The 217,935-nt window shown below is 43.9% G+C and overlaps 3 protein-coding genes across 12 annotated transcripts in view; 1 reads left to right on the top strand and 2 right to left on the bottom strand.

Moving 5' to 3' along the window:
* Positions 1 to 836: 836 nt before the first annotated feature.
* Positions 837 to 127,877, bottom strand: LOC106579653 (lethal(3)malignant brain tumor-like protein 4). Of its 8 annotated transcripts, none has more exons than XM_014159770.2 (20): positions 127,781 to 127,877; positions 109,945 to 110,039; positions 108,995 to 109,092; positions 104,774 to 104,828; positions 104,400 to 104,488; positions 102,177 to 102,281; positions 101,199 to 101,334; positions 100,585 to 100,676; positions 99,442 to 99,593; positions 94,583 to 94,659; positions 84,385 to 84,470; positions 82,457 to 82,567; positions 78,392 to 78,506; positions 76,236 to 76,347; positions 69,610 to 69,792; positions 67,787 to 67,936; positions 47,641 to 47,708; positions 14,238 to 14,407; positions 3,534 to 3,596; positions 837 to 2,703 (listed from the first exon to the last, which is right to left on the bottom strand). In XM_014159770.2, exons 3-20 carry the CDS (start codon positions 109,073 to 109,075, stop codon positions 2,548 to 2,550), a joined length of 2,001 nt encoding a protein of 666 aa, XP_014015245.2. In that variant the 5' UTR covers positions 109,076 to 109,092; positions 109,945 to 110,039; positions 127,781 to 127,877; the 3' UTR covers positions 837 to 2,547. The 8 variants fall into 8 exon arrangements, with proteins under 8 accessions (XP_014015245.2, XP_014015250.2, XP_014015248.2 ...); XM_014159775.2 differs by having other exon boundaries at positions 104,400 to 104,485; XM_014159773.2 differs by having other exon boundaries at positions 109,945 to 110,035; positions 127,781 to 127,812.
* Positions 127,878 to 155,629: 27,752 nt separating this feature from the next.
* LOC106579655 (rho GTPase-activating protein 18) lies at positions 155,630 to 194,415 on the top strand. 3 transcript variants are annotated; one of them, XM_014159779.2, is made up of 15 exons: positions 155,630 to 155,885; positions 178,000 to 178,211; positions 178,429 to 178,649; positions 182,348 to 182,432; positions 182,696 to 182,895; positions 183,150 to 183,315; positions 183,499 to 183,590; positions 186,233 to 186,310; positions 187,752 to 187,911; positions 188,237 to 188,319; positions 190,405 to 190,602; positions 191,137 to 191,280; positions 191,492 to 191,619; positions 191,737 to 191,801; positions 191,892 to 194,415. In XM_014159779.2, the coding sequence occupies exons 1-15, from the start codon at positions 155,773 to 155,775 to the stop codon at positions 191,981 to 191,983; spliced, it is 2,037 nt and encodes a 678-aa protein (XP_014015254.1). In that variant the 5' UTR covers positions 155,630 to 155,772; the 3' UTR covers positions 191,984 to 194,415. The 3 variants fall into 3 exon arrangements, with proteins under 3 accessions (XP_014015254.1, XP_014015255.1, XP_014015256.1); XM_014159780.2 differs by lacking the exon at positions 155,630 to 155,885 and adding an exon at positions 165,601 to 165,758; XM_014159781.2 differs by lacking the exon at positions 155,630 to 155,885 and adding an exon at positions 172,348 to 172,597.
* The window catches only part of LOC106579654 (laminin subunit alpha-1), an 84,993-nt gene continuing 61,424 nt past the window's right edge, over positions 194,367 to 217,935 (bottom strand). Inside the window, 30 exon segments of the mRNA XM_014159776.2 lie at positions 194,367 to 194,722; positions 194,895 to 195,245; positions 195,565 to 195,718; positions 195,948 to 196,100; positions 196,310 to 196,499; positions 197,666 to 197,772; positions 197,913 to 198,102; positions 198,461 to 198,640; positions 198,973 to 199,124; positions 199,452 to 199,619; positions 201,364 to 201,478; positions 202,212 to 202,353; positions 202,937 to 203,081; positions 203,249 to 203,524; positions 203,930 to 204,211; positions 204,537 to 204,680; positions 205,890 to 206,044; positions 206,689 to 206,871; positions 207,238 to 207,354; positions 209,612 to 209,714; positions 210,537 to 210,675; positions 210,953 to 211,116; positions 211,951 to 212,067; positions 212,313 to 212,523; positions 212,921 to 213,077; positions 213,233 to 213,443; positions 213,589 to 213,731; positions 215,915 to 216,108; positions 216,329 to 216,418; positions 216,747 to 217,003. Of these exon segments, the coding sequence (XP_014015251.2) occupies positions 194,562 to 194,722; positions 194,895 to 195,245; positions 195,565 to 195,718; positions 195,948 to 196,100; positions 196,310 to 196,499; positions 197,666 to 197,772; positions 197,913 to 198,102; positions 198,461 to 198,640; positions 198,973 to 199,124; positions 199,452 to 199,619; positions 201,364 to 201,478; positions 202,212 to 202,353; positions 202,937 to 203,081; positions 203,249 to 203,524; positions 203,930 to 204,211; positions 204,537 to 204,680; positions 205,890 to 206,044; positions 206,689 to 206,871; positions 207,238 to 207,354; positions 209,612 to 209,714; positions 210,537 to 210,675; positions 210,953 to 211,116; positions 211,951 to 212,067; positions 212,313 to 212,523; positions 212,921 to 213,077; positions 213,233 to 213,443; positions 213,589 to 213,731; positions 215,915 to 216,108; positions 216,329 to 216,418; positions 216,747 to 217,003 (5,151 nt within the window). The 3' untranslated portion in view covers positions 194,367 to 194,561.

The following is a 217,935-nucleotide window of genomic DNA, read 5'->3' as shown; positions in this document are numbered from 1 at the left end:
AGTGTATGTACACTTCTGACCCACTGGAATTGTGATCCTGTGAATTATAAGTGAAATAATCTGTAAACAATTTTTGGAAAAATGTCCTTGCCGACTTGCCTAAATTATAGTTTGTTAATAAGAAATTTGTGGAGCGGTTGAAAAACGAGTTTTATTGACTCCAACCTAAGTGTACGTAAACTTCCGACTTCAACTGTACATACGCTATTACCTCAATTACCTCATACCCCTGCACATTGACTACTGGTACTCTTTGCATATAGCCTCATTATTGTTTTTGTGTTACTATTTCCTTTTTTTCCCGCAAATATTTGTCTTACTTTCTAACTCTGCATTGTTAGGAATGGGCTCGTAAGTAACCATTTCACTGTAAAGTCTACACCTGTTGTATTCGGTGCATGTGACCAATAACATTTGATTTGATTTGCACAGCAGTGTTTCATTTGCATGGAAGTGTGTCCCAGAAATTGTCAGTCTGGTTGTGCAGCAGTGGATGACTCATTTGCTGTCAGAACTGAACGTGTCACACCACACAGGACTGGCAGTATCCAAATCAATTGTCGACTCCGTCCACCCGAACACGCTGCTGTGCAAATCAAATACAAAGTGCTATTTCGAAGACCACTATCTGCAGATGAATAACTCCAGGCCACATTCAATTTATTTCCATTTCAGTACATAACAATAAGGTCAAAGGGGGACTTTGAAAGTTAGAATTCAGTTTGGGATTGAGGCTTTGCACTGCAGTAGTCCAAAAAAAAAATCTTTATATAATGCTAAATTAGCTTGAGAAGAAAAAGTTGCAGTTTGACTTGGAATAAAAACAGAGATGACAGTGCCCTTGCACGGTTTATTTGGGTTGTGAAATCATGTAATACGAATCCATCGAGTTGTACAAAGTGTTAATTCAGTGTAAGAAACACGGTTTACAAATATGTACAGCCCATATTCATGGTTAAATTAGTTGTCATTTTCATAGATAAGGGAACAATATATAAAGGTAGATATCACCCAAAATAGATTGTGAGTCTTTTAAATATGTTTTGGCAGATATCTACCTCCATATTGGAGGTTGTACCAAACTGTAGCGGTATTTTCCATGCACTAAAACAGCAGTCTTGCACGTTACAGCAGTAAGAAAGACGAGAGATCAGAATAAAATATATGTTTCTGTATGCTCAACATTTTGGGATAGAGAGAAAGTCCCTATAGGAAAAAAAGCAGAAAGTACAGTGAAAAGTTTCTTCATATTCCTGAAGTTTCAATGGAGTTTGGTTGCATTTTAGTAGCAACATGTATATGAAGACTAGAGAGCAAATGATAGAGCATTTGTTTCAACATAGATTCAATTCCAAGTTATAGCAAAATATAAGATTAAACTCTTAATAGTGCAGAAGAGCAAGTATGCTGTTCTTCGATAATAAGAAAACACCTTCAACCTATTGTGACTGAGAAAACGTACCCCCAATGGTAAAATGTAAAAACTAAAAAGACAATATTGGTCCTGGTCTACCCGAATGGAGCAAAAGTTTAATAAAGACAAACATACATGTTAACTGACTCTAGAGTTGCAGTTTCCACAAAAAGTAAGTCTAAGATATCTCAACTAATGTAACATATAACAGAAATTATACTTATTTAGATTATCTTCAGCTCAAAATTATCTTATGGTTTTACATTTTCCTTAAACGTAACTTATTTTTCATTCTTCTAATGTGCAAATAAAATAATATCAATATTATCAAATTAAATAAATTCTGAATTTAAAATTTAAAACAAAAACCCTTTTGGCATTTTCAAAAACAATTTGCTCATATATAATATATTAATTTCCTTCAACTATGCAAACACCTTGATATTTTTCACAATAAATATAGGTGAGTCCATATAAGTACTGTAACATATCATAATTAACATTCATACAAAATAGAATCAAAATGGTCGACCTGTTAACAGTATGTATCTCAGTTTGAGTCGGTAGACAGAGATCGTAAACTGGTACCAGAGTTCAACTCCCGTACTGTGATGTAGACTGTTTGTATTCGGAATACAGGTAGCACCGTGATGACCCAGAAAAAGCACAGGTTTGTCATGATGTAGTACATGGCTTTATACTGTTGGTGGTGATTGTCACATCTTTAAGGGAAAGTAAAGCAGGGAGAAGTTACAGCGTAAAAGACATAGAAAACTGTGCTGTATACCTGGAAATGCGGGTTTTGTTGAGTTAACCTTCATGACACCTACGTTCATGACACCTACGTTTGAGTATTAAAGGCAGATTTGGAGGCTGTGTCCAAGAGACACTCAAAACACACACACACACACACACACACACACACACACACACACACACACACTGTAACCTGAAAGTCCATAGGTTTGGACAGATCATGTATCGGCTTTAGTTTAAGTCCTTGAACTGAAGTGCCTGTAGGCCAAAGAGAAGGAGCAGGGGTAAGGGAGTTGGGTCTGGAATGAATCGACACAGTAAATCTATGTGTTTGACAGACACATAAGATGGGTCTGGTGGGTGTGGCTTCCGAAGCTTCATGTGTTGGCTTTGTCGGCTGCCGATTGGTTGTCCTCAGCGTGCTTGAACATCAAGATAGAGTTGTAGATCTTGAGGGCGGGGCCGAGTTTTACACTCATGATCTTGACGATGTCGCGCTGGGTCAGCAGCAACAAGGCCTTCCCGTCAATTTGCTGTTGGAAGACAACCAATCAGATTACAGCATGGGTCAACAGCTGATGGACAGTCAATTGAACCCAGTGAGAGAGGTAAAAAAATCCCTCTCTCTCGCTAAGGGCTACAGATGGTCCTATGTTATATGTCACTATATAGAGTACGAGCAGTTTGATCAGTGGACACTATTCATACAATTCCTATTTCATTTATGAAATGGTAATCAAGTACTTATCAGTTGGAATCAGATTGTGATGTCTTGTTCAACGACTAGACATGCCAGTCACAATACATTTTTTAAATTTGAGTCTAACAATTAGCGCATTCATTTTAAGATAACACATTACATCAAGTACATTTTTCCTCAAAGTATGGGGGGGGGTTAGGGGGCGCCGTGAGAGTTATTTACAATAACTCTTCAAAGAGGTAGGGTTTCACAACTGTGGAGCCTCAACTGGGATTGCTGAAAAAGGGATTTCAACTACCAAGAGACCAGTGGCAAATACTGTAGTCAGATTAGCTGAGGCAAATCAAATATGGCTGTGCTCGGAATGCTAATCACTACCGCTATTAGCTTCCAATTAATTGCTTTGGATTCCAGTGATGTCTCCTTACGTCAGTATAATTCTCAACGCAAACTAACCCTGACCAAACACAGGGGAGGAGGGGGAAAAAAGAGGGGAATCCATTCCTCTGGGTGTTTTGTTGCGGACAACTATAATGGCAAAGGCTACTCTGCACATGTTTCCCCTCATTGACTTAGCCTTATGGAGGAAGACAAGCCTTAAAAAACTCTTAGTTGACTCCAGACTGGGAGACTAGAGGAGGACCAGATGTTGTGACCTCTTACCTCCTCTTTGAACTGATTGGCTTGTTCATCGCAGCCGGGGAGAGAGTGGATGAAGTCAGCTACCTGGACAAAGACAAGCAGAGGACAGACAGGTTAGCGTCTGGGAGACCGTCTCAATGTCAAGTACAGTTGGAAGTTTACATACACTTAGGTTGGAGTCATTAAAACTAGTTTTTCAACCACTCCGCAAATTTTTTGTTAACAAACTATAGTTTTGGCAAGTCGGTTAGGACATCTACTTTGTGCATTACACAGACAGATTATTTCACTTATAGTTCACTGTATCACAATTCCAGTGGGTCAGAAGTTTACATACACTAAGTTGACTGTGCCATTAAACAGACTGGAAAATTCCTGAAAATTATGTCATGGCTTTAGAAGCTTCTGATAGGCTAATTGACATCATTTTGAGTCAATTGGAGGTGTACCTGTGGATGCATTTCAAGGCCTACCTTCAAACTCAGTGCCTCTTTGCTTGACATCATAGAAAATCTAAAGAAATCAGCCAAGACCTCAGAAAAAAATTGGAGACCTCCACAAGTCTGGTTCATCCTTGGGAGCAATTTCCAAACGCCTGAAGGTACCACGTTCATCTATACAAACAATAGTATGCAAGTATAAACACCATGGGACCACAGCCATCATACCGCTCAGGAAGAAGACGCGTTCTGTCTCCTAGAAATTAACGCACTTTGGTGCGAAAAGTGCAAATCAATCCCAGAACAACAGAAAAGGACCTTGTGAAGATGTTGGAGGAAACAGGTACAAAAGTATCTATATCCACATAACCTGAAAGGCCGCTCAGCAAGGAAGAAGCCAATGCTCCAAAACCGCCATAAAAAAGCCAGACTACGGTTTGCAACTGCACATGGGGACAAAGATCGTACTTTTTGGAGAAACGTCCTCTGGCCTGATGAAACAAAAATAGAACTGTTTGGTCATAATGACCATCGTTATGTTTGGAGGAAAAAGGGGGAGGCTTGCAAGCTGAAGAACACAATCCCAACCGTGAAGCACGGGGGTGGCAGCATCATGTTGTGGGGGTGCTTTGCTGCAGGAGGGACTGGTGCACTTCACAAAATAGATGGCATCATGAGGGAGGAAAATTATGTGGATATATTGAAGCAACATCTCAAGACCTCAGTCAGGAAGTTAAAGCTTGGTCGCAAATGAGTCTTCCAAATGGACAATGACCCCAAGCATACTTCCAAAGTTGTGGCAAAATGGATTAAGGACAACAAAGTCAAGGTATTGGAGTGGCCATCACAAAGCCCTGACCTCAATCCTATAGAAAATGTGTAGGCAGAACTGAAAGAGTGTGCAGGCAAGGAGGCCTACAAACCTGACTCAGTTACACCAGCGCTGTCATGAGTAATGGGCCAAAAGTCACCCAACTTATTTTGGGAAGCTTGTGGAAGGCTACCCGAAACGTTTGACCCAAGTTAAACAATTTAAAGGCAATGTTACCAAACACTAATTGAGTGTATGTAAACTTCTGACCCACTGGGAATGTGATGAATTAAATTAAAGCTGAAATAATTCTCTCTACTATTATTCTGACATTTCACATTCTTCAAATAAAGTGGTGATCCTAACTGACCTAAGACAGGGAATTTTTACTAGGATGTTAGGAATTGTGAAAAACTGAGTTTAAATGTATTTGGCTAAGGTGTATGTAAACTTCCGACTTCAACTGTATCTTGTGTAATTACCATAGTAACATTTTGCTTGAACTCTCCCAGTCATAAGGCCAACATAACAAGTCATGACTGATCATGACATATGCTATGTCATTCCTATGAAATAGTTTTTTAAGCCTTATGATGAAGGGTTTCAGTAAAATCAGAAAAACAACATGACATCAGTGAGATCAGTGATCTACAGCCTGTCTCATTATCGCCAGTCAGAACAACAAATCATGTTGATATTGAGAAACCGTTTGCCTGTGGGCACTGACATTTCCTGACACTCTAAAGAAGCTAGTGATAATGCTATTCCAGCGATACTAAAAGAAGGCTTAAAAAGCAACCAAATTACTAACAATTTAAGGCGAACTAGACACAAAATTATGGGATAGCTTTCAATCCATATCCAGTGCCTCTGACTTCTATTGAACCGTTTGAGCTACAGGCGAGGAAAGAGCAAACCAAGTGAGCAAACAAACTTTTTGGAGAAAGCTTTGGAAACTTCCAATAATAGCCTAGATTAGCTGGGGTTCTAGTGGGCCTGACTGCAGCTGGTCCTGGGTTAACGCCCCAGGTATTTCAGGAAGGTCAGAGAGAGCCAGAAGCTGATATATGATGGATATCAACTGCTTTACAACAGGGGACTATCTGCAGGGAGCCATTGACGTAAGAAAATAGACTATAGAAAGCCAGTAGGCCTGCCAAAACCTTGTCAAATTATGCTTTGAAAAAATTGAATGAAAGGGATGGCGGGGCGTAAAGTGCTACATTGAAAACGCTCGTGAAAATGACTTAAATTAATTATCCCATAAAATAACAAGGTAACTCTTCCTTCTCTGTCAGTTCCTTCTTACCAGAATGAAAACATGGAAATCAAGCTAAATTACCAGACACCAAGAAAACATCCAGCTAATTCACTGACAACAGTTATAATTAGCCTTTAAGTGGGGTTGGAGGTAGCCTTGAGGTTAGAGAGACAGACCAGTAACTGGAAGGTTGCCGGTTCAAATCCCTGGGATGACTGACTGCAAGGTGATTATTTCTGTGCAAATGGATATGTTTCAACTTTTATTAGTTGTATGTACAGGATGCACACTGTTTAACGAAATGCTTACTTGCAGGTTCCTTCTCGACAATGATAAAACAAGAAATAAAGAAGTAATGTATTGAGCATGGCCCCAGCGGATAAAACAAAAGCCACACATTGGAGACAACACTCGCTGCATTCGTGCTACATAAGGGTGTGCTAAACAGCTGATCTATAGGACTGATTATGAAACAGCAGTTTGGTCAAGTCTCAGACCTCACCCCGCTAACACACCTAAATAACACCTCCCAAAATCTATTACCTCACCCCGCATCACTGGCCAGTACAAAAATAAACACAGATGTCTCTCTCCACTCAGACCCAGGCCCTGTTCTTAAAATGGAGCCTTCCTGACTTCCTTGAAGTAATCACCTATCTGACATGACTGGAAGGAAGAGAGCATTTCAAGAGAATCTGAACAAGGCCACAGTGGCTAGAAGGCACAGCAACTGAATGTCAGTGTTCATAGATGTCAATGGAGCTAGAGGATGCTGTCGCTACAGGTTATGAGTCTGTGGAGACCAATAAGGTGTTTCCAAGAGTTTCCATCTCTACCATGCAGAATCATGAAAATACAGCGTCTCAACATGGCTCCTTGAAGGAACTGGCCATTAGCCTGTACTGGGTTGAAATACTATTTGTTTTCTTTAAAATAATTTGAGCATTTGATTTAGCCTACCTGGAGTGCCAGATGGGTGGGGTTTGCACGTTTAATTCAAGCTCAACCAAGCACAGCTTAAGTATCTGAAAGCAACAAACAGGTACCATTTGAATCCAGGTCCGCCATGGTAGGTCTACCAAGGCTGAATCATTCTGCTAGCACTAGCTGCAGCGGACTGCCTGCTACCTGAGTGACATGTGAAATATCTGGCCTCGACATCAGACAGACAGACAGAGTAATGTCAGTGTTTGTCTACATTACAGTGAGGAGAGACATCTGAACTGCGACATACTGCAGTCCCCGGGTCATGATTAGCTAAATGCTATTTATGAAAGTTGTTAAAAAAAAAACTGATCAAGACATATTTCTAGAGTGGGTTGGAATTCAAATCAGGAAATCTAAATTTGTGCTGGAATTATTAATGAATCAAAACAGTTCTCCAGTTTCAAAAGCATCAGCCTGTGAGGATGTTATTACCAATGACATCACTTTAGGTACACCATCACCCATTTACTACCAACAAAATCAATTTGTAACTTTTGAAAACCTTTCCCAAACAATCACAAATCCTGGTCAACATCCATCCTCCTTGATCCAAGATACATCCTAACACAACATACATTTCCTAGTATGTGCTCCAGCGCTACCAATGCAAATGGCGCAGTAAGCCAAGTGTTTTCATCTGCCATATTGGCATGGTAAACCTCTCCAGCCGGTGTGTGTTAAAGTGTGGCAGGAGTGGTTAGAGCATTAGAAGCATGTTACAGTCCTGGGCGAGAGAGTAGCACACTTAGACTAGAGCCTTTGCGAGGCTGGTCCCATGGCAATTTAGTGAGATTCCCAGCACTACTCCCACGGAGGGTGGCACAAGAGGACATTCTCCTCTCCTCCACATCGGCTGCTGACACCCTCTCTTCTTTCGCCCCTTAGGAAAATATGATGGGCTATAATTGGCCTCGCAGGAGTCCAGGCAAAGGGGCCTGAAACATTGACCTTTCCGTTTGAAAGCGCCGCTTTTGAAGAACTTTGACTCTCTCTCTCTTTGATAGTCAGAAAGAGAGAGAGAGAGAGGGGGGTTGTGGGAGTTGAATGCCAGATGGGTTATAGTCACTGTAGTGGAATGAGTGAATAGATATGATCGGGATCAAGAGCTGGCAGGATAATGAACCCCATGAATGAAAGATTCAGCCTAGGATTTCTGGAATCTTAACTACAGTATGTCCAGCTGAATGCTGAAAGGAGATGGGAAATGCACAGGACGTAACATCTTAATAGATATGTATGAGAGGGTTGATGAAGATACAGGAGATACTGATGCTCCAGAACTGTGGCTCAGTAGGTAAAAGTGTAATGCTAACAATGTCAAGGCTGTGGGTTCAAGTCACAAAGGGATCAGTGCTTTGGATGATAATGTCTGCTATTACATGGTGCAATGCTAAAACCAATCAATTAGCTACTGGTTAGGTTGGAGAAGTTCTGGCTGATTGGTGATAGTGAAATGTGCCCATTCAGTACTGCTCCTGGCTATCAAGCTATAGGTTTAAGCTATGGAAACTCGGCTAAGGACTTCCTGACTATGAGGGGCATGGGTGAAGTAGGCTCAGTTGGTAGAGCATGGTGTTTGCAACGCCAGGGTTGTGGGTCCGATTCCCAAGGGGGGCCAGTACAAAAAAAACGCATGAATACTTTTGTACCTTGGTAGAGCATGGTGTTTGCAACGCCAGGGTTGTGGGTTCGATTCCCACGGGGGGGCAGTAAAAAAAAAAATGCATGAAATGAAATGTATGCATTCACTACTGTAAGTCGCTCTGGATAAGAGCGTCTGCTAAATGACTAAAATGTAAAAATGTAAATGAAACATCTGTAGGCTTGGGGGGGGGGTGGGGGGGGTGTTACACAAGCAGTGCTCCTCTCCCTCTAGTCGATCATTTTACAGTCCTCCTCTCTTTCTCTCTACTGCAATCTCAAGCCTTCCACTCTGCCAAATCCCCACAACCGCCAAGACAAAACTTCCACCTCCGGTAAAACTCGATGACATTCTATCCTCCCCCTCCCTGCAGGTTGCTGTCACAAGACAAGCCTGGGCCATGTTCAGGAGGCACAACACTGAACTTTGCAGATTGAAACGTCATGAAAAGCCTACGTGATGCCTTATTCTAGACGTCAGAGGGGTGCGCTTGTTCAGCGTAATATATTTATGTTGCATCTTGGATGCTGGGTTTCTTTACTGATTATTTCACATTCACACAGGTAACACAGCAAGCCACCTCTCTTCACTGCTTCAGCCCTACTAACCCTACTGCCTTCCCAGGTGACCCCCCCCTTGCCTCTCATTAGCCAAATCAAACTCTTTGGAGGACTGTAGCCCAATTACCATTTGTTCATTCAAACTCTAACCCTCTTTGGAATTAACATGATTGGTTATTATGAATAATAACGTTCCCAATATATATCTGAATGTCCCACAACACTGCGTTGCTGTTGTGTGTTCAGAGATAGTCTTGGTTACCTCTACTGTAGCATCTCTCTCTTCAATCTGTGCTGTGAGGGGGCCAGATCTTTCTCTCCTCTTCTATCTCTTTCCTATCTTCCCCTTCCCTCCTCTCTCTCTCTTTCTTTCTTCCCCCGGTGTGCCTCATTGGTGCCCGCAATAGTTGGAAAATACTCGAACCCGTAACACAGGTGTGTTGACCTTCGTTACCGTTGGAGATGCTCAGTGGCGGCAGCGAGGAGCGGAGAAGGTGTGTGTGTGTGTGTGTGTAGTGAAAGGGGAATAATCACATTAAATCCGGTAGCCTCCCTCATCTCATCAATCAACAGAGATGAAGAGAGAGTGCTTAGCAACCGCAGGAGGATCGTGGCATTGGCCGTATTGCGCACGCCGTTTAGACGGGTACGTAGGCATGTCAATTAATTCTTAAGAGTGGAGCGGCCTCGCTGAGGGCTTCTGATATTTCATTTGAGTCTCGTACTCTAACCAGAGAGGCAAACATCCAAGGATTTTTCTTTTTCTCAAGTGACGGCTGAAATTTCAATAGATTTGGACTGATATCAATTTGGCTTGACAAAGCAGGTTTAAACCACAATACAAAGGGACTAAGAAATGATGCTAGTCGAACAGACTGAGGGAACGGCGAGTACTAACCACATCAATAAAATGATTGAAAACATTATTCATACGCCTACACATTACCATTGCATTTCTACCAGTCTCTCCTTTATGCCCACAATGCATCAACTGTAAACAAACAGTCAAATCTCTGAGTCTATTTACCACGATGCTCTCTGGTTGCTAGTGTCAAAGTTTACGGTCACACCTGGTTGCTATGGTGATGTGCCTTTGTCAAGCTCATGAAGCCTGATATCAACAGTAGAAGAGAAATGACAGAGTGGAAAGGAGACAGACTGGACAGTACTTTACATGAGGGAGGACACCGGTTCCCTATAAACCCAATTGACAGACGACTGGGTTACACAACAAACTTTCATATAAAGGGAATAAGGTTTTCTATAAGTGAACTAAGGGCTAATAGAATCCTTTACACTGCAGCAAGCCACATGTACAGCAAACTCAACAATACAAGGGCCTATATAAGGGTCTATACAAGGGCCAATAAGGACCTATAATGACCTATACAAGATACAAAACCAGATGAATAAATAAAATAAGGTAAGACATTCGATGAATCACAAAATAACCCCCTTCCCCTCACCCCTCCATTTGTTTCATTCACGTGCGCCTGCACCATTTGCACAACTGTCCCAAAGCTGAGGGAGTGACATTTATCCAGGGTGTAGGGCAGGGATAGACAACCCAGTTCCTGGAGTGCAGCAGGTACTGCAGGATTTTGTTCCAACTAGGCACCTCACCTGATCAACTGAGCTAATTGATCAGTGATTGCCTAAATTCAACACACTTGGTCTTCCAGGTTGGTTAAATGAAGAACATGAAGTGCCTGCGGCCCTCCAGGACCAGGTTGTCCTACACCTGGCGTATGGGCTAATTAGACCCTCAGGTAGCCACTTCGACCGAGCCCGCAAGGCTGCAGGCTTCAGAGCAAAGTGTTATCCCGACAAGCACTGCGATATGTCTGGAGTTTGAAACAAAAGGAGAGGCGTGTATAATTAATTATATGAGACGTACATTTGTTTATGTCTGATATCCAGACTTGACAAATGTAACAGATTAAACAACTCCCAAATTAAATGTTTAACTGTTACTGAGGTTTAAATCTTGAAAAATGACAGATTTGTTCATTTGAATTTCATGCTTGTTTTATTATTTAAAAGTGGAACATGAATTGTCATTAAAACTCGTTTTTCAACCACTCCACAAATTTCTTGTTAACAAACTATAGTTTTGGCAAGTCGGTTAGGACATCTACTTTGTGCTTTACACAGACAGATCATTTCACATATAGTTCACTGGATCACAATTCCAGTGGGTCAGAAGTTTACATACACCAAGTTGACTATGCCATTAAACAGATTGGAAAATTCCAGAAAATGATGTCATGGCTTTAGAAGCTTCTGATAGGCTAATTGACATCATTTGAGTAAACTGGAGGTGTACCTGTGGATGTATTTCAAGGCCTACTTCCAAACTCAGTGCCTCATTGCTTGACATCATGGGAAAATCTAAATAAATCAGCCAAGACCTCAGAAAAAACATTGTGGAACTCCACAAGTCTGGGAGCCTTGGGAGCAATTTCTAAACGCCTGAAGGTACCACGTTCATCTGTACAAACAATAGTACGCAACTATAAACACCATGGGACCACGTAGCCGTCATACCGCTCAAGAAGGAGATTCGTTCTGTCTCCTAGAGATGAACGTACTTTGGTGCGAAAAGTGCAAATCAATCCCAGAACAACAGCAAAGGACCTTGTGAAGATGCTGGAGGAAACGGGTACAAAAGTATCTATATTCACAATAAAATTAGTACTATATCGACAAAACCTGAAAGGCCGCTCAGCAAGGAAGAAACCACTGCTCCAAAACCACCATTAAAAAGCCAGACTACGGTTTGCACATGGGGACACAGATCGTACTTTTTGGAGAAATGTCCTATGGTCTGATGAAACAGAAATAGAACTGTTTGGCCATATTGACCATTGTTATGTTTGGAGGAAAAAGGGGGACATTGCAAGCCAAAGAACACCATCCCAACCATGAAGCACGGGGGTGGCAGCATCATGTTGTGGGGGTGCTTTGCTGCACGAGGGACTGGTGCACTTCACAAAATAGATGGCATCATGAGGGAGGAAAATTATGTGGATATATTGAAGCAACATCTCAAGACATCAGTCAGGAAGTTAAAGCTTGGTCGCAAATGAGTCTTCCAAATGGACAATGACCCCAAGCATATTTCCAAAGTTGTGGCAAAATGGATTAAGGACAACAAAGTCAAGGTATTGGATTGGCCATCACAAAGCCCTGACCTCAATCCTATAGAAAATTTGTGGGCAGAACTGAAAAAGCGTGTGCGAGCAAGGAGGCCTACACCAGCTCTGTCAGGAGGAATGGGCCAAAATTCACCCAACTTATTTTGGGAAGCTTGTGGAAGGTTACCCGAAACATTTGACCCATGTTAACTTCTTTGGGATAGGTGGTAGTATTTCACGTCCGGATAAAAAACGTACCCGATTTAATCTGGTTACTACTCCTGCCCAGAAACTTTTTGGATAGAAAACACTCTAAAACTGTTTGAATGGTGTCTGTGAGTATAACAGAACTCATATGGCAGGCCAAAACCTGAGAAGATTCCATACAGGAAATGCCCTGTCTGACAATTTGCTGTCCTTCTGTTGCATCTCTATCGAAAATACAGCATCTGTGCTGTAACGTGACATTTTCTAAGGCTTCCATTGGCTCTCTAAAGCCGCCTGAAAGTGGAATGGGGTGTCTGCTGTCTCTGGGCGAAGAACAGCAGGAGAATTTGTAAGTGGTCAGCCTGGGGACAGTGACACTGGAGATGCGCGGTCATGAGACTACTCAATTTTTTTCTTTCAGCCTTTGAATGAATACAACATCGCCCGGTTGGAATATTATCGCTATTTTACGAGAAAAATAGCATAAAAATTTATTTCAAACAGCGTTTGACATGCTTCTAAGTACGGTAATGGAATATTTTTACATTTTTTGTCACGAAATGCGCTCGCGCGTCACCCTTCGGATAGTGACCTGAACGCACGAACAAAACGGAGCTATTTGAATATAACTATGGATTATTTGGAACCAAAACAACATTTGTTGTTGAAGTAGAAGTCCTGGGAGTGCATTCTGACGAAGAACAGCAAAGGTAATCCAATTTTTCTAATAGTAATTCTGAGTTTAGTGCGCCCCAAACTTGGTGGGTGTCAAAATAGCTAGCCGTGATGGCCGAGCTATGTACTCAGAATATTGCAAAATGTGCTTTCGCCGAAAAGCTATTTTAAAATCTGACACCGCGATTGCATAAAGGAGTTCTGTATCTATAATTCTTAAAATAATTATGTATTTTGTGAATGTTTATCATGAGTAATTTAGTAAATTCACCGGAAGTTACCGGTGGGTAAGCTAGTTCTGAACATCACATGCTAATGTAAAAAGCTGGTTTTTGATATAAATATGAACTTGATTGAACAAAACATGCATGTATTGTATAACATAATGTCCTAGGAGTGTCATCTGATGAAGATCAAAAGGTTAGTGCTGCATTTAGCTGTGGTTTTGGTTTTTGTGACATATATGCTTGCTTTGAAAATGGCTGTGTGATTATTTTTGGCAGGGTACTCTCCTGACATAATCTAATGTTTTGCTTTCGCTGTAAAGCCTTTTTGAAATCGGACAATGTGGTTAGATTAACGAGAGTTATCTTTAAAATGGTGTAAAATAGTTGATTGTTTGAGAAAATTGAATTGTGGTATTTTAGTTGGTTTTGTATTTCGCGTCGTGCGATGCCATTGGCTGTTGGCTAGGGGTTCCGCTGGCGGAACGTCTGTCCTCAACAGGTTAAAAAATTTAAAGGCAATGCTACCAAATACTAATTCATTGTATGTAAACTTCTGACCCACTGGGAATGTTGAAATAAATTATTCTCTACTATTATTCTGACATTTCACATTCTTAAAATAAAGTGGTGATCCTTACTGACCTAAGACAGGGAATTTTTACTATGATTAAATGTCAGCAATTGTGAAAAACTGAGTTTAAATGTATTTGGCTAAGGTGTATGTAAACTTCCGACTTCGACTGTATGCATGAGCGTGTGGATGTATGTGTGCTCTCACCTCATCCACGGTCCAGTGGGCCACGCAGCTGGCCTGCAATCCGGCCACCCCAGGCAGCAGCTTGCAGTGCTGCTCCCAGCACAGGGGTAGGTCCCGTCCGGGTTGAGCCGACATGGCCGACAGGAACACAGACTGGTGGAGGGCCTGCTGCAGGCTGTCCAGACTGCTCTCTGGAGGGGGAAAGAGAGAGGGAGGGTATACATGTTATTAATGTGTTGCCAATGTGACTGTTAGTGAATGAGTGAGATCACTTTCTTTCTCACAGACAGACAGACACAGACAGAGGCGAGAAAGAGTGTTTATTCAAGTGTAAAAAACGCACACAGTAGTAAAGTCAAGCGACAGACCTAAGACTTTAGCTCTTTTTTACTTTTGATTTTGCAGTGCATCAACAAAGCATTTTGCTTTCAGCTTCCTTTCCTTATTTTCCAATAATCTTAACATTTCTAATACTCTAATGCCATTGTGCCAAAACAGAGGACTAAAGGAATAATCCTTTACTTAGTCCCTTTTGACAGCACAGTGCAGATGCATCTCTCTTCATTAACCGTAGCACACAGCGGTAGATAAGAATGAAGTGCTCCTGAGTTGTTAGTAGGCCAATGGACTAGGGGATGCACTAATGGTTGTCATGACTGACTGATGAAGAGGCTAAAATGCCCTTTCTATAACCAAGATCCACCCTGAGTTTTGGCAGGCAGCACAAAGTGGGGCGAGCTTTGAGTGTGTGTTTGTGTCTGAGTGGGTCTGTGTGTCAGTGTGTGTGTGTCAGTATGTATGGGAGAAAGAGAGAGAGTGTGTGTCTCTCACTGTGTGTGTGTGTGTGTGTGTTTCTGTGTGTGTGTGTGTGTGTCTGTTTCTGTGTGTGTGTGTGTCTGTTTCTGGGTGTGTGAATGCGTGTGTGTGTGTCTGTTTCTGGGTGTGTGAATGTGTGTTTCTCTGTGTGTGTGTGTGTGTGTCTGTCTGTCTTTCTGGGTGTGTGAATGCGTGTTTCTCTCTGTGTGTGTGTGTGTGTGTGTGTGTATCTGTGTTTCTGGGTGTGTGAATGCGCGTTTCTCTCTGTGTGTGGGTGTGTACTGACAGCAGGAACAGGGTCAGATACAGGACATGCTGTTTTTCTTCTAGTTGTCTCCTAGCGATGTCTCGACGGAGCAGAGATGAGTTTGACAAGCTTGTCAACTGTGACATTTGTCTAAGTTTGCTGCTCCGATTGGCCAAATATAACTAAAATCTTTATCCTACGCAGTCTCCAAAGGGTTTTTAATAGTTCAAGATCATTATTATGATTAAGATTGAAATCAGTGTGTCATCAGTGTTATATTGCACACAATCATATGGTATAGTGTGAGGGGATTTCTGTGACAACTGGAATACATGCAGACAATGTGAACAGATATAGTATCCTTTCGACTGCTTGTCTCAACTAAAATTGTCTTTCTATTGCACTTCTGCTCTTACCTTTTGAAGCAGTCGTCCAATTACATTTTACGGTGTTGTTTGGTATTATTACCAACAATCTAATAACTTGCATAGACAACGCAATAGCTTTGAAGTGCTGTCCAATTAAGATGGTTTTTATTTAGTTAGATAATGGTTCAATTACAGTTTAAGGTTCTAAAAGGTCACAGTATAAAGTCAGTTAATTTTGTGGATTTTGAGATGACCTAATACAATTTTTTTGTATACAATTAAACAACTCTAGAGCTTCCGCCATTTAGTTGACTTCCTGCCGACAGCAGACACAGCCACAAACCCTGCCACAGTCTGAATATGACATGGGAAAACCCTGTCACCTCCTTCCTGTTTGTAAAAAAAAACCAGGCGCGACACAGAAAGCTTTAATGTCATTACAGGAACACAGGCCTACTTTGATCATGGTGCCACGGTACAGCGCCCTTAGAGAAAGGAAGTTCACGGCACAGCCCCGTAATGGGGAGCGCACAATTACGCCACAACAAAATAGAAACTAGACGAGAAACTAGACAGGGAACACGGATTGGATCACCTTAGCACAGGGTCTGCAACCTTTATGAATGGAAGAGACATTTATTTTCCCACACAAAAAAAGTGTTGAGGGAGCCGCACAAGAAATTCAAGCCCTTTTCATGTGCAATAGTGACAATATCTGATATTCAGCACCACGGATAGCAGTCGGATCAAATAAGCATGAAATCTGCCATTCAGGGTCACAGAGCAGTGGACACAGCGGCAGTCTGGTGAAGTTGCAGGGAGAATTGAATCTCGTGAACATACAGTAAAATATGCTGCAGGAGTGATGTTACTTTTTGATTTAAAGAAGGAAATAAGAAGGAAATATTGTTCTCCAGTGATTCATTGAAATACCCACATCAAGTCCCGCAAGAGGCTGATTAATAAAACACAGATACACAAGTTTTATAATGCAAATAGGTTTGATTGTAATCAATATTTATTATAATGCTTTAACTGAAAACAAAGTGTTTTGTGTTTCTTAACTTATAACAAAAATTATTATTGTTATTTTTGGTGCATTTCAAAAACAGAATAGAAATAAGATAAGGTAGACTGCGATTTGAAGTTGCCACGAGCAGCACTGCATATATTGAGATGAGAGAGATGCAAGACTTCGCTCTCACACAGTACTGCGCATGTGCACGGGTTCGCTTCACACTGTTACAGCATGGTAGCCACGGGACCAAAACAGCAGAGAAGTTAAGCATCGAGCTTCAACGCTCTTAGTTGTTGCATACATTTACCCACAATGCTGTTTACTTTCTGCATCGATGGCATATCCCTGAGTCTACCTTTAACATGTAATGTCCTGTAGATTGTAACGTAGCCTATCTTTCCAAACCCACATTTTTTTCTTCTTCAATAAATAAAAAAAAAAAACACAAATAAATATATTTTTATTTCGTAGGTGGAAATCTAGCCAGGGAACCACAACGGGCCGTATGCAGCCGACAGCATTTGACCCTCCTATTCTAGAACCAACATCCTCCCCCTGTGTTTTCTACAAATAAAACAATAAGGCGTACCATCACCATGCTATTTGATTGGACGACAGAAGAGATCAAACTGAAAAGGTATTAATCAATGTGAAAAGAACAGGAACATTATTATGTACGTATTTTTAGACAAACAAATTCAATTACCCTGCCCTATTTTGCTTCATCAAAATAACAAGCTCAGGAGAAAATTGACAATGGTACAGTAGTTACCATGGCAATGTTTCTATCTAAAGCAGGGGCTTTACTGTGTTGCAGTGTTTTGGATCTGTCTGCTTTGTTTCAACGACACACACCCCTCCATCTGAGTGAAATTTCCCAGCCTTTAGGCTACGGGGGGAGAGAGGGAGCAGAGGAAAACATAAAGGGCCTATTAAAGCGCACCCCCTTCCCCCTCCCTCTCCCTGTGGGCATAGCCGAGGAAGCGTCTTGCTCAAATGTTACTGGCGAGAAGAGATGAATTTCAAACGTGTGGAGAGTCAGCAGACAGGAGCACTGGAGATATGTTAATGTCTGGTGGTGTCCATCTTCTGGGGCGGTATAGGAGTGAGTGAGGTGCAGGGGGGACAGAGCAGACATGTTGTGTCTCACTAGGGAGACAGGGAGGGAGACAGCCTGGCTCCAGGGATGGCTTCTCCCTCATTACTAAACATCAACGTGTGTGTGTGTAATAATAATAATAATAATACAAATTAATAATATATGTGTGTGTGTGTGTTACTGCGTAAGAAATATCAGACAGCTTGACAACGCGTCAGTAGACTGACACTCTACATCGGTGAGACACTCCCATGATCTGTGACAGTAGGACCGTGAAGCCTCAAGTTATTTACGTATTTAAATGATTGAGTGCAACTGACTGATTTACCTACACCTGAATGCGAGAGTTATGGAGTCCTGTGAACAAGTCAGGGCAGTTTGATTCTGTAATGCTGCAAGCCCCAGGACTTCAAACACTGCGCTAACAGACCAAAACAAATGGATTTCCTGGCAAACACTTAAAACATTCTGAGAATCCCCCGTTGCGGTGAAACTTGCATTTTTCTATCCCCCACTGAGCGTGAAACTCCTGTCAGTTCAAAACAGACTGCTGCTACCAAAGCCTGCATGCGCTTTAGCCGTATACGGACTACCTGCACACCGCCACCGAGAAACCAATTTGCTTACTGCCGGGTTAGCGCTAGAGCTAACAAAAGCTAATCTAATCTAACATGTCAATAACAGCAGACCTCCGGTTTCACATTGAAGCACACAACTCAACTACACCCACTATCATGCCCCCAGTGATGCAGGCACTCTTGTGGTCACTGGATTGATGGTAGCAGCACCGCCAGGTAGAAAGTGGATTGATGATAGCAGTACCGCCAGGTAGAAAGTGGATTGATGATAGCAGTACCGCCAGGTAGAAAGTGGATTGATAATAGCAGCACCGCCAGGTGGAAAGTGGATTGATGATAGCAGTACCGCCAGGTAGAAAGTGGATTGATGATAGCAGTACCGCCAGGTAGAAAGTGGATTGATGATAGCAGCACCGCCAGGTAGAAAGTGGATTGATGATAGCAGCACCGCCAGGTAGAAAGTGGATTGATGATAGCAGTACCGCCAGGTAGAAAGTGGATTGATGATAGCAGCACCGCCAGGTAGAAACTGGATTGATGATAGCAGTACCGCCAGGTAGAAACCAGAACAATGTGATGTTTCGCAGCATTAATGACGCGATAGCGCCGACCTCACACTGTGTATTTGAATGGAACTATTAAATCGTGATTAGTAGAATAAAATATTTGTTTTGAAAATGCTTTGAGGTTACTTATGATAAATTAGATGGATTCCTATGGTTATTAGTAAGCATAATCAATTATGATGAAGTTAATGATAAACCGACATTCAATCTTCAAACTTTTTTTTACAACTTAAGCGGGAAAGCTTAAAGAGTCTTTTCATCCTCAGCCAATACAGTGCAGCTCATACGGTTTCAAAATGTCACGGACCAGTGGAGTCTACCGACGTTGGGGATGTTCTCTGCAGTTCAGGACCAAATTTGACCAAATATAACTATTTTCTGCCCAGGTATGTCACAGTCATCTCTGTTAAATCCATCTCTGCTCCTCCTCCATCTTGCTCACAAAACAGGCCTGATCGGTCATTACAATAGAAGAGAGGAAAGAAGAATCCATTCTGCCAAGTGCGTTAGCCGATTTACAGTCAGTCAAAATTCAAATGGCTCTTAACCACAGTTCTGAAAGGCTGCATCGCTGAAGACGCATGTTCAGATGATAAGTAATAATGTGAAGGTGATATAACTGAATCAAAGTTGAAAGTCTTGACGTGGCACAAAGGGAAGACCTCCAAACCGCAGCACCTCAAATACAGATTGGCATTAATAAATAACTCACCTCATAAAAATACATTTCTTGTGTTGTTTCCTTTAAATATGAAACTAATGACGCAACAATGAATAACAAATGATGGGTGCTGCGATCGAATCACTTTAAAGCTCAATATCCACCGCGAAACATGACACGCCATTAGTGTAAAGGATGCTACTTAAAGGCAGAGTGCCGTCAAAAACATGATTTGTCTGTGTTATATATATAATTCCACACTATTAGGTTGGAATAATACTATGACATAGTGAAAATGATGATCATGCCCCTTTAGTGTAAGAGCTGTTAGAAAAGACAGCCTGAAATTTCAACCTGTTTTGGTGGGATGGAGTTTTGGACTGCCTGGTGACATCACCAGGTGGTAAACTGGTTGATAGATCAACAAGAGAGAGTTCCAAACCTCTTTGCCAATAACAGCTAGTTCTCCCCACTCCTAGACAGTTCTAGCAAAATTCTTGTTTACTATTTTTGTTTGTTTTTGACCATTTTAATTGAAAACAATCACAGTAAGGTACTTAATTGTTACCCAGAAATGATTTGATATTGCGATAAAATGGCTGCATTGGACCTTTAAAGTCCTAATTTTCATGGTCTTTTCTGGAAAATAGGCATTATTAAGTCTCATATAAAAAGAGGCAATGCAAACAGTTTAACGCTTTTGAAGACGGTATCGTTATATTACATATGCAACCATTTGCATATACCATGGCCATTTTACAAATAAAACCCGTTGTTTTTTTCTACAGCATGTAGCCCCAAGGGATCTGCATCCACTGTGTAACAGCATTGATCTTTATTGTTTTCTACAAAGAAACACTGCCAACTGTAGATTCATTGCTGAGTCATTGGCTGTTCCAGGTGATTAATCATTGGTAGTACTCTGGGTCGGTTATAACATTTTATAAGAAAAGCAAACGAAGTAAAGTGGCCTGTACTGTGATTGTTATGTGAGCTATTATACATCGAGATATGTTACTCCTCTAGACCTGAACACAAGCACGCGTCAAACAAAGAAGCAGAGGTAATCAAATTCTGCTATTTTGTCCTTCAAATCGGTGTCCAGAATTTTTACAAGCAGGATAATGAGATAATAGCCACAGCTGAAAATAAAAGATCTGCTTATCGTGCTGCACATGACTCATCGTTGAGCAGTGTCTGAGAGCCAGTGTGTGTGTGTGCTCTGAGTGGCCAGCTGGAACATTGTGACCCTGCATGCTCCTCAGGGGTAGCAGATCAGATGCGTATGTGAAGTGAAGACACTCCGTCACCCTCTGTGGGGTCCGCTGGGTCCTCTCAGCTGGGTACTGGGGTCCGTGGGATGGCCCTGTCACATATTACACACACACTGTGGTGCTGGCTGAGTCCCGCAGCTATAGTCTAGTTCAGGGCTCTCCAACCCTGAGAGCTACCGTCCAACCCTAATCTAGCACACCTGATTCTAATAATTAGCTGGTTGATAAATGAATCAGGTTAGTAACAACTTGGGTTGGACGCAAAAAGCTACAGGATGGTAGCTCTCCAGGAACAGGGTTGGAGAGCCCTCAGTCTAGCTGAGAGAGAGAGAGAGAGAGAGAGAGAGAGAGAGAGAGAGAAAGAAAGAGAGAGAGAGAGAGAGAGAGAGAGAGAGAGAGAGAGAGAGAGAGAGAGAGAGAGAGAGAGAGAGAGAGAGAGAGAGAGAGAGAGAGAGAGAGAGAGAGAGAGAGAGAGATTTGTGCCAGCCTGCAAGGCAGCACCAGTGGAATCCTAGGTTTGCTACCACCGCAAATGCCATGGCAATGGTCGCAGTGTATTACCTGGGAGACTACAGGAGGCTGGCGGCTTGTCAAGGCTGTTTTTTGTATGCATAGGTCTGTACCTCCCGAGGAAAGGAGTCACGCCACGCCTCTCGAGGAAAGGAGTCACGCCGCGCCTCCCGAGGAAAGGAGTCACGCCGCGCCTCCCCAGGAAAGGAGTCACGCCGCGCCTCCCCAGGAAATGGGAATGGGTCACTGAGTAGCTAATACAAAGATGAATGGCTATGTAGGTCTCGTATGGCTAAGTTGGTAAAGCATGGTGCTTGCAAAGTCAGGGTTGTGTGTTCGATTCCCACGGGGGACCAGTACAAAAAAGGATTGAAAAAAGAATGAAAATGTATGCACTCTACTGTAAGTCGCTAAATGACTAAAATGTATTATGGTGAATCACACACAAACATCGTCATGATTATACACACAAAACAGCAGTGAAAAAACAAAGTTATGGTGACTGAATACAAATGTTTCTTCAGAAAATGTATTCAAGAATGACAGCAAATGACAGACAGCGAAATATGCCAGCTTTTCTTCCAACAAACTGCTGCGTATCCTCAAAATGCAATCCTTAAGGATATGGGTGTTTCAACTCAATGAGATATCACCTCAGCAAAGTGACATCTTTAAAAGTGGCCTCTGCTGCAAATGGGGAATGACTTGATGAATTGGACCCAGGTCCTCTGTCCATGTCTGGAAGGTAGGAAAATTAAAGGTTGAAACATGTGCTCGTCTCACTCTCTCAGTGGCGTTGCCAGCAAGGCCCGAGGCCAGCCTACAGTCGTGGCCAAAAGTTTTGAGAATGACACAAATATCAAATTTTCACAAAGTCTGCTGCCTCAGTTTGTATGATGGCAATTTGCATATACTCCAGAATGTTATGAAGAGTGATCAGATGAATTGCAAAGTCCCTCTTTCCCATGCAAATGAACTGAATCCCCCAAAAACATTTACACTGCATTTCAGCCCTGCCACAAAAGGACCAGCTGACATCATGTCAGTGATTCCCTCGTTAACACAGGTGTGAGTGTTGACGAGGACAAGGCTGGAGATCACTCTGTCATGCTGATTGAGTTCGAATAACACACTGGAAGCTTCAAAAGGAGGGTGGTGCTTGGAATCATTGTTCTTCCTCTATCATCCATGGTTACCTGCAAAGGAAACACGTGCCGTCATCATTGCTTTGCACAAAAAGGGCTTCACAGGCAAGGATATTGCTGCCAGTAAGATTGCGCCTAAATCAACCTTTTATCGGCTCATCAAGAACTTCAAGGAGAGTGGATCAATTGTTGTGAAGAAGGCTTCATGGGACACAAGAAAGTCCAGCAAGCGCCAGGACAGTCTCCTAAAGTTGATTCAGCTGCGGGATCGGGGCACCACCAGTACAGAGCTTGCTCAGGAATGGTAGCAGGCAGGTGTGAGTGCATCTGCACGCACAGTGAGGCGAAGACTTTTGGAGGATGGCCTGGTGTCAAGAAGGGCAGCAAAGAAGCCCCTTCTCTCCAGGAAAAACATCAGGGACAGACTGATATTCTGCAAAAGGTACAGGGATTGGACTGCTGAGGACAGGGGTAAAGTCATTTTCTCTGATGAATCCCCTTTCCGATTGTTTGGGGAATCTGGAAAAAAACTTGTCCGGAGAAGACAAGGTGAGCGCTACCATCAGTCCTGTGTCATGCCAACAGTAAAGCATCCTGAGACCATTCATGTGTGGGGTTGCTTCTCAGACAAGGGAGTGGGCTCACTCACAATTCTGTCTAAGAACACAGCCATGAATAAAGAATGGTACCAACACATCTTCCGAGAGCAATTTCTCCCAACCATCCAGGAACAGTTTGGTGACAAACAATGCATTTTCCAGCATGATGGAGCACCTTGCCATAAGGCAAAAGTGATAACTAAGTGGCTCGGGGAACAAAACATCAATATTTTGGGTCCATGGCCAGGAAACTCCCCAGACCTTAATCCCATTGAGAACTTGTGGTCAATCCTCAAGATGCGGGTGGACAAACAAAAACCCACAAATTCTGACAAACTCCAAGCATTGATTATGCAAGAATGGGCTGCCATCAGTCAGGATGTGGGCCAGAAGTTAATTGACAGCATGCCAGGGCGGATTGCAGAGGTCAACAGCAACTCGCTGTTGGCTGGGCTCCCTGCCTGTGCCATTAAACCCCTACAACTCATCCAGAACGCCGCAGCCCGTCTGGTGTTCAACCTTCCCAAGTTCTCTCACGTCACCCCGCTCCTCCGCTCTCTCCACTGGCTTTCAGTTGAAGCTCGCATCCGCTACAAGACCATGGTGATTGCCTACGGAGCTGTGAAGGGAACGGCACCTCCATACCTTCAGGCTCTGATCAGGCCCTACACCCAAACAAGGGCACTGCGTTCATCCACCTCTGGCCTGGTGGCCCCCCTACCTCTGAGGAAGCACAGTTCCCGCTCAGCCCAGTCAAAACTGTTCGCTGCTCTGGCACCCCAATGGTGGAACAAGCTCCCTCACGACGCCAGGACAGCGGAGTCAATCACCACCTTCCGGAGACACCTGAAACCCCACCTCTTTAAGGAATACCTAGGATAGGATAAAGTAATCCTTCTAACCCCCCCCTTAAAAGATTTAGATGCACTATTGTAAAGTGGTTGTTCCACTGGATATCATAAGGTGAATGCACCATTTTGTAAGTCGCTCTGGATAAGAGCGTCTGCTAAATGACTTAAATGTAATGTAAATGTCTTGAATAAGAAGGGTCAACACTGCAAATATTGACTCTTTGCATCAACTTCATGTAATTGTCAATAAAAGCCTTTGACACTTATGAAATGCTTGTAATTATACTTCAGTATTCCATAGTAACATCTGACAAAAATATCTAAAGACACTGAAGCAGCAAACTTTGTGGAAATTAATATTTGTGTCATTCTCAAAACTTTTGGCCACGACTGTACAACAGAGGAGATTCATGCAGGTCGGCTCCTTCAGGCAGCTCCGTGTGGAAGACCGATAAACGGAGCAGCAAATTCAAAACCTAGTTCATCATATGAATTACTCCCACATACATGATTGACTCCGCAAGTTTATAGTCAACGTTTCCACTGACTTTTCCCCCCAAGCAAACACAGACTCACGCCGTTGGGCTATTTGAAGTTGCACCTGGCTTAACAGTGAGACCATCTGTACACTAGTCTGTTTGAATGAGGCCGTCTGTACAATTACAATGCTGAATAAAGTGAGTTTATGTACCCTCAACAAGCCATAACAAGTCCCTTTCTGAGTGGGAGCGATGAAACCTGTGTGCCAAGCCCAGATCCATTTCAAATAGCCTACAAAAAAAACTGAGCTCTCATTTATCAGCTTGGGAAATCTACAAAAAATATCCAAGATAAAAATACAGCGATAGTGAGTTAACACTTCCAATTAGCCACTTGCTTTTTGGAAATTACATCTGTAGTGATGGTACATTATTAGTCATGTACCATTATGAACTGACTGGTTCTATTAAGAATGTACTCTTTAGTGAGTCGTGACATGTGCTTTCCCCTCAACACAGCAATTCCCCAGGGATATCACGTTCCATAAATGCCCTGTAAAGCACTTTGGAGTCTAGTGTACCTTGGGGTCTGAAATTATTGACATCATACATAAAGACGAGTTAAAATGACTGTACAAAATCAATAATTAAAATACTGAGCTATTTTGTATGCCCCCAAAAAATTGTTTTATACTAAATTGCTCAGGGAAAAAAACTGTTACTGTCTATTTGTGCAAATCAACTAAACTAAAAACTAGACTTGCTAACCTCTGACCTTTACCAATAACAGGGGAGGTTAGCATGTCTTGGGGGTATGATCTTTGTGTGAATAATTTTGGACCCCACTATATATCTAGGGGCATTGATTATTTCAGAATGGTGTCGCCATACATTTTTCAGCAGTGTCTCCGAAATGCTTTTGTCTCTGTGTCTCGATCGATCTTTCCTGATTGTTTTTTGTCACAGTCTTCGACCTGTTACTGTCAGTCTTTGTCCTTTCATTCATCATGATGATAGAGAAAAACAAAAGAAGGGTATCAAAGGATTTCTCCACCTTTCGTTGCCGTCCATAAATATGTTAAATGAATAACCCCTTGACTTGAGTTGCTGAGAGTCATTAAATTAATATTTACCAGAGGGCCTGAAGCGAGGCTTCCAAAATGCATGAGCAGTTCTGAGAAAAGACAATGAATCATTCAGCTTAGCAGAAAGACTCGTCGGCAGGCAGGAGAAGAGAAATATCCCTGTTTGACAAGATACGTAGGCTTTTCTAACCCCCTGCATTGTATTAACCAGTATGGGAAGTTTATAGAGGGTCACGAGGACCGTCAGTGACTATTTGATGTGCGCCTTTCTTAACTTCTATTCAAAGGCTTCATCTAAATTGAGGCGCTGCGTACCTCCAAAGATACAGTAACTGGCTAAGGAGTCCTAAAAAAAAAAAAACAACGACATACAATAGGATCACGACTAAAATAACTCTTCACCTATAAAACATCACTGTCTCATCATCATCCTCCATAGTGTAGTTGATGGCTTGCCAGGTATCAACGGAATAACACTGTTAATCTGTTTAAGAAAGAACATGGAGGAGGAGTAGAAGCAATTCAATTAAATGTGGCTAGCTGAGGGGCATGGTTAGCTTTAAGACACTAAACCTAATGACATGCAATCATACATCCAGGTTCCAAAATGACTCATTCATTTGACAATGACTGAATTGCATATTAGTACTGAATGGTGCCAATTCCAACATTCATAATTCTGAACATTGTTGATAATTTACGAGGTAACGGTTGTAAATAAATCATATATTATTTGGAGTGACAAGACATTGAATGAGTCAGTCTGGTCAAGTCTCCTCTCTTTTAATACTCACTCACCCCTTAATAGGCAAATTAATGTGCTAATTAATGGACTAATTAACTGATTGGATCAAAAACTGACATCTCGAGATCAGGACGTAAGAAAAGGGGACAGAACAAGAACTTCCTGCCCTGTAATACCAGTCAAGTGAAGGTGACAAATGTCACCTGAGAGATCCTTCACAGACAAAATGTATGGGTTGCTACTTTGAGAATCTTTCACTTTGACCTACAACTAATTGATAGATGGCGTTGGGGAACTAACACACCCAGAAATAAACATTGGGAAGGGAGAGATTGATGGACACACTGATTAATGGGCACCAGCTCATGAACTAAAACTCTGTTGGGTGCTTTAACAAATTACATTCACTTGATGACGCATGCTTACTTTTATCTTTATCAATAACATCACTTTAACCAAATTCGTTTCACAAGCCCCAAAACTGGTGTCCCTGAACAACAGATATGAACGTTAATGATTTGAGGGATGCTTGAGGGGGGAGGAAAATGTGTCAAGAAACAAGAGTATTTGAATATTGGGGCATCTACAAACTCAGTCAACCAAAGTTAACAACATCTGCTATTGGGGCTCCCGAGTGGCGCAGCGGTCTAAGGCAATGCGTCTCAGGGCTAGAGACATCATTACAGACACTGGTTCGATTCCAGGCTGTATCACAACCGGCTGTGATTGGGAGTCCCGTAGGGCGGCGCACAATTGGCCCAGCGTCGTCTGGGTTAGGCTGAGGTAGGCCGTCATTGTAAATAAGAATTTGTTCTTAACTGACTTGCCTAGTTAAATAAAAGGTGAAATAAATAAAAATAAAAATTGTACCTGCTATTCTGTTCTACTATCGCTATACACTTAACATTGAGAAGAATTATGCAGTCTACATACACTGAGTGTACAAAACATAATAAACAACTGCTCTTTCCATGACAGGCTGACCAGGTGAATCTTGGTGAATGGTAGTTGGTGCCAGGAAAACCGGTTTGAGTGTGTCAAGAACTGCAATGATGCTGGGTTTTTCACGCCCAACAGTTTCCCGTGTGTATCAAGAATGGTAAACCACACAAAGGACATCCAGCCAACTTGACACAACTGTGGGAACCTTTGGAGTCAACATGGGCCAGCATTCCTGTGGAACGCTTTCGACACCTTGTAGAGTCCATGCCAGACAAATTGAAGCTGAGGGCAAAAGGGGGGGGGGTTCAGATCTTAAACACGTTACCCTCTCTGCTGATAGTTCCTCATCAGTTAACTGGATTCAACAGACATGGATATTATCGTCGTGACATGTGTTGATTATTATGGGCTAGCTAGCCCATCAGGGGTTTGGCTGTAACTGCCAATGGACAGACTGACAGAGAGTAAGGGGGAAACACAGACTTCCTCGCCATTTGACTTCTGTGTAGTTGGAGTCAGATGAGAACAGTGAGACACTCTGTTCCCATCTACACCTTCACTCCAGTTCCTGTAGCACGTTTTTCAACAGCAACCCAGGTTCTCCCTCCCTCAGCTCAGAGCACTTCCAAAACAAGATGACATGAAAGCCACAGCCCCTCGATCCCTGAAGATGATGACTACAACGTTGATAATGATGCGTTTTTACTAAACGTGCCCACAGGACATCAAGCTGGCTGTAATTCTGAGGCTGCTCTGTGGCTGTAGATTAGCATAATGTATTCCTGTGGTTTCTACATGAGGGCTCAGTTCTGGGCTTTGATGCAGGGGACAGGGCCTGATGGGATCGTTGTCTCCACCTTTTATCTAGGCTAAATGCAGGCTAAACTGGAGAATAGAGAAGAATGGAGGAGACAGCCTCCACAAAGAAGTGAAACAAAATGTCGCAGACATGTTTAGGTTTACAATTACTGCAGACAGAGCAATTGACTGTAATGAACACGATGGGAGACAGAGCTGGTTTCAAGTGCAGGGAGCAGCAGGTGTTTATTGTAAAGGACCACAGGAGGAGGCAGGTAGCTGGGTCCAGGGGCAGGCAGAAGGTCATACACAGGAGGAGGCAGGTAGCTGGGTCCAGGGGCAGGCAGAAGGTCATACACAGGAGGAGGCAGGTAGCTGGGTCCAGGGGAGGCAGAAGGTCATACACAGGGGGTCCAAAAAGGCAACAGTACAGGCAGGGAAAAGTCTAGTAATATAGTCCGGGAGATCAGGCAATAGGTAGATAACAGGGAATCCGATAGGCTAAAGTACAGGCAAGGAATAGGCAAAAGGCATCGTTAGTGAGACAGGCCAAAACTATCACATCATTTACTACACTGAACAAAAATATATACACAACTTGTAAAGGTTTGGTCCCATGTTTCATGAACTAAAAACAAAAGAAAATCACAGAAATGTTTCAAACGCACAAAAAGCTTATCTCTCTCAAATTTGGTGCACAAATTAGTTTACATCCCTGTTAGTGAGCATTTCTCATTTTGCCAAGATAATCCACCCACCTGACAGGTGTGGCATATCAAGAAGCTGATTAAACAGCATGATCATTACACTTCCTTATGCTGGGGACAATAAAAGGCCTCTCTAAAACACAATGCCACAGATGTCTCAAGTTGAGGAAGCATGCAATTGGCATGCTAACTGCAGGAATATCAACCAGAGTTGTTGCCAGAAAATGTCATGTTCATTCCTCTACCATAAGCTGCCTCCAATGGCGTTTTAGAGAATTTGGCAGTATGTCCAACCGGCCTCACAACCGCAGACCATGTATAAACACACCAGGGGATCGTTTGAGTATTTGAGGAAATTGAGGAGTATTTCTGTCGGTAATAAAGCCCTTTTGTGGGGAAAAAAGAATTCTGATTGGCTGGGCCTGGCTCCCCAGTGGGTGGGCCAATGCCCTCCCATGGCCGCCCCCCCCGGCCCAGTCATGTGAAATCTATAGATTAGGGCCTAATGAATTTATTTTAAAATGACGGGTTTCCTTATATGAACTAACTCAGTAAAATCGTTGAAATTGTTGCATTTATATTTTTGTTTAGTATAGTTAATAAATACCATTGAAAACAGTACTTGAGTCTTTCATGAATTGAAACCTCTCCTCAGATGCTGGGGGAGACGCAGGTCCCTGTAGTGTGATAATCCATGGATCCTCTTTATAAGATCCATCAGTCTTGTCAGAGAGAAGTCAGATAGCGGCCCTTCTGATAGGGGCCCTCTGCTCCACCAGAGGCTCCCGGACAATCCTTCAATCATCTCGTGCGCTCCCCGCAAACGAGAAGGGAGCTAATCTGATTGGTTTACACAACGGCCCTCTCACCCTCGAGTGTGGGGGGGTGTCACATTCGACTGACAATAGGATCTATTAAAATACAAATGCTGAACATGTTCCTTCAGAGACGGCTCTGGGTGAGATGGTGCGTGAGATAGGCGGTGATGTGTGTGTGTACTGTATGTCAGTGTAGTTGTGTGTGTGTGTGTGTGTGTGTGTGTGTGTGTGTGTGTGTGTGTGTGTGTGTGTGTGTGTGTGAGAGAGAGAGAGCAGTCTCTTATCTGAAAGATTTTAGTGTACAGCTCCTTTATGAAAAACCCTTATAAAAAGTGCTGATAGGCTTTTACAGAGTACTTGTTCCAGCACACGGAGGCTGTGCGTTTCAGTGATACTGCTTTTAGCACAGAGAGACAGTGGCAGAGAGAGTGAAAGGAAGATACCTAGTCAGTTGTACAACTGAATGCATTCAACAGAGATGTGTCAGCCTGCATTTAACCCAACCCCTCTGGAGCAGAGAGGGGTGGGGGGGGTCTGCCTTAAATCGACATCCACGTCATCAGCGCCAGGGAGCAATTGTTGTGGGTTAACTGCCTTCAAACCAGTGACGTTTTGGTTACTGGCCCAATGCTCTTAACCGCTAGGCTACCTGCCGCCCCATCACAGTCATACGTGAATACATTTTACGTATGGTTGGCCCGGGAATCAACCCCACAATCCTGGCATTGCAAACGCCATGCTTTACCAACTGAGCCACACAGAACCACAGAGAGGGGAGAAAAAATGAAAACTAAATTGCGTAACTAGTGCTATCTGTCACGCCCTGATCTGTTTCACATGTCTTTGTGCTCGTCTCCACCCCCCTCCAGGTGTCGCCCATCTTCCTCATTATCCCAGGTACTTATTCTTGTGTTTTCTGTTTGTCTGTTGTCAGTTCATCTTGTTTGTCAAGCTGTCAGCTCCTGTCTTTTCCCAGCCTCTTTTTCCTCACCCTCCTGGTTTTTGACCCTTGCCCATCCTGACCCTGAACCCGCCCGCCTGACCACTCTGCCTGACCCTGACCCTGCCTGCCGTCCTGTACCTTTGCCCCCATCTGGATTTCCAACCTCTGCCTGACCCTTCCTGCCGTCCTGTACCTTTGCTCCTATCTGGATATCCAACCTCTGCCTGACCCTGACCCTGCCTGCCGTCCTGTACCTTTGCCCCCATCTGGATTTCCAACCTCTGCCTGACCCTGACCCTTCCTTCCTGCCGTCCTGTACCTTCCTCCTATCTGGATTTCCAACCTCTGCCTGACCCTGACCCTTCCTTCCTGCCGTCCTGTACCTTCCTCCTATCTGGATTTCCAACCTCTGCCTGACCCTGACCCTTCCTTCCTGCCGTCCTGTACCTTCCTCCTATCTGGATTTCCAACCTCTGCCTGACCCTGCCTGCCGTCCTGTAACTTTGCCTCTGTTGCTGTAATAAAATGTGTTACTTCGACACGGTCTGCATCTGGGTCTTTCCTTATCCTGATAGTTATCACTACATTCAGAGGTGTGTGTCATTGAGGCTAAGAGTTTTTAAAATTGGTTTAGGTGAATAAAATGTTTTGGAGTGTAGCGTAATAACCACATTATACACTCTGATCTACTGGAGCCATTTGTGATATCTTGTCACATCCTAATATGACACAAACATGTTCCATATAGGGATTAATGACACGGAGGATATTGGGTACAGAAGTCTGGCTATACACAGATAAAACATTCAAATCAAGGCAGCAGACTCTACAAACTGCAATTACATTTTCTATAAGCCACTAGGTCAAAACAAACAACTGTTCTGAATCACTGCACATGCACACTAACTCCCCACAAAGACACAAAGGGCTTGAGCAATCATTCATGCACACACACGCACGATGCACTGAGAAATACAGGTCAGCAGAGAGCCTAGTCATTACTAAGCACACCCAGTGCATGACCTTCTCTGCCTCTCTCCTTCTCCCCTCCTCCCCTTCCCACCACAAAATCAGCAGTTGGTAAGACATGAGGACCCTGTTTAGGAAGTGAGCGGGCAGGGGCGCGACAGACTCGCCCTAGTTATCGGACGAGCTGGTCATCCAGCTTCCTCCTCAGCTGCTATGGCAACAGACAGATTATACGCTGTCAGGACTGCTTACTGCCCCCTAAAGCCAAAATAACGGTAATTAAAAATGGCACCGATTCGCCACTGATAACACCCATGTCCTCACAACAGTGACTGGCAATGCCATCAAAACCAACTTGATATTAAAACAAGGATTATTGTGGATGGCATAGCACTAAACCAACCCAAAAAATCCATTCAGGCTTTCACCTCTACCCTGAAATTCCAACTGCCTCACAAGCTCAATACTAGCAAATGCCTCTGCTGTTTCATACCAGCGTGATATGTAGATAAAGATATATGAGAAGACAGAAAAGATCCCAGCAGCTTTAACCCATATTCAACAGCAACAGGGAAATGTGAGCAGGCCACGGGAGGTGGGGGCCACTTGGGCGCTAGGAAATGATTGTGTCTGGGGTGCATCTCTCCCCAGCCAGTATCAGATAGGGACCATCTGTTTCCCTGCACAGTTAGGAGACTGAGATATGACCTGCTCTTCGTTATTCAGTATAGAGAGTGAGAGCAAAAGAGATCGGGCGAGAGAGAGAGAGAGCGAAAGGAGACTCTGGGGCTACGACAGATTGCCATTCAAAGAGAAAGAGAGCTGCGCATCACATAGTGAATCCTCAAAAAGGTGCAGAGTAGTGAGAGTTATATAGAGTTGTGTGTCATACTGCATCTATGGGAGGCCCAATCAGGCTCATACACACACTCTTCTACTGTTATTCCACCGTGGGAACTGGAAACGCAAGTCACGAGTCAAGATATTTCAATTGCAGTTGGCGAGGATGACCTGATTACAATAACACAATAATTTATTACATGAACATAATTCACATTATTCATACAGATGGATTGCCCTGACACCGAGTGTATTCAACCATAAGACAGTTATGAATTAATCAAAACCAGAATATGATTGTCTTCTAGGGAGGGACAAGAAATGTAAACTACAGCGCTGTACTGATCATTGCAGTGTCACAGTACACAAATGTTTTAACTATACTACAGTGTCGAGTCCAGGACTCAGACTCAAGTCATGATTTTCATGACTCGTCTCGGACTAAACCTGTGGTGACTCGGACTCCACCAGTTGTAACTTTGTGGTCAGAAAATCTCTCTTTTGCATATTTCAACATGCTAGCTTAGGGTTTCCCATGACCCCATTTTTATTCCATGTGAAAATAATTATGTAATTAACAGCCAATGTTCATTTTTATTTGCGGCTATGACGGTCAATGCAAATTAGTCTGACGTAATATATCTCATCTCACCACCACTAATGAGATGGGTGTGCTTGAAGCATGTCGCGTCGGAGCTTCTCAAAGTCAAGAGGCGTGGTTGACAGTGCGTACCTCATCTCTGCTGTCACAGCCAACCTGGATCGATATTTCATTTTAATACAGACGAGAGCACTGAATCCAGCTTCACTCAGATATGAAGGGAACCAATGACTTTTATGGTGCTTTAAAGACAACTGGGAACTCGAAAAAAAATATGGAGGTCAAATCATGACATCAGTGATCCTCGGATCAGAAAGTCGGAGCTTTAGAAAGAGACCAGAGTTCCCGAGTTGGAAGATGGTTCAAAGTGATTTTTCCCAGTCAGAACACATTTTATTTCTAGTTCCCAGTTGTCTTGAACGCACTGAAGTCAGATCCGAGTTCATAGTTCCCAGTTCCCAGTTGTTTTGAATGCGGCATTAATGCTCAAAAGTAGATATTATTCCCTTTGAGTCAAGAACCAAAAACGCCTCCGTAGTGACCCGTGAATGCTTTCGGTCACATGACAGCTCAATCAGCTGTTCAATTTCACTTACCGGCATGTCAACTGAGCCAGGATCACAGTCAAACGGATTGGGAATTAGGTCCCAAAGTGCTCTTCCAAGCATTGGAGGTGAGCAGTCTGTGCTCAGCTCTTTTGCCGCCAGCTGTTCTCAGTGTATCATACAATGTGTCCATATGGCAGAGGGAGACACATTCATAACTAGAGTGCAGAGGCCTGCCGCCGTCCTGCCATAGATGAAGCTCCATCTGTGCAAAAGCCCACTATTCAAACCTACGGAATCAGTTTTTCGTCAATATAGCAACGCAGCACACTGAACATCCCCTGTGCCGTTTCATGCTCGGGAATTGTGAGACAGAACAATAAGTCCTCATGAATAGCATCCCCCAACATGTATAGTGAACAAAAGTCACAGCTAACATCCATTTGGAGAGCATACGCTGGGGAGTCGGAGTCGTTCAGTCAGTTTCCTCTTGATTGCTAGCAATAACACTGTTAAACGAAGAACGTATGCTATCTGACAAAGGTTTCGATGGGAGCTTCTAGGTCTCTGCCTCCCCACACATTGTTTTCACCTTATCAATTGTGGCCGGTAATATCGAAGTCTCTGCAACAGTGTGTTGTTTCATAGCGTAGCGGCCCTAGACAATTCACCGTGGGAAGGATTCAGGTGCAACGGTCAAGCGCTCTCTGGTTGAATTATGTCCTTCAGATTTGAAAACTTTTCATTTCGATTTTTAAGATTTACCACATTACAATGATTTTGAGATACAAAGACGATATAATATATATATTTTTTCTTCGGGATTTTGGAAATTCTCCCACAACAGCTGTGATGGAAACAAGAAGTTTTGGTACAATGTTATAAATGCAGAAATATCATTTGTTCGTTCCACATGGTGGTATCGTTTTGTGTCTGTAAAATTAATAATGCGAGAAATGGCGGTGGAAATGCCTTCATATGCAAGTATTTATTTAATTACTGAAGTAAACTTGAAGTGATACTTAAGTACATTGTATCCCTGGCTATTTAAAAAATAAAAATACAATTGTGCCGTCTGGTTTAATATAAGGAATTTGAAATTATACTTTTACTCAAGTATGACAATTGAGTACTTTTTCCACCACTGGATGTGGCTGGGGGTTACAGCATTTCTTTCACATGACCCATCAATTTAGACAAGTGTGTCTGGGTAAGCGTCATCTAATATTTATCTGGACACTTTCTGTGTTCCTGAAATGTTTCTTTATTGTAGGCTACTACCACTTTTAGTCTTTATCACATGACCTCATGTGAATCCTTAAAGAGATGGGTGAGGCTGGCTTAAGAGGGTGTGAACAATGCTGAATGGGTGTAGACAAAGGAGAGCTCTCTAGTAGGTACCAAAACATTCAAAGGCCCTTTTCTGAAAAGTGAGTTTACAAGTTTATCAACTTTCAAAGTAGAATTACTTTCCCATTGTTCCTCAAAAATGCTGTGTATGATATACTATTTTGTAGCTCTGAGTCTCTACTTTTATCCAATGTAAAACACTGAAATTCAAATGTTGCTACATAAGACCGAATCCAGGTGGTGAGTCACATATGGAATCATGTAATAACCCCCAAAAAGTGTTAAACAAATCAAAATATATTTTATATTTGAGCTTTGCACACTCTTGGCATTCTCTCAACCAGCTTCACCTGGAATGCTTTTCCAACAGTCTTGGAATTCCCACATATGCTGAGCACTTGTTGGTTGCTTTTCCTTCACTCTGTGGTCCAACTCATCCCAAACCATCTCAATTGGGTTGTGGTCTGGTAATTGTGGCGGCCAGGTCATCTGATGCAGTACTCCATCACTCTCTTTATTGGTCAAATAGCCCTTACACAGCCTGGATGTGTGTTGGGTTATTGTCCTGTTGAAAAACAAATGTTAGCCCCACTAAGCGCAAACCAGATGGGATGGTGTATCACTGCAGAATGCTGTGGTAGCCATGCTGGTTAAGTGTGCCTTGAATTCTAAATAAATCACTGACAATGTCACCAGCAAAGCACCCCCACACCATCACACCTCCTCCATGCTTCACGGTGGGAACTACACATGTGGAGATCATCCGTTCACCTACTCCGCGTCTCACAAACACATGGCGGTTGGAACCAAAAATCTCAAAGTTGATCTCATCAGACCAAAGGACAGATTTCCACCAGTCTAATGTCCATTGCTCATGTTTCTTGGCCCAAGCAAGTCTTTTCTTATTATTGGTGTCCTTTAGTAGTGGTTTCTTTGTAGCAATTCGACCATGAAGGGCTGATTCTAGGTAAAGGTAAAGCCCCGCTCACTGGTCACCATAGCAACACCCACCCGTAGCACGCGCTCTAGCAGGTATATTTCACTGGTCATCCCCAAAGCCAACTCCTCCTTTGGCTGCCTTTCCTTCCAGTTCTCTGCTGCCAATGACTGGAATAAATTGCAAAAATCACTGATGCTGGAGACTTATCTCCCTCACTAACTTTAAGCTTCAGCTGTCAGAGCAGCTTATAGATCACTGCACCTGTACACAGCCCATCTTAGTTGCCCACCCAACTACCTCATCCCCATATTGTTTTAATTTACTTTCTTGCTCTTTTGCACACCAGTATTTCTACTTGCACATCACCATCTGCTCATCTATCACTCCAGTGTTAATTTGCTAAATTGTAATTACTTCGCTACTATGGCCTATTTATTGCCTTACCTCCTCACGCCATTTGCACACACTGTATATAGACTTTCTTTTTTTCTATTGTGTTATTGACTGTACACTTGTTTATTCCATGTGTAACTCTGTGTTGTTTGTTGTCCAATCGATTAGTCCAGGACCTGTCTGCTAGGCTGAGAGAGAGATGCAATGAATACATTCCAATCAGACAGTTCATTGGAGTAAAATTGGATCAAGTCTTAGTTCCGCTTCCCGGCAGTGCTGTGGGTATGGAAGGGAACGCAAAGCATGGAATTCAGAAGCCCTAATTAAAGCTACAAGAAGCCTTCCTAGTTGAAGGAGGAGCGCTCCCTCCTTTGAGAAGGAAAAAACCATCAGCACACTAGGCTACATATAGTGATGCCCAATACAATCTATACTCTACTTTCTCCAAGTAACTGTTCTTCTCTAGGAAGTAACAATACAAGTTGCCATTGGCAATGAGCTGCATGGACACTGAAAAGTCAATTCAAAGGGGCAAAATAAATATAGCTTCTGTCAATAACTGTTATATGGATGTCCATGTGCGTGAGTGTGGGAGTGTAGGTGTGTATATGAATGGGAGTGTGAGAGATGGTGAATATGTGTAGGACGGTGGGAGAGAATGGGTATGTAGATGCATAGGGTATATGTTGGGGGAGAATGGATGAGAATGGATGAGTAAGTTGATGGATGGATGGGTGTGTCTGAGAGGTAGGGAGGGTGTGTAAAGATGGGAGGCTGGGACAAGCTTGGCTTGGGTGGGTAGGGGGTGGAAGGATGGTAGGTAGGGACAAGCTTGGCTTGGGTGGGTAGGGGGTGGAAGGATGGGAGGTAGGGACAAGCTTGGCTTTGGTGGGTAGGGGGTGGAAGGATGGGAGGTAGGGACAAGCTTGGCTTGGGTGGGTAGGGGGTGGAAGGATGGGAGGTAGGGACAAGCTTGGCTTTGGTGGGTAGGGGTAGAAGGATGGGAGGTAGGGACAAGCTTGGCTTTGGTGGGTATGGGGTGGAAGGATAGGAGGTAGGGACAAGCTTGGCTTGGGTGGGTAGGGGGTGGAAGGATAGGAGGTAGGGACAAGCTTGGCTTGGGTGGGTAGGGGGTGGAAGGATGGGAGCTAGGGACAAGCTTGGCTTTGGTGGGTAGGGGGTGGAAGGATGGGAGGTAGGGACAAGCTTGGCTTTGGTGGGTAGGGGGTGGAAGGATGGGAGGTAGGGACAAGCTTGGCTTTGGTGGGTAGAGGGTGGAAGGATGGGAGGTAGGGACAAGCTTGGCTTGGGTGGGTAGGGGGTGGAAGGATGGGAGGTAGGGACAAGCTTGGCTTTGGTGGGTAGAGGGTGGAAGGATGGGAGGCAAATGTATTGATAAAAGTCACGTTGTCCTAGAAAGATTTACGCGGATCGCAAAACTTTATGCGACGGTAAGCCTACATGAAACAGCCCTTTTTTAAAGTGTTTCTAAAATCCCCTATGGGAAAAATGTATGGTGGAAAAACGATTGGAACCATTTCCTTGTTATGGGTATTATGACTCATATTGTGGAACTCTATTGGATTTTTTAAATATAACTCATGACCTACAGCAGGGGTCTTCAACAGGTCAATTGCATGTACTCAAACTGTCATAAACAAATCTTAAAAGAATCAGACAACGCAAGCTCCCAGCTACTATCTATATAATCAACAAAACATTGATATTATCCCACCCCTGGTCAGCCACTATTGGCTTGAAAAAAATAAAAAAATAACACAATATCTGCCAATTCATTTCCAGCAATATTGCCCCCGTCTGTCTGTGTGGTGCGTGCGTTTGTCTATCACTCTTGTGTGTAGCCAGTTGATCTGATAACCATCTTGTGGGTTGACAGAAATACTTTCCCCAAAACCTTCTCAATTAAATGTTAACTGCAAAGTAGGCTTACCTGGAAGAAGTACATAATGAGTAAGAACACTATATATTTTGTATATATTTGTTATTTGCAAACTTTGCCATGAAATGAGCAGCAAAAGTACAGAACCATTGCTAGACCAGCACATTAGACAGAAAGAAAAATAAGTAATTATCTTGCTAGAAAAGGTTGGAGACCCCTGATCTACAGCAATTCTTTAAGATCGACAACAAAACATATCAAATACTTAGGATGCGTAATAAGTGACAACAAACACAACTTTATCCCATTACTCAACAATATGAAAGCAGATGTAATTAAAATGGGAAAACTTCCCAAAAATCATACAAGTAGAATAAATCTCTTCAGAATGGCATGGCTCCAAAAGCTTTTCTATTTATTCCTCGGTAATACCAATTACCCCAATGAAGACATTCTTTAAGAAAGTATACTTGGTCATAACAGACTGTATATGTGACTTGTTTCAGGAAACTAGGCGTATGTCGCACGTCACTACTTCACTGGAGAGCCATTTGAACGTAAACATGCGTTTTTTTGGCAGAAATGCCTTCTGGAACATGTGAACTTTCATGTGCTTTAATATCAAACCTGTATTGTATGCATAAATAATCATAAAAAAAGATTATGAGCCTAGTTGGTTTAGCCATGGAAGACAGGAACCTTCTCGCTAGCCATGATTGGCTGAGATAATGGATGGGCTGGACATGCCGGGAGATGAGCTTGGATTGGTCTGCAATGTAGCATGCTTCTGTCTATAACATGAGGTGTTCAGTACGTGTTGACAGTCCTTTCTACCGCACCGTTTTTGAAAAATATGTTAGCCATCGAGAACTATAAAAGTTGATACTTTTCTCAACAACATTGATGCCCTGAATTTAGCAGGCACTATCGTCAGATCAGTTGGAAAAAGTGATGGGCTACTTTCTGCACACACCACAGTCAGTGTGAACTGGAGTGACTTGACACAATGCTGGCCAAACAAGATATAGCTACAAACAAAACAAAGTTAAATGACTCCAGTCTGCCGTGAAGTTTTCATCCATGTATATAGGCAAGAGTCTAGCTACATTTTCAGATATAAGTATCTAATTTTGTCAGAAAGTAATTTTTTATTGCAAGTTAAAGAGTACTGTTAGTTAGCTAGGAAACATTGTTTGCTGGCTCGCTAGCTAACGTTATGTGTAGGATCTGTGTAGTAATATTATTTGAATCAGAAATCCACTTGCATTGCTAGTTATAGCCTAATGTTAGCTAGCTAACATTGAACCTAGTTTGTTAGCTTTAGCTACCTGCAGATTCATACTACAGCTATGACAATGTTTGTATTGGTAGTAGTATGAGTTGGGATTATGCTGGTTCATTGTTTAGCTAGGTAGCTAGATGCATGTCTAAACAAAAGACTCCACATTGGCCAGATTATTACATGACCCATCAAATTAACCAGGTGTGTCTGGGGGATTACGGCCATCTATTGTATTTCATGAACATGTGTACATGTCTTGACAATAGTGACCCATCCACTTAGCTAGATGTGGCTTGGGGGTAGTTCTTGCATTTCCTTCACATGACCCATCAATTTAGACAAGGGTATCGGGTAAGCCTCATCTAATAATGATAAAATATTTATAAAAACGTTCCGTTTTATATTGCTACTATGCAAGTAACCACTCCACAGTAACGTTTACACCTTCTGTATCCTGTGCAAGTCACAAATAAATTGTGATTTTATTTGATATAGGGTGTTTACCACATTGCCTCACATGTGAATCCTTAAAGAGATGGGTGGGGCTAATGCTTAAGAGAGTGTGAAGGAGGCTGAATGGGTGTAGACAAAGAAGAGCTCTCCAGTAGGTGTACCAAAAACATTCAAGGGCCATTTTCTCAGAAGTAGGGTTACAAGTTAATTAACTTTCAAAGCAGAATTACGTCCCCATTGTTCCTTAACTGCAGTGTATGATATACCATTTTGTAGTTCGGAGTCTCTACTTTTATCCAATGTAAAAAACACAACTTCAAATTTTGCTATATATGACCGAATCGAGGCGGTCGGTCACATATGGGCAAATAAAACTCATAGAATTAAAAGGAAAGTTTCACATCTTCCTAAGTCTGAGGCTGGTTATAGGGTTGAATATTTTCCCGGTATTTTAGTAATGTTCCTTACCGAGAATAAAATCACTTTTCTCCCAGGAAACCCGGTATTTCCCGGCAAAATCGGAAGTGTCAAGCGAAAGCAGTATAAAGCATATAAATGTCTGGATTTGTTTAGAGATTTAATCAGCATGAAAATTGTAAACTGATGCTACCTGAGGCTGATGAGCCATATATTAAATACATTCAATGAGAACCTACATTAACGACATTTAATAAGCCCAAAAAAGCCAAAATGATTGTGCCATTATGCAATACATATATGTTATGGGCTACTGCACATGACAGAAAAAGCCCATAGATATAGCTAGCTATCTTGGGTAAATAAAGGAAACTAGCTCCAGCAGGCTAATATTTTTTGGTGTAAACTGCATTACTGTACTGTATTATACTGGATTATATGGACAGGAATTACACACATCGTTCAAACCATGATAAAGCAGAAGAGAACATGCCATTCTGGCGCAGCACATGCGGCCTACGAAGTTACAAGTGTATAGGCTAGCTAATTTGATTTTAACTTTGAAATATAATAGGGCCTATTTATAATTAGTAGGCTGACGCATATATAGCCTACCTTTCATAATAATTCCCCTAATGTTATTAGCCTACCTCCTCTTTCTCTCTCTATTGTTGCTTCATTCCCACCCTGCTTCAACAGTTAAATGAAATAAGTTTTGTTGTCCTTATCTTCATCATTCTAATGACATCCTTGAATAATATAGGACTAGAATTAGATGCAGAAGGCTTTCACTTCTCTTCAAGAAGATTGAATGGTTATGGGTCTGAATGAATAACTGCTATAGCCTACAGCCATTGCGCGTTCACTCTTCTTTCAAACTACCCGTGAGTTCTATTGGCTGCTGTATTTAACGTTCAACAACAAACAACAAAAGAGATTGCGTTCCACTTCGAATAGTCTATTGGTTTAAGAAATGCTAAAACAAATAATAATAATATCCAGCAAGCTATTCTAGTCTAGCTTTTCCTGCATGGGATTCCAAGAGCTAAGGAGCATTTTTAAAGGAGAGGCCAGCGAAGCTCAGGTGGTTGTGTATTACGCAAGAGACAGAGCCTATGTTAGAAGCTTATTACGCATAACCAATCATTAATTAGCTACAGTATATACAGTGCATTCAGAAAGTTTTCAGAACCCTAGACCATGTACATTTTGTTACATTACAGTCTCATTCTAAAATGGGTTATAGTTTTTTCCCCTCATCAGTCTACACACAATACCCCATAACGACAAAGCAAAAACAGGTTTGTAGAAATGCTTGCATATGTATGAAAAAAAAACATGCGCGCACACACACACACACACACACACACACACACACACACACACACACACACACAAAATCACAGTGGCATAAGTATTCAGACCCTTTAATCAGTACTTTGTTGAAGCCCCTTTGGCAGCGATTACAGCCTCGAGTCTTCTTGGGTATGAAGCTACAAGCTTGGCACTCCTGGTTTGTCTTGGCTGTGTGCTTAGGGTCATTGTCATGTTGGAATGTGAACCTTCGCCCCAGACAGAGGTCCTGAGCGCTCTGGAGCAGGTTTTATCAAGGATCTCTCTGTACTTTGCCATGTTTATCTTTCCCTCGAGCCTGACTAGTCTCCCAGTCCCTGTCGCTGAAAAACATCCCCACAGCATGATGCTGTCCCCATCATGCTTCCCCGTAGGGATGGTGCCAGGTTTCCACCAGGCGTGACACTTGGCATTCAGGCCAAAGAGTTCAATCTAGATTTCATCAGACCAGAAAATCTTGTTTCTCATGGTCAGAGTCCTTTAGGTGCCTTTTGGCAAACTCCAAGAGGGCTGTCATGTGCCTTTTACTGAGGAGTGGCTTCCTTCTGGCAATTCTACCGTAAAAGCCTGATTGGTGGAATGCTGCAGAGATGGTTGTCCTTCTGGAAGGTTCTCCCATCTCGACAGAGGAAACTTACAGAGCCTTGGTCACCTCCCTAACCAAGGCACTTCTCCCCCGATTGCTCAGTTTGGCCAGCTCTGGGAACAGTCTTGGTGGTTCTAAACTTCCATTTAAGAATGATGGAGGCCACTGTGTTCTTGGGGACCTTCAATGTTGCAGACATGTTTTGGTACCCTTCCCCGCATCTGTGCCTCGACAATTCCTTCGACCTCATGCCTTGGTTTTGCTCTGTCATGCACTGTCAACTGTGGGACCTTATATAGACAGGTGTGTGCCTTTCCAAATCATGTCCAATCAATTGAATTTACCACAAGTGGACTCCAATCAAGTTTGTAGAAACATCTCAAGGATGATCAATGGAAACAGGATGCACTTGAGCTCCATTTCAAGTCTCATAGCAAAGAGTCTATGTAAATAAGGTATTTCTGTTTTCGCTTTGTCATTATAGGGGATTGTGTATAGATTGAGGGGAAAAAATGATTTAATCAATTTTAGTATAAGGCTGTAACGTAACAAAATGTGGAAAAAGTCCAGTTGTCTGAATACTTTCAGAATGCACTGCATAGTGCATTCTGCATTCTATGCAGTGCATTCTGAAAGTATTCAGACAACTGGAATTTTTCCACATTGTTACGTTACAGCCTTATACTAAAATTGATGAAATCATTTTTTCCCCTCCTCAATCTATACAGAGCCGCACTGATTCAAAGCAAACATATTTGAGTGACAGGCTGTTTAAAAACTCTGCAGCTGCATTTAAAACAATTAGAATCTTTACAATAAAACAACAAGGTGACCCCTGAAAGCCAGAAGGAGATGGGTAAATTAGACGCGCATTCAGTCTTTATATTACTGTAGCATAGGCTATGCTGCAGCAAATGAAGGCCTACCTGTCACAAGAAAAAGGTTACCATGATGAGATGATAGGTCTACATGCATTGAACTGCGTTCCACACTGAGATGGGCTGTCTGTCCCCACCCTGAGTATTGATTCATCATGCAGATGGGCTCTTTCCCCACCCTGCAGTTATTTATCCTGGGAAAAGAGAGTGGTTTTGGGCAGTAAATCTAGGTAACCGGTTTCCCGCCATTCAACGCTAGGTGGTTTTAACTTTTCCAGATCTATCGGAAGGCATTTACTTGTGACATATAGTTAAATGCACTATTGAGGAACAATGGGTACATATTGAAGAAGCGCATACTCATCCCCAGAATCTTTTCATGCGTCTATTTTCAAAAGATAAATCTAAGAACATGAACAACTTCATAGTTGAGAACACTAAACACAATACGGAAGAAAATGGAACATACTCTACAAGAACCAGTGTCTCTCACCTAAAAACACAATCTTATAGGACAATCTTTGTACAAATACATGCAAATTAAAAAACGTTTCATATTACAAAATGTTGATTTGTAATCTTTTGGACATCAGAGCAATCTTGAGGGAATTCTATTTGAGTAAGAAAACGATATCCATGCGATCGGTAAGCTATACAAAACTACCCAACTGGCATGCTAAAATATAAACTATGGGAACCAAGACTTTAAAAGAACTGATATTGGCACAAGATGGAAGGAATCATGGCGCATAACTAATGAAATTACAGTTAATGAAAATATACACTTAATCCAGTAGAAGCTAATGCATAAAATGTATTATACAAGAGACAAAAATCCACAAATTCTACAGCACAATGGTAGACTCATGTCTTAAGTGTAAAACTAACAACGACTCATTAATCCATGCTTTCTGGGAATGCTATAGTCCAAAGGTTATAGGTTAGAAAGTTGGCTGTCAGAAGTATTACAATGTACATTTATTTTTAAGACATGGCATGAGGGGCATTGAGATACCTGATGGGTTGGATGATTCTTTTCTCGTCAAGCATCTTGAAAAAAAACGTATACTTGACTGAAACTCAATCAATCCTCCATCGTTAACACAATGGAAAGGTCAAATGCTTTATTATCTAAATGTTGAAAGTGCGTGGGCGACGGAGAGAAACAAAACAGTGCAGTTTGAGGCCATGTGGCGGAGAGTGACGCGGGTGCTGGAGATGGGGTTGTGAGCAGGTGGGTCTGGGCAGGTGTGATGTCGTTGATGGTTGCGTTTGCCTGTTTGCTGTCGTTTGTATGCGTCTGTTTTGTATTGTTAGGAGAGAAAAAAAATCCTCCCAAAATAATAACTACAAATAGGTCAAAATGTGGACCAAGGCCCAGGATGGACTGCCTCTTCCTGTACCAGCAAGATAGAGGAGAAAGGAGAGGAGAGAGGTGAGGAGAGGAGAGGAGAACGGAGAGAGGTGAGGAGAGGAGAGCAAAGAGAGGTGAGGAGAGAGGTGAGGAGAAGAGGAGAGGAGGGAGGTGAGGAGAGGAGAACGGAGAGAGGTGAGGAGAGGAGAACGGAGAGAGGTGAGGAGAAGAGGAGAGGAGGGAGGTGAGGAGAGGAGGAGAGAGGTGAGGAGGAGAGAGGTGAGGAGGAGAGACGTGAGGAGGAGAGACGTGAGGAGAGAGATGAGGAGAAGAGAGGAGGGAGGTGAGGAGAGGAGAACGGAGAGAGGTGAGGAGAAGAGGAGAGGAGAGGAGGGAGGTGAGGAGAGGGAGAGAGGTGAGGAGAGGAGGAGAGAGGTGAGGAGAGGAGGAGAGAGGTGAGGAGAGACGAACGGAGAGAGGTGAGGAGAGAGATGAGGAGAACGGAGGGAGGTGAGGAGAGGAGAACGGAGAGAGGTGAGGAGAAGAGGAGAGGAGGGAGGTGAGGAGAGAGGTGAGGAGAGAGGTGAGGAGGAGAGATGAGGAGAACGGAGGGAGGTGAGGAGAATGGAGGGAGGTGAGGAGAGGAGAACAGAGAGAGGTGAGGATCTGCATCTACGTGCCCTCTGCGGTCTGTCACCTGTCATCTGCCGGTGGCGACGGGCGGGGCTCCACCACACATCACTCTCTCCCGTTCTCTGTCTCTAGCCACGGCTGAATCAAAGCGACTGAAGCAGTCCTAACACCAACCAAACACTACCTTCACACCTGTCACTGTGTCACATCTGACCCTTTCAGAAGGGATTTCATCTATGAGAGAGTCCAAGGGTGGGGTGACCGGGCAAGTCTATTCTGTTGTGACAACTTGCCATCCTACAGTTACTGGAGGGAAAAATAAAAAAGTCCCACAAAACAAAAGAGGAAACGACTGACAAGAATGGGAATTTCTGCTGCAGGGGAGTGAGAAGTATGAGATTCCTGCGTGTTCTTCAGTTTCATTTCTCTTTGTGTGGTGATCTCTCACCATCTTATCACACTGTCAGTACAGAATGTACTAAATGAAATCCAGGCCCCAGAATCAATCCTCCACAGTAGAGTAAGGATCAGTTCGCTCAGTTCGGTGAGGCAGCAGAGAACAAACCCATGGCAGTAGCAATTGGGGCCTTGTGGCCTGGAGGTAAGGCGAGTGTGGTGTGTGTGAAAGTGTGTGTGTTTACTGTATGTGTGTGTTAGGCTCTCTGTGTGTTGTGTGTGTGTGTGAGGTCTGGCTGGCAGCTGCTCCGGCCGTGGCAGTAATGCGTTCTGTCGTCACACCTAGAGCTCTTTCCCCTCCTCTTATCATCCTCACAGGAAGAGCTGCTGTCGCGGGAGCTAAAATTAGTATCGCACTCCGATAGGCCGTAGGAGAAATGCACTCGGCCCGAAAAGAGCTCCATTCATGCGACGCCGTGTTTCTTTTTCCTTGGTAGAAACTGACAGCTTAATGAATAAAAGGCACACGTGCACTAACCCTCCCTGTGTCCCCCTCCCTCACTTCTCTCCTGCTGACTGCGATTCAAAATGGGACGGAGGCTCTGGTTGCCATGGAAACCACCCACCAATTCATAACAATCAATGAAGTTATCCGAACAGATGAAGGAATCTAGATGTTGTTGGGCCTCAAAATTGCTGAGTAGTGAAAAGAAAAACCTACAGTGCATTCGGAAAGTATTCTGACCCCTTGACCTTTTCCACATTTCATTAGGTTACAGCCTTATTCTAAAAATGTCCCCTCATCAATATACACACAATACCCCATAATAACAAAGCAGGTTTTTAGACATTTTTGCAAATGGTCAATTCAATGGTACATTCAATTGATTGGACAGGATTTGGAAAGGCACATACCTGTCTATATAAAGGTCCCACAGATGACAGTGCATGTCAGAGCAAAAACCAAGCCATGAGATCGAAGGAATTGTCAGGATTGAGAGACTAGTCAGGATGGAGGCAAAGATGAACAGAGCAAAGTACAGAGATCCTTGATGAAAACCTGCTCCAGAGCACTCAGGACCTCAGACTGGGTTGAAGGTTCACCTTCCAACAGGACAACTACCCTAACCACACAGCCAAGACAACGCAGGGGTGGCTTCGGGACAAGACTCTGAATGTCCTTGAGTGGCACAGCCAGAGCCCGGACTTGAACCTGATCGAACAGCTCTGAAGAGTCCTGAAAATAGCTGTGCAGTGACACTCCCCATCCAACCTGACAGAGCTTGAGAGGATTTGCAGAGAAGAATGTGAGAAACTCCCCAAATACAGGTGTGCCAGGCTTGTAGCGTCATACCCAAGAAGACTCAAGGCTGTAATCGCTGCCAAAGGTGCTTCAACAAAGTACCGAGTAACGGGTCTGAATACTTATGTCAATGTGATATTTCAGTTTTATAATTTATCAATTTGCAAAAGATTATAAAAACCTGTTTTTGCTTCGTCATTATGGGGTATTGTGTGTAGATTGATGAGGGGGAATAAAAACAATTTAATCAATTTCAGAAACAAAATGTGGAACAAGTCAAGGGATCGGAATACTTTCCGAATGCCCTGTATCTAAAGATTTGCGTTTTACTTTAGGTTTTGAACCACTCTTGAACTCAATTACACCTGTGCTCACAGTAATCAAAATGAGTGATTGCGGGGTCAGGTGATCCAGTGACTCATGGCTAATACTGCCTTGCTACATGAAAACGACCAATTTCACAGAGAAATTGCCCCGTAACAACCGTGACTGACATCTAATACCTCAAGTCAAATTGGGTCTCCCTCCAGTGATGTATATTGCTTGTTGGCAAAACAAGCCATCTTCGTAGAGAGCAACTACCTGTCAGATGCTATGCAGCCGGCAAGCTGCTTAGACAATTAAAACCGGTCACCCTGCTGAATCGCTTTTGGTGATGAGACTGAACTTTAAAAAAGGGCATTCTGACCCCGTCCAGTGGTATAACAGAGCACAGGATTAAGTGTGTGTGTCTGTGGGTAACACGTTTTCATGTGTATCTGAGCTATTCCTCGTACAAGCAGAAATACGACCGCTATGACGCGTTTTGCATCATATGAACATACAATACTCCAGAGAGCCAGCGAACGCATCCAAATGATGACAGCACATCACTAATACCAATTAACGACAACCTGTCAACCATCTACCCCAGCTGTTTCAATTGAAACTCAGCCCACTCAATGAGGAGGAGAAAGCTGGAAATGGTCAAATCATGCCTTACCTTCAATCATGCTATTCAAGTCAATCTCTTCATCCTCTTCTTTGACTCGCAGATATTTAGTTGTGAGTCTAGAGAGAGAGAGAGAGAGAGAGAGAGAGAGAGAGAGAATGTAAATAGTGTGTCTGGTTAATCAATAGGCCATGTCAAAATATACATGGATGATATTTGGGTGTCTGCGAATCTGGAGAGATAGAGACCCCCAAAAATCAAGGCAACAACATTATAGAATGAGGACAGTGAAAAATCCTTGTTTAGCCCATTAGGATCCATAGTGTCTAAGGCAGTGGTCACCAACATTTTCTGAGTCAAAATGCATGCCTAGATCTACCGCTCTGATTTTTTATTAACACGACTTCAAAAAGGGAAGCCTGTGCAACACTAACCAATTAAAAACAGTACTGTAACAATGATGTTTGAGCAGTAAGCTATAGGTCCAATACATTATCACAGCATACTGGCTTTGCTGGAATTTACTTGTCAATGCATTGTTTGGGAATTAAAAAATGAATTATATTTCAAAATTTGAGATAGGCTATATGATCACACCAGTAATAGAGCCCTTGTTGTATTATTTGTGAGGCACAGCTGAGTGTGCATACATTTAAATAATTAGCTTTTTATTTTCCTGGGCTGATGGTGCCTGCATCTGATGGTCAGTCTCAGTGGAGGGAGAGAGCAGCAGACTGAGGGTCTCTCAACATCCCTCCACTCTCCCTTTCCACTGACACTGACCAATAAGGGACACCGTCTTCGAGCTGATGGCAAAACTAGAGTAGCACCGCATTATTTCTGCCTCATGCACAAATGAATGTTATTACTCCGATGAACAGAGAAAGTGAAATGTTCCTCGATATTAAAAAAGACCCAAACGGTAATAATAACAACAACACAAGCCTATAGAGACACTTTCCTACTAATTCATTACTGCTGCAGTGCTTGTTGTAGCTCTGAGTGGAAATAGGAGGAAAGTGCATTTTATGGTTTATAAAAGTGTTGGATACAAAGTGTTGACAGTGCTGAGTAAGAACTTAAACATGAACTCATAAAAACAGCAGCTCTTTGCTGCATTTGTTGACAGTCTCTCTCTAGTCATGGTTTTAAATGTTTTAAAATCTCACAGTATCAACTTTATTGTAGCTTTCTTTAATGCCTGCTACGTTACTGCAGACTCGGTCATCTGAGCCATCTGATTGGCCAGCTGTCGGCATAGTGCACTTCATTTCCTCTCCAGGCCCACCGGGAAGGCAGAGTTTGTACCTTCAGACACATGAAATGGCAACAGTTTGCAGGGCAGCTGAATTGGCTGCACCTACCACCTACCACCAACAGCCCGAGACTAATAAAATAAAATATGAACACAAGGCTTTATCGTTGGGTTTTTTACAGAAATGTTTGGCGATCGACTAGGAATACCTTGGAGATTGACAATCGCGATCGACTTGACCACTGGTCTAAGGAGTACTGCCAGAATGACTCTCTTTGTTATTGTTTACGTACGATGTCACCTCCTCTTATAAACCTGGGATGGCTTACATCAAAGTATTTCACCATCATATAACAAGACATCCCACTATAAAAGTACAATGGCTTTATAGCATTAACACCATTGTACCATCTTACAAACTTCTGTACATCAATGGGCAATGTTCTCTTGACAGAGGAAAAACATCTGTGTCTGGTGCTGAGGTCAGAGTAATGATAGGTCTGTGAATAGTGCTCATTGTGAACGTGGTACCTTCAGGCGTTGAACCAGAATTGTGGAGGTCTACAATATTTTTTCTGAGGTCTTGGCTGATTGCTTTTGATTTTCCGATGATGTCAAGCAAAGAAGCACCGAGTTTGAAGGTAGGCCTTGAAATACATCCACAGGTACACCTCCAATTGACTCAGTCTAATTGACATAGTTTATCAGAAGCTTCTAAAGCCATGACATCATTTTCTGGAATTTTCCAAGCTGTTTAAAAGGCACAGTCAACTTAGTGTGTGTAAACTTCTGACCCACTGGAATTGTGATACAGTGAATTATAAGTGAAATAATCTGTCTGTAAAAAATTGTTGGAAAAATGACTTGTGTCAGGCACAAAGTAGATGTCCTAACCGACTTGTCAAAACTATATAGTTTGTTAACAAGAAATTTGTGGAGTGATTGAAAAACGAATTTTAAATGTAAACTTCAACAGTACACAATGCGTAACGATAACTTGGCTATACAGTGCATTCGGAAAGAATTCAGAACACTACGTTTTCCTACACTGCTACGTTACAGCCTTATTCTAAAATGGATTAAATACAAAAAGAATCCTCAATCTACACACAATACCCCATAATGACAAAGCGAAAATAGGTTAAGATTTTTTGGCAAATTTATAAAAAATTACAAATATATTTTAGACCCTTTGCTATGAGACTTGAAACTGAGTTCACGTGCATCCTGTCTCCATTGATCATCGTTGAGATGTTTCTACAACTTGATTGGAGTCCACCTGTGGTAAAATCAATTGATTGGACATGATTTTGAAAGGCATACACCTGTGTACATAGTTGACAGTGAATGTATGAGCAAAAACCAAGCCATGAGGTCGAAGGAATTGTCCGTAGAGCTCCGAGACAGGATTGTGTTGAGACAAAGATCTGGGGAAGGGTACCAAAACATTTCTGAAGCATTGATAGTCCCCAAGAACACAGTGGCCTCCATCATTATTAAATGGAATAGTTTGGAGCCACAAAGACTTTTCCTAGAGCTGGCCGCCTGGCCAAACTGAGCAATCAGGAGAGAAGGGCCTTGGTCAGGGAGGTGACCAAGAACCCGAAAAAGCTCCAGAGTTCCTCTGTGAGATGGGAGAACCTTCCAGAAGGAGAACCATTTCTGCAGCACTCCACTAATCAGGCCTTCTTTGGAAGAGTGGCCAGACGGAAGCCACTCCTTAGTAAAAGGCACATGACAGCCCACCTGGAGTTTGCCAAAAGGCACCTAAAGACTCAGACCATGAGTAACAAGATTCTCTGGTCTGATAAAATCAAGATTGAACTTTTTGGCCTGAATGCCAAGCATCACGTCTGGAGGAAATCTGGCACCATACCTATGGCAAAGCCTGGTGGTGGCAGCATCATGCTGTGGAGATGTTTTTCAGTGGAAGAGACTGGGAGACTAGTCAGGATCGAGGGAAAGATAAGAGCAAAGTACAGGGAGATTGATGAAACCTGCTCCAGAGCACTTAGTATCTCAGACTGGGGCAAAGGTTCATCTTCCAACAGGACAACAACCCTAAGCACACAGCAAAGACAACACATGAGTGTCTCTGAATGTCCTCGAGTGGCCCAGCCAGAGCACGGTCTTGAACCCGATCGAACATCTCTGGAGAGACCTGAAAATAGCTGTGCAGTGACACTCCCCATCCAACCAAGCAGAGCTTGAGAGGATCTGCAGAGAAGAATGGGAGAAATTCCCCAAATACAGGTGTGCTAAGCTTGTAGCGTCATACCCAAGAAGACTTGAGGCTGTGTTCGCTGCGAAAGGTGCTTCAACAAAGTACTGAGTAAAGGGTCTGAATACTTACAGTACCAGTCAAAAGTTTAGACACACCTACTCATTCAAGGGTTTCTTCATTATTTTTACTGTTTTCTACACTGTAGGATAATAGTGAATACATCAAAACTATGAAATAACATATGGAATCACGCAGTAAACAAAAAAAAGTGTTAAATCAAAATACATTTTATATTTCAGATTCTTCAACGTACCCACCCTTTGCCTTGACAACAGCTTTGCATACTGTTGGCATTTACGTAGTGCTTATGAAGCCTTTACGTAGTGCTTATTAAGCCTTTATAAGATGGACTTGGTTTAAAGTGGGACTGTTTTCTCAACGAGAAAGACCTGGACCAAGGTGTCTGTGGACAAACTACAGCAACACATCATACAGGTGCACGCTTTCAAAAAGTTACGGCTACTGCAAATTCTCTCATCTTGTAATTTAGCTGCGAAACGTCTTCTATTACATGCTCAGAGGCAGTTGAATGAATACATGATGCCTGGCCTGAATATATCTGGTGGAGCGATTGAGATTAGAGGGCCGCATCACAGTAGCATAACTAGAAAGGACATGGCTATATACACATAATGACATTGACTTAAATAGGAATGTCTGTCTTAGTAAATCTACGGTAGCATAACTTTCAATGCGTATCCTCCAAAAGGCATAACACCCGGCTGCCCCACTTCAGAGAAGTTCCCTCATTGTCATCTTCTGTCAGACAGTGATTTAAAGGAGATTATACTGAGCCTCTGCCATTCTTCCTGGATGACGTTACTTCTACAAGAGGATATTGACAGATCTAGAAGCAGACAGAGACCACACCTGAATCCCCAATCAAATCTACTGCAAATGTCATCTCACACAGAAAAGGAAATGTTAAACCCTGCTGTTTGAGAGTAGATAATTTTCAGAAATGATGTGAACAAGAATTGTTGGAATGGTAAAAATATGCAGCGCAAACTACTGAGAACCACTGAAACCATTTTAATTCAGACCTTCAGACTACAGTATTGTACTTCTAGTGTGGGACTTACGTCTTCAATAATAAAGTGAGATAGTGAAAATATTTAACCTTTTGAATTGGTTACTTAATCCCAAAAGATTTTAGAGCGGCATAACCTTAAATTCCCACAGTAAGAAATAACATTTTGAGTTGGCCAATTAATGTGCAGAAATTGCATGACGACTCATCCTGAATTTAATTCCGCTGCAATATCGATCGCTCCATACATTTAGTCTGAAATCTGTTGTCCTGGAAGTCATTTGTGCTAATGCCAAAATGAGGGTCGTTGTGATTGGATCGTCTCTAACCAATCAGAGTATCAAAGCCAATGTCTTAATTCATGATTCGTGTAGGCCGGCTCTGGCCCAACCCATCGGTTTGTGGGACCAGTCAGAATGTGTTCGCATTCTACAAGACATTGGGGAGGAAAGAAAATCCAGACTCATTGTGGAAAATAAATAAAAAACGCAAGTGGCTGTGGCGTTTGGCCAGAGCGATATGGCTTGGGGAGTCAGGCTAGTGCAGAAAGGCCATATACTTTGTGTTATATTCTTTGAGAATGGCCTGACTTTCAAAATATCCCGTACAAATGTTTTGTAGTCAGTGTGCAGTATGACATGAAATGCTCTGAAAGAAGAGTTGGCTAAAGCACATACAGTACAGCAGTGGTCACCAAACCGGTCGAACGCATTCTATCTCCATAATTTCTATTTAAAAAAATACAACGATAAAGCCTTGCTTACTTATTTAGCACTGTTGGCGCTAGGTGCACTTGATTCGGCTTGCTTTTGGACTCAAACTGATCTTGACTGAGGAATGATTGGTGACCCCTGCAGTACAGGTATGAGACAAGACTACTTCAGACTACAACACTATATACAGTACCAGTAAAAGGTTTGGACACACCTACTCATTCAAGGTTTTTTCTACAATTGTAGAATAATAGTGAAGACATGAACATTATGAAAAATAACATGGAATCATGTAGTAACCAGAAAAGTGTTAAACAAATCAAAATATATTTTATATTTGAGATTCTTCAAAGTAGCCACCCTTTGCATTGATGACAGCTTTGCACACTCTTGGCATTCTCTCAACCAGCTTCATGAAGGAGTCAACTGGAATGCATTTCAATCAACAGGTGTGCCTTGTTAAAAGTTAATTTGTGGATTTTTTTTCCTTCTTAATCCGTTTGAGCCAATCAGTTGTGTTGTGACAAGGTAGGGTGGTATACAGAAGACAGCTCTATGTGGTAAAAGACCTAGTCCATATTATGGCAAGAACAGCTCAAATAAGCAAAGAGAAACAACAGTCCATCATTACTTTAAGAAATGAAGGTCAGTCAACACAGAAAATTTCACAGAACTTCGAACGTTACTTCAAGTGCAGTCACAAAAACCATCAAGCACTATGATGAAACTGGCTCTCTTGAGGACCGCCACAGGAAAGAAGACCCAGAGTTACCTCTGCTGCAGAGGATAAGATCACTAGAGTTACCAGCCTCAGAAATTGCAGCCCAAATAAATGCTTCACAGAGTTCAAGTAACAGACACAGCTCAACATCAACTGTTCAGAGTAGACTGTGTGAATCAGGACTTCATGGTCAAATTGCTGCAAAGAAACCACTACTAAAAGGACACCAATAAGAAGAGACTTGCTTGGGCCAATAAGCACAGGGCAATGGACATTAGACCGGTGGATATCTGTCCTTTCATCTGATGAGTCCAAATTTGAGATTTTTGATTCCAACCGCCGTGTCTTTGTGAGATGCAGGGCAGGTGAACGGATGATCTCCGCATGTGTGGTTCCCACCGTGAAGCATGGAGGAGGAGGTGTGATGGTGTGGGGTTGCTTTGCTGGTGACACCGTCAGTGATTTATTTAGAATTCAAGGAAACACTTAACCAGTATGGCTACCACAGCATTCTGCAGCGACACACCATCCCATCTGGTTTGCGCTTAGTGGGACTATCATAAGTTTTCAACAGGACAATGACCCAAAACATACCTCCAGGCTATGTAAGGGCTATTTGACCAAGGAGAGTGATGGAGTGCTGCATCAGATGACCTGGCTTCCACAATCACCAGACTTCAACCCAATTGAGACGGTTTGGGATGAGTTGGACGGCAAAGTGAAGGAAAAGCAGCCAACAAGTGCTCAGCATATGTGGGAACTCCTTCAAGAATGTTCGAAAAGCATTCCTCATGAGGCTGGTTGAGAGAATGCCAAGAGTGTGCAAAGCCGTCATCAAGGCCGTCATCAAGGTAAACACTTTTCTGGTTACTACATGATTCCATATGTGTTATTTCATAGTTTTGATGTCTTCAGTATTATTCTAGAATGTAGAAAATAGTAAAAATAAAGAAAAACCCTTGAATGAGTAGTTGTGTCCAAACTTTTGACAGGTACAGTAAATACATCATGTACAGTAGCAGCTGTGCTTTTGAATTGAGCCTGAAATCGAGGCACTGAAGGCAGTTCCCATGGAAGAAATGTCAGTATTTCCAAGACTGGCCAGAGACTGAAATAACCTTGAGGATCAGCCAAGTTGAGCCAACACCATCCCAGAGGAATAGTTTGTTGATGTTTCATAATACGCAAATCAGCTCAAAGAGCATCAAGTTCATTACTTAAAACTCTCGAGGAGTCTCTTCTCCCCAATTTAAAGTTGAGTCGACAAACATTGAACGATTAATGAGACGAAAAGAGGGCAAGGGGGTAGGACGGCCCAGGAAACTAATCAAGGATTCATTATATATTCCTTTTTTAAATGTAAACAAACGGGTGAATGAGGGTGGTTCTACCAAGTCTGTACCTTTTGAGAAGTGTAACTTGGTAAAAAAAACAACAACAAAAAAACATTTGATTTCACCTAATTTGTACACTCTGTCATAAATAGCATATGTTCAAAAAAAGTAGAAAATCCCATCAAGATGTTAAATAAAAAGACTATAGTAAGTGCCCATTAAGTGCCAAATAAGAGCAAATGGGGCTGACCCTAACAGAGTTTAAGATGAAATCATGAATCAGCCATAAATCCTGTTGTGACCGGGCGAATGGAAGCTTGTTGTGTGCAACAGGGAGGGGCAATTGAATGCGAGCTTCATAAAAAAATTTTAATTGCTAAAACATTTCTAGCCTGTCTATCTATGGGTTAGGGTTACAAAACACCAGAAAAATACTTTTACACTATGGGTTGACTATTACATTTTCAATGTTTCTTTTAGAATTTTTTTTTTTTAAAGGACTAGTTAGACCACATTAAAACAAGAGTTCAGTTCACGTAAAAGTTTTGACCTTAAAATGAGGCACAGACATAAATGAATCACTCATCACATTAAATACAGAATCATCTTCAGAAATGACTCTGTCAAAGAAACAACATAACTTGGGCTTTACAATGATGGTGAAAACTTGGAGACGTTTTGGAGCTGAAGTGGGTAAAAATCTTCCTAGAAATCACAGAGGGTACACAGAGGGACACGTCAAAATGCTAAATGAATCTGATTTATTGAATTCTCCATGTGGTCTATATTAAAAGGCCACTTAATTTAAAATAACAGGCTTTTAAAATTACATTTGTGCACATTTCTACTTAACATGTTAAAAGGGACGTAAAAGGCACTCATTCCGTGGAACGATCCATGAATCCTATAGAAAGTGAAGCTGTGCATAAAAAAAAGTAGTAATTTCTATGCCTTTTTCTCAAACAGATTATGGTCAGAATAAGAGAGAGAGGAGCGAAAATATCACTGCTGCATTGTTGCAGAATAAAGGCATACTGGGATTTTATTTTTACTGCATCACGAGGGAGGGATGGATGCCAGATCAGGAAATATTGATACAGATGTCTTACATAACAAACTCCAATGCATTTCTGTAAAATACAGCCGGATCAGCCACAATTGTTGTCAGGTAACTGTTCCTAATTTTAGGCTTAGGCACCGCTCTTTTTTATTTAACAGGAAACCTGCATAATCTTCAAGGCATTTGGTAATCTTTCACAAAGGGTTAACCATCAGTTCCTCCTCCGAACACCAGGAGAACCAGTCTAGCCCTAACACCAGGAGAACCAGTCTAGCCCTAACACAGGAGAACCAGTCTAGCCCTAACACCAGGAGAACCTGTCTAACCCTAACACCAGGAGAACCAGTCTAACCCCAACAGGAGAACCTGTCTAACCCTAACACCAGGAGAACCAGTCTAGCCCTAACACCAGGAGAACCAGTCTAGCCCTAACACCAGGAGAACCAGTCTAACCCTAACACCAGGAGAACCAGTCTAGCCCTAACAACAGGAGAACCAGTCTAACCCTAACACCAGGAGACCCTGTCTAACCCTAACACCAGGAGAACCAGTCTAGCCCTAACACCAGGAGAACCTGTCTAACCCTAACACCAGGAGAACCAGTCTAACCCTAACAGGAGAACCTGTCTAGCCCTAACACCAGGAGAACCAGTCTAGCCCTAACACCAGGAGAACCTGTCTAGCCCTAACACCAGGAGAACCTGTCTAACCCTAACACCAGGAGAACCTGTCTAGCCCTAACACCAGGAGAACCTGTCTAGCCCTAACCCTAACACCAGGAGAACCTGTCTAGCCCTAACAGGAGAACCTGTCTAGCCCTAACACCAGGAGAACCAGTCTAGCCCTAACAGGAGAACCTGTCTAACCCTAACACCAGGAGAACCAGTCTAGCCCTAACACCAGGAGAACCAGTCTAGCCCTAACAGGAGAACCTGTCTAACCCTAACACCAGGAGAACCTGTCTAGCCCTAACACCAGGAGAACCAGTCTAGCCCTAGCCCTAACACCAGGAGACCCTGTCTAGCCCTAACACCAGGAGAACCTGTCTAGCCCTAACACCAGGAGACCCTGTCTAACCCTAACACCAGGAGAACCTGTCTAGCCCTAACACCAGGAGACCCTGTCTAGCCCTAACACCAGGAGACCCTGTCTAACCCTAACACCAGGAGACCCTGTCTAGCCCTAACACCAGGAGAACCAGTCTAGCCCTAACACCAGGAGACCCTGTCTAGCCCTAACACCAGGAGACCCTGTCTAGCCCTAACACCAGGAGACCCTGTCTAGCCCTAACACCAGGAGACCCTGTCTAGCCCTAACACCAGGAGACCCTGTCTAGCCCTAACACCAGGAGACCCTGTCTAGTCCTAACACCAGGAGACCCTGTCTAGCCCTAACACCAGGAGACCCTGTCTAGTCCTAACACCAGGAGAACCTGTCTAGCCCTAACACCAGGAGACCCTGTCTAGCCCTAACACCAGGAGACCCTGTCTAGCCCTAACACCAGGAGACCCTGTCTAGCCCTAACACCAGGAGACCCTGTCTAGCCCTAACACCAGGAGACCCTGTCTAGCCCTAACACCAGGAGAACCAGTCTAACCCTAACACCAGGAGACCCTGTCTAGCCCTAACACCAGGAGAACCTGTCTAACCCTAACACCAACAGGAGAACCAGTCTAGCCCTAACCCCAACAGGAGAACCAGTCTAGCCCTAACCCCAACAGGAGAACCAGTCTAGCCCTAACCCCAACAGGAGAACCAGTCTAGCCCTAACACCAGGAGACCCTGTCTAGCCCTAACACCAGGAGACCCTGTCTAGCCCTAACACCAGGAGACCCTGTCTAACCCTAACACCAGGAGACCCTGTCTAGCCCTAACACCAGGAGACCCTGTCTAGCCCTAACACCAGGAGACCCTGTCTAGCCCTAACACCAGGAGAACCAGTCTAGCCCTAACACCAGGAGACCCAGTCTAGCCCTAGACCTAACAGGAGAACCTGTCTAGCCCTAGACCTAACAACAGGAGAACCAGTCTAGCCCTAGACCTAACAACAGGAGAACCTGTCTAGCCCTAGACCTAACAACAGGATAACCTGTCTAGCCCTAGCCCTAACAACAGGAGAACCTGTCTAGCCCTAGACCTAACACCAGGAGAACCTGTCTAGCCCTAACAACAGGAGAACCTGTCTAGCCCTAACAACAGGAGAACCTGTCTAGCCCTAGACCTAACAACAGGAGAACCTGTCTAGCCCTAGACCTAACAACAGGATAACCTGTCTAGCCCTAGCCCTAACAACAGGAGAACCTGTCTAGCCCTAGACCTAACACCAGGAGAACCTGTCTAGCCCTAGACCTAACAACAGGAGAACCTGTCTAGCCCTAACAACAGGAGAACCTGTCTAGCCCTAGACCTAACAACAGGAGAACCTGTCTAGCCCTAGACCTAACAACAGGAGAACCTGTCTAGCCCTAGACCTAACAACAGGAGAACCTGTCTAGCCCTAACAACAGGAGAACCTGTCTAGCCCTAGACCTAACAACAGGAGAACCTGTCTAGCCCTAGACCTAACAACAGGAGAACCTGTCTAGCCCTAGACCTAACAACAGGAGAACCTGTCTAGCCCTAACAACAGGAGAACCTGTCTAACCCTAACACCAGGAGAACCTGTCTAGCCCTAACACCAGGAGAACCAGTCTAGCCCTAACAGGAGAACCTGTCTAACCCTAACACCAGGAGACCCTGTCTAGCCCTAACACCAGGAGACCCTGTCTAGCCCTAACACCAGGAGACCCAGTCTAGCCCTAACACCAGGAGACCCTGTCTAGCCCTAACACCAGGAGACCCTGTCTAACCCTAACACCAGGAGACCCTGTCTAGCCCTAACACCAGGAGACCCTGTCTAACCCTAACACCAACAGGAGAACCAGTCTAGCCCTAACACCAGGAGACCCAGTCTAGTCCTAACACCAGGAGACCCTGTCTAGCCCTAACACCAGGAGACCCTGTCTAGCCCTAACACCAGGAGACCCTGTCTAGCCCTAACACCAGGAGAACCTGTCTAGCCCTAACACCAGGAGAACCTGTCTAGCCCTAACACCAGGAGAACCTGTCTAGCCCTAACACCAGGAGACCCTGTCTAACCCTAACACCAGGAGACCCTGTCTATCCCTAACACCAACAGGAGAACCAGTCTAGCCCTAACCCCAACAGGAGAACCAGTCTAGCCCTAACCCCAACAGGAGAACCAGTCTAGCCCTAACCCCAACAGGAGAACCAGTCTAGCCCTAACACCAGGAGAACCAGTCTAGCCCTAACACCAGGAGACCCAGTCTAGCCCTAACACCAGGAGACCCTGTCTAGCCCTAACACCAGGAGACCCTGTCTAGCCCTAACACCAGGAGACCCTGTCTAGCCCTAACACCAGGAGAACCAGTCTAGCCCTAACACCAGGAGAACCAGTCTAGCCCTAACACCAGGAGAACCTGTCTAGCCCTAGACCTAACAACAGGAGAACCTGTCTAGCCCTAGACCTAACAACAGGAGAACCTGTCTAGCCCTAGCCCTAACAACAGGAGAACCTGTCTAGCCCTAGACCTAACAACAGGAGAACCTGTCTAGCCCTAACAACAGGAGAACCTGTCTAGCCCTAACAACAGGAGAACCTGTCTAGCCCTAGACCTAACAACAGGAGAACCTGTCTAGCCCTAGACCTAACAACAGGAGAACCTGTCTAGCCCTAACAACAGGAGAACCTGTCTAGCCCTAACAACAGGAGACCCTGTCTAGCCCTAACAACAGGAGAACCTGTCTAGCCCTAACAACAGGAGAACCTGTCTAGCCCTAACAACAGGAGAACCTGTCTAGCCCTAGACCTAACAACAGGAGAACCAGTCTAACCCTAGCCCTAACAACAGGAGAACCTGTCTAGCCCTAGACCTAACAACAGGAGAACCAGTCTAACCCTAACACCAACAGGAGAACCAGTCTAGCCCTAACCCCAACAGGAGAACCAGTCTAGCCCTAACCCCAACAGGAGAACCAGTCTAGCCCTAACCCCAACAGGAGAACCAGTCTAGCCCTAACCCCAACAGGAGAACCAGTCTAGCCCTAACCCCAACAGGAGAACCAGTCTAGCCCTAACACCAGGAGAACCAGTCTAGCCCTAACACCAGGAGACCCAGTCTAGCCCTAACACCAGGAGACCCTGTCTAGCCCTAACACCAGGAGACCCTGTCTAGCCCTAACACCAGGAGACCCTGTCTAACCCTAACACCAGGAGACCCTGTCTAGCCCTAACACCAGGAGACCCTGTCTAGTCCTAACACCAGGAGACCCTGTCTAGCCCTAACACCAGGAGAACCTGTCTAGCCCTAACACCAGGAGACCCTGTCTAGCCCTAACACCAGGAGACCCTGTCTAGCCCTAACACCAGGAGACCCTGTCTAGCCCTAACACCAGGAGACCCTGTCTAGCCCTAACACCAGGAGACCCTGTCTAGCCCTAACACCAGGAGACCCAGTCTAGCCCTAGACCTAACAGGAGAACCTGTCTAGCCCTAGACCTAACAACAGGAGAACCTGTCTAGCCCTAACAACAGGAGAACCTGTCTAGCCCTAACAACAGGAGAGCCTGTCTAGCCCTAACACCAGGAGAACCTGTCTAGCCCTAGACCTAACAACAGGAGAACCTGTCTAGCCCTAGACCTAACAACAGGAGAACCTGTCTAGCCCTAGACCTAACACCAGGAGAACCTGTCTAGCCCTAACAACAGGAGAACCTGTCTAGCCCTAACAACAGGAGAACCTGTCTAGCCCTAGACCTAACAACAGGAGAACCTGTCTAGCCCTAGACCTAACAACAGGAGAACCTGTCTAGCCCTAGACCTAACAACAGGAGAACCTGTCTAGCCCTAGCCCTAACAACAGGAGAACCTGTCTAGCCCTAACACCAGGAGAACCTGTCTAACCCTAACAGGAGAACCTGTCTAACCCTAACACCAGGAGAACCAGTCTAGCCCTAACAGGAGAACCTGTCTAACCCTAACACCAGGAGACCCTGTCTAGCCCTAACACCAGGAGAACCTGTCTAGCCCTAACACCAGGAGAACCTGTCTAGCCCTAACACCAGGAGAACCTGTCTAACCCTAACACCAGGAGAACCTGTCTAGCCCTAACCCTAACACCAGGAGAACCTGTCTAGCCCTAACACCAGGAGAACCTGTCTAGCCCTAACCCTAACACCAGGAGACCCTGTCTAGCCCTAACCCTAACACCAGGAGACCCTGTCTAGCCCTAACCCTAACACCAGGAGACCCTGTCTAGCCCTAACACCAGGAGACCCTGTCTAGCCCTAACACCAGGAGACCCTGTCTAGCCCTAACACCAGGAGAACCTGTCTAGCCCTAACACCAGGAGACCCTGTCTAGCCCTAACACCAGGAGAACCTGTCTAGCCCTAACACCAGGAGACCCTGTCTAACCCTAACACCAACAGGAGAACCAGTCTAGCCCTAACCCCAACAGGAGAACCAGTCTAGCCCTAACCCCAACAGGAGAACCAGTCTAGCCCTAACCCCAACAGGAGAACCAGTCTAGCCCTAACACCAGGAGAACCAGTCTAGCCCTAACACCAGGAGACCCAGTCTAGCCCTAACACCAGGAGACCCTGTCTAGCCCTAACACCAGGAGACCCTGTCTAGCCCTAACACCAGGAGACCCTGTCTAGCCCTAACACCAGGAGACCCTGTCTAGCCCTAACACCAGGAGACCCTGTCTAGCCCTAACACCAGGAGACCCTGTCTAGCCCTAACACCAGGAGACCCTGTCTAGCCCTAACACCAGGAGAACCTGTCTAGCCCTAACACCAGGAGACCCTGTCTAGCCCTAACACCAGGAGACCCTGTCTAGCCCTAACACCAGGAGACCCTGTCTAGCCCTAACACCAGGAGACCCTGTCTAGCCCTAACACCAGGAGAACCAGTCTAGCCCTAGACCTAACAACAGGAGAACCTGTCTAGCCCTAGACCTAACAACAGGAGAACCTGTCTAGCCCTAGACCTAACAACAGGAGAACCTGTCTAGCCCTAGACCTAACAACAGGAGAACCTGTCTAGCCCTAGACCTAACAACAGGAGAACCAGTCTAACCCTAACACCAACAGGAGAACCAGTCTAACCCTAACACCAACAGGAGAACCAGTCTAGCCCTAACCCCAACAGGAGAACCAGTCTAGCCCTAACCCCAACAGGAGAACCAGTCTAGCCCTAACCCCAACAGGAGAACCAGTCTAGCCCTAACCCCAACAGGAGAACCAGTCTAGCCCTAACACCAGGAGACCCAGTCTAGCCCTAACACCAGGAGACCCTGTCTAACCCTAACACCAGGAGACCCTGTCTAGCCCTAACACCAGGAGACCCTGTCTAGCCCTAACACCAGGAGACCCTGTCTAGCCCTAACACCAGGAGAACCAGTCTAGCCCTAGACCTAACAACAGGAGAACCTGTCTAGCCCTAGACCTAACAACAGGAGAACCTGTCTAGCCCTAACAACAGGAGAACCTGTCTAGCCCTAGACCTAACAACAGGAGAACCTGTCTAGCCCTAGACCTAACAACAGGAGAACCTGTCTAGCCCTAGACCTAACACCAGGAGAACCTGTCTAGCCCTAGCCCTAACAACAGGAGAACCTGTCTAGCCCTAACACCAGGAGACCCTGTCTAGCCCTAACACCAGGAGACCCTGTCTAGCCCTAACAACAGGAGAACCTGTCTAGCCCTAACACCAGGAGAACCTGTCTAACCCTAACACCAGGAGAACCTGTCTAACCCTAACACCAGGAGAACCAGTCTAGCCCTAACAGGAGAACCTGTCTAGCCCTAACACCAGGAGAACCTGTCTAGCCCTAACACCAGGAGAACCTGTCTAGCCCTAACACCAGGAGAACCTGTCTAGCCCTAACACCAGGAGAACCTGTCTAGCCCTAACACCAGGAGAACCTGTCTAGCCCTAACACCAGGAGAACCTGTCTAGCCCTAACACCAGGAGAACCTGTCTAGCCCTAACACCAGGAGAACCTGTCTAGCCCTAACACCAGGAGACCCTGTCTAGCCCTAAAACCAGGAGAACCTGTCTAGCCCTAACACCAGGAGAACCTGTCTAGCCCTAACACCAGGAGAACCTGTCTAGCCCTAACACCAGGAGAACCTGTCTAACCCTAACACCAGGAGAACCTGTCTAGCCCTAACCCTAACACCAGGAGAACCTGTCTAGCCCTAACACCAGGAGACCCTGTCTAGCCCTAACCCTAACACCAGGAGACCCTGTCTAACCCTAACACCAGGAGACCCTGTCTAGCCCTAACACCAGGAGACCCTGTCTAACCCTAACACCAGGAGACCCTGTCTAACCCTAACACCAGGAGACCCTGTCTAGCCCTAACACCAGGAGACCCTGTCTATCCCTAACACCAGGAGACCCTGTCTAGCCCTAACACCAGGAGACCCTGTCTAGCCCTAACACCAGGAGACCCTGTCTAACCCTAACACCAGGAGACCCTGTCTAGTCCTAGACCTAACAACAGGAGAACCAGTCTAGCCCTAACACCAGGAGACCCTGTCTATCCCTAACACCAGGAGACCCTGTCTAGCCCTAACACCAGGAGACCCAGTCTAGCCCTAGACCTAACAGGAGACCCTGTCTAGCCCTAACACCAGGAGACCCTGTCTAGCCCTAACACCAGGAGACCCTGTCTAGCCCTAACACCAGGAGAACCAGTCTAGCCCTAGACCTAACAACAGGAGAACCTGTCTAGCCCTAACACCAGGAGAACCAGTCTAACCCTAACACCAGGAGACCCTGTCTAGCCCTAACACCAGGAGACCCTGTCTAGCCCTAACACCAGGAGACCCTGTCTAGCCCTAACACCAGGAGACCCTGTCTAGCCCTAACACCAGGAGACCCTGTCTAGCCCTAACACCAGGAGAACCTGTCTAGCCCTAACACCAGGAGAACCTGTCTAGCCCTAACACCAGGAGACCCTGTCTAGCCCTAACACCAGGAGACCCTGTCTAGCCCTAACACCAGGAGACCCTGTCTAGCCCTAACACCAGGAGACCCTGTCTAGCCCTAACACCAACAGGAGAACCAGTCTAGCCCTAACCCCAACAGGAGAACCAGTCTAGCCCTAACCCCAACAGGAGAACCAGTCTAGCCCTAACCCCAACAGGAGAACCAGTCTAGCCCTAACCCCAACAGGAGAACCAGTCTAGCCCTAACCCCAACAGGAGAACCAGTCTAGCCCTAACACCAGGAGAACCAGTCTAGCCCTAACACCAGGAGACCCAGTCTAGCCCTAACACCAGGAGACCCTGTCTAGCCCTAACACCAGGAGACCCTGTCTAGCCCTAACACCAGGAGAACCAGTCTAACCCTAACACCAGGAGACCCTGTCTAGCCCTAACACCAGGAGACCCTGTCTAGCCCTAACACCAGGAGAACCTGTCTAGCCCTAACACCAGGAGACCCTGTCTAGCCCTAACACCAGGAGACCCTGTCTAGCCCTAACACCAGGAGACCCTGTCTAGCCCTAACACCAGGAGACCCTGTCTAACCCTAACACCAGGAGAACCTGTCTAGCCCTAACACCAGGAGACCCTGTCTAGCCCTAACACCAGGAGAACCAGTCTAGCCCTAGACCTAACAACAGGAGAACCTGTCTAGCCCTAGACCTAACAACAGGAGAACCTGTCTAGCCCTAACAACAGGAGAACCTGTCTAGCCCTAGACCTAACAACAGGAGAACCTGTCTAGCCCTAGACCTAACAACAGGAGAACCAGTCTAGCCCTAGACCTAACACCAGGAGAACCTGTCTAGCCCTAGACCTAACAACAGGAGAACCTGTCTAGCCCTAGACCTAACAACAGGAGAACCTGTCTAGCCCTAGACCTAACAACAGGAGAACCTGTCTAGCCCTAGACCTAACACCAGGAGAACCTGTCTAGCCCTAGACCTAACAACAGGAGAACCTGTCTAGCCCTAGACCTAACAACAGGAGAACCTGTCTAGCCCTAGACCTAACAACAGGAGAACCTGTCTAGCCCTAGACCTAACAACAGGAGAACCTGTCTAGCCCTAACAACAGGAGAACCTGTCTAGCCCTAGCCCTAACAACAGGAGAACCTGTCTAGCCCTAACAACAGGAGAACCTGTCTAGCCCTAGACCTAACACCAGGAGAACCTGTCTAGCCCTAGACCTAACACCAGGAGAACCTGTCTAGCCCTAGCCCTAACAACAGGAGAACCTGTCTAGCCCTAGCCCTAACAACAGGAGACCCTGTCTAGCCCTAACACCAGGAGACCCTGTCTAGCCCTAACACCAGGAGACCCTGTCTAGCCCTAACACCAGGAGACCCTGTCTAGCCCTAACACCAGGAGACCCTGTCTAACCCTAACACCAGGAGACCCTGTCTAGTCCTAACACCAGGAGACCCTGTCTAGCCCTAACACCAGGAGACCCTGTCTAGCCCTAACACCAGGAGACCCTGTCTAACCCTAACACCAGGAGACCCTGTCTAGCCCTAACACCAGGAGAACCTGTCTAGCCCTAACACCAGGAGACCCTGTCTAGCCCTAACACCAGGAGAACCTGTCTAGCCCTAACCCTAACACCAGGAGAACCTGTCTAGCCCTAACACCAGGAGAACCTGTCTAGCCCTAGCCCTAACACCAGGAGAACCTGGCTAGTGCGGGCTGTATGAGGGGAAAACCATTAAATATCAATCTCACTAGGATGCAGGGTTCTATAATCTGTTTGCTCTATATATTATTGTTGTGCCCTCCCTCCCTCCTGCTCTCTCAGGTAACATCTGCAACAGTAGGGCTCCGTAATGACAGAGCATTTGCGTTTACATGAGCTTTGGACGAGGCGGGGATGTCTCTCCCATACCACATCAGTCTGCTGACAGGAGAGGGTAAATCATAGTGGCCGGGGTGGGGATAGGGGTGAAAACACAATCTGTAGGGATGTGTAGCTATTTCTTTTATGAATTTACGATTGATTTGACTTTGGCTAGAAATGTCTTGAGGTAATATTTGGTTTGACTTGAATCAATACTGCAGATACAGTAGGGATCTGTTCTAATTTAAAATAGGTTTTGTGGGCTTAGGGAGATTGGAGGTTTAATTGAATCAATCCAGCATTACGTGTGAGTGTTTGAGTGTGTATGCACGTGTGTGTGTGCATGTATAAACAGATGCCTCATATTTAGTGACGGAGGGGAAGAAAGAAAAAAATTAAATCGATAAAGTTACACGTCGCAATTTTATTTTGGACGATATTATAAAATTGATACTTTGGCTCAAACTATCGATTTGTAAAAAAAAATATATGATTTTTTTTTGCAAGGTAGCGTTAGCTAGTGCTAGTCGGCTGTACCTGCACCGGTATTGTTCATCTTATATCTTGTTCTTCATCGTCTTTTTATATAGTGAGCCAACATGTTTTCAGCACTTTTATATCCCTGACTGATCAAAAAAAAAAATCTCTCTGCAGCAGACATATAGTGTGCAATATGTTGGATACATACAGAATTGTGAGAATCATATCGGCACCTAAGTATCATGGGAAGTATCGTATGGTGAGGTCCCTGGCCTCCCCAGCCCTACTCGTGTCTCTGGGATCTGCACAGCATCGAAGTGCTCTGACCACAGTCCAACCACAGAGACAGACTGAGCCGAGTGGAGCCAGTGCAGCCCAGGGCCAGTTCTGGATCAGTGCCCCTGCATCAACACCCTGTCAACCCCACCGACAAGAGCCCCAGGGAGCCTCGCTAAAAGCTGGGTGTCAGCGCAGGCGGCTGTCTACAAAGGCCCTGCTAGAGAGTACAGAGACCGATGTGACGGAGACGCAGAGCAGTCCCACACTGACTCAGAGAGAGGAGATGCAGGTGGTGCTATAAGATGATGCAGGTGGTGCTATAAGATGAGATGGCTAACGCTTTCATATAATATTGACAGAGGAGGAAATTGGACTGGGAGGAGACACCGACGCACAAAAGTACAATTCAAAATGGCTGCCATTTGAAAGATGTACAGTAAAAATGCCCAGACCTCATATTTTCAAACAAAAATAAAATAATATTGATTTAATTTCAAGAAATTCAGCTCAGTAATGACCTCCTCTCACTCAAAAATCCATCACCTGTCATACATATCCTAACAACGTGGTCAACAACTACTATGGTTCCCCAGAGTAACCGGTCTTATCCGAAGATACAGAGTGGTGAAACGGTAGCCACAGATTTGCATAACCACCCTACCTTATATTATCCCGGCACGGTAGGGAGATCGGAGGGAATCACGCCTTCGACCTGCTGAGAGTATGGAGATATAGCAATACCATTTGCACATATTGTGATGACCCGAACCATACAGTGCTGACTTGTAATATTCCTTTCACGTTGTCGTTCGCAGCATGGATGCATAATCATGGATGCATAATCAGGCCAGCTCAGTACAGCTCAGATGGCTCAGTAGTCTAACAGGGCTCCCGAGTGGCGCAGCGGTCTAAGGCACTGCATCTCAGTGCTAGAGGCGTCACTACAGACACCCTGGTTCAAATCCAGGCTGTATCACAACCGGCTGTGACTGGGAGTCCCATAGGGCGGTGCACAATTGGCCCAGCGTCGTCTGGGTTTGGCAGGTGTAGGCCGTCATTGTAAATAAGAATTTGTTCTTAACTGACTTGCCTAGTTAAATAAAGGTTACACAAAAAAGGCCTTATGGCCTGAGGTGTAGTGTATAGTCTACCTGCTGGGTAGCCGGCCTCTCTTCCCCAGAGAAAGCAGTTTCTGTCCCTGAGCCATGGCTGCTTCCTCCCTGGGCTCTCTCTTCACCATGGGGTTGGCTGGGGGGCGACCTCTGAGACGAGCAGCCCCCTCGTACCCCGACAGCATTGCCCTGAGAGAGAGAGAGAGGGAGGGGAGGATAAACATTTGAGAAAAAGAAAGAGTGCGAGGAAGGGAGAGACAGAGGGTGAGTGGGCAGGGGGAGAGAGAGTATAAAAGGGAGAGAGAGATCGAGAGGGTGAGTGGGCAGGGGGAGAGAGAGGATAAAAGGGAGAGAGAGATCGAGAGGGTGAGTGGGCAGGGGGAGAGAGATAGTGAGAGAATGATGGAGAGAGAATAGGAGGATGAACATTAGAAAGACAGCTACACAGACGGGCAGGCGGTCAGAAAATCAATAGGGACTGGAAATAGCCTTAGAGGAGATGTGGGACGTCTACATATAGTTGATTTGAATTATTTAAGATCAACATGTGTGTTTAACAGGGGGCATGAAGTTCAGGTGAGGACGTTCTCTGCCAAAGACAAGGTATAGGTATGCTCAATTGCATACAACCACACGTTGCAGTGTTGCAATAGCATGAACAAATGTTTTTGTCAGTACTACAGTGGAATAATAACACAAAACTGTATCAGATGCTGTAAGAATAGTGTCTAGACACACCCAACAGCTAGATGCCTCCGTAGTCTGTACAGAGAGGTGCATGCAGGAGTACCAATGGTCTTGCTTTTGTACTATATGCCCAGATCAAAGATACATTATTTTCTTTAAGGAAACATTTTCACGTACTGTAAGCGATCGATAATCACTAAAAGAAATGCTGACCTTGAACGTAACATCCTCACGAGTAACCACTAGCACAGCCTACTCTTACAGTCTTTGGCAGGTACCACAACTTGACACCGTTCCAAATCGTATCACAAACACAGCATTACTTTAATTAGCTTCTCTAAACATCCCGACAAATGACATTTTAATCTGACATTACATCCGACACATTAAAGACACCTCGGAGTTGATAATCGAGTTTGTTTTATATTAAAACCGCTCATCACGGCTCGGCTCCCGTTAGGCTATTAGACTTGAAAAGCTTCCTACTGTAAACTCTGGCAGGCTAGCCATCCACGGCCCAACCAGGCCTAGACGGATGGAGCAGACCCAATGCAATTGCAGAAAATCCCTCTGAGCAGCGTGTAAACTAAGCCGATCAGCGGTGCTGAGTCGGCGTTTGACCAAACGCTTCTGATTCTAAACACTTATGTATCTGCTGTGGACATGGTGGGAAAATGCAACTCACCGCCCATAAAAACGTATTTGACAGAGAAGTCAACAACACGTGATCTGCCTCGTCTCCGACTCCATCGTTTGACGGAAACAGTCTAACCTTGGAATATGCAGAGAGTGGCGTGCGGTCCTCTCTTATGCCTTTTAGATAAAGCCTTAAAAATGTAATGACAGCTGCTCCTTTGCTAGATTAGAACAGTATCAGGTCCCCTCAGTGGAATCTGAAACAATGGTTAAATTACATTGGTTTGCATTTAGCCAAGTCTCCCCTCCTTCCAAGGCTGTAGGCAGTTTCAATTAGAAATCTCAGTTGGGTGGCGACACCGACAGTGTTTAAAGACTGAAAATGCATCCCTTCCTCCTCCACTCGTCACTTATATCTGACATGTCAGGATGGGTGAAAGCTTTCATTAGTGAGGATGGAAGGAAGAATTTTAACCCATTTCAAACAGGGCCAGCTGGCCACCTTGATGCGTCATCACAATGACATCACACGCCCTCACCTGGTCTCCATGGGAACATCCTGGGGTGGCGTGGCTTCCTCCTGGTCATCGGCGGTGCACAGCCTCTTGGTCTTCTGGACAAAGTGCACAGGGACAAAGGTGATCTGCTTCTCGCCGCCCAGACGGTCGGGCAGCACGACCTCCTTCTTCATGTTGATGTCAGAGTAGGGACAGCCGAAGGCACTGTGGAGGGGAGAGAAGGGAGGAGGGGTGAGAGAGAGAGAGAGAGAAAGAGAGAGTGACAGAGAGAGACAGATAGAAAGATTGAGCCAGGAAGAGAAAGAGCGAGAGAGAAAAGAAAGGGCGTCAAGCTCATGCACTTCTCAGTCGGCCAGCCCAGGATGCAGCAGCAGGACATGTTTGGCCCAGTCTGTCACAGCGTATTAGTCAAACTGGCCCTTCAAAATTACAATGTGGAGAAAGTCAGTGTAAAAACTGCTCAGCGTGTGGTGCTGAGTTCCAGGCCACCAGAAACAGTAAAGAGTAAAGACATATTGCTATTGTGTGGCTGTTCAAAGTATTTAATTATATGAATCTCTAGGCTTCGCTGACCTAGAGCACATTTTCTGCAGCAAATCACTACTTTAGAAATTCAGAGGCTAGCTCTGTCTATCTGAGGATTCAACTCCTTTCCCCGCTCTCTCCCTCTTCCCCTCCCTTTTCCTCTCCTGCTCCCCCCTCTTCCGCTCCCCTCCCTCCCGCTCCCCCCTCTTCCTCTCCCCTCCCTCCCATACTTATTTTAGTTCAGTTCAGTGAATTCCACTTTAGACCGTGACTCAAGTGGCAACAACGTTCCACAAAACAGCAAGAAGACAAACCTTGAAATAAACATGAAAAATACATTACAAACCACAATGAAGAGGCCAAAAAACGTGATGAAGTAATGAGAGAATGCAGCAAATGAAGTATGAAATGGAGTGAAAGATAAAGAGAGGGAGACAGAGATACAGAGAGAGAGAGAGAGAGAGAGAGAGAGAGAGAGAGAGAGAGAGAGAGAGAGCGCAAAGCTCTTCAATGTTTTTCCATTGATACTTGTCGAATACCTCAGGATTTTTGGAAAAGCCACCCTGAGGGTTCTGATACTAATTAGCTTGATGCTGTGTCATTGACAGGAGAGAACTGAGACACTCTTTATTTTGGGGGGACTTAACGTATTCACATCTGGGGATGGAACTCCATCTGGCAGGCGACGCTGTTCTCGTAACGCGCGCACACACACACGACCCCATGACTGACTAAGTGAACATTGGTGATGAAAGACTGAGTAATACCTCAAATATACTGCCCTTATAAACAGAGATGTGTAGCACACTCTTACCTTTCCACACAGACCTGAGGGGACCTGCAGCCCCATCTGCAGAATTAGCAGACTCCACTTCTTTCAAGTTGAGGCTGTACTTATCTTTTAAAGGGATACTTCGGGATTTGGGCATTTTTATGTCTCTGCGTCCAGTATGAAGAAAGTTAGAGGTAGTTTCGCGAGCCAATGCTAACTAGCGTTGGCTCGCCAGTCATTGCTAACTAGTGCAATGACTGAAGTGCAATGACTGAAAGTCTATGGTATCTGCTAGCAATAGTTAGCAATTACGCTAACGCTAGTTAACAACCTCTTTCAAACTGCAGGCAGAGACATACAAATGACATCCATGAGTTAATCTCTGGGGAAGTAGACAAGGGGCCTCAATGCCAAAATCCTGAAGTATCCCTTTAAGGCCTTGGCTAACAGTGGGAGAGTATAGATTTACAGATACAGCTGACAACTCTCACATTCTGATCGCTGAAAAGCTGGCCAACCATGACTGACAAAATACAGTAACGAGTGGAAGAGGGATCTCCATAAGTGTCACAGCAAGCAACTGAAGCAAGTCACTGGGGTGAGGGCCAACTCTCGTTTGTTTCCCGCATTATTATTTTCAAGGCAGGGCATCCCCAAAGCAACATCCAGGCATGCTTTGACATGACAACTTTCAACCAAGTGGCCAAACTCTGCCAGCTAGGGGACCAACAGAGCTAAGTGGGCGGCCGTACCTGCCTATATAAAATGGTAGAGGAAACGCTGGTACATACAACTAGTTTCAGGGCATAGGAGTGAGAGGTCAGAAGACAAAGATGAGTTCCTCTAACACCGTCACACAGTCTTCACGCTCCACTACAGTCCATAAGCTCCCTTTACACATCTCAAGTCTGGCCATGAATTTGACGAAATTCCACTGGAAACAGGAGTAGATAAGACTTACGAGCGAGCGAGAGCGAGAGAGCACTCTGTTGGAAGGACACGGGTAAATCTAGAAAATGTTGGACCGAGAAAGATACACAACGGCCAAATCTGTTTTTGTTATTTACGTACTTACAGATGTAGTAATTAATCAAGTTATTATGTGTTTACTGCTAAGCTGCTAACACAATGCATTTGTCCTCACACACACACACACACACACCGGCATCTGCTGCCATAACATCACACAACTCTCCCCCTTTCTGCCTTGGGACCAACTAAACCGTGCGCGGACCAAGGAGAAACACAGATATGTACATTTTTGATAAGGTATTGGAACTGAGCCTTCTGCAGACTGGAGACTTTAAGCCCTGGACAAGACAATTTCTGTTGACGCCCGCTGTGGAAATCCACAACGCTTGTGTTCATTAAAATGGAATGATGCATGATAGGACAGCAGAACCACTAGCAACTGAAGCAGGAGGAGCTCAGAAATAGACTGCAGCAGCAGTAGTGAGCGTTGAGAAAAAGGAGAAGGTTCTGTCACCATATTCTGTGTCCTTTCCTCCACTGCAGATAAGAGATAAGATCAATTTGAGGAAAGGGTCGTGCTGGATTGTTCTGAAACTCAGGAAAGAGCCAAAGCGGGCCCTTTCCAATTACATTATCTCAAGGTGATCTCGATGGAAATCGACATGACTTGTTTTTGTGCGGGGTCATGAGCTGACCCTTTAAGGTCAAAATGTTAAATAACCAATATAATGTATAAAACGCTCAAGGTCCCTCAACGCATACAAGTTTTATTATTATAATATTTTTCTTCAAGTAAATGCACCATTTTATAAATATTCTCGTGGGGTAATGAGATTGCATAACGCTCGCTAAAACAGTACATGAACTCTGGCTACCTCATCACGTAATCTCCAAGCTAATACCAAACTTCACATCAGGATAACATTACCTCTTCACCAATAATAACACTTTACATCAAAATGATTAAGGCTGCTGGAGCGTACTGCTGGAGCGTACTGCTGGAGCGTACTGCTGGAGCGTACTGCCGTGCGGGGGTATTAAATACAGTAGCTTCCACGTACTGCAGAAATGACGGAAGACACTTCTATGGGAGTGAGTGAGAGTGTCTTGTTTACTTTTTTTAACATCATAAAGACAATGGGGAGAAAACTACTCTGAAGGGAACCTCAACCTTTCAGAGAGAGACATATTTCATTCTGTCATAACAAAAGAAGCAATTACATTTCTACTTCATTTTAATTCATGCATATGGAATGCAAATTAGTTGCTAATGAGGTTGGGTTCGTGACAGGTTTTCTAAAACGTGGTGGATTTCTTTTCTGCAGCAGCAGCAGGGCTTATACGTAGAATGGTACTGCGGATGGGGAGTCGGTCAGGAGCCATTGTAATCATTGGTCTTTCAGGAGGATCCCACTGTAGCTAGTGGAGAGGGGCGGGGAGAGAAGAATATGCATGGTCTCTCATTACATTCAGCGTTGATTACATCCTTGGAAAAGGTGTGGTATCAAAATAGCAGAGGGCGAGTTGAATCCTCAGACAGATGCTCGGGGGGGGAGAGAGAGCGCGTGAGAGAAAGAAAGAAAAAGAGAATGAGATCGAGAGAGAGAGAATGAGATCGAGAAAGAGAGCGAGACAGATGCTCAGGGAGAGAGACAAGGGTAGGCTACAGGGTGGAGAGGAATCCTCAGACAGATGCTCAGGGAGAGAGAGAGACAGAAATTGAGAGAGAGAGAGACAGATGCTCAGGGAGAGAGAGACAGCGAGGAGGGTAGGCTACAGGGTTGGCTTCACCAGGCTTCATCAGCCCTCTTTCTCCCCTTTGTGGAGGCACTCCTCCAACCTCACCGTTGTTGCATGGAGCCAACCAACCGGCAGCTTATCTATTACCCAATGACAAAGGCATCCAAGTCTCACCTTGCCAACCCCAGCTGCTGGTGGATAATACCTTCATTTGAGGTATTATCCCTTCCTAATCTGGATCAATGGAACAAACAGCAAATTGAGCAAAAATAAATGATGCCCCTAAACAATGGTGACATTCTATCAGAAAAGCTTGGGCATAAGTCTGGCCCAAACCATCCTTAGCTATTACCAGAAAGGATTTGATAGGTATAAGCAATATGCTGAAAGTCCTTCCAAGCCTATCAGGGGTTCGATACTGCGACCAAAACATTTGCATTTATGGTTCACAATAACCTTATTTAAAATTTTTACCATCATGATTTATTTAAGCAGTAAAATGTAATTACCCAAAATAAACCAACTTTCTGAAGAGGCAAATACGGCCCAGGAATGCCCCTGTCGGTGTGTGTCAGGACTCAACATTTGGGAAACCCCCCCGGGGCCAGTCAATCATCCCCGTCAGTGGGCAGCTTGGGCCAGTGAAAAAAATATTGTAATAATGCAATTTTCAATCTAGGCCAGTGGTCATCAACTGCACATTTCTGTAAAAAACAACAACTATAAAGCCTTGCGTTCCTATTTTTTATTTTATTCATCTCGTGCTGTTGGTGGTAGGTGCACCCATTCCAGCTGCCCTGGTCGCGAAGTAGGTGAATTGTTCCCATTCTGAAGGTACAAACCCACCTTCCCGCCGGTCCCGGAAAGCAAATCAAGTGGAATATAGGCCTACGCTGGCAAATCGGAATGCTCAGATTTCTCTGCAGTAACATAGCAAGCGTAAAAAAAGCTACAGCAAAGTTGATCTTGTGAGATTTCAAAACGTTTAAAACCAACTCTAGAGAGATGCTGTCAACGAATACAGCAAAGAGCTGCTGTTTTTATGACTGAATTCATGTTTAAAGTTCTTACTCACCACTGTCAACACTTTGTATTCAACACTTTGGCCACAGGAAGATCTTTGGGGGTGGGAATTGTTTTTGGGGCCCGTGTTACAGATGGGTATATTGGTATATTAGTGCGAAAAGTGCAAATCAATCCCAGAACAGCAGTAAAGGACCTTGTGAAGATGCTGGAAGAAACAGGTACAAAAGTATCTATATCCACAGTAAAACGAATCCTATATTGACATAACCTGAAAGGCCGCTCAGCAAGGAAGAAGCCACTGCTCAAAAACCGTCATAAAAAAGACACTACGGTTTGCAACTGTACATGGGGACAAAGATTGTACATTTTGGAGAAGTGTCCTCTGGTCTGATGAAACAAAAATAGAACTGTTTGGCCATAATGACCATTATTATGTTTGGAGGAAAAAGGGGGACGCTTGCAAGCCGAAGAAAACCATTGCAACTGTGAAGCACGGGGGTGCCGCATCATGTTATGTGGGGTGCTTTGCTGCAGGAGGGACTGGTGCACTTCACAAAATAGATAGCATCATAAGGAAGGAAAATGATGTGGATATATTGAAGCAACATCTCAAGACACCAGTCAGGAATTTAAAGCTTGGTCGCAAATGGGTCTTCCAAATGGACAATGACCCCAAGCATACTTCCAAAGTTGTGGCAAAATGGATTAAGGACAATAAAGTCAAGGTATTGGAGTGGCCATCACAAAGCCCTGACCTCAATCCTATAGAAAATATGTGGGCAGAACTGAAAAAGCGTGTGCGAGCAAGGAGGCCTACAAACCTGACTCAGTTACACCAGCTCTGTCAGGAGGAATGGGCAAATAAAATACATTTCTTAAATTTATCCCAGGCCAAACAAAATGGCACCCTGACATAGTTTAGTTCAGAGAATTTATTAGTCAGATGCACAGGGTCACAGATGTAATTGCGGAGTACAGTGAAATTCTTAAGGTACGAGCTCCAGTGCAGGTCAAGAGAAGTGAACGGGACAATAATATAAATAATAATATATATGGTACATATTTACAACTGTAAATAAGCTTTGTTGTGGACTGAAAACATCAAATTTTGTTTGTTTTTCTATTAAAAAAAGTGATTGAGAGCGAAAACCTGAACTGGGGGAAATCAGTACTTCTCCCCGCTTACTTTCTTTTCTCCCCCGTGATATCGTTCTGGTATTATTTTAATAGTCTCTTTTCTGTTCCAGTAACTATATCTAAATCAATGTAAGAAGACAAGGGCATGCTAATTTAAAAGATGGCTAGTTATATTAGCCTGGTTCTGTATGAAATGCATGCACATTATGGGCCATAGGCAAGGCCATTATCAACTATAAAAAAATATATATTTTGGGCGACCAAATCATGTGCTGGTGCCACAAACTGAAGAAGTTGGTAACACCAATGCCACCAGTGTAAAAAGTCAGTGTAGAACCCTGCTTTCAGAAACCAAGGTGGAGCTAATAACACATTGCTCATCCCTTTCAGATCTCCATGAAGTGCTTTGGAGATTGGGGTTGTTACTGGACCGGGCCATAGTGTCAGACAGTGTTGTCATCAACGGTTGTTTTACCTGTGGTGTCCTGTGTATTTGGCCCCTTTGATGTGGCCCACGCCCCTGCAGCCTGGGGTGGGACACACTCCCTGGGTCACGGAGCTCTTAAGGTCAGAAGATCCTGCATGTGCTGCATGGGGACAAAAACAAAACCAACAATCACAAGCCTTGCTTAATTTGAGGATAATGCTCCATATTTTTTGGAGCTGCACTGAAATCTAACAGTACAGCTCCCACAATCTTCATATTATCAATTTCTTTCAACCAATCATCAGTCATTTGTGTCAGTGCAGTACATATTGAGTGCCCTTCTCTAGAAGCATGCTGAAAGTCTGTTGTCAATTTGTTTACAGAGAAATAGCATTGTATTTGGTCATACACCATTATATCCAACAGCTTGCTTTAGAGTCAGATACCATCAGTAGCTTTCCATCTAAGTTGTCAAAGCCAGGAGGTTTGTTATTATTGATCAATAACAATAATCATTCCACCTCTCCCACACCAACTTAACAAAATTCTAACTTACAAAGCTTTTTTTCATCATTAGTTTAAAAAAAGTACCCCCTTTTTCTCCCCAATTTCGTTGTATCCAATTGTTAGTAGTTACTGTCTTGTCTCATCGCTACAACTCCCGCACGGACTTGGGAGAGGCGAAGGTCGAGAGCCATGTGTCCTCCGAAACACAACCCAACCAAGCCACACTGCTTCTTAACACAGCGCGCATCCAACCCGGAAGCCAGCCGCACCAATGTGTCGGAGGAAACGCCGTACACCTTGCGACCTGGTCAGCGTGCACGGCGCCCGGCCCGCCACAAGAGTCGCTAGTCCGCGATGAGACAAGGATATCCCTGCCGGCCAAACTCTCCCTAACCCGGACGACGCTAGGCCAATTGTGCACCTAAGTTTGCCCATTTCGCCAATGAAGTAATCATTCAAATAACTTGCAACATCAAATGGTTTTGTGATGAATAAGTCATCTGATTCAATGAAAGATGGAGTTTAAATTTGTCTTTCTGACAATAATTTCATTAAAAAAAGAACTCCAAAGTCTTTTCCCACAATTCTTTCTATCATTGATCTTGGCTTCATAATACATTTTCATTGTTTGATTTAGCCAATAGGCAAGTAGTAGGTTAACTTGGGTCAGCAACTGCTGTCAGTGGTATACATATATACATCTAACCCATGCGTGATGAGTAACTAAAATTGAGTTACAATGAATGGAAAAGGCCTTACAGAGGGTTAACTGGGGTAGACCAATACATATTTCGTGTGTCAGGGTAGACAAATAGCCCTTAAGGCTCTGCTTATGTGGTAGATTTCCAAAATGAAGAGATTAAGACCTCTAGAGCGACATCCAAAATGTATCTTGCCATAATACATTACCCACCAAACTTCTAAGACAAACCAAAATAAGATCTATGGTATTCAAGTCAGGTTTATGGCCTGTATTGCTGTTGCCAAGATAAAACGACTTCTTTCTCCCTGGCATACCCATGCACACACATTTCATTGGTCGTCCCAGACGTGTTTACCAAAAGGGGGAACTGAAGTGATTTGTTACAGTCTCTGAAGGAGACGAGTCCTCCACTTGGAATAAGATTAGACTTGTGTTCCTTATTTCTAAAATTGTTTTCCGTTGCAGCCTTTTACCCCTAAAAACAATTGGTCAGCGGTAAAACGTCAAGAAAAACAAATCACGGCCAATGTTGAAAGAGAAAAACAGATGGCATTCTTCGAAGGTCAAGACATTTTCAAGGTCAAGACATTTCATGCACTGTGCCAACCTGTCAATCACAACGAAGGACTACTTGGAAATGAATAAAAGTTTGTTTTCGGGCTGTATATGAAGATTTGGAGCGCACTACAAATCCCTGTGCGATAGAATGGTGCAAAGTGTTTTCTATCAGCTGTGCTCTAATGTCAGTGAGATTTACCTCTGAAAGGGACAGGATCAATACATGGGCTATGGAATTGTCTTTGAGAAGAATGGAGTCTACTGGTTTGTGTGTAGGTGAGGGTGTTGGGAAGTGGAACGGTTAGTGAAGAGCCCACACTCGCAGATGTGCACACACACAGCACACACACACACACACACACACACACAGATAAAAACACAAGCTCATTGCATTCACTGACGCGCACACACACACACAAAGGGGTTGTGAACTCACAGAGGGGGGGTTCCAGGGGGTGACCTGTCCGGGCACACCAGCCCACAGGGTGAAGGTCCGGCAGGTCAGAGTCCACCCAGAAGTCAAACTTCTCGTGCCAGCCATCAAAATGGATCTGATTGATACAGAGAGAAAGACATACACACAGATAAGACACACAGAGACCGAGAGAAATTGAAATACACAGAGAGAGAGAAACAAGAAACAACCACATTAGTATATCATTGTTCTTCATAAAGTGTGCTGTGACCATGTGTAAAATTACATTTGTATTGACTAAACTTGAAATATTTAGAAACCGTAGTAATCAAAAATGTTAGGACACCAAGTTTAACAATTATAGAGCTGGTTCAAAATACAGTACCTGCTCCTAGTAGAGGACTCTTTGAAACTACAATGTAATGCATGACATTAAATATGGTGTGTAAGATCTGATTATTTTTATTGTTTGATTTAACCTTTATTTTAACAGGGACGACATATTGCGACATAGGTCTCTTTTACAAATGTGCCCTGTCTGTCTGTCTATATATATATATAAAAACATAAATAAACATTATATGCAAACTATACTGAAAAACAATATAAAACGCAACATGTAAAGTGTTGGTCCCATGTTTCATGAGATAAAATAAAAAATCCCAGAAATGTCCCACATGCACAAAAACAGTATTTCTCTCATATTTTGGGCACAAATTTGTTTACATCCCTGTCAGTGAGCATTTCTCCTTCGCCAAGATAATCCAGCCACCTGACAGGTGTGGCATATCAAGAAGCTGATTAAACAGCATGATCATTACACAGATGCACCTTGTGCTGCGGACAATAAAAGGCCACTTTAAAATGTGCAGTTTGTCTCAAGTTTTGAGCGAGCGTGCAATTGGCATGCTGACTGAAGGAATGTCCACCCGAGCTGTTGCCAGAGAATTGAATGTTCTCTACCATAAGACACCTCCAACATCATTTTAGAGAATTACGTCCAGCCAGCCTCACAACCGCAGACCACATGTAAACACGCCAGTCCAGGACCTCCACATGCGGCTTCTTCACCTGCAGGATCGTCTGAGACCAGCCACCCGGACAGCTGATGAAACTGAGGAGTATTTATGTATGTATTCTGATTGGCTGGGCCTTGCTCCCCAGTTGGTGGGCAGGTCTCCCAAGTGGGTGGGCTTATGCACTCCCATGGCCGCACTTTTAATTGACTGATTTCCTTATATGAAATTATCACAAATCAGCCGGTTACATTTCTCCACAAATAAGTCCCCAATCAATACTTTACATTGCCAGAACAGCACAAGAACATCCAGATGAAACTTATTTTGTTCCAGCAATACGGTGCATTAAAACTAAAAGCAGATTTACCTAGGTCGGTGGAGACCCTAGGAACCTGAAGAGTTAACCAATCCTGTGAACGGGTTAGGCAACTCAGGTGCATATACTTCAAACAGCAAAGTTAGATAAGACTGAAGTTTATGAAGTAGGGCCTTGATTACACATCCTTATTTCAAGATGTATGAATTATACATTATGCTACTTAAAGCTAATCAATGAATCTTCCTCATTAGCTGGCAAGGGCTCTCATAGTGCAACTTTCAGCGCAATACTAAAGTTTCCACCAAAATCCTAATCTATACTAACATCACCAGCGCTTTGACCAATGCCTCTCAAAACTCACCGTGTTTTTAGATTTCTGTATCCAAATCATGATGACTTGTCAGCTGACAAGCAGCAGCTCATAACCATGGTTCAGTGGTGTTATAGTACTGACAAGCTGCAGCTCATAAGCATGGTTCAGTGGTGTTATAGTACTGACAAGCTGCAGCTCATAACCATGGTACAGTGGTGTTATAGTACTGACAAGCAGCAGCTCATAACCATGGTTCAGTGGTGTTATAGTACCGACAAGCAGCAGCTCATAACCATGGTTCAGTGGTGTTATAGTACTGACAAGCTGCAGCTCATAACCATGGTTCAGTGGTGTTATAGTACTGACAAGCTGCAGCTCATAACCATGGTTCAGTGGTGTTATAGTACTGACAAGCTGCAGCTCATAACCATGGTACAGTGGTGTTATAGTACTGACAAGCAGCAGCTCATAACCATGGTTCAGTGGTGTTATAGTACCGACAAGCTGCAGCTCATAACCATGGTTCAGTGGTGTTTTAGTACTGACAAGCTGCAGCTCATAACCATGGTACAGTGGTGTTATAGTACTGACAAGCAGCAGCTCATAACCATGGTTCAGTGGTGTTATAGTACTGACAAGCTGCAGCTCATAACCATGGTTCAGTGGTGTTATAGTACTGACAAGCTGCAGCTCATAACCATGGTTCAGTGGTGTTATAGTACTGACAAGCAGCAGCTCATAACCATGGTACAGTGGTGTTATAGTACTGACAAGCAGCAGCTCATAACCATGGTTCAGTGGTGTTATAGTACTGACAAGCTGCAGCTCATAACCATGGTTCAGTGGTGTTATAGTACTGACAAGCTGCAGCTCATAACCATGGTTCAGTGGTGTTATAGTACTGACAAGCTGCAGCTCATAACCATGGTTCAGTGGCGCTATAGTGTTCCACCAGGGAAGCCAGCAGGCTTGACCCCTGTGTGTGTGTGTCCCTAGAGTAGCTACACAAAGAAATCCTTGTATGTCTTATGTAGCACCAACCACTAACGGATGACGAGAGGGTTCCGGTGAAGACGGATGACGAGAGGGTTCCGGTGAAGATGGATGACGAGAGGGTTCCGGTGAAGACGGATGCCATTTTAACTGGGGGCCGGGTGGGGGAGAATCGATGCAGTCCATAAACTGCTTTGACACATGCTAAAGCCACTAGGAGTTAATGATGCCTGTCTGATGACATAATCATGAACCCTCTACAGTCTAAGCCGAAGGAGAGGGGTTCTATTAAACTACATGGAATTGTTCTAAGGTCATAACAAGGATCACTTAGCTATTTGATTTGGAATTTTAAGACCCCTTAAAAGTATTTTATTTTAAATAATAAAAAATGTATACATTTAATTTGGCCTTACTGCTATTAACCCATAAAAATGCACTGAATAACAGATTCACTACATGGAACAACAGATAGATAAGAAAGATCAGGAAACATAAGGATTTAAAAAAATAAAAATGTGTACATGTATTTGACCCCTTATTTTTGCCACTAAACTGTCTCCATATATACACTTCCATAATTAGTTTTAACTGGTACCGGCAGACCTTCAGACGAGTCTTGAGGCCTGTGAGCATTCTAGAGCAAAACAACAGTGTGTAGCCCAAACTGTTGGGACACTACAGACAGAAGTTGGCAGAACGGCTGTACCGACTTCAGCTGAGTCCCAAGACGCTTTTTCATAGAGCAAAACGGAGAACACCATCATGTTTGTGAGCGTCTCATCTTTCCATAGAGGGTCATAATAGTTTGTAGGCCAAACCGTTCGGACGCTATAGATGTTGTGAGAAGACCAATTTTTGGGATGTCTCATGGTCTGACAAATGTCAATCTAGCTCTGTCACCTTTCACCGCAGATGCGAAAATGCGACGTCGGCGGACGCAGTCGATTGAGGGGGAGCGGAAATCGACTCTAGGGGTTTTAATCACACTGAGACACGTTGGGGGATTCCTCTGCTAGACTGACTAAGCAGCGTGACGTGATAGGACAAATATGGTGAGAAATGAGACACTCTGCTCTGTCAATCATCAACTGTATAAACACCCAATACACACATCAGGCATGTGCCTTAGTGGTTTAACAAGAGCAGCACCACCAAGTGGCTTCTGCAGACTCTCCAGCCTGCTCATTTCACAGAGACGCAGTCCTGAACAGATGTGATGTAGGAGCTGCCAGATCAGCTTCATCTGCCATGTCACTCAGCAGGCCTCCTCACCCTGACTAACACCCCCCATCCCCTTACTTCTTTCCACATGCCCTCCTCTCGTCCCTCACCTACTCTCACCCCCGCAATCATCCTTTAATTTGGTTCACTATCAATCCTTTCCCTCTCACTCCATCGTCCCCTCTCTTACCCCACCTCTTCACCTTCCTCCCCCTCACCTTGACCCTGTAGTCTTCAGTGTCTGCGACGGTGGCCACACGGACCAGCATGGGGTTCCTCCTGTCTACCGCCTCCAGCTTCATGTTCACCGGGAAACTGTGAGGAGCTCTCTGTGATGGGGAAGAGAAAGGAGGAAGTGAAGGGAGCAAGAGCGACATACCGCAGGGGTGGAGATGGAAGACAGGACAGGGCTGTCAGTCACACTGTACTCAGCTCTCTGAGAGAGGAAAGCAGAGCATGCCGAGTGGATGAAAGCAGAGGTGAGGACAGGCCCCGTCAGCCAGAAACTCAGCCAGAGGAGAGGATTTGAGGGTGTGAAATTGTGTGGAGCTGTGCAGATGTCATGCAGGGAAGAGGAAGTTGACAGTGGAGATCTTTAGGGCAGAGAGGAAGTCTGAGTTTGACACAGGGAGTTTCTGAATGAGAATGACAGGGGCCGTATCCATAAATCGTCTCAGAGTCTAAAATTGGTCGTAAGTACTGAGAAGAGAGACATTTTACTCCTACTCTTATATGTAAAAATAAAGGCTAGGCAAGAAACATTTCAGCCTAAGTAAACAGATATTTTAGGACACATCATGAGCTGTCCTAACCGGTTAAGAGTTGTGCAAGTGTCTTGATAAGAGAAAAAGGTTCCTGCGCCACATGTGTCATGAATGTTTTGATATTTCTATATGATTCATCTATAAATAATCTACAACTACATGCAACAGCATCTATAAATAATCTACACCTACATGCAACAGCATCTATAAATAATCTACACCTACATGCAACAGCATCTATAAATAATCTACACCTACATGCAACAGCATCTATAAATAATCTACACCTACATGCAACAGCATCTATAAATAATCTACACCTACATGCAACATCATCTATAAATAATCTACACCTACAACCTGGAGAATTTGAAAATTATTTCACATGATATGCCTAAATACTTAGAACCACATAGGCAAATAAATAATAGTATTTTTAATTGTATTATTTAATTAATCTAAATCATGTTATTCGAAGTTATCCCTTTGGAGAGAAATATCTTGATGTTAAAAATTTGCCTTAATTGGGCCTGCCTATAAATTGGTAAATGGAAGCCATCTAGGGCCCACGTTACCTTTGACTGTGTTCAATGAAAATGGATAGACCTTTGAAATGTTTTATGCAACATTATCGGCAAGTGATTTGCTTTGGCATAGTATGGCAAGCAATTTAGAGTTGTTAAAACGGGAGCATCAGAATTGGTAAAAAATATATTTTTAAAAAAGTATGCATGCCAACATGCCAAGAATTAAGAGTAGGCAAAGTGATCATGTCAGCTGAAAATTATATCAATCGTTTTAACATTGCAACATTTGATGTACAGTTACATAACCAACCGCGATGAGGGCGTCGCCAGCTGTGCATGCTTCGGACAACCACCGAACAAGGTCAATGAGCGTCATCACTATCTTTCCTTTGCGGTACCTCAAACGGTCGTGATTACCAGCTGAGACTTTTGAGTTGATTTTACTCCTGGCTCAGAGATTATCTGGGCCCTGTCTTAACATCATCCTAAAACCTACTCTGAGCTGTTTTAGTCTAAAAACGGGTTTCCTAGCACCTTTTCTGAGATGCTTTGTGGATACGGGCCCAGGTCAGAGAAAGTGACAAACCGATGTCAAACTGAGGAAAACATGACTTGTGTCATTATTGTGAAAAGGAACCTAACCACAACCATTATTAAAACTGCCTTCAATTTCAATTGTTTGCAGGAGTTTTGTTAGACAATAAAGGATATCATTATGAAACACTAAAGAAGCCGTTAGATTGCAGCAGAGCCTTGGAACAACAATGGTGCCGCGTGACTCTCACTCACACACACACAAAGCGCTGTCTGATACAAAGCTAGCCAGCTGTTCTGTGCCTAGTGCTTAGTGCTTACCATACAGAAAGCCTGGCTTGGAACTGCCGTGGAACCATTGTCTTCTAAGTACTCCTCCCACAGGAAGTGTTCTGGATTGGGGTGTCCTTGAACATAATCCAAAACACAATCCGATTAAAACACGGTGAATCGAGCAAGGACATGCACACACAAACAACTTCAAACTTGGACCATAAACGGCCATGACAAACTAATTAAAAAGACAAATGAGCTTGAAAACGTAAAAATGTGACACACACACACACAAAATCCCGAGCTGACAAGGTAAAAATCAACCGTTCTGCCCCTGAACAAGGCAGTTAACCCACGGTTCCTAGGCCGTCATTGTAAATAAGAATTTGTTCTTAACTGACTTGCCTAGTTAAATAAAGGTTAAATAAATAAACATATCGCCTGGTTGCGGAGGAAAATTATGTTTAGCTAGGTTGACTTGTGGGAGGCTGCCATTAGTGAGTGATTAGTTCTACCGGCCACTGCCTTGGTAGTTCTTGTTAAATCTGCCAAATACAGGAGAGGAAAACTATATTCCATTCTAGTAAAACATCAAGAGAAAACGCATGGGTGCATCTCAATAGACTAAAAGTGGCCTCCTACTCGCAATATGGCAGATGCATCTGCTACAAGGAATTTATAACACATTAAGACAAAATATGTTCTGTGCATAGAAGCAGCTGGAAGTCTGGCAGTAAATCTGTTGGTAAAGAGCCTACAGATGGTTCAATATATGTGGTAATGAGCACTTTCACCTTCACAGATTCTCAGGGCAAGTTATAACATAATATTAGTAAGTACACCTGTCTCTTCCTTGACTATAGGAATACGTTCCAGAGCTGCAGTTGTTCACCTGATCTAAGAACAACACTTGAGGAATCATACTGTATGTCAGCAATGCTGAGTCCATATTAAGTTACAGTAAGGGATTTGGTTTGAACACATTCACTTCATATTGATGTTTGATGCAATCAAAGAGAGTCACAGACAACATTGGTGAAAACTGAAGTTCACAGGAAAAAATGAAAACATTCAGGGCAATACCAGAAAAAAAAAACATTTTGTCCCAGATGCCATCATGTTGGTGTTCACAACTTCAGCCCTGGGGGGACTGCAAGTTGTTGTATCCCAGGGTTCCCCAACTGGCGGCCTGCGGGCCGAATTTGGCATGAGTGTGGTTATATATATATTAGTACTAGTCAAAAGTTTGGACACCTACTCATTCAAGGGATTTTCTTTATTTTTACTATTATCTACAATTGTAGAATAATAGTGAAGACATCAAAACTATGAAATAACACAAATCAAAATATATTTGAGATTCTTCAAAGTAGCTACCCTTTGCCTTGATGACAGCTTTGCACACTCTTGGCATTCTCTCAACCAGCTTCACTTGGAATGCTTTTCCAACAGTCTTGAAGGAGTTCCCACATATGCTGAACACTTGTTGGCTGCTTTTACTTCACTCTACGGTCCAACTCATCCCAAACCATCTCAATTGAGTTCAAGTCGGGTGATTGTGGAGGCCAGGTCATCTGATGCAGTACTCCATCACTCTCCTTCTTGGTCAAATAGCCCTTACACAGCCTGGAGGTGTGTTGGGTCATTGTCCTGTTGACAAACAAATGATATCCCATCTGGTTTGCGCTTAGTGGGACTGGCTGCAGAATGCTGTGGTAGCCATGCTGGTTAAGTGTGCCTTGAATTCTAAATAAATCACAGACAGTGTTGCCAGAAAAGCAACCCCACACCATCACACCACCTCCTCCATGCTTCACGGTGGGAACCACACATGCGGAGACCATCTGTTCACCTACTCTGCGTCTCACAAAGACATTGCGGTTGGAACCAAAAATCGCAAATTTGGACTCATCAAACCAAAAGACAGATCTCCAACACTAATATCCATTGCTCGTGTTTCTTGGCCCAAGCAAGTCTCTTCTTATTATTGGTGTCCTTCAAGGGAAAGGGGGATACCTAGTCAGTAGTACAACTGAATGCGTCTTCCACATTTAACCCAACCCCTCTGAATCAGAGAGGTGCGGCGGGCTGCCTTAAAAATCGACATCCACGTCTTCGGCGACCAGGGAACAGTGGCTTAACTGCCTTGATCAGGGGCAGAACGACAGATTTTTACCTTGTCAGCCTAAACAATTAGAATTTCTAGCTCTAAGTCTTACAACTAGGTTCTAATTCGAAAGTAACTGGTTCTGCGAGTCTACCACCCTCCCTCCACAAATAAATGTTTGTTTTATTTAACTAGGAAAGTCAGTTAAGAACAAATTCTTATTTACAATGACGGCCTACCGGGGAACAGTGGGTTCCCTGCCTTGTTCAGGGGCAGAACGACAGATTTTTACCTAGTCAGCTCAGGGATTCAATCCAGCAACCTTTCGGGTTACTGGCCCAACGCTCTACCCACTAAGCTACCTGCCGCCCCGAGTAACCTAGTTAATTAGTTGTTAACTAGTCTCACTGACTTAATAGCTTATTTTTCTACTTCTGAGATATTTGTCGTAGGTGACTTTAACCTGTCCTGGGGAACCCAAGACTCAGTCTGTTTAAAGGATTTTTGTAATAACCTAAACCTCCCTCCGTTGATTACCAAACCCACACATCCAAATCTGAGGGATTCTAATAAATCAACATTAAATTGACCATATGTTTAGAAATATGCCAGAGAAATTTGTGGCTAATGGTGTCTTCTCCCTGGATATTAGTGATCACTTTTCTATTGTCTGCATTAGATATGTTTGGACTCCTAAGGCAAAACCATGCATTATTACAAGGAGAAAATGTAAAACAAAATTGTGAACAAGCTTTTTTACCATTGTGATCTTAATGGTATCTTAGATATATCGGATTCTGAAATGGCTCTAAATTCACTTTATTTATGTTTTTAACAACATTGCAGATTATCATGGCTAAAAGTACCGACTCCTGCTGGGACTGGCAATCTTTCCGAGAATTGAGAAATCTGTGTAAAACTTGTTCGAAAAGCTGAATCTGATTATTATATTAACACTCTAGCTGACTGTACAGGAAATACATATAACTTCTGGAAAACTGAAATCATTAAAGGGTTGCACTTCCTCTACTCTTCCCTTACAAATGAATGTAGAGTCTGGCCCTATTACTGATAACATTGATATCATTAATTAATTGAAATCAACATTTTGTTTCTGTATTTCTTTATTTCTCTTGGAAAGAAGTCAAAAACCTACTTACTTTGACAACATACTGGATGTTGATGGGGGAATTTTACTGAATCATTTTGAAAATGTCCGTCAGGGATTTTCCTTTTGGCAATTCACAGAAAATTAAGTCCTTGATGTGTTGTTGGCATTAGAGATTAAGAAATCGACAGGGGCCGACCATTTGGATCCAGGTCTGCTCAAGTGTGCAGCATCCCTCATTGTTGGCTCAAAAACCCACATCTTTAATTTAACATATATACACTACCGTTCAAAAGTTTGGGGTCATTTAGAAATGTCCTTGTTTTCCATGAAAACATACATGAAATGAGTTTCTAAATGAATAGGAAATATAGTCAAGACGTTGACAAGGTTATAAATAATAATTTTTCATTTAAATAATAATCGTGTCCTTCAAACTTTGCTTTTGTCAAAGAATCCTCCATTTGCAGCAATTACAGCCTTGCAGACCTTTGGCATTCTAGTTGTCAATTTGTTGAGGTAATCTGAAGAGATTTCACTCTATGCTTCCTGAAGCACCTCCCACATGTTGGACTGGCTTGATGGGCACTTCTTACGTACCATACGGTCAAGCTGCTCCCACAACAGTTCAATAGGGTTGAGATCCGGTGAATGTGCTGGCCACTCCATTATAGACAGAATACCAGCTGACTGCTTCTTCCCTAAATTGTTCTTGCATAGTTTGGAGCTTTTCTTTGGGTCATTGTCCTTTGTATGAGGAAATTGGCTCCAATTCAGCGCCGTCCACAGGGTATGTCATGGCGTTGCAAAAAGGAGTGATAGTCTTCCTTCTTCAAGATCCCTTTTACCCTGTACAAATCTATCACTTTATCACCACCAAAGCACCCCCAGACCATCACATTGCCTCCACCATGCTTGACAGATGGCATCAAGCACTGCTCCAGCATCTTTTCATTTTTTCTGTGTCTCACGAATGATGTTCTTTGTGACCCGAACACCTCAAACTTAGATTTGTCTGTCCATAACACTTTTTTCCAATCTTCCTCTGTCTAGTGTCTGTGTTCTTTTGCCCATCTTAATCTTTTCTTTTTATTGGCCAGTCTGAGATATGGCTTTTTCTTTGCAACTCTGCCTAGAAGGCCAGCATCCCGGAGTCGCCTCTTCACTGTTGACATTGAGACTGGTGTTTAGCAGGTACTATTTAATGAAGCTGCCAGTTGAGGACTTGTGAGGGGTCTGTTTCTCAAACTAGACACTAATGTACTTGTCTTCTTGTTCAGTTGTACACCAGGGCCTTCCACTCCTCTTTCTATTCTGGTTAGTGCCAGTTTGCGCTGTTCTGTGAAGGGAGTAGTACACAGCGGTGTACGGGATTTTCAGTTTCGTCGCAATTTCTCACATGGAATAGCCTTCATTTCTCAGAACAAGAATAGACTGGCGAGTTTCAGAAGAAAGTTCTTTGTTTCTGGACATTTTGAGCCTGTAATCAAACCCACAAATGCTGATGCTCTAGTCTAACTAGTCTAAAGGCCAGTTTTATTGCTTCTTTAAATCAGCACACGTTTCCAACTGTGCTAACATAATTGCAAAAGGGTTTTATAATGATCAAATAGCAAATCCAAGTTTATAATTTTAAAAGGCTAACACAACATGCCATTGGAACACGAGTGATAGATGCTGATAATGGGCCTCTGTACGCCTATGTCAAAAAAATGTTAAATCAGCCGTTTCCTACTACAATAGTCATTTACAACATTAACAATGTGTACACTTGTAACGGGCGTCATATAAAGGGGACCAAGGCCCAGCGTGTTGAGTGCTCATCTTGAAGTTTAATGAAAAAAAATCCAACACTTTACAAAATAAACTAAATGACAGCCGACAGTTCTGTCAGGTACTTAAACGAAACAGAAAACAACTACCCACGAAAACATAGAAAAACAAAACATAGAATGCCCACCCACCTATCACACCCTGACCAAACTAAACAGAGAAAAGACAGCTCTCCTAGGTCAGAGCATGACAACACTGCATTTCTGATCTATTTGATGTTATTTAAAAAATTGACAAAAAAAGTGTTTTTCTTTCAAAAACAAGAACATGTCTAAGTGACCCAAACTTTTGAACGGTAGTGTGTGTATATACACTGCTCAAAAAAATAAAAGGGAACACTTAAACAACACAATGCAACTCCAAGTCAATCACACTTCTGTGAAATCAAACTGTCCACTTAGGAAGCAACACTGATTGACAATAAATTTCACATGCTGTTTTGCAAATGGAATAGACAACAGGTGCAATTAGCAAGACACCCCCAATAAAGGAGTGGTTCTGCAGGTGGGGACCACAGACCACTTCTCAGTTCCTATGCTTCCTGGCAGATGTTTTGGTCACTTTTGAATGCTGGCGGTGCTTTCACTCTAGTGGTAGCATGAGACGGAGTCGACAACCCACACAAGTGGCTCAGGTAGTGCAGCTCATCCAGGATGGCACATCAATGCGAGCTGTGGCAAGAAGGTTTGCTGTATCTGTCAGCATAGTGTCCAGAGCATGGAGGCGCTACCAGGAGACAGGCCAGTACATCAGGAGACGTGGAGGAGGCCGTAGGAGGGCAACAACCCAGCAGCAGGACCGCTACCTCCGCCTTTGTGCAAGGAGGAGCAGGAGGAGCACTGCCAGAGCCCTGCAAAATGACCTCCAGCAGGCCACAAATGTGCACGTGTCTTCTCAAACGGTCAGAAACAGACTCCATGAGGGTGGTATGAGGGCCCGACGTCCACAGGTGGGGGTTGTGCTTACAGCCCAACACCGTGCAGGACGTTTGGCATTTGCCAGAGAACACCAAGATTGGCAAATTCGCCACTGGCGCCCTGTGCTCTTCACAGATGAAAGCAGGTTCACACTGAGCACGTGACAGAGTCTGGAGACGCCGTGGAGAACGTTCTGCTGCCTGCAACATCCTCCAGCATGACCAGTTTGGCGGTGGGTCAGTCATGGTGTGGAGTGGCATTTCTTTGGGGGGCCGCACAGCCCTCCATGTGCTCGCCAGAGGTAGCTTGACTGCCATTAGGTACTGAGATGAGATCCTCAGACCCCTTGTGAGACCATATGCTGGTGCAGTTGGCCCTGGGTTCCTCCTAATGCAAGACAATGCTAGACCTCATGTGGCTGGAGTGTGTCAGCAGTTCCTGCAAGAGGAAGGCATTGATGCTATGGACTGGCCCGCCCGTTCCCCAGACCTGAATCCAATTGAGCACATCTGGGACATCATGTCTCGCTCCATCCACCAATGCCACGTTGCACCACAGACTGTCCAGGAGTTGGCGGATGCTTTAGTCCAGGTCTGGGAGGAGATCCCTCAGGAGACCATCCGCCACCTCATCAGGAGCATGCCCAGGCGTTGTAGGGAGGTCATACAGGCACGTGGAGGCCACACACACTACTGAGCCTCATTTTGACTTGTTTTAAGGACATTACATCAAAGTTGGATCAGCCTGTAGTGTGGTTTTCCACTTTAATTTTGAGTGTGACTCCAAATCCAGACCTCCATGGGTTGATAAATTGGATTTCCATTGATTATTTTTGTGTGATTGTTGTCAGCACATTCAACTATGTAAAGAAAAAAGTATTTAATAAGATTATTTCATTCATTCAGATCTAGGATGTGTTATTTCAGTGTTCCCTTTATTTTTTGGAGCAGTGTATATATTCCTAAAGTGAGGAAATCAGTGCATGTGCTGCCACTACATAAGGGAGTTTATTGTTGTGATGTTGACAACTATCGTCCCATATCAAGGCTTTCTTGTTTAGTTAAGATTTTTGAATCCTTGGTGAATGTGCAACTTTTTAATTTTTTTTTTATCTGTGAACTGTATTTTGAATGTACATCAATCTGGGTTTAGACCAAGGCACTGTACTATTACTGCAACACACATAAGTTATAAATGATACTGGCAATGCTTTGGATGCTAAAATGAATTGTGCTTGCCTATTTCTAGTTTTGTCAAAAGCTTTTGATACAGCGGATCATTCTCTTGGAGTATGGTTTCATAATTATCTTAGTGACAGAACTCAGGCAATTATGATAGATTCACACTTCTTGAAGTGCTTAATGGGGTACCCCAGTGTTCGATTTTAGGGCCGTTGTTCACATTGTGTATAAATGACATTCGAAATACTGTTCACACCTTTAACATTCATCTCTACGCAGATGACAGTTAATTACTCCTGTGCCTCTTCAGTGCAGCAGGCCATTGGTAACCTTCAGCAAGGTGTTGACTCAATCCAAAAATCACTTACTGATCTTAAATTAGTGTTAACTGCAAATAAAACCAAATTTATGCTGTTCTCTAGGTCTCGTGATGTTGACCCTGAAGACATGCGTGTTAGCACTTCAAATGGAGCAAGTTTCTCACTGTAATTACTTTGGTATCTGGATTGATGACAAGTTGTCTTTTGAAACACACATTGAAAACTTTTAACTGGAAAAACAGATGCAGTTTTGCGACACGGGAGAATGTTAGCCGAATGGCACAACCAAGCAGCCTATTAGATTGTAGAACAGGAGAGGGAATGAGGGAGAAGAAAATGGAGACCGAGAAAGAGGAGAGCGAGAGAGCCTAGAGGGTTTTGATATCCACTCAAATTCTTCAGACTTGGATTCCTCACATTTTTGTCATTTAGCAAACGCTCTTATCCAGAGCAAGTTACAGTTAGTGCTTTCATCTTAAGATAGCTGGGTGGGACAACCACATATCACAGGAAATATGTAATTTATTGAGGAAAAGTGTATCAGCAAAGTCAGAGCTAGAAAGGAGGGGTTGATTCAGGTGCTTTCAGAAGATGGGCAGGGTTTGCTGTCCTAGCTTCAGGGGGAAGCTGGTTCCACCACTGGGGTGCCAGGACAGAGAAGAGCTCGGACTGGACTGAGCGGGAGCTGCCCTCCCGTAGGGGTGGCAAGGTGCTCAGGTTGGGGTGTAGGGTTTGAGCATAGCCTGAAGGTAGGGAGGGCAGTTCCTTTTGCTGCTCTGTTGGCAAGCGCCATGTTCTAGTAGTGGATGTGAGCTTCAGCTGGAGGCCAGTGGAGTGTGCAGAGGAGTGGGGTGACATGGGACAACTTGGGAATGTTGAACACCAGGAGGGCTGCAGCGTTCTGGTTAAGGTTCGGGGGGTTAATGGCACAAGCGGGGAGCACAGCTAACAGCAATAGTCCAGACCGAAGATGACAAGGACCTGCGCCACTTCCTGTGTGAGGTAAGGTTGTACTCAACGGATGGTGTAGAGCATGAACCAGCAGGATTGAGCAACTGCTTTTATGTTTGCAGAGAACGACAAGGTGTTGTCCAGGATCGCACAAAGGTTCTTTGCACTCTGGGAGAGCGACACTGTGGAGTTGTCAACCATGATTGAGAGGTCTTTGAGCGGGCAGGCCTTCCCCGGGAGGAAGAGAAGCTCCGTCTTGTCGAGGTTGAGCTTGAGGTGATGCGCCGACATCCAAGCTGAGATATCTGCAAGGCACACAGAGATGCGTGCGTCACCTGGGTGTCAGAAGGGGGGGGGGGAGAAAAGTAGTTGAGTGTCATCCACATAGCAATGATAGGAGAGACCATGTGAGAATATGACAGAGCCAAGTGACTTGGTGTATAGAGAGAAGAGGAGAGGGCCTAGAACCGAGCCCTGGGGGACACCAGTAGTGAGAGTACGTGGTGCAGACACAGATCCTCTCCACGTCACCTGGTAGGAGCGGCCTGCCAGGTAGAACGCAATCTAAGAGTGTGCAGAGCCTGAGTCGCCCAGCCCTGAGAGGGTGCAGAGGATCTGATAGTTCACAGTGTCGAAGGCAGAGGATAGATCTTGCAGGATGAGAACAGAGGAAAGAGAGCCAGCTTTGACAGTGCGGAGAGCCTCTGCGTTACAGAGAAGCAAAGTCTCGGTTGAGTGACCCGTCTTGAAGCCTGACTGGTTAGGGTCAAGAAGATCATTCTGAGAGAGCTAACAAGAGGACTCATTTTGAAAGTTGGATCATCTTATCCTTTGAGGCTTTAAAAGTGTTCTTACCACTATTATTTTGAACATTCAAAACAACTGGGAAATGTCCATGGCAGGCATTATTGTCACCTTAGCTTGCTACAGAACTGAGTGATAGGAAAAACAAGCACCACCACCAATCAGTTTAGACCACTGCACACACACCCCTCGTTACTATGACAACTAGTGTAGCCTTGTCAGCACCACACACACAAACTCTATTTGGTCACTTGTAACTTGCTGTTTGGACAGTCAGTATTCCAAAAAGGATCCCTGCCCATTTCGCTATAAAGCTAAGGGATGGGGCTGGAGAAATGTAACCCAGCTCAAATTCAAACAGCGCTAAGGACTGACCATCCATGATATCAAATGTATAGTTTTAACCATGTTTTGAGGCTATAGTGTTTGTTTACATACATACATATTTTGGGTTCTGTTGGGGTAGGACAGATGAACAAAGCTCATAAGGCATTTATAAGTAAAATTCTTCAAGAATCAATGGGCATATATAATCAAGTCCAAAAATGGATGCAGCAACTAAGAATTCTAGCTTTAAATAAGTAGGAGGTGGAAGAGGACAATACCAGCAAATTAGGGGGGAAATGAAATTGATTACTCTACTATTGACGTGGAAGATTACGAGAGTTATGATAATATGGGCGGCAGGTAGCAGGTAGGTAAGGTAGCCTAGTGGTTAGAGCGTTGGACTAGTAACCGAAAGGTTGCAAGATCGAATCCCCGAGCTGATAAGGTAAAAATCTGTCGTTCTGCCCCTGAACAAAGCAGTTAACCCACTGTTCCAAGGCTGTCATTGAAAATAACAATTTGTTCTAAACTGACTTGCCTAGTTTAATAAAGGTAAAATAAATAAATACAAAATATGGGGACTGAAGATAGGAATGACTAAAGTAGGCCTTTTTGACAGACATTAGCCACACAGCATCCAAAGTGACTTTCACACAACACATATATACAGTATAGCATGTACTGGGCAAGCTACTCACCCTGAGGCGCAGTGAGAGGTCGTCCGTGGTCCTGGCACCAGCCCACTGGGTGAATGTGAGGGCTGCTGGCATCACACCTAAAATACACATCACACTGTAACTCTAAATTTGTATCTTATTGATTTTGAATTTAATGTAATATTGTTCTTGTCTATTACTGTTCAGTACTTTGTCATGTATTTGAACGTTTTATGTGGACCCCAGGAAGAGTAGCTGCTGCTGCTGAATGTACAGTATCTAATGGACCCCAGGAAGAGTAGCTGCTGCTGCTGAATGTACAGTATCTAATGGACCCCAGGAAGAGTAGCTGCTGCATGTACAGTATTCTAATGGGCCCCAGGAAGAGTAGCTGCAGCATGTACAGTATCTAATGGACCCCAGGAAGAGTAGCTGCTGCTGCTGCATGTACAGTATCTAATGGACCCCAGGAAGAGTAGCTGCTGCTGCATGTACAGTATCTAATGGACCCCAGGAAGAGTAGCTGCTGCTGAATGTACAGTATCTAATGGACCCCAGGAAGAGTAGCTGCTGCTGAATGTACAGTATCTAATGGACCCCAGGAAGAGTAGCTGCTCCATGTACAGTATCTGATGGACCCTAGGAAGAGTAGCTGCTCCATGTACAGTATCTGATGGACCCCAGGAAGAGTAGCTGCTCCATGTACAGTATCTGATGGACCCCAGGAAGAGTAGCTGCTGCTGCTGAATGTACAGTATCTAATGGACCCCAGGAAGAGTAGCTGCTGCTGAATGTACAGTATCTGATGGACCCCAGGAAGAGTAGCTGCTGCTGAATGTACAGTATCTAATGGACCCCAGGAAGAGTAGCTGCTGCTGCTGAATGTACAGTATCTAATGGACCCCAGGAAGAGTAGCTGCTGCTGAATGTACAGTATCTGATGGACCCCAGGAAGAGTAGCTGCTGCATGTACAGTATCTAATGGACCCCAGGAAGAGTAGCTGCTGCATGTACAGTATCTAATGGACCCCAGGAAGAGTAGCTGCTGCTGAATGTACAGTATCTAATGGGCCCCAGGAAGAGTAGCTGCTCCATGTACAGTATCTGATGGACCCCAGGAAGAGTAGCTGCTGAATGTACAGTATCTAATGGACCCCAGGAAGAGTAGCTGCTCCATGTACAGTATCTAATGGACCCCAGGAAGAGTAGCTGCTCCATGTACAGTATCTAATGGACCCCAGGAAGAGTAGCTGCTGAATGTACAGTATCTAATGGACCCCAGGAAGAGTAGCTGCTGCATGTGCAGTAGCTGATGGAGGTCCTAACAAACTAAACCAAAACACACATTACTAAAACCACAGCATACAGAACATTATCTTCCTACATAGACACACTTCCACAACTAAACACATGTATTTCAATCCTCCTGGGGTAGCACATTACAATAACCTCTACATGCAATTTCCATTTACAATACCCGGTTTGTGACCGGGAGAATATTGCAATAGGGCTCTGACGAGAGGTTCTGGGAATGGATTCTCAATCCTCGTAACCTGTGCTGTTATTAAACATTAGCAATAGCGATGTTTCTGTGCAACTTTGACGTTCTATTTTCTCCCGAGATTGCCAAAGAATTTGTATGTTGATGGTTATGAATGTTTCAACTTGTGTGTTAAGAAGTCGTGTTTTTACAGTCGGTTCCTGGTTTCAACCCCCTAGTCGATTGACGCACCGGTGCATAATAAAAAAATACTAAAACAATCACCATCAAAATCTGTCAGTTTAAACTAGAGATATGTTTGATATCGCACTTCCACAAAGGTGGTAGAGCGTTCATATGGAAGTAGGGGTGCTGCAGCACCCCCTGAAAAATCTGCTTTTTTTTTTGTAGAATTAATATTATTTTAATAGTGCACTGGGCCTTTACTAGTCCTGTATTAGAGGACCAATATATCCGTCTGTAGCACGGGTTACATTGTGAGGATGGAGAGACATCAGCTAAACTTGAACAGGACAGTAGGCCTAACTACTTTTAAAAAGCGCGTTTAAAAAAATATAAACGCTTTATGGTCACCAGATAGGTGCGGTGAAATGTGTTGTTCTCATGAAAATCTACGACAGCAGTATTAGACTGAAAGAGAAGGTAATTTCATTAAACTTCAGAGGCTCCCCATGCTTATTAATTGCTCATTCAACATATTGGCTGCCACTTCCCTCAATCCCATTTTAACAGCTTCCCTTCCTAACCGTTTTACTTTCCCCGAGGTCAACCAGAAATGTTTCCTTGGCCAAATATTCCCAGATTTTCATTTTTTAAAAAAGGCCACGCATGTGATGCCATACGTTTTTAATCATGTAGGCTACACCGTCCCGCAAAATCATCCTGTTGTCCCACATTTGGGTATTTTAAAATGTGGTCACTCGGTTTGACCTACAAACTATTATGACCACTCTATGGAAAGGGGAGACTCTCACGTTTTGCTCTATGACCAAAAACGACTAACCATGAGCCTTAGCGTTTCTACCACCACAGAAACAGACCCTGGGTCTGTTCTAAAGTGACTTATCTCAGTTAACCCAGAGGTAAAATCTTGCAATATTTGGTCAGATGCACCTGTGACAGTGCTATCGAGTGCCATTATGTGTTTGCTAACAGATCTCATGGTTTATTTTAGGGCTGTGTCTGGTAACTTTGCAAGCTAACAGAAATTGGAAATGCAACACCACACCTAACCAACACCACACCTAATTTCAAAGGAAAGATTCCATTGGTCACGTGACTTGTATATGCTCTGTGACTGGACAATACAGAGCACAATGCTGTATGGGATAACAAGTTTGTTTACCCCCCCCCCCCCAACTCTGGTATGCCCCCTAACTCTGGAATGTATACAGTCTTGTTGACTTTCCTTTCATATATCACAGTTCTTTAAATGCAATTACTAATCTTTTGAATTAATGCTTCATCCAGGAGATTTTTGTACATATTCAACATTTGGAACCACGCCACCAGCATGTTGTTGAAATCTGTATGCTAAAAATGAGTGGGTGTGTCAGTTCCGGAACCATAACTGCGAAAAGAGGGGCGGCCCATTTCACTTACTGTACAGGCCGGCTAGATTAACATCTACCTACATACACATGCAATCACACAACAAGTGCAATTCCATTAGATTTCTGTGTGCTTTGAAATGACACAGCAGCTGGGCGATTCTGCCGACTAGCCCAATCATGAGTTGCACAGAGTGAAGGCTTGCCTGACTGCTCTCCCTTGGGCCCTATAATTTGACCAAGAATCCCACAAATGCTCTTTGGTGAGCGTAGCGGAGTGGCTGAGAGAGTGAATCTGTGTGCGGGGAGTGTGTGTGCGTATTTGTGTGTGAGAATAGCCAATCATAGGGTGCACAGAGTGAACGATTCCCCGATTGCTGTCCCTTGGGCACTATAATTTGACCCAGAATCCCATACTGCTCTCTGGTGAGTGTAACGGAGTGGCTGAGAGTGAATCTGTGTGTGTACATGCAAGCGTGTTGTGCCTGTGTGTAAGTTAAACTGTGAGTGTAGGTGTACATGTGGGTGCGTGTGAATGCAATGAGCTGTGGCGACCCATGCTTTCTGTGAGGCAAGGAGGTTAGGAAGCTAGGAGATTCTCCTCTTGGAAAGTCTCAGTAAGACATGAAAAAAAGGAGAGAAAAAGGACAAATAAAATAACCACTGCAAAATATCTCAGCCAGGCAGCTCTGAGAACAAAACAGAGAAGACTGTCAGTTCTCCTCTTCAACTATTACATCATATCTAGTTACACGGCTTCTGTTTTTCTCCCACATCAAGCTGGATGAATTGGGCCATGCGTCACATGCTAAGTAAATTAAACTCCTCTTAACAATAAGCGGGTAAATCATCACTGACATCAGTACCCGCACACACCCTTTACTGTTGATCTATACGTCACTCTTTATGTAACAAAGCTACGTATATGCACTGAGTGTACAAAATATTCCATGCTCTATGACAGACTGAACAGGTGAATCCAGGTGAAAGCTATGATCCCTTATTGATGTCACTTGTTAAATCTACTTCAATCAGTGTATATGAAGGGGAGGAGACAGGTTAAAGAAGGATTTTTAAGCCTTGAGACATGGGTTGTGTATGTGCGCCATTCAGAGGGTGAATGGGCAAGACAAAAGATTTAAGTGCCTTTGAACAGAGTATGGTAGTAGGAGCCAGGCGCACCAGTTTGTGTCAAGAACTGCAACGCTGCTGGGTTTTCACGCTCAACAGTTTCCTGTGTGTATGAAGAATGGCCCAAGATCCAAAGGATATCCAGCCAACTTGACAACTATGGGAAGCATTAGAGTCAACATGGGCCAGCATTCCTGTGGAACGTAGAGTCCATGCCCGGACAATTTGAGGCTGTTCTGAGGGCAAAATAGGGTGCAACTCAATATTAGGAAGGTGTTCTTAATGTTTTGTACACTCAGTGTACATACATACATACATACATACATACATACATACATACATACATACATACATACATACATACATACAGTTACAAAACAACATTAAGGTGTAATCTATCAATTACTGAAACTAAACATATGTTGATCGCATGTCTCATCTGGCTAGGACTTGATCAAAAACACCTTCTCAACCTCAGGTTTGATTTCCACAACGGACTTCATTTAACAGTCAAGGTAGAAACAAGGAAGAGAACATACAAAAGCTAGACACATTGCAAACTGAGGAGACAGAATTAATTCCTCTGTAGTTTTTTTCCCAACACACGCGCACACACAGTGTGGACATTTTATTTTCCAATTTCTCATCAACTAACAACTCACAAAAAGTTCATTTCAAAAGAAGGCGAAACAGTTTCAACTAAATGACGGGTGTCTCACCAGTAGTCGTAGGTGTCGTCCCAGTTGTCGAAGTGAACCAGGAAGCGATTGTCCACGATGTCGGCCACCGAGGCCACACACACCAGGCACGGGTTCTTCCTGTCCACTGCCTCCAGTTTCATGCCCACCTGAAACTTAGAGGTGCTCGTGGTCTGTGGACACGCACAGAGACACATAAGTAAGGGCTCAATTATTTGACTACGTGGAAATCATGCATTCATGTCAATTGAGGGTTTGAGTAAATATTCAAATAGCATACACTGATTCTGCCCTAAAGGCTTGAGAGCACAAACTTTGAGCTTTAAGATAACATTTGATCATATCACATACACCGAGTGTACAAAACATTAAGAACACCCGCTCTTTCTATGACACTGACTGATCAATGGATGGTGAATACAGGTGAAAGCTAGGATCCCTTAATGATGTCACTTGTTAAATCCACTTCAAATCAGTGTAGATGAAGGGGAGGAGACAGGTTAAAGAAGGATCTTTAAGCCTTGAGACAATTGAGACATGGATTGTGTATGTGTGCCATTCAGAGGGTGAATGGGAAAGACAAAAGATTTAAGTGCCTTTGAACAGAGTATGGTAGTAGGTGCCAGGCACACCAGTTTGTGTCAAGAACTGCAACGCTGCTGGGTTTTTCACGCTCAACAGTTTCTCGTGTGTATCAAGAATGGTCCACGACCCAAAGGACGTCCAGCCAACTTGACACAACTGTGGGAAGCATTGGAGTCAGCATCCCTGTGGAACGCTTTCGAACCCCTTGTAGAGCTCATGCCCTGATTAATTGAGGCTGTTCTGAAGGCAAAAGGTGGAGTACAACTCAATATTAGGAAGGTGTTCTTAATGTTTTGAACACTCAGTGTATATTGTCCTATACGCCAATCAATTCCCTTCATTAAAGTCATACAGTACCTCTCAGTCAATCTGTATTTGAGATTTTGCCACTGTAAAAAAACTACAGGAAGTAAAGCGGTGTTTCTTTGAAGCAATGTGGAGGGAGCTTTACATCAGCCACTGGGACACGTTGTTCTGTTCTGCTGTGTGAATGAAGGTCAGCTTTTGGCCCCAGGCGTCCTTTCAGGAGAAAGAAGCACTAAGCTTATGTTGACTCCCACAACCCAACCAAGCACTTACACTGTTATGGGATTTAAACAGATTCTGTGGTGCAGCTGGAGCATTGCAAGACTCTTGGTATTTATCCCAGTTAAACTCGACTTCGTTGTAGGCTGAACAACAACAAAAAATTGAGAAGAAAAATAGGAAGGAGGGGAAGGAGAGAGAGAGAAAACAAATGCGATTAGGGTTGTGAAAAATATTGCTGTGCCAGGTACATTACATTATTCCCAACAGACTGCCGTGTATTAGCACTAAATGCTGATGGTGTGGAAATAAGATGAGGCCCTTGTTAGAAAAATGAACCATGCATAGTTTAAAGACCATTCTCCTATTATGTGTTGAAGTCTATTCCGTTAGGATCAAACAAGCACAAGTTCTTCCACAGAAGCAATACAATTATATCAAAACAGACAAAAGTGAACAACTGAAGAGACCTTTCACACTACTGAGCCGAACTGAGCCAAGACAAACCGAGCTGTACTGAGCTGGCCTGGCTATGCATCCACCATAGTTGCTTGCCTTGAACCATGTTGACAAGGACCATAATATATTGGTTTGGGTCAGCACAATTAGTTACCGTGAAATGGGAAAAGAGAAAAAGGGTAACACTGTGCTGATCTTCTGTAGATCACCTTTTGGTGGGTGGAGCTTGTGTCCTGTCGACTCGCACCATCCGGCTGGCCTTATGTCGGCAGAGTCGGCGTTTACCCAGAAGTCATAGCATTCAGAGTAGCAGTCGATGTGGAGCCGCAATCGGTAGCCAATCACCTTTGAAAAACAAAAACGCAGTATATATATGTATGGATGTACATGCAGTCCCTATCCCAAAACACCAATCCACGGCACGATGGCATTCCGCTCCGTCTTCCCATGACTATTGCAGTAAGCTAATTGCAGGGCCTTGCGCTTAACAGTTGGTTTCTGTTCCACTGTGAATTATATATGAGGAGACTTTCCATAGAACTCGATTTTTGCTGATGGAAAAACAACAGCGACAGCTAATGTAAATCTTGTACATTTGGAAAGTGGTCGATGTGATACGCACATTCCAAGTGCTTTGGTAATGACTCGTGACAATTTCAACATAAAAGGGATGGTATAAAAAGCTAAATGACAACACAAAACTACCAAGGCCCTTGTCAGTAACAGTTACGGATGAGAATTTCCCCCACCCACAACAGTGCTGCCTGGACTTCAAATCACAGACCCAGTTAAAGTGTGTGACACGCCCAGTGTGCTGGGAGAGCCCTTGGTGTTATACGCCCAGTGCGCTGGGAGAGCCCTTGGTGTTATACGCCCAGTGCGCTGGGAGAGCCCTTGGTGTGACACGCCCAGTGCGCTGGGAGAGCCCTTGGTGTGACACGCCCAGTGCGCTGGGAGAGCCCTTGGTGTGACACGCCCAGTGTGCTGGGAGAGCCCTTGGTGTGACACGCCCAGTGCGCTGGGAGAGCCCTTGGTGTGACACGCCCAGTGCGCTGGGAGAGCCCTTGGTGTGACACGCCCAGTGCGCTGGGAGAGCCCTTGGTGTGACACGCCCAGTGCGCTGGGAGAGCCCTTGGTGTGACACGCCCAGTGCGCTGGGAGAGCCCTCCCTCTACGCTGCAGCTCACCTCTGCCACAGACAGGACGCAGAACATGGAGGGGTGGAGAGGGTCGATCCCCTCCAGCCTCATCCCAGCCTTGAAGCCACTTCTGCTCGAGGGGAACGACTGGGCCTGGGATGGAGGGAGAGAGAGACGAAGATAAAGGGAGAGAGAGTAGGGGAGAGGAAGGATAACATAAGGAGAAAGTGTGAGGGAGACAGCAATGGACATACAGAGAGAAAAGTAAATGAGAGGAAGGGAGAGAGAGAAAGTGAGACAATAAGGATAGAGAGTATAGGACAGAGCAGAGCTAGCAAAAAAGGAGATAACGAAACGACCAACAGGAAACCAGGACAATAAACCCAAATGTTGATAAATAAAATATCCTCTCTAGAAAACCAAAACCTGTAGTAGGAAATATAACTCTAGAAAATCCAAACCTATACATTTACTAGGAAACATAACATTATTGTGCTTGCATTTTCATGGAGGCTGGACCGCCATGCTCAAGTGTGTCGCGGCAGCGCAGTTGCCGTGGAAATGGGTGTTTGTGCCTCCGACGGAACAGATGTCCTGTCAAATCCCTTCATAGAAAAATTCATACTGTACGCTGTACCGAGTGTTTGTAGCAAAGGACTTAGTCCAGTGTAAATCATTGTTATGGAGAGAGAGATGGGGGAGGGGGGGCATAGGCAACACTGAGGGGGGGGGGGGTCTTGATACTGTAAACATTTAAGGGTCAAGTCTCAAATCCTTGCTTAATCTACACTGCGGTCTAATAGTTGTGCTGTGACCGTCCTGAAAGTCACAGTCATTAGAAACAATGAGGACATCCTGGTGTCCACCACCACACACACACCCACGCGCATGAGCATGAGCACACACACAAACAGTGTGATTTTCATCTATTTTGCAGGCCCTTGTTGACCCATTAGACATAAGTCCTGCAGAAAAGCAGTAGAAATGGGGAGGATCTGTGATTTATCTGCAGTTTTAGCACATGGTCCTCCTCTCTCATCTGAAATCTGTCTGTGTGATCTACAACTCCAGCTACTGAGATAGGGAAACTATTTCATCAAGGACAACTGGTTGCAATTTGCTTTGTTCTAAAATAAATAAAATAATTCACATTAAATCACTTAGAGAAAATACACAACATGAACAAAAGTATGTGGACACCTGCTCAGCCAACATCTCAGTTCAAAGTCATAGGCATTAATATGGAGTTGGTCCCCCCCTTTGCTGCTATAACAGCCTCCACTCTTCTGGGAAGGCTTTCCAGTAGATGTTGGAACATTGCTGCAGGGACTTGCTTCCATTCAGTCACAAGAGCATTAATGAGGTTGGGCACTGATGTTGGGCGATTAGGCCTGGCTCGCAGTCGGCGTTCCAATTCATCCCTAAGGTGTTCGATGGGTTTGAGGTCAGGGCTCTGTGCAGGCCAGTAAAGTTCTTCCACACCGATCTCGACAAACCATTTCTTTACGGACCTTGCTTTGGGCACGGGAGCATTGTCATTCTGAAACAGCAAAGGGCCTTCCCCAAAGTATGTGGACACACCTTCAAAAAAATGTGTTGCCACAATGTTGCAAGCACAGAATCATCTAGAATGTCATTCAATGGTATAGCGTTAAGATTTCCCTTCACTGGAACTAAGGGGACTAGCCCAAACCATGAAAAACAGACCCAGACCATTATTCGTCCTTCACCAAACTTTACAGTTGGCACTACGTATTGGGGCAGGTAGCGTTCTCCTGGCATCCGCCAAACCCAGATTTTTCTGTCAAACTGCCAGATGGTGAAGCATTTCCTTCTGCTTCGGAGTCCAATGGCGGCAAGCTTTACACCACTCCAGCCGATGCTTGGCTGAACTTGAGCTTATGTGCGGCTGCTCTGCATCTTTTGAAGGAGTGTCCACATACTTTGGTATATAGTGTACCTTTGCATAGTCCCGTAAACTATATACTGTACAGTAGGTCCCTAACATCCTTCGTTTTAAATCAACAGACCATGTTTAACATCAAGCAGCTGGTTTATGGCCTTTAAACGCAAATCATAGCTTTGGAGGCCTGTATTCTAGTTTAGTAAATTACATCTCGGAATGAAAACAGACAAACATGCGGAACTACCTGAACATTTTCATTTTCTGTTGCAAAATGTTCCGTTGTTATGGTGTGCCCTAATGTATAGGACTCTCGTGTCAATCTTTAGTAGTAGATAGTCCTACTGGTTGATGAAGGTGATGCTTACCTCAGTGAACAGTCTGAGGGGAACTGCTATGGCCTTCTCCTCTCTCAGGTACTGATCCCACGACCAGGCCTTCTTCTTACCAATCACTGCTACCAAACCACAATCATCTGAGTTACATCTCTTCTTATGGTACCACAAGCCAGATTCTAGGACACACATTAAACCTAGTCCTAGTCTTAAACACTTTGCTCAATGGAGAATCCCTGTGTGTAAATATACATCAGTACTCTACAGTACATACCATATGCCAGCCATTATCATTTGATATCACTTTAAACATACTCTGTGCATTCATATTAATAACCAGTAGTGTTTTAGTATTCAGCTATGATCTGATTGTTGTTATTAGCAGCATTTCCATTTCCAGAGCTTACCTTGTGTGCTGGTCACTTTGTTCTTCATTTTTGCTGTGTCCTCTTTTGGTCGCTCCTGAAATGACACAGTTGTTACAGGTATAAAATCTTAATTTGATCACTATCGTCTTAATTTGATCACTCGGTTGTCGCAGAGAATTTTCCTGCAGAGCACGAAATGCAAAAAAAAGTATTCTAAACTTTGTAATTTCCACTTAAAAAGGTGAGAAATGAATCCAACCTAAAAATGCATCAACCCATACAAATGTCCATTAATTAAAATCTACATAATAATTCACATTTCCTGTTGCTGCAGGATTATTTTTCCTGCTGTGAGAAACTGGGAAAATTAAGATAGGACATCTATAGTTGCTGAAAGAAACTCCAGTAACACTTTACTTAAAAAGGCCCAGTGCAGTCAAAAACGTGATTGTCCTGTGATTAAAATAGTATACAGATCCTTCGGGAAGTATTCAGACCTTGACTTTTTCCACATTTAGTTATGTTACAGCCTTATTCTAATTGATTATTTTTTTTTTTTGCTAAATCATAAACTGAAATACACATTTACTTAAGTATTCAGACCCTTTTCTCAGTACTTTGTTGAAGCACCTTTGGCAGCAATTACAGCATCGAGTCTTCTCGTGTGTGAAGCTACAAGCTTGGCACACCTGTATTAGGGGAGTTTCTTCAGTTTATTTTTTATTTTAAATATGTTCTACATTGTAGAATAATAGTGAAGATATCAAAACTATGAAATAAACCTATGGAATCACGTAGTAACCAAAAAAAGTGTTAAACAAAACAAAATCTGTTTTATATTTGAGATTCTTCAAATAGCCACCCTTTGCCTTGACAGCTTTGCACACTCTTGGCATTTTTAATACATTTGCAAAAATGTTATTATGGGGTATTGTGTGTAGATTGTTTTTTTAAATGATCAATTTAAAATCTATTTTAGAATAAGGCTGTAATGTAACAAAATGTGGAAAAAGTCAAGGGTTCTGAATACTTTCCGAATGCACTATTATGCTGAATTGTAATGTTGAGTATATTGACCTCTGGTACCTTGGCATTAGGTTCCCAAAGTTGGGTTTGCATCTAAAAAGGTTAAATAAATTATGCAGCTATTGAGGCTACCTGCCACTTATATAAGATTAGCTATGTTAATTTAAAAAAGAGACATGAATTTAGAACATAATTCTCCCGAGATGTCAATCACAATTTGAAATCCCTGCCTCCAAATGACAGAAAAGCTGTTTCAATTTTGAATTTTCTTCAGAGGTGGAGAAGAGTAGCTGAGGATGAGAAGAGCAGCTGTCGAAAATCTTCCTCATGCCAGGTCACAGAGGAAGAAGATCATTTTCTTCAACTGCTTACAAAGCAAGAGTTTTCACAGAGATAGCAAACACAGCTTTGTAGTGAGGGCTGGGTTCCTCTGTCAATATAGCTAGAACTGGCTTGCTAGATAGATTATTTCTAGTTAAAAATAATCACATTTTCCCTGCCTATGGACAGACCCCAAACAATGTACTGTAAATTAGTATTTTGTAGTCTTTTGCTAGCTAGTTCCTGGACATTATCCTCCTACTCTTCATCTTGTGTGGAATTGTTTCACTGACTTTGTCTCGGCATTATCCACAGGGTAACTGTCAACTTGAGTCTGAAAATGGACACTGGAGGTAAAGGAATCTGCAGTGTAAGTATCAATTTCATGTTCATGAACATTTGTCACGACCTGATTAGGTCAGGCTACCTGATTTGGTCGGGGTGCATTGTAGCTAAGCCTTATCCTAACCTGGCAGGTTAATGCACCTAACCTGCTACGTTAATTATCCTAACCTGTAATTCCCCTAACCTGCCATCAATGTAGACAGAACCGTTGCTAACATTGGAGCCCGACCTCATTGGGTAGTCACACATTAACCCCTAATTCTTCACCTTGTGTGGATTATTTATATTTCTTTCCACAGACTCTTTCACATTATCCTCAGGGTAACTGTTTACTTGTTTAAAGACCTTATTTTAAAATACAGATAAACACACAGAGGTAATTTGTACATTATATTTAGTTTTTCAGATGAGACCTTCCAGTGACTTTCGGAGCACACAAAGAGAAACAATACATTTGAGTCTTAATTGTTTGTTTTGTGTGCCTTTTTTCTATTGCATGTGACATGCATTTAAAAATTACATTTCTGGCACATATTTCACCATATATTATGAACTATATATTACTAATACATATTAAAATATGTATTATTCATATGTACATATTGACCATAAATAATCATGCATACTGTTAAATATCTTTACAACAAATGCATGTAAATATATGAATAGCACATGTACGTAAAATGCATACTACCACATATGGACAAGTAAGATGTCAAAAATATTCAAACATATTTAGAAATAGCCAAAATCAAATATATTTATGAAATATCTGTGACATATGAGTAGTACATGCATTTAGACATATTTATTTCAAATATTAGTACATGCAGTTGAAGTGGGAAGTTTACATACACCAAATACATTTAAACTCAGTTTTCACAATTCCTGACATTTAATCCTAGTAAAAATTCCTTGTCTTAGGTCAGTTAGGATCACCACTTTATTTTGAAGAATGTGAAATGTCAGAATAATAGTAGAGAGAATGATTTATTTCAGCTTTTATTTATTTCATCACATTCCCAGTGGGTCAGAAGTTTACATACACTCAATTAGTATTTGGTAGCATTGCCTTTAAATTGTTTAACTTGGGTCAAACATTTCAGGTAGCCTTCCACAACCTTCCCTCAATAGGTTGGGTGAATTTTGGCCCATTCCTCCTGACAGAGCTGGTGTAACCGAGTCAGGTTTGTAGGCCTCCTTGCTCGCACACGCTTTTTCAGTTCTGCCCACAAATTTTCTATAGGATTGAGGTCAGGGCTTTGTGGTGGACACTTCAATACCTTGACTTTGTTGTCCCTAAGCCTTTTTGCCACAACTTTGGAAGTATGTTTGAAGTCATTGTCCATTTGGAAGACCCATTTGTGACCAAGCTTTAACTTCCTGACTGATGTCTTGAGATGTTACTTTAATATATCCACATAATTTTCCTCCTTCATGATGCCATCTATTTTGTGAAGTTCACCAGTCCCTCCTGCAGCAAAGCACCCCCACAACATGATGCTGCCACCCCCCGTACTTCAAGGTTGAGAAGGTGTTCTTTGGCTTGCAAGCGTCCCCCGTTTTCCTTCAAACATAACGATGGTCATTATGGCCAAACAGTTATATTTTTGTTTCAGCAGACCAGAGGACATTTCTCCAAAAAGTACAATCTTTGTCCCCATGTGCAGTTGCAAACCGTAGTCTGGCTTTTTTTAATGGCGTTTTTGGAGCAGTGGCTTCTTCCTTGCTTAGTGGCCTTTCAGGTTATGTCAATATAGGACTCGTTTTACTGTGTGTGTGTGGATATACACACTTTCGTACCCATTTCCTCCAGCAGCTTCACAAGGGCCTTTGCTGTTGTTCTGGGATTGATTTGCACTTTCCGCACCAAAGTACGTTCATCTCTAGGAGACAGAACGCGTCTCCTTCCTGAGCGGTATGATGGCTACGTGGTCCCATGGTGTTTATGCTTGCATACTATTGTTTGTACAGATGAATGTGGTACCTTCAGGCTTTGGAAATTGCTCCCAAGGATGAACCAGACTCGGGGAGGTCTACAATGTTTTTTCTGAGGTCTTGGCTGATTTCTTTTGATTTTCCCATGATGTCAAGCAAAGAGGCACTGAGTTTGAAGGTAGGCCTTGAAATACATCCACAGGTACACCTCCAGTTTACTCAAATGATGTCAATTAGCCTATCAGAAGCTTCTAAAGCCATAACATAATTTTCTGGAATTTTCCAAGCTGTTTAAAGGCTAAGTCAACTTAGTGTATGTAAACTTCTGACCCACTGGAATTGTGATACAGTGAATTATAAGTGAAATAATCTGTCTGTAAACAATGGTTGGAAAATTGACTTGTGTCATGCACAAAGTAGATGTCCAAACCGACTTGCCAAAACTATAGTTTGTTAACAAGAAATTTGGGGAGTGGTTGAAAAACGAGTTTTAATGACTCCAACCTAAGTGTATGTAAACTTCCGACTTCAACTGTATATGTATTTAAAGTATATGTCAATATATCAGGCTTCTGTATGGGGTTAGGATATGATCAAGAGCTTAGGTTCAGTCGGTCCAGGCCTACTCACTCTTAGACAATATTCCTCCACCACGCCTTTGCTGGAACTCACACTGAGTTTTGTTTTCTTCCTATCCTCTGCCTGCATCATTCGAGACAGGAACGATTCTACAACCAGATAGGGAAAAAAAGAAACATGAAACACACACATAGGCCAACAGAATGCAAAATCAAATCAGTTGCCATTTTAAAATTGTGCATTGCGTTAAATTGAGAAATCTCAATTTATTCCTACATGTAATGTTCCTTCTGAACACATTCCTTCTATAAAAAACATAAAAGCTCTCTGAAGTGTCCTCCTTTCAAACAAAGCAGATTACATTCCTCGTCTTATGTGCACTTCAATTCTTCGCTTGAGACGTAAGCAGCTGGACCGCCTCATTGCCTGTGGTAGGAGACAAAGGCGGGATGCTTCCCCACCCCCAAGTACAGTAACCCATGTGTATTGTATATTAGAGGACATGAATGCATCTCTTTCCCTGGTACATTATGTAAATTGATGTCTGATGGAATTTGGATTGAGTTCCTGGTAAGAGATAAAGACGGCTTCCCATGAAAGTCAAATGAACTGAGATGGGGTCTGTGGTAGAGGGGGTGGCCGCCGCTGGAGGGGCCCGGATTTTCACAGAAAGGCAGTGAGAAGCAGCGACTGTGAGCCTTCCGAAGAAGATTAATGGATTGTACTTTAGTTACACAGAAACAAAATGGGTTCACTATATAACTGTAATACTTACTGCTCTAACACAAAATGGTCGCCCTCGGGCCTTGTTGCACTCTGACTAAAGATGAACTGTGTTGAAATATCATAAAGGAAATCTCAGGGCTAAAGAGCAAAATAATCACAGCCTAACCTTAACTCACTTCAAAATGGACTGAAATCATAATTTTGACCATTGACCACTGCTACCCTACTGTTAAGTGAACTCTTTTGTGTTTCAGTGAACCTCCATAGTGACTCACCGTTTGGTATTTCCTCCTGCCCAGTCAGGGACTCAGTCTCCCAGTTTCCATTCCAATCACATTCTATGTCTTCAGCAGATCTATTCCAGGCCTAGCTATAGACAAAACAAATAAAATAAACATTGGTTCAAAATGACAGACAAACATGCCAGAGTCAATAAATGCAAAGCATTTAACTTTGTTTACACAACAATTCATGTATACATGTGCCATACTCTGAAAAGTAGAAATTAGATTTCTCTGTGTAAACAGCGTCCCCAAAACGACCCAGAGATTTAGTTTTACAAAAAGGTTTGTGGGAAAATACGGTTTGTTTATAAATTACAGCTTAAATACTACACTGAGGATTTGATTGAATGGCTCCCATATTCTCCATCTAAAAGCTACTGCTTCTCAGGCAGTCAATATCACCTTCCATATTATATTAGGGGGGCCTTTTAATTGGTGGAAGGTTTCCAGGAGGTGTGACAGAGAGGGAGAGGGGAGCCAGTGTTCGAGGTCCCTGAGGGCGAGTGGAGGTGGGGCTGGTCTGACTGCAGCCTGCAGGCCCTCTGATTAACTGGGAGGGGTGGCTGCCAAGGCTCTGGGCATTAGGGATAGGCATTTGAAAAAATGTCAGTATTATAAAAATATCAGATATATGGATAGTCGAAATATGCGTTTTAAAAATACACTAGATGACCAGAAGTATGTGGACATCTGCTCATCAAACATCTCATTCCAAAATCAGGGGCATTAATATGGAGTGAATATAACAGCCTCCACTCCTCTGGGAAGGCTTTCCACTAGATGTTGGAACATTGCTGCGGGGACAAGAGCATTAGTGAGGTCAGGCACTGATGTTGGGCGATTAGGCTTGTCTCGCAATCGGCGCTCCAATTCATCCCAAAGATGTTTTGATAGGTTTTGAGGTCAGGGCTCTCTCTGTGCAGGCCAGTCAAGTTCTTCCACACCGATCTCAACTAGCCATTTCTGTATGGACCTTGCACGGGGGCATTGTCATGCTGAAAACAGGTAAGGGCCTTCCCCATACTGTTGCCATAAAGTTGGAAGCACAGCATCGTCTAGAATGTTGTATGCTGTAGCATTTCCATTCACTTGATCTAAGGGGCCTAGCCTGAACCATTATTCCTCCTCCATTAAAACTTTACAGTTGGCACTATGCATTGAGGCAGGTAGCATTCTCCTGGCATCCACCAAAACCAGATTCTTCCGTCGGACTGCCTGATGGCGACGCATGATTCATCCCTCCATAGAACACGCTTCCTCTGCTCCAGAGTCCAATGGCGGCCAGCTTTACACCCCTCCAGCCAACGCTTAGGAATTGCGCATGGAGATCTTAGGCTTGTGTGTGGCTGCTCAGCCATGGAAACCCATTTCATGAAGCTCCCGACAAACAGTTATTGTGCTGACGTTGCTTCCAGAGGCAGTTTGGAACTCGGTAGTGAGTGTTGCAACCGGGGGACAGATGATTTTTACGTGCTTCAGCACTTGGCGGTCCCGTTCTGTGAGCTTGTGTGGCCTACCATTTGTCGGCTGAGCCGTTGTTGCTCCTAGACATTTCCACAGTTGCCGATGTTTGTCTATGGAGTTGCATGCCTGTGTGCTCGATTGTATACACCTGTCAGCAATGGGTGTGGCTTAAATAGCCGAATCCACTAATTTGAAGGGGTGTCCACATACATACACTCAAAAGTATATACACTACCGTTCAAAAGTTTGGGGTCGCTTAGAAATGTCCTTGTTTTTAATTTTAAATTTTTTGGGGGCCATTAAATTAAGATGAAATTGATCAGAAATGCAGTGTAGACATTGTTAATGTTGTACATTTCTATTGTAGCTGGAAATGGCTTATTTTTTATGGATTATCTACATAGGCGTAGAGGCCCATTATCAGCAACCATCACTCCTGTGTTCAAATGGCACGTTGTGTTAGATAATCCAAGTTTATCATTTTAAAAGGCTAACTTGATCATGTTAGAACAACTGAAAACTTTGCGAGATCTTCAGTTTCTTGGTAATTTCGGACATGGAATAGCCTTCATTTCTCAGAACAAGAATAGACTGACGAGTTCAGAAGAATGGTCTTTTTTTCTGGCCATTTTGAGCCTGTAATCGAACCCACAAATGCTGATGTTCCAGATACTCAACTAGTCTAAAGAAGGCCAGTTTAATTGCTTCTTTAATCAGGACAACAGTTTTCAGTTGTGCTAACATAATTGCAAAAGGGTTTTCTAATGATCAATTAGCCTTTTAAAATGATCAACTTGGATTAGCTAATACAACATGCCATTGGAACACAGGAGTGATGGTTGCTGATAATGGGCCTCTGTACGCCTATGTAGATATTCACTTTTTTTTTTTCTTCTTCTTCTTCTTCTCAAGTCCGCCATTTCCAGCTACAATAGTCATTTACAACATTAACAATGTCTACACTGTACTTCTGATCAATTTGATGTTATTTTAAATGGACCAAAAGAAAAGAGCTTTTCTTTCAAAAACAAGGACATTTCTAAATGACCACAAACTTTTGAACGATAGTGTATATGAAACATCAATGGAGACTTGCTTATGCTGGTGCACTGCACTGCTTGTTTCAGCAAACGGGTGGGGGAGGGGCGAGAGAGGAGGAGGAGCCGGTGTGTGTGTGTGTGTTGTTCCAAACTGTTTGGTTACTTCTCTGTATCGTTCCAAGGTTAAGTTGAGGCATTTATTACAAATTAACTCTGAATGGTTATGGTAAGGGTTAAGGTTTGGGATAGGCTTAAGTCTTCCAAGTAATCGAATACTAAACATCCGTTTGGATATTCGAATAATCATAGCGCATCCCTACTGGGCATGGGGTGGAGCTGTGTATCCTAACCCTCCCCTCCCTCACTGGGCTCCATTGATCTAATTGTTTCATTTGACAGTGAAAGAGCCACCAGGAGGTTTTTGATGTGTGTGTGCCGTACAGAAGATAGCAAAGAAGACCAGGTTTGTGGGAGTAAAGACAAAGGGCTAAATCCTAACCTGTAGGTGTGCATGTAAAGTACAGTAGGCCTAACACTTCATGTATATATATATTGCACTGATGCCAATGGTAACTGTGTAAAAGACTGATGATCTTTAGGCTTCATCCCATTGATGCCACAGTATGTCCTCAGACCTACAGTAAATAACTACATTCAAGTGGTTAGTATGGGTATGATGATATTGTGTGAGGCTGACGATGTGCAACAATGTAAACAGTCTTAAATAAGCACACCACTAAAGCTGAAAAAAATAAATACAATTTTCCAGCGATCTCCACTGCAGTTATCCAAAAAGACAATTACGCCCCAGCAAATACACACCAGGCCTTAGTAATGCAGCACGAACTGTGTACCTGACAGTAAAATTGTCAACTGATGAATGTTTCCACCATGACGCGATAAAGAGACCCAGCGATAGGGGAGCCAGTGGGGGTGCTTTGGATGCTGGAATTATTTTGGAGTGGACGAACATGCCTACTTTTTGAAGTGATTTGTTTGGCAAATCAGATGAAAATATCATGAATGGTTGTGTTCATGACACATTAAAAGTTAATAAATGTTCATCTTTATTATTAGACCCATAAAAATGTTTTGTGCAAGATTCCATTTACCTTGATGGCTTACACCAACTCCCCCCGTTACACACGCATGAATCTAATAAAGTTAAATGGCAGGCCGTGCATGGGCAAATACCAGCATGCATCATTCTCCAGACAAAGGTGCGAGAGAGAGAATTTGAAAACAAATCCAATTTTGATGTGTCCATTTATTTTCCCTTTCGAAACTTCAACTATTTGCACATGGTTACAACACTGTACCTACAGTGCCTTTGGAAAGTATTCAGAACCTTTGACTTTTTCCACATTACAGCCTTATTCTAAAATGGATTACTTTTTTTGTATCCTGAGATCCACCCACACACACACACACACACACACACACACAAATACCCCATAATGAAAACAGGTTTTTAGTAAAGTTTACTAATTTATAAAAAAAACAAATAACTTATTTACATAAGTATTCAGAGCCTTTACTATGAGACTCGAAATTGAGCTCAGATGCATCCTGTTTCCATTAATCATCTTTGAGATGTTTCTACAACTTGATTGGAGTCCACCTGTGGTAAATTCAATTGACTGGACATGATTTGGAAAGGCACACACACACACACACACACACACACACACCTACCTATCTATATAAAAAGGTCCCACAGTTGACAGTGCATGTCAGAGCAAAAACTAAGCCATGAGGTCGAAGGAATTGTCCGTAGATCTCAGAGACAGGATTGTGTCGAGGCACAGATCTGGGGAAGGGTACCAAAACATTTCTGCAGCATTGAAGGTCCCCAAGTACACAGTGGCCTCCATCATTCTTAAATGGAAGACAAGTCTCTGAATGTCCTTGTGTGGCCCAGCCAGATCCTGGACTTGAACCCGATCGAACATCTCGAGAGTCCTGAAAATAGCTCTGCAGCAAAGCTCCCCATCCGACCTGACAGAGCTTGAGAGGTTCTGCAGAGAAGAATGTGAGAAACTCCCCAAATACAGGCGTGCCAAGCTTGTAGCATCATACCAAAGAAGACTCAACGCTGATAAAGGTGCGTCAACAAAGTACTGAGTAAAGGGTCTGAATACTTATGTAAATGTGATATTTATGTTTATAAAAAATTAGCTAACATTTCTAAAAGACCTGTTTTTGCTTTGTCATTATGTGTGTAGATTGATGAGAAAAAAAAATATTTAATACATTTTAGAATAATGCTGTAACCTAACAAAATGTGGAAAGTCAAGGGGTCTGAATATTTTCAGAAGGCACTATAGCTGATAATGTAACACTTTAAATGTCTTCACGGGGCCTCCGGGTGGCGCAGTGGTCTTAGGCACTGCATCGTAGTGCTAGCTGTGCCACCAGAGACTCTGGGTTCGAGTCCAGGCTCTGTCGCAGCCGGCCGCGACCGGGAGGCCCATGGGGTGGCGCACAATTGGCCTAGCATCGTCCGGGTTAGGGAGGGTTTGGCCGGCAGGGATATCCTTGTCTCATCGCGCACTAGCGACTCCTGTGGCGGGCCAGACGCAGTGCATGCTGACATGGTCGCCAGGTGTACGGTGTTTCCTCCGACACATTGGTGTGGCTGGCTTCCGGGTTGGATGGGCATTGTGTCAAGAAGCAGTGCGGCTTGGTTGGGTTGTGTTTCGGAGGACGCATGGCTCTCGACCTTCGCCTCTCCCGAGTCCGTACGGGAGTTGCAGCGATGAGACAAGACTAACTACTACCAACTGGATATCACGAAATTGGGGGAAAAAAATAAATAAATACAAAATCTGGTAAAAAATATATAAATAAAAAATGTCTTCACCATTATGAAACCATTGCAATGTGCAATGTTTACCGTTCATGTCGAGTCATTTTTTATTTTTATTTTTTCCACTTTTGTTTATTTCACTTGCTTTGGCAATCTAAAACACATTTCCCATGCCAATAAAGCCCTTAGAATTGAACTGAGAGAGAGATAGAGACGAAGGATGACATGGTATTCAGCTGCAGGGCATTGTGCTTATATACCCACTACGTGCTTTTAAAGTAAAGGGACTCATTATGTGCTAAATTGAAAAAATCCAACAGGTTTTCTTCTAGAACTGAAAGTGGTTGCCATTTTCACGCCTCCACAATAAATCAGTACAAGACATCTCCATCATGAGCCCAGCTCCTTTATGTCGCTTTTGAATGACAAGAAATTGAAATATCTGACACACAGAGACAGGCCTGTTTGTGTTCACAATAACAGAGCTCGCTAAGAGAATCCAATAAACACTGCATAAAAACACCATTCACATTACAATGGAGACTCCACAAACATGTTCAGTAGAGGGGAAAAAGGAAGAGAGAGACAGCAGTGACATATGTTCATGGTTAGCCAACGCTTTACGGTGCATTCTTGGCAAAAGGAGGGAATTGAGTCGGTCCTTTCGCGACATTTCCTGATCTCTTCACATTACAAACATCTTATGTTCTGCCTGTTAAACCTAGAATCGTTAATTGCTACATACATTTGACTGATAAATTAATGATATAATCATTTATTTATGAAGAATATAACTTGTAAATGTCTCATGAGCCTAGTTCAACGGTCATAAACCATTTGTAAACAAACACTGTGTAGCCTCAAAACATAATTAAACTATAATTGTTATATCATGGATGGTCAGTCCCTGCATCCATACCGTTGTCTATGAATTAGAGTGGTTACATTTCTCCAGACCCATCCCTCAGCTTTTTACCAAAACAGAGGTAAGGCTTGGCACTTGAAGGCACAGCGTTTGTAGCCAATACGAGCTTTTCACCCTACAGTTAAACTCTCCCTTTGTCAGAGCAGCTGGGTTCAGTCTCTATGTGCTCTGACAATGAAGAGCAAAACAAAAATCACTGTTCAACCCGCCCGCGGGACAAAAAAAAAGAAGACCGATTGTAATCTGTCCTAATCTGACTGTGATGGCCGAGGCCTCTGCGTAGTCTGCCATCAGGGTGACATCTCTCTGAGACATCTATAATTGCTCCCTAAATTCATCTGGGTTGTGACTACTGCTACAGGTGGATCCCCATTTATCTCCTGTGCCATCTGAGAATACACCCACACCTGATAGTTTGGGGATTAACTCAACCGTTAGAGTTACAGAACACTTATTCTCTGTTCTATTATCTACCTGACTGAAAAGTGTCATCGCTGGCACATTAGAACCCAGGCTGAATTCAGGTATTATTATGTGATGATGTCAAGTGTCAAATGGAGCCTGGTAAATACATACGGTCTGAAGAACAAAAAAAAGGGGGGAAAAGTTCAAAGTCATTCATCAAAGCGAGGGAAGGGGAATTTATACAACTACCCATGTCTCATCATACTAGACAGTGGGGTTGCGTCAAACCTTTTTCAATAAACTCCTGTGGAAATTCCTCTAACTCACATCTTTTCCCCATTCAAAATGTCTAAAGCAGTGGAAGAAGACCAAAACAACTATTTTTTACTGTTTTTTATAGAATTAAAACACATCTCCTATGGCTCCAACTGCTCCATCCTTCATTTCCATTTGAGGATTATCAGTAAGCCCAGTTGGTTGTCTACGACAGTCTACAAACACTAACGCATGAGGGAACTTTGGCTAAGAGTTTTTGCAGCTTTAGTTGCAGCAATGTGGTATGTTAAGGGAGTAGGGACCACACACTCCCCCAACACAGCATGAGGTTTCACAAATTCACAAATTTTTCTGTGACTTACCAAATATCCGCGTTGCTTCAGCACAACAAAAGGGGACAGAGGCTGGAGAGCATAGAGGGTAATGGTGAGTCGGAGGATGTTTATTACGCCCTGGGTGTTCACATTTCATATAAACAAACGGATTGGGAATTGCCTATCGGAAAAGCTGGGCAAGTGATGATTAGCACAACGACAAGTTGTGACAAAATGTGCCCAACTCTAATTGGGTTTCCAACAAACAATGACTACAGGGTACGTCCTGTTCTATTCTGTTGCAAAGGGAAAAAGGCAATTTGTTCTCAAAGCTAAACAATGCTTCCTGATTGCATGCTGGTGGCACTCTCAATATAACCCTCAAGTCTAGTAAAATGGCTCCTGAATCAAAGTATGCTTGATCAATAGGAGGTCTCTGAAGCTGGTGAAAAGAACAAAACACGTACACATTAACATTCTATTGAAACGAGAGTTTTTTTTTAAAGCAATCTGCTTTGTCAATGCCACAGACACATAAGCTTATAGCACTCTAAGCACAGTAGAAATTAAGAAGTTGGGCTTAAAATGCCCTAGACATACAACGGCAACAAATGTCACCATGTTATCATATAGGCTGCGTCAAAGTGCATATATGATGAGAATAGATATTATATATGCACAATTGCACTCAAGATTTGGCTCTCTCAGTACAATATAAATATGTTCAAAATAATTATCCTGAAACCAGTTTGTTCTGTATGAAGACTACCTCATCTAACTTTCTTTGATGTCAGACCAGCCTTGACACCGACTAAGACACCAGCAATAACTCAATAATACCTTAGTGCTTAATTCAAAACCAGAGAATGTTTTTCTATTTCAGTTTTATAATCACATTTCCAACTACAGTATATCTAGCTACCCGTTTCATTGAGCTAAAATATCACAGATTTAATGCAGGGATTTGAGTACTTGGCAGTACTTGGCTATTTAACTAAAGAATTCCCGTGTCGTGCGGGCACGTGGGAGACCGGGGTTCAATTCCCCGACGGGGAGGAAGGAGTAGGCTGTCCTTATAAATAAGAATATGTTCTTAACTGACTTGCCTAGTTAAATAAAAGGTTACACTAAGAGCATGACATTTCTACACCCTAATTGTAGTCTAACCAATACCCAAACGGAGATTAAATGAAAATAAAAATCTCATTGATTTATCAAGACCAGTCCCCATGCTTCTCTCAGAGCAGCACGAAACAGTGATAAAATAGTTGTAGACCTTTGCTTGAAATCCTATTGCTTCTAACTTCAATATGCTCTTTAAATAAATAAGACCTACACCATTTTTCACAGCACATTACTCAACACTAGTGAGACTCATGTCGCCTACGGTAGGACTACAGTATATCGAAAAATATGATGTGACTTTGCGCCAATAATTGCATATAGAGGATTCTAAATTAAAACCAAAAGCCACCTCATGGGTCTCCCGCTGGCGGCCGGCACGGGTATCGAATCTGCATCTGTAGCAACGCATTTTGCACTGCGGGAGCCCCCATCCACAAAGTAGCAAAATACAGAGAGGTGTTGGTAAAGGTATATTGTCCTGCAAATAGCCCATAATGGGCTTTTATAATACTGTGCATGGTGTCCAGGTCAGGATAACCAAAACATTTATTTATTAAAGACTATCAGAAAGAATGTTGGTACTTATTTATTTTGATCCAAAGCCATGAATGAGTGAGTCACTCGGCTTAATGTAGGTGCTTTATGTAAGTTGATAATATATAACGACATTTTAGGTTATTTAGTTTTCAAAAAAACTAAAGTGAGTGATTGTAATCTGAAAAGGCCAAAATAATATTTGTAAAGGACAAAAAAATATTTCTGTTTTTAGAAGGAGAGAAACGCTGGGCCAATTGTGCGCCGTCCTGTGGGACTCCCAATCACGGTTGGATGTGATACATAATACTTTTTGTGGTATTATTCGTTTTGGTCTTTCCTGGTGGATTAAACTGAAATTGCAACCAATGACGGCCGGTTGTGATACAGCCAACCAAACATAGAATTCTCCCCCACCCTCCTAGGCAAGTATATTGTCCAGCTACCTGCTAATAGCCATTATGGCGCAGTACAACATGACCGTGTGTGTTTGAGTATTTTCCAGTAAGAAACCATTTGTTTCCCTTCATTGGACAACTTTATCCCAATATTTCTGTAATTCAGTGACATTTATTCCCATAGTAATTCACTAGAGTACAGGCATCGGTGAAACGCTCATTCCTTCGACGATAAACGCGAATCCCACCATTACCCCTGGTGAGACAAACCGCGACTCGTCAGTGAAGAGCACTTTTTGCCAGTCCTGTCTGGTCAGCGACGGTGGGTTTGTGCCCATAGGCGATGTTGTTGCCGGTGATGTCTGGTGAGGACCTGCCTTACAACAGGCCTACAAGCCCTCAGTCCAGCCTCTCTCAGCCTATTGCGGACAGTCTGAGCACTGATGGAGGGATTGGTGTATCTCGGGCAGTTGTTGTTGCCATCCGGTGCCTGTCCCGCAGGTGTGATGTTCGGATGTACCGATCCTGTGCAGGTGTTGTTACACGTGGTCTGCCACTGCTAGGACGATCAGCTGTCCGTCCTGTCTCCCTGTAGCGCTGTCTTAGGCGTCTCACAGTACGGACATTGCAATTTATTTCCCTGGCCACATCTGCAGGCTTCATGTCTCCTTGCAGCATGCCTAAGGCATGTTCACGCAGATGAGCAGGGACCCTGGGCATCTTTCAGAGTCAGTAGAAAGGCCTCTTTAGTGTCCTACATTTTCATAACTGTGACCTTAATTGCCTACCGTCTGTAAGCTGTTAGTGTCTTAATGACCATTCCACAGGTGCATGTTGATTAATTGTTTATGGTTCATTGAACAAGCATGGGAAACAGTGTTTAAACCCTTTACAATGAAGATCTGTGACGATATTTGGATTTTTACTAATTATCTTTGAAAGACAGGGTGCTCAAAAAGAGACGTTTCTTTTTGTGCTGAGTTTATATTGTCCTGCTAATAACAGGGTTAATAATATATCTGTGAGAATAGGGTGCTTTTATATAGTTCTAAATTAATAATAAATCACTGTTTAAAAAAAAGAACATTTTGGAAATGATTTCGTTTTCAAATAACATAAAATTAGCGAGAAAAGGGCCATTCTTGAACATGGGGTGAGACATTGTCACTAATTTGTAAATAAAGCCTGTTTGTTATTTAGAATGATTTATTTCTGTTTTTAGAGGGATAAAAACCAAGAACATACAGTCATCTCATGGGTCTCCCAGTCGAGGCCGGCATGGGTATTGAACCAGCATCTGTAGCAACACAGTGCAGTGTCTTAGACCGTTGCACCACTCAGGCGCTGTACAATGTGACTGGTCGGGAGTAGCCTACAGTACTACAGTAAGAGCAAAATAAAATAATAAAAACCTTAGTGTAACAACAGTTTTAGTAAGTAATACTGAAGTTGTGCACAATTATCAGTTTCTATTTAGGTTTATGTCGCCCATTCATTGTCAGTTAGAGACACAGTAGGACCCAAAAGCATAATCAGTGCTCTAACTCCCCCTTGCTCTGGTCTGGAGCAATGAAGTGGTGACGCAGGGTACCGTACTAAACCACAAATTACCTCTAAGTACCGCAGCATAATCGCAAAACTTTCAGGGGAGCAACCGCTGTACGCAAAGAATTACAAACCATTCAACATTGTTAAAAACGAACACAATGAAACTAAAACTATACACTTAAAACAGATGAGGTCACAAATGTTCTGCGAAGAGAGAAAGCCAAGCTAGTACTGCAATACTGAAGTAATTAAGTTAAAAGATGATATTCATGATAGGAACCACTGTCATACTTAAAGGGATAGATAAATTCACCCAAATGCTCATGACAAGTCTTACAATGCATTATAACTGCATCATAATGCATTTTACCTGCAGAATTGAAGAGAAATGTAACAGCATTGTAGTGAATGCTTTAGAGTCAGTAGGATATTGAAAATGATGGTACAAAATGTCTCTCACCCGGACTGTAGACTATACAATGTGCAAGTCAACTGTAAAGACGAATAGTTGACTTCTGATATCAAGTGTTCATGAAAATAGATAAAACATACTCTCAGCTTCCAAATAACCCCTCATCCATCAGCAAGAAGCATTTACCATTCAGAAAGGAAAAAAAAGTGTTCCCTTCACTCATATCACATGACAAGTTCACATCCAAGTCCAAGTTCAAAACCACTTCAACAGATTACAAACTGACGCTTTACAGTTCGGGACAATGATATCAGGTCTACACCAAACTCCTTACTTTGTAAGATGACATACCAGCTTCACTTGACAGCAGAAGCAAAATGTAAAAACGAAGGAATTACTCTACCAAGCCAGTGCAACATTGTCTATAATAGAGATATTGAAGGCACAGCGTAGATTAGAATACGGTTCCACACATGTTGTCAGTTAAGATATCATTTACTAACTCAACCGAGGCAATAAAAGTCACAGTTTAGCCAATTTGTTATCGTTGAATAGGTTCTTCCACTGATACAAACTGAAGAGGCTTCTCAAGCCAAAACACTTTATTCATGTTTTATTTTTTATCTGTGTGCTACAACAGGAAGTGTTGTGTGGCAGCTATATTGCGGCGTGAAAAGCAGAAAGCATATGAACTACTTCCCGACACTGACATCAAAATAAACACCTCAACAATATAACCTTTAATCTGACTTTTTGACAATCACACGACAAGATACAAAATCAGTCACCTTCAAAGCAAATGAAGTATTGAATAGAAATAATTGAATATCTAACAGCAGAAAGTCCATGTTGTTGCTGTGATGATATAGAACAGGGGTATTCGACTCCTACCCTACGAGGTCCAGAGCCTGCTGGTTTTCTGGTCTACCAGATAATTAATTACACCCACCTGATGTTCCAGGTCTAAATCAGTCCTTGATTAGAGGTGAACTGGCTTAGAGGTCCAGTTGAGTTTGAGGGCTCTATGATATATTAGACATTAGGGTCTGTTTTCTTAGAAATAGGACTAACGAGTAGTGTTTTACTAAGTAATAATAATTGAATGACCAGAGAACTAAAGTGAAAACATGTTTGACAAAGCAACAATACATTGTTTAAGGCAGCCCCCTGCATCTCTCTGATTCAGAGGGGTTGGGTTAAATGCAGAAGACACATGTCAGTTGAAGGCATTCAGTTGTACAACTGACTAGGTATCCCCCTTTCCCTGTACAACTGACTAGGTACCCCCCTTTCCCTGTACAACTGACTAGGTATCCCCCTTTCCCTATACAACTGACTAGGTACCCCCCTTTCCCTGTACAACTGACTAGGTATCCCCCGTTCCCTATTCAACTGACTAGGTATCCCCCTTTCCCTATACAACTGACTAGGTATCCCCTTTCCCTGTACAACTGACTAGGTATGCCCCTTTCCCTGTACAACTGACTAGGTATCACCCCTTTCCCTGTACAACTGACTAGGTACCCCCCTTTCCCTGTACAACTGACTAGGTATCCCCCTTTCCCTATACAACTGACTAGGTATCCCCCTTTCCCTGTACAACTGACTAGGTATCCCCCTTTCCCTATACAACTGACTAGGTATCCCCTTTCCCTATACAACTGACTAGGTATCCCCCTTTCCCTTTACAACTGACTAGGTATCCCCCGTTCCCTATTCAACTGACTAGGTATCCCCCTTTCCCTATACAACTGACTAGGTATCCCCTTTCCAACTGACTAGGTATCCCCCTTTCCCTGTACAACTGACTAGGTATCCCCCTTTCCCTTTACAACTGACTAGGTATCCCCCTTTCCCTGTACAACTGACTAGGTATCCCCCTTTCCCTATACAACTGACTAGGTATCCCCCTTTCCCTTTACAACTGACTAGGTATCCCCTTTCCCTTTCCCTTACAACTGACTAGGTATCCCCCTTTCCCTATACAACTGACTAGGTATCCCCCTTTCCCTATACAACTGACTAGGTATCCCCCTTTCCCTATACAACTGACTAGGTATCCCCCTTTCCCTGTACAACTGACTAGGTATCCCCCTTTCCCTATACAACTGACTAGGTATCCCCCTTTCCCTGTACAACTGACTAGGTATCCCCCTTTCCCTATACAACTGACTAGGTATCCCCCTTTCCCTATATAACTGACTAGGTATCTCCCTTTCCCTATACAACTGACTAGGTATCCCCTTTCCCTATACAACTGACTAGGTATCCCCTTTCCCTATACAACTGACTAGGTATCCCCCTTTCCCTTTCCAACTGACTAGGTATCCCCTTTCCCTGTACAACTGACTAGGTATCCCCCTTTCCCTATACAACTGACTAGGTATCCCCCTTTCCCTTTCCAACTGACTAGGTATCCCCTTTCCCTGTACAACTGACTAGGTATCCCCCTTTCCCTGTACAACTGACTAGGTATCCCCCTTTCCCTATACAACTGACTAGGTATCCCCCTTTCCCTTTCCAACTGACTAGGTATCCCCTTTCCCTATACAACTGACTAGGTATCCCCCTTTCCCTATACAACTGACTAGGTATCCCCCTTTCCCTATACAACTGACTAGGTATCCCCCTTTCCCTATACAACTGACTAGGTATCCCCCTTTCCCTATACAACTGACTAGGTATCCCGTTTCCCTATACAACTGACTAGGTATCCCCCTTTCCCTATACAACTGACTAGGTATCCCCCTTTCCCTATACAACTGACTAGGTATCCCCCTTTCCCTATACAACTGACTAGGTATCCCCCTTTCCCTATACAACTGACTAGGTATCCCGTTTCCCTTTACAACTGACTAGGTATCCCCCTTTCCCTATACAACTGACTAGGTATCCCCCTTTCCCTATACAACTGACTAGGTATCCCCCTTTCCCTATACAACTGACTAGGTATCCCCCTTTCCCTATACAACTGACTAGGTGTCCCCCTTTCCCTATACAACTGACTAGGTACCCCCCTTTCCCTGTACAACTGACTAGGTATCCCCCTTTCCCTATACAACTGACTAGGTATCCCCCTTTCCCTGTACAACTGACTAGGTATCCCCCTTTCCCTGTACAACTGACTAGGTACCCCCCTTTCCCTGTACAACTGACTAGGTATCCCCCTTTCCCTATACAACTGACTAGGTATCCCCGTTTCCCTGTACAACTGACTAGGTATCCCCTTTCCCTATACAACTGACTAGGTATCCCCCTTTCCCTATACAACTGACTAGGTATCCCGTTTCCCTATACAACTGACTAGGTATCCCGTTTCCCTATACAACTGACTAGGTATCCCGTTTCCCTATACAACTGACTAGGTATCCCCCTTTCCCTATACAACTGACTAGGTATCCCCTTTCCCTATACAACTGACTAGGTATCCCCCTTTCCCTATACAACTGACTAGGTACCCCCCTTTCCCTATACAACTGACTAGGTATCCCGTTTCCCTTTACAACTGACTAGGTATCCCCCGTTCCCTATTCAACTGACTAGGTATCCCCCTTTCCCTATACAACTGACTAGGTATCCCCCTTTCCCTATACAACTGACTAGGTATCCCCTTTCCCTATTCAACTGACTAGGTATCCCCCTTTCCCTGTACAACTGACTAGGTATCCCCCTTTCCCTATACAACTGACTAGGTATCCCCCTTTCCCTATACAACTGACTAGGTATCCCCCTTTCCCTTTACAACTGACTAGGTATCCCCCGTTTCCCTATACAACTGACTAGGTATCCCCCTTTCCCTATACAACTGACTAGGTATCCCCCTTTCCCTTTACAACTGACTAGGTATCCCCCGTTCCCTATACAACTGACTAGGTATCCCCCTTTCCCTTTACAACTGACTAGGTATCCCCCTTTCCCTATACAACTGACTAGGTATCCCCCTTTCCCTATACAACTGACTAGGTATCCCCCTTTCCCTATACAACTGACTAGGTATCCCCCGTTCCCTATACAACTGACTAGGTATCCCCCTTTCCCTATACAACTGACTAGGTATCCCCCTTTCCCTATACAACTGACTAGGTATCCCCCTTTCCCTATACAACTGACTAGGTATCCCCCTTTCCCTATACAACTGACTAGGTATCCCCCTTTCCCTTTACAACTGACTAGGTATCCCCGTTCCCTATACAACTGACTAGGTATCCCCCTTTCCCTTTACAACTGACTAGGTATCCCCCGTTCCCTATACAACTGACTAGGTATCCCCCTTTCCCTATACAACTGACTAGGTATCCCCCTTTCCCTATACAACTGACTAGGTATCCCCCTTTCCCTATTCAACTGACTAGGTATCCCCCTTTCCCTATACAACTGACTAGGTATCCCCCTTTCCCTATACAACTGACTAGGTATCCCGTTTCCCTATACAACTGACTAGGTATCCCCTTTCCCTATACAACTGACTAGGTATCTCCCTTTCCCTGTACAACTGACTAGGTATCCCCCTTTCCCTATACAACTGACTAGGTATCCCGTTTCCCTATACAACTGACTAGGTATCCCGTTTCCCTTTACAACTGACTAGGTATCCCCCGTTCCCTATTCAACTGACTAGGTATCCCGTTTCCCTATACAACTGACTAGGTATCCCTCTTTCCCTATACAACTGACTAGGTATCCCCCTTTCCAACTGACTAGGTATCCCCTTTCCCTATACAACTGACTAGGTATCCCCCTTTCCCTATTCAACTGACTAGGTATCCCCCGTTCCCTATTCAACTGACTAGGTATCCCCCTTTCCCTATACAACTGACTAGGTATCCCCTTTCCCTATACAACTGACTAGGTATCCCCCTTTCCCTATACAACTGACTAGGTATCCCCCTTTCCCTGTACAACTGACTAGGTATCCCCCTTTCCCTATACAACTGACTAGGTATCCCCCTTTCCCTATACAACTGACTAGGTATCCCCCTTTCCCTATACAACTGACTAGGTATCCCCTTTCCCTATACAACTGACTAGGTATCCCCCTTTCCAACTGACTAGGTATCCCCTTTCCCTATACAACTGACTAGGTATCCCCCGTTCCCTATTCAACTGACTAGGTATCCCCCGTTCCCTATACAACTGACTAGGTATCCCCCTTTCCCTGTACAACTGACTAGGTATCCCCCTTTCCCTACAACTGACTAGGTATCCCCTTTCCCTATACAACTGACTAGGTATCCCCCGTTCCCTATACAACTGACTAGGTATCCCCCGTTCCCTATACAACTGACTAGGTATCCCCCTTTCCCTATACAACTGACTAGGTATCCCCCGTTCCCTATTCAACTGACTAGGTATCCCCCGTTCCCTATTCAACTGACTAGGTATCCCCCTTTCCCTTTACAACTGACTAGGTATCCCCCTTTCCCTATACAACTGACTAGGTATCCCCTTTCCCTATACAACTGACTAGGTATCCCCCTTTCCCTATACAACTGACTAGGTATCCCCCTTTCCCTATACAACTGACTAGGTATCCCCCTTTCCCTATACAACTGACTAGGTATCCCGTTTCCCTTTCCTTGTTTGTGAAAAGGGGTGTGTCTTCTGGGGGTGTGTGTGCTGCTAGTTTAGTTCAGGTCTATATACTCTTATTTTGTTACTTTAGTGAAGTTTGACTGTGGTAACATTTTACTGCATACCGTCATACAAACAAGCCCTTACATTCTTTACTCAACAGGTGTATTTTATTCCCAATTTACTATAAAAACAACTTTAATCTCATTAAGAATCAGATGTTATTTTATATTTTACATTTTCTGGATAGTTTGTGTTACAGTGCCATTTAGAAAACAAGTTGCCATTTAGGCCTATGGTTTTATAAATAAAATATGACAAACTTTATAGGCTACACCTGGTCAGTTCAAATAAACTGAGAATGGTTGTTGTTTAACAACATGTCGAGGTAATCTAAATATTACAGCCAAAACCACTCTATATGGTGCCAAGATGAAACTGAAACTCCAGCCAACTAGAAAACAACATGAAAGAGAAAACTGTTCTGAAGTCAAGGAAATAAAAACAATGTAGCAAAGCTTCATATAAATAACTTCTTACCGTTGTTTACATGTCTCCTCGCACAAGGACAGATGTAACTCATCACGTAGCTACCAAAAACGCTAACGTGCAGAGGAAACATTTCCGAGAACACAGAACATTATACTTTCACTTAGCTTCCCTGCAGTGCTACGCATTGTGTTCACACTATCTCGTATCACTTGTTTGGAAAATGTTTCAGCAATAAATTGACGAATACATAGACATAGTTGATTTGACTTCATTTAGTGCGTCGGTAGTTGACGGAAGGGGTATATTATATGTTCGTTTGCTTAATAGGAGAAAACATGAGAGATTAGCGCGAGAATAGCCATCTCAACACATCTGAAAACGATGGGAAAACCCGACACGCCATTCCAATAGTTTCCGTCCTACATAATGCAGCTCTTCCATAATGTGTGCTTGATCATATTTTAAAAACAAAGTACAGTAACCGAGCGGTTGTATGAAATGATGAATTCCTTACCGACACGGCTGTCGTTTTGCCCCTCAGTGTTGTGACAGGAGGAATGGGGTTGTGCGCATGCTCTCGACCAGCCCTCTACTGGAAGACTCAGAACTAAATATTAGATGGCGATTGAACAGGTGTGAAACATGGTGTCGGGACAGACGATAAGGAAAAGGTAGGCTACAACACAAGGATTGTATAACAGTCCATACTTTCTTGTAAATATAATTGGCCAATAATAATAAAAGACTAACCTACTGTCAATAAATCAATAAAAACGTGACAATTTAATGGGATGGAATTGAATTTCATGCAATCCTGAAATTCCTAACATTTTTGGCAGAGTGGTATACATTACACCCGAGTTAAGAATATAATAGACAGAGTTAGAATAAACATAGTTCCATATAAATGGTGAGGAATTTCACGGAATTCCTATTACTCAGATTTTACTCAGATTTTTAAATCTGGCCTCTCTTCGGCTTCCTCTTATTTCAATTCAAACTTGAACTATTGAATCTATTCCTGGATACAAAGATGGGTTCATAAGGAAGAAGATAGAATGACTTCATAAGATGATAGAATGGGTTCATAAGGAAGACGAGCAAATGGTTTCATAAGGAGATAGAATGGGTTAATAAGGAGAGAGAATGGGCTCATAAGGAGATAGAATGGACTCATAAGGAGATAGAATGGACTCATAAGGAGATAGAATGGACTCATAAGGAGATAGAATGGACTCATAAGGAGATAGAATGGGCTCATAAGGAGATAGAATGGGCTCATAAGGAGATAGAATGGGCTCATAAGGAGATAGAATGGGCTCATAAAGGAGATAGAATGGGCACATTTGCACATAATGACCTGTGGCTAGACTCCTGTTATGTTGTGAACTAGATAAGTCATGTAACCTGCATACAAAGACTGATGCAGTTAGTGTAAATTATATTTGTATGACTCTGCTTTTTCTATCTCCATACAAACATCCCAACAACATCCCTGATGTATTTCTGCCAGGTCGCATAAGTAATTCATGATCACTCTCCTTGTTCTGTTCATAAAGCAAGGGTTGCCCTGGTGACTGGTTGCAGCAATGCAGAGGCCTGAATAAAATATTATGCTACAGTTATTTTAAAGAAATAATGGAATTTGACATGTTTCTTATGTAACTCTCTATTGCAGCTTCTGGTTCTGCGCCCTTGTTGCCAATTTAAACAACACTCGTCATCATGATCTATCATATGACTGACAGTTCCAATCAAGTCCAATTGAAGGCCCATGGAGCTGTCATTTAAAGCCTTTTCCCTTTCCTTCTAGTGGGCATTGGTGTAATGTACTTTAGTACAAATACTTTAAAGTACTACTTAAGTCGTTTTTTGGGGTATCTGTACTTTACTTTACTATTTATATTTTTGACAACTTTTACTTTTACTTCACTACATTCCTAAAGAAAATAATACACTTTTTATTTCATACATTTTTCCTGACACCCAACAGTACTCGTTACATTTTTAATGCTTAGCAAAACAGGAAAATGGTCCAATTCACACACTAATCAAGAGAACATCCCTGGTCATCCCTACTGCCTCTGATCTGCCGCACTCACTAAACACAAATGGTTCATTTCTAACTGATGTCTGAGTGTTGAAGTGTGCCCCTGGCTATCCGTAAATAAATAAATATAATAATAACAAATTGTGGGGTCTGGTTTGCTTAATATAAGTAATTCGAAATTATTTGTACTTTTACTTTTGAATACCTAAGTATATTTAAAACCAAATATTTTTGATTTTCAGTCAAGTAGTATTTTACTGGGTGACTTTCACTTTTATTTGAGTCATTTTCTATGAAGGTATCTTTACTTTTACTCAAGTATGACAATTGGGTACTTTTTCCACCACTGCTGGTAGGGTTATCAACCATAGAAATATAAGTACTAGAAGAGGGAAAAACCCCTCAGACCACGACCATTGATGTTCTAGTTTTTCTATTTCTATCCTGTCGGCTCACACCTCAATGCTTATTCCAGCAGTGCCTCACCTTGCACCAGAGGTCCATGAATATTTCAATTTAGAGAAATCCAGAGAAAATGAGGAGTTCTCTAGTTAACACTGTCGGATAGATTTACTGCTGTCGCTCCTCTCGAGCTCACTTCAGGGGTGAGTACAAAGCCCAGTTAAATCCACTAAACATCAATTTTGCACCATACTTAATTCCGTGCTCCCTCTAGGATCTATGGAGAAAATCAGCCCACTCAGTGTTCGTTTTATGGAATATAGCCAATTGCTTGGCCTTGCTTATCGAACAGATACATAGGCCTTCAAAAAGAAAGGAGGACCAAGGCACTCTCATGCTCATGTTCACATGCCATACAAATAAATGTTCACATGCCATACATATAAAGGCATTTTAATTAATTATATGAAGAGTGCCTTGGTCCTCCTTTCTTTTTGATGACCAATTCACCCCTTTTACCAAAGAGCACCTTCTGGCTACCAAAATGTATTTTTGTGTACCTTAGTAGCGCTTCCCTTCCTCCTCTTTCTACTATATACATAGGACTTAGTGGTGTTCAACCATAGACCAAACAACTACTGCCAAGCAAGAGTAGGCTTAGCGATCAAGAAGTGTTCTAGCTTCTTCTCTGAGTAAAACTGATAGTTTAGGTTACACATTGATTGTAGTATCTGCACTTAGCAAAATCTATTGATCCTCTCCCTCACAGGGAATAATGAATTATGCAAGGATGTTTCCCCAAGGGTATTGACACAGCCGGACCCTGTGGAGTTCACACTGGTAATGGATAAAAGGACAAAAGACATGTCTAGGATTCCCCCCAACTTTCCCAGTTGCTTTGAATGTTCAAAATCATAGTGTAAGTAGACTTCAAAGGATGATCCAACCTTCAAAACAAGTCCTTTTTGGTGAGCCACAACTGTAAACCAACATGCCAGCTGTTTACCTTGATAGCATACTCAGTAATTTGTTGTTTCAACGTAATTTGTCAACATCTTGTGACATGGAATCTACGTGCAAAATACATTGGATTTGAAAAAAGTAATCACCATTTAAACTGTTGTTTCGAGGGTGAAATTTCCACCGCAGGATTGTGTCACCATGGTAACCAATTTTTAACATCAACAAACCTTGTAAAAAATCTGTAGAATTTGTACCTTTGAAACAACGTCAGATCTTCAACGTAATATCCACTATAAGAAAAACTATAGGCTGGGCATTACCTCCTACTGGAGAGGTGCTCTTTCTACAGCTATCCCTTTGGTCTCTGTCAATCACCACATTTTTATCTGCAGACTCAACAGCCTTGGTTTCTCAAATGACTGCCTTGCCTGGTTCACCAACTACTTCTCAGATAGAGTTCAGTGTGTCAAATCGGAGGGCCTCTTGTCTGGACCTCTGGCAGTCTCTATGGGGGTGCTACAGGGTTCAATTCTCGGGTCGACTCTTTTCTCTGTATACATCAATGATGTTGCTCTTGCTGCTGGTGATTCTCTGATCCACCTCTACGCAGACAACACCATTCTGTATACTTCTGGCCCTTCGTTGGACACTGTGTTAACTAACCTCCAGACGAGCTTCAATGCCATGCAACTCTCCTTCCGTGGCCTCCAACTGCTCTTAAATGCAAGTAAACCTAAATGCATGCTCTTCAACCGATTGCTGCCCGCCCATCCAGCATCACTCCTCTGGACGGTTCTAACTTAGAATATGTGGACAACTACAAATACCTAGGTGTCTGGTTAGACTGTAAACTCTCCTTCCAGACTCACATTAAGCATCTCCAATCCAAAATTAAATCTAGAATCGGCTTCCTACTTAACAACAAAGCCTCCTTCACTCATGCTGCCAAACATACACTCGTAAAACTGACTATCTTGCCGATCCTTGACTTCGGCGATGTCATTTACAAAATAGCCTCCAACACTCTACTCAGCAAATTGGATGCAGTCTATCACAGTGCCATCCGTTTTGTCACCAAAGCCCCATATACTACCCACCACTGCGACCTGTATGCTCTCGTTGGCTGGCCCTCGCTTCATATTCGTCGCCAAACCCACTGGCTCCATGTCATCTATAAGTATTTGCCCGGTAAAGCCCCGCCTTATCTCAGCTCACTGGTCACCATAGCAGCACCCACTCGTAGCATGCGCTCCAGCAGGTATATCTCACTGGTCACCCCCAAAGCCAATTCCTCCTTTGGCCGCCTTTCCTTCCAGTTCTCTGCTGCCAATGACTGGAACGAATTGCAAAAATCACTGAAGCTGGAGACCCATATCTCCCTCACTAACTTTAAGCACCAGCTGTCAGAGCAGCCCAGCCACCTACCTCATCCCCATGCTGTTATTTATTTATTTGCTTCTTTGCACCCCAGTATCTCTACTTGCACATTGATCTTCTGCACATCTGTCACTCCAGTGTTTAATTGCTAAATTGTAATTATTTCGCCACTATGGCCTATTTATTGCCTTACCTCCCTTATCTTGCCTCATTTGCACACACTGTATATAGACTTTTTTTTCTCTATTGTGTTATTGACTGTATGTTTATTTATTCCATGTGTAACTCTGTGTTGTTGTTTGTGTCGCACTGCTTTGCTTTATCTTGGCCAGGTCGCAGTTGTAAATGAGAACTTGTTCTCAACTGGCCTACCTGGTTAAATGAAGGTGAAATAAAAGAAATAAAAAAACGTCCAGGGCTTTTAACCAAGCACAGCGCTGCTTAGCTTTGATATTTGCCACTGACTATTATCAATGTGCTACAGTGAGAAGGATTGTTGAGAAATCTCCACTTCATAGATTCACTGTTGCTTTCGAAGTCATTTCAAAGGGTAGGTTTAACACAAGGACTCCAAAACTTTTTCACTTAGTTCAGTTCTTTGCACCCCATCACTGTGAGGTATGGTTTGTTTTGTGACACACTTATTTCGGGGCGCTGGTTTTCCCGTAATTTAAGCCTCCCGTCTATGATATTTTTTCCTGCCTTACTAACGACACATTTTGGCTATTCCCTGCCTGTACTTTAGCCTATCGGATTTCCTGTTATCTACCTATTGCCTGATCTCCTGGACTACGTTACTAGCCTTTTCCCTGCCTGTACTGTTGCCTTTTTTGGACCCCTGTGTATGACCTCCTGCCTGCCCCTGGACCCAGCTACCTGCCTCCTCCTGTGTATGACCTTCTGCCTGCCCCTGGACCCAGCTACCTGCCTCCTCCTGTGGTCCTTTACAATAAACACCTGCTGCACCCTGCACTTGAAACCAGCTCGTCTCCCCTCATGTTCATTACACTCTCTACAGTATGTAATGACTGACATGACAAGAGTAACTGATGATGCACTACCCAATTTAGAAATAGCACCTTGTGCACTCTACTATTACAACTTTCAAGAGTCAGTTTAAAACCAGACTGAGTTCCTTTAAAAATGTCATCAACAGCTATTGTTTAAACAAAAAAAAAAAAACAGTTGATTGATATACCGATGGGACAATCTACTAAGTAACATAATAAAAAATACCCGTAAAAATCTGTAAAATAAAGATATCTGGTATTTTCATTCCATGTCATAGCTCTAATTTCCTTGGTAATTTAATTACCTCAAGCACAACATCCGTAAACTATAGACCTGGGCCCCTTTGTAAAAGTATCAGAGCGATGGAGTGTAATGAAGGTGGAGTGTTGGGTTTTCTGTCAGTCTGTCAGTGCAAAACACACTGTTCTCTGACAAGAGATCGCAGATCGACACACTTTGGTCTGTCAAATGTGATTTTGTCTTTGTATGGTGTGACAGAGATAGATGGGGTGGGGTATGTATGTGGGTCAAGTATCGTGACCGATGCGACAAATCTCATTTTTTTCTTCTACTGTAATCGCTCCATAAGCTGCAGCACGATGACGCAGTATTTGAATGAATCATCACTCATGGTAATTCTGTTGCCATCACTACTGTGCTCAGTGTAAGCCACAGACATAAACACCAACCAAAACAACTGTGATAATAACAGGGACACGTACTAAAAGCACAGTACTACATACTGTAGCGTAGTGAAGTCACTGCAGCAATACACGGCAGTTAATAATGATCAAAATAAATATCATGGCATCAAAAATTATTCTCAAAGGTAGATTGGAAAATACATGTGGATATAGGACAAACAACGTAATACAATTATTGTCAAAATATTTTAAGTACTATAAAAGACATTGTCTGCATGGACGGCCCATGACAAATGTTTTCCGTAACCTTGAATAAAAGGCAAGACACGTAGACCACAGTATGAAAACCCCCTCTGAATTGTATGTCTGGCATCCTTACTCACAATTAAGATTAGATCACATTATTGGTCAATTGCACACAAGGTCCAACTGAAATTTGACTTACACATTTAACCCAACCCCTCTGAAAGACACACATACAGGACATACACATACATATAGAGGTTTTGGAGAGGTGCGGGGGGCTGCCACACTGGGCGCCCGGGGAGCTGTTGTTGTGGGGGGTTAAGTTCCTTGCTCAAGGGCACAACGGTAGGCAATGGCATCTAGGATTTGATACCAACAACCCCCTGGTTGCCAGCTCACTTCCCGACATATTTTTCCTACAAACCTCCTGAGCTTTCTGCTACAAAGCTCACCTTCCTTGCCCTTTGGAGCTTATTGAGGTCAACTGTTGCCAAACAGAAAAGCCAACAATGGACCAGTAAAGGAAGAGTGGCAATATACATTTGACCTTTTGCACATGCCTCGAGCCTGCCTGTGTCTGTGGACTTTAAAACTACAGCGAAATATGAGCCCTTGTAATCTTGTAAACTATTTGGGTCAAATGATAGGAAAAGGCTATACGGACACTCCTGAACTGCAAACCGATACTTAATTTCAGAGTTGGTGAAAATTAGGTTAGGGTTAAGGGTTTGGCTAAGGTAAGGGTCAGTTTACGGTTTTGGTTAGGCGTTTTGCAGGTCAGCAGTGTCGTTATAACCTCTCCCCAACTAGGGCTCCCGTGTGGCGCAGCAGTGTAAGGCACTGCATCTCAGTGCAGTCCCTGGTTCGATTCCAGGCTGTATCACATCCGGCTGTGATTGAGAGTCCCATAGGGCGGCGCATAATTGGCCCATCGTCATCCGGGTTTGGCCGGTGTAGGCCGTCATTGTAAATCAAAAAATAATACCAAGGTGGGCCAAAACCTGTCAAGCAGTTGGCACTTCTGTAACCTCTTTTGACCACTAGTTGGTGCCAAGGCCCCAGGGTTGCGGTCTGGAAGCACCATTTCGACTGTGCCCAGTGGACAGCTTCGGTATTGCAGTTTGACTGAAATCTGTCCCATCATTTTAGTCATTTAGCAGACGCTCTTATCCAGAAAGAACATCATTGAATTATTCAAATAATTGTTGCTGAGGCTGATTATTTTTCCATCACTCACAGCCGAAGATATTAACATTTTATATTCATGCTCTAACGTCATGACAGGAAGTGCTGGTTGGTTTATTTAGCTGTCCACGTGCTGGCAGAGTTCCCCGCAGCATGTTCGCACGATACCGCTGTCTGTCCTGTGCACACTGAATGCTAGCAAGCAGGTGTAGTAATCCTAGTAAAACCGTATATACAGTAGAAAGATGGCAGCTACCACGAAACGTATTCAAATTTGAGTAGATTAGCCCTGAAAACAACGGGCATCCATCTTGGACACTGTCTCCAGTTCATATATACCTCAATGGTTGGTGTTCCAATAATGCTTCTAGCAGAATAATGCTGCTGCATGTCTCTGCTCTGGTTGTTAGCTTGATCAGAGGGGAGAAAGTTATGAATTAAAATGGTATCTAGGAACTGAAACACATAATGTAGAATCAGATTATAGGACAGAGTTCCATGGCAACATGCTTATTCACAAACATTCTGAAACAACACAGTCAAATCATGTATACTGTATATCCCTCAAACTCAACTCTGGACCTCGAAGCCAGTTCCACTGCATTTTTTCATTGTCCCCCTCTAACCAGGGACTGATTTAGACCAGGGACACCAGATGTGTGCAATTCATTTATTAGGTAGAACAGAAAACCAGCAGGCTCTGGACCTCGTAGGGTAAGAGTTGAGTACCCCTGCTGTATATGATAAACAATCAAGCATAGGCAACAATATAAGGTGTCTGAAAACCCATATATCACAAACCTAATTACTACAAAACCTATTTTACTATGACAAAATGTTGGACCTCCAATGTTGGACAACCCAGTGTCAGACAGCCTACTAAGGATGATTAATCACCAGGAGATGGCAGTATCTACACTGGTAACATTCACCATGATACTGGTTTGCATCTATTCAAATATAGCCCTGTTACAGGCAGCATTATTCATCATTTATGAACTTTTAATTGCATGTGTTTGTGTAATTCCATTCTAGACATTAAAAGGAGCCTTTCCTCCCAATGTCGCACCACCAGCCTCCACTAGTTTGGCTGGCCAATCAGAAACGAAGGGTGATCAACCAAGCAAACGTGAAGACCCAGGCACATTAAACCAAGCAATAATATGAAAAAACAATCCATCAAATTATGAGGTACAACTATAAATCCGTTTGAATGTTGACAGAAAGATACAATACAGAAAACAATGCATTGTTTGCTGTCCATATGACAGTGGGAATGCTTGCCCCAAACACTGTTGTTCCTCAAACACATAAAACAAATGCCCAAGAAACATTAATTCAGTCTGAAACGTTATATTGGACTGACAACCAAAAATTACCTTGCCACTAAGATTTAGTGATACAGCAAAAACAGCCTAGCCTATGAGCATGTTAATGTAACGGCTGTTGTCGCAAGAAAACCAAGATGCAGCGGAGGTTATGGATTCATTATAAATATTTAATAAAATGAACCACTATAAACAAAACATCGCTAACAGTCCTGTGTGGTCAAAAACAAACTAGACAGAAAACAATTACCCACAAAACCCCAACGAAAAAACATGCACTTATGTGTGACTCCCAATCAACCACAACGAACTTCAGCTGTGCCTGATTGGGAGCCACACACGGCCCAAAACAAAGAAATACAAAAACATAGAAAAAGAACATAGAACGCCCACCCAATGTAACACCCTGGCCTAACCAAAATAAAGAACAAAAAACCCTTCTCTATGGCCAGGGCGTTACAGTTAATGATCCATGAGTGGTTCTGATGCCTTTATCACCATGCTGTTGCTTTGGGACAATAATTACCTTTCATTTTCAAGACCATAAAATTAGATCAGACGAGGGATGCATCACAAATGGCACCCTATTCACTTTATAGGGCCCTGGTCAAAAGTAGTGCACTATATAGGGAATACGGTGCCATTGGGGACGCACATGGCTATGCTGTTGTGCCTCTGCCTATGCTGCCATAGGTTTAATTTCGTCTGACTGACACGGTCCATTAACAATTTCCAATGCCGCTTTTATGACCCATCATGAAACTGGTTTCAACTGTCAGATAAAACAACTGCATTGGAAGGTGTAATTTACAGTAAGAAGTTGTTTGAAATGAAATAGTGGGAGAGAGAGGACTATCTTTGAAAGTGTACAAATCTTGTAAAGTGTTATTTATGTGACTTTCAGGTAATTTACACCTAGGCCTATACTTCACAGATCATTTTTTTTCTACTAACCCTAAAATACAAAAAAATACTGTAAATTTCTTCTTCTGTCAGTGTTCACCTATAATATATTATTTCCCTGTCAACCATCACCTATAGTGCCATAGAACACCTAGTACACTCTACACCACCAAAGCTTAGTACGATGTATAGATGTCATAAGACCAGATTTTACAGTAGGTCCATTCCTTGTATAAGGCACGTGTGTGGGTTAATCATGTCACATGGACTGGATTTGAACCTTTTATTTAAAGCTTATTTTATCAAACTGTCTCCATCCTCAGATAATTGTTTTTATTTTTGGTCTTATTCTCATTTCTATAAAGTTAAAAAAAAAGGTTAAAATCCAGGTCATGTGACATGGTTAACCAAAACACAGGACCCTACGAGTCATACATGCATATCCTAGGGTTTAACCTTACTCCTTTAATTGCCAGTAAATACTGTATGTGTCATAGACCTAAATAAGGAAATACTATATTCCCACAACACCTCACCAAAAGCAACTACATTTATTTAGAGATTAGATTGAAGTACTGTACCAGTCAAACGTTTGGACACAGCTACTCATTCAAGGGTTATTCTTTATTTTTACTTTTTTCTACATTGTAGAATAATAGTGAAGACATCATGTAGCCACCCTTTGCCTTGATGACAGCTTTGCACACGCTTAGCATTCTCTCAACCAGCTTCACCTGGAATACTTTTCCAACAGTCTTGTAGGAGTTCCCACATATGCTGAGCACTTATTGGCTGCTTTTCCTTCACTCTGCGGTCCAACTCATTTCAAACCATCTCAATTGGGTTGACGTCGGTTGATTGTGGAGGCCAGGTCATCTGATGCAGCACTCCATCACTCTCCTTCTTGGTCAAATAGCCCTTACACAGCCTGGAGGTGTGTTGGGTCATTGTCCTGTTTAAAAACAAATTATAGTCCCACTAAGCGCAAACCAGATGGGATGGTATATCGCTGCAGACTTGCCTAGTTAAATAAAGGTTAAATAAATAAATACAAGGAATGCTGTGGTAGCCATGCTGGTTGAGTGTGCCTTGAATTCTAAATAAATCACTGACCGTCTCACCAGCAAAGCACCATCACATCTCCTCCATGCTTCACAGTGAGAAACACACATGCGGAGATCATCTGTTCACCTACTCTGCGTCTCACAAAGACACGGCAGTTGGAACCAAAAATCTCAAATTTGGACTCACCAGTCTAATGTCCATTTCTTGTGTTTCTTGGCCCAAGCAAGTCTCTTCTTCTTATTGGTGTCCTCGAGTAGTGGTTTCTTTGCAGCAATTCGACCATGAAGTCCTGATTCACACAGTCTCCTGAACAGTTGATGTCCGTTAGTTGAACTCTGTGAAGCATTTATTTGGGCTGCAATTTCTGAGGCTGGTAACTCCAATGAACTTATCCTCTGCAGCAGAGGTAACTCTGGGTCTTCCATTCCTGTGGTGGTCCTCATGAGAGCCAGTTTCATCATAACGCTTGATGGTTTTTACAATTGCACTTGAAGAAACTTTCAAAGTTCCTGATATGTTCCAGATTGACTGACCTTCATGTCTTAAAGTAATGATGGACTGTCGTTTCTCTTTGCTTATTTGAACTGTTCTTTCCATAATATGGACTTGGTCTTTTACCAAATAGGTATACCACCCTACCTTGTCACAACACAACTGATTGGTTCAAATGCATTAAGAAAGAAAGAAATTCCACAAATTAACTTTTAACAAGGCACACCTGTTAATTTAAATGCATTCCAGGTGACTACCTCATGAAGCTGGTTGAGAGAATGCCAAGGCTGTGCAAAGCTGTCATCAAGGCAAAGGGTGGCAACTTTGAAGATTCTCAAGTATAAAATATATTTTCATTTGTTTAACACTTTTCTGGTTACTACATGGTTCCATATGTGTTATTTCATAATTTTGATATCTTCACTATTATTCTACAATGTAGAAAATAGTAAAACACTCTTGAATGAGTAGGTCTGTCCAAGCTTTTGACTGGTACTGGATATAAACGGAAGGTTGCAAGACGATATGAGCTGCTCTCTTTGTAGTTTTACAGGACAAAAACATTGTGAATGTAATTTTAGGTCAGCACTCCTTTCAAACCCTTTCCACTGATATCAGTATAATTAAAAGCTTGATCAGATATCTGCCTGTGTTAAATTACTAATGTGTTCTACAGAGGTGAACTAGGGGATAGACGTGATAACAGCGCTCAACTTATCTATTGAACAATTAAATAAATGAACATTAAAATAAACTTAATGACTATCACGCTCATAACTCCACAATACTTTCAATATGCTGCTTTCAAATGAAACAAAATACCCTGCTCTTGTTTAAGCTTTTAGAATTAATTTGTTTGTCTTCCTTGTCTTCCCGAGTCTTCAATCGTTCAAGAAGCAAGCAGATCTGTGGAAAGGAGAGACGTTTTTCCAGTAAACAAAGTAAAGGTCCTTCCTGTGCTGGTTGGACTGTGAAGACTATCCTTGTCTCTCCACAGAGGATGTATTGCTACACACTTTCCATGCCAAAAACAACTCTGTGTACCAAACGATCCTCGCCAGGAGGACTCTTGCTACAGTAAGTGTGTGTGGTGTGTGTGCGTGAGTGGGGGGAGGGAGGGAGCGACCTTGAAAATGTCACAACAACAAAATAACACATCTTCCTACAGTATTTTAATTAGAAGAACATTTCACTGTAGACCTGTGAAATCCTCCGCTTCTTCAGTGTCATTCTAACCATCCTGGAATGTAAAATAAGTGTCATTGCGCACAACAGACAACACCACTCTATCATGATAACAGAGCTGCTCCTTTTCCAAGGCGTTATGAGGGCACTTGGCACCACAGTGCGCTTCACAGTAAAAAAGGTGGAAATGACATGCATTCCCCCTCTGAACCCCTTATTCTACACCCCCACATCAGGGATGTGTTCAGTAAGTCACACCGCGTCAAAATATGTTGCAACAGAAAAAGATTTAAAAAATCTTATTGGTCAGGTTCAGGTAGTACCTCCCCTTGTCAAATCGTTTCCCCCCCGACTGAACAAGACCCTGATTCAGCCCACACACAATAACAGGGGCATCGCCAATACACCCCCTTGTAGCCTGTGGGACAGTAACACCTCCACCCTAATATTACTGTATAGCCGTAATTATAGCTGTGAGGATAATATGTGTCAGGTGGATTGACAGTAATGGTACAGTAACAGGACACCTTGGGGGCAGACTGCCTTCAGAAACTCTCCAGGAAACGACTGTTTTCATTGTAAATAATTCTCACTTATCTGAGAGAAAGAATGAAAAAAGAACACTGGTAAAGAACCAGACATTTTGAGTAATTTGAAATATTTGCTATAGAGATACTGTATATGACAAATTTGAGACATACGTGCTTATAACAAGTAGTGAAGTGTTACAGAATCGTCATAAAGAACCGACTTTGCGAGATGTTGTTCAGACAGGTCAAGACTTGACATGTCAACACCAAGCCAACTCAGCTAACACATTTTGTTTGTCAGTTCTTCAAATAGACAGATCAAGCACCGTTCTTGTTTTTATGACTGAAGATATTCATATGCAATGAGTGTCTCTGGTCATGATAGGTTCAATGGTTGGGATGCTTAGGCAAGACGGTATGTTCGTTAGACAAGAAACAGAAACAGAAGTCTATTCGACAAATACATACATTTTACTTGGTAATGTGACTCATCACTTATACAACTTCTAGAAACTGAGATAAAAGTTTGCATATATATATCATTAAATTGTGACAATATTAAAACTATCCGAACTCATACAGATGAGTCAACTGTGACTACAGCACAGAAAAGGTCATCACTCTCCCATCAATGTAAACAGTAAGCATCCGTATTAGTGGAGTTCTCTCATCACATGGTGCCTTCGACGCCATATGTGTGCGAACCATGCCTGAAGCTATAGAAGCGGTAGGAGTTTGATGGTGATAAATAGACCTGCCATCGTCTCTGAAAATATATTTTTGAGACAAGCTGAGCTCCCACTGCTTGGGTCAGGGAAAGCAAATCACTCTGCAATGTGGACATATTTATGTCTGTGAAAAACCAGAGCTCTTCATATTTTCTGATACTGATTACCTCAAAGACAAGGCCAGCATTGGCCACCATATGAGAGTATTGGAAGAAATTGTGTCACATTGTTGTACAGTATACAAGTATCGCTGTACGCAGAATTATTAAATTGACCCTCTGGCTAATATTGACTTTGAGGAAGGTGTGTGTGTGTGTGTGTGTGTGTGTGTGTGTGTGTGTGTGTGTGTGTGTGTGTGTGTGTGTGTGTGTGTGTGTGTGTGTGTGGTAGATTTCTGATGAAGATGTGACTGTGTTTACTGCAACACTGAATAATTGCACTGAAGACAAACACAGACAAATCGTAGGCAAAAAAACGACCGCCTTAATCAAACAGGAATTTAAACAGATTGTAACAATATAGCATGCTTATTACAGGAAATTCCAATTCCAAGTAGCCTACCAGTTTTGTGGTCTTGAGTCCTGACATATGTTCTTCCACTGAACCTCATGTTGGTCAATCATTGGATGATAGAATGAACTTTGACAGCAAAATGTAGGCTACGAGTGTAAGAGTTGAAACCAGATTACGTTCAGTATGTTATTTTAAGCATGTAGGGCATTGTTTAGCTAGTAAAATCCTTGTGCTTTACAAAGAAAAACAAGCCCTGACATCTAGACACTTTTAAGCTCTGTGCAATCACAAATGTCATCGTAAGACGGAAAATCCTGGTTGGCTTGTTTACATTAGTCTGAACAAAACTGGATCTCTGTGTTTGGTGGGTGGCAAGTACATAAAAGTCATAGGGACTACGCTGAGGAGTAACCTTTTTATCCCTGAGCTTGGAGGGTCTGCTGATTTGTAAGGACAGGTGAAACACAGACAGAAGATATGGGGGAAAACTCAGACTTCATTTGTCACCATTGAACTGACCAGGACCAAACAAATTACAAGATGGGGTCACTCCAAACAAGAGATCAATCTGTTGGAATTGCAGATGACATAGGGAGCTAAGAAACCGTCAGTCAGTTGACGTATGGAGGTAATCAAAGTTTAAACGCAAACAGCCATGAGATATGGTTAACAGCCCTGAGATATGGCTAACAGCACTGAGATATGGTTAACAGCCCTGAGATATGGTTAACAGCCCTGAGATATGGTTAACAGCCCTGAGATATGGGTAACAGCCCTGAGATATGGTTAACAGCCCTGAGATATGGTTAACAGCCCTGAGATATGGTTAACAGCCCTGAGATATGGTTAACAGCCCTGAGATATGGTTAACAGCCCTGAGATATGGTTAACAGCCCTGAGATATGGGTCCAATTTTTTATTTTTTTTATAAGTACTTCAGTTACAAAACAGTGTGAAAGTGAGAGACGAGACATGGCTACTTCCTCTACTTTTACTCTACTCTAATTGCTAATTGTTTTCTCTGTGTACAAGTACAACTCCAGTGTTGAAAAGTCTTCAAACCCTGTGGTTACCAATTTTTATTTATTATATTTTGACATATTGTTCAGATATATAATCAAACACAGGCCTACCAACTGGACACAGACATCAGCTCAACAGCTATATTTGATTTACATTTGAATGAGTTGTCAGCTGACATAAATTCAACGTGAATTAAACCAAACATACAGTATAACCATGTAATTGGATTTAGGTTGAAAGTTTGGTGAAAAAAAAGACAAACATTATCGAATTTCCTTTACGTTTTCCACGTTGATTCAACGTCATCACATTGAACTGATTGAATTTTGGGGTTGAAATGATGTGGAAACAACATTGATTCAACCAGTTTGTGCCCAGCTTGAATGTTTTTCAGCAAATGAAAGGAACTCCGTATCTGGGAATGTCTATTCATGGAATGAAGGGTCAGGGTCCAGAGAAGGAGCGTTGGAAAATCTGAACACTCCGGGAGGGAAAAAGAGTCTCACATCAAGGAGTGTCCACTCTGTGCCGACCCTCCAATACCCCTCCCCTCTCCCCTTCCCTGTCTTCACACCCCTTCCCTCTCCTCTCCCCTCCCCTCCCCCTCCCTGTCTTCACACCCCTTCACTCTCCTCTCCTCTCCCCTCCCTGACTTCACACCCCTTCCCTCTCCCGCCCTGTCTTCACACCCCTTCTCTCTCCCTCCCTGTCTTCACACGCCTTCCCTCTCCTCTCCCCTCCCTGTCTTCACCCCCCCTTCCCTCTCGCTCCCTGTCTTCACACCCCTTCCCTCTCCTCTCCTCTCCCCTCCCTGTCTTCACACCCCTTCCCTCTCCCTCCCTGTCTTCACACCCCTTCCCTCTCCCTCCCTGTCTTCACACCCCTTCCCTCTCCCTCCCTGTCTTCACACCCCTTCCCTCTCCCTCCCTGTCTTCACACCCCTTCCCTCTCCCTCCCTGTCTTCACACGCCTTCCCTCTCCTCTCCCCTCCCTGTCTTCACACCCCTTCCCTCTCCCTCCCTGTCTTCACACCCCTTCCCTCTCCTCTCCCCTCTCCCCTTCCCTGTCTTCACACCCCTTCCCTCTCCTCTCCCCTCTCCCCTCTCCCCTCCCCTTCCCTGTCTTCCCACCCCTTCCCTCTCCTCTCCCCTCCCCTCACCTCCCCCCTGTCTTCACACCCCTTCCCTCTCCTCTCCCCTCCCCTCACCTCCCCCTGTCTTCACACCCCTTCCCTTTCCTCTCCCCTCTCCCCTTCCCTGTCTTCACCCCCTTCCCTCTCCCCTCCCCTCCCTGTCTTCACACCCCTTCCCTCTCCTCCCCTCCCCTCCCCCTCCCTGTCTTCACACCCCTTCCCTCTCCTCTCCCCCTCCCTGTCTTCACAGCCCTTCCCTCTCCTCTCCCCCTCCCTGTCTTCACACCCCTTCCCTCTCCTCTCCCCTCCCCTCCCTGTCTTCACACCCCTTCCCTCTCCTCTCCCCTCCCCTCTCCCCCTCCCTGTCTTCACACCCCTTCCCTCTCCTCTCCCCTCCCCTCCCTGTCTTCACACCCCTTCCCTCTCCTCTCCCCCTCCCTGTCTTCACACCCCTTCGCTCTCCTCTCCTCCCTCCCCCTCCCTGTCTTCACACCCCTTCCCTTCCCTCTCCCATCTCCCCTTCCCTGTCTTCACACCCCTTCCCTTCCCTCTCCCATCTCCCCTCCCTGTCTTCACACCCCTTCCCTCTCCTCTCCCCTCCCCTCCCTGTCTTCACACCCCTTCCCTCTCCTCTCCCCTCCCTGTCTTCACACCCCTTCCCTCTCCTCTCCCCTCCCCCTCCCCCTCCCTGTCTTCACACCCCTTCCCTTCCCTCTCCCATCTCCCCTTCCCTGTCTTCACACCCCTTCCCTTCCCTCTCCCATCTCCCCCTCCCTGTCTTCACACCCCTTCCCTCTCCTCTCCCTCCCCTCCCCCTCCCTGTCTTCACACCCCTTCCCTCTCCTCTCCCCTCCCCTCCCCTCCCTGTCTTCACACCCCTTCCCTTCCCTCTCCCATCTCCCCTTCCCTGTCTTCACACCCCTTCCCTTCCCTCTCCCATCTCCCCCTCCCTGTCTTCACCCCCCTTCCCTCTCCTCTCCCCTCCCCCTCCCCCTCCCTGTCTTCACACCCCTTCCCTCTCCCATCTCCCCTTCCCTGTCTTCACACCCCTTCCCTCTCCTCTCCCCTCCCCTCCCCCTCCCTGTCTTCACACCCCTTCCCTTCCCTCTCCCATCTCCCCTTCCCTGTCTTCACACCCCTTCCCTCTCCCCTCCCCTCCCTGTCTTCACACCCCTTCCCTCTCCTCTCCCCTCCCCTCCCCCTCCCTGTCTTCACACCCCTTCCCTTCCCTCTCCCATCTCCCCTTCCCTGTCTTCACACCCCTTCCCTCTCCCCTCCCCTCCCTGTCTTCACACCCCTTCCCTCTCCCCTCCCCCTCCCTGTCTTCACACCCCTTCCCTCTCCCCTCTCCCCTTCCCTGTCTTCACACCCCTTCCCTCTCCCCTCTCCCCTCTCCCCTTCCCTGTCTTCATACCCCTTCCCTCTCCTCTCCCCTCCCCCTCCCTGTCTTCACACCCCTTCCCTCTCCCCTCTCCCCTTCCCTGTCTTCACACCCCTTCCCTCTCCCCTCTCCCCTCTCCCCTTCCCTGTCTTCATACCCCTTCCCTCTCCTCTCCCCTCCCCTCCCTGTCTTCACACCCCTTCCCTCTCCCCTCTCCCCTTCCCTGTCTTCACACCCCTTCCCTCTCCCCTCTCCCCTTCCCTGTCTTCACACCCCTTCCCTCTCCCCTCTCCCCTTCCCTGTCTTCATACCCCTTCCCTCTCCTCTCCCCTCCCCCTCCCTGTCTTCACACCCCTTCCCTCTCCTCTCCCCTCCCTCACCCCCCTATCCTACTGTGACACCATCTGCTGTTTCCGCTTCCACAACTGCCACTGTGTGTCACTAGGGACAAGAGACAGCACTGCCTGCACAGCCACACATTAATACACATCAATACTGCATAGCCAGACAGCAAATTCCCTGTCTTTCTGTTAAATAATTGTGTTTTTAGTAGATATGGATGATGCCATCATGTAAGCATTTTATGTATCAATATGTATGCAGTCACTACTTACTGTAAGTCACCATGTATAAGAGCTAAATGACCCCCAAAAATTATACAAGTACAATTTTGAAAAATATAAATTTGAACTGCCTTTTATGTAGGCCTATATGAAGTATTGCCTTAGTTTTCCTTTAAGTTTAGCATTTTCCTATTTTCCCACTTAACGAATCAAGAAACAGCATTTTAGTTAATTAACAATAATCAACATCTTTGGATGAGAATATGCTAGAAAACCCATTCTTTTCATGCACTGTTTGGGGTCAATGAAACCCAAACTATCCTTTTGAAAGGAGCTTTCAACTGAGTTGTCCCGTGTTTATATGCTTTTGCTATGCCACTACTGTGTTTTCCAAGTGGAAGGACTGTCAGAAAGGAAAGGAATGGTCTGGTTCCACCAACCTATAAAGAAAGCTGGCTGTAGTGCTCCTACCATGGTCCGCCATGGATACACTGGATTAAGAGCCTGTAAGGTTGCTCTGCTAAGCGATACCCTTCTGGGTTGGCTTGGCTGCACGGTCAGCTCGAGTTTCCCAGCTTCTTTCATTCACCTAGTTTCCAGCAAGTTACGAGGTGCTGCATTATCTCTTGTCTATATCACCATGGCAGTGGATCGGCCCATGTCAACCCCTAATCCCCAGAAATATGACGTGTTAATAACAGCTCTCATGCTGCAGCAGCGGCTCCTCAAACACCCATCTCTCATCATTAGGCTTACTAAAACAACGACTCATCTTATGGCATACGTTACGGATATGGTGTTCAAGCAATCAATTACAGTGACAGTAACATGCTAAGCTTTTCTGCTTAGCCTCTGAATATGTGGGGAATGGATGTGAAAATAGTGGAGGGATAGCTGCTTACATATGTCTACTCCAGGTGTCTCCATGTTCCACGGCTCCTCCGAACAGAATGTGTCAGACACAGATGTTCTGTGATACAGATATATAAACCACACAGATGTTCTGTGATACAGATATATAAACCACTCCGGTTTTCTGTGATACAGATATATAAACCACTCCGGTGTTCTGTGATACTGATATATAAACCACACAGATGTTCTGTGATACTGATATATAAACCACTCCGGTGTTCTGTGATACTGATATATAAACCACACAGATGTTCTGTGATGCTGATATATAAACCACTCCGGTGTTCTGTGATACTGATATATAAACCCCTCCGGTGTTCTGTGATACAGATATATAAACCACTCTGGTGTTCTGTGATACAGATATATAAACCACTCCGGTGTTCTGTGATACTGATATATAAACCACTCCGGTGTTCTGTGATACTGATATATAAACCAGTCCGGTGTTCTGTGATACTGATATATAAACCACTCCGGTGTTCTGTGATACTGATATATAAACCACTCCGGTGTTCTGTGATACAGATATATAAACCACTCCGGTGTTCTGTGATACAGATATATAAACCACTCAGGTGTTCTGTGATACTGATATATAAACCACTCCGGTGTTCTGTGATACAGATATAAACTCAGCAAAAGCAAAAAAAGAAACGTCCTCTCACTGTCAACTGTGTTTATTTTCAGCAAACGTAACATGTGTACATAACAAGATTCAACAACTGAGACATAAACTGAACAAGTTCCACAGACATGTGACTAACAGAAATGGAATAATGCGTCTCTGAACAAAGGGGGGATCAAAATCAAAAGTAACAGTCAGTATCTGGTGTGGCCACCAGCTGCATTAAGTACTGGAGTGCATCTCCTCCTCATGGACTGCACCAGATTTGCCAGTTCTTGCTGTGAGATGTTACCCCACTCTCCCACCAAGGCACATGCAAGTTCCCAGACATTTCTGGGGGGGAATGGCCCTAGCCCTCCGATCCAACAGCTCCCAGACGTGCTCAATGGGATTGAGATCCGGGATCTTCGCTGGCCATGGCAGAACACTGACATTCCTGTCTTGCAGGATATCATGCACAAAATGAGCAGTATGGCTGGTTGCATTGTCATGCTGGAGGGTCATGTCAGGATGAGCCTGCAGGAAGGGTACCACATGAGGGAGGAGGATGCCTTCCCTGTAACGCACAGTGTTGAGATTGCCTGCAATGACAACAAGCTCAGTCCGATGATGCCGTGACACACCGCCCCAGACTATGACGGACTCTCCACCTCCAAATCGATCCCGCTCCAGAGTACAGGCCTCGGTGTAACGCTCATTCCTTCAACGATAAACGCAAATCCGACCATCACCCCTGGTGAGACAAAACCGCGACTCGTCAGTGAAGAGCACTTTTTGCCAGTCCTGTCTGATCCAGCGACAGTGGGTTTGTGCCCATAGGTGATGTTGTTGCCGGTGATGTCTGGTGAGGACCTACCTTACAACAGGCCTACAAGCCCTCAGTCCAGCCTCTCTCAGCCTATTGCGGACAGTTTGAGCACTGATGGAGGGATTGTGCGTTCCTGGTGTATCTCGGGCAGTTGTTGTTGCCATCCTGTACCTGTCCTGCAGGTGTGATGTTCGGATGTACCTATCCTGCGCAGGTGTTGTTATACGTGGTCTGCCACTGCGAGGATGATCAGCAGTTCGTCCTGTCTCCCTATAGTGCTGTCTTAGACGTCTCACAGTACAGATATTGCAATTTATTGCCCTGGCCAGATCTGCAGTCCTCATGCCTCCTTGCAGCATGCCTAAGGCACGTTCACGCAGATGAGCAGGGACCCTGGGCATCTTTCTTTTGGTGTTTTTCCAGAGTCAGTAGAAAGGCCTCTTTAGTGTCCTAAGTTTTCATAACTGTGACCTTAATTGCCTACCTCTGTAAGCTGTTAGTGTCTTAACGACTGTTCCACAGGTGCATGTTCATTAATTGTTTATGGTTCATTGAACAAGCATGGGAAACAGTGTTTTAACCCTTTACAATGAAGATCTGTGAAGTTATTTGGATTTTTATGAATTATCTTTGAAAGACAGGGTCCTGAAAAAGGGATGTTTCTTTTTTTGCTGAGTTTATATAAACCACCCGGTGTTGTGTGAGGGGATGTCTATGGAATGATAATACTGGGGGTCTTTTTCCTATTTTTAGTTAGCTACTCTTCCTGGGGTTTATTAAGGATCCCCATTAGTTCCTGCCAAGGTAGAAGATAATAAACCCCAGGAAGAGTATCTGCTACCTTGGCAAAAACTCATGGGGATCCTTAATAAACTCCAGGAAGAGTAGCTGCTGCCTTGGCAGGAACTAAAGTGGGTCCTTAATAAACCCCAGGAAGAGTAAGGACCCACTTTAGTTCCTGCCAAGGCAGCAGCTACTCTTCCTGGAGTTTATTAAGGATCCCCATTAGTTTTTGCCAAGGCAGCAGCTACTCTTCCTGGAGTTTATTAAGGATCCCCATTACTTCCTGCCAAGGCAGCAGCTACTCTTCCTTGGGTCCCGCAACATTAAAGCAGTTATATACAATACAAAAATATTACATAACATTACATGGGGCTGACAAAATGGAAAGTGTGTGTGTGGTGTGTGCGTGTGCATGTGTGTGTGTGTAATTTGCACACAGATGCTACTTGGAACAGGAAAACCCCTTAGCTTTGGGACACAAAATATATTGACAAACTGTGTTTCCCTTTGCATTCATCACATGTACATTTCTGTGAAGAACAAAACAGACTTCCCCCTGGATCCTATACCTAAAAATAGTAAAGCTCCCTTTACTGGCTCAAATAGCCAACCAATCAGCCTGTTACCAGCCCTTAGTAAACTTTTGGAAAAAATTGTGTTTGACCAGATACAATGCTATTTTGCAGTAAACAAATTGACAAACTTTTAGCATGCTTATAGGGAAGGACATTCAACAAGCACAGCACTTACACAAATGACTGATGATTGGCTGAGAGAAATTGATGATAAAAATATTGGGGGGTTGTTTTGTTAGACTTGCGGGTTTTGACATTATCGAACATAGTCTGCTGCTGGAAAAAAGTATGTGTTATGGCTTTACACCCCCTGCTATATTGTGGAGAGTTACATGTCTAACAGAACACAGAGGGTGTTCTCCAACATAGTCCAGGTAGAATCAGGAATTCCCCAGGGCAGCTGTCTAGGCCCCTTACTTTTTTCAATCTTTATTAATGACATGCCACTGGCTTTGAGTAAAGTGTGTCTATGCATTCGGATGACTCAACACTATACATGTCAGCTACTACTTGAAATGACTGCAACACTTAACAAAGAGTTAACAAAGAGTTAGTTTTAGAGTGGGTGGCAAAGAATAAATTAGTCCTAAATATTTCTAAAACTAAAAACATTGTATTTGGGACAAATCATTCACTAAACCTTAAACCTCAACTAAATCTTGTAATAAATAATGTGGAAATTGAGCAAGTTGAGGTGACTAAACTGCTTGGAGTAACAGTAGCTAAGATGGGGAGAAGTATGTCCATAAAGCACTGCTCTACCTTCTTAACAGCACTATAGGCAAGGTAGGTCCTACAGGCCCTAGTTTTGTCGCAACTGGATTTTTGTTCAGTCGTGTGGTCAGGTGCCACAAAAAGGGACTCCGAAAAATTGCAATTGGCACACACGTACACATGGATTTTGTACTATAGATATGTGGTAGTGGTGGAGTATGGGCCTGAGGGCACACAGTGTGTTGTGAAATCTGTGAATGTATTGTAACGTTTTAAAAAATGTATAAACTGCCTTAATTTTGCTGGACCACAGGAAGAGTAGCTGCTGCCTTGGTAGCAGCTAATGGGGATCCATAATAAATACAAAATACAAATATAGACAAGCACAGATTTAGATGACTCACACAGCAGAGCATGTCAGATGGGCTGTGGTTTAATAGCAATCAAAACCATTTGTCTGAATAATTTATCTGCTGGCTCACAATTTGTGCTCTCCATGACACGTCAACAAAGACATTAATATTCTCTCCACCCGAAAACGTTTGACATTTTATGCTGCCTGATCGAATAAATCTCAAGAACTGAGAAATGAACGTAGCTGGCCTAAAAACACATCTTGGAATGTACATATCCTCATGTCCTAAAGTAATATTTTCCCCTACTTTATTTCAAAAGTCACTTGTTGGTACTTTACAGTAGGGTCATATTTGTCTATGTTGGCAGCTTAGTCTGACTGAGGGCCACTGTCTCAACGATTTATCATGTCTGGGGCTTATGTTCGGTTTTCTACACTGCCAGTTCTCTCAACACCCTTCCATGCACACACACACACACACCCTTACACACACACACACACACACACCCTTACACACACCCTTACACACACACACCCTTACACACACACACACACACACACCCTTACACACACCCTTACACACACCCTTACACACACACACACACACACACACACACACACACACACACACACACACACACACACACACACACACACACACAGTCAGCAGCTTGTTCATCTCCAGCTGTCCTCGACTTGAGGCCCCCTATCATTACCCACAAACCACTGCCTCGTACAGGGCAGGGCGACAGACGGGTCGCACATCAATGGACATGTTTTTACTGAGGATTTGCTCAGCCCTAAAAGGAAATGTTTTGGTTTGAATTAATGAAGGGGATCAGTGAGGCTCCTCTTCGCCTGCTGGGACAAAATGGGGGAGGTTGGAGGTAAACAAAACTGGCTGAAAGCTAACGTTACACCTTGAGACTAGAACAGGTTGAGTTACCGCAAAACACCAGATAGCATGTTTGCTCTACAGAACATTTCTTTTTTTACTGCTCCTCATCGTCATATGGCTTTCAGTGCCTAAAAATGTTGCTCTATCCTGTTACCCGTCGGATAGCAGAGATGAAATACCAGGATATAAAAGACTGTCTCTATCTGCCATAGATACACTGAGAAACGTTGAAATTATGTTACACTTTATCTTTTCACTATCCCCAATAAGTCAACAAGGTAGATGCCAATCTTTATTGCCCAAGACCTTTGAACTTCATCAGGATGAATAGAACAAATGTCTTAGGAAATATGATGGGAGCTCGGAAACAACCAAGGCTACTTCTTTTCCAGTAACATCAACTGGGAGTCCTGCCATCAACTGGGAGTCCTGCCAAATCCTCGGATTGTCAGATAGGACGGCTATCTATCCACCTAAATGGGATCTGTCTACAGTTCACATTAAGATTTCAACAGGAATTATAAGGGTTGTTGTGGAGGCTGGGGTGGCTGACAATTACAATGTATCTCAATCTACAGTGTCATTGAAGGTATTGCAAAAATGATTAGTAGGATTCCTTTGTACAATACTGACTCTCGAGACACCATAACTTCCAGTTGTTACATGCATTCCGATGACTGTAATACCATTAATGATCCTGTTGTTTACTCCTGCAAATAGCACATTCATAGGCTACACTGAATCTCTTCAGAGGGACGCAAAGATGGAGGCTCTTAGGTGAATGAGGAAATATGCCTATCAGCCAACGATAGTCCTCCAGTTCCCTGAATTCCCCTGCGTAGGGCCTCAGTTATGTAAGTCACCGGGTTACGGGAGATGTGTTGTTGGGTTCTTTTTTTAAATCCGTTCGGTATTGTTTTCACAAGTATGTGGTACGTTTAAAAAAACTGGTTACACTTGTAATGCAGCCAGTCTTTCATTCAAAACCTGTAATTGTGCATTCATTTGGATTGTAAACGTCTCTCATCACACAACCATTGATTCAAAATATACATCTATTGTGAAATGTAATGAGAACATTGGTTAAATCACCAAAACACAACATAATGATATTTTTTAAATGTTGTTGTTTTAACTACGAGTTAATCCAATAGCAAACAATGCAACATACGAGTTTAAAATCACCCTTAGAAGTTATGAAAGTAGTATGCTACAGTACTATAAATTACAGTTTTCCCATTAGGCAATAGACTTACCCAACAAATCTATAATTTCCATAATATCTTTCCAATGTGTAATCAAAGGTGTGCTCAATGAAGACATCCTCTACAAGCATATATGCAAATAAAATGTTGTTTTTCAGATATAATCGCAACATAGGTGTACTGTCTGTAATGAAATGTAAGAAATTAAATTTAAGAAATTAAATGAATGAAAATAAAACAATGTTTAGCACGCATTCATTTGCATCAAGCCTGTCTTGAGCATTTGGCCATAAATTCTCATCCACATCCCAGTGAATGTCCTCATTGTTCATGCACTTCGGGAAAAACCTTTTGGCAGCGTGAATCCAAGCTTGACATTGGTCTGCATTGATGTCCTCGCATGCCCATCCATGGCCAGGAGGGTGGCACATTCATGGGGATGGGACGGCGCTCGTACACCTTCCACCTCCGGGCTGTAAAAAACTCCTCAATAGGGTTAAGGAAAGGAGAGTATGAGGGCAGGTATAGGGTCACGAATCGGGGATGGGCCCGAAACCATGCCTGAACCACCTGCGCATGGTAGAACCTGACATTGTCCCACACAATGACATAGGTGACCCCTTCACCTTGACAGGCCTGCTCAATTTCCTTGAGAAAGTGTGCAATGTTGTAGGATCCAAGTAATGGCCTAAGTCCTACCACACCATCTTCAGTGATAGCTGTGCACATGGAGATGTTTCCCTCACGTTGTCCAGTCACTTGGATGGTCGCCTGTTAGCCGATGAGGTTCGCCCCTGGCGTAGAGTTTTGGCCAGGTTGAAGCCCGCTTCATCAACAAAGATATCCGGGTGATGGTTCACAGCAAAATCAAGCACCATCACTAGGACCTAGGACCTGTCTGCTAGACTGACATGCCAAGAAGGCAGAGCAACGACCTATCATGGACAGACCTCTTCCCATTTTAGCAACCATTGAGCCTATATGTTCCGACCATGACAGCTTGCTATCTAGGGATACACCCAGCAGTTTAGTCTCCTCAACTTGCTCAATAGCCACATTATTACGTCTAAAAGAGGTTTAGCATTGAGCAAGTGATTTGTCCCAAAGATTATGCTTTTAGTTTTAATGATAAGAGAATAACATGAAAAATATTGTGAGCATTGCATTGTGAAAGGCCATTACTTTATATGAAAGGTATTTCTAGATGAAACACTGATTAGGTTTGGTGAAAACGTTACCGTGTGATTTTGTGTGTTGTACTTATCAATTGAAAATGTACTTAACGTAAAAAAAATAAGCTTTTTGATGATCTGTTTTTTGTACTAAGAGTTGTGAACTTTTACTGCCGACTTGTGAAAATAGTACCAAAGCGATAAAAACATTTTTTTAATCTAACCCCTATACTATGTAGTGAGCGTGGAGACGCTCTCCCTCCCAACAGAAATGCCAAAGCACAAGACACCTGTTAACCCTTTAGTTTCTATTCAGAACATGGCAAAGCGCCAGCATTACTCAGTTGGGATAAAAATACACACAACGTGCTGAGAAGATTCAGAGAAGATTCAATTATAACTTTTTACATTGTTACAACAAACGGCCAAGGTTAGCTCATAAGAAATTACTACTTCATTTGGTAGAGATGAATTTAGTTCATTAGGGCTGTCTCCCCATTGTTGAGGTCTGTACATTTCAAATTGACCAGGTTGTATGAGTTATACTGTATGAATTCACTGTTGGTCACTACCTATCAGATCAGTGTGCTGAATGAGGGGAACCACCCAACATGGACCTCTCATCATGACACCATTGGACAGATTATAGGCTATGCAAGGCCCTGTGTTTTGTGCAATCATGTGACAAAGCAAGATTTTATCCTGTATTTTAAACCTTATACAGAAATGAGAATTACACCAAAAATGAAAGCAATTGTCTGAGGACAGTGCTGGACCATCTGACTTAAAAAAGAAAAGGGGACAGTTTGATGAACATCTCTGAATAAAGGTTCAAATCCAAGCATGTCACATTATTGCACAAAACACAGGGCTCTAGATGTCACTGTTGGTCAATAGCATTGACACAAAGGTTGCTACCTATCAGGTAACTTGTGTGAGAACGTCACCACTCCTTATTCAACTTGTATGGGATGGTAGAGACTTCCCCCATTACCTGAGCTCTAGCAGCACAACGACAGTGATTGGGGGGAATTCATTAGTCGAATTCCATTGCCAAACGTTTTGTTTGACATTTACTTGAGGAACCAAACTGAAGCAAACAGAAACAAACTGTGAGGGACCTTGCTACATGAATTTTTCCAATAGAAACTAGAAATGTGTAAAACATTTTCCATTTGGAGTAAATGGTTTCGATTGCAAACCGTTTTGCAACAGAGGAAACGTTTTTCAAAGGAATCTGACTAATGAATATTCTTCTGGTGAGGTGGTCCGTTTCTATAATCTCTCAACTGACTGAATGTAAACAAAGCAACTATACACATACAAACTTAATGAAGATGGGGAAGATGGAGACAAGGGGGCATACAAAATCACCACTGACCTTTCAAATTCTGTCACTCAGTGAATGCTTTTATTTAGCTATTTGGTTTAGAACAATACAAGGCTGAAGAATGAGATAAAATAAACACGTTTAATAATGTTGACACTTGCCCAAAGGCCTAATTCATTTACATATGGAAGTGAGATGTTTTATGCAAATAAGCCCAACTTCCAGTGGGTCGTACTCGCTAGCCAATGGTGTCGGGTTTCACCGCGAGCAGGCACGACATTAGCAGCGGTCGATTGCTTCATTCATTTACTGACAAGAGTAGCGCAGCGTGTGCCAATGCAAAGTAGGCAACACTCAACCCCGCTAGGCGCTTACTTTGGTATGATATTTCGGCGGTGAGCGATGGAAATGAAAGACTCATGCAGTGTAATTTTAACAGCATACCATTCATATGCACCGTCCAGGATACATTTGGTGGATGAGGGCTATGCGCCTCCAAGACACTCTCCTTGCAGGTAACTAGCACTTTGGAAAAGCTGCAAGATAAATAACAAAATATATGTTAGCTGTTTGTTAGTGTGTATCCATTCAAACAAATAGTACTGGGTAAAGCGCTTTGAGAGCGTGGGAAATTGGGACTTTAAATGATAGTCTCTGCAGTCAGAAGTGTACTGCCTTAGCGGTGATGGTGAGTAGCCTAGCTCTATACAAAAAGCTTTGAAGATGTTTATGGAATTGTTGCGTTGGTTTCTGCATAGCACCACATACGGTATGTGACACAGTTCTGACAGGATTTGAGCATTTCTACATCAGGAAAGCCTGAAACCCCAAAAATGTTATCTCAGATTGAGAGAATTGCCAGAACATAGAAACAAACTTGGTAGGAAGCATGTTTGATGTTTTTTTTTCATTTGAGTCACAAACCATTTTTAAGAAAATCATGATGAAAGTGGTCATTTTAATCCCTTTAAGACCTATAAGCCTACATGCCTCCTGTAAAAAAATGATGATTAATTAACTGTACATGATAGACATATTGGTGTCAGTGATAAAAGATGGAGTATGTCAAGATTCAGAATTTGTTTTACATTAATTTATTCAACATAAATATTGACATGAATGTCTCCAAAGTACCCCTTTTTAATTTAGTTTATTTTTAGACATTGTTTTTAACAACATACTCTACAAGTACCTTACATTTCCAGAGTGGGTGTTCTGCTACTTTTGACGTTCTGATCCAGTTTATGACCACCACAAACACGGTGAATGGGAAAATGGATTCAAAGGAAACTCCCTCTGCAGGTGATTGGTTAATGACCTATTAGTAATGGGCGAGTTGTTTTTTTTATGGCCCAGTGCCCCCGGTGGGTGGAAATGTTCACTTAAGGACCAATGGAAGGGTCTAAAATGTATAAATTCCGCCCACCCGGGCCATGCAAAATTAACTTGCCTATTGTTGAGATGGAGAAGTATAGCTCTGGCTGGGTTGACTTTCAGGTGAGTCAAACAAAATACTCAATTTGCAGGCAGTCACTTGGCAGGCACTGCACAGAGCACAAGGGGACATTTATAAAGCCGATTATGTCTGGGTACGGCCATTGAACATAACAACTGTAATTATGTGTAATTATAAATACCTATTTTTTTTTTATATAGACACACACAAACAAAAGGGATAAGAAGTTGTTCAGGTTTCACCATGTCTCCAGTGGTGGATTTAACAAGCGAATCATCTAGGATTGCGTAGTCGTATTCATTAGGGCGCACCGTAGCAAGACATTTTGCAACAGAAAACAAAAATGTGTGTTTGTTATTGGACAAGTTCCGGTAGGCCTTGTTTAAGTGTGTTTTCCTCTGTTTTGTGCCTAGTGAATATGACTGTAGACTGATTGAACTGCCAGGTCACCTCACCTAGCTGTGTGTATGTTAAGGTTGGCTGTATTTTACTTATTTGGCAGGGCTACACTCATCTGGCATTGAACTGGAATGTTTGATGGAGTCCTCTGTTTGTTATGGTTCTGTGCTGTAAATTTAGACTTCACACAAAATTTCACAGCCTCTCTCCTCCATTCTAACCATTAATTCATTACATTAAGGGAAATATATACTACATTAGACCTATATAAATATTAGGATAAAATAATATAGATAAAATATCCTTATACAATTCTTTTTAAAGACTTAAGTATCTAAATCTGTTCTTGAGTAAGAAATGAACTCTCACACGCCGTTGACTAGATGTTCTGTTATTTGAACACTTTTTTTCTTTAGAATTCACTCTATTTCCAGTGATATGTGAGATGCTGTTGGCTTGTACTGTAGTAGGTACGATACGGTCTATGGTCTGTACTGACCGTATGTTCCACTGTGTTGCCCCACCTGAACAACCTGAGAACATCTGTCCTCCCAGCATGCCCAGTTGTGGCCAGTTTGCCCAGACGCTCCGTTTGTTTGGCTACTTGTCCCGTGTGTGTACTTGTGCGTGTCATTGACGGGTGATGTCAGCCACGAGCTACCCAGAGTCAGGCACCGACAGGGGAGCCAGCCTCTTTTTGTGTTGGAGTTTACCCTTGGGATATTATGTCTTCTCAGTATTGCTTCTCAGTATTCATTTACGTTGAAAAACATATTTTAGTGTGAAAGATGATCAAATGTTTCTGTTGGTGAAATTGTTTGAATATTTTGGTGAATATAATAATCTGATGGCAGTAACGTGTTAAGACAAAACGGCCACATGTTTTCACATGGAATGATGCTTTGACTACCAGTACAAGGTTAGATAAGCATGAGGAACATGGTGGTTCTCTCCCTCTGCTGTTTATACAAGGGTATCAGAACAGACAGTAGGCAACATCACTTATAGTAATGGCCCTTATGATGTACGTTACAGTACTTTCACTGATCAGACTGACATGATTACAACTTTCATCCAAAATATGAGCTTGTTTTACTCCAATGTTTGTAAACAAAGTTAATGTAAACAAACACCGTATAGCCTCAAATTTCTAAATCATGGATGGTCAGTCCTTGCATCCATATCTGTCTATGAATTTGAGTGGTTACATTTCTGCAGCCCCATCCTTAATTATTTTGTTGTACTTTTACCCCTTTTTTTTTCTCCCCAATTTCGTGATATTCAATTGGTAGTTACAGTCTTGTCCCATCGCTGCAACTCCCCTACGGATTCGGGAGAGGAGACGGTCGAGAGCCATGCGTCCTCCGTAACACGACCCTGCCAAATCGCACTGCTCGCTTAATCCGGAAGCCAACCGCACCAATGTGTCGGAGGAAACAACTGGCGACCAAGTCAGCTTGCAGGTGCCCCCCCCCAGTGTAAACTTGAATGAATAAAAACCGATATAAAGTATGTATGAAAGATAATGGAGCTATATATTATTTTTATAAGATCATCTTTGAGAACTAACCAGCCCCAGAATATAAACCAGACTGTCAGGGAGAATCTAAAATGTCATGTAATTTTGTTATGTTTGAGTCACTCAGATAACATACGAGTACGGCAAAACCATAGCAAAAATGTGTAGAATTGCAGGAAATTAGCTTTAAAACCGCAAAATGTAAAACACGCTAACTTTGCCTCCACTGCTTCAATCCTTGAGGAAACACTGAAATGACAAGTCATCTGAAGATCTGAGCAATAACTTTAAGGAAGGACTGAAAGTTTGTCTAAGAACAGAATTCTCTCTGGAATCAGGTTTGCCAGATTAACTGGTGACAACATCAGGACAATTCATTGACATTTGAAGGACACACTTGCTGCTTCAGTTGTTTAAACTGTTCTAGTCGTATTTTATCCAGGCCATTAAAGCCTGTGCTTTTGGGAGTGGGTTAATTTATTTTAATGAGAGCTCAGCTTTCTTTATTAATTAGCCCACTTCATTAATCATTTGACCCATAATCTCAAATGAATCTCCCAATCTAGCACCATCTGAAGTGATTGTTGAGTCAAAGACTCTTGATTGTAGAGGGCACAGCTGGTCACACCACCACGACTGATGATAAAAAACAGAAGTGGCACAAAATAATTGAACACAGAGAAATCATATGGACGCAGAGGGGATTCACCTTCACCACTCTGAGAGCGCTGCTGTACACTGGGACCATGTGTCTCTCACTCCCGGATGACATCATTCCCACAGGCTAGAGCTGTGTGTGTGCGCACGCACAATCATGCACTCTGTATTTTGGCGTGTGTGCACCTTTTTGATGTGTGTGCTGACGTTCGTTTCGGGACCGGCACGTGGGTTTGTGCATTTGGGTCACCGGCAGGATTATTTTCAAAGCTTATCCTCCATTGAGTTGTCAGACACACAATGGTAACCCTTGGCACACGGGTGTCTCCCCATGAATGTGCCTATTGTAGCTGGTGAAAGACCGGCTCTTCGCTGTCTTTCAACCGCTTCTGTGGTATTGTGTTATTGCTATATTGGTATGGTATTGCTGTGCTGTTAGGCTAACGAAGATGTTTTGGAACAAACACGACTGAAATCTATAAACATCGATATTGGGTGACTGTTTATGGGTGGCTATTTATGGGTGACTGTTTTGGTGGTTTTGAAAGACTGTTTGGAATGGATGAGTAGTTACATGTAGGATTTCTGGTTTTTACATTTTTGGTTATTGGCAATTCCATGATAACGGAGACTCAGATTTTTTTTGCTTTAAAATATATGCCAAACAAAAACCATTGATTTTCAAACTCTATGCACAAGGATTACTTTAAACAATTTACACGGAACATTTCACAAACACATTTACTAGAAGTACTGTGCAGATGCATATTTTGCTAACAGAATTACAGTAAAATCTCCCTCTTAAAAAAAAAAAAAATTATGCGACCACGTTTTCCAAAAACTCTTGGGTCTTTTTTTCTCATGGAATTTACCATATCCACATTCAGTGACTTAACTTGTGAAGTGTGTTGATGTCACAGGAGAAGTCTGTTGTGGATGGTAGCTTAGTCTGTTGTGGATGGTAGCTTTTCTATAAATCACTTCCCATTTCACTATAGCGTTTTTACGAGGAACTACAGTGAACAGCCTGAGGAAGTTGTTCTTCTGCCTGACTAAATTGACCAGCGAAACCCATTTGAGAGTAACCAAGAATTTTCTGTTTCCATCGACACATTTTTATCACCTTTTTTCATGCACCTGTGACGTAAAATAAATGGGAAATGCATGCCTTGTTGAAATGGAAATGTCACTGTGAAGCAATGCAGTCTGTTATTTTGTGGTAAGGAAGATACACTTTGATTGGCGGGTTAGTCAAGTGTGCCCATTTATTTCTGACGTCATACAGCTCAGTACTTTTATCACCTAGTGAGTGAACACGTCCCCAAAAGGCACTCATAACCTAACAGGTTTCAAGGAAACCACAATGGAAAAAAGGTCTGGTAGTTCATAAAGTACACAGAGGGATTATCAGAAACGAGAATAAGGTTACATTTGTCTCTATAACCTGTCTCCTTCCCTTTATCTACACTGATTTTTGAAGTGGATTTAACAAGTGACATCAATAAGGGATCATAGCTTTCACCTGGTCAGTTTGTCATGGATAGAGCAGGTGTTCCTAATGTTTTGTCCCCTCGGCAGGTTAAGTGAACTGAATTGTAAGTAAGTGTGCATGCGTGCGTGGTTACTGAAACTGTGGTGAATTTGAACTTTACCACTTAAGATGTGACCAAAACAAAGCACACTACTCAAGTACTTCCCACATTGACTCAGTGTTGACGTAGTGGAATTGAAACCACCTTCCTACGGTGAAGATGTTGGGACCGAAATACCTGCCGTAAATCCTTTTAAATAACATTTACATTTACATTTAAGTCATTTAGCAGACGCTCTTATCCAGAGCGACTTACAAATTGGTGCATTCACCTTATAATATCCAGTGGAACAACCACTTTACAATAGTGCATCTAAATCTTTTACGGGGGGGTTAGAAGGATTACTTTATCCTATCCCAGGTATTCCTTAAAGAGGTGGGGTTTCAGGTGTCTCCGGAAGGTGGTGATTGACTCCGCTGTCCTGGCGTCGTGAGGGAGCTTGTTCCACCATTGGGGTGCCAGAGCAGCGAACAGTTTTGACTGGGCTGAGCGGGAACTGTGCTTCCTCAGAGGTAGGGAGGCGAGCAGGCCAGAGGTGGATGAACGCAGTGCCCTTGTTTGGGTGTAGGGCCTGATCAGAGCCTGAAGGTACGGAGGTGCCGTTCCCCTCACAGCTCCGTAGGCAAGCACCATGGTCTTGTAGCGGATGCGAGCTTCGACTGGAAGCCAGTGGAGAGAGCGGAGGAGCGGGGTGACGTGAGAGAACTTGGGAAGGTTGAACACCAGACGGGCTGCGGCATTCTGGATGAGTTGTAGGGGTTTAATGGCACAGGCAGGGAGCCCAGCCAACAACGAGTTGCAGTAATCCAGACGGGAGATGACAAGTGCCTGGATTAGGACCTGCGCCGCTTCCTGTGTGAGGCAGGGTCGTACTCTGCGAATGTTGTAGAGCATGAACCTACAGGATCGGGTCACCGGCTTGATGTTAGTGGAGAACGACAGGGTGTTGTCCAGGGTCACGCCGAGGCTCTTAGCACTCTGGGAGGAGGACACAAGGGAGTTGTCAACCGTGATGGCGAGATCATGGAACGGGCAGTCCTTACCCGGGAGGAAGAGCAGCTCCGTCTTGCCGAGGTTCAGCTTGAGGTGGTGATCCGTCATCCACACTGATATGTCTGCCAGACATGCAGAGATGCGATTCGCCACCTGGTTGTCAGAAGGGGGAAAGGAGAAGATTAATTGTGTGTCATCTGCATAGCAATGATATGAGAGACCATGTGAGGATATGACAGAGCCAAGTGACTTGGTGTATAGCGAGAATAGGAGTGGGCCTAGAACAGAGCCCTGGGGGACACCAGTGGTGAGAGCACGTGGTGCGGAGACAGATTCTCGCCACGCCACCTGGTAGGAGCGACCTGTCACGTAGGACGCAATCCAAGCGTGGGCCGCGCCGGAGATGCCCAGCTCGGAGAGGGTGGAGAGGAGGATCTGATGGTTCACGGTATCAAAGGCAGCAGATAGGTCTAGAAGGATGAGAGCAGAGGAGAGAGAGTTAGCTTTAGCAGTGCGTAGAGCCTCCGTGACACAGAGAAGAGCAGTCTCAGTTGAATGCCCAGTCTTGAAACCTGACTGATTAGGATCAAGAAGGTCATTCTGAGAGAGATAGCAAGAGAGCTGGCCAAGGACGGCACGTTCAAGAGTTTTGGAGAGAAAGGAGAGAAGGGATACTGGTCTGTAGTTGTTGACATCGGAGGGATCGAGTGTAGGTTTTTTCAGAAGGGGTGCAACTCTCACTCTCTTGAAGACGGAAGGGACGTAGCCAGCGGTCAAGGATGAGTTGATGAGCGAGGTGAGGTAGGGGAGAAGGTCTCCGGAAATGATCTGGAGAAGAGAGGAGGGGATAGGGTCAAGTGGGCAGGTTGTTGGGCGGCCGGCCGTCACAAGACGCGAGATTTCATCTGGAGAGAGAGGGGAGAAAGAGGTCAAAGCACAGGGTAGGGCAGTGTGAGCAGGACCAGCGGTGTCGTTTGACTTAGCAAACGAGGATCGGATGTCGTCAACCTTCTTTTCAAAATGGTTGACGAAGTCATCCGCAGAGAGGGAGGAGGAGGGGGAGGAGGATTCAGGAGGGAGGAGAAGGTAGCAAAGAGCTTCCTAGGGTTAGAGGCAGATGCTTGGAGTTTAGAGTGGTAGAAAGTGGCTTTAGCAGCAGAGACAGAAGAGACAAAATGTAGAGAGGAGGGAGTGAAAGGATGCCAGGTCCGCAGGGAGGCGAGTTTTCCTCCATTTCCGCTCGGCTGCCCGGAGCCCTGTTCTGTGAGCTCGCAGTGAGTCGTCGAGCCACGGAGCAGGAGGGGAGGACCGAGCCGGCCTGGAGGATAGGGGACAGAGGAAATCAAAGGATGCAGAGAGGGAGGAGAGGAGGGTTGAGGAGGCAGAATCAGGAGATAGGTTGGAGAAGGTTTGAGCAGAGGGAAGAGATGATAGGATGGAAGAGGAGAGAGTAGCGGGAGAGAGAGAGCGAAGGTTGGGACGGAGACTTGGAGGGGAGTTGCAATGAGATTAGTGGAAGAACAGCATCTAGTAAAGATGAGGTCAAGCGTATTGCCTGCCTTGTGAGTAGGCGGGGAAGGTGAGAGGGTGAGGTCGAAAGAGGAGAGGAAAGAAGGAGGCAGAGAGGAATGAGTCAAAGGTAGACGTGGGGAGGTTAAAGTCACCCAGAACTGTGAGAGGTGAGCCATCCTCAGGAAAGGAACTTATCAAGGCGTCAAGCTCATTGATGAACTCTCCAAGGGAACCTGGAGGGCGATAAATGATAAGGATGTTAAGCTTGAAAGGGCTAGTAACTGTGACAGCATGGAATTCAAATGAGGAGATAGACAGATGGGTCAGGGGAGAAAGAGAGAATGTCCACTTGGGAGAGATGAGGATTCCAGTGCCACCACCCCGCTGGCTCGATGCTCTAGGGGTATGCGAGAACACGTAGTCAGACGAGGAGAGAGCAGTAGGAGTAGCAGTGTTATCTGTGGTAATCCATGTTTCCGTCAGCGCCAGGAAGTCTAGGGACTGGAGGGTAGCATAGGCTGAGATGAACTCAGCCTTGTTGGCCGCAGACCGGCAGTTCCAGAGGCTGCCGGAGACCTGGAACTCCACGTGGGTCGTGCGCGCTGGGACCACCAGGTTAGAGTGGCAGCGGCCACGCGGTGTGGAGCGTTTGTATGGCCTGTGCAGAGGGGAGAGAACAGGGATAGACAGACACATAGTAGACAAGCTACAGAAGAGGCTACGCTAATGCAAAGGAGATTGGAATGACAAGTGGACTACACGTCTCGAATGTTCAGAAAGTTAAGCTTACGTTGCAAAAATCTTATTGACTAAAATGATACAGTACTGCTGGCTGGTGGAGTAGGCTAGCTAGCAGTGGCTGCGTTGTTGACTTTGAACGTGTAGCTGGCTAGGTAACCTCGATAGTTTCAGTACTACACCTTGTCATGATACAAAGCAACTTTGTAGCTAGCTAGCTAACATAACACTAATCAAGACGTTCCTTGTAATGTATTTAGTTTCTACAATGCTGCTCGTCGGTAATAGTTGGCTGGGTTAGGAAAAATGGCGTCGCGGGGGACGGAAATAGCTGGCTAGCTAACCTCGATGGCTGGCTAGCTAACCTCGGTAATTACTAGACTACACAATTATCAAGCTATGACAAAGACAACTAAGTAGCTAGCTAGCTAACACTGCACTAGTCAAATCGTTCCGTTGTAAAGTATTACTATCTACAGCGCTGCTAGTCGGTAACGGTTGGCTAGCTAGCAGTGGGTTAATGATGACTAGGTGTGTTGACTAAGTCTGGCGCCGCGTCGCGGCTGGCTAGCTCACCTCGATAATTACTCAAACTACACAATTATCTTAGATACAGAGACAGCAAAGACAACTATGTAGCTGGCTAACTAACACTAACACCACACTAATCAAGTCGTTACGTTGTAATGTAATAGTTTCTACAGTGCTGCTAGTCGGTAGAAGTTGGCTAGCTAGCAGTGATGACTAGCTAGCTAGCAGCTAGCAGTGTTGACTACGTTAGGAGGACGAAGATAGCTAGCCTCGATAATTACTCAATTACTCTAAACTACACAATTATCTTTGATACAAAGACGGCTATGTAGCTAGCTAAGAAGAATTGCTCAGATCAAACAAATCAAGCCGTTGTAATGTAGTGAAGTGTAATATTACCTGTGGAGCGAAGCGTAGTGCGACTGCTCGCTCCATACCTGAATGTGCAGTGGGATCATTCTATATGAATTCAATAACTTTCTGACTACACATCTTTTGATTTCTACAATGGGCAAACATGTATGTAAGGTTTCGTTCAAATCAAATCAAGTTATTGAATTCATATGGAACCACCCAGTGATAAAATGTGATAGGTGAGCAATAAATAGGATGATGACTGAGACAAATGAGCGAGTGACTGCCTGGTCTGGCATTTTTGGCAATGCTGCCTGTCCACATTCCACTCCTCCGCTCTCAGGTAGGACTGATTGAGAGATGGATGGTACAGCTGTACGTGCTGACTGATGTTTAGGCATTCATCAGCTTCCGGAGGTAGAGAACCAAGCCATCCAGAACAGCTGATCTACTTTATTGTTGCTCTCCATACCTGAGGGGCTTGGGACTGGAGAGAGGAGCTGATCTACACCTATAATGGCTGTAATTTTATACCTGAGCAGATTATGACTGGACTGGAGAAAGACTGATCTACTCTGCTGTATTTCTATACCTGAAGGACTTTGAACATGGAGAGAGGGGCTGCCACTATACACAAGTAAACAAACATTTTTTTTCTTCATGTAACCTTTATTTAACTAGGCAAGTCAGTTAAGAACAAATTATTATTTCCAATGACAGTCTACCGGGGAACAGTGGGTTAACTGTCTTGTTCAGGGGCAGAACAACAGATTTTTACCTTGTCAGCTTGGGGATTCGATCCAGCAACCTTTCGGTTACTGGCCCAAAGCTCTAACCGCTAGGTCACCTGCTGCCCTGTAACCGGTGTGAAATGGCTAACTAGTTAGCAGTGTGCTCTAGTAGCATTTTGAATCGGTGGCATCACTCACACTGAGACCTTGAAGTAGTTGTTTTCCTTGCTCTGTGAGGACAAGTGGCTTTTGTGGAGTGATAGGTAATGATGCTTTGTGGGAGGTTGATGTGTTTAAAGGGTTTCTGGTTTGAGCCCAGGTTGGGGCAAGGACAGCGACGGAAGCAACACTGTTACACCTACACACACAGATTATTATAGAAGCTGTTCCGTCCTGATAAAGGGGAAGTGGTTGGACACTTGACAGCGACTCTATTGTAAACCGTTGCGGGTGAGCGGCTGTTTTATCAGCTGAAGAATTGTTTATTTGCTGTGCAGGATTTATTGTTTTACCATTCTATGCTGCATGTGAATGATCCATTACGCAATCCTTCCTCCCATGTCTGTATTCAGAACTTTGATGTTAGGAATGTAGTTTTGATTTTACTTGAATTTGAGTTAACTGACTGATGTGACAGGATTACTGGAACGACTTCTTAAAAAAGAAAATGACAATAAGAAAATCGTTATTTGTGAGACTAATGGCTACTTTGTACTTAGATCCATTTTTCATGGAGAGATGTTGGTTGTCACTGTAGGGCTGACCTTTGGCTGTAAACAGCCCCTGAATTCATAACAATGTAAAGATGATCTTCAACCAGAATAAATCTGTGGATAATATCAAATTAACACGATTATCTCTCTAAAGCAGAAAAAGAATACGGCTGAAATGAGTGTTGGCAGTATGTGTGTCAATTTCGTCCTCTTTTCACTGCCTCTTCCTACAAGAATTGCTTTGTGTAGCATGGCAGGAAGCAGTGGGGAGACTTGTGAATTTGAAAGGGAAATGATCACTATGGAGTTGACAGACGCTCTGCTCTCTCTTTCACACGCGCACACTGTAGTCAGTTACTTTGACTATGTTGTGTAGTCCACACTGAGATGGGGTTGGACATGCTAGCCTGACAAAAACAGTAGGCACCTCTCATGGTTGAAAGGCTTTCAAAGACTGTGGATGTGTATTTATGTAACAGAGACTACAATAGAGACTCTCAAGCATCATTTGATGTTCTGAATCTGTTTGGGCTACAGATGGTCACCTGTTTGGGCTACAGATGGTCACCTGTTTGGGCTACAGATGGTCACCTGTTTGGGCTACAGATGGTCACCTGTTTGGGCTACAGATGGTCACCTGTTTGGGCTACAGATGGTCACCTGTTTGGGCTACAGATGGTCACCTGTTTGGGCTACAGATGGTCACCTGTTTGGGCTACAGATGGTCACCTGTTTGGGCTACAGATGGTCACCTGTTTGGGCTACAGACCTGTGCCCCAGCAAACAGCAGCTCTTTTAAAACTAGGAATGTTGTCACCCCAAATGTCATTCCAGGGTTTATTTAACCTGTTCTTTTTGAGCCTGTTGGCCAGATGTTAGATTTCATTTCTATTGTATGTGAACTCTTTTTAAAGTCTGTTTTTAGTTTACTGAATGCACTTGGCTAGGTTTAAAGAGCTCATGTGCCTAACTTGATAGAAACTTCCAGTGTAGTGAGGGAGACTTTATCACGGTGCTATGTCATTCTGGTAGGATGTCTGCCTGCTTGAACGTCAATAACTCTGATACATATGAAAATATGAAATGACCCAGGGCATCGATACATCACTCAGATGCACAAAAACAATATAACATTACAAAATGGGTGAACCTTCCCTTTAATGTTGTCACACTTACAGTGCATTCGGAAAGTATTTTGGTTTTCCACGTTTTGTTACGTTATAGCCTTATTCTAAAATAGATTTAATTGTTTTTCCCCCCCCTCATTAATCTACACACACTACCCATAATGACAAAGCAAAAACAGGGTTTTATACATTTTTGCAAATAAAACCCATTTAAATCTGAAATCTCATTTAACATAAGTATTCAGACCCTTTACTTTGTCGAAGCACCTTTTGGCAACGATTACAACCTTGAGTCTTCTTGGGTATGACGGTACAAGCTTGGCACACTTGTATTTGGGGAGTTTCTCCCATTCTTCTGCAGATCCTCTCAAGCTTTGTCAGGTAGGATGGGGAGCGTCGCTGCACAGCTATTTTCAGGTCTCTCATGAGATGTTCGATCGGGTTCAAGTCCGGGCTCTGGCTGGGCCACTCAAGGATATTCAGACACTTGTCCCGAAGCCACTCCTGGTCGTTGTCCTGTTGGAAGGTGAACCTTCACCCCAGTCTGAGGTCCTGAGCACTCTGGAGCAGATTTTCATTAAGGATCTCTCTGTACTTCATCTTTCCCTCGACCCTGACTAGTCTCCCAGTCCCTGCCACTGAAAAACACCAACACAGCATGATGCTGCCACCACCATGCTTCACCGTAGGGATGGTGCCAGGTTTCCTATAGACGTGACGCTTGGCATTCAGGATAAAGAGTTCAATCTTGGTTTCATCAGATCAGAGAATCTTGTTTCTCATGGTCTGAGAGTCCTTTAGGTGCCTTTTGGCAAACTCCAAGCGGGCTGTTATGTGCCTTTTACTGAGGAGTGGCTTTCGTCTAGCCACTCTACCATAGGCCTGATTGGTGGAGTGCTGCAGAGATGGTTGTCCTTCTGGAAGGTTCTCTCATCTCCACAAAGAAACTATGGAGCTCTTTCAGAGTGACCATCGGGTTCTTGGTCACCTCCCTAACCAAGGCCCTTCTCCCCCGATTGCTCAGTTTGGCCGGGCGGCCAGCTCTAGGAAGAGTCACGGTGGTTCCAAACTTCTTCCATTTATGGCCACTGTGTTCTCGGAACTTCAATGCTGCAAAAATGTTTTTGTTACCTTCCCCATATCTGTGCCTCAACACAATCCTGTCTCGGCGCTCTACGGACAATTCCTTAGACCTCATGGCTTGGTTTTTATCAACTGTGGGACCTTATATAGACAGGTGTGTGCCTTTCCAAATCATGTCCAGTCAATTGAATTTTCGACAGGTGGATTCCAATCAAGTTGTAGAAACATCTCAAGGATGATCAGGATGTACCTGAGCTCCATTTTTGAGTCTCATAGCAAAGGTTCTGAATACTTATGTAAATAAGGTGTTTTTGTTTTTTAATAAAGAATGCTTTCACTTTGTCGTTATGGGGTATTGTGTCTAGATTGAGGAAAATGTTGTATTTCATTAATTTTAGAGTAAGGCTGAAATGTAACAAAATCTGGAAAAGGGGGAAGGGGTTTGAATATTTTCAGAATGCACTGCACATGGTGGAAATGTTTTTTTTTTCTTCTAATGTTTACCTAAATCTATGGTTCATTTGGTTGTTTCTTATGTGATTATGGCAAGTTTCAACAACTTCCCTTTTTTTTATTTTTTGTTTTGTCAGGAGTTTACAGTCCAATAGCATTCATATAATAGTACATCTCTAGTCTAGATAGATATGTTTTGTATGTCTAGTTGATCTTTGGCCATTTGGTAATGATGGCATACCAGGCTTCTGCTATCTTTTAAAAGGCCAAATAGGATCTAACTGCTGCTGCAGTCAAGAGTAGCCTGTTTCTCACAATGGACCTTAATTCCATGAACAATAACACACACAAAATGCACTGCTTTCCCTTCCAAATAACTGACATCAGCTTGTGATGTTACAGGCTGTTTTTAATGTAACTACCAGGTTTGAAAATACAGTTAAAGGTACTTTGTTGAAGGATGAGTGGCCATTTTACAGTATTATTGGTGGCCATTTTCAATTTCTACTGCAGATTTGACAGTGACGTAATGCTAGGCTAATCAACAAAAAAGGTGGGGAGGGTGGTACGTGACTTCATGCTACACTACATGAGCTATTTTGGCTGCGGGAGTCCAAAACACGAGTTCTGGACAAAGTGGAGACAACACAAGATGGTATTCCATTGAATTTCCATAGATGGACATTAGTCATGGGCAGCGATGTTAGTCAACATATGATGACACTTTATGTCATGACCAGCATGTGACCACTGACCAGGGCCTGAGTCTATCATCCATTCATCAAGGTACTGGACCAAAACATCCCCATACAACTCATGAATCATTACTGATGTGATGGGTCGTATCCCACTCTTCATACACCCCCCCCCCATCCACCCACTAACGCCACTCAAGCAACCTATTCATTCCCAATCAAGTGCATTAATCAGTGAGAGGCAGCCATTACACCCTTGTTTCTATTGATCTGTAGTTGGAGGATGTAGCCTGCTGTTAATGCCCCTGCTTTTAACCAGACCTTTACTAAAAAAGGGTGCTCTGTGCTCACACAAACCCCTCTTTTTAGTGTGTGTATGTATGTATGCGTGTGTATCTCTTTTCTTTCAGGCCATAATGACCTTAGTGACCCCAGGTAGATCTGAGGGTGTTGAGAGTCTGCAAACTAAATAGTGGCTCCTGACCTGCGGTGCTAGACCAGACTCTCTGTGTGACCGGTAGGAGGGAAATTGGCTCTTGCTCTTTGCTAACCAGTAGCAGGGGCCTCTTGTATGCATCTGCTGATGAGAGCTGGGGGTGGGATTGCTCATGAGAGCAGGGGGGGGCTTGTTGATGAGGGTGGGGCGGTTCTGTTGAGGGCAGGTGGGGGGGCCTGGTGATGAGAGCGAGGGGTGTTCTGATGATGGAAGGTGGAGGAACTGGCGATCAGTCTAGCCCCACTCAGATAATCAGATGTGTAGGAAGGGGAAAGTCCCATTTGTCTTTTAATGTCACTGAAGGGACTGTTCAAGAAAGAGACAGAGGTCAGGCCCATAGTATGACTGGTCAAGGAAATGATTGATAGCGGACTGACTTTGGATCAGTTGTTGTTGGTTGGCCTTAAGCTTTAGCCTACAAACCAGATTGAATGTAATGTTAGCTGTGACCAGGTTTGGACCATATGCACCAGACCCCCAAGTTTATTTTTGGAAAGCCAGATGTTCCAGCCCCTAGCCAGGGGCTTATTAAGGAAAATGAGTTTTAGTTTCGACCGCCACACTGATTTTAAGATCAACATGTGTTGTTATTTGCACAGTTTTAAAATTAGAAAGATAAAGAAAGTCTTTCGGTTTTAGACAAATGAGCTACGGTCAGCTATTTGGCACGCGCACGAGTTTGATTTCATCGCTTCTAAAAGTGTATGGCCAATTGATTCAGTAGGAGCTCTGGGAGAAGGTTTTAGCTGATTCACTTATGAAGGAAGGAGATGCCAAAGTGGCTTTGGCAGGTTTTGAAGGACGCGCTTCTAATACTTTCCTTTCAGCAGTGGGGCAAGGACACTGGGCTGCACAGCAGAGCGGTGTTGTTGGTAGGACATGTTTAAAGCTGCAGTGAGTGAGGCGAAACACGTGTAAATAGTTATGCTTTTTGGGGGTATTGTTGTTGGACTCTGGCCTTGGCTCTCAGGCCCTGGTGTTGACATTCTTGGAGGAATTAGGTCATGATTGGAGGGCTCTTGGTTTTCTACTCCGATTACACACCTCCGTACCCACTCTCAGCCCGCTCTCTGCTTTCTCTCCATCAAGCCTAGACCAGCTCCACATGTTTCCAGTTTCTCCATCACCATTGACCTACATATGATGTTTGGGGAGGGGGGGTAAGTTAAGGAAATCTTCATATTTTCTCTCTGATTTTGAGTTACTTTGGAGCTCCAGTAATGACCTGATGTAAAAAAATATATATATTTAAATGAAATGATTGTTTTGAGCAGAGCTTTTTCTAAGTTATTTACTTATAGCAAGACAGCTGGGATGCACAGCAAGAGTTAATGTATTTGAAGTTGTTTGTATTCCGGGTTTTTCCCATTTTAAGAGGGATCTGTATTTGTACTATTCCTAATTAGACTCATTATGGGTTAGGTTTGCCCTTAATAGAGCCATTTCTTAAATGTACCGCAAGTTAACTGCCATGTTCTCTCTGTCTCTGTCTCTGTCTCTCTGTCTCTGTCTCTGTCTCTGTCTCTCTGTCTCTGTCTCTGTCTCTCTGTCTCTGTCTCTCTGTCTCTGTCTCTGTCTCTCTGTCTCTGTCTCTCTCTGTCTCTCTGTCTCTCTCTGTCTCTCTCTCTCTGTCTCTCTGTCTCTCTCTTTCTGACTCTTTCTCTTTCTCTCTCTTTCTGACTCTTTCTCCACTGGATCTGTCAGAAAGAGAGGGAGAGTAAAAGAGGTGCAGAGATGTGGGCATGTAATGACCTTTAAAGAGGGAGTTGAGGCTTGGTGAAGATGAAAGAAGAGGAATGGTAAGCAGTAAATGTGTCGGGAGCAGAGTAGGGGAAAGGGAGAAGGGGAGGGGTGAAAGAGACTGGCAGAGAGAGGGCGTGAGGGAAGGAGGGGAGAAAGCTGCACACTGGAAACTTGTGTGCCTCCCCGCGGAGTGGGAATGGGATGGAGGGAGCGCGCAAGAGTGTTTGTGTGTGGGTGGGAGGAGAGATGAGTCTCTGTGGAACCCAAACTCTGTCTGTAGGAGGATATCCTGAGATAGTTGTCTCTCTCTCCCTCTCTCCCTGCCTGGCTTCAAACAGCTTTGTTTATATACTCTAGACAGGCACCTCTCTCTATTTTAGATCACTACAGTTCACTCGCTCCCCTCTTCTCTCGAGCTGGATGAGGAACTGAAAGGTAATCTGATTTTTCCTCCTGAAATGTTATCCTGTGTGTGTGTGTGTGTGTGTGTGTGTGTGTGTGTGTGTGTGTGTTCATGTATTGATTCTTGTGAAGTGGAACATTAACACATGGACTGTCTGTATTGATGGTGGTGTGAATGGATACGTATTGTATTTACTAAGATATATTTCCTTTGAGAACATTCAGTTCCTTTTAGCCAGTGGTCATGGATTATGAGTTCCAATTCCATTTAGTTATTTGTATGAATGTTTTGATTTTTGTGAGGGGCAAAGATATTTCAGAGCAATGTTTTATTTTGGATATCTTACCAAGAAGCACACCTGAAGACTTGGGGATTGTAGTACATTCATTTTATCTGAATTGACTGTAGTGGAACGTTACCCACATGATGGACGAGAAAGCTTTTTGAACGGAATGATGGTTCTGTACGTTTCCTAAGCTGGAGTATGGGTACTGTATGTATCCGCTGGAGTATGGGTACTGTATGTATCCGCTGGAGTATGGGTACTGTATGTATCCGCTGGAGTATGGGTACTGTATGTATCCGCTGGAGTATGGGTACTGTATGGATCCGCTGGAGTATGGGTACTGTATGGATCCGCTGGAGTATGGGTACTGTATGGATCCGCTGGAGTATGGGTACTGTATGGATCCGCTGGAGTATGGGTACTGTATGGATCCGCTGGAGTATGGGTACTGTATGTATCCGCTGGAGTATGGGTACTGTATGGATCCGCTGGAGTATGGGTACTGTATGTATCCGCTGGAGTATGGGTACTGTATCCGTACTAGTGAATCACAGGAAGCCATAGTGACTGTAGTACAGCCTACCGTACATAATGTGTCACTGGAATGGTGTCACCCTGTCCCTAGACTACCAGCACCTGAGTTAGGAATCTCTCTATCTAAAACTCTTACTCTACAACTTGAATTTATTTGAATAAACCTCCTTAACATGACCTGAGGGGAAATGGCTGGGTCTGTGTCATACATACCTTAACTGTTCTGTATTTCACCTAATAAGGCTTCTTTCATTTTTAGTTTGAACCAGATGTTTCTTGATATTTTGGAGACTGGAGATTAGCCGCTCTGTGAATCAACTGAGGTGACTAAGTGTGTGTACTATTGACTCTGTTCTAGGAACAACCTGGGCCAGTATTCACAAGGTGTCTCAGAGTAGAAGTACTTATCTAGGATCAGTTTTGTCTTTTTTGTTTTTTAAGATCATAATATTTATGGACCGAGAGAGAAGACCTCATCCTAGATCAGCGCTCCTACTCTGAGATGTTTTGTGTATACTGGTCCTGACCTATGTCCCCTCAGTTGCCAGCATCATAGCAGGTGACGTCGCTGTTTTTCAGAGACTGTGAAGAGTTGTTTTCAAGTTGTATGGGAATGCATGGTATACATCTTCCAACAAAATTATTCTGTGCTGATAAGCTGTCACCCACACACACACATCCAAACCTGCTCTTCAACAAGCACAGCATATTTCTTTGTGTCAACAAACCAGCCTTACACCTGGAATTGTTTTATTCTGCACACATGGATTCCTAGAAAAAGGTTGTGTGTTCATTTGAATTGTCATGATATGTGCGTGAGGAGGCCTGCGTTTCTAAGCCTATATCAATAAGGATAATCATAGGCTCAAAGTGTTCTTAGCTTATTCTTTGCCTCTACCGCCCGTCATACTAGCTACTCTTCCTGTAATGAACGGCATACTATAGGCCTGTGTGTTATTCTGTGAAATCTCATGTGATAACATGAAGAGTGTGAGGGTAGAGGGGTACCCAGGGGAACAAAAACCCATTAAAACAAATTCCGCTCCATCCGCACGCCCAGCATGCGTCACTCTAATCAATAACATCCCCCTAAGTGTGGCCAGGGCCAGCTTCCTGGCATATACACACACACACTTATCAATATTTGAATACAAAACAAGCAGGCATACCTTTTCCCTGAATACTGATGTGCTTTTGGCCCCATGTGAGCTTGCAAACAAAATTGTGCCGCAAATTAACACATTTAATTTGAACAGAATTGAATGAAATTGGGATGGTTTCCATGCTGAATAGATAGTAGGAAATCCCTTAGAGGCCTAGGGAAGACCCCTTTAACCTTCCCCTCGACTCCTATTCATGTCCCTCCTCCAGCTGTAGAGGAGGTGATAAGGGTGTGTGTGACAATGCCCTCAGTACTCTGCCACGTTCCTTTCCCAACCTATCATTCTTTGGACCAGGAACCCCCTATCCCAGCATTGACCTGGCCTATCAGACTCCATCAGACTCCATCAAACATCGGACCGCACCAGACAGGGGCCCAGCCATACAGGTATATGGGGCCAACAAGCCACAACAAGGTGCTGCTCTCCTGACCACTCATAACTCTGCCTGTCTGAAATGAAAGGGCCTGTGATGTCACGGGGCCTCTCTGTAATTAGGAGTTGTAATGGGAACCCGGCTGTGACTGGAAGCAGGCAGACCTGTGGGAAGAGATGGCTTTAGGAGGGTGGATGGACTCTGAATGATGATGGACAGTACATTCTGAATGTATTCAGACCACATTTTCCACATTTTGTTACATTATAGCCTTATTCTAAAATGTATTAAATGTTTTTTTTTCTCATCAATGTACACACAATAGTCCATAATGACAAAGCAAAAACAGGTAGTAAGACATTTTTGTATAAAAAATAATAAAATGTGTTTTCACATTTACATAAGTATTCAGACCCTTTACTCAGTACTTTGTTGAAGCACCTTTGGCAATGATTACAGCCTTGAGCCTTCTTGGGTATGACGCTACACGCTTGGCACACCTGTGTTTGGGGAGTTTCTCCCATTCTTCTCTACAGATCCTTTCAGGCTGCATGGGGAGCATCCATGCACAGCTATTTTAGGTCTCTCCTGAGATGTTCGATTGGGTTCAAAGTCCAGGCTCTGCCTGGGCTACTCAAGGACATTCATAGACTTTTCCTAAAGGCACTCCTGAGTTGTCTTGGCTGTGCGGTTAGGGTCGTTGTCCTGTTGGAAGGTGAACCTTCACCCCAGTTTGATGTCCTGAGCGCTCTGGAGCAGGTTTTCATCAAGGATCTCTCTGTACTTTTCTCCGTTCATCTTTCCCTCAATCCTGATTAGTCTCCCAGTCCCTGCCGCTGAAAAACATCCTCGCAGCATGATGCTGCCACCACCATGCTTCACCGTAGGGATGGTGCCAGTTTTCCTCCAGACATGACTCCTGTCATTCAGGCCAAAGTTCAATCTTGGTTTCATCAGAACAGGGAATCTTGTTTCTCTTGGTCTGAGAGCCCTTTAGGTGCCTTTTGGCAAACTCCAAGCGGGCTGTCATGTGCCTTTTTTTTTTACTGAGGAGTGTCTTCCGTCTGGCCACTCTACCATAAAGGCCTGATTGGTGGAGTGCTGCAGAGATGGTTATCTTTCTGGAAAGTTCTCCCATCTCCACAGAGGAACTCTGGAGCTCTGTCTGAGTGACCATCGGGTTCTTGGTCACCTCCCTGACCAAGGCCCTTCTCCCCAGATTGCTCAGTTTGGCCGGGCGGCCAGCTCTAGCAAGAGTCATGGTGGTTCCAAACTTCTTCCATTTAAGAATGGAGGCCACTGTGTTCTTGGAGACCTTCAATGCTGCAGACATTTTTTGGTACCCTTCCCCAGGGTCGCAGTTTTCCCTCCTGTATCAGTCACTGATTGGTAAATTAGTCTAGCCAGCTATCTAAACTTGTTGTAATCATTGTCAAATTACCAATGGGGGGACCCCCATTGATTTTGTTAGTCACTCTCACTCAGATATCATATTAAAAACGGCAAATCATGATTAGAATTGCAGGAAATTTGCTGTTCAACTGCAAAATATTTTCTCTGCCCCATGGCAAAATATGTAGATTGCAAGAAATGTAAAAATATATATCTCCACTGCTGAGAGGGGGGCCTCTAAAATGTTTTACTCGCAAGTTGGGACCCCCGCAACAATTTTACTTAATGCCCTTAATAGGCTAGGGCCGGCACTGACTGCACGTGTGGGTATGGATGTGGGTACACAGACCCGCGAGCCACTGTGGTCCCTCATGAAGAATTCAGATTTTTATGTGCCCACCCCACTCTCATCAAGGTTGCCCATCCCTGGCCTAACATGCTCATACATGTGAAGTGGAGCACAGGCACCCTCATTCACAGTGGTGGTACAAGTACCTAACTGTCATACTTGTGTAAAAGTAAAGACACTGTACCTAAATACAGAATTACTCAAGTAAAAGTTACCCAGTAAAATACTACTTGAGTAAAAGTATCTGGTTTTAACATGTGCTTAGGAACAGTGGTTGAAAAAGTACTCTAGGTGTGTGTGTGTGAATTCGACCAGATTGCTGTCCTGCCTGAACATTCTAAATGGAACTTGTACTTTTTCATGTCATGAATTTAGTGAAAAGTTGTCAAAAATATAAATGGTAAAGTACAAGATAACCCAAAAAAGGACTTAAGTATTTTACCCCACTGCGCATTCGTGTACATATACAGCTTATAGCAGCTCCAGCCTCAACTCGCGTTTCTCCAAATGAATAGTTTCATGCTAGTCTTATTGTCTGTTTATTACCCTCCTGCAAGTTTGATGTATTTATCGTTGTTGTTTTCCAAAGTTCAGACGTTAATTACAGCCCAGCTTCATGCTACGTGGTTTCAGTTCCCTATTATTTACACTTTGTTTAGAAACATTTGCTTCTTTCGTTATTTCATGAAGCTAAAGAATCTGCTGTTTTGATTCTCTGAGTGGATGCAGTGTTTAGGAGGGAATAAGGGAGAACTCTCTCTCCAGAAAGATGTTTTTCACAGATATAAACTATGGTCGAGTGCCTAAAGTAGTTTTTTCTTTATTAGGAATGGTGATTCAGCCCCCCCCAAATTCATTTCTGCATGCGTAATGGTTTCTATGATTCAGTGTGACATGCTAGCCTAAGTGATATTGGGCTCATTTTGCAATGAAAGATAATCATTCTTAGACTACCCCCTAGCTCCTCTAGTGTCCTCAGTAGGGCCATGGTGAGTTATATTCCCCTCCTGTCAGTCCTACCAGTCAACAGTTTGGACACACCTAATCATTCAAGGGAAAAAGCCGTGAATAACTGGTACTGTAGTTTCCAGTGTCTTAAGTCTTAACTAGGTGTATCAGGTGTGTGTATATGGTTTATAAAGTACAGGGGTTTTGAGAAGTGTGTCTGACGTAGCCTATTTTTTTGCTCAATGTGTGAATCTGGTATTTTGAAATCTAAATGTTTTTCAGGTAAACCAATTCTGGTATTACAAAAACTGTCTACAATCGCCTCCCCACATCCCAATACCAACCTATTGACCTACTGACCTCCCCCCTCCTCTCCCTCCCTACCCCAGGAAGGTGCAGTACCAGGGGATAGGCCTACTAGGCAGGATGAGTTCCACGGGGACCAGGCCCTCTTCCCCCCCCAGCCCACCGGAGCGGCCGGCGTCGCGGGACTCTCAGGACTCCCAGGACTCCATGGAGGACTACTGGAGCGAAGTGAAGAACATCGAGGAAGATGGCCAGCGGGGCCATGAGGACTTGCTGGAGAGGGGCAGTATGGACGGTAGGCTACATACTTACCAGGAAATGGTGCTTTTAGCCATTTATAGTTCTAGTTGGGCTCAATTCCAGGTCAATTCCATTAAACTCAGGAAATATGGAATGGACCCTAACTCTTGATGTGCTCTTTTGAAGTCCTTCCCATAGAGATGGATACACATTTAGATTCTGATAAATGCTATGGATACTGATTTATCTCTGACTCTTCTTCTGCATTCCAGAGGCGGAGCTTGAGGAGGCGTGGCTGCAGGATGCGGGTCTGTCCACGCTGGTGTCGGGGGCGTTGGGGGAGGGGCCTGCGGAGGCGCTGCTCTCCACGCTGACGCGCTCGCAGGCAGCCATGGTGAAGAAGCGTGTGGATAATTACACCCTCACCGTGAGGAAGAGGAGCAAGCAGCCGACCAGACACGTCCGAGACGTCTTCTCCACGCCAGACACATCGGTGAGACAGATGGCGTTAAAGAGTTAAAGGGAACACTTTTTGTTGTTTATGATCCATTTGTATAAATATACGTCGACGGCAAGGGTGCTATGGGTTAAGCATTCAGCAATTGTGTTTATGGAGTTGGAGTCGGTATATTTCCCATTGAAATCCTAAAATGAAACGAGTTGACGTGAAATCTGTCTCATGTCTGGCCCTTTGTAGGCTGTAACTGGTGCCTCTGACCCTCAGTGCCCCTATGACCTCAGTTCATCTGGATATAACCGTCTCATCTGGCATACTGATCCTCTGTAATCTCAGTACGTATCCTAATCCTGTGTGTCAGAGATGGACTAGAGTAAGGAGAGGAGTCCAGTAGACATGCTTCAGATACTCAGGATGCCCCCCCCCACCTCACATTGGTATGGGCCAGAACCATTATAGGCATAATACATGGCTTTGGCACGGGCCATTGTTAGAGGAGCGGGGTTGGATGGTGGAAACACGATGAGCTCTTGCTTAGCCCTATAACGCAGCTCTCAGCTGGTGTGGGCAGCTGTCCCCTCTTTCTCCAGAAATAGAATTGCCCTACTGACTGACTGGTAGCTGGAATGTGAAGAAAGTTTTACATGAGAAGGGCAACAGGGAAGTCCCATACTGTTTTCAGATGGCGATGTAATCCACGCACTGCTGAGATCAAATGGCATCATATAGCATAGCAGCATTGTAATTTTGTAGAAGGGTTGGTCGTGTATCAGGTAGCAAGCCCACAGATTGTGTTCGGCCTAGTGATTTCTTTGCAGTTGTCCATCAAGGGAAGTTGAGGCAAGTATGCAGACTGCACCTCAGTATCTAGCTAGCTGATATGACTAAGGCTAGCCCTCCCAAGGCTATTGTGTGGCTATGAAGTGTTGAAAGAGATTGAGATATTTACAGCATGAATGAATGGGGAGGGGTGATAGGACTAATAACACCCCCCAACAAAGAGTGCCACGAGTGCCCCTGTCAGCACTGCTGTGTGGTGGTGGCAGGAGCCTCTAGGGTGAGTCACAGATCTGGCAGGGGGCACAGGATTATGAGTCACGCCATTCAGTCCCAGCTGGGATGACAGATGAGTCCGGGACACAGAGAAAGCCTTCACCCTACTCCAGCTAAAGTACTGTCTTACGGCAGACTACTGGCAGGTTACTGGCAGACTACTGGCAGGCCCCATCATTTACTGGCAGGCCCCACAGACTACTGGCAGGTTACTGGCAAGCCCCATCATTTACTGGCAGGCCCCACAGACTACTGGCAGGTTACTGGCAAGCCCCATCATTTACTGGCAGGCCCCACAGACTACTGGCAGGTTACTGGCAAGCCCCATCATTTACTGGCAAGCCCCACAGACTACTGGCAGGTTACTGGCAGGCCCCATCATTTACTGGCAGGCCCCACAGACTAGTGGCGGGCTACCGGCAGGCCCCGCAGGTTACTGGCAGGCCCCATTGTTTACTGGCAGGCCCCACAGTCTACTGGCAGGTTACTGGCAAGCCCCATCATTTACTGGCAGGCCCCACAGACTACTGGCAGGTTACTTGCAGGCCCCACAGACTACTGTCAGGTTACTGGCAAGCCCCATCATTTACTGGCAGGCCCCACAGACTAGTGGCAGGTTACTGGCAGGCCCCACAGACTACTGTCAGGTTACTGGCAAGCCCCATCATTTACTGTCAAGCCCCATCATTTACTGGCAGGCCCCACAGACTACTGGCAGGTTACTGGCAAGCCCCATCATTTACTGGCAGGCCCCACAGACAACTGGCAGGTTACTGGCAGGCCCCATCATTTACTGGCAGGCCCCACAGACTAGTGGCGGGCTACCGGCAGGCCCCGCAGGTTTCTGGCAGGCCCCACAGTCTACTGGCAGGTTACTGGCAGGCCCCATCATTTACTGTCAAGCCCCACAGACTACTGGCAGGTTACTGGCAAGCCCCATCATTTACTGGCAGGCCCCACAGACTACTGGCAGGTTACTGGCAGGCCCCACAGACTACTGTCAGGTTACTGGCAGGCCCCACAGACTACTGTCAGGTTACTGGCAGGCCCCACAGACTACTGTCAGGTTACTGGCAAGCCCCATCATTTACTGGCAGGCCCCACAGACTAGTGGCAGGTTACTGGCAGGCCCCACAGACTACTGTCAGGTTACTGGCAAGCCCCATCATTTACTGGCAGGCCCCACAGACTAGTGGCGGGCTACTGGCAGGCCCCACAGACTAGTGGCGGGCTACTGGCAGGCCCCACAGACTAGTGGCGGGCTACTGGCAGGCCCCACAGACTAGTGGCGGGCTACTGGCAGGCCCCACAGACTAGTGGCGGGCTACTGGCAGGCCCCACAGACTAGTGGCGGGCTACTGGCAGGCCCCACAGACTAGTGGCGGGCTACTGGCAGGCCCCACAGACTAGTGGCAGGCCCCAAAGACTACTGGCAGGCCGATCAGACTACTGGCAGGCCCCCCAGCCTACTGGCAGGCCCCATAGCCTACTGGCAGGCCCCACAGACTACTGGCAGCCTACTGGCAGGCCCCCCAGCCTACTGGCAGGCCCCACATGCCACTGGTAGACTACTGGCAGGCCCCACAGACTACTGGCAGGCCAAACAGACTACTGGCAGGCTACTGGCAGGCCCCCCCAGGCTACTGGCAGGCCCCCCCGACTACTGGCAGGCCCCACCTACTACTGGCAGGCTCCACAGACTATTGGCAGGCCCCACGTGCCACTGGTAGATTACTGGCAGGCCCCACAGACAACTGTTTGTGTTTTTAGTAGGATTAGGGAAATGGATTAAGGTGTCCAGGGCATTGAGTCTGGGCCGTAAACCAATCTAGACGCATAAAAATGGCCATTTAGTCTGGACGAGGAAAGATTAGACCATAGACCTTTTGTCATCTAATAGTGAAAGATGGTGGTAACTCCTTTTTGTCTTTGGTTGGTGATTGTAAAAGGACATCGTTGAAAAGAAAAAGCATGTCGTTATTTTTAATTGCTTAACATGACATGAAATTGTGTTTGTCACGTACACAGTTTACAGCTGGCATAAAAGGTGCAGAGAAATGCTTGTGTGCTAGTTCCCTCAACATTGCAGTACAAGTATACCATCACACACATACTATTGTGTATTTAGGCATACCGTAAGTATTTACATGGATATATTATGGACTCGCGCTCTCTCTGTCTGTGAAAGGGATCTTTAGGTACATGTAACCTACAGTATCTAGGCTGTATTTCTCTATTGTGGTGCTGCTGACCATGTGGTTTGGCTCCAGTCAATTCTGGCAGCGTTGTCTGTAACCGTTGACCATGCTCTTTTCACTGACTAGTATGTATACAACAGAACAGCTGGCTCCTGTTGAACGCTCCTTTGTTCCGTTGATATCCACTTTGCTCTCTCCCCGTGTCAGCAAATGTACTGCGCAGCCGTAATATGGAAGTCAATGCATAGGAATCAAACTAGCATATCCCTCATCGCTGTTCTGACATCTGGTACTGTGTCTGATAATGCTGGTGTTCATTCAGTTCATAGAAATGACTCCTAAATCCTTTCACCATAGTTGAATGCTGGACCATCCATCTTTTCCATGTCCCTCTTCAAAAAGCTTATGTTTACCTGTTGATCTTGTTTTGGGACACAAACTTCACACACGTTGAATGAGAATAAATGTCTCCTCTCCTTTTAGCCAGTTGATCCCATACCCCCTGTCCCCCCCAAGTCACCCAATGGAGACGTGCCTTCCAGATGCGTCCACCGGACATCTTCTAGAGGTGAGTCTATGGTCTCTCAATATGCTACCAGCGTTTGTTTTGATGTGGTTGGTTGTGGTTACCCACTGTGAAGGAACCACTCCAATGGGTTGAATGATTGTTGTTTCCATGGTATTTCAGCCTAATTCTGTAACTGTGATTCAATCAAAGTGGGAAACACATTGGACTTGGATCATTCCCATCTGGTTGGTTGGACTGATGTCTGTGCATAGGGGAATATACCGGTGATGTATCCATCATTGAGACTGGTGTGTTTTTTCCAGTGCGGCCTGCGTGTCCCAGCTTCTCCCAGAGCACAGAGAGACGGGTTTCAGAGTGCCCACCCTGCCCACCACCTCAGGACACCTCTGACTCCCTGTCTTTCGAGGTGCCCTACTCCGAGGGCATCACTGCCCACCGCAGGGGCCGCCAGGGGGACTGCAAGGACTGCCAACGCATCCGCAGAGATGACCATGACCTGCCAGTGAGTCTCACCTCTGACCTTTTTGTTTAAAGGGAAATGGAACTAAAAACAACAGTTATTTAGACAGTAGGAAATGAGGGAGAGACAGATTGAAGGGGAAGGGGATGTACAGAACAGAAAGTGGCAGAGTGGAGATTTGAACTCCTGTCGTTGGGGGCTTTTTGTGGTCTGGAGGCAGCTGTGTTAACCACGAGCCCGCCCTCCAGGAACCTGTTTGAATATGTCAAATGTGTGTCGTCTTCGGTCTTGTACAGATGTTTCAGCTGCCCAGGCCTAAACTGGGCCTCACCCGCATCCAGGACCTGTCTTGTGAGGACATGAAGAAGATCGGCTACATCTCTTTGATTGAACTGACCACCTTCTACGACGGCCTGGGCATCGAGCTCAAACGCAACCGAGCGGCACGTAGCAAGGCCAGAGGTGGGTGACTGGTTGTCTGGGTCGTGTTCAATAGGCACCAAACAGCAGAAAACATACGTAAACATGGCGGGACTAGGCATTCTATGACGTTTTCAGATGCTTGCCATAATGAACACAACTCTGGTGTTGCACATCCCATTTTTACATGAACAGTCACTCTGGTTTGAACGTTTCCCTCCACAGAAAGTGGTATATTTGGAGTTCCCCTGACCACTCTACTTGAGAATGACCAGAAGAAGTTCCCTGGGTCCAAGGTTCCTCTTGTGTTCAGAAAGGTACTGTCCCTGTTTTTAGTTCTATTCATTTTCTTCAGCTGTCCTTTACTTTGGGGTTATTCTGCATTGCCATTTATGGGGGCCTCCTACTCAGCACTTCTATGGCTCAGTTAAACAATCTCTCTTCCTCATTTCCTTACTCTCTCTTGATCTTACTCTCTCTCGTTCTCTCCTTCCCTCAGCTCTTCTCCCACCCTCTGATAACCCATAGTACACTGACCCTCATCACTTCCATCATGATATTCCTACTGAATGAACCCTTTCCCAGAACCATTGACTACAACACACTACCCATCTTCTCCTCCGTGTCTGTGTGTGTGTGTTGAGAGTTTGTGTTAATCCTAATGTGTGTCAGCACAAGCCAACTCACTGCCTGCGCTCTCCAAGGGCCTATTTTCCCTCCTGTTTCTCTCTATCAGTACTTGTCAGCCTGGTTAAGCGTTGCTTTCTCACGTGTTATCACAAAGACATTCTGGAGAGACTAAATGTCAGAAATGTACCATATGTTAAACTTACCGATCGGGGGAGGAGTGTCAATTGATTAATCATAAGCTGAATTATATATTCATTTGTGTTGTCAAATCAGCTAGAGATGTATGTTAGTTATTGTCAATTTCTTTTTTAATATACACTACCGTTCTAAAGTTTGGGGTCACTTAGAAATGTCCTTGTTTTTGAAAGAAAAGCACTTTTTTTTGCCAATTTTAAAATGGCATCAAATTGATCAGAAATAAAGTGTAGACATTGTTAATGTTGTAACTGACTATTGTAGCTGGAAACGGCTGATAGTTTGAGAAACAGACGCCTCACAGCTTCATTAAATAGTACCCGCAAAACACCAGTCTCAACGTAAACAGTGAAGAGGCGACTCCGGAATGCTGGCCTTCTAGTCAGAGTTGCAAAGAAAAGGCCATATCTCAGACTGGCCAATAAAAAGAAAAGATTAAGATGGGCAAAAGAACACAGACACTAGACAGAGGAATTCTCACTAGAAGGCCAGCATCCCGGAGTCGCCTCTTCACTGTTGACGTTGAGACTGGTGTTTTGCGGGTACTATTTAACCTTTTAGGGACAGACGTTCAGCTAGCGGAACAAATGCAGATGCTCCAGATACTCAACTAGTCTAAAGAAGGCCAGTTTAATTGCTTCTTTAATCAGGACAACAGTTTTCAGCTGTGCTAACATAATTGCAAAAGGGTTTTCTAATGCTCAGTTAGCCTTTTTTTAAATGATCAACTTGGATTAGCTAATACAACATGCCATTGGAACACAGGAGTGATGGTTGCTGATAATGGGCCTCTGTACGCCTATGTAGATATTCCATAAAAAATCAGCCGTTTCCAGCTACGATAATCATTTACAACATTAACAATGTCTACACTGTATTTCTGATCAATTTGATGTTATTTTAAATGCACAGAAAAATGTGCTTTTCTTTCAAAAACGAGACTTCTAAGTAACCCCAATCTTTTGAATGGTAGTGTATGTGGGACAGTAAATAAGGAGCTGTGCTGAAGAAAAGAATGTCTTACTGTTTTAGAGTCTTAGCAGCTGCCAGTCAGTCAGCCAGTTAGGGGGATGACCCTAACCTTGGCATTACCAGGATGCCATATGGTATAGCTGGGAGTTAAGGAGCCCTGTTCGCAGCAGCCATTCCTGTCCAACCAGAATTAGCCATAAATACTCTGGTCACATTGACTGTCTAGACTCACAGGGTGTGTATAGGACTAGTGTGGGGTATCGAGGTGGTGTTTAAAAGATTTGGTGGGTAACAGCAGCTTCCGAAAGGGAATTATAGGACTTTTTTCTTTTGAAGCATTGGTTATTTCACTGCTATGTCAGTGTTGCTATATATTTTGCTGACCTGGAAAGGGGTTTTTGCTGGAGGACTTGATGAAGGAGGTTACTTCAGGATTATGATCTCGTTTGATCTAGTAAACAGGTGGTTAGTTAGCCTTTGGTGTCCAAAGCTTGTCGTAGAATACAATCAATGAGTTGCCTGTGGTCTTCATCAGGGATCTTGCAAAGATCCCTCAGCCCCCCCTAAACATAAATGATAGTGTTATTACCACACCGTTTACTTGTGTGGTAGTAGTTACGGAGTGCACCTTTAAGGGAAATATTGTATCTCTTCAGTCCCAGTAAGAGGCAGGAAACAGGAGGGTTGTCTCTTTGTTTTGGAGTGTACCACTTGTGTGAGAGACGGAGGGTTCTGATAGAGTTATCTCAGGGCGCTGACTTAGGCACATCTTTCCACTCCTGGAATGTAGAGACAAGACGACTGAAGTCGCCAACCCAGACCTGAGTCTTGTTCAGTAGGGTAATGGAAAACAAACACATCAAGGGCCAGAGACTTAATCTGTGGGCGCTTTTATCGCTAGTTGTCAATATGAATTGAATGCTCTTTTTTTTTTTTTGTGGTTTGAAAACTTCCCTGTCACAAAACTTCCCATTAGGGTCTGACGGCTCTAAGTTCTTCTGTATGTTAACAACAATGCTTTGGCTGTGAAAACCGGAAGATGAAACGAATGCAGTCACGTTAGGTTGGTTTTGTTTCCAGATGAGTCAGGTTCACATAGGAATGTCCCTCTTGGCTTGTTAAATTTCTGGTTAATAAAACATGTATGCTTGTGTGTTTGCAGCTCTTGTCCAAGCTGGAGCAGACAGGACTACAGACTGAGGGGATTCTCAGAGTACCAGGGTCTGCCTCCAGAGTAAAGGTAAGACACCCTAGATACACACACACACACACACACACACACACACACACACACTGGAGTTTGTCACACTATAGCTGTCATCCACCAATCATAGCTCTATCTTAAAAGTGACCTTGTAAAGTCTGTGTGACATTGTAGAAACATTTCACAGAAGGGAAAGACTTACATTTTTTTTTGATTTGTTGCTGTAATTGACCCTATCTTGTATGAGCCCAGTGTAGAGGTTTTCGGTATCCACATTAACGTTGTAAAGGACAGATGTGTTTTCAATGGCCTAGAAGAATTGTTGTTTTGGCAGGAAATGACATCATGCTCATAAACCATGTTAATGACCAACCTATTTCTGCTATCTAAAACACAAGCCAGTGGCCCTCCTCTCTACACTGATCTCTCCCCTTATCATTCCCACATTCCTTCTCTCTCATGCAGTCATTCTGTGTTGGGGAGATTGGTGTGTGTGTGTGTGTGTGTGTGTGTGTGTACACAGTGGTGGAAAAAGTACCCAATTGTCATACTTGAGTAAAAGTAAATATACCTTTTTAATAGAAAATGACTCAAGTAAAAGTGAAAGTCACCTAGTAAAATAAAGTCTAAAAGTATTTGGTTTTAAATATACTTAAGTATCAAAAGTAAAAGTATAAATAATTTCAACTTCCTTATTTTAAGCAAACCAGACCACACAATGTTTTATTTATATTGACGGATAGCCAGGGGCACACCCCAACACTCAGACATCATTTACAAACAAAGCATTTGTGTTTAGAGTTCTCCAGATCAGAGGCAGGGGATGACCAGGGATGTTCTCTTGATAAGTCTTTGAATTGGACCATTTTCCTGTCAAAATGTAACAACTACTTTTGACTGTCAGGGAAAATGTATGGAGTAAAAACTACATTATTTTCTTTAGGAATGTAGTGAAGTACAAGTTGTCAAAAATATAATTAGTAAACTACAGATACACAAAACTACTTACACAACTGTGTGTACATGCGTGGTGTGTGTGTACATGTGCTTACGTGTGTGTGTAGCATGTCTGTGTGTGAAAGGGTGCACGTGTGAGTGTGCATGTGCTTTGCACTCCTCAACCAAAACAAATGTTTTACTAGTAGATCCGTACTGAGTCGAGAGGCCCCTGCGGTTAACATGATACACAGCCAGCCCAGGGGCCCACAGATGAAACCTGTCCAGACAGAGTGAGCCTTCACTGGGGTAGACTCTCTGATTGTCATCTCCACTCCTCCAGCATCACTCCCAGGCTGCGGGAGATCACCCTCTCCACCTTGCCCTACCGTCTGGTCTGAATATCCTCCTTCCATTATTAGGCCAACCCCACCCCCCTCCATTTTCATTTGTTAGGTGCCATGGCAGGTCAACCCAGGTGACTATAGAGTTGAGGTTTACCAGAGGAGGAGCCATTTTGATTTGTTGTTGGTTATTGCAGCATCTGCGCCAGGAGCTGGAGCAGAAGCTCTATGAGGATCGGTTTGACTGGGAGCAGGTGAGGCACAATGACGCAGCGGGCCTCCTGAAGATGTTCATCAGAGAGCTGCCTTATCCTTTGCTCACGCTCCAGCACGCTCCTGCCTTCGCCGCCGCACAGAGTGAGTACACACACGCACACGCAGGCCTACCTACCCTCTTACGATGAAGTGGACACCCTCAACTGGTCAGCCCCTCCAGCCCCTTATACGCCCAGCGAAGGTTCATTAGCTGCCCAGTAAGCAGAGACTCTGTCCAATTCTACAGTCCTTCATACAATATATCACCATGGTTAACATGAATTACAGTACATGTAACATTAATATGTATGATTCATTTACGTTTTCTCTAAAGTATACTCTTAACACTTACCCTCTCATTGACTGATAAGAAAGGTTATGTGTGTGTGAGAGATTTCAGTGTGTTTTCCGCTCTGTATCTTCTCAGATATCTCCTCTCCCAGACAGCAGATCCAGGCCCTGCACCTCCTCATCATGCTGCTCCCTGAGCCCAACAGAGACACACTCAAGGTGAGCATGACCTATGACCCTAAAGGTCAAGTCACCGTTTTATTCACCTTTGGTCTCTGCGCAGGGTTCGTCGCCTTTGTGGCTTTTCTAGGACTCATGACCATGGACAGAGAGACTACTCTTTGAACTATGACCTCACAACCCAAAACACACACTGTCCTACCCAACCCTAAAATACCTGAGTTTTGTTTTTAATTGGGCAACTGTGTCCAACTATGCATTTCCGATGCATTCCTATGACTCATTAGCCAATCGTCACAACCACGAATGACTGACATTCCATTCTAAGGCGCGTTTCCTAACATGTAAACAGACATCAAGTGTTGCTGAACCCTTGAGCCTCAGTCAAGGCAAAATATGATGAGTCATCTTGGCGCACGTGAGTCATCTTGGCGCACGTGAAGTGAACTGGAAGAGCAACAGTCATGTTTAAGTGTAGAACAAATCAAATGTATTTATAAAGCCCTTCTTACATCAGCTGATATCTCAAAGTGCTGTACAGAAACCCAGCCTAGAACACCAAACAGCAAGCAATGCAGGTGTAGAAGGAAAAACGGTGGCTAGGAAAAACTCCCTAGAAAGGCCAGAACCTAGGAAGAAACCTAGAGAGGAAGCAGGGGTTGGCCAGTCCTCTAGTTCCATGAAGGGGTTATTGTCTGAAGTTTAGATGAGGTTTCTACTCTTAGTCAGGTGGGTGTTTTAGTTTAGTTTATTAGGCTCCCCATTTAGATACTGTACATGCAGCAGCTACTCTTCCTGGGGTCCATTATATACTGTACATTCAGCAGCAGCAGCTACTCTTCCTGGGGTCCATTTAGATACTGTACATTCAGCAGCAGCTACTCTTCCTGGGGTCCATTATATACTGTACATTCAGCAGCAGCAGCTACTCTTCCTGGGGTCCATTAGATACTGTACATGCAGCAGCTACTCTTCCTGGTGTCCATTATATACTGTACATTCAGCAGCAGCAGCTACTCTTCCTGGGGTCCATTAGATACTGTACATTCAGCAGCAGCAGCTACTCTTCCTGGGGTCCATTAGATCCTGTACATTCAGCAGCAGCAGCTACTCTTCCTGGGGTCCATTAGATACTGTACATTCAGCAGCAGCAGCTACTCTTCCTGGGGTCCATTAGATACTGTACATTCAGCAGCAGCAGCTACTCTTCCTGGGGTCCATTAGATACTGTACATTCAGCAGCAGCAGCTACTCTTCCTGGGGTCCATTAGATACTGTACATTCAGCAGCAGCAGCTACTCTTCCTGGGGTCCATTAGATACTGTACATTCAGCAGCAGCAGCTACTCTTCCTGGGGTCCATTAGATACTGTACATTCAGCAGCAGCAGCTACTCTTCCTGGGGTCCATTAGATACTGTACATTCAGCAGCAGCAGCTACTCTTCCTGGGGTCCATTAGATACTGTACATTCAGCAGCAGCAGCTACTCTTCCTGGGGTCCATTAGATACTGTACATTCAGCAGCAGCAGCTACTCTTCCTGGGGTCCATTAGATACTGTACATTCAGCAGCAGCTACTCTTCCTGGGGTCCACATAAAATGAACAAATACATGACAAAGTACAGAACAGTAATAGACCAGAACAAAATAAGAGTTGTATTTTTATATATAAGAAAGACACCAAGAGATGACAAAGATTACACACTATTCAAATCTACATATTCATATTGTTATATACAGTAGAGTTAAAATATATATTTAGAAAGAGAAGATGTGTTGTGATACAAGATGTTTTAAAAAACTATTTTTTTCTGCCTGAGCTGGGTGTTTTGAAGGTGTGGAGTGAACCGGTTTGAGTGTACATAGACAGGATGATGTGAGTTGTATAAGGTGTCAGTGTGTTTTTAGTTTGCCGTCACATTTTGAATCAGCAGGCCAGATATACCCAGTGATGTGCCTGTGCAAAGGCTGAACGCACACAAACGCACACAAACGCACACACCCGCACACAAACACATACAAGCACACCCGCGCGCACACACCCGCGCACAAACGCGCACACATCCACACACCCCTCCACACACATGCGCACACATCACCACACTCTTTCCCCTCTCTCTACAGGCCCTGCTGGAGTTCCTGAGGAAGGTGGTTGCCTATGAGGAGAAGAACAGGATGGGTCTGTGGAACGTGTCCATGATCGTGGCTCCCAACCTCTTCACCTACCGGGGCAAGAACGCCAAACAGGAGGAGATGCAGGGCGCAGCAGGGGCAGCCCACCTCGTACGGCTACTCATCACACACCAGGATCTGCTCTGGACCGTGAGTTGGCTACTACATACACACACGTGTACAGACACTCCCCCTACATAGCTCGTCAAAGTATAGGGCGTTAATCTACTGAGACTGTACATTTTGAAACGACTGGTTAATAAATGACATCTAAACTTCCCGAACTGTTCCAGTTTTACCACGTCCAGTACAACATTCCAGTAATTCAATGTTTTTATTTGTTTTATATTTTATATCTCCTAGTAGCCTGGTTAAATCAGAAGGAATACTGCGCTCCTCGTTGTTTTACTGGGTTGTGTTAATCAGTTGTTATGCCAGGCTAGTAGACACAGGTTCATTTAGCCTGTCTCAAAACCTCTCAAGGAAAGTGATCCAGGCACTTTGTATGAAACGCAAAGAGCAGCTTGACCCAAATCTGGTGACTGGTGACTGGTGCCTGGCTTATTAGAAAGCATATAGCCTGTATAGCCCCAACCCTTAAGCCTCTGGGCAGGGAGGGATAGAGAGAGAGAGAAGAGGGAGGAAGAGAGGGAGAGATTAATAGGTCTATTGTTCTCTCCTCAGGTGCCCTGCTTTCTCATCTCCCACGTGAGGAAGTTAAACGAGGCTGGTGCCAGCAAGAAGCCGCCCAGCTCAGAGAAGACCAAGAGGAAGCTGCTGCTGATGAGGAGGAAGACCACTGAACGAGAGAAGACTGAGAGAAGCGAGGTAATGATTACTGACTGTAAAGTACTTTTACCCCAAAACAATTAAGATGTATTCTCAATGTTAGTTTGACTAGACAACCATGTCATAGGTTATTGGGTGTATGTTTGCTCCTGACAGAACTTAATTGGATGAAGTCGCTAGTACCTTTCAGAATGAGATTCAGTCACGTAATGGGACACGAGTTGAAGTTGGGTCTTATCTTGGTCCACAGCTCACTGACCTCCGACAAGGGGTCATCAGGGTTCACGCCCCACAACACGCCAAGATCTCCATGGCGATCCAGCTTGACAACGAGACCAAGGCCAAAGACGTTATGGCGCGCTTCGACTACGAGAACGGGTCAGTGGGGGAGGAGGATGATGACTGTTTTCTGTCCCAGACAGTGCCTCTGAGTTTTGCTAATGCATACTATAGAGATGTCTGGGTTATTTCAAATCATTCTCTTTTCTCTCTTAGTCGTGGCACCAGAAGCACTAGCCGGAGGCCACGTCAGTATTTGTTTGAGGTCGGAGGAAACATAGGCACGTACCATTAAATCACTGACTCTTTCAAACACAGATTCTGATTTATCTGTCTTTTATCAAACTAAATAAGGCTTCTCTCTCCTCTAGGTGAACGCAGCTTGGACCCTGAGACTCACCTTCTAGACGTGTACCACGTGAATCCCCACTGCGAATGGGTCTTAAAACCCACAACCACATGAGAACTGTGGAATCACTCACTCAACACAGAGCACAAGCAGACTGAACCACTGCTCTCTTGAGGTCGTCCTGGTGAACTGACCATGCATGGAGGCCTGGTTGAATTGAGGTTTCATCCCCAACTACAGACCACTAAAAAGAGAGACAGCACTTAAAAGGAATTATGGAGAGGTGCATTCTCCTGCTGAAGGAAAGAAGTTCCTGTTTTGTGGGATTAAACCTTTTTAACAAATGACTAAAAAAAGGACGGAACCACTGTACTCTGAAAATCTGGGTTCTGTATGGAAGTATTTGGAGGAGGGACAGCTTTGTGAACACGTGCCACACACGTGACCAACAACATACCATTTCTGGATATTCGAATTGTTTGATGCCAAATATGTGCGCAGCATGGTTCACCCACTACATAAGGGACTTGCATTACTAATGACCTGAACTGCATGCCTGGAGAGTGTTTACAATACATCCTCTAATGAAGAAGAGGAGAAAAGGACATTAAAGAAGGAGCTTCATAGCAGTTTGCCTGACATGCTTCCAAACTGATCTTACTACGTTTCACTTCAAGCCACAGTGTTCAGTCTGTTTTAACCAGGCTAGTGTTAGCCTGCTTACAGTGTTTGAACTTGTGAATGATGTTTACTTTCAGGGCATGTATGTACAGTATGTATGTATTAGCCCAACCAACCTCTCCACTTTGTTCTGGGTCGTTCCACCAACTTTGTGCCTTTTGAGAAGTGTAACTTAGTCAAAAATATTGATTTCACCTCATTTTAACATTGTCATAAAGAGCACATGTTAAACTTTATAAAAAAACTGTTTTCCCATCAAGGTAAAATTACAAATAAATAAATATGTTCCTATTAAGTGCCAAATAAAGTAACATGGCTGACTGTAACAGGGTTGATGATTTAATCTTAAAACAGCCATAAATCCCCTTGTGACTGGGGGAATAGAAGTGTGTTTGTGAGAAATTTGAAAGTAAGCTTCAAAGTGTTTTTTAATTGTTAAAACAATTACGTTATGTTCGACCCCCACTCACTTTTCCACCACAAAACACCAGAACATAGTCAAATAAGAGTAGAACCAGCTCACCTGCTTTTACACTATGGGTTTGACTAGTAAATGTTCAATGTTTATTTTGAAAAACACATTTAAAAAGGAATAGTTTGGCCACGTTAAACGAGTTCAGTTCACGTAACAAGGTTAAATCAATCACTCATCACATTAAATACATCTTCAGAAATGACTTTGTCAGAGAAATAAAATAACTAGGGCTTTACAATGATGGTGAAAACTTGGGAGACATTTTGCGATTTTAAGGGGTTTATAGTCTTTCTAGAGGTCTGAGTGCACAGAGGGACAAGTCAAAATGCAGAATTCTGACACTATTCAAATATTTATTGGATTCTCCATGTGGTCTATATTAAAGGGCACTTAATTTAATATAAGAGGCTTTTAAAGTGCCTTATTGGTGCACGAGTTCTACTTCGCATATTAAAGACACTCTTGGTGGAACGACCAGCGGTGTTAGCCTAGCCTGGCTTCCAAACTAGTTTCACTTCAAACCATAGTAAGTTCAGTGTTCAGTCTTGTCTAACCAGGCTAATCTTAGCCTGCTTGCAGCATTTGAACTTGTGAATAATGTTTACTTGCAGGTCATGTACTGTATGTATTAGTCTAACCAACCTCTCTACTTCTACTATGCTGGGGTGTTACTGTAGTTCAGTGTTTGCCTGTGCCATGATTGTCAGCCTTTTGTTGTTGCGTAAGTATTCTGTTGTCCCAAATGAACCTGTAGAAAATGCATGGAAAAGATCGTAATGTTCAACATGACTTTGCTCAGGATTATTTAATTTATCCTTCCAACGCCATTGTGTAAAAAATTATTCTGTGAAAGATTAATTTGTACCATAGACTTACTACAATATGTGTGTATTGTCTGTATATAGAATACTGAATTTTGCACGTTTTTATTTTATTTGCGTTCTTTTATTATTTGACCACTGCTGACAGTTTTGGCCAAGTGGCACAATGTATCACTGACACAGTAACAATTGAATAGAACGTAAAGTAAAACATGTCCTTCTCACCTCAGAATCATATGTTGCCTGAGCTGTGCTGTTCACAATTGTTTTTCAGTTCAGTTTCTCCTCAGAAATAGCATTCAAACTATATTCAAACATTCTTCTGATAGTCTGCATATTTTCCCAGGAGTACTGACAGTCGTGGCATAAAACGGATCATATGAAAAGGATGAAGGCTTTGGAAGCAGCTTTGATAGATGTGTTATGCACTGCTTTAATACGTAGGTATGTGAGCAGCTCTATACTGGAGCCAACAGATCAGGTATGTCTAGACTTAAAACTACTGCACTGACAGACAATGCAGATGGCTTACTTATTTTATTAACAAATATACATTTTCTAGAACATCAGACATTCTACTGTCCAATTCATTTGGGGGAGTCAAAACTCACAAGTACACACACTTTCCGGGAATCTTGTAAAAAAAAAAAAAAAAAGTAATTTCATTGGTCACATTGTTTTGAGGGTCATAACATTAGATATTGTGGTGGTAAGGTTATGTGGCAGAGCCGGGGCAGGAGTGTGGTAACACTCCCTGGAGGGTGAATGCGGTACTGAAGTCCAGAAAGTTGATCACGTGGCCCTTGATCAGGCGGACGTTACGCATACAACCACGGAACGGCGATGTGGAAGTCAGGCAGTTCTGTTTCACTCCGACTGTAAAAGAGAGGAAGATGGAGGTCAATATATTCATTTACTTGACACTGAAATTGATCAACGTCAAAGCAAAGTGGTGACAAAGGCCCAGTTCAGTGAAGTTTCTAGATTTTAGGGTATAGGGGTTGTTTCTGGACAGAGACTAAAGGTTTTCTTCTAGAGAGGGACATACCAGGGAAGCCTCCCACGTAGACCGGGTCCTTGGTCTCAGCGGAGGTTGACTGGGGGTGGGGGTTGTCAGTGAGCACCGTGACCCCGTCCACGCTCAGACTCAGAGCGTTCTTGGTCTTCTTGGCCAGCAGGGTGTGCCAGCGGCCGTCACACAGCCACCGGCCCAGCCGCGATGTGGCCGACACCCGCCCGGCACCGTTGTTCACGTGGAACACCGCCTGTCCGCTGGACAGCTCCAGGCCGATGGCGTCCACTTTGGCGCTGCTGACCCCTAGGAGGACACCGTCAGGCGCCGTGCTGCGGAACTCCAGCGCCACCGTCACGTCTGAGCCCACCTTGTACCCCTCTTTCACTGCAAGGGACAAACCACTTCAGACCACTGTCATGCAGTCTGGACACGCATGTCCTGTAGACACTCGCATACGTGTTCTAAAACATGTATCTAGGTATTGTGTATCTAGGCATTGAGTGTATCTAGGTATTGAGCTTGTTGGTCTCTTCCTAAGGATTATTCTGGTTGAAAATGGAACAGAAATGATGACGATGTTGGATTTTCCTAACGTTTAGGGACATATTTTCTTTTACATATAGTTGGCATTTGAATCTAAAACAATGTCTTGTTTACCTGAGTATTTGTCTTAAAGTGCGGCATGTAATGGTGGTAGACTCACTCAGAGCAGCGTATCCGCTCCCATTGAAGAAGGTCCCGTCCTGGGCTGCAGTGAAACAGTGAGCAGTAGAGTGTTCAGACACTGGACTCTGGGTGTCAAGTTCAACACTATTCAGAATCACCTTCTGGATGCAGCCAGCCAAGCTGTGGGTCACCTGGATGAGGGAATATAAATATTCACATTTGGGGTTATGGATAAACATTTACTCGGCAGGAAATGTACCACCTGCTTTCAAGACAGAAACAATAATCAAAAAAATGATTTGAGCATGAATTGAAAATCAAATCAAATGTTATTTGTCACATGTGCCAAATACAGTGAAATGCTTACTTAACCAACATTGTAGTGTTAAGAAAAAAAGAATGTGGTGTAGTGTGACATACGTTGCCTATCTTCTTGGCGGTGTAGGTATGGGGTAGTCCTCCCAGATACAGCTTGTTCTCCACATCCAGGGTGTTGCCTTTAGCCAGCACTGGAGCTGACGCCTGGCTGTCTACACTGATTACCACACTCTTCTTACTGAAGTCTGTCTTCACCTGCAGACGGAGACACGCGTTACAGGGTTGGGGAGAGTCCAGTCCTGACAACCTACCTGGTCATATCACTGCTTTCAGTCATGATTTCAAACTAACTTGAATTGTCACAGTTTTGTTATGCGTCCCCTGAATCGACCAAAATGCAATTTGACCCAAACAAACACTGCAATCTACTGTCACTTTTGGCCCAGAAGGGTGTGGTCACTAACTGTGTGCCACTGGCCGTCGTTGACCGGCACAGGGAAGGAGGCGGTGGCGGGACCGCTGCCCTTGTCACAGGTGAAGAACAGACGACCCCCCAGCAGCTGAAGAGTGGCGTAGTCCATCTGGTTGGCGTGGGCCATGTAGTAGATCAAACCACTCTGGGCAAAGGTACGCACAGACAGCTCCAGAGAGAAACTGTCAGGGAGAGAAGCGAGAAGACATATGAAGTGTTTCAGCCACTGACAAGGCTTTTTGGAGTTATCCATGATTTGCTGTAAGATAAAGATGTTTGTTAAAGGTTTATTAGACCTCTAGATAGACAATGACGAAGTGGATATGACTTTGTATCGCCGTGACCATCTCATAATAATCCTATATTGTTGAATACATCCACCAACCAAAAACCTAGCCTGGTCCCAGATCTGTTGTCTCCTTCTATAGCCTGGTCCCAGATCTGTTGTCTCCTGCTATAGCCTGGTCCCAGATCTGTTGTCTCCTTCTATAGCCTGGTCCCAGATCTGTTGTCTCCTTCTATAGCCTGGTCCCAGATCTGTTGTCTCCTGCTATAGCCTGGTCCCAGATCTGTTGTCTCCTTCTATAGCCTGGTCCCAGATCTGTTGTCTCCTTCTATAGCCTGGTCCCAGATCTGTTGTCTCCTATAGCCTGGTCCCAGATCTGTTGTCTCCTTCTATAGCCTGGTCCCAGATCTCTGCGTGCTGTATAGCACAGCATGTTTGGCATGACAATGACCATAGGAGTTGGCAAGAGCGCAAACTGATCTGGGACCAGGCTATAGAAGGAGACAACAGATCTGGGCTTATTGAACTGTGCCTTCCTCTCAATTACACATAATGTAGGCTACAGTGGAACACTTGAAAAGACTTCAAGCTAAGTCAATGGGAATGTGTAACATTAGCCCTGCTCGTTTCCAAGCAGTGCCGGAGTGAATTATTGATACTTACTGGGACAGCAATTATAATTCCTATCTTTGATGAAGAGATACAATATGCACTCAGGCTCAGAGAAAAGCAATCAACGATTAAGGCCTTAAGAGTGCTGTTTGCTATGCACTGTACTGAATCTTGGCTTGACCCTGTTTTACACATGTAGCTATGGGCCAACTGATATCAAGGCTAAAAATGTCAAAAATGAGATACAACACTATGTAAGCCTATAGAACCATAGACATGTCAATCTGTAATATACCATATAGAATTATAGCATATAGAATATTGCATATAGAATTGTGACAATCATTGAAATATCATAGGATATGATCTGTATGTGAAAAAGGATTCTGTAAGTTGTGAGATGTTGATGAAGGGAGATGGTAGTTCAATGAGCCAGGTCTCAGTACTGACCTCCTCCTCACTGTGTTGGGGTTGATGTTGAGGACCTTATGACTGTGTCTGGAGATGCCAAACTGATGGGCCTCTGGGAGGGATGTGCTGTTGTCCATCGATGCACACTGGAGAGACACAGAGTGACCAAAGAACAATGAAGGAAAAGTCGAGGAACTATCTATGACGACAGGGTGACCTGTTGGAAGGTGGAAGAGCTGCTGTTTATCCTAATAATAAGAGCTGTGTGAATTTTAGTGGGTGTTACCGTGAGTGTGCCGGGGGTGAGTGCACTGAGCTGAGTGGGGGGTGGTGGAGGGGGTCTGGCAGGGTCCAGGGTGGGCTCGGCCTCCAGGTCAGTGTCATCAGGTAGGAGGACCCTCTTAGGCCTCTCCTCCAATAGACAGCTGTCCATGTCCACGTTGTGGTACTTCACTGCAGCTGACAGGTCCAACAACCTATAGGGACACAGCACTGATCAGAGCCTTGGGTTACTATGGATACCATCCATCTCCTGACAGTACCATGGCAATGCCATTAAAGGTAGTAGCGAGATAAACACACTGAAGTTCCCCGTGGGAAAAATCAAGTTGTTCTATCTACCTGCTATTGTATTCTATTAGATATCTATCTCCAGAACATAATAACTCTAGTCATGCCACAACTACTCGTGTCTTTCAAGTCAAAACACATAAGCAAACCACAACACCGTTTAGCTAACATTGTCTTCAAATGGCATACACTTTGACAGGGCATATGATTCTGATATAAATTGCACTAAACATGGTTTCATAGTGTATTGGGCATGTGACTGACTTGGCATCCAGGGCCAGGTTCCTGATGCAGCCGTAGAAGGAGGAAGTGGTTCGTAGCAGTCCGGCGCCCTCTTCTGGCGGGAGGCCGCCCATGTACAGAGAGGTGAGGGTCAGAGAAGCTTTCTCTGAGGACAGGCGCACTGTCTCCTGGTGGTCCTCATCCACCAGTACCGTCATCGTCCTGGATGGATGAGACACACACAGAGGACTGTGTCAGTAATAACTCTGCAGTGCTATTCCCCTTGGAAAAGACTTCCTGTATATTATTCCACACTGGAATATATGATTCTTAAAAGGTACAATATGCAATATTTACTGCTGATCAATGGCCATTTCAAAGTGACTTTAATCCCATGGCAGTTGATTGTTATATATCCATATTTTTATTAACCAGGTGTAGGCCTAGGCATACCATCAGTATTATAATATCTGATGGAGTATCATTTCAAATGAATGTTATCATTTAGAACCATCCATCAGCATAAAATCATCATCTGTGTTACAGCCACTCACTTCCTGTTCCTCTGTAGGATGACAGAGTGCTCCTGTCCGTCACTGAAGCTCCCAGAGCGTGATTTGACCACAACCTTGTGGATGCTCCCGCCCTCCACCATGTTGACGTGAACCTCCAAGTGCCCCGACACCAGCATGACCGCCAGGAAGGGCTGATTGGAAACCCAGAGAAGGCTGTCAATATACGCTCTAATCTTAAGTCATTTTCTTGGTTAGAGAACTCCAACTAAATCATGCTACAGTCACCATAAAGCTCTCTTAACTCCTGCTATGGTGAAAAACATGGGCATACACACCAGAGGAGGCTGGTGGGAGGAGCTATAAGAGGACTCATTGTTAGTGGCTGGAATGGAATCAATGGAACGTATCAAACACATCCAACATCTGGAAACCACGTTTGACTCTGTTCCATTTATTCCATTCCAATGAGCCCGTCCTCCTATAGCTCCTCCCACCAGTCTCCACCGATACACACTTACCTGGCGTGCCTGTCTGCGTTTGCGGGTGCCTGCCTTGCTGAAGCCTGCCAGGATGATGCCAGTGTGGTTGCGGGTGGAGAAGGAGGCCAGCAGCTCCCCCTGGGAGCCAAGAGACATTGATGGCAGCTCCACATAGCCCTCTCTCAGTACAGACACACTGCGGATTGGCTGGAACATACACAAGTTTTTTATTTTATTTAACTAGGCAAGTCAGTTAAGAACAAATTCTTATTTACAATGACGGCCTCCCAAAAGGCAAAAGGTCTCCTGCCGGGATGGGGCCTGGGATTAAAAAAGTAATAATAAATACAATATAAATATAGGACAAAACACACATCACGACAAGAGAGACAACACAACACTACATAAAGACAGACCTAAGACAACAGCATAGCAAGGCAGCAACACATGACAACACAGCATGGTAGCAACACAACATGACAACAACATGGCAGCAACACATGACAACACAACATGGTAGCAGCACAAAAACATGGTACAAACATTATTGGGCACTGTCAACAGCACAAAGGTCAAGAAGGTAGAGACAACAATACATCACACAAAGCAGCCACAACTGTCAGTAAGAGTGTCCATGATTGAGTCTTTGAATGAAGAGATTGAGATAAAACTGTCCAGTTTGAGTGTTTGTTGCAGCTCGTTTCAGTCGCTAGCTGCAGCGAACTGAAAAGACGAGTGACCCAGGGATGTGTGTGCTTTGGGGACCTTTAACAGAATGTGACTGGCAGAATGGGTGTTGTATGTGGAGGATGAGTTCTACAGTAGATATCTCAGATAGGGGGGAGTGAAGCCTAAGATGGTTTTATAAATAAGCATCAACCAGTGGGTCTTGCAATGGGTATACAGTATGACCAGTTTACAGAGCGAGGCTGTTACTCATCGGGAATATGGGAAGTCTTTTGCTATTCTGTGAAACAATATGCCATCATCATGTACTGCTGGGCACCTTCCTCTTTACAGAAATCAACAGCAAAAATCAAATGCCACAACAGTCACTGTCACTATTCACTCTTCCCAATACCCCTGTCTACCTTTCATTTGTTTAGAGAAGAAGAAGGCCCATTAAGGAATAAATCAATACATGAAGGTTCTTTACTTTCAGTTCTCTAGCCTCTAACACATAGCCTTTCTAGCCTCTAACACACAGACTTTCTAGCCTCTAACACACAGGCTTTCTTACCTCTAACACGCAGCCTTTCTAGCCTCTAACACATAGCCTTTCTAGCCTCTAACACACAGCCTTTCTTACCTCTAACACGCAGCCTTTCTAGCCTCTAACACATAGCCTTTCTAGCCTCTAACACACAGACTTTCTAGCCTCTAACACACAGCCTTTCTTACCTCTAACACGCAGCCTTTCTAGCCTCTAACACATAGCCTTTCTAGCCTCTAACACACAGCCTTTCTTACCTCTAACACGCAGCCTTTCTACCCTCTAACACGCAGTCTTTCTAGCCTCTAACACACAGCCTTTCTAGCCTCTAACACGCAGTCTTTCTTACCTCTAACACGCAGCCTTTCTAGCCTCTAACACGCAGCCTTTCTTACCTCTAACACGCAGCCTTTCTAGCCTCTAACACGCAGCCTTTCTTACCTCTAACACGCAGCCTTTCTAGCCTCTAACACACTCTTTCTAGCCTCTAACACACAGTCTTTCTTACCTCTAACACGCACCCTTTCTAGCCTCTAACACACAGACTTTCTAGCCTCTAACACACAGCCTTTCTAGCCTCTAACACACAGCCTTTCTTACCTCTAACACACAGCCTTTCTTACCTCTAACACGCAGCCTTTCTAGCCTCTAACACACAGCCTTTCTAGCCTCTAACACACAGCCTTTCTAGCCTCTAACACACAGCCTTTCTTTCCTCTAACACACAGCCTTTCTTACCTCTAACACACAGCCTTTCTTGACACCATAGGAGTCACGGAGAAGGTCAAAGTTGGAGCGGGCGATCTCCATGTTTTTGATGCAGCCCACATAGGACCGTGCTACTACTTGTCTCCTGCAAAGCGAATTCAATTCACAATTTACTTTATGTTAATTTACTTAATGTAGAAAGAAATAATAATACAACAATTCAAACACTAAGCTCAATATTGAGATTAGGCAGAAGGCTAAAGGCATCCGCATACGAGCTTTGATCCTAGCAGAACTTGGCTAGGCAAAGTGAACGTCTGTGCCTTGCATACTCCCTTAAAAGCGGCAATATTACTGTTTGTCCTGCTTGAGACGCTGTAGCAACAAGTACACTTCCTCAAAATAGTCTGAATTAATCTAAGATAACTCAAGAAATGTTTAATTCACTTTTACGTTTTTGCCGAGGTCTTACATCTAACTAAGATGTCTGGTGCAGTATTTCTCAAGTGAAAAAATGTGCATGAAAACTAGTCGTTTGTCATTGAATGACAACATACACTTAATTGAAGAATCCTTACTGTTGACCAATCACTGACAAAGGGGCATAGACATTGGCTACCGAACCTCAACAAGCCTCAAGAAAAAAATGTAGGTGCTCAAACAGCCGAAAAATACCCTGCTGAATGCTACCCAACACCAAAACGAACAAAAACATCACTAAATTTCATGATAATATATGTGCAAACTGTTTAGACTGAGAACCATACAGTAACCCTAAGAAGCTACACCAAAAATATATGAATCACAGCAATACAATTGCATATCAACTAGGAGTATTTAGCAGGTAGGTGAAGTATGCGCCAAAGTAGTTCCAGTACCTGATAGGTCGAGACATGGGCAGTCCCCCGATGTAGATTGGGTCCAGGTCAGAGCGGTTGAGGTCAGAGGCAGACCCAGGAGACTGTGCCTCTATAATCTCTTTGTCTGATGAGTTGTCTGCAGCCATCACCGATATATAAGCTGGGAGGATGGAAAGAAATACAACAGTTTACTTTACATCAGACCTGGGAGCAAATACATGGATATTTAAGTATCTGCTTATTTAAAATATTTTTTTCTGTGTATTTGAGTATTTTCAAATACACAGCCGTGCCCAAAACATGTGCTTTTATTTGAGTTTTTGAATCGTTATTTGTAAAAACAAAATAGTCTACCAAATTGTGTTTGAGATTATTTTCAAATACTTATTTCAAATACCTGGGTTAAATGGATGGGAGTGTATTTGAGTATTTTCAAATACTTTCCACGTGTATTTCGAAATACACTACAATATTCAACTACTTGTCTTTTCAAATAAAATATATCTGAATACTTAGTTTGAATGTATGTGAAAGTAATTGAGATATTTGAAATAGTATTTGAACCCAGGTCTGCATTACATACATACTGTAGGCATTATACCAGGACAACCACTACAAAACAATAGGGATATACACAGTATCAATAAAGCTCCAGGGGAAAAAAAGTTGACTGTGACCCCGAAAATTATGGTTGCCCGACTATACCCTATATAACTCTGAGCCTATAGCCTATGACCTATGACCTTTGCGTTTGTTCCTCTGCAGGGTGATCTTGTACCAGCTGCCAGTGTTATAGGCTTTGTTGGAGGAGAGGGTCAGAGGACCAGAGCCAAGTTCAAAGGTTAGACGCACTTGGCCCTCCACCAGCTCAATGGACAGGAAGTCCCTCTGAAATAACAAATAAACACATTAGTCAATCTTTATTGTCCCCAGAGGGTAATTTGACTTGCCACAGCAGAGGATGATAGCTTTCCACTACAATATGTACATCTAGAAAACAAATACAGACTGTTCAGTGTGGTTGTAGTGTGTTTGTGGGTCAGTAGGGGGCGTACCGTGCCGTTGGAGGCCAGGTAGAGCAGCAGGCCGTTGGGGGAGAGGGTCTTGAACAGCAGTACGATGGAGGTGGAGGTGGAGCGGAGGGGTTTCTCTACAACTGAGTAGCCACTGCCATCAAAGTGGAAGGACGTCTCCTCCGTCTGCGGACTCATGAAGCATCCGCGACACTGGCCCTCCCTCTCGGCGTAGTTCCACAGCCCGATGTTCTTCTCGTTGAGCGACGCCTCCCCCATACAGCCCTTGAACTGGGTCATCTTCACCGCGGAGGACTTCTGTGTAAAAGAGATTGAATAAATGGTTTCAGATTATCTCAGTGCTTTGCATGTCCTTTGTAATTTTGTGTCAAGTGACTTGAATGTTTTTTTTTTGTTTTATTGGTGGAGAATACAGAATGATACGTGTTGTTGACGTAACCATAGGTACGGGAAGATGTTTGGGGGTGAGGATGCAGCGATGTTTTTCACCAATGGTGTAACGGTGCTAAGAACATTTTGTCGAGGGGGGCTATATCGGTCTATACTGGTCCACTAATACAGGACTAGTAAATCTTTCTTTATAGTGATTTTTCCCACGGCTATGGATTTAACTTGAATTGAACCAGTTCAAGCTCTCAAGGACCCAAGCTGGTGGCTAGAACCATGTCTGAGTGAAAATGACCCAGCCAGGTGGGACTGTACCTTGATCTGGCCTCCCAGTCCGCCAACAAATATCAGGGTAAAGTTGTTGACATCCAGGACCGTAGCAGAGCGTGGTGAGGTGGTCTTGACCGCGGGCAGGGGGTCTGACTCCAGCTGGTGGACTGACAGCGTGCCGTGCTTCCCAAAGCGGGTGGCGTTGATGCGGTGCCACTTGTTGTTGTTGATCTGGATGTCGGGGTACTCCAGTTTGGCGTGGCCTGAACCCACATCCCACAAGAACCCCACCTTGCCATGATGCATCTCCACCGCCATGAAGTCCACCTGATATACAGTACCAGTCAAAAGTTTGGACACACCTACTCATTCAAAGGTTTTTCTTTATTTGTACTATTTTCTACATTGTACAACAATAGCGAAGACATCAAAAATATGAAATAACACATATGGAATCATGTTGTAACCAAAAAGTGTTACTTTACACATGTAGTTATAGCGGTAACATTGACGTACATGTTATAAAGAGTTTATAAAGGGTAGTTTATAGATGGTCTATAGATTATTTATACCTCTCTGGTTGAATGTAGATTATTTAGTTTAAAACAGACTTATGGGTAATCATTACGAGGTACTTTCGGTGGTAACTTACGCTGGAGCTGCTGCCCAGATAGAAGAGCAGGTTGTCAGGCTCGCTGGTCTTGACGGTCATAGTTAGAGTGTTGAAGTTACTGGAGGACATCTCAGGCTTGTAGGCCCTCACACAGTCTTTGTCTGCCAGCACTGACACCTTGATCTGTACAGGCCAGAAAAGGACAATATTAGTATGTCAGTTGAGGACAGAGTGTGTTGGTCCATGTACAGCAGGGTTCCATGTACAGCAGGGTTCCCAACTGGGGGCCCGCGGGTGGTTCTATTTGGCCACCCCAAGTTTTCTGAGCAAAAACCAAATAGTTGGACACCAGGAAATCAGCTCCAAGTGATTGTAATTTTGGAAATCTGAGACACGTGATTGTAATTTTGGAAATCAGCGCCAAGTGATTGTAATTTTGGAAATCTGAGACAAGTGATTGTAATTTTGGAAATCAGCGCCAAGTGATTGTAATTTTGGAAATCTGAGACAAGTGATTGTAATTTTGGAAATCAGCGCCAAGTGATTGTAATTTTGGAAATCTGAGACAAGTGATTGTAATTTTGGAAATCAGCGCCAAGTGATTGTAATTTTGGAAATCTGAGACACGTGATTGTAATTTTGGAAATCTGAGACAAGTGATTGTAATTTTGGAAATCTGAGACAAGTGATTGTAATTTTGGAAATCTGAGACACAAGATTGTAATTTTGGAAATCAGCGCCAAGTGATTGTAATTTTGGAAATCTGAGACACGTGATTGTAATTTTGGAAATCAGCGCCAAGTGATTGTAATTTTGGAAATCTGAGACAAGTGATTGTAATTTTGGAAATCAGCGCCAAGTGATTGTAATTTTGGAAATCTGAGACACGTGATTGTAATTTTGGAAATCTGAGACACAAGATTGTAATTTTGGAAATCAGCGCCAAGTGATTGTAATTTTGGAAATCTGAGACACGTGATTGTAATTTTGGAAATCAGCGCCAAGTGATTGTAATTTTGGAAATCTGAGACAAGTGATTGTAATTTTGGAAATCAGCGCCAAGTGATTGTAATTTTGGAAATCTGAGACACGTGATTGTAATTTTGGAAATCTGAGACAAGTGATTGTAATTTTGGAAATCAGCGCCAAGTGATTGTAATTTTGGAAATCTGAGACACGTGATTGTAATTTTGGAAATCTGAGACACGTGATTGTAATCAAATGTATGACCCGCTCCTCTAGTTGATGATCCCTGTTGTACAGTGTGTGTGTGTGTGTGTGTGTGTGTGTGTGTGTGTGTGTGTGTGTGTGTGTGTGTGTGTTTTGTGTGTGTCTGTGTGTGCGTGTGTGTCTGTGTGTGTGTGTGTGTGTAGTCCAGCAGCAGTGACTAACCGAGGCAGCCTGTTTGCGGGCCTGGTTGATCATCTCTCTGATCTCAGACAGGTTTCTGCTCAGGTTTTCCCCCAGGGTCTTCAGGGGTTTAAGACGGTCATACAGCCTCTCGGTACGACTCTCTGCCTCCTTCAGCTTAGACTCAGCTGTCCTAGCTGAGAGGGACAACAGATAGGACAGGTTAGTAATGCTAATGGCATCTTACTCATCTATGTCAGTCACATAATATCTCTAGAAATGAGCCTGTCATTGATATGTCACGATAACATGGTAATAACATTTGACTAACATTAAACAGGTATTTGGGACACTACTTGGCTTCTAATGTGGTGTGGTTGAAAGAGTCCTTAGATGCTACATCAATTTTTGGACTTATAAATGAATGATTATAAACCCATTGAATCTTTAAGAATATAACTTGTAAATACTTCCTGAGCTTAGTTCAACTGTCACACCCCATCAGATCGCTAACTATCAGCCTGTTTTACTCCAATGTTTGTGAACAACATTTATAAATGTAAACAAACACTGTATATCATGGATGGTCAGTCCTTGCATCCATAGCTCTGTCTATGAATTTGACCTGGGGTTACCTTTCTCAAGCCCCCTCCTTCAGATTTTTACCAAAATAGAGGCGGGTTTTTGCTTTGTTACTGTTTCAACTCTGGATTCTGGCTTTATTGTGGAAAGGGTGGAAGCAAAGGTGGAAAACACTGTAGAAAACACTGGCATGACAAAGTTGCTAGCTATAATCTAGCTAGAGCCATATTTGGTTGTCAGAATAATATGTTGGCCTCACCGGTGGAGTGTGAGTCAGAGAACAGCTGGTTGGTGTTGGAGACGCTGTGTTTGGCCTGGGCCACTGCCTTGCTGGACTCCTCCAGTCTGACCCTGAGCTCCTCCAAGCGCTCCAGTGCCCTCTGCAGGGAGGAGTTGGCCATGGCAGCCTGCTCCTTGGCCTCCAGCACCTGCTCACTGGTGCCTACAGGGGGCAGCACAGTCAATGTGAGTGATGTACTGAGGTACCACATTCCATGCTGTTCTCTGTTTTCCCACTGTTTAGGGTGTCTTTGAGTCTATGATGAAGTGTTCAATATATGACTTATGTGATAATCATTAGTTGATATCTACTATTTTCAGACATTTTTCAAGTGAGAAAAAACAGCTCAGAAAGTTGTAAAGTACAACATTGTGTTATTGTTGGTTTTAATGTAGCATTTTTGACTTGTTGAATGTTGTTTTTATGACTTAACACAGGGAAGAGATCATGAAAGTACTAGAGTGTGATGTAGGAGAAATGACACATAAAAGGACAATTATTAGGGCATCAGTTGTCAGTAGCACTCACCGTTGGGCAGGCTATGGAGCAGGAAGGCTGGCTCTGGGATCAGTCTGCTGGTGTTATGGAGGTTGTTTATCAACAAGGCCATTCTGTCTGTCACATCACTGATGTTAGCGAGGAGACCTAGAAGAGACAGAGACATGTCACTTTTACTACAATACAGTGCATTCGGAAAAGATTTAAACCCCTTAACCCTTTCCACATTTTGTTACGTTACAGCCTTATTCTAAAAGGAATTAAAAAAATGTCATCAATCTCACACAATACCCCATAATGACAAAGTGAAAACAGGTTTTTCGAAATGTTTACAAATGTATACAAATTGAAAACAGAAATACGTTATTTTAACAAATATTTAGACCCTTTGCTATGAGACTCGAAATTGAGTTTCCATTGATCATCCTCGAGATGTTTCTACAACTTGATCGGAGTCCACCTGTGGTAAATTCAATTGATTGGGCATGATTTGGAAAGGCACACACCTGTCTATATAAGGTCCCACAGTTGACAGTACATGTCAGAGCAAAAACCAAGCCATGAGGTCGAAGGAATTGTCCGTAGAGCTCCGAGACATGATTGTGTCGAGGCACAGATCTGGGGAAGGGTACCAAAACATTTCTGCAGCATTGAAGGTCCCCAAGAACACAGTGGCCTCCATCATTCTTAAATGGAAGAAGTTTGGAACCACCAAGACTCTTCCTAGAGCTGGCCACCCGGGCAAACTGAGCAATCGGGGAAGAAGGGTCATGGTCAGGGAGGTGACTAAGAACCTGATGGTCACTCTGACAGAGCTAGAGTTCCTCTGTAGAGATGGGAGAACCTTCCAGAAGGATAACCATCTATGCAGCACTCCACCAATCAGGCCTTTATGGCAAAGTGGCCAGACAGAAGACACTCCTCAGTAAAAGGCACATGACAGCCCGCTTGGAGTTTGACAAAAGGCACCTAAAGGACTCTCAGACTATGAGAAACAAGATTCTTTGGTCTGATGAAACCAAGATTCAACTCTTTAACCTGAATGCCAAGCATCACATCTGGAGGAAACCTGGCATCATCCCTACGGTGAAGCATGGTGTTGGCAGCATCATGCTGTGGGGATGTTTTTCAGCGGCAGGGACTGGGAGACTAGTCAGGATTGAGGCAAAGATGAATGGAGTAAAGTATAGAGAGATCCTTGATGAAAACCTGCCCCAGAGCGCTCAGGACATCAGACTGGGGCGAAGGTTCACCTTCCAACAGGACAATGATGCAAAACTTGTCTAAAAACCTGTCTTTGTCATTATGGGTATTCTGTGTAGATGGATGAGGGGGGAAAAACTATTGAACCCATTTTAGAATAAGGCTGAAACGTGACAAAATGTGGATAAAGTCAAGGGGTCTGAATACTTTCCGAATGCACTTTAGTGTGTGTGTGTGTGTGTGTGTGTGTGTGTGTGTGTGTGTGTGTGTGTGTGTGTGTGTGTGTGTGTGTGTGTGTGTGTGTGTGTGTGTGTGTGTGTGTGTGTGTGTGTGGACGTGTTTAACTATTATTGTGTGGACCAGAAGTCCCCACAAGAATAGTAAACAAACAAAAATTTGACCAACTGGGGACACAAGGTCAAATGCTATTTCTAGGGGGTTTAGGGTTAAGAATTAGTGTTATGGTTAGAATTAGGTTAAGGGTTAAGGTTAGGAGCTAGGGTTAGTTTTAGGGTTAGGAGCTAGGGATAGGGTACGGGTTAGGTTAGGTTTAGAGTTAGGTTAGGTTTTCGGGTTAGTGTAAGGGTACGGGTTAAGTTTAGAGTTAGGCTTAAGGTTAGGTTTTTGGGTTAGGGTACGAGTTAGGGTTAAGGTTAGGTTTAGAGTTAGGGTCAAGGTTAGGTGTAGAGTTAGGGTTAAGGTTAGGTTTAGAATTAGGGTTAAGGTTAGGTTTAGAATTTGGGTTAAGGTTAGGTTTTCGGGTTAGGGTACGGGTACGGGTTAGGTTTAGGGGTTAGAGAAAATAGGATTTCGGGTTAGGCTAAGGGTACGGGTACGGTTTAGGTTTAGGGTTTAGAGAAAATAGGTTTTCGGGTTATGGTAAGGGTAAAGGTTAGGGGTTAGAGAAAATAGGTTTTCGGGTTAGGGTAAGGGTAAGGGTTAGGGGTTAGAGAAAATAGGTTTTCGGGTTAGGATAAGGGTACGGGTTAGGGGTTTGAGAAAATAGGTTTTCGGGTTAGGGTAAGGGTACGGGTTAGGTTTAGGGGTGAGAGAAAATAGGTTTTGAATGGCACTGAATGGGTTAGTTGGGTACAAGACGAATAGGTAGACTGTGTGTGTGTGTGTGTGTGTGTGTGTGTGTGTGTGTGTGTGTGTGTGTGTGTGTGTGTGTGTGTGTGTGTGTGTGTGTGCTCCAACTCACCCACAGTGCTGTTGTTCAGGGCCAGACTCTCAGCCAGTATCTTAGCACTACGCTGCACAGCCTCAGATCCCAGATCAGTAAGTGACACCTCTTGCTGGACCGTCTACAGTCAACACACACACACACACACACACACACACACACACACACACACACACACACACACACACACACACACACACACACACACACACACACACAGAGAGAGAGAGACAGTTATTTATGGTACTACTATAGTTTGCAGGTTTCTGACCCACAGCACACTGCATATCCAGTGTAGTAAAAAAACAAAATGGCCAAAGACTCCAGTCACCCAAGTTATAGACTGTTCTCTCTGCTACCGCACGGCAAGCGGTACCGGAGCGCCAAGTCTAGGACCAAAAGGCTCCTTAACAGCTTCTACCTCCAAGCCATAAGACTGCTGAACAATTAATCAAATGGCCACCGGACTATTTACATTGACCCACCCCCTCCCTCCTTTCTTTTGTACACTGCTGCTACTCGCTGTTTGTTATCTATGCATAGTCACTTTACCCCTACCTACATGTACAAATTACCTCAACTAACCTGTACACCCGCACATTGACTCTGTACCGGTACCCCTGTATATAGCCTTGTTATTGTTATTTTATTGTGTTACATTTTAGAATTTTTTTACTTTAGTATATTTGGTCAATATTTTCTTAACTCTTTCTTGAACTGCACTGTTGGTTAAGGGCATTTCACAGTAAGGTCTACACTTGTTGTATTTGGCACATGTGACAAATAAAGTTTGATTTGAGTAGAGTAGTTCTCTAGCCTGGTCCCAGATCTGTTTGTGCTGTCATAGGAGTTGGCAGGACAGCCCAAACAGATCTGGGACCAGTCTAGTTATTCCATGTTCTGATATTAATAGTGAAGGGACACTAAATGAGCGGCGACTCACCATGTTGAGGGCCATAGCAGCAGTCAGGATGGCTCGGTCAGCCATCTCCTCTGCAGGCTGGATGTTAACTCTGATGTTGGAGTTGGCATGCGCTGCACTGGTGGCTTTCAGAGTGGTATTCATCACCTCCGCTAGAGAGCTACATACAGGAAGACGAGGTGAGGCCGATGTACTACATATAGATAGTTAGTCCTATTTCAAGCGCCTAATGTTTGTGATGACGAGGGATTTTGAAATACCCATAAAACGCCTTTGAAAGGGTATATATGTAGAAGTTTACACGCACACACACCAGACCGCCCGCCGGCACACACACACACCCCAGACCGCCCGCCGGCACACACACACACACACCAGACCGCCCGCCTGCCCGCCGGCACACACACACACACCAGCCCGCCGGCACACACACACACCTCTGCAGAGCCTGGGCCTTCTTGCTAAGTTCTTGGGCGTGGTCCTCAGCCTTGTAGACCAGCTCCAGAGCCTCTTGCTTCCTCAGCTCCATCACCAGAGCATCCACATGCTTCCTCAACATGGGGTTCCATTGCTCCAGCTGTTCCTTGGCCCCCTCCAGCTGCTTTACAAGTCGCATATAACCAAAATAAACAGTTAGAATGGACTCAGATTCTGTTAGATAAACTGCATGTACCAAAATGATTTATATATTTTTTACACTGGCCAGGTTTCCTAAAAAATGTGTACAATCGCTACTGACCTCTACTGACCGCTACTGACCTCTACTGACCTCTACGGACCTCTACTAACCTCTACTGACCTCTACTGACCTCTACTAACCTCTACTAACCTCTACTGACCTCTACTGACCTCTAATGACCTCTAATGACCTCTAATGACCTCTACTGACCTCTACTGACCTCTACTAACCTCTACTGACCTCTAATGAACTCTAATGAACTCTACTAACCTCTAATGAACTCTACCCAGCTCTACTGACCTCTACTGACCTCTACTGACCTCTACTAACCTCTACTGACCTCTACTGACCTCTACTGACCTCTACCAACCTCTACCGACCTCTACTGACCTCTAATGAACTCTACTAACCTCTAATGACCTCTACTAACCTCTACTGACCTCTACTAATCTCTACTGACCTCTACTGACCTCTAATGAACTCTACTAACCTCTAATGAACTCTACTAACCTCTACTGATCTCTACTAACCTCTACTGACCTCTACTGACCTCTACTGACCCCTACTAACCTCTACTGACCTCTACTAACCTCTACTGACCTCTACTAACCTCTACTAACCTCTACTGACCTCTACTAACCTCTACTGACCTTGAAATATAAAGTTTAAATCAACAAATAAAGTTATTGATTCTGACGCACAACACATGTATTTGACATGGATATGGTGGTAATACGGCGTTATGGTTTGACTTACAGAGGTGATGTTGCCCATGTTCTCTGCTAGAATGACAGCATCAGCCAGGATGTCCTGAGTCTCCTCCAGCTGGGTTTCTGCTGTCTGGTTCAGCCGGCTCACATTCTGCTTCAGACCCTACACACACGCAGAGACAACACAGTCTAAATACTTCAATTGGAAAACTGTATAGCCTCTCTGTAGCTAAGATGTTTGAAAATGAGTGAAATTTTAAATACATTTACTTCACCAACCTACATTTGACATTTATATGCTTATATGTGACTAAAAATGACAAGATATGATTTGGTCTTCGCCACATGTCAACAGTAATGACAAACTGTACTACATGTAAAGTACTTGAGTAATGTGAGTGTCCTGACCTGGTACTGTGGCAGATTGGTGTTGATGCTGTCCAGCAGGGTGTGTGTGTGGTTGTTGTTCTCCCTGGCAGTGTTCAGAAGGGCCTGGGCGCCCACTAGCTTCTGCTGGTGTTGGGTCAGACTGCTGGAGATGTTGAGGGTCTGGAACTCTGTCACTCCCTGGGGCACCTGGAGGTCCTTCTGCACCCTCTGGAGGAGAGCCTCGGCAGCCCTGCAGTTCACATAACACACAGGAGGGTTAGAATACACTACACTTCAACTATAGTACACACATAACACACAGGAGGGTTAGAATACACTACACTACAGTCACTTCAACTATAGTACACACATAACACAGGAGGGTTAGTCAGCTATACACATTCATGTACTATAGTACTACTATAACTACACTCTAATACAACTTCACTAGACCAGTAGAGCCCAGAGCAGTGTTACAGTACACTCAATCACTGTAGTATAACAAGGAACAGTGTTACTTAGACCCTACAGAGCTTTTCTAGTTAAGTGGTATTAACACTTCTGAGTGCAGATAGCTGGTGGTTGTATGGGACTGAATCCAGAAAGGGTAGCCTACACAAAATCGCCACCTTATATGGCTAACCAACCTGAGTTCTGTAGAGACGCTGGCGTTGGCCTGTGCTAAGTCGACCACTCTGATTGTTTCCAACATGGCTGCCACCTGCTTCATTAGCCGTCTGCTCTTCGCCTCGTTCATCTCCACGTTGTCTGTCCTGTTTAGACGGCCAGCTTGCTCCGCCAGGGCTGAGCCAATCACAGAGAGGGTAGGGCTTACAGGTTAGCAGCTTTTGTAAACATAAATGAAAACAGTAGGCAGCATCAACAAGGAAACAAGGATCATTTTTGACCCCATTAGCAATGGAACCATTTTCATATAGCATAATGTCCTGTGGCAGCACCTTGTATAGCAGTCTGAATGGTGTTGATGTACTCCAGAAGCTCGGCCCCCTGGGTAACGCTGTTCTCTATGGACCGGGCCACTTCCTCTCCATCAGCAGACACACCCATAGCCTTCTGTAGCAGTCCGTCTATGTCCTGGGTGAGGTTTGTCATGTCCTCCTCATCCCTGGTCAGGTGATAGGCTGGGCTCCTATACGAAGACATCAGACTCTAGGAGAGAAATGACGACATACGTGTTTTACACGTGAATGTGTACTGAGTACTTCTTAACTTAAGACAAGGCAGGAGACAGGGGATTCAAAAGACGAGTTCAAAACCTACTGGACAGAGAGGTATAATATGACTCCTCTTTTACCTTGACCTCTCGCGTGTCGTTCTCCAAGTTGACCAGTGTGCTGTAGGGTGACAGGATGACCCCGGTCAGGTTGACAGACAGGAAAGAGCGCTCTACTGCATCCAGGTCATCCAGGAGCACCCTGGTACACTCATCATCACACACTGAGGGGAGGGGGGAGCGGAAGGACATATTCTAAAGTTGCAGTTGTTTGTGTGTGTGTGTGTGTGTGTGTGTGTGTGTGTGTGTGTGTGTGTGTGTGTGTGTGTGTGTGTGTGTGTGTGTGTGTGTGTGTGTGTGTGTGTGTGAGAGAGTGTGTGTGTGTGTGTCTGTGAGTGAGTGAGCACGTGATTGTGAGTGCATGTACGTGTGTGCAGACATGCCTTTATAAGCGTCTAAGTACAGTGCATTCAAAAAGTATTCAGACCCCATGACATTTTCCACATTTGGTTACGTTATAGCCTTATTCTAAAATTGATTAAATCATTTTCTTTCCCACTTCATCAATCTACACAGAATACCCCATAATGACAAAGCAAAAACAGGTTTTTAGATTTATTTTCAAATGTATTAAAAATAAATATGACATTTACATAAGTATTCAGACCCTTTACTCAGTGCTTTGTTGAAGCACCTTTGGCAGCGATTACAGCCTTGAGTCTTCTTGGGTATGACGCTACAAGCTTGGCACACCTGTGTTTGGGGAGTTTCTCCCATTCTTCTCTGCAGATTGTCTCAAGCTCTGTCAGGTTGGATGGGGAGCGTTGCTGCACAGCTATTTTCAGGTCTTTCCAGAGATGTTTGATCAGGTTCAAGTCCGGGCTCTGGCTAGGCCACTCATAGACATTCAGACACTTGTCCCGAAGCCACTCCTGCGTTGAATGGTCGTTGTCCTGATGGAACGTGAACATTCACCCCAGTCTGAGGTTTTTATCAAGGATCTCGCTGTACCTTGCTCCGTTCATCTTTCCCTTGATACTGACTAGTCTCCCAGTTCCTGCCGCTGAAAAACATCCCCACAGCATGATGCTGCAACCACCATGCTTCATTGTAGGGATTGTGCCAGGTGTCCTCCAGACATGACACTTGGCATTCAGGCCAAAGAGTTCAATCTTGGATTCATCAGACCAGAGAATCTTGTTTCTCTTGGTCTGAGAGTCCTTTAGGTGTCTTTTGGCAAACTCCAAGCGGGCTGTCATGTGCCTTTTACTGAGGAGTTACTTCTGTCTGGCCACTCTACCAGAAAGGCCTGATTGGTGGAGAGCTGCAGAGAAGGTTGTCCTTCTGGAAGGTTCTCCCATCTCCACAGAGGAACTCTGGAGCTCTGTCAGAGTGACCATCAGGTTCTTAGTCACCTCCCTGACCATGACCCTTCTTCCCCGATTGCTCAGTTTGGCCGAGTGGCCAGCTCTAGGAAGAGTCTTGGCGGTTCCAAATTATTCAATTTAAGAATGATGGAGGCCACTGTGTTCTTGGGGACCTTCAATGCTGCAGAAATGTTTTGGTACCGTTCCCCAGATCTGTGCCTCGACACAATCCTGTCTTGGAGCTCTACGGACAGTTCTTTAGACCTCATGGCTTGGTTTTTGCTCTGACATGCACTGTCAACTGTGGGACCTTATATAGACAGGTGTGTGCCTTTCCAAATCATGTCCAGTCAATTGAATTTACCACAGGTGGACTCCAATCAAGTTGTAGAAACATCTCAAGGATGATCAATGTGTTAGGTTATATTATTAGAGTAGGAACTCAACTGACACTGTGAAAGCTTAAACCAATCTTCCCAGAGGGTCAATACAGCTGCATTAGACAAAGACATGGTTTTTCAACCGTGGTAGTATACATACCCCACATTGAGTGGAGTCTCCTTCTCATCGCTAAACAGTGCATCATTATTTATAGTCAGGGAGATGAGTGATATGGGCCATAAACAGTTCCTCCCCTTATCAGTACTGACACATGTTCCTGCACTCAGCCCGTCCCAAGGTTCATTACGGCTCCCCTCATGTCTCTTTCTAACTAATGATGAATAATAAGCTCAGAGACCAAACCTATCAAATGGAAACAGGATGCACCTGAGCTCAATTTGGAGTCTTATAGGAAAGGGTCTGAATACTTATGTAAATAAGGTTGTTTCATTTTTAGACATTTCTAAAAACCTGTTTTTGCTTAGACATTATGGGTTATTGTGTGTAGATTGATGAGGAAATACATTTATTTAATCCCTTTTAGAATATGGCTGTAAGGTAAGAAATGTGGAAAAAGGGAAGGGTCTGTATATTTTCCAAATGCACTGTATGTCCATATAATGCTAAGTCCTGCACAAATCAAAGAGTAGGATTCTCACAGACACACTGGTCCCCGTCCAGGACGTGTCTCGCCTCGCACTGGTCACACAGGTGTCCCCTGACCCCGGCTTTACATTCACACTGGCCCGTCAGAGAGTCACACGCTGGATGGAGAGAACCTGCAGTACTACACCGACACTCTTCACACTTCCCACTTAAAGCTGACGGGTTCCCATAGTAACCCACTGCACACCTGAGAGAGGGGGAGAGAGAGGCGGGGGAAGGGAGGGGGGGGCAAAGAAACAGTGAGAGGGAGAAATAATGGAATAGAGAGATAGAGGAAGAGAGGGAGGGAGAGAGAGAAAGAAATAAACAGATAGAGAGAAAATAAAATGGTTATCTTAGAGCTGTATTGGTGGTATCTAATGAAACACTTGACATCCAACAGGTGACCCTGTAATACTCTCTCTTACCTCTCACAGTAGCGCCCCTCATAGCCGGGCTTGCAGGCGTTACAGCGGAAGTCTCCCACCACTCCCTCTAGAGCACAGGTAGGACTGAAGCTGACACACAACAATACACCCACTATGTCAGACAGTGTTATAGAGACTACAATATCTCCTCACTGCCCCCTGCTGGCTAAGACCTCTATTACCAGAGGACACACTCAATGAATCCTGCTTGAACTCCACTGTAGGCCAAATTAGCTTCAGCATTCTAAGGAAAACCCATTTATTTACGAGATTTAATATGTGCTCTTTACAATAGTGTGTAATCAATATGTGTGTATCAATCTCTTTAAAATACACTATGTGTGGAATGAGACATTTAAACTCAAGAACACCTCACTTATCAGAACAGGTGTGGCTGAGAGGAGAGTGAGACAGGTACCTGTTCTCTTTGAGGGGGCAGGCACACAGCGAGCAGTCCCTGACGGAGCCTTTCACGTTGCCATAGTACCCTGAGGTACACACGCTACAGTGCTCCCCTGCCGTGTTGTGTTGGCAGCCCAGGCATTCTCCCGTGTCCAGGTCACAGGCCTGGCTGTGGTTGTTACAACGGCAGGGCACACACGGCTGGATCAGCGGTCTCTTCCCCCGCATGTTCAGCTCAGTCACTGGTTGCCGGTAGTAGCCCGGGGCACACTCCTACACACAACATAAGTTAGCAACAATGGTCAACACCAAAATCCAGAACATACACTACATGGCCAAATGTATGTGGACACATGCTTGTCGAACATCTCATTCCAAAATCATGGGCATTAATATGGAGTTGGTCCCCCCCTTTGCTGCTATAACAGCCTACCCTCTACTGGGAAGGCTTTCCACTAGATGTTGGAACATTGCTGTGGGGACTTGTTTTCATTCAGCCACAAGAGCATTAGTGAGGTAGGCCTGGCTAGCAGTCGGCGTTTCAATTCATCCCAAAGGTGTTCGATGGGGTTGAGGTCAGGACCTCGCTTTGTGCATGGGGTATTGTCATGTTGAAACAGGAAAGGGCCTTCCCCAAACTGTTGCCACAAAGTTGGAAAAACAGAATAGTCTAGATTGTCATTGTATACTGTAGTGTTAAGATTTCCCTTCACTGGAACTAAGGGGCCCGAACCATGAAAAACAGCCCCAGACCATTATACCTCCTCCACCAAACTTTACAGTTGGCACTATACATTGGGACAGGTAGTGTTCTCCTGGCATCCACCAAACCCAGATTCGTCCGTTGGACTGCCAGATGGTGAAGCGTGATTCATCACTCCAGAGAACATGTTTCCACTGCTCCAGAGTCCAATGGCGGCCAGCTTTACACCACTCCAGCCAACGCTTGGCATTGTGCATTGTGATCTTATGCTTGTGTGTGGCTGCTCGGCCATGGAAACCCATTTCATGAAGTTCCCCCCAAAAAAGTTATCGTGCTGATGTTGCTTCCAGAGGCAATGTGGAACTCGTTAGTGAGTGTTGCACCCAAGGACAGCAGATTTCTGTGCGCGACGCGCCTCAGCACTCGGTGGTCCCGGTCTGTGAGCTTGTGTGACCGTTCCTAGACATTTCCACTTCACAATAACAGCACTTCCATTTGACCA

This window comes from Salmo salar, chromosome ssa19, assembly GCF_905237065.1.
Source record: "Salmo salar chromosome ssa19, Ssal_v3.1, whole genome shotgun sequence".
In the NCBI taxonomy this organism is placed as follows: domain Eukaryota; kingdom Metazoa; phylum Chordata; class Actinopteri; order Salmoniformes; family Salmonidae; genus Salmo; species Salmo salar.
Note: the sequence above shows the minus strand (reverse complement) of the source record. Positions and strands in the feature narration are given on the sequence as shown.

Coding starts and splice junctions, on each gene's coding strand:
- LOC106579653 (XM_014159770.2), bottom strand. CDS start 109,075: ATGATGCAGGCAGAGGATAGGAAGAAAACAAAACTCAGTGTGAGTTCC. Junction 104,829..108,994: donor TGGAGGAATATTGTCTAAGA/GTGAGTAGGCCT, acceptor GTGTCATTTCAG/GAGCGACCAAAAGAGGACAC. Junction 47,709..67,786: donor AGAGGCCGGCTACCCAGCAG/GTAGACTATACA, acceptor CTCTCTCTCTAG/ACTCACAACTAAATATCTGC.
- LOC106579655 (XM_014159779.2), top strand. CDS start 155,773: ATGGAAATGAAAGACTCATGCAGTGTAATTTTAACAGCATACCATTCA. Junction 183,591..186,232: donor TTCCTCTTGTGTTCAGAAAG/GTACTGTCCCTG, acceptor GTGTGTTTGCAG/CTCTTGTCCAAGCTGGAGCA. Junction 191,802..191,891: donor TGAGGTCGGAGGAAACATAG/GCACGTACCATT, acceptor TCTCTCCTCTAG/GTGAACGCAGCTTGGACCCT.